This window comes from Lethenteron reissneri, chromosome 20 (genome assembly GCF_015708825.2).
Source record: "Lethenteron reissneri isolate LAM-NWPU_2019-01 chromosome 20, ASM1570882v1, whole genome shotgun sequence".
Taxonomy (NCBI): Eukaryota; Metazoa; Chordata; class Hyperoartia; order Petromyzontiformes; family Petromyzontidae; genus Lethenteron; species Lethenteron reissneri.
The window spans coordinates 5,643,386-5,931,743 of record NC_083798.1 but is presented as its reverse complement, the minus strand read 5'-3'; the positions used below and the strand labels follow the sequence as shown (position 1 = coordinate 5,931,743).

Sequence of the window (288,358 nt, the reverse complement as noted above, 5' to 3'; positions counted from 1 at the left end):
CCACCCATGCAACACGTGATGTGCAACGACCGTTGTTGAAATCGGGGAAACTCAGCAAGTGCGGAGAGAAAATCCAGTGGTCGTGATGTGTGGACCTGAGTTTTGGAATGCAACTGTGATGGGAATGGTCTTATAATGACGCCCATTACATATGGGTCAGCTTGCTGGTTCTGCGACAGATGGCTAATTTTTTTATTTAAAGCTTTCGTGACTGCAGGGATTCGTCTTATTGGTTCTTTCGGTAAAGTCACGTAGAAGGGAAATAATAAAAATAAAACATAATAAAATAATTCTCATGACGTTTCGGCCACAACGCAAGCAGCCGTCCTCAGGTGAAGAACAGGTCTGTCGGAAAGACAGCGTCTGAATGAACACCGCCAGGCTTGGCAGCGTATATTTAAGCTGGGTTGGAGGGGGAAGAGCGCCTTGACAAAGGAATTTGGATATCAAGAGGAATTTCGCATGGCTCATTCTCTGCTGCTGCTGCTGCCCCCTCCACAATCTGAAACGAACTTCCCCCAGGCGTCTGTGCTGCCGGCTCCTCTGCCCCCCCGCCCCCGCCGTCTTAAGTCCAAGCCCTTCGTTGTTTGACTAAATAAAAATTGTGCAATGGTATTATCAGTGGGAAGGATGTCACGGCGGGGGGGTTTCGCATAGTTCCACCTGACGGGTGCATTCTCGTGACGTTGATCGAAGGTGATGATGGTTGTTAGATCCACGGAGCCCTTTTGGCAGGGTTGCAGGGCTGCCTCGGGGCGATAGGCAGCAGGACGGGAGAGTTTATATTCGGCAGTTTGCAAAATGCATTGAGGTCAAATGAACGTCGGTGAACAGATACTCAAGCTATCCGATTATCCATGTCAACAGCGAGGCAAAGCGATGAGACCTCCACTCGGGATTTCAGCTTCGCTTTATTTGCTTTATACAGTTCTTTTATACGCTGCGTGTGTGCGTGCGTTTGCGTGCGCATGCAGATTCCGTGTGGCTATTGCTGAAGCACGGCACAGAGTTTCACCTGGAGCTGATTGATCACTGGGGCCTCCGTGGCCGTGATGCGGTTGTCAGGTTCAGGAGTGCGTTTGGCCACGCAAGGACATATCACTATTTCACCGCGGCCCTTACGAGCCGAGGGAAACGCCGACCTCGATATAAAGCGAACGGAGGAATATCCCCTTCAATCTCGAGCATGGTATGTCTATGTAAGTTTGCATGAATTATATTAATAATAAAAGTAAGAATTCACTGCTTTTCTGTCAGTGCCGGTTGGTGAAGGGGGTGGGGTCCAGGATCGGTTTCAGTATCACTCGCCACCGATGTTAGCCGTGTGCTTGCAAGTATAACCCGTGAATGTTGAAGTGATTTGAAACACATCCAGATGGAAACAAAGAACCAAAACGCGTGCAAAGAAGCACGGGGAGATGCACGCATGTAGTCGCGTTGAGAGACAGAAAATGTAACTTGGGCTGGAGAACATTTTTCCGGCTAAATGCATCATGAAAACTTGAAAGCAAATATCTTCTTCTTGTTCGTCCATCAAAGTTGATGATGACCATGGCACGTTTGTCATTTTGTTGGGTTTTGATGAGTGCGCAGATGGCTGAAGAGGCCAATCCGAGCCCGGAATTCCCTGTGGCACACTGGACAGGTCAGGGAGGATGTAGAGCTCTGAGGTGCAGCCACACGTCCTTCCTTGGTAGATTTGCGCTGCTGCCTCTTCAAGATGGCACAGGAGCGTCTCCTACTCTCACAGAGGACTGCACCGTCCTGTACTTTTCTTCTCCAGGCAGGTCGGTCCTGTGCTAGGGATTGCATCATGAAAACTTGAAAGCAAATATAGCGGGGCAGAGGATGACACGCCGCTAGAAGGGACGATGACAGATGGTCGAGACCAATGAAGGAGTGCAAGTCAAGGGCACGAACGCGCCTTGAGAGAACATCTACCAGGGTGGGATTGAGCGATGACACCGGCTGGCGATGAAACTGACTGGGGGCATTCATCCAGCAGTGGATTGATCGTGGCTGCCGACGATGACTGCCTTAACGAAGCCGAGTAAAATGAGGTGATTCGCTCGTGCGCATTTTTCAGAGATGCTTTCTCTTTTTTTTTACCGACGCACTCCGGACCGAAACACTCGAATGCAGATCCTAGTAAATCCAGATGACTCAGACATTTTTATTACATCATACGTTCATAATAAAGGTTGCTGAAAGGCCACAATTGAGTTGTGGGAAAGAATAACACTGATCACGAGGCTATTGTGCAAGGAGGATTATGGCAAAACATCAAAAACATTGCCCGTGCGTTTGCCAAATCAAAACCACGATCTGGGGCTCTTTGCATTCGGCCATCGCCGCAATAGTGTGTGCATAGTCTGGCTGCCAAACCTCAACGACACCCATGAGTCCCCGCACAGTAAATTTCAAGGGACACGCACACACACACAGATGACACAGATGATGACACACGGACACGTACAGGAGATGTGCCATTGTTGTTGTTGTTTAGGCATGTTGGTTATCATCAGCCATCATGATCAATCCGCTGCTGAATCAAGGCCTCTCGGCTGTCGCCATCTCTCATTACCGCTAAGTAACAATTTACCGAGCGTCTGCGCGCCAGATGAATCCTCTGCTCCAACTCCTCGGTAGTAATCTGTCAAGCTGTCAAGAGGCATTCATTCATTCATTCACACACGAGTGTAGTGAGCGACTTACGAGACACGGCGTGTAGAGGGCTTCTTCTTATTTATTCTCACACTGGGCACAACACAGGCCGATACACGTATATACACGTCTCCTCTCACTGGGCACAATACTGGGTAATATATATATATAGTCTCGACTTTAGCTACGCACAGCCGACCTCTCTACATCGTCCCATCGCCTACATCAAACCACACGGCTGACTGACTGGTGTGACGATGACGGCGATGGGTGCCGTGCGGAGGATCTTCCATGCGGCCGGTCGACGGAGAGAGATGACGGCGAGCAGTGACGCAGCCAGGATCCAGGACCCCGCAATAACAACCCTGAACCTGCGGTTCCATCCCCCTTATATACCTCTCGGCGTGGCCAAGCCCCGCCTCTGGCCACGCCCCTTTCCAGAACCTTCGAGCAGATTCCCGGAGCTTCCCGACTAACCCCACTGTTTACCTTTAACCCAGATACACCCCCTTCTGATTGGTTGTTACATAACCTTGCCCATACCCGTGATTACCCTTCCAGATCGACAGGTGGCACCTTGTCATTACACATGCATATAAATCTCGATTCAAAACTCGTTTCTTTAGAACTGACTTTTGTGTTTCAGCTTCGCTTCCATTTATCATCCACATGCCATGACAATAATTGAATAATGGGCCAGAAGTACATATGGACTACATTTGGAATCCCATCACCCGGGCGATCTGCTCCATTGTCGAGAGATGGAGACAATCTGCGCGATTTTGCCAAACGTCGACGAGAAGGGGGCATCCAGCACCTCCGATTTAGCACGGTTGGCTATGTACGGTGGTGCGAAAGAAGTTCAACACACGTACGTACGTACGTACATTTACCAGCACGTGAATCTGACCCAGTAACTATAATCAGAAGCATCGCTCTCCGATGGACTTTTTTTCGGTTGAAGGCGCTCCCTGGAGTGGAAATGTCCATGTGGCCCGAAAACTGATTCAGAGAGATTGCGCAACACCATCGCGGCCACCGACGTGGTAATTATAATCAGTGGCATGAGGCTATTCCCAAACGAGAGGTGTAACGATGCATATAGATGTCTTCATTGATATTTAGAGTTCAACCCAAAGCCCACTGGGTTGACTCAAGAGAGTAGCGTGCTGGATGAGCACCGATAAATACCCCTGGGGTTTGTTGAAGTCAGTAAAATTTGCCCGTGATTGAACCGGGCTCGGCCAAGGACAGCAAGATACTGGGTCTCAGCCTGGTCACCAAATGCCCGCACAAAATCGACGTCACGTAACATTTTTTGGTTGCGCACTTACTTTTTTTGCTGAATCTGACGCTGATAATTAAACATGTCAGGTTTAAGCCTCACGTGCCAGACCTTTACGTCTCTGTGGCAGGGCGGGTGGGAAATTGCTGCCCCATAATGTGGATAAGAGGTCGCTTAAAGAGATTTCAGAAACTGTTCTGTGGCATCCAGTTCTGCGGACCTCTCTCTAACACGGGGCGATGTACTCCTCTGAACGAGTGCCTTCATGGATTCTCGTGACGCGATGCCAACTGCACGCTCGGGAAAAATAATTAGAGGAAAGTGCAAATTTATGTTTACAAAATAATGATTAAGCTCGTGATGCAATGCATCAAAGCACTTGAGTAAGAATGTATATCGTTTGATTCATGTAGGTTGTGTGTCACAACATTAATGACCTCTGCATCCACGAGTGGCCACCATATCCCCCGCCATGCAGTCACAACTCTATTCCGAATCATGATGCTGGGCAGAGAGAGAGAGAGTCTTCACTGCAAGTTGACAATTAGTAAATGTAAAAACATGTTCAAATGATGATCGTGTAATCTCCAACTATAAAGTATATCAAATTCTCAGCGCGCGCTTTCTCTCTCTCTGTGAAGAATATCCATTGCTTGAAATGTAATCCTCCTCTGTTCCTCTTGTGCGTGCACTTGTGCACATGCCCAGCCCTTATGCCAGTCCACTGCTGGATGACGGAACCCCCCACGCCACGTGGCCTATTTGACCATACTTCACCAAAGTGGTCATTGCGGGTTGGTGACAGAGGGGAGTACAGACGTGGGCGCATACAAGTGCAGTACAACAACACAACTTCGCTCCACTTCCCTCTGCTGACCACCACGTAGCACAAGCCCCCCCCCCCCCCCCCCCGGTGACCGTTTAGAACATTCTGGCATGCATAGTCGTCATCCCTTCCAATCAGTAGCCGGGCTCGACTCTGATTCGCTGTTGAGCTCTTGCGAGATGGGATGCTTTGCAGGCGACTCGGCCGTTGACGCCTCTTGCTCCAAGGCAGCGTTGGACAAGGCGAGGCGGCGAGTGTGAATGAGTGTGGACGCTCAGGTGAATGAAGTTTGTTTTTGCACAGAGACGTGGGCCGTGTGGGCCATGGGCGCCCTCTGATTGGCTGTGGTGGTGTTTTCAAAAGTAAATCATGTAACAAAGCAGCACATGGCTGAAACTGCCAGTGCAGTGAAATGTAACTCACACGCTGTAACATATCTACCCTGCAGGGCATGTAGTCGGGATAAGAATGATTTTCTTCTTAAAATAAACTAAACTACTCCCCCCGCCCCCCGCCAAAAAGACCGACTCACTTCTTTCACGTACGGTTTATTGAAACCTTGCAGCCCAACGGAACACTTATTGCCCAATGCATCACGTAGTAAGAATGCACACACGGTGATGATGATTGGCGTGTGGGAAAACACTCGACGCGCATTGAACACGTTTGAGAAAAAGGGCAAACCAAGCGGCATCATTTGAAAATTTGATGAAAATTAACCCCCCCAAAAAATAATGCATTGCACCTGGTCGTGACTTAGTGGAATTTGGTGGCGCGTACGAAGATCAAATCCTCGCAAACGATGCCAGCGTGCATTGGGATAACGGGACCCAAAGGGACCCCCACTGTGGTTGATGGAGCATTGTCGGCGAGCATGCGGGGTCCCCACGCCTTCACCGTTCTTTATTCTTCAGCCGCGAGTCGCGGGGGGAGATAAGCGCTCGATGTTGTGATCGGAGGGGGGAAGCGTTGCACTGCGACGAAGGATGACACGGGCCGCATCGATGGGTGCTCATTTTTTTATTATGACAGCGGTTCTAAGTCATTTCTCGCACGCCCGCGCGAGTTTTAAGTTGTCGTCGTCGTCGTCATCATCGCCACCGTCATTGTCGTGACGACTCCCGGTGTCATTTAGCAAACTGGAGGCAATTTAGGAGCGGTGGATCACGCGAATTTGTGGAACTCCCCAACTCGCTGGACTACGTGCGAGGTGGCCAGTAAAAAAAAAAAGCAAACGGATTTTTGATTTATTCTGCGCGAAGCTTTGAACACATTCTGCCCTCAATGCTATGCGTGCGTTTTCTCCATCTGTCCTGGTTTCCTTCCAACATCACAAACACTAATTCCTGGAATTGTCCGTACATTACAATACAGGACCCTCGTGAAATAAAGAGTCTTCGAGGCTCTCGGAGATTTTCCTGGATAAAGGGCATTATTATCATCACCATCGTCAGACTCGCAAATCCTTTCATAATAAATAGGCTCAACATTTTTTTGTTCGTTTGAAAAAAAAGTCTGTGGCCCTGTTGAAATCATTGCGTTAATGGGATTTCGCACCCAAAAATTACGCAAGCTCACACACGCGCACAAAGACCCCTTGTAAGTCTGGAGAGTTTTGTTGGCGTGAGATCGTGTTGGTAAGCACCTCTTAAGGTCAGCGTGCTTCTAAACGGTGAGCGTGCCAGCCTAAGGCAGGTGCAGACAAAATATCCAATACCTTTAAAAAAACTCATTAAGTGCATCCAAAATTGTGAACTTCAGTAAATTTAATTAAACAAGAAATTATAACCAGACCAGAAATAAAACCTAATTAAAATCGTATTATTCCACTGGGCTACATTAGTATAGCTTTATAGGTAATACTAGCAATTAAAATACACACACACATGTATATAATAAAATATTACCACAGTGTGGCATTGATATTCCTTCGACAACGTGTCCAGCTTCCTCAGTCCACCCTAAGCACATTTGTGACCACGACCAAACGTCAGCCGCTAATGTGAGCGGTCACGTGGGATCTCGCAAGCTAAGCTGGTCCAGAGCCTGGTTATGACTTGAATGGGTGACCAGCAAAAGAGCTTGCCCAGGTTTTACAGGCATGGGACTGCAAGGGGCTCAGGAGATGACAGTGCTGAGTTGTCCTCCTCTCGTTTGCGTGGTGGGGTTTTCTCCGTCTTCTCCAGCGTCCTCCCACGAGAAGCCACATATTTTTTAAGCAACAAAAAAAGCGAGTTAATGGAATTGGCCAAACATCCCAATGTTGCAGGACTCTCCTGAGCAAAACTCGCGATCCTGAAGTGAGACTTTTTTGGGTAAATAATTGGCATTATATATATTGAATGTCTTTGTATTGTTGAATTGAAATGTGGAACTGAATAACTGGGAATTGACTTTTTTATTATACAAACTGTTGCTTATTGATCTTTGGTGAACCAACATTTGGCTCGAAATGATCTGATTTAAAACTTTAAAGCAACTATTATGTTATTTTATGTTCTTTTTTCACTTCAAGCTAGCTATATATTTTTTTCTGACCACACCTGTAATTTTAAACGTGAAGGTTCCCGTGTCCTGACCTGCTCGGGTAAACCCCCACCAGCACAGCAGTGAATTGGTGCTCTGATGTTCACTGCATTGAATATAATTTCCGAACATTGTATCCAGGTAAGCATGGCTCACACATCATAGGATCTTTTATGCCAGTATCAAAGTATGAAAAACAAGAATATATTTTACCCTTTCTGGTAATAAAACAGCAGGTGTTAAGATGTTCAAACATCTATTACAAACCTTTTGCAATAAATCAAGTTGCTGCATTAACCGCACATACTTGTGGTGAACATGCAAACAAACATGCTCTGATAATATATGGCATTGTCTTTGAAACTGATTGGCCTACACCAGAGACAGCCTTCTTTATGGCCCAGTCTCACCAGTGTCAGACCAGAGAACACCAAAAGGCGAACAGTCCGAAGCCGGTGTGCTGTAGTAGTAACGAATTGGCATGTTTCGTTTAGTGGCAAACCTTTCTGATCATCTGTGTTGCGTGGTGGCGGGTTTAACGACCCATTTAAATTTGCGCGATCTAACCCAAAACACGTCCATTATGCGCCTGTGCTGTGCACGCTTTTCGGCAGGCGGCCGTCTGCTCGTGTGGTTTCTCTTTGTGCGCCCTTTTTTGGAACGCATCTACTACCGCACCACTAAGTGAGCGAAGCTTGCCTGTTCCAGATTTCACGACGTGCTCCCCCCGGAACGCCCCCTCCCCCTGTATTTTGAGGGTGCGTCTTGTAATCCGCCTTACTTTAGAGAGGAACTTATAATCTTGAGAATATGGTCGATGTCTTATGTAATTTCGAGGAAACCGGTAGTGGACTTTGACTACTTTCGATCAAATGTATTGTCATCCTCGGTTTACCGGGGGTGGGGATTGCATTTGTTGAAGCTGAGATGGTGTTGCGCTTAGGAGTGCGTAAATGAAAGCGACGTTTATTATTGTGTCGAGGAAGGGGCACTTTAAAGCAATTTTGACTGACCATGAATCGGACTTTTGGAGCTTAAAATTTGGCTTCCGATGTTCATGCCTATAAGCAGAATCACTCGAATATATTCGTCCACAAAAATTCTAGTTTCTATCCGTTGTCGCGAATAATTTCGAATCCACGTAAACTATAACATCATGATCATTTAGATCGTTCACGCATTCGATTACAATATTTCTCTATGCAGTGCTTAATTTCAACCAACACATTTCATAATAGAGTTTTTTCAGGGGGGGAGGGTTAGATCGCGTAAATATATAAATGTGTCGTTAAAACTCGCCACCACCCGACACAGCCAACTAGTAAGAGTTGCCACGTAAACAGAACGTGCCATTTCGTTACTAGTACAGCACACCGGTGTGTTGGAGAGCAAATCCACAACTTTTACAATCTCAGATTTCTCGATATTTTCTGGAACGCTGCTAGCTGGGCTGGTTTTTGCCGTCGCAATTAAAGTAAGGCACGATTACGCCTGTGCTGTACTAGTAACGAATTGGCACGTTCTGTTTACTTGACCCAACCTTACTATACTCTTTGGTTCTTTCGATAAAGCCACGTATTTTATTTTATCTCTACCTCCGTGACTTTACTGAAAGAACCAAAGAGTATGGATTCCTGCAGTCACGAAAGCTTCAAATCAAGACTGACCTTACTAATTGGCTGTGTCGGGTGGTGGGGGGTTTAACGACACGTTTATATTTATGTGATGCAACCCAAAAAAAACTGTATTATTATACCTACTATAATCACCCAGGAATATCCGTAATGCTCGTGACGTCACTCCACATCGACCAGCCCCCCTCATTAATATTAATGAGCAGGTGACGTCCTCCAAATGGACATCCCCCCCCCCTCATTAATAATAATTAGCGGCTGACGTCACTCCACATGGGGGGTGAGGCGCCTCCTCCCCCCTCCTCGGCGTCAACTCACAACCCTCACTACAAAGACGGAACCCTCACGTCACGCGATCTCCGTAACGCTGTTGAGACATCAAAGTAAAAAGGATGTTGTGATGAACAAGGGATTATAACCTTAAAATTAAATAGGTCTGTGTCACCGCGGCTTTACAAATTGCACACGCATTAAGGCAATGAATATATCACGTCGCGGTCTGCTTTTCGCTTGCAAGTTTCAGATTTACTGCAATACACGAGTCCTTGGACGGGCAAAAGGCTCGTCGATGAAAGTGGTCGCGAAAACCCCTTTCGTGTTAAACTGGCCCAGTTTCTCTGTGCCAACAGAACAAGGCAATGCTGTCGGCGGCCCCGAGCCAGCCAGCAAGGAATGCTTGGCACGATGCTGCAGTTCCCCGTGGATTCTCTATCCTCCCTTTGCGTAATATTACGCAAGAGCGACACAGATATTCGCGGGTCACGCCGGCACGCCCACACCCACACACGCGCGCGCGTGCGCACACAAATAATCCCCCTCCACCGTCCACCCTCTCGCCGTATAGCAAACATAGACTGCTGGGGCAAGTGCTGTTCGCGAGCGCCTATTAAGGCTGGTACAGCCGCCTTTGTCTGTCCCATTGCTATTATGTTTATATCTTTTTTTGCAACACACCGCACCAGGAACGAGTTCAATAATGTCTGCAGTGGAGTTAGCGCACTCTCCTACGGGTCTGGATTGTTCGATTTCTAGCCATGGCTACTATCAGTGCAACTCCCCAAGGTTAACAATAACAAGTGATGGTGACGTAACAACGGCGCTTGTGCCAGGCTCGGTGCACCTCGAGGTTACTATCGGATGCTCTCGCTGGCAGGAGGTCACGGGACACACACAGACACACACAATACAGCTTATGTATATACATCAGGCGTGTGCGTGTAACACCACACAGCACAAGCTCGAGGCAGTGAAACTGCGGACACCAGAAGCCGACACTGCACATACGCCCACCTGCCACAGAGCACATTCTAGTAATTTTATTGGTTCTTTCGGTAAAGTCACGTAGAAGGGAAGTAATAAAATAATAAAAATAAAACATAATAAAATAATATAATATATATTTTTTATTATGTTTTATTTTTATTATTTTATTACTTCCCTTCTACGTGACTTTACCGAAAGAACCAAGAAGAACAATACGAATAGTTTACATTTGTTAGGCGCATTTCATCTGTAGATCCCAAAGCGCCGCCGTGTTTGGAAAGCGGGAAATTTACATTACCTGCAGAATAAAATAATAAAAATAAAACATAATAAAATAATTCTCACGACGTTTCTGCCACAACGCAAGCAGCCGTCCTCAGGTGAAGACCAGGTCTGTCGGAAAGACAGCGTCTTATAAATGTGTCGTAACCCTCCACCACCCAGACGCTGTCTTTCCGACAGACCTGTTCTTGACCTGTGGACGGCTGCTTGCGTTGTGGCAGAAACGTCGTGAGAATTATTTTATTATGTTTTATTTTTATTATTTTATTACTTCCCTTCTACGTGACTTTACCGAAAGAACCAAGAAGATGAATCCCTGCAGTCACGAAAGCTTTAAATCGAAAAGTCTAATCATTGCTACTTAATGCGTCGGTGCGAGTGTCTGCTCAGTCTGGGCTGAGGGTCTCTTGTGCGAGGCTGCGCTGGCCGCTAATTGGACGTTCTCATTGCTGTCAGGCGGCGTGCGTGAGATGCGCGGAGCAAGTTGCACGTGCAGCGTTCCACTTCTCGCTCGATATTTTCCAGAACGTTGGCTTGAAGCAGTCGGGTACACGTATTCTTAATGCTCACGTATTATTTTTTTACCATATACTGTTGTAATCCCGTGGAAAATGTACTTAACAAAAAAGGGCATTTTCTTGGGTTTTTCGGTAAATTCACGTAGATAGGTTCAAAGAAAATATCAAAAAGAACAAAAAACTACGACGTTTTGATCGCAAGACAAGCAATCGTCATCAGGAGGAAAAAAGGAGGGGGAAAGCTGCTGAAGCAGGCTGTTTTTAAGGTTTTAAATGGGTGTAGCCCAAGGGTCATAAACGAAGTTGGCGGGGCTAGTGATGGTAAAGTGAGACTAACATCAGAAGGTAGGATGGAAACATCACAGCCAGTTATGACTTAAACTGGTTAATAACGTCCTTCCAATGATTGCTCAGTTTGTACTCATCTTCTCGGTTAAAATTGTGTCTGTGTCGATAAATATGGATGGCTTCATGAACGAATCTTTGTTGATAGCCAGTGGGCTTGCAAAGTGCCTTCGTCTTGGTGAATTAACGACACCAGGTGAGCTGAGTTAAGTACAGCTGAGATGGTCTTACCAGTGAATGGTTGTAAGGTCTCAGACAGAAATTCGGCCAGTTTGTAGGTGGGTGAGTCAATGGTGGAGACGATAGAACGAATGGGTGTCCCTTCTTTATGGATTTTTGGTAATCCATACAATCTGGGTGGTCTAGCAGCAGAGGGTTTTAAGGAAAACCGCTTGGTTGGTTCGATTCAAGATGTCGAATCAGTGATGATATTGTTGGTTTTCGTAACGAGTCGGTTGGTGGGATCTCTTGTAATTTTGGTATAGGTACCATCATTAAGTTGGTCCTGAATTTTGTTATTGAATGTGGTTTTGTTCATGATGACTGTGGCATTGCCCTTGTCGGCTGAGAGGATGACGATGTCATCTCTCTTTTTTTAATTGAAAAAGCTCAATGCGCTCATCCTTACTGATGTTGCTAATAGGTGTCTTAGCGTTTTTGAGGATTGCAACGATGTCCGATCTTGCCACGTCTGCAGTAATGTGTCCCAGACCCTTAAAGGCTACGTCGACCTGGGCAATGATATCATCAACTGGAATGTGTTTAGGGGTGACTGGGAAATTCAACCCTTTGTCTAGAAACGATTTTAGGCTGTCGGAAATTGGACTGTTACTCTGATTGATAACAATCTTGTCAAAGTTTAACTTTTTGATGTGTGGATCTGGCTTCTTCTTGGAAAGGAGGTTGAACTTGGAAATCAGGTTTTCTTTGTATTTAGCTGACATTGAGGCGGCGGAAGAGGCAGTCATGTTATCTACCTGTTCCCAATCAGATGTAGAATCTTTTCCCTTCAATGTTAGGTGTGATTTCAGGAGTCTTGTGTAAATTGTCTAGTTCAAATCGGAGCAATCTTATTTTCTTTGAGATCAGGGCTAGGCCAGCCCTGAACAAGATCCGTTTAGCATTGGGAGAAGTGACAGCAGCAGATGTCAGTGTAAAGGCGATCAGTATTACCTTAGTGTCGCGGCAGCTCTTCAGACACATTTAAGGCGGCGAGATGGATGTGGCGTGGCCGAAATAATTTCCGTAACCGTGTTCTTGACTGTTCCACCAGAGATTAAACACTGTGCCACTCATGCTGCTAGCGTCAATTGCACCGCGTCAGAACCCAGTGTTCTCTACTGATGGGGCACGTCTGCGACCCACGACTTTGGTGGCAAGGGTTGGTGGATTTTGTAGAGAATAGTGGACTGCCAAAAACCTGCAGGCCTGCGATGTGGCCAGGAGATGGCAGTACAGCGAGTGAATCCGTGAACTTGTCTGTGTGGAAATGTGAGCGTTATCTCGTGGTATGCGTGGTGGGGCTTTCGGTGCTCTAGTTTTCTCCTAGAGCACCGAAATTTACCAAGCTTCCCATTGCACGACTCTCTTGCGACACAGTGATATTTTTCTAGACAAACAAATGAATGAATTAGACATTATATTTTCCTATACTATACTTAAATATTGTCCCTAGAATAGTGGCAATTGAAGCCCATGGAATGCATACATACTGATTACACTGTGTAACATTTGTTTTGTTCCTGGGTAGTAAGTGTTTCCTAATTGCTTATGCCTCAAAAGTACAGAAAATGGTTATTATTCCCCACAAACTTTGCTTTTGTGACCAGGACAGTGATATTTTGAAATTTACCTATTTTCATTGAGAAAACGGGCGAAATTGTGTCTTTTCGTTCACATAAAGTCAGAAAAAAACAACATATTAATCAAAATTAACATGTATTTATACAAAAGTAAAAAAAAATAACTACAAAAGATTTAGAAGTGAGTAGTTTTTTCGACATTTACGATTACAATGTAAATCACTTTCAAGAATCAGCCCCCAAATGTAGTCTCCCATCATGTTCTCGTTATACCGTCCTTGGTAGCGGCATTCAAAGTCCAGTATATCCTGGTGGAAGCACTCACCTTACTCCTCCGAGTATGCTCCCATGTTCTCATTGAATTTATCAAGATGAACATTAAGCATATTAGGAAATAACACTTACTTTCCAGGAACAAAAATTGTCTTACATAGTGTTATCAACACAGGGAACGTAACACAACAAGAGTACCATTATATTCAAGGGTAAGTATGCGAAGAAAAGTAATCGCTTTTTACTAAACACTATTGCAGACATAATCCATATGGATAATCCTGAAACGCATTGCTGACTCGCTTGAGCTCGACTAAAACTGTCAGAAATTAGTTTCTCATGGTTTACATTTTAAAGCCACGTGGTTTGCAATGCGACGCAAAGAATGAATTCCGCGAAAAGAGGCCTGACTGAGATTTGAAAGTGCCCTCTTGCACCGCACACGCAATGTGGTGCCACGCGCCGTGCTTTCTCAGGACAATGCATCACGCGCCCCGACTTTGATTCGATTCACAAACATTCCCACAGAGTCGAGAGTTACGAGACAGCGTCAGCGTTGTCGTCCTACTCTCCCCCGCCTGGTACTGAGCAAGGAGGCCACACTGCCAGAATTCTGCAGTAAGAGGCTTACTAACCAGACGCTTAAATCCCCGACTCTAACCCAACACCAAGGCTGTCTTGCAAGCTTAAGCGAAACTGAGAGTGTGGGGCGGCATTTGATTTAAATTTTACATTTGATACAGATGCATAATGGATAATCCCTACGGATATTTTAATTAATGAATATTCACTTTTCATCTCTGCGGTACGTAGAGGTGGAACGATTTGGCATTCTTAGTGCTGGGTATCAAGCGGTTATCTATTAGGGATAAAGTTAGGGCAGGAGATAGCAACGCATCAATGGATTATTGAATCTATCTATACGGAGCTTTGAGTGTCACCGGCCTGGTGCGTGTGGGATTGTTCCGAGGACGTTGATTTCCTCTCAGATGAAGGCCAAACGCTCACACACGTCTTATTGCAGGGCCCTATTTGAAAAAAGGGTCTTTAGACTCAGTGGGGCTGGGTATTTAAATAGTTTTATTATTATTATTGTTATCATGGTTATTATTATTTTACATTTTCAGGAGTACTGGGCACTTTAATCTACATGGAAATAAATACGGCATTGTGCAAACTATATCAACATGAATGCCATACCTTCTCACAAGCCTGTCCTCTCAGATGCACATCGGACACTGATAAAGAAGATGGGCAGACAGTGCCATTGTGGCATTGGTGCAATGCTGTCGTGTAACCGAAGCCTAAGGTTACGTTAGGACGGCTTGAATGTGCGTTCTTATGTTGACCCAACAGCCTAGGAATTCCGACAAAAGCACGGTCTGCCGATGAGATCCAAGCGCTCGAAACCGCCTCTGACTTTGCTCGCTTAAACAGATGCTGCTGAATAATATTGTTCTGAAAAGGCAATAGGCTGATGGAGCAAACCAATGTTGCCACCGTTGTGTAGAGACACATAACGGAGGTCTATGCATTTATTATATCATTGTTCATAGTGCACCGCAGCAACACACACTATTGCTTATTGTGCTGATGAGGACCCCGTGGTTCAGAGGGATTGCTCTTGCCATTGGGCATTTCTTTAAACAAGCGTGCATTCAAGAGGCCCAACTGTTTGATGGGAAACTGAAGGTTTAAAAACCAATCCAAGATTTGCTGATCTAAACCAACTGCGCTGAATAGCGTTCGTCTGGAACGGCAATAGGCCAAACGAACACAACTCACCACCGTTTTGTATGTTGTGAGGTTTGTGGAACAATTTTTATTTATTTAGTTACAGTGCGTCACATATCCGCCCTGATCAATTAACCACCCAACTTCAGTGGATACGGTGTAACTCTCTTGTTTTTTTCTGACATGTTGATAAATCTCACGTCTCTCAAAAAACGGTCACGGACTGCGTAACCTCTCGCGCATTTGCTCACTTCGAAACCGAGGTGTTAGCATTATCCCACCCCCCCCCCCCCCAATGTCTCAAGCTGTATGCGTGTCCCGTAAGACACTAACATATAGATTAGCGTGGCGTATGTAACCGCCATCGTCACCATCGTAGATGTCCACATATCCGACCTTGCCACATGCCCGCCTCCACCCCCACCCAGTGACCCTGGGAGTCGCACACGCGACGCTGTGCCGCATTTCATTACGCACAAGGGGGTGGAGGGGGGTGTTGGGAAGGCGAGGGGCAAGCTGCGATGAGCCCAGCGAACGCCATTCGCGCATCAATCGCGGTCATTGTCCGTGCCTCTTCACGCGCGGAGAGGGCGCGGGAGGATGGACGAGGATTGCTTCGCTGTCTGGACGCTTGGTGGCTGAGCAGCTTCGGAGCCTCATGACCAAGGTTATGGTGGCATTAATGTAGTCGCACTATCACAGCCCGCGTCATGTGTAGTGGGGGGAGGAAGAGGTACAACACCCCCCACCTCCCTCCGTTGCTGTTTCACTCTTCATGCGGAGGCCACGCATCGTGAAGGATGAAGATCGATTTTGATCATGTGCCGTGCAGTCATACGCGCCACGGTGCCGAGATGTTAACTACCTCGCCGGGTATGCAGGAGGTGTCGCAGGTTCGATCCCGATTCTGACGCCTGGAGTTTGCGTGTCTCTCTCTCTCCCCGTGGTCGGGTGGGATTTTTCTCCGGGTCCTCCGGTTTTTACCCTCCACATGTAGAAACACGCGTTTAGAGTATTTGGGCTGCTATAAATCACGATCAGCCATTAAGTCGAGCTATCATTTGCAATGGCCAGGTCGCTTCTGAAAAAGAACTCAAGTGGGCCTTACCTGGTAAAATAAATAAATAAATAAACACGTATATAGATAGAGAGGGGAATACAAATATGAAAGTCTTCAGCTTGGACTTGAAGAGGAGCAGGGAGCTGACAGCACGGATGTCGGGGGCTAACAGGGTTCCAGGCCACGACATCAGAAGCAGAAGGGAACGAACGATCTCCCACTGAGGACATCTTCCTCGGAGGCTTTGCGAGAAGGCCTTGGTTCGTGGAGAAGAGGGTGAGAAGCGATAGCGAAACAGGGGGTGCGGTGCAAATGGGATCTTTGCAGTGGCGGGAGTGTGGCCTTGAAATTGATCTGGAATTTGACTGAGCAGCCGGCGGGGGGGGGGGGGGGTGCGAGCCGAGAATTGGAGTGATGTGGCTTCGCTTAGCGGCGCGGGGTCAGGAGTCCAGTGGCGGAAATTTGGCATTAAAGTTTGTTTCTAGCTTCTTAGGGGCGGTGGCATGGACGCGCGGTTAACACCGCGCGTCCATCAACCGTTAATCGCATCCATTGCACAAAACCGTGGCAGCCAGCAGATGCGGATACCCGATGCACAAATGGAACACTTAAAACGCTCTGGTAGTAAGTGTGAGACTCTGGTCATCCAGTGCAGAGACCGTATAGCATATAACGACGCAGTGACCCGATCCACAGATACGAAGGAGACATCGCGTGGCGAACGATACACTCCGGGCTTGACCGCCTCCGTGTGAAATTGTAGCTGTTGCTCTGCAATCTACATCGGCAGCCCATAACGAAAGAAAGAAAGACTCGTAAAGAAAGAGACGCGCCGCCTGCTTCGCGGTTGACGTTGAAGATCGCGGGACGTCACTCGCGAGAGGAGGCCGCGTGCGTTCCAATGGCCACAAATTTTGTGAATTTGAAAGGAGAACAATCAAAAAATGCCTCGCTCGAATCTGCACTGGGATCTACATCGCGATCGCCAGACCACGGCAAGTGCGAGGCAGCTTGCTAGGCAATCGAGTCGTGAGACTCGGGGAGTCTTCCCCGGTGGACAACACAAATGTTACAGAGGTGGTTCTGTGGGGAGGCGGTTGTTGTTGTTGCTGCTGCTGCTGCAGAGAGGCTTCGTGGCGTTTATTAAAAGCGCGGAGACCCTGCAAAGCATGACCCATATCCGTGTAACCCTGCGTTTAGACACAACACCTCGGGATGTTAAAAATACCCCACGGTTTCAACGAGCCGCCCCGTACCACGCCACGTGTCATCGCCTTGCGTCTGTGTTGGTAAAGTTGCCCCTACAAGTCCACTTATACATACATACAAGATAACGGGGTTAACTAAAAACTACAGCTGTTTCATTTTGTGTCGGTGTCGCTGAAGAGAATATCTCGACATTTGCATCGATCCAAGCCAGGGGTCGGCAAACCTTCGGCTCCAGAGCAGCATTGATTTGTGACATTATTGATTATTGATGATTTATTATTGATTATTTATTATTTGGTAGTTAATTTAATTTTTATTTATTTATTTTTATTTACTATGTATTACTTATTATTTATTCAGGGACCGCCGTCTCGTATTCACCACGCAGTGCATTGCGGGCTCTTCGGAAATATTGAGTAGTTTTTTTTTGTTTGTTAACTGAATTCGAAAAAAAATGACCCTTCATGTTCGATTCTTTGCCGACCCCTAAGCTCTATGGGCCGACTCGCGCGCGCGTTTGAATGGTGCGGCGGTGAGCGATATCCTATTCAGCAGGCTGCGGCGGGATGATTGGTGGGGCTTGCTTACCCAAACATGGCCTGGGTGCGTGCGTGTGCGCGTGCCTCGCATTTGCAGCTGCGCAATGCGCCTGCGTCTGTCCGCACGTGTTTATCTACAGCCCCGAGGGTCCATCCTCTGCTGCATTGATTTGCTTGACATATATTCTCATAGAAGTGGAAATTCTGTGCTTCATTGGCAAACCCAACCAGCTGAGTTTAAACTGACAAACACACCTCAAATTCAGCCGGGGAATGATATCTGAACCGGTCCTGGGTCCACGCACCCTGCCAACCCACTCATTTACATTCACCAACATGCCACTGACCAGCGTGGTGAGGTATGGTAACAAACAAACGTCTCTCAGCATTCACTAAGCGGCGGTGACATCGCCGCGGGGCTTGAGCCAGGCTGGGTACACTTCAAGGCCAAGGGAAGTGTCGAAGGCGCGCTGAAAGGAGGGCACGGGACAGGGCCCATGAACTATGGGTTGACTGCCAGAGGCACTAACATCGTGGTCTTGTGAATGTCACTCCGTCCCGTATTTTTTTTCTCGGGCGTGCCTTCCCGCCCCTTTGGTTGCCATTCTGTCAGAAGTCTCGTTGCATCGGTCATAACCCCCTTCTCGTGGTGTATTCTGCCGAAGCCCGTTTGCTTTTGTAAACGGTCAATTCGAAATTCGCCCCGTAGAATAAAATATAATTTCATCTGTGAAGGCTTCACTAAAGTGTCACGATTTATGTTGACGAGACTCCTGCTTTTGGTGTTGGATCAGTACGTGTTGCGAGACATGTTTTTTTACGATTGAAACCCAAAATACTCCGCAGAGATCGGTCGGAGTTCTACCTGCTGCACTGCGCCCTGTGGACAGCACGTTTGTCGCCCTTGAAGACCCGATCTCTGCGTGCTCCACCAACCCCTGCCAGATGTGCGCTACTGCGCACGGCCATCGGCGAGGCTTCAGTTTCCAGGTCACGGTGTCCCAGGGACCACCTCCCCCCTCTCCCACTCGCCCAACGCGCATCACGACCGTGATCATCTTCTGATCATCACAACGTCGTCCAACGTTCCACGTCTGCCAGTCACCCTTGCTCACGCGAGGCTCGAGGCTGTGAGAAGACACAGCGATGTCTGTTCCGCATTTTTATTCATTAACTGCAGCTGGATACATGGTCACCGGTCATATTTAACTATGGTCACAGTTTTCAATGCGAGCGTTCTACAACGGTATCCTTTCGTGGCTGCTCCCGAGTTGAAATTTGACGTACGGAACGCTCTTTCTTCCGATATTAGGAAGCTCAGTGCGGTCCACTGGCCATCGGACAAAGACGGCGGTCACCGCATGGCGCACTTTCAGATGCGCTTCTGCGGCCGTCTGGAACGCTCTTCCTTCCCAACTTAGGACACCACCGGAGCTATGCACTTTTAAATCTATATTGAATTTTTTTTTTCTTTAGAACAGCTTTTTGTGTTTTAGTTTGTTGTCCTTCCCCCGCACGGTTGACTACGTACGATGCTAAATAAGTTCATCATACATGCCGTCGCGTATGTTTGGACGCTACGTGATAATCGTGGTGTGTAAATCTTAGGAAACTATTCCCGTGTCACATCCCGTGTTAGATAGAGCGGCCCGTGGAACGAGATGTCACGCAACTACTTGAGATCGTATCGAGGGGCACGCTGCAATTGCTCACACGCCGCCCCCCCACCACCACCATCACTCTGAGAAATGTGCATCGCACAGAAGTCAATCTGAACATTATCAGAGCTGGAATTGTAACCAATTAAGTGACAAAAAATCTTCAAATGCCATGGATATAATTTGGTGTGTGTGTGTGTGTTTGTGTTCGACAAAAGGTGAGGACCGCCGAGGCCATCAATCACGTGTTGTTGAAACCCGAATTCGGACTTAACGACTCGGTAATCGCTGGTCAGTGTGGTCCCGTGAGTCACATGGCGGGAACTGCGGAAGGGGTCTGAGGTCAAGGGTCGTGGCCCTGTAGCCGTGACCCCGTTCAAGTTGAGGAGGAGGGGGTGCATAGAAAAACGCAATGCAACAAAAAACATATCTTTAAACAAATGTTATATGAATGAGTAACGATGCGATCTGCTTTTGTCTGGCTTACATTGTGTCTGTAGCCCTCACCCGTTACAGATTTACAACTCCGATTAGCATGGTGGGCGACGTAGGGTGCGGAAGAAGTTCAACGTACATACGTAGATGAGGAACCCCTGCAATGTTCGTTGCTTAAATGGTATTAATTTCTGTGCCAACATGTTTTGACTTGACTACAGTGAATGGATTTAGCAGGTGGCAAAGCCTTTATGAGGAATATGGGGGGGGGGGGGGGGGCTCAGCCCCCTCCTGCCCTCCCCCCTCCCCTCAATAGGACGATGGGAGTCAGGTTCCAGGTCTTGGTGAAACGACCAAAAACCCATGGCAATGGCGATATATCCTCTCGTTGGCGATGGAGACATCAACACATTTCAAACATTTCGCCAACGTACGCATCACCGGTGAAGACTGTAACGAAAGAGAAGAGTGGCCGTAACAGGAAAACAGTGCACGTCCGAAAATCGTAAGTTGCAAACGACGCCCTGATTCGTAAAAGGAGAGACAGAACACGCAGTCGTTGTACATTATGCAACAGCAAAAAAAAAACATCAGCAGTTCCTGAAGAATTGCATCGTGGTCATCTTGTCTTAGATCGACCGGCAACAAAAATAATTTGAGCAAATGTCGCCGTGTGAGAACGACAGAAGTGATGCAGAGATACACAACTCCAGCCAATTTCGTTCTCATTAACAACAATACGAATAAATTTCGATTTAAAGCTTTCGTGACTGCAGGGATTCATCTTCTTGGTTCTTTCGGTAAAGTCACGTAGAAGGGAAGTAATAAAATAATAAAAATAAAACATAATAAAATAATATAATATATTTTTTTATTATGTTTTATTTTTATTATTTTATTACTTCCCTTCTACGTGACTTTACCGAAAGAACCAAGAAGAACAATACGAATAGTTTACATTTGTTAGGCGCATTTCATCTGTAGATCCCAAAGCGCCGCCGTGTTTGGAAAGCGGGAAATTTACATTACCTGCAGAATAAACCGGGCAGAACCAGGGGGGTAAAGACCAATTTAAAGAGGTGAGCTTTCATAGCAAACTTATTTAAACCAAACGACTCTGTCTTGTTCGCAAAAGCGTTCCAAAGTCTGATAGGTGCACTGGCAAAAGCAAATCCCGATCAGCCAAGGAAATGACCTCGGAGTACTGGGAAGAAGGCGATCCGAATATGTCAGGGACCTCGTTGGAGACTCAACGTGGATCGGTTCCTGCAAAATATTGCGGGGGTTAACCCACTGAGCGCCGTGCAGGTCAGCGAGCAGTAGGAATCTTCCGGTGCAGTCGGTTGCTTGACTGGTAGCCAGTCGTGTCGCTAGCGTGGGGCAGCAGCGGGTCCCTTGATCCCCCCTGGTGACCAAAGCTGCGAGTTGGGGCCCCCTTGCCAACCACCACGAGATTTGCTTTCAACAGCAGTGTAAAATAACAAGAACGCGTATTTAAAACGCGGTTTAAATTTTTACGAAAATTCTTTCAATTACGTTTCGCGTTTTATTACAATTCAATTGCAGCAGTAATGCTTGGCGTCCGCAAATTACGCAAATCAAATCTTGAGGCTCCACCTGACCCGATTATCACTACGCCATTGATGATAGCTCGTCAATACATGGACAAGAGAGCGTGTGTGTGATGTGCTCGCGAAACGCTGTGCGCCTAAGGGCTCTAGCAGCTGCATTATGAACAATCTGGAGTCTAACACAGCGCCTGAGTCGCAATCCCGAACAGTGATACTCGGCAGTGATTAGGACCCAGCAGTAAGGCATCGTCACACGAATTCTCACTGCCGCAAACGTTTGCATCTGGGACCCACCTAGAGTGGGTCCCCCCCCCACCTCATATGCACAATGGGACCCATGAGCTTGGCGATAGACGTCAGTCCCAGTCGCGTAAGATGGCATTTCCTTTGCGAAGCAGATTTTCGTTCGAAAGTTGCGTTTCTCTCTGTTTTGAATAACGCAACTATTTTGGACAGCCGCCGGGCGCGTGTGTGCTGGTGTGTGCGTGTCCCGTGCGCATTACATTTTCAAACAAGAAAAAAATATTAATAAAGCCAGTTTATCTAACAAGTCAAGCAGAGGCTTACAGATCAAAATGTTCTGTTACTCAATCGTTGGCATGGGTTATGTGATTCGCACGGGGTTGGGTGAGGTGGAGCGGACGATAAGAGTAATCTGTTGGATGGGAAAGGGGCAGACTGGTAGTAGGTGGGGGCGGTGGTGGTGGTGGCGGGGTTGGTGTTGCGGGTGGTGAAGCGGATTTGGGAAGGGGGGAGATGCGGCAGGGGTTGGAGGTGTGTGTTGCTACGATTGGTTTGCTGTCCAGTGGAGGCCACGGGGGGTGGGTGTAGGGGATTGCATGTTGCGGGGGTTGCTTAGGGACAACACGGAGCTAAGCAGCCTCAGCTGCTATCGGACTGCCCGCTCGTTGTGAACTCTGCGGATCCACCAGGTTCCCATGGCGAGGGGTTCCATCCCACTCGCAGCGGTGATGCGAAATGCGCGCGTCGATTCGTTCAAAACGGCCGTGCGTATCCGAATGAACGCGGCGGTTCCAGATTACCTTCGACGTCGCTTGTCCTTAGTTGGAACCGTTCCTCTTATCCACGGGGATGTTGGTGACCCACATTCGTGCATCCTATTTTCCGGGATGTTATCCGCAAATTTGCTACAGTTATCCGTTTGAGGGAAAAAAAAGTTACGGATAACGGAACGAATAACACGGATAACAGGACGACTTTTGCCTACACGATCTCCTCTGCGCCATGAGAAAAGAAAGACTCGCTTCATAATTTGAGCACTGATGTAACCTCTCGGAGTGGGTCCCAGCAAATAGGGGCCGTTAATAGGATGTGCTCGATGCACGACTCCAATTACCCGTGAAGAATTCTCAAGAAAACAGGAGGCCGTTCCTGCAATGTAGGGTGACAAAAACAAACTGCAGAAACGTTTTGGACAATCGGATGATTCGGTCGCGGATAACCGGAGTTTTTGCGGGTGGTAACATCTCCCGCGGATGATACGACTCGCAGATAATAGGGTAGCGGATAACAGGAGGTCCACTTTATCGATGAAGATTATTATCTAGATGTATTTGCGTCTACGTTAATGTTCTGCCATTCCAATTCTAAGCACCAAAAAATGCAACACAACGCATCTGGTATGTATTGGCCAAACATCCACGTGTTGGAAAATCACCTGCGAACTACTTTTTTGGGATTACACGTTAGACACGTCGCCCCGCCCCCACCTCCCCTCTGTTAAAACATGGCAAGATCCTCCCGAATAAGAGCACTGGGACTCGTTGAGGCTTTCCTGGGTGAACAAGTGTACGAATAATAATAATAAGAGTAATGGTCATGTCTATGCGCCGCTTCTCGGTGGCAGCCCCAACAGTCTGGAACGATATCCCTCTGCACATTCGCAGCATCACCTCAATCGCCTCCTTCAAGAGAGACTTAAAAACTCACCTCTACAATCACGTGCTTTCGAGCGACTCTGAGCTTGGCTCCGCGCCTCTGAGTTGCGGCCACTATACGTCTGCAAATGTGTGCGCGTTATAAATTGAACTATTATTATTATAATTAAAAGTATTACACTGATGAGCAATGCTCTGGGAACCTGCGGCAGAGTTGTTTTATTTTCTAAAGAGAGTGTTCTGACCTACAAAACACGCTTAAGGAGAGAGCAGCTGGCAGGACACCGCCTCACTGTCATCTGTGAGTTGCACGGAAATAAATATGGAGCGAACACAAGACAGTGAGCGATTGTGCATTTTTGGATAAGGTGAAAAAAAGGAAAGAGTGGGGGATTGCAGGCCAATCTTGTTGCATCCATTGCGACGATTGGATAATAGCTCTAATTCTAGATTTGAAGCTTTCGTGACTGCAAGGAGTATGGATAATAGCTGCGGAAACAGCCAAGGCAGCAGCGAGCCAGCGCCAAGTATGCCAACGCGTATTCCAAGCCTTCTTGCGTGACCATAATCTTTCTAGATTTGTTTTATTATTTGCAGGATTGGATTGGCCCCCATCCAGCAATAGATTGGGAGTGATGGCTGCTGCTGCTGATGATGATGATCAGAATCACCATGACGGGAATGTGAGAAATGTGTAGCTGTACTGAACTAGGCTATGTAACGGACGCCCATAATTGGTAGAAATTGACCCAGAATGACCGCTCGTCGGCCCATGCAGCCTTCACACGAGCATGCCAGTAACGCAATGTGTGCGCATGATCGTGTATATCATTGCTGTGCGCGCACGTGTATGTGCGAATTGACAAAGGGCTGCCTATTATTACGCGCGCGCGTGCGTGTGTGCGTGTGTCCATCCCGCAATGATTACACGTACAGGGGAATACGTGTGAGCTGGTCCTGGTCGCAGCAAACAGTCGCAATGCTGCAGCTACGTGACATCAATCGAGCATTTTGGCCAGCGCGCGTGTTAGTGGCGCGCGTCAATTGTGCCCACGCGATTAACCAAATCGCTCGGAATATTTGCCCACGTGACACCTTGATTTGATGAGCTCTTTCTGGTAGTGGAGCGCTAAAATAATAATGTTTTTTTTAATGACGTTTTAACCCAAAATAAACTAATTATGAATCATAACATTGGTCGTGAAAGCCCATGGTTAAAATGAATGAAAAACATCACTCGAATGCACTCCGATAAGAGTCCACCCATTGCCGTGAAAGAAAAACAAATGCAAGATTACACTTTTGGCAATGTTATTATTATTATTCGTGCCATTGTTGGACGCTTCTCCTTCCCCCCGGTCGCAAAGGACAAAAAAAACCACACTCGCAATAACGCCGATCATTTCATCAGTGGGTCTTGCTCTGGGGCTATTACCATAATGATTTACTGCGTATTTCCTAAACAAAGTGTTGTAACTATGAGGCATTCCGGGCGTTATGTGTGTCTGTAAATATTAACCGTGACCTTCGCCTTGACTGGTGTAGATTGATAAAATATGACCCAAAACTTTTTTTTGTTTTAATAAAAAATAAAATAAATAAACAAATCGAAGCCAGCCTTTGCGTCACGTCTCTGGGAGGCAAAGACTCGGCCTATATATACAAATGCAGAGTCCTCTCCCGCAACGAAAACTCAGCTCTTGCCCCTGTCTCACTAGTAGAGGTTTTTTGTTGTTGTTTCTATCATCTCACTTAATTCCTGCTATAGCACCGTTTATAACAGTGCATTAACAATCCCGAATCATCGCAGGGCATCGGAGGAGAAGCACATTCGAAGGCAATGTTCATTTAGGAGTTGCTGGTGAAGAAATCATTTAAAGAGACCCAGAGAACAGGGGGGCCGTCTGCCAGTGTGTGCGAGAGACACGTGCACGCACCGAGAAGGACGTTGCATTAAAAAGTGGAGCACATTTGCAGAGAAGCGAGAGATACGTGGAACAGAGGTTTTGCAACGGACAAGATCGAGAAGTGCAGTCGAGACAGCGAAAAGCAGACGCGCCTATATAAAGACATTGAGACACATTGACACATTTACTTTTGTTCGCATACATACAAGCAACCAGAGAGAGACACTGACACAATTGCAGCCAAGGCATTACGCCGGCAAGCAAACACTTATCCCATTAGCAGGGAAGAAGCTGTCACTGGGACAGACAGACAGACAATGAAATAGACACACCCCGGGACAGGCATAAACATTGAGACAGATACGGAGGCAGCAAGACAGGCGTTCAGATTTTGACATTTAAGATAGACATTTGAGACACGGAGACAGATATTGACACAGACAGACGTTAAGGCACCGAGGCAGAGCCTGAAAACGCATTGCCACAAAAACACACACGGAGACACTCAGAAAGACACCGATGCAGATATACATTGAATAATTGTGACACAGACCGGAATCAACATAGACACAGACACCGAGACGTTAAGACAGAGACACACGGCGAGACGCACCCCGAGACAGAGAGACAGACACACGGAGACAGACGAGCGCCCCAGACGCCGAGACAGACACACAGAGGACAAAGACACCGAGGGCATTGAGACATCGACACACAGCGCCGAGACAGAGAGACGGACACGCGCCGAGACAGCAGAGCGCCCGAGACACCGACACAGACACACAGAGGACAAAGACACCGAGGGCATTGAGACAACGACACACAGCGCAGAGACAGAGAGACAGACGAGCGCCCGAGACGCAGACGACGCAGAGAGCCAAATGACGCACGCGGTGACCGTGAGCCGGACCCGCCGCTCCGCGCTGTGGCGCGCAGCAGCCGCGCTGTGCCCCCACGCCGCCGAGCCGCCGCTGCCGCAGCCGCACGCCGCCGTCGCAGCAGCTGCAGCCCCGCTATGCCCGCACGCTGCCGCGCATCCGCAGCCACCGCCGCGCGTTCCCACGGCAGAGGCGCAGCGCACGCGCGGGGGAGGAGGAGGCGCGTGCCCGGCCGTGGCCGTGGGGGCCCTCAAGGGTCTTCGCGACGTGCCCGGTCCCAGCGTGTGGAGCTTCGCCGGCGACCTCCTGTTCAGGAGGGGCTTGAGCAGGCTCCACGAGCTGCAGGTGAGAACGCGCGCGCGTGATCGCGAGTCGTCCGGGATTAGCGGTGGGAATTCCACGTGGCTGTGTCGGGGGTTTGGCGGTTGATCCGCGGGGCGAGCGCTCTGTGGTTGGACTCACGCAGGGAGGTCTTCGTTGGGATGGTTGTTGGGTACGACGAGAGGCTGACTTGATGAATATGTGATGAGGAAGAGTGTGAATGCATTTAAAATAGCCCAAGTCGTCGAACTTCCAGCTTAACTTTGTCCATCAGGCCAACAGACATTGGTCATTTTAAGTTCCTTGCTGTCGCCCTGCTTGCTATGTCATAGCCTGTTCACAGATTCAGATTCTCGCACGTGAGCTGGATGGGACGAGACGTTAAATGTCACTTTTTTTTGCATAACATCGTCGCATTTATCCGATTTATGAAATGGAGTCTTTTTAGTCTTTATTAACTGGACGCGTAACGATGCATCGATCACAATTGATGAGCTACCCACACGGTACACGCGTGAAGCGATGCGCGCGAATGATCGTCCGTGTGCCTCGTTATGTAACAACGTCATTCTGCCTCATTTGGACGTAACCGTTTGCAACCCCTCTGCATGTCGAGCCACTGCTCATGATGTGAAGGGTCTCCTCACGCCGTGTCGGTCACGGGGGTCCCTTAGCCATACTTCACTACACTGGTCAGCGTTGGTTGGTGAATAACTTCACACCACTCCCCCCCAAAAAAAAAACACATTTGCCGATGATCAAATCATCTCGAAAGCGCCCTATCTCTGTGCATCCCAGAAGCTAAGCAGGGTATGAGCCCGGTTAGTGGTGCAATGGGTGACCAGCGGGGCTTGCCAGGTGTTGCAGGCGCGGGGCTGCCAGGCATGGCCAGGAGATGGCAGTGTGGAGTATGACCCCCTCGTCGACAGCGTGCTGCCGGGCTTTGCTCTGTGTTCGGTGGTTTCCTCCGACAATGAGCCAAATGCTCATTGATGTACTCTTTGGTTCTTTCGGTAAAGTCACGTAGGTATAGAATAAAAAATGTACGTGTTTGGCCAAACATCTCAATGTAGCAGGACCCTCCTGAATAGAGTACTAAGATTCCATGGGGCTTTTCTTAGTTAAATTTACATTATCATTCGTAACATTATGACATGCGGTGCTGTAGTCCTGCACTGTGCTATAACTTGTTGCCTCCGAAACGTCGTGATTTTTATATATTTTTTTACTTTTATTAATTTTAATTTTTTACCTACGTGACTTTACCGAGAAAACCTAAGAACATCAATCCTTGCAGTCACGAAAGCTTCAAATCTAGAACTTCGGAGTATACTTTGCGCGACGTTCATGTCCCGTCGTGCCGTGCGACCCGCAAACGCAGATCGAGGGCACCCGGCGCTACGGCCCCGTGTGGAAGGCGCAGTTCGGACCGTTCGTCACGGTGCACGTGGCGTGCGCGAAGCTGATGGAACAGGTGCTGCGCCAAGAGGGCGCTCACCCCATTCGCTCGGAGCTGTCTTCGTGGAAGGACTATCGCACGGAGCGCGGCCACGCGTTCGGACTGCTCACTGCGTGAGTATCACAGCCGTGCAGCTGTTCACAATGAAGGTGTTTGGGTTAGATCACGTGTCGCGACCCTCCACCACCCGACACGGCCAATCGGTAACAAAAAATGCGTCACGTTAACAAAACGCCAATTCGTTACTTCTTCAGCCCACCGGTGTGTTTGAAGAGTGAATCCACAACATTTAGAATGTGAGTTGTACGACGTCTCGCTGGTAATTACATCCAGCATCCTGGTGCGATTTGCCAGAACTGATTGGCCGTGTCGGGTGGTGGAGGGTTACGACACATTTATAAATAACGCGATCTAACCCAAAAACCTTTATTATGTATGATACTGGTCGCGAAAGCCTACGTGTTAAGCAGCCATAACACTACTCCTCGTCCCCCCACCCCCCCTCCTGACACACGGTTCTCTGGCTTGACCGCCTGAGTGTACAATTATTGCTGTTGTTGTTGTGCATCTACATCATCAGCCATTCGAAAGAAGAAGACGGAAGACTGCGTGAGTGTTGCGCAGTGGCCCTACCAGCCGCCCGCACCCCCACCACCACCACCTTTTGTGTCCAGAAGAATGAGGGGCGGACAAACACGCCGGACGATTGACTGTGTGTCCCACGCAATTAAAACCGATGCATCTGGGTCATGATCGTGGCAGCCTTGTGCCCCTGTGTGTGTGTGTGTGTGACCCAATGATGTGTTTGTTGTGTCATACCTAATAATCATCATCATTAATGTCATCATCATTATTATTGTCAAACACACGTGTATATAATAGTCATGTCATTCCTGAATCTGCGATGCTTTAACAAGATGCGGGGGCTACACCCATCTCCGCTAGTAACCCTGAGCCACGCAAGAACAGTTCACACTCCGATGGCTGCAGGAAAGCCAGTCTGTCCGTAGTCTGACAATCTCTGACTTCTCGTCAATTCAGCACCCTTGTTCAGGGCGGCCGTGATGCCCTGTTCAAGACAGGCGATGACGAGCTGCTAAACTGGATACTTGGCCTCTCTATATATCTAGATTTGAACCTCACAAAAAGAAATATTCAGGGCCTACCTTGGCTCCTCCCACCCTCAACCAGTATATATGCAATTACTGTGCTCTTGGAATTTCTCTCACTTGATACAGCTATCGTGCTGTGACGGTTCCACCTGAAGACGGAAGCTTGTGTTGCCTCCGAAACGTCGTGATTTTTATTTTATTTTACTTTTATTAATTTTAATGTTTTACCTACGTGACTTTACCGAAAAAAACCTGAGAATATATTCTCTATATTTCTTCCATACATGTTGGCTTCCAAACCATCCGGGCAGATGACCGATGAGTGCTCGTCATTCGACGCCGTGGCAATGACGAAGAGCAGGCATACAACAATTGTCTTTGTGCTTCCCACCGGCTGTTACGGCAGCACTCCGATGTGCAGCAAAAACAAAACGTCGGACCATCGTGCCGCACAGCAAGCCGGAACAACTCTAAGAACACACCTCAGAGCTACGCAGCACAGCCACGAAGACTCGTGCGTTCACAACGCGGCTGCCTTCACAATCCCCCCACCCTCCTCCCCGTGACCCAAGGGGTCTCATCCTATGCCACTCGCTCCGGTGCCCTTCATCCTCCACTCAGCTGTGGCACCTTCATCCTCACCGAACCCCGACGACAGGTGGGGGTCGCCGCGGTGGCGAGATGTTAACTGCCTCGCCCGGTGTACGGGAAGTCGCGGGTTCGATCGGGACCCTGACGCCTGCTGTTTATTTGGAGTCTGCGTGTCTCTTTCCCCGTGGTGGGCGTAGATTTTTCCCTCCGGGTCCTCCGATTTTTTTTCCCCCTCCGCATTTTAGACTCAACATCAACGCGTTCCGAGTCATTTGACTGCTAGAAATGTTCCACATGACGATAAGCATACTTCGTTAAGCTAACCAGGTCGCTTCTGAAACAAAAGAAGAGCTGCATATCTCAGCGGGCCTTACCTGGCAAAATAAAATAAAATAACCCTCCCCCCTTCCCCCACTCCCACCGCCTCCTCCTTTTGCCTGCCCCATTGTGCCACGACGCGTTGTGACAGGGAGGGAGAGGAGTGGCAGCGCTTACGCCGGGTGATCGGAGACCGCATGCTCAAGCCGGGCCGCGCCGCCGCGTACACGGCCCCCCTCCTCGACGTGGTCGGCGACCTCCTCGACAACGTGGAGAGGCAGCGAACGCAGAACCAGGGCCTGGTGCGGGACGTCTCGGATGTCTTCTACAAGTTCGGTCTTGAAGGTCCGTGTGCGAGCTTCGACAAAAAACCAAAACATCTTGAGCACGCCGCACGCCAATGGGTGGACTCGGATGTTCACGAACGCGCAGTGGATGTACGCGGCTCTGCTGCGGTGGCTCTTAGTTGTGTATTTGGGGTTGTACCGCGTGTTGTTAGGGGCCGTCCATAAATGACATCACACACCTGGGGGGGTGGGGGGTCAGACATTTGTGACGATGTGTGACGATGGGGGGGGGGGGGGGTGAGAAATGTGACGTCACATCAAAATGCGCAACTTTAAATAAATATCGACAACACGTTCTGCTTAAGTATACTTTTTAATAAATGTTTTCTCCTAAAACATCAGAGTACAGCGCCACATTCAATACGCACTACAATGACAATAGTTTAAAGCGATTTGAAGCATTTTTATTTTTGGGGGGAGGGGCAGCAGAGTTTTGTGACGTCATATTTTTTGTGACGCCGTGTGACGAGGGGGGGGGGGTCAAAAATCGTCCAAAATCGCGTGACGTCATTTATGGACGGCCCCTTAGGCACGGGAGTCCGACGTTTCGCCCCAAGTGCGTACAAAGAAACAAACCATTGGAGAGCGACTCAGCAGATGTTGACGAAGCGACTGACTTATGGCCGCTTCGACGCAGCATTGGCGACGGAGATGTCGCCAATGCTTCCATCAAAAACTTTAACGGAAAGGACCATTTGCCCACAGAGCGTGAATGGAGCCGTTTGTGTTGAGCTGGGAGCTTGACACGCATAATAAGTGAAGCATCAAAGCACCGACGTGTTTGTTAGCTTATTTGCCGAGCATAGAATTCGGAGTACAAATTGGAATGTGCTAAAAGTCATGCATACTTCGACGGACGTTTGCATAAGTCCCTTTAAACGTGAGTTGGGATCCACTTCAAGTTGTTTATGTGGATCATGATAACGCATTAATCTGTTTGTAATATAAAATATAATTGCAACGAAAAAATGCACCCAGCAGAATGTCTAATTTATAGCCCCAGTTTAGACGGGGAACTATTTTTTTGGTCCGACGTTTTAATCGAATCTCACAATTTTTAATCAAGCTCTGAATTCAATGTTTTGCACGTGGATTGCTAAGCGATTAGTCAACACGGATCTCCGGTCTGTGGGCATGTCTTTGGGACTGTTGCCGCAGATCACCGAGCCGCACATAACCGATCGGAAAGCACGCGGGCGAGGTCAGATAATTGCAGAGATTTTTTTTGTTGCCAAAAGCTCCGTAAATTAATACGCGGTTTTGTCTCACGCTGTGACCTTCAAGGGCACTGCGACCCGAATTCATCGCATTGCAGGCCACTGGTATTAGTGATGGATGAGCGGCTGTGTGCGTAACCCCCCCCCCCCCCCATCTTATGTTTGTTTGGAAGTAAAATGCAACGGTTTGCGATAGACAACGCTCAGACATGCGGGGAGGCAAGCACATTTCATCAGTGGAGACGCGCTACCACGTGGCGTGCTGTGTGTATGCGCGCGCGCGCGTGTGTGTGTGTGCAGACGCCCGCGTGTTTGCAATCAGGGTTAGCATCCTGGCCATGTCCCTCAGTGAACATATTGATGTAAATCTGCTATGGACCTTTCGTTGATTGACCGAGGCCGAAAGGAGCGCTGTGTTGCAATCACAATGCTATTGCTTTGAAGTGGAATTGACCAAACAGTGCAACAATGCGGGCACCTCCTGAAAAACAACCTTCATTTCATGGTGAATCTTTCCTGGATAAATAAAGGCATCATCGTTGTGTTAATATCAACTTTCAGCGATATGAAAACGCGGTAGGCGTGGCATTGATACCACCACACAGCGGTGCGCTGTCCTGTTCTTCACGTGCTCACGAGCAGGACCTTGTCCCTGGATCTGCGATGTGAGATTTGTTTTTGTGTTGCAGCAGAGGGATAGTGCGCAGTGCTGCGGTGATGCGGATTGTGAGCGGTCGCCAAGAATGTTGTGGTTAAATGACTGCAAAAGGTTACTAAAAGGGATGCTGCGTAGAGTGTGCTTTGAAGAAGAAGAAGTGCAGATGTGGGCCGGGTGGCTCAGAGGTCAGCGTTCTGAGCCAGCACGTCTGAGATCTTAGAGTTTAATCAGCTGTGAGTGGTTTGGTTGTATTCTCAAGTGTAGCGAGTAGATGGTCCAAGCCCGGTCACCAATGGCTGCACACATTAAAACTGTCACGTGAAGTTTGGCGTTGCACTTAATTTGGCAACATTTCAGCTCCAGAAAAATTAAACCGAATATATCAGTTTTGACTGTGCACGCGACAATCTCAATTTGAACAAAGAATATCTTCCACACAGCGGTTCTCCGACACAGCAGCGGGGGCTCCGATTAGCATGGCTGGCTGCGTACGGTGCAAAATAAGTTCAACATACATTACATACATACTGCTTGCGGGGATTTAAAAGTGGATCCATCATCTCATGACGACGATGCAGGCGGCAGGACTGTAAGGGGCGGGGGGGGGAACCCCATTTAAACAAGAAATCAAATATAATGTTTGTGCTCGAATTCTGTAACGCTCTCCAACATGCGTTATATCCTCGGAAGTACTTCATCAGCGTTTCGTTTCGAGGCCACATAATGAGATGACGTCACACGGCTCATGACGTAATTAGAAGATGAGGGAGACGGAGGGGGGGGGGTTCAAACTTTCTTTTGGAGCTGATTTTGTTTTTTCTCTAAACACCGTGAGATTTTTCTCGTCTCAAATTTTTGGGCAATCCTCTGATCATTTTTTTCTTCCAGTTTTCAAATTAGCAACGTAACTTGATACTAAATTTTTATTCAAATTGGATCATCTTTTCAAAGTTTCTTACCCACCCCCGTTACAGACAGAGTTAACGCTTTCAACATTAGCTACGAAGCGTTTAAATATCACGTGTGAGCAGTATTTACAAGAGTAGACCAACGTTTGTGTTTTGGGTCAAATCGAGCCATTGGTTAATATAACATCAAAATGCATTAATCATGCTTGCGTTGCACAACCAATCGGCCACACATCCTTCTGGGACTGCGCTTTATCCAGCCTCGTCGTTCCAACGCAAGTCAAACTCTGCAGCGGTCTCGACGTTTCCGAGCGTACTCATCGGCGCTTTCTGATCGACCGATTCGTCTGTGCGCCTGCAGGGATCGGCGCGGTGCTGTTTGAGGCTCGCCTCGGCTGCCTGGCTCCGAACGTCCCCGAGGACACTGAGCGCTTCATCCAGGCCATCAACAGCATGTTCCAGCTGACGCTGCTCACAATGGCCATGCCGCGCCCGCTCCTCTGGCTCTACCCGACTCCCTGGAAGCGCTTCGTGGCCGCCTGGGACTGCCTCTTTGCCTTCGGTACGGGCGCCGCAAATGGGGCAATCGGGAAGGGTCGTAAAGTGAGCATCGTTCGGACTTTGAGAGTTTTATATATATAGTAATAATAACAAACATTTTTGTCGTGCAGCAGACTTGGTGAGCGATAGAGAAGTTAGCTCAATTTCATCGCTTTTGTCGAACTTATAATCCCTTGCATCGCTCTCCGATGTCTTCTCGGAGTTGTCCGGCGCGTTCACGACCAATGTCTCTCAACGTTCTCGGGGGGAGCTCTTTCACTGTACTCCCAGCACGTGGCGTGACACATCGGACAATGACGCCGAGCAGCATTGCTGCACAATCTGAAAAGGCATTGGGAGAGCCATAGAGCCACAAACTGCGATACGCCAAGCCATGAGTATGGCCTGGATTGTTCCTGTGCATAACAGCAGGAGTAGTAAATTGCCCATACATGGATAAATGGCCTTCAATGATGCGTTGCTTGAATAGTTCTCATTTCCCATGTGTCCACACACACCGTGTTGTGATTGTCATCAATATGCTCGCGCTATATATATTTTAAAAAGGCCAAGTCTACGTTGGGTGGCACTTATCTACCGTCTAGAGCTCCAAGCCAGTGGTCAAAATCCATACATCCATAGCACAATGTCTGTTGACTATTGTTTTTATTTCACCTTTCGGGATGACGGGCTGAGTCAACACCCGACTGGGAATTGAACTGACAGCCTATCGATTGGAAGTGGTGCACTAAACTACAACGCAAATCAGTTGACTTAAAATCCTCTTTCAGTTACTTGTGTAATTCCCACACGGACACACAAACACACATTGTTGATGGATGCATGGAAAATGTGTGGCGTGTGACGTTGAAATTGGGGCCACGTCATGATTTGGGATATGTTTAAATGGCTGTCTGATCGATACGCTGAATTCTCCAAATTACCTTGACAATGGTGAAATGTGTGCGTGACATCAATCACGTCCGCATTAACTACGTACCAGATGCTCAAGCATTTCCATAGCAGTTGGTTGGGTTCTCTAAACATGCATACACACGGTGAACCCTCAGTTGCCCGAGGGCGCATTATCTGGGCTCGCGGATGAAGCGAGCTTAAAAATAATATTGTTGTTTTACACGTAGACCGGATTAAATATCTGGTGCTCCTCACCTGTTGGAGGTGACGTAATTGTCAAGTAAAGTTAAATGAGTGGCTTGATCAATTAGGTACGTATGTATGTTGAACTTCTTTCACACCGTACGTAGCCAACTGTGCTAATCGGCGGTGCGGTGAATGTACAACAAACTAAATACAAAAAGCAGTTCAGAATCAGAATATTTGTTTATACTGGAGGAATCCGATGAACTATAAATTATCTTTTTCACACATGCCCAGTAGTTCACAGATGTCCAGTAGCTCACAGATGCCCAGTAGTTCACAGATGCCCAGTAGTTCACAGATGCCCAGTAGCTCACATATGCCCAGTAGTTCACAGATGCCCAGTAGTTCACAGATGCCCAGTAGTTCACACATGCCCAGTAGTTCACAGATGCCCAGTAGTTCACAGATGCCCAGTAGTTCACAGATGCCCAGTAGTTCATAGATGCCCAGTAGTTCACAGATGCCCAGTAGTTAAGAAGCAATAAAGGTGATTAACAGTCTACGTCTTCAACTCAATTCCGTGTCCGTAGGTAAACGATGAATCCGGTCCCTACGGTCCAATCCACATAAATACTTGGCACACACCGTTGTTTACGATTGATCTGGAGCACCCCTCCCCACCATCACCCCGAGTGACCGAGAAGTCGACTTTCCCCACGTGCTCGCGGTCGTGCCGTGAGCAACCTCGTGACCGCGCGTCGCTTGGCCGTGATGTCCGTAGCGGCAGCCGCGGGGTTTAAACCTTCCGCCTTCGAAGAGACTGGGACCCCTAAACGCAACAACATTTGACTGTCAAGGCCCGCTCGGCCACGCGAAACCTGGCCATCGCGGCGAACGACGCGAACTCGTGAAGCGCGACGGGGATGCGACGCAGTGACGTTCCCTGTCGACGATGTCCAAGCGTGGCCGACATCGCCGCCGTTGTGACGCGCGATTCTTTTTCTGCGAGCAGCGAAGACCCACATCGACTCGAGGCTGGCCGAGCTGAGCGAGCAGACGCGGCGCGGCGAGGCGGTGCAGGAGAGGGTCCTCGCCTACTACCTCTCCCGCCAGGACCTCTCCATGCGCCAGATTTACGGCAACCTGACGGAGCTCCTGCTCGCCGGCGTGGACACGGTGAGGATCGCCGACACAGACGCCCACCCCCCCTCGCGTAGCGTCGCGCCGATCGCAGCATCGCGGCGTGAATGCCAAGGGGGAGATGGGTGGCCTGATGCGTAATACGCGTACGGCGGTTAGCGTCCTTGTCCAATGAACCTACCCCCCCCTATTCTGAGTTCAATTCCCCGCCGCAGCGAACATCGGCGGCGAGTGATATCTGAAACAGTTCTGCCCACTTACTAGCGTGGTGAAATATGGTTAGATAATCCCCCCGGCTAACCAACGTGGCGGTGGGTGCACGAGACGCTGCGGCATCGCCCCACCCCCCCAGCCCAACCCTCTACACAACTTTTGCAGCATTGAATCAGCCCGAACTCCGCCCTGCCCTCCCGACTTTGCTGTAGAGGCAGCTCGTACACCACGCACACCAACCCCTCCTTCCTCTCGCTAGTGGGTAACAGGGCACCATGGTGGCAAAATGTAAACTCCCTCGCCTGGTATACAGGAGGTCGTGGGGTCGATCCCGACCTGACGCCTGCTGCTGTATATTTGGAGTTTGTATGCTCTTCCTCCACGTGGTCATGTGGATTTTTCTCCGGGTCCTCCCGTTTTCCCCTCCACTTTTAAAATCGACGAGAAGTTTAGGGTATTTTGCTGCTATACATTTCCACATGAGAAGCCAGCCACCTCGTTGAGCTATCATTTGTGTTGGCCAGGTCGCTTGTGAAAAAGAGCTACACAGCACAGTGGCGCCTCGCCTGATAAAATAAATAGTTTAGTTTTAGTTCAACAGCACTGACGCTGCTGCCCAAGGAGCGCGCGGACTTGTCCGCGTGCGGGACGAAACTAACGTCCTCCCTCCTCCTCCCACTGCCCCCACCGCACGTGTCCCCGCACAGATCTCGAGCACCATGTCGTGGTCCCTGTACGAGGTGTCGCGCCACGCCGACCTGCAGGAGCGCCTGCACGCCGAGGTGTGCGCCGCGATGGGCGGCCGCGCCACGCCGGGCCCCGACGAGCTGGCGCGCATGCCGCTGCTGAGGGCCACCGTGAAGGAGGCGCTCAGGTGGGGAGCCGGGCTGGCCTTGCGCCGCTCATCCACGCGACAGGCTGCGGTCCATTCTTGATAAGCCTCCTCGTTGCGATGACTGCCACGTGGCGTCAACCGCGAGTGCGTCGAGCTTCTTTCGTGCCGCGCGTAGCCAACCGCGCTAATCGGAGGCGCCGGGGAGAAGGACCGCAGACTAACACGCACACACAAAGCAGTTCTACAGAAAACAACAAGCTATTTGTGAACAGCTCTTACATGCACTGGTGCGGTGTCATCCTGCAGGCTGTACCCCGTGATACCCGGCAACGCGAGGGTCTTCTCGCAGCGAGACGTCGAGATCGGCGAATACCTCATCCCGAGAGGGGTGAGCACCACGCGTGAGGCGCACGTCCACGGCCACTTTCGCGTTTGATCCGTGTAGCCAGGCGAGAACTCACGGGGCCAGGATAGTCTCTCCAACTAAACTAAATTTTATTTGACCAGGTAAGGCCCACTAAGCGATTATAGATCTTTTTTCAAAAGCGACCTGGCCACAAGTGAAAGCCCAGCGAAGTGGGCTTATGATCGTCGTGTGGAAATGTATTGCAGCCAAATACTCTAAACGCGTGATGTTGATTCTAAATGTGGAGGGAAAAACCGGAGGATCCGGAGAAAAATCCACGCGACCACGGGGAAAGCGAGAGAACACAAAAACTCAAAATATGCAGGCGTCATGGTCGAGATCGAACCCACGACCTCCTTTATACCAGGCGAGATAGTTAACATCTCGCCATTGCGGCATCCCCATTTCATTTGCAAGAGTGGCCTCGCGTATTAGTCTGCCAGTAGAGGTTGGGGTGGGGAGAGCGATGATGGTTGTGTACAATCCCAATTGATTGATTTGTGGTGTAACTTCAATATATGCACGTGATGCCTGTTACGAGTCACTCTCGCCCTGAGCCAATGAAATGCCACCAATTTGGAGTCAAACGTTGACTATTTTGCACGTGTGCCTAGACCACACCTGGCACTCCCAGGTGGTCTCCCCACCCCAGCACCAGGCAAGCTCAATCCTGTGTAGTTTAGTCTTGATTTGTGTAGTTTGTGTAGTTTGGGTGCGCTCAGGGTGGTTTTGTCCCAGGTGTGGGTCAACCTTCGTTTTGTTTCACGTTCGTGCCCCGTTTTGTGCAACAGACACTCATCACGCTGTGCCACTACGCCACCTCTCACGACGAGCGATACTTCCCGGAGCCGGAGGCTTTCCGTCCGGACCGCTGGCTCGACAAGGGAAACAAGAAGGAGGGGGAGGAGGGCATGCACTCATTCGCGTCCATCCCGTTCGGCTTCGGCAAGCGCAGCTGTGTGGGGAGGAGGCTCGCCGAGTTGGAGGTCCACCTTGCATTGGCACAGGTGAATAGCAAATTCGTACAAGCACGAGGTGGTCAGATGGTTCAGGGTGCTGGGACCATGACAGAGCTGAGATCGAGAGGTAAAATGTGGGGTTTAGACGCCAGTGATTAAATTAGTTTATCCGGCGTAGTGAGGTGATGGTTTCTCTCTGGTCACTAATGACCGCATAAAAAATTGATTTTGTGATCTTTTGGATTTCATTTAAGCAATTCCAGAAACAGTATTTACAACGAGCACAGTTTCAGTTCCATTGACATGAACGACTCCGTGGCAGCATCATTTAAAAGGTAACACAATGAGCCTGGAAATAAACAACAGCCACAATGATAGTTATGACACCAACTGACCATCGCCGATGTACCCCTTGCAGATCATAAAGAAGTACGTCATCAAGCCGGAGTCCAAGGACAGCGTGGTACGGCCCATGACACGTACCCTGTTGGTGCCAGACCGGCCCATAAACCTGCGCTTCCTCAACAGGTGACGGCCGTCTTCTGCTCAAGAAGAGATATGAACACAGCTGTCCGTTGATGTTTTATGAAGGGAGGGCGGCTATACCACGTGTCGTGGCCCCAGTTACTCTTGACCCTTTCAAGTCTTCCTTGGCCTCTGTGCCTATTGCAGCAAATTGAGAGGTGCGTACGGAGGCATCTCCCCAAGTTGATGGGGGAATAGCAAAGCGGTGGTTGTCTGTGTGGGGGATCCTTTCACTATAAAAAAGAGACCCTCTACAGAAAAATGAACGTGTTGGGAGTCCACAGATTGATGTCGAAGTCACGTGTTGCTCTGTAAAACGCGTGGGGCCGATGCGTGGAGAGCACTACCACTTGAATGTGGATCTGTGGTAACGAGGTGACGAAGAGAACGTGTCATCGGTTAGCGGGGCAGGTCCCAATGGGGGACAGGGCGAGCTTGTTTATCGTGCACGTGGGCGAAACTCACCTGGCCGGAATTCCATACGGAGAGGACGAGGCCTGAGATTCAAAACAACTTAACAATTTGGTGGAAGTCAAAATATGGAAAAAGTTCGTTTTTTGAGGATCTGCTTGCCTGTTTTGTTCCATGATCCGTGTTTGGTCATGGTAGCCTGGGTCATAGGATTGTGCTGGTCGTGGAGGGGTGGAGGGGGGGGGAATATATGGTTTGGGTTTTGCAAAAGTCACAACACCCACAACTGTATCATGAGCGGCGCAGGGCGGCAGTGTGACCGTCGACGATACCCGTATCAAAGCGTCATCTGAGACTGCTGGCACTCTTGACATCCGTGCCAAATGTGATCAGCGTGGGCGTGCACTTTGGAATGTTTGTGTCAGGGCATTCAGAGCTGCAATTCGGCAAATAATCAACGTAAGAGTATCTGCATCCTGTGAATAAGAAAACAAGTGGAGTGCTCTCCAAAAGGGCTAATCGGTGTCAGCGTGTCCAGCAAACACGTGGCCCACAGCCACCTCAAGAAGAGTTTCCAGCAACGAGAGAGCACAAATGTACTTTCGCTGCTGTCCACTGAAGTATTGTTTTATATATTATCTTTACAAAAAAATTAAGCCTTAAAAAAGTGACAATTTGTAAAAAGTGTTCCGTTCTGTTACTCACGTGTTATTCAAAGTAACTGTCACGGCGTGAGGCCTTCATCCAGCCGTGCATTGGCAAAGGGCTGTATGTTATTATGATGATGATGATGAAGAATTCAATGTACAGAAAGCACAACTATTTAATGAATGTAAATTATTCGTAATTACGCACTTATATTTTTTGTATTTTCATAACAATGCATATTTTAGTCTGCACGAATACGTTGTCGAAAATCACGATGCGTCACTTCACTGTGAGAGATGTAACTGCCACGTTCTTTGGCTCGAAATCTTATTTCAGGTGCACACCGTGCGACTTGAGCACTCATTTTTACGAACACGATGACAACGCACACGTGTGCGCGTTTAAAGTACTCTACTGCGTTTCAAGAGCATGGACTGTTGTTTATTTGTTTTATATACAATAAAATATGTCATGAGCTTTCAAATTAAATATTAGAATGCTGTGGTTTGATATTATATTTTCTTGGTTATCTTGTCACAAGGATAATATCAATGACTAGCCTTTTGCCCGTCCCAGGACTCGTGTATTGCAGTAAATCTGAAACTTGCAAGCGAAAAGCAGACCGCGACGTGATATTTATTGCATCAATGCGTGTGCAATTTGTAAGGGCGCGGTGACACAGACCTATTTCATTTAAATGTTATAATCCCTTGTTCATCGTGACATCCTTTTTACTTCGATGTCTCAACAGCGTGACGGAGATCGCGTGACGTGAGGGTTCTGTCTTTGTAGTGAGGGTTGTGAGTTGACGCCGAGGGGGGGGGGGGAGGAGGCACCTCGGCCCCCCATGTGGAGTGACGTCACCCGCTAATTATTATTAATGGTTGGGGATGCCCATTTGGAGGACGTCACCTGTTCATGATTATTAAAGAGGTGGGATGTTCGATGTGGAGTGACGTCACCTGCTCATGATTATTCACATTCTTTGAGTCGTTCGGTAAAGCCACGGAGATAGATCAAATAATGGAAAAAAAAATAACAATATCACGACGTTTCAATCGCAACACAAGCATTCGTCATCAGGTGAGAAATATCGCGGAAGAGCTGCTGAGAATATATGGTGGGAGCGCTGCTCAGGTAATGCGTTATAAAGGTTTGGGATGGTGTAGCCCAAGGGTCAGTGAGAGGGGCTAGAGATTAAATTTGCATGTAAATGTAAGATCGGGTAAATCTTGACAAACGAAGCTGTGGGGGTGGCCATTGTATTGTGAGAGATTAGCATGTCAATGTAAGAAATTTGCTTCTAAATGTAAGCTCGGAGATAGCTCGGAATTGATTATTAATGAGGGGGGGGGGGGGGAGTTCTACATGCGGAGTGACGTCACCCGCTCATGATTATTAATGAGGGGCGGGTCCATGTGGAGGACGTAACCTGTTTATGATTATTAATGAGGGGGGCTGGTCGACGTGGATTGACGTCACGCGCGTTCCACATTGACATTCTTGGGTGGTAATTGAATTCTTCTTGGTTCTTTCGGTGAAGTCACGTAGAAGGGAAATAATAAAATAATAAAAATAAAACATAATAAAATACAAATTCTCACGACGTTTCGGCCACAACACAAGCAGCCGTCCTCAGGTGAAGAAACAGAGCTGTCGGAAAGACAGTGTCCCAATGAACACCGCCAAGCTTGGCAGCGTATATTTAAGCTGGGTTAGAGGAGGAGAGCGCCTTGATACATATATCAACAGCGGAATTAAGCCTATTGATGGAAAATGCAGATATGGGATTAGTCACTCCTTGTGGAATGTGTAGGTGGTGGGGGGGGTCTCAAAGTCATATTATGCTCGTGTATTATGTAGGATTAGCAGTAATAAAGGGAGGGAAATTTTAATCGTAAGGAGCTGCAGCAGCCAAACCACCGCGTATCAAGCTCGTGTATTATGTGGGCAACAAAAAAGGGAGGAGTTTCTAAAGAACTGCAAATGCCCTTGAACTGTTATCAAGCTGTGTTACGAGGTGGGCAGCAGAGGGCAGTGCAGCAGAAGTACTCTGCAGTGTGGCCCCAAAAGACAAAAACGATGGTTACATTCACAAATTCAATCTGGTTATTTAATGCATCCCAACTGTTTCGATTTAAAGCTTTCGTGACTGCAGGGATTCATCTTCTTGGTTCTTTCGGTAAAGTCACGTAGAATGGAAACAATAAAATAATAAAAAATAAAGCAAATATTATTATACCGTATTATTTTAATATTTTATTTTATTATGTTTTATTTTTATTATTTTATTGTTTCCATTCTAGGTGACTTTACCGAAAGAACCGAGAAGATGAATCCCAACTGTTGTTCAAGATGACGTCCATTGGCATTAATGCGTGCATGGATCGTGACTGGCCTCGCCTGCTAGCAGTGGCACCGGTGCTAAGGGGCCGTCCATAAATGACGTCACGCACCTAGGGAGGGGGGGGGGTCAGACATTTGTGACGATGTGTGACGAGGGGGGGGGGGGGTTGAGAAATGTGACGTCACATCAAAATGCGCAACTTTAAATAAATATAGACAACACGTTCTACTTAATTAAATAGACTTTTTAATAAATGTTTTATCCTACAACATCAGAGTGCAGCGCCACATTAAATACGCACTACAATGACAATAGTTTAAAGCGATTTAAAGCATGTTTTATTTTCTAAATATAAATATGGTTTTGGAGGGGGGGCAGAGCTTTGTAACGTCATATTTGAGGGGGGGTCTGACTTTTTGTGACGCTGTGTGACGAGGGGGGGGGGGGTCAAAAATCGTCCAAAATCGCGTGACGTCATTTATGAACGGCCCCTAAAATGTGCAGACATTAAACCCAAGTCCAGCACACGAGAACCGAGTGTAGTAAGGGTTGCCAACAGCTCCTCCGGTGTTTTGAGCGGTGGTGCCCTTTCTCGATCTCGGTGTCGGTCCATTCCACGCCTCCGAGCGGACGTCTAAAGTTCGTTTTTTTTAGTTTTTGGCCCGAACGTGGACCGAGCAATGCGCACCACACCACGGGATGGATAGGCCTCGGAGGAACGTGGGGCTGAGCAAGTGTGTGGAGGAGGCTCTTGAAGGACCGCTACCGGGCAGTTAGTGGCAGTCCGCCCTCCAACAAACAGCGGAGAGCAGAGGTGTGACGCTCACAACAACAAGCGGAGCGCCGGGCGGGTAAAATGAAGAAAGTTTGCACAGTAGGGGGGGCACAGCTGGTGCATCTGCCAGTCGTCTAAGTCAGTCACCCCATGGCACAGAGTGGCAACGTCCCTCCCAAACTGTCCATGTTTATCAATTTATATTCAGCAGTTCACAATTAAGATAAGAAAATACATTAATTATATACACCCGCGATTCTTAATGTGAGGGACAAAGCGAACACCTGGCCGCCCCTCCAACACAGAGGTCAAACTCCACCTGTGCCCGTGACCTGGCTCTGTGCCCCGTGACCTCCTTAGCCAGCGAGCCTTCGATCAACAAACTTTCACGTGCGTGGCCTCTGCAGTTGTGCACCTGGCCTGGCACGGCCACCGGGGTTGACGTCTTCGCCGCTGAGTTGCCGCTGTGCTGAGGATTGACACGCGGCAAGGCGGCACGGAACACGCGGAGCTGAGCGCGCTGCTCTTTTAAAGGGGCCGTCCATAAATGACGTCACGCGATTTTGGAGGATTTTTGACCCCCCCCCCCTCGTCACACGGCGTCACGAAAAGTCAGACCCCCCCCCTCAAATGTGACGTCACAATGCTCTGCCCCCCCCCAAAAAAAATAACATGCTTCAAATCGAATCTTGATTTAAAGCTTTCGTGACTGCAGGGATTCATATTCTTGGTTATTTCGGTAAAGTCATGTAGAATGGAAATAATAAAATAATAATAAAATATTCATTTTATTTTATTATTTCCTTTCTACGTGACTTTACCGAAAGAACCAAGAATATGCTTCAAATCGCTTTAAACTATTGTCATTGTAGTGGGTATTTAATGTGGCGCTGCACTCTGATATTGTAGGAGAAAACATGTATTAAAAAGTATATTGAATTAAGTAGAACGTGTTGTCTATATTTATTTAAATTTGCGCATTTTGATGTGACGTCACATTTCTCAAACTCCCCCCCCCCCCCTCGTCACACATCGTCACAAATGTCTGACCCCCCCTCCCCCCTAGGTGCGTGACGTCATTTATGGACGGCCCCTTTAAAGGTGCGTGGCACGCAGCACGGAATTGGAGCACGGGTTGACGAAACCGGTCCGCACTGGCCCAGACTTTGGCTTCTCTATACAGCATGCTGTCGTCGCAAAACATTTGTTTAGTAGGCTGATAGGGTGAAATAAACATCGCGGACAAATACCCTTGTGTCTGCTTATTGCTTATTTTTGTATGTTTCAGTCTACGACCCTCCGTGATGGCTCAATGAGATATCGAATACATAAACCATTTTGCAACGTTGCATGGAATTGGGAAAGTCGACAACCCTGTCTACGATGTCATGTCGATACGTACAGTGGCCATTCACTTCATTTACTCGTCGAGACGAGACACCATCGGTTTTCGTTAAGAGCCATGCCGGACTCAATCACGTGCATGTTGAACCACCTGCTACTGGCAACCCTCAAGATCCACCACTAGATGGGGTCATTATCATTGTGAAAACGCCGAAAATTGAGCACGTTGCCCCATGTCATTCGTTGCAGGGCCCATGCCAGCTTGCAACATGGGGTATCAGAGTTGTTGATGCGTTTGTGTTCGTACTTGGCCCAGGAAAGCCTCACCGAGTCCCATGACTCTTATTCAGGAGGGTCCTGTCAAGATTTACGAAGGCGGCGATGGTGCAGGGAGATGATTGCTATGTACACTGCTGGATATTCCAATGGAGTCGTTTTCGGTGTAATTTTTGTAAATTTGGACCAGGAATCCGGCACACAATAACCTACTCTTGATAATTGGTTTTTTACCCTTTTTTTCTGGCAACAAAACTGACACCTTTTTTTACAAGAAGTCATGTTTGCATTGACCACAATACCTGCGTCGGAATGCAAACAAAAACACAACTCTGATAATGTATGCACTGTCCTTGAAATGTATTGGTCCACACCCGAGACAGCTTTCCTTAGAGCCTAGTCTCACATGGTGTTGGACCAGATGACGCCAAAAGGCGCACAACTCAAAGACAATGCATCTCGTCAAGGAACATAAACCATCACATGAACTCAGGACATCCTCGCAGCAGCGATATTTGGCTGGCTATCGAACAAAGACGGTCACTGCATCGCGCGATTTCAGATGCGCTTTCGCGGCCGTCTGGAAATGCTCTTGCTTCCGATATTAGGAAGCCACTGGAGCTATGCAATTTTAAATCATCTAGATTGACAACTCATTTGTGCTTATTTTGTTGTCCTTCCCGCGCACCTCCGATAAGCACGGCTGGCTACGTACGGTGCGAGAGAAGTTCAACACACATGCGTCACATGATCTTTTAACGTCCAGCGTGAAGCAGACGGTATTTTCACGGTCAATACACCCGCAGTGTTAATCGGGGCGGACGCTGGAATTCGAACCGTGAACGTCTGCAACAAGAATCGAATGCGCTACCAACGAGGCCGTGCGGCGCGGCCCATGATGCCGTGGTGTCATCGAGATTGTGCCACGGGGTTTGTTGCAGGGGGTTCACGTTGCCGTGCGCCACTCTGGACCTGTTGTCTGCTGTGCATTCCATCGCCACTGAGCAGGGGTTTAGTAAAAAACACACTGGAACCAGGGACTGGGTGGCAGTGGTGCGTAAAGCATAATTCCCCGTAAAAAAACACATTTGTCGTTTTCACTGGCAGAAGCGTACATGTAAAAAGACACACAGACATTCCGAGCACGTTTAATTTATTAGTGGTGTTTATTTTAGAGCTTATTATTACGCAATTTTATTTAGCTTTACAATGTTTATCTACATTGTGTTGTTCGGGTATACGGTCTGAGTTGTGTAAAGGAACTTGATAAAACATCTGGATCATTACCCAGGTCCTGATAATCCAATTTTCCTGGCACTCCATAACACTGTATTCGGCACTCTGCTGTAGGGACCGGCTCTTGAGAGTGACAACCCTGCAAGGTTTCTTCCCTGTGCTACAAGAAGGCTGGATCAAAACCAAGGCCCTTTCTGTCAGTGCCTCATTATCCAGAATTCAGTTTGCTGTGGCCTTCACGCCCTCAGAGGTGGGTTATAGCAGCCCGAGGCATGCGACAGTGCCACATTACGGCCCAGGATGGCCTTGTTTTTCGGTCTTGCATCATGAATACGAGGTGATATTTGCGTCCGTAGTATTTATCTGCTTCTACCACCTGAACATTGCAATGTAAAAAAGTTTCGTTGTCCTGTACTTTAAAAAGCGTGTTGTTTATATGTACAGCAACAAAAATCAGGCGACAAAAATACGACAGCGTTTAAGTTTGGATAATATACAAAAAGGGAACCAATTGGTCATCCCTATAATAAAAAAACAAATACGGTAATATACCGCCTGCAGTGACCAAGTATAAAAAACAGAGGACTAAAACAAGTGTAAACTGCAGATGTGAACGCGTAAAAAGTACTACGACGTCAACAACAGCAACAGAGCACAATCCCAATGTCCCCCCATCGCTCTACCCTGCACATTTTAACTTAGTGTCGTTTGCTCCATCCATCGTGGGCGGTTGCCCAGTTAAAAAAATACTAAAAAAATTGTCGCTCGAGCAGGAGGAGGAGGCGGCAGCTCGTGGAGCCCTATTTGTGTTCAGGAGGAGGCCGGGTTGGTGTGCTCCACCAGGCACCGCGGGCAGTGTGCCTGCACGAAGCGCAGCGCCTCCGCCGCCACGCCGTCGCACTCCTGCACGCTAAGCAGCCGCAGCCCGCGGCAGCCCAGCGCCACGGCGCTCAGCCCGCGGCCCGACACCGCCCCGCAGCCCCTGAGGCCCAGCCTCTTGACTCCCGGGCAGCCCCGCGCGAGCGCCTCCAGCCCTGCGTCCGTCACGAGCGGGCAGCGGCCCACGTCCAGGCTGCGGAGCCTCGCGCAGCCCCGCGCCAGCGCCTCGAGCCCCCGGTCGGAGACCCCCGCGCAGCCGCGCGCGTTCAGGTAGCGCAGACCGGGGCAGTGGCGGCCCACGTGGCGGAGGGCGGCGTCGGTGACGCGGGCGCAGTGGGCGAGGCTCAGGTAGCGCAGGCGGGGGCCCGCGGCGGCGGCCACCTCGCCGAGGCCCGCGTCCGTGGCGTCGGCGCAGTCGCACAGGCTGAGCTCGCGCAGCGAGGCGCCGCAGTGGCGCGCGAGGGCGCGCAAGCCCGCGTCCGAGACGCCGGCGCAGCGGCGCACGTAGAGGCGCGCGAGGCGCGGGCAGTGGCGCGCCACGGCGAGCAGGCCCTCGTCCGTGAGGGACGAGCAGCCCGACATGTCGAGGTGGCGCAGGAGCAGGTGGCGGCCGTGCAGCGGGCAGGCCTGGCACGACGGCTCGGGCGTCAGGCTCACGCACGTGATCTCCGGGCAGTCTGCCGATGCGCGCACGGCAAACACGCAATTGGGTTGCGAACGCTTAGGGTTGACTCCAGGATGGGATTGTACCATCGTGGGTTTTTTGCGCGGGCTCGTCGTGTCAAGCGCTCACACACACACGCAGACGAGACACACAAGCATCACGTGCACGCAAACCGGTCCATAAATCCTCCTTGACACACACACAATAGTAGTTTTCATCTTGACAATATGTCCCTTGCCAAAGGAAAGCAGAATTTTCACCAGTGGCCGAGACTGTCGGGGGAATCGAGCAATGTTCCACTTTAGCAATCTATCCAACCGCTTAGTAGCAGGCTACAAGTGCGATCGGCATGTTGCTTTAGGACATTTATAACCTAGGCCGATCGATGCATTTCCCAATGCAACTCCTCCGAGACGTGGCAGAGTGCCAGGCGTTCGTGGCCCTCCGCCAAGAAGTCTTTGGCAACCCGACCAAGTTCAGCTTCAGGAGCGTGGGTTTCAAATACTGTACAGGTAAATAGTGAGGATTGCCGTCTGGTAGACATGCCGGTTGTGAAAAAAGAATCCAGCGCAAATATAACCGTGACGAGTCTGTTGAGAGATGGGGGAATGGTGACATCAATAGAGGAGAGGACGAGTGAGATTATACTTGAGATGGTTTGACAGGTGACCAGAAGTTCCGGAGACGACATCGTTAAGGCAAGGACAGAGAGGGGAGATCATAGAAGACCAAAGGAGACAATGAGTTTGGGAGGAGATGCGTCATTGCCACGAAGATGGCGATGGATCGGAGACTGGGGATAGAGGACTCGTGTATGTAAAACTTATTTTGCAATGTACGTAGCCAACCGTGCTAATCGGAAGCGTGGGGGAAGGACAACAAACTAAACACAAAAGGTAGTCCTAAAGAAATGAGTTTTCAATCTAGCTTTAAAAGTGCGTAGCTCCAGTGGCTTCCTAAGTTCGGAAGGAAGAGCGTTCCAGACGGCCACAGAAGCGCATCTGAAAGCGCCACGCGATGCGGTGACCGCCGTTTTTGTCCGATGGCCAGTGGACCCCACCTAGCGGGGGAAACACTCAGGGGAGGGAGAAGAAGAAGAAACCGGCGTGTTCGTGGCGACCGGCGCGAGCGAGACTTGCCAGAGACGTCGAGGTGCTCGAGGTTTGGGCAGCGCGTCACGACCTCCAGGATGCCGCGGTTGGTGATGCGGGGGCAGCCCGACGCCTCGAGACGCCGCAGCTCTGGGCAGCGTCGCGCCACGGTGAGCAGCCCCTGGTCGCCCAGCCCCGCCGAGCCGCTGAGCACCAGAGCCTCGAGCGTGAGACACACGTACGGCGTGTCCCGGCACAGCCGAGCCGTCAGCGCGTCCAGCGCCCGCTCCACATCCTGCTCCCCTCCGTCCCACGGCCTGATGGTGCACAGGTGAGCGTTGAGCAGGTGTTTACCTGTGTGTGTGTGTATGTTGAACTTCTTTCGCATCGTACGTAGCCAACCGTGCTAATGGGAGGTGAGGGGGAAGGACAAACTAAACGCGAAAAAGCGGTTCTCAAGAAATTAGTTTTCAATCTAGCGTTGAAGGTGCATAGCTCCAGTGGCTCCCTAATATCGGAAGGAAGAGCGTTCCAGACGGCCGCGGAAGTGCTTCTGGCTGTCAGCCAAAAGCCGCCGCTGGGAGTGTGACCGCAGTTCGCGTGATGGCTTACGCTTCTTTGACGGGATCACCAAGGTATCGTGGTCCATTTGTGGCAAGCACTTTGTGTGCAATGAGCGCGACCTTATTATGATGCATTAGTTCGGCAACCGGAAGCCAATGCAGCTCAATTGTGAAGAAGTGTGGTGGTGGTGGTGGTGGGGGGGTGTAGAGGTGTGGAAAGAGCGGCTGCGGAGGACCGACGATCGGCAGCCGCGGTCCGTGATTTGGGGACAACGAGCGGAGGGGCCTTAAAGTTGTGGCTGCTAAGATTTCCCAAACAAGGGCGATCGAGATAATTTGGCTGTAAATGCATTGCGATTTCTCGGTGACAATTTGCACGCGGCTGGAATGATGAATTTGATTTCTCCTGCCAGAGCAGTGTGTTGGCCCCAGAGTCTCTGCAAGGCAAACCCAAAATACTTATTCAAGATTGAGCCTTTGATGGTGTTCATGATCTTAAAAACACTAAGGGCTCGTAAAATAATGTTTAATTTTCGTATGCTTCCTACTGCAACAAGACAATCAATTTAACCATGACAGCCGCCACTGGCTGATTGGAATGTCCTGTGATGCAGGATGGCGGTGAAGTTACACTAATTAAGAAAATAAATGCGCGTATTAATTACAAAGGAAAACAATGCAATAAAGCAAACGCGCGTCTCAGGGTACAAACGGATATATTCATCAAAATGCTTGGACTCTCTTCACAAAGAAGTGTCAATTTTATGCATGGTGATTTTTATAAGAAACATTAAAATATAAGAGCGCTAACATCTGCGTGCATATACGTGCACGTGGTTGCCATTTGTTCACGACGTCGACACTGCCGTAAATGGGTACCTGGTGCAGTGTGTAAACAGCATCACCGGAGAGACAAAGGCGGCCGGGCGTGATGCACGCCACCCCAACCCATCATGTGTGTGCTGTGGCCAGCCTTCATAGGTGCTCGCTAACAGCACTTGCCCCAGTAGTCTTGTAAAGGCTATATGGGGGATATTTGTCTTTGTCCACTCTGAATGGAGGTGCTTTTGAACTAATGTACACCCCTCAGATAAAGTACATCTCACCGGAAATTAAGTTGTACCGTGTGCTTACCTTTGACACTGCTCTTTTGTTTATTGTTGGTGTGTTGTGTTAAACATCGAATGTTGTGAACGTGTTTGCTCTGTGACACAGGAATGCTTTCAGAAATAGAAGTTTAGTCTAACAAGGCTCTCGTCCGGTTTAAACAAAAACTATTTGATGATGACGATGGTGGCGATTATATGAATAATTAGGAGATGCGCACAATTTGACGCACGTAACGTGAGCATGACAATCAATTATGAATGAAGAATAATAGATTGGTGATCACCGTGAGAATGTCATCAGCTGCACCACCAGCACGCATCAGCAAGGCGTCCTTGCGATCAACGGGAAAGTTTGCGGATTGGCGCAGCGATTCCGCACGCCGGACCGACCGGATGCTGCGTGGGAATGCGCGCGTGGGCCGTGCCTACTTGGGGAAGATCCACATCCTGCCAATGCTGGTGGCCATCCAGCCGAATGCCATTACCGCGGTGATCACCCGTCCCACTCTTCGTTCACAATCGATCGTCACGCTCGCGAAACGGCGCCCGTCGCCTCACTCACCCGAGCGTCACCGCCTTCCAGAGGCGCGGGTCCCACGCCACCAGGTACCAGCGTCGGCAGACGCGCGCGCACCTGCACAGGCTCTCGGCGGCGAGGTTCGCGAACACGCGCAGGAGCAGCCAGTCGGGCAGGCTCTCGATGGAGAGCGGTCTCTTGCCGGCCTCGCCCTTCGTCGGCCGCGCCGGCGGCACCTCGAGCTCCAGCCGACTCAAGCCGAGGGCGAGCGCGGCCGTGGCGTTTTCGCGATCGACGGGGACGCCGACGCACGCCGCCGCCGATGCCTGCCCGCGTTGGTTCGGATGCTGCGCTGCGGGAACGCACGCGTGGGCCGTGTGCATTTGGGGAAGATCGATGCCTTGCTGACGCTTATGCTGGTGATGATGATGATCTGGCGGCGGCTGATGTTGCTGCTCACGATGCTCCTGGCATCTTTCTGGCAAGGCTCTTGCGGATCGTTCTCGCTGCGCGGAGGACGAGTGAGAGCTCGGCGATGAGTGGGAATCGGCGGAGCGCGTGGACACGGGCGAGGATGACAGCGAGCTCAGCGGCTGTGGGGAGAGAGACTGCCTCGTGGAGCTGTGCAGGGGACAGGGCCTGTGCTTCTTTAACGTCCTCGTGGGAAACATTCTCTGGCCGACTGGCTGCCCGGACTTGAGGCGGGCGTTGCTGGAAGACGACGGTTGAAGCGGAGGAGGTGACAGTGACCTGTGGTGGCTCGATGGCGGTGGGGACAGAAGCCCGTGGTGGTTGGAGGGGGGATACAGACTCGACTTGCGCTGACTTATCGGAGGCGGGGTGAGCGGCCTTCTTTTGTCGAGGGGAGAAGGCGACAGCGGCCTGTGGCTGCTCAGGGGTGGGGGGGACATGGACCGCCGAAGGCTGCAACGCGCGGGCGAAAGCGCGCGTTGAAGGGGCCTGCTCGGAGGTGGAGAAAAAGATCTGATCTTGTTGCAGGCTGGAGGAGACAGCGACCTGTGGACGCCGCTGGCAGGTGGCGACAGAGGTCTCCAGGGAATGGGAGGAGGTGGTGCCAAGGCTCCCAGTTTCGTGGACGCTGGAGACGGCCCGCGGATGTCGTTGGGTGGTGGGGACAGAGGCCTCTCGTGGCTGGCGGACTGCTCTGCGAGGTGACTTCGAAGCTCTCGGGGAACCGGAGACAGCGGCCTGTGGTTATTTCCCACCGGCGGAGACAGAGGCCGCCACGCCGACGGCGCTTGGGACGATTTCGGAGCCTGATGCTGGCCGCACGAGAGCCCGGCGCAGTTGAGATACCGGAGGGATGGAGCGCATTGCCTGCAATGGGGCAATCGAGGCAGCGCTGGTGGGAGCAGCTCCTGCTGCTGACCGCAGGGCGACAGAGGGCCTTGATGAGGGTTGTTAGCCGGAGGAGATTGATAGCCGACGTCAGTGGTGGGAGTCGGTGTTCGATGGCTGCAGTTCGCTGAATGGGCCTGGCAGTGCGATGGACGCTGCGCATGTCGGTTGCCAGATTGCTGCTCCGCAAGGAGGTTCCGGCAGCTTGGAGGCGACAGTGAAGGATGTAAATCTGTCGGCGGTTTGCCGCCCTCGTCGGAATGCTGCGGCGGTGTTTTCGGATAAGCGGACGCAGATGTGGGGAGGAGAGCCTTCTGAAATCCAAACGTGTTTGGAGAATACGACCTTGGGTGGCTGTAGGGGTGAGGCAGGAATGAAATCTGGGAGCCGCAAAACGGAGGAAGGCAAGACTTCTGGAAACCGGCGGGCGACTGCCCTCGGGCGCTCGCTTGGCCAACCGGAGACGTCGGCCTGCCAATATTGGCGTGCGGGGACACGGCTCGCCGTTGGCCGTATCCCTTGGAGAGGAGCGAGCATTCGTGGGGCGAAAGGAAGGGCTGCGCATCGCCCGCCTGCGACGACACGAGGCTGCTGTACAGCTCGCAGTGCGAGGAGACGGGGCACTCGCGCTGGACGGGCGTGCCGCGCGCGTCCGCGGCCATCGGCGAGAGGGGCCGGCACGGGGGTGGCACCGAGCCGGCGTCGGTCGATCGGTCGGCGGGTCGGCCCTGGCGGGCGTTGTCGCCGTCGTGGTGGCCGTGGTGGTGGTGGCCGTGGTGGTGGCGGGTGAACCGGGCCTGCCGGTGGGCCGCCGCTTTCGTCCGAGCGGCGTCAGGGCTTGAGGGGGGCGAGCGTTTCATTTGCAACGGAGGGGGCAGCGGGAAGTCGTCATCGTTTTCGCCGCACGGGAGGTTCGCATCCTGGGAGCTCAACCCCGAATCTGCGGGGGGTGGTGGCGGGGAAGGGTAGGAGGGGGAACATCGGAAGGACGCAGGGAAGGAGTTCGCGTGAACGTGCGTGCTGCTGACAGGTGATAATATTCAGGTGCCCGGGTCAAAGGGAAATTCACGGGCCGCTGGAAAAGCATCGATTGCAGTGTTTTACGATTTGTGGTTAGAACACATGGTTATAATCATATATGATTGCTCTGGTATTGCTATTGTTATCCCTTGTTAATCAGATATGTTGTTTTTGCGTACGACAATAATTAAAAAATGAAACTGGATATCACTCGTACTGCAAATGCTAATTCCACAAACATAATTGGTTAAAATATCATTTATATTATGCTTCCTGAAAACATGTGTAGTGTTTATTTTTACTTTTAAAATGTAACATTAAATATGCAGTCTACATTATCCGTATTTTATTGCTTCCTCATTTATCTACAATAAATACAGCGTGCAAACTACGAACATACATGCACAATGCAATGCCAGGCTTGTGCTGTTCTATGGGTCTTTCGGTAAAGCCACGTAGATAGAAAAATAATAAAGAGATATCACGACGTTTTGATCGCAACACATGAAGACCATTGCTTGTGTTGCGATCGAAACGTGATATTAGACTATTTTTCTATCTACGTGGCTTTACCGAAAGACCCATAGAATATGTATTCCTGCAGTCACGAAAGCTTTAAGTCGAGGCTTGTGCTAGTTTTCCGCTGCTCTGCAACTATGAATGTCTCTCCGTGTCTCTCGCGCTGTGCGTCTGCTTTGTGTGTGTGTGTTTCTCTGTCTGTGTGTGTGTGTGTTTCTCTGTCTGTGTGTGTGTATGTCTTTGTCGTTTGTGTCCCTGGGGGACTGGTAGTGCAGCGGTTAGCACACAGCGCCATGAACCAGGCAAGCCAAGTTCGATTCCAGCTCACGTGTCCTGGGCCTCGCCTAGGTCGACTCAGCCTAAAATTCGTACATGGTGCGGCATGGTTCTGGCCACCCACTTTCTCATTACCGTACTGGCCTTCCAAGGTGCTCTCTAACAGCACTTGCCCCAAAAGTCTGTTCAGTTTATAAGGTGGATCTTTGTCTATTGATGTTTGCCAGCCTCTCAAAATTGAGCATTTTGCCCTTGCCCGCTGGACTTCACGAACCGCTTGACAGCCTCCAGTGATGCTCGCAACATCTGGATCTCAATTGCCCCCCCGCCAGCCCCTCGGGTCAAAGAGCCAGAGGTCACGTCCACACTGCTCGTGCGAATGGCCGCAGGGAGAGTGGAATCGGCGGTGGGGGAAATCTCGAATGCCATCCCCCCCCCAACCCCCCCCCCCCCATTGTGTCCTCTTGCCCCCACTTCTTCCCATAGCCTACCTAGTCCGCGCTTTTAGAGCATTTTATTGCATCTGAGCGGCCTTCGTGTACACAGTAGACTCTCGATTATTCAGTTTATCCGATTTGCGGATTAACCGCGCACCTGAGATTTAGACATGAATTCATAACTCATGGAATTTCCCTTAAGGCCAAATCATTCATCTAAAACACTTATACATTGTTATTCTTGGAAATGTTTAATGAAAGTCGTGTGCTTAAACCGAACTCAATTTTATTCACTTAAACATGTTAGTGTTTTTTGGCATAGAGATCTGCGGACTATGGTTATATTTTTGGATTATCTGCGATTTTGAATAATCCGTGGCCATCCTCCCCGTCATGAGCGTGGATAAACGAAAGTCTACTGTGTTTACATATTAACATGCAGGTTGTTCAATGTAGAGCATGGGGGTTGCATTTACGAGATCACGTTTCTTACTAAAAGGTAATGGTGCAGTCCTGCAGTCGCTTGCTCATCCCCACCGCTAACAGAACAGTCTTCACAAGAAGGGGCTCTGCAGGACCCCTCGGAAGGCATTTGGCCTACTCTTCCATGCTGACTAGACATCTTGAAAGAGTACCAACAATTTGCCCCGACTCACGACCAGCTGATCGACTGTTACTTAACCAAAGCATTAGATATTTTTTGAATATATACTAATGTATATTTAAGAATGTACTGTAAACTAAAACGATCAATCGTATGCCAACTACAGTTTCAAAGGCCAGTCAAAGATCCCGCATCATACTCCACGAGCTGACAAAGAGTGCTCCTGTATTTTGTGATTCGTTAGTTTTCAGTGAATTCAAACAAATGTTAATTGGACAAGTTCCATTGTGACATGGTGACCTATTTTGTCTCACGATGTCTCGCAATCTGTGAAATGTTTACACCAGATGGCCTGCGTTAATTAATGCCCGCCAGCGTTTCGTGTCATCAAGACGATGGGCCGACAGCTATGCAGTGTGGCAGGGTCAGGCGAAGTCCCGTTAACTCAACCGAGTGAGAGGGCGCAATGAGATTCCTGGCTGTTATAATCACATCGTGTATTTATATTCGTTTACAGGATCTTTACAACATTGAAGTCGCGAGCAGTGCGTGACCAGTCCAAATTAATATTGGTTACCAAAATAAGTGTTCCTCTGGGAACTAATATTCACTGAATATATTCACAAATATTCACTGAATATTTCACTGAATATTTGTGAATATTCATAACCCCAGGGGAATACATGTTTGTTATCACCAGGAAACATTTTTTTTCCAGTTAGAGTTTCATGTTACTTTGTTTTAAAAATAAATAAGGTGGCCAAAATATTGGCTCCGAGAAAGAATGAATGTTCATTCCTGGAGAAACGAGGAATTTAAGGGAACAATTTTTTACTGAACCAGCAAACGTTTAACTCCTCTTATAAATGCCATAAAGTGTATCCACTCTACAACAGGATGGTGTCCTCTGGTCACAATCAGAATATTTGTACTGGAGGAATCCGATGAGCTATAAAGCTCTTTTGCACGCATTTCCAGTAGGGGCACGGGGTAAGAACGTTACAACAAACAACAGTACAGAAACACACGATAGGAGTACACATACAAATACAACTAAACCATGCCCATCCTACCAGACAAAGCCCACTGAGGTATTCACTTATTTTTAAAACAGCGATCTGACCACAAATTATAGCTCAACAAAGTGGCTTATCATTTACACATTAATATACCAGCAAATCAATCTAAATAGTCTAAACGCATGTGGCCATTTTGCAACCCCTCGGAAAGTGAAAAAAACTGAAGCCTCGCAAAGTAACACTGCATGCCCTTAGTGACATTCAGCTGCAACTAGCGATGGTGTCCCCGAAGGAAACGCCGTTGAGGAAGGCAGGGGCGACCACCTGGAACAATCCTCTCTTAGTCTTGGCTCGATAACCCTCGTGCAGAGGGGTGCGGTGTTTCGTGGAAAGGAACAGAGGATGGCATCGGATGGGATGGGAGGGAACTTGAGCCTGCGGAACCTGCCCTTCAGCAGAGAATATTAAAAAACCCAACAACGTTGAACCGTTGGCTTCGTGCAAAGTAGCTCAGCAGGGAGGGTGCTGAGTACGAGGCCGGCCTGCTGTATCGAGCCGACCCGTAAGCAGCCTTTTGGGACCCCCAGTACTTAAGTAGGAAATACGCATTGTGCCTAATGACTTGTCCGTAAGCGGGGAAGCCATGCGGAACGCTTCCAAATGTTAAAAGGCCACATGTGCCGCCCCATATGTCCTTTCCCCTAGGGAGCGAGAAATGCCGACACACACACACAACCCCTATTAACCCCGTATCCTATAGCTGGCTTATTGGCTGCTTAATCCTAAAGCTTAGAATCACCAGCGGTGATGGCAGACAAACTGATGGATGGACTGCGGGACACGTCTTTAGGGTAACATTATCAGGGCTAGCATTGGGGGGCAGGTGAGGAGCGTAGGGTGATTGTACCGGAAGCGTGGTGGATGATTTGGTGGTTTCGGCAAAGTCATTCCATTGCTTTCGACCTTGCCGTGTTGAAGAGTGAATCCACAACATTTACATTTTTTGAGTACGACGTTTCGCTGGTAATTACATCCAGCATCATCGGGCAATTAAACGTTGTTGATTCACTATTCAACACACAGGTGGGCTAAAGTAGTGAACTATTTGTCTTTTGTCAACGTAACACTTTTTTACTGATTGGCCCTGTCGGGTGGTGGAGGATTACGACACATTTATAAATAACGCGATCTAACCCAAAAACGTTTATTATGAATAGTATGTATGTTGAACTTATTTCGCACCGTACATAACCAAACCGTGCTAATCGGAGGTGCTGGGGAAGGACAACAAACTGAACACGAAACGCAGCTCGAAAGAAATTCGTTTTCAATCGAGATTTAAAAGCGCATCGCTCCAGTGGCTTCCCAATATCGGAAGGACGCGGCAGTCACAATGCCCTGGCCACTTGACCACGCCGCTGACCCCCATGGTGGCTCGCTACACCGTCATCGTCGCGCCGCGGGGTCAAACGTCCCTTTAATTTGTGTTGGTACGCAAAGGAACGTGACGTAATCAAAAGTAATGCACCGACGTGATACGTTTTTGTTTAAGTGACCAGCTTCTAGTGTTGTCAGCGTTCACTCTTTGGCCAGAGCCGAATGATACAGGTGTGGCCGGGCTGCACAACTACATCAACACTTGGTTGGCTTCATATTCTTGGTTCTTTCGGTAAAGTCACGTAGAAAGAACCAAGAATATGAATCCCTGCAGTCACGGAAGCTTCAAATCGAAACTTGGTTGGCTGTCGTGGCCCGGTGGTTCATGGGGTCGGAGTAACGAGCCGGCACTTCTCATTTCCAGGGTTCAAGTGCGGGTTTCAGCCGCCCGTTGTTAAACCAGGTCCCCCAGTTGAAATGTAGTCGTCACTTAATTTGGCAAAAAAAAAATACAGTTTTGAGAATGAAAATAATGTGATCGCCATGAGAACCACAACTCTACGGCAGGGCAAGTGGGTCTGCGCTGTGCTCCTCGCTCATGTGGACAAGAGGTCACTCGAAGGAATCCCAAAAGCGGTTCAGTGATATGGGGTCGTCCATAAATGACGTCACGTGATTTTGGACGATTTTTGACACCTCCCCCCCCCCCCCCCGCTCATCACACGGCGTCACAAAAAGTCAGACACCCCCCTCAAATATGACGTCACAAAGCTCTGCCCCCCCCCCCCAAAACCATAGTTCCATTTTGAAAATAAAACATGCTTCAAATCGCTTTAAACTATTGTCATTGTAGTGCGTATTTAATGTGGCGCTGCACTCTGATGTTGGAGTGTTGTTATAACAATTCTATATTTATTTAAAGTTGCGCATTTTGATGTGACGTCACCTTTCTCAACCCCCCCCCCCCTCTCGTCACACATCGTCACAAATGTCTGACCCCCCACCCCCCAGGTGCGTTACGTCATTTATGGACGGCCCTTATCACCTTAAGCGAGCCGTTCTCGAACGGCGGCAGGTGCTCCGCTTCGTTCCATGGCACGACACCAACGGCACAAATTTGAACAAAATTAGGAAGGGAGACAGAAGCGAAAGCGTTGATGATGGCTTGCAGCCAGCACAAGCAGCGGAACTTCATCTGCCTGGTCCTGCAACTAACCACGGATGATGCACAGGTGCGTGGGGTGCATTCGTTCGACAGCCCAGTGATGAAACGCGATTATTGTTGCGCTCGCGACAACGTGCATCAGTTTGCACGAGTGAGGGTCGACGGTATTCAAGGCCTACGTCGCACACGTGACTTGATTGCACAAACTCTGCAGCCAGTGGAAATTCAGACGAAAGAAAAAACTAGGCGGAGGCATCGGTTCGTTGAATATAATGACGACCTCAGAATCGTGATACAAATTCCGTCAAACTGTTCGCGGGCGAATCGTTCGCTCTGCGCTCGCTTTGTGTTCGCTGCAGTTGCACGCCGAAAACCCGTCTTTTTTTGTTATGCGAGCAGGCATCAATCAGGGGGAGCCAACTCCACCTCTGAGAGCAGGCGGCCTGGACCGTCGCCAAAGTTCTGGTTTGTTGCAGACGATGGTGGAGCCGGGGACACGCTCTAATTTCGCAGCGTGCGCCGTCCGGGCGAGATCCCGGCAAGGTCGGAGCAGCACGCTGGGAACGCACGTCCTGTGGAGCGCATTATACGGTGGCCATTTAAGCGCAGCTCGTGCACATGCCCACAGGACCGGACACCAAGAGGTTTGACGACAGAAGCAAAAACCTTGAGGTTTTTTTTTCTTACAATGAAAATAAAAAAATGTTGTATCACTCGCGCAGAAATTATATTTCAAGACATTTCAAATGTAGCCGTCAGCACATTGCTTTTATTTTGCTATTTTTTTAGATGTTCCGTTTTGCGAAACAATATTGCTCAGGCGAGGATTAGAAAAAAAAACCTGGCAGGGAGCAGGCCACAGTTGCGGGACTGAAATGGTTGAGTGCATGGTTTGGGGGGGGGTCTTTTGTGACCGAGACACAGCGAGGGTTACAGTTACAGCGTTAAAAGATGCATCGATTAAAACGGGACGAGAATTGACGAACCGAACCAAATTGTCTTGGATCACCGGTTCGGTTGGGGCTGCTGCCTGATGCTAATTCGTATTTATTTACACACTGACCTGAGTTCGATTCATAGTCATGGCTAACATGAGTGGTGAGTGATATTTTAACCAGACCAAAACGAATTGACCAGCATGGTGAAGTATGCTCAAATAAATATTACGATTGACACAGAATGGGGAGGCCCTCATCCAGTAGTCGAATAAAATGGGGCTGTAAAAGTTCCATGCCATTTACTGTAAAAAAAAGGTGTGAAAGTATTTCCGGATGGCATCATCTGTAAAAAATAAATAAACCCATCATCGTCAGCCGTAATGTATCCACTGCTACAATCCCCCATGCTCTTGCGCAAGATCGCCACGAAAAAAATATTTTCCATAAAGTTGTTCAACCCATCGTCACCTGTTTAAATAGCGAACAAATTGTATAATGTGCGTACCGATTAACGTTAATTATCCATCTACATATTCATAGAACTGGCCTTCAATGCCGCCTACGGACCTCTGGCTCGGGCGCACGTAGCCGCGTCCGTTAGACAGTCATATCGATAGCGGTTGTTTTATTTCCTCCCGAGTTTCACTTTCTGTCCACAGCACATTTCCTCCTAATATAATTTAGACGCACGTGGGCTGGAGCTCCTCCAAGAGCCGCCGTCGTCTCTTCGGCGGGGGGCCCTGCGCGCTGACGGCGCACGCCGATGCTGCGGGGTTTGCGCTTTCGCAAACGCCACGTGGCCCCTTCGCCGCTGGCAGCTGATCGCCGTGCGCCACCGCAGAGGGCCTTAGCGTCCGTACGCTTAGGGATTTGGCAACGTGGCCCCCTCGCCGCTGGCAGCTGTTCACCCTGCTCCACCACAGGTGGGCCGTAAAAAATAAACTAAACGAAGATTTGTTTTCATTTTACCAGGTAGGGACCACGGTGCTATTTAGCACTTTTTCAGAGGCGACTTGGCCACAAATAATATTATCCCAATTAAGTGGCTAATCACGTGGGAATTTATAACAGCCAAATGCTCTTAAACGCATGTTGATTCTAAATGTGGAGGCGAAAACCGGAGGACCCGGAGTATAATCCGCGCGACCACAGAGAGAACACGCAAACTCCAAATATACAGCAGGCGTCAGGGTCAGGATCTAACCCGCGACTCTCCTGCATACCAGGCGAGGTAGTTAGCATCTCGCCCCTGAACGTCCATGAACTTAGGGTTTTGGCGACTTGGCAGCTGCTCACCCTGCGCCACCACAGAGGGCCTCCGTGAGCTTAGGGATTTGCCGACTGGGAATTCCTTTCCAAGGTGGCATTCCTGCTATCTGGGAATCGTGGCATTTAAATCGCCACAGCTGTTGTAGAGTTAAGCCAGAGGTTTTGGCTTAACGCAGTGAAAAACGAGTTGGGTCCTGCTCGTTTAATTTTTCAAAAAAAATGCGGCGGAGATGCTGTGTGTGATCTCCATCGTCGTACTTATTTTCTTTTTTTTTGTAATATCTGGCACGTGGGAAGTGAAACGAAGTCTTCGGCGGCGGTGGCGACGTACAAATCCGTTGCCTCTTTTGGATGCCAATAAAAATGTACGGCAGCTCGCTTGCCCGCTGCGCTGTTCAGCAGGATGATGTCACTATGGATAATGTGCTTATCTAGGTGTATCATGGATTGGCAAGCTGTACGTCCACAAAATGTCAATCTGCCTGCCGACTGACTGCCAATCTGTCCATCTGTAAAGTACTAAAAAAAACATCTATATTATTCAATCACTAGACAGAGACACGCGAGATTCAGCATGACCACGGGGCAACCCGGAATTTGCTTGGTTAATCCAGTTTTGGAGTTGGGCCATCTTATACTTGGCCCCAAGTTAAATCTCAACTTGACTCAGATGATTTAAGTTGGGAGCGGGGTGTCGTGGCCCAACTCCAGAATAAACTCATGAGGTGATTGTCTTCCAGAATGTGCCTGATCTCATCGAGGAAGCTACGCAGGTTGGAGTCTGGATACCACATAGACTGGGCGACCAGCGCACACCACACAGGGAGTTGTAGGCTGCTACGTACGGGGACTTATTGTCAGCAGGGGGCAGTGCGGTAAAAAGTATTGTTGCATTGCACTATGCTCCCCGCCTTCACCAACCAGCACAACGTTGTGGGGAGGTCCTGATCCAGCTGTGGGTTGACAAAAAGGCGGTAGATTTACACACAGGCTGGGTGAATGGCAGACCTGCAATGATTCACCGTTCCCACCCCCCACACTTGTAGGATTTAATTTGTTGCCAAGTTTAAGTTTAACACGTAGGAGGCTTTCGCGACCAATATCATCCATAATAGAGTTTTTTTTGGGGTTTGATCGCGTAAATATATAAATGTGTCGTTAAAACCCGCCACCACCCGACACAGCCAACTAGTAAGGGTTGTCACGTAAACAGAACGTGGCCAATTCTTCACTAGTACAGCACACCGGTGTGTTGGAGAGCCAAGTCACAACATTTACAATCTGAGTACGACGTTTCGCCAGTAATTACAACCAGCTTCATCAGGCGACAGCCAGAGTTGTGAAGTAGTCCACCTGTTTCGTTCCTGATATCGAGGCGTAGATGTGTTGACCACACTTCTACGCTCTTGAGTCAAAGTACATTATGCAAGCGCATTATGCGGGCCAATTGATCTTGTCCTTCCTGTCTGTTGTGTGTATTAAAATAGCCGTACCAACCCGATTGAAGTACCTCTATTATGTTGCCAAGATTCGATGGTCAAGAATCCATTTTATTTTTAGTCAGTGGTGCAATTCTTGAGTGGCAGGCAATTTGATTCACGCTTGTGTAGGGTTAACGAAGTCATTTTAATCAACGAGTTGACGCATCCAAACAGACCCCTGGTCGACAGGAAAGATTCGTATTTTGGGAAGTAAAGGAGGTAGCTAGGTATTGCAAGCAAAGTGTCCTTCCAAATCTCACGCCACTCTTTCGTGTTTTTATTTCGCTAAGTTCATCTCAGAGAGGTTCTCAAAGTCACGTCATGAGACGAAATATCCATTCGGAACTCTCACAGAGCATTCGATCACGCCTTGATGGAAACTGGCCTGGAACGAGAGATCGCAGAACTGCTTTTGAGATCTCTTCCACGCGAGGAGGCAGCATTTTCGCACCCATTTCCTGACTGCCGAACGATTGTTTTTTTTTTCTCACAGCTGGGATTTTTTTTTTTTGCCAAATCAAGTGGAAACCCACGTTTAATGTGATGGGATTTTTTTTTTTATATGTGCAGTTATTGGTGATCAGACGGGGACCGGTAACCCGGTAGGTCAGAGACCCAAGTGTAATCGTGGGCAGCTGCCCAAATGAAAAGCCTAGGGTCTCAGCGGTCCCACTTCGATCACTCTGACCTCCAAACCACCTGGCCACCTCCCTTCCCTGTTGATTCGAATCATACAGCACCGAGCATCGCGAAAGGTTACTCCTGGTAGAAGCAAAAGAGCAAACCCGGCAGTAGCAGATGTAATAAGAACAAGTACAACAGCGCCTTTTATTTATCCTCGTTTAGTGTCAAGCTCCCTTTTCAGAAGAGTCCTGCATCGCGACGTTTTGTCAATTTCATTCATGTGTGTTTTTGGCGTGTGGGGTTAACACTCAAATCTCTGCACAGTTGAACTCAATAATCAGTTGCTGTACTACTGCCATCTCCTGGTCATACTCCCAGCTTAAGCCTCTACAACGCCTGGTATGTTTTTGTTTTGCCCTGCTTAGCTCAGCTTCTGAGATCTGACGGGATATCGGGGTGCATTCAGGGTGATTTGGTCAATGGCGCTTTGCGCATCCTCTTCGCTTTCCCGTGTTCCCTTTAAAATTAAACAAGAGGGCCGTTGAAAGTGCCGCTGCAGAGAGAGAGAGAGTGATTTGAAGATTAGTGGGCGGTGAGCTTTGGCGGGGGGGGGGGGGGTTCTCACACGGACGTGAAAAGCGGAGTCTGCGCCACCCCGACCCTCGCAGTAGTAAATTGTCTGACCGTTTGTAAATAAGTTTGTGACAAACGGTCTCTGCTATAATGTGCACTTTGTTGAGCTTGACCGTGGGGGGGGGGGGGGGGGGGAGAAGAGGAAACTTCAGCGACTTTCAAAAACACACAGGACCCTGAAGGAGATGAGTTATTGGTGCGGGATGGGTCTTTGCGGAGACAAATGTCGTATGGCTGCCTGTGACATGCCGGTGAGGAACGGCCACATTGTAGTAGGATGGGGGGCGGTGGGGGGGGAGGAATCTGAACTTGCAGAGGACATCAGCCGGGAACAGTTCTTGGAGACACGCCTCGCTTGGAATGACAGAAACTCGGGACGAGTTGGAAGGAGAGGGGGCCCACGTGAAGCGTGCGTGCGTCCACGCTTGCGCGTACAGCGACAAAGCCCCCCGTGTAATTGTACAGAGTGCTGGGGCGAGTGCCGCCAGTGAGTGCCTGTTCAGGGTTTGGCACGAGACACAAACAGGTTGTTGTTATAGGTTGCTGTCGGAGGCTTTTAAAACACAAGCGCCAAAAAAAAACAATAAATTAAGCACACTTATCGATAGCACCGCCTTAAAAGGGGGGGGGGGACAATATAATGGGCGACGTTTCGGGCAATGGCTCATCTTCTCTGCCTATATATATGTTTTTCCTTTTAGGGCAGTGGTATTGACAAGTCTGTTGAGATGTAATTCTTGAACGAGTGCTGTGAGAGCGGAGGGAAAGCCGGAGAACTTCGCTTGCTCAGCGATGTCCACTCTTGATATCAACGCTTTCGTTCGGTTCGATCGCATAAATTAATGTTTAATTAACCCAAACCGGCACCGCCAATCGTTAAGGGTTGTCACGTAAACAAAACGTGCCAATTACATCTCGAACACACGTTTTGTTCACGCGACAAACCCCTTACTAATTGGCCGGTGTCGGGTGGCGGCGGGTTTAACGACACGCTTATAATCACGCGATCTAACCCCACAAACAACAACAGCAACAACACACTGTATTACCAATAATATTGGTCGCGAAAGCGCGCGTGTCAATCTACGTCCACGCTCAAACCCATCCACGGCGAGTGCGCGCGTGCACCGCCACCGATACGCGCGCACGCGCTCATTTCTCACTCGCACTGCCACCACGCCAGCCGCGTGTTTGTGTGCTCAGAAAACATCAACCTCGCATTCGAACCATGGGAAATGTTTACACCATTGCCTTCGCCCTCAGATCAACGTATCATTAAGCATATTGTTTTAAATCAATTACTTCGCCGCCGAGCCGTGGCCAACTTCCCTAACCTATTCATAACTTTGCTGTAAAAACAGGAGATTGGGCTTCAGTGCAGTCCGCCAGTGTTTATTAGTTTAAGAAAATGAATGCAAGCTGGGATGTTGAGCCTGGGCCCTGGAAAAAGATCGTCACGCCGGACTAACAGCGGGGATAGCGTGGAGCTGCGCAGCGGACGATGAGCGAGCCAGTGGTACTCTCCCAGGATGGAGCGAGGCGTGATGGATTTAAATGCGAAATACCTTTTATGAATAAGAAGCGTGGAAATTGACAACAACAGCAAAATAAAAATGCCACCAAAGATGAAAAGTGCACAAAGAAGTATGGAGACATGCATGCTTGGAATTATAGAATGAGAGACGCTCGATTTATTGAGCGATAAGACGTGGATCAGAAACGTGGAAATTGGCAAAGGAAATGACACATAAGCTCAAAAATGCACAAGAAAAGTACGGCAGAGGTGCATGCTTGGGATGTCATTGTGAAAGAAGAACACATGTAGAAGAGAAGATACGCAAGTGACGGACGACATACTGGCTGCCAAGTAAAGTCATTGTGCTTGGGCAGTGGTGGAGACGAATTAATGAGTAGCAGCCAAAGGTGGAAACGACGCCCGAGAGAGCATTAAAGGTGGATATGAAGCGATGAGATGAGCTTCTGTGTAGGGAGCGAGATGCCTCGTGGCACTGTAGGATTATGAGGGATGGCGATAGCTTGTGAAGGCCATCCAGCAGTGACTAGATCATGGCCATTGATGGTGATGATGATGATGATGAGAAAGGTTACGCATATGCACCCGTATCTCTGCTGCAATTACATTTATGAAAACATGCCTGTGTCTTTGGTCTACGCGCCCGGAATGCATTCACGCATGCCTGAAATCAGATATTGAAAGCTAAGCAGGTTTGTTCCCGCTCATTACTTGGATGGGAGACTGCCTGGGAATACCAGGTGTTGTAGGCTGGCACGTGACCAGGAGATAGATGGCAGTCCAGCTGGGATTGTTACCCCCCTCGTATGGGTTTCTCCAGGTGGCTGTACAACAACAACAAAATGTCCCACGTCCTCAACACCCATGAATGGAATTGGCCAAACATCCAAATATAGGACCCTCATACAACACGAGTCTTGATACTCGGCGAGACTTTGAGTCGTTCTCTCTCAGCTCCATTCGAATACTGTGATCGTTTGCAAGTCTAACTGAATCTAGTCCACTCCAACTGATGTGAAGTGTGCATGATTGATGTCAATTTGCGCAATCCATCAAAAGCTGTTTATTAAACCGTGGCTTGGCTTACACTTGTGGTGACACGTACCCACGCGCACACAAAAACTCGGGCACAATAAAACAGCTGTCAATCACCGCTAAGTGGCCGTGGTGCTCGAGCTGGTGGTGGTGGTGATGTCACCCCACTGGACAAACAGCGCCCAGACACACACGCACACGAGTGTGCGGTAAGAAGGCAAACACATTGTGGATTAAACACAACAAATACATCAACTAGTCACTCTGTCTTTGTTAATGCAGGACCGTGGTAGCACACTTAAACCTGGAACTTTCACCATCGTCGCACAAGACTTGATGAGCGCACTGCTTGCAAATCAGAAGGTAGCGAGACTGCATTCCTCTTAATCCTTCTCGGTGATCGATCAAATGAGCACCACGAATGTGGAATTTCATTTCCGGTTGAGGGGCTTATAAATGAGAGGTGAGCACAAATCCTATTGCTCGGCTGAATGGGAAATCGCTTTGACGTCGAATTCGCACAGATAGAGCGTTCCCAAGTGAAATACAAAATGACCACCGTGACGCCACGCCGGTCATTGTCTACCTGTTCCGGCAGTGGGGTCATTTAATGTGGACTGTACCAACTGCTGGGTTAGAGTCAGCTGGTAAACAGCAGCAGTGGTGGCTCCCAAGTGTGAGGGATGTGAGTTTGAATCCCGGCCCGGGGTCCAACTCTTCCAAACATTCCGGCAAAGTCGGGATGTGAAACAACCTCGCTAGCATTTACACCATTGGAACCTCATTTGCCAGTAAAAAATATGTTTTTTTACCCTTCTATTTGGCAACAAAACGGACACATTTTTTACAAGGAGTCATGTTTGCATAGACCGCAATACCTGCAGTCATAATGCAAATAAAAATATAACTCTGATAATATATGCACTGTCCTTGAAGTTGATTGGTCCACACCCGAGACAGCTTTCCTTAGAGCCTAGTCTCACATGGGTTGGACCAGATGACGCCAAAAGGCGTGTTTGCATTATGACTGCAGGTATTGTGGTCTATGCAAAAATGACTCCTTGTAAAAAAGGTGTCAGTTTTGTTGCCAGATAGAAGGGTAAACAACCAATTATCAACCTCGCTAGCGTCACACAGTGGGAAGTAGTCGTAGGTCTCTTTTTGTCAATCCACTGCTGGCCTGAGAGCGCTTGTGGGGGTTATTTGACCATACTTCACCGTGCTGGTCAGTGCGAAATTGTTTGGTGTCGGCGGGGAGAATTCGACAGGGGGTATAGAAGGAGTGTACAATAATGTGTTTTGCTCTACTTTCTTCTTGTGTTGCGCACCACGATAAATACTGTATGGAGAGTTAAAGTGCAGTACAGCTCTCATCCACTAATCTCTCTCACCTCTATCGATGCGCTCGGAAGCAGGGCCATTGCCCGAAACGTCGGCGATTATACATGCCCTCCTTTTAATGCGGCGTTATTAACGAATGTGTTGAAGTGTGTACGGTTGAATGGAGAGGCTGGTCTTTGCCGGCGGCCGGGGTGATGTTGATCTTACATTGGTGGGTCAAGACAGCTCTTGACACTGTGAACAGGTGTTGACACACGGTGTTGGTTCTAAGCCTTCGATGCGTCCCATCACGAACGAAAACTCGTCTCTTTAAACACAAGCCCCAAGGGTTTAACCCTCACCGCGTTGTCTGCGGTGGCCGTGGCATGGTCGCATGTTCGTTGGTTTGTAGTAAGAGCTGGGAAGAGTGAGCCGTTTAAGTTGAAGGTGGGGGGGTGGGGTGAGAGTGCAGCGGGGGGGGGGGGGGTGCAGTGGGAGTAGGGGGGGTGCAGCGGGGGGGGGGGGGTGCAGTGGGAGTGGGGGCTGTGCAGCGGGGGGGGCGTGATTTTTGTTTTCGCGGCGGCACGCTAATCTGTGTGCCGTACACGGCTCGTTGTTTTCCTCTGCGACTTGGATTATTTTCTCACAAAAGCAGGAAGCGAGAGCGAAGGTGGCGGGGGGTGGGGTTGGGGGGGGTGTTTTAAAAGCCGCCGATTCAACGCGCCCACGGCGACAATGTCGCCACCTCCCTGTGACGACTTGATTCTTTTTTCTCCCACTATTCAGACCGGCGCCTTTCATGAACGCGAGTGGAATTATTACTGAACGAGAGACGTGAATTATTCTTTGGTTCTTTCGGTTAAGTCACGTCTAAAGATAAAATAATAAATTAAAATAATAGCATATTATTTATTATTTTATCTTTAGACGTGACTTAACCGAAACAACCAACGAATAATTCCTGCAGTCACGAAAGCTCCAAAATTAAGAGAGAGACGTGAAGCTCCCGGCCACTGTCTCTCTCCATTGAGCGGGGAGCCACCGCCGCCTCTCGACTCCCGCAGCTCCCGACTAGCACGGTTGGCTCACGTACGGTGCGAACGAAGTTCGACAAACATACATCCGTAGCTCATTCTGTCCCGATGCTGTCCGAGTTGAGGGCATGCGTGTGGGAGCGGTGGTGTAGCGGTTACGAACCCGGCGACCTGGGTTCGCTTCCCGCTCACGGCCAACACCAGTGACGATTATCTGAACCGATCCTGGGCCTCCCCTAGGTCGACTCAGCCTCAAATTAGTACCTGGTGCGGTGTGTAAACATCGCCACTGGGAAGACAAAGGCGGTCGGGCGTGGTGCTGGCCACCCACCCCCGCGTGTACTGTTCCGGCCTTCATAGGTACTCGCTAACAGCACTTGCACCAACAGTCTGATACAGGCTATATGGGGGATCTTTGTTTTGTTATGGTTCCACCTCGGCCGAACAAAACCAGAGCCCCCACTTGCTCCAAAGTGGCCACATGAAATCAACACGATCTTAAAATTCTAGATTTGAAGCTTTCGTGACTGCAAGGATTCATATTCTTAGGTGTTTTCGGTAAAGTCACGTAGGTAAAACATTAAAATTAATAAAAGTAAAATAAAATAAAAATCACGACGTTGTGTTGCCTCCGAAACGTCGTGATTTTTTATTTTATTTTACTTTTATTAATTTTAATGTTTTACCTACGTGACTTTACCGAAAACACCTAAGAATACGATCTTAAAATATTGCATTGTGTGGCTAGCAATGGGCCCGTGTAATCATTATCAGAGGATTGGAGGAAAGGCAAAACCAGGGGTGTTGGCAGGTGCCGTAAGACTTCGCAAGAGGCTCTCAGTGACGACAGGACGATGCTTCTCAACCTGTTTGTGTTGCTTTTGTGGCAACACAAAAACTTCAAAGCAAGCGTCTCCTCCTGTATTAATACATAATGATGAAGATATAATTTACAGCGCTTTGTCAATCCACTGCTGGATGAATGCCTCCCCATGCTGCTGCTTTAGTCACGGAGAGCTGTGCGACCATACTTCATTGAGCAGTGGATAGACCATGGTATATGAGAATGATGAATGCAAAATAAATGAGCATTACTTGGGTTTCCTCCCAGCCAGTTCTCTTAACAATGCGCGGTTTCAGAAACGGACACATTGAAACATTCATTAATGAAATATGATCTCAAACACGGTGCGGCTAAATTCCTCCGTGAATGCCAGAAGCGGCGCCGACTTAATCTCTGGATTTGGTGCCTCCCTCCAAGAATTGAAACAAAGAAAAAAACCTGGGAACAATGCCTGTCTTGCTGGCATTGCAAACGCGTTACAAATTGCCTTCTGCAGGCGTACCACAGCCAGATGATGAATGTTAATGACCCAACAGTTATGATTTTTTTTTTTACGGTGAAATGATGTAATGTTTTATTTCGTTTAAGAGTAGCGAGCTTAAACATGTCGAAATGTCCCCCCTGAGATCGTGCTCATGTCTCTCGACAGTCCTGAGCCCGTGGTGGAAATTCCACATTTACATGGCAGGGAGCAGTCCCTCTGTAAACAAAATGAAACCCTAACACACTTTTAACTGTCCACCCAAAATGGTGCAGCCTCACCAAGTAGGAGGTCTCATAAAGTAGTACTTATTTTACCGACCCCAGCGAGATGATGACCCTGAATTTACGCTGGCCCGGAATAAACTCACAAATGTGAGCCCTGCTGCTTTAAGCAAATGTGCTATAGTCTTCTGCCCTTGAAGCAAATGCCTTCACTTGCTACAATTGCCTCATCAACTCCATAAGCAATCCAGCCGCCTGCCTCGCAAACACCGTAGGAGGCGGGCAGCAGCACGAAAAAGAGCCACGGACACGCAAAGATTCAACCAATTAGCCCGCTTAGCCCGTCGGGGACAAGTGTGATTAGTAAGCGGCCGTTCATGCCAGAGGAAGCTATGCGGGCGCTCTACATCGGTAATTGGGAGGCGTGAATGGCGCTCACACCACGGAGTGAAAGCGCGTGAATGGCGTCAATTAGAAGAGAGTTCCCCAACAGCGTTCTTGTACCCCCACGGTGGAGGGGTGGGGGGGAGAGTCTAATTCCCCGGGGCTCGACGCCACGAGGTTGTAACTTGCAGAGCCACGCGTGTCGCGCAACGTGAGTTCTCCCTGCAGCCGGCGAGCGCGTGACGCGGCCCATTCACGGATCTGTCGGTTCAGTAACCTCGGTGTGATGCCGTGTGATGAGAGTATTATAACTCAAAGCTGCATTATGGGACCGCCCTTGCCAGTATAAAAAAAATATAAGAATAGGTGTTACCCTTTCTGGCAATAAAACAGTTGTGTTAAGATGCTAAAACACCAAACTGAAACCTTTTGCAAGGAATGATGTCTGTATTAATCGCATATTCTTGTGGTGAACATGCAATAAAAAAGACATGCTCTGGTAGTGTATGATGCATTGTCTTTGAAACTGATTGGTCCACACCAGAGACGGCTTTCTTTAGAGCCTCATCTCATAACAGTGTTAGACCAGAGGACGCCAAAAGGCGACCAGCACAAAGACAATGCCACTATCAGGATATTAAGAGCTCGAGGTGAGCAGCTACATCATGGGACCCCCCTTGCCAGTATCAAAATATAAGAAAGATAAAGGCCCTCCCAAAAGCCGTATCGCCCGTGTTTGACCATACTTCACCGCGCTGGTCGGTCTGTGATGGTGAAGTGTGGGAGCCACCCCCAGCCACCCCCCCTTCCTCCAGGACTGGTTTAGACGTCACTCGCTAGCCGTGGTCAGGTATCAAACTCATGACGTCAGGTTGATTAAGCAGCGCCGCTAACCACTGGGCCACAGTTCAAACCTCGTGATTTGAATTTACAGCATGAATCTACATTTTATTTCAGCTTGTAGGCATCTCATAAAAAGTTAGCTATTTTTTTATTATTATATAGCTCTTGAAATTGATAATACCGTACAGTAATGCCTTGTTTTTTTACCCGTATCTATTTTACAAAAGCAATGCTTATTCATCCTATCTGTTGCAAATAGATCATAGATGAAAATGATGGTGGTGATGGTATGATGATCGTGGTGATGATGATGATGTAAAGCCTCAGTGAGTCTCAAGACTATTCTGCAGGAGGTCCCTGCATTGGGTATTTTGGCCATTTCAATCAAAGATTGTTTAGCATGTAGAAGTACTCGGAGAAAGACACACGTATGTGAAGGGATAACACCCAAAGCTCTGCACAGTTATAATCAAGAATCCGTTGCTTCAATGCTACCTCCTGGTGTCACCTCCCACCTTCTGATGATGACGCTGGAGGCGTTGGTGGTGCCAGAGGTGGCGGTGGTAATAGTGGGTGATGATGATACATGATTGATGATGATTAATGATGATGGTATTGCTGATGGTGTTAATAGTAGTGAATAATAATAATGATGATGATAATGGAGATGATGGTAGAGCTTACTGACGGTGGTGTTAGATGATGATAATGATGACTTACTAACATTTCCGTGAAAATCAGTCACGACTTTTTTTGTGCCAGACATTGAAATGCAAAATGTACACTTGAGCTCAGTGACCTGTTTGGCTCAATACTCAGCCCAGGGATGTTGGAGAAAAAAAACACGAGGGGATGGGGAAGCCGAGCATGGGGGTCTTGGGGAGTGGGGGGGGGGGGGTGTTGGGGTGCTGTGAGGAAGGGGGGGGGGGGTCGATGCAAGGAGTAGGAGGCTGACCTGCCCCCTGCTAACGTCCCCCTGTAACCCAGGACGCCTCTGCAGGAAATGAGTACGCGGCGCTGCACTATGTTTGCAAGACTCGGGGAAACAAACAAAGAACGTGTAACGTTGCTTTATATTTAAAGAGAGAAGAAAAAAAACACATTTAAGATGGTGATGAAATATGCGTCCGTTCGGGACGGTGGGATCCGCTGTCCGTCCGAATAAGCAAAGGAGGTCGTCTTCTTATCCTTTTACAAAAAACAAGGGAAGATGTCGTACGTTTATTTTTTTTGTTGGCGCACGCGGAGCGGGCTGCATTCCTGCGCGGAGGGGGCCAGCCGCGGCCTTAAATTACGAACGTGAACCTTATTCGACCGTTGCAGCGCGCAACACTCGGCACATGCACGGAGCTCGCTGTGGAATACAACGTCACTCTTACGGTGAAATTTGCGTGATTTATGGCACGCTCGGGGGGGGTGGAGGGGGGTGGCTCGCTCGGCGCTGCCCGGCTCCGAGTCGGCCTTGTGAACAAGCGTCGTGCAGATTAATGAGGCGACCCCGGGCATGGATTTTAGAATGTGATGGGGCAGCTCGCGATGAAGATGCACACACGGCAGGCGCTTGAGTGAGTTCCAACGAGCAAATATCGGCGACTGTCTAACAGGACGTTAGCGTTGTTGCTGTGAGTGAGTTTATGGACATGTTACGTGTCCGATGGGTTTTCAGGTTTGCACCGTGCGTTGTTCGGCACAATGCCCGACGTTTTGCACCGCAGGCAATTAAAGAGGCTCTCGGCACGTGGAGTAAAACGTCGGACATCGTGCTGAACAACGCATTGGAGAGCCGCACAAAACAACCATGAAAACCCACACAACTACCCACCCCTGGGTGAAGGCCTGTCCGTGCTGCAGCAGTCATTGGGCTTGTTTGGCCGTACTTCACCATGCTGGTTAGTGTGAGTTAGTGAAATTGGGTGCCCAGATCAGGTTCATACATGGCTTACCCACTTACATGAGCTATGGCTGGTAATTGAACTCAGACATCGGGGTTCGTAGTGCAGTGTGCCAATCACTGTGCCACCCAAGCATGTTACATGTAAATGACAAGACATTCAATAAACGTTAATTATTCATCCAAAAAAGCCTCACTGAGGCTGGGCTGCTTGGCCGTTTCAATTACCGAGCAATTGGCATGTGAATTCTAGATTTGAAGTTTTCGTGACTGCAAGGATCCATACTCTTCGGATCTTTCGGTAAAGTCACGTAAGGACGGACGCTTGTGTTGCGCCCGAAACGTCGCTATTTATTTATTTATTTATTTTCACCTACGTAATTGGTATGTGGACGGGAACTGGCACCCAGAGAAAATCAATGTATGTGGGTACAAACTCAAAGCTCTTCACGGAATAATTCAATATTCTCGTGCTTTACTGCCATCCCCTGGCCACCTGGCATCACAAGCCTATATCGCCTGGTATCCCTAGGCAGTCTGCCCACCCTAGAACTGACCAGGGTCAACGCTGGTTGGCTTCTGAGCTTCAACCACACAGGGCGCATTCAGGGTGAATTACAAAGTGCAGCTGGTGAGGCAGTGTACACTTCCGTGCTGCTAAAGGGAAGTGCGTTCGTTTAAAAGAAAAAAAACTGTTGCGATCACCAAGTACCCTTCACTGCTCCTATTTCCCATTCATCACCACGGTCATTTAAACCCCGCAGTGATGGGGGGGGGGGGGCACAAGCTGAAGGATTTAATTTCCGTGAAAAGACAAATGACGGAAAGGTATGACTCACGTGTCATTGGTTTGTGTTTACAAAAAAAAGGCCACTCTTTCGATTGAAATATTTTAAAAAATATAAATGTTCACCATGTTACACGTGCGCCAATTTGTGCTTGGATTGTTCACAAGCTCCCAGCTATTTTTAATTAACTCATATAGTCAGCCTATGCATGCAGTGTTATATGAAATAGACAAACGTTATGTTCACTCGACTGCACACATTTAACCGTGTGTTCTCAGCTTAAGGAATGACACCGAAATCTTCAGCATCGAATAGGAGTGTTCAGACAGTGAGTAATGGGTGTTCAATGGGGTCAAGTGCTTTGTGAGGCACCCTTTAGCCCCCTTATCGCATGCACTGAATATAAATTGTTCGTGAAGATAATTGTGAATGGAATAATGAACAATTTAGAGGTCAAACAAACACGGGAGCAAGCCGGAGTAAGGAAAGGGTTCTCTACCATTGACGACGAACATACTGTCATTCCATACTGTGTTCAACCACTGCACTGCAGGCGAAAACCCCATATCTTACTCGCTTATTTCCTTGCACGACTCGACTTTGGAATTATCTTCCCTCGCCTTTTTCTCTCTCAACGTATTACAATAACCATAACTCGCATCTAGTATGCCTTCTACAGAGCTGTTTGTTGCTGGCATCTCAGAGTTTCCTGTGGCCTTCGGGCCCGTGCTGAGTGACGGTGATAGTGAAATTCTGATTCTGCTGAGAGACGAGCGTTCTAACGAACACCACGGAATCTGTGGCCTACGGTTCAGTGGTGGGTTCACGTATTCACCCGAGCTCTCGAATGAAAACACGGGCCGCGATTTCTTGCTAAGGCAACAGTGGCAACCTTTTGCAGGCGCTGTCCCCGTTCCGTCGCAGGCGAGGAGTCGGGAGGCGATAAAAGGCCGAGCTCACAAGTCACGCCACTCGGAACCACGACACTTGGAACGGCAATTGCCGCCGTTTGCTGCGAAATAATATTTGTTTGGCGAAAACTGTTCAGCAGCGAGGAGTTAATTGTAGCCATTTTCCTGTTAGGGGGGTGGGGGGGGGGGGTAACGCGTGCTTTTTTGTTTTTTTGTTTGGTTTAAAAAGTCCTTAAAAGGTGCATGAAAGGGTGACATTGAGCAGGAGGTTTCCGTTCATTTACTACCACAAAACAAATTCCCCTGTGGCAGATGTAATCTCACCGCCTCCACCGCACCCCGCGCCCGACAACCGCTGCAAGCAAGAAGCACCTTCTTCAACGGCAAGGTAAGGGAAATCAACATGGACACCGTTGGAAAAAGCCATCAAACGTGCGTCGATTCCAAAAGCCGCCAGGTCTCATGTGCTAGACATTACACGCGGCAGTTTTTGGGGGGAAACTCGCGGTGGCGCCCTTTGAAGATTGCATTTACGGGAATTTGCCGTTAATAAGGAGCTGTTCACAGGGAGATGCACGCGCATAACTTAAGAGCTCTGGCGAGTGTGACAATCTGGGGTTCGCTTTGCCGTGCTGCTGCTGCTGCTCGGTATTATCTGCTTCACTGCACTTCGTGCGCCCAAGAAGCGGTCCCAGGGGCTCGCATCTTGGCATGCGCTCCTTGTTGCTAATGTTCCACACAGGGGACTTATGCAAAGACGCAAACGGGTTTTTGCCAAGAAAGTATAATGAAATAACCTTTTTTTTTGTGATGAATTATTTTTATTTGAATTACGTTTTTAATTAAAATCCCACTGCTGCTGTCACACACAAAGATAAACAAAGACAAAGATCCCCTGTATAGCCTTAACAGACTGTAGGGGCAAGTGCTGTTAGCGAGCACCTATAAAGGCCGGCACGGCACACGAGGGGGTGGGTGGCCAACACCACGCCCGAACGCCTTTGACTCCCTAGTGGCGATGTTTACACATCGCACCAGGTACTCATTTGAGGCTGAGTCGACCTAGCCGTGAGCGTGAATCGAATCCGGGTCGCCAGGTTCGTAGCGCAGCGTAGCGCTAACCACTACACTACCGCTCCCTCACACACACATTTACATGCACACATTATTAGATCATGTATTTGCTATTGATTAATAATGCATGGCATTCTTTTGGACCCACGTTAGTGTTCGCTAAAATGATAATTGCACGTTATTGCATTTTTATCCGGCTATAAATAAAGAACATTATACTCTGAAAAGCTGGCAAGTTTTATTCAAATGTGATTAGGCTGAAGAGTTGAAATTTAGTTGCTATCCCAGTATGACCAAATAAGGCTCAAAATAGTTCAGTAAATTCTACGATTGAGAATTTCATTGGCTCATGGACTACATTGCACACTTTAAATCAAATTGAGAGAGAGATAGCAAGAAGAATTAGGAAACGCACGCATGTTCATGACATCAATCATGAAGGAAAAGTCCACAGGCTTCGGCAGGACACCATCACGAGAAGGAATCATGGGCAATAGTCAAGAGTAGGAACGGAGTGGCGGCCAAGGAATGGAATGCGTTTGTGAGTATGTCCACTGATGAGATGGAGCGAAATCCGTTTGTTTGCAGGTGCTAAGCTTCATGATTTCAACGAAGGATCGTGAAAGGTGGCATCCGCTACCAGCTGCCCGTTGACCGTGGCGCCCGCAGCTGCTGATGATCATAGACTCCACGTGGCGAACACACAGTTGCGTGTGATTGAATGCACACTCCCCACACCCAACCCTTGATTGCAGCCCAACTCTTCAGCCACTACAACTTGACCACAGCTGTCAATAAAGGAGTTGTGATTTTACGAGGAAGGTATGCTCAGCCACACGGTTAAAGAAAAAAAAAGAATCGAGGCGGTTAAAATGTTAGAAATATATTTAGCGGCAGACCACCCCTCGGTTTATTTTTAGTTTCGGTGAGATGTAGGATTGATTTTTTTTTATTGCCGGCTGGATTTGGCTTTGGCGAACTGTTCCCCCCACCCACCCACCCCCCCGCGCGTCTGAATGTTTCTCTAATCTACCGTGACGAACTCACACGGCACACACGAAGCCCGTGCCGGCGAGGGTCTGCGATGGAATGTCCGCATGGAAAGAGGCAGAGTCGACCAAAAAAAACCCCAAACAATAACCACAAGCAGAGCCAGGGCCACCTAATGTGCTCATGTGAGGTCCCGAGGAGCAGTCCCAGGAATTCCATTCTCATGCTATGGTCTGGAAGAACCTTCATATTTTTTATCATTATTATTACGCATTTTTTTTACCCGTGAAATGCTTCACTGCGTCTGAAACTCTCTTTTCAGGAGAGTCCTGCCAAGTTTGTTTTCGCAGCAGGGGGCGATGTTGCCCAATGCCGTCCCAATTGAGTAATTTGCAGACGATTGTTCGGCATTGAGACGATTGGCCAATACCAGTTCCATTGAATTGTCGATGAGGACAAACAAAGTTGTCAAAACTGTCTTCCTCCTTTATTACTTTTAAATATTTGAACAGGGGAAGCCCTGTGAGATGAAACCTCTCATTTTTCATCAGTGTCCTGGAGCGATCAGCACGAGCAATAGCAGACAAAACAAAGGCTACAATAACACCAGCATACAAATCTGAGAATACAAATGTATCACGAAAATGAATGTACCTATTATAGCCTTTTGTCGACAATCCATTGCTGGTTGAAGGCCTCTCAGTGCCGTGCCAGTCGTGGTGGGAAATTTGATCTTTGACATTTCTTTGCTATGCTGCTCAGTGGGGGGGGGGGGGGGGGGTGCTTGTGAAGGAGGGGAGCATCTATGTGGGAACATAGATGTACGGTGCAACAAAATATTGCCGTCTGCCTCTCACTACGTAAACCAGCAGTTAAAAACGTTTTTGGCACAATAATTGGCTCTCATTTGGTTACAATGGCACCATACCAGTATTTTCTTCTCTTTGCAAAGGGGATTTATATTGGCAGAATGTCTGCGTGTCAAGGATGTTGTGGATTGAACAAGATTAAACCGAATGTTTTGAGTGGCAGGTTGAGTTTTGAAAGCGTCTGCTTGGTGTTTTTTGTTGTTGATTTTTAAGCTGTGTTTACATTAATCACAGGACAAATGTAACACGTGCCTGCATTTAATTGTTGTGACATCTTTCAGTTTTTTTCCATGAATTTTTTCTCTGCAGCTTCGCTTGATGACGCGTCTGACAACAAGAGCACAACGCGAACACAGCGGCGGAATATGTCCGTTATTATTATTTTTACTTTATTTCAGACTTATTCGATTAAAAACATAAATCCTCACGTGCTCATTTCAATACCATGTTATTTCCATTTTAACTTTAAACTAAAGCTTAAATATATACGTATGTAATATTTAGCGAACACTCCCTTGTGTATTCGAGATCCCCAGCTGTGAATAATGTAGCTTATCCAAATGTGACCCCTTTTGTTAAGTGGCATCACCGCCAAAACTAAACAAACCACGGAATAAATCACGGGCCCCCTTTTTGATCTCGGCTTTGCGCAGATAAAAGAAGCTGCCACTGTTTAAACGGATGAGGAATTTTTTTGGAATGTTTGTGCAATCCTTCCTCATTCGCTCGTGCTCTTTATGAGAAGTCATTCGTATTTGCCTTTCCTCCAGACCCCCAGAGTGCAGCCTCTCTGACCTTATCGGCCAAGCGGCTGCCAACTGCTTGTCCGCGCTTCTGTCTCTGGGTGTCCCCGCCTCTCCACTGCTAACCGCAAGCCAGCCGCTGGCCCTCCACACACTCCACCGCCAAAACCAATACGCGCAGAACCGGGGGCGTCACGGTGGCGAGATGTTAACCACCTTGCCCAGTTTACAGGAGGCAGGAGGTCGTGGGATGGATCCCGACCCTGACGCCTGTATATTTGTAGTTTGTATATGGATTTTTCTCTGGGTATACAATTCCCCCCCCCCCCCCATTTAGAATCAACATGCGTTTAAGATCTTGACTTAAAGCTTTCGTGACTGCAGGAATTAATATTCTTTGGGTCTTTCGGTAAAGTCTTCTGCCTGATGACGATTGCTTGCGATCGAAACGTCGTGATATTTTTATTTTTATCTACGTGACTTTACCGAAAGACCCAAAGAATATTCGTTTAAGAGTATTTGGCTGCTATACATTTCCACAAGATAAGCCACTTGGTGGCCAGGTGGCTTCTGAAAAAGAACTCAATAGCTCAGTGGGCCTTACCTGGTAAAATAAACACGAATGATTGGTTCCATGTTTTTGTGCCCCTTTCCCCCCACCCCTCTGCCTTCCCCACCCCCCCAAGGACTGATAATAATATGGACAGATACTGTCATATACTTATAAGCATGGATAAGTAAAAAAAAGGCAAAATGAAAATATAAAAAGATTGAGAGAAAGGAGAGCGTAAGACAGAAAGATGTCTGGAAATATGGAAAATTGGAGTCCCGTGAGCCAAAAGTGAGAGCATTTAAAGCCCCTGGCAGACAAGGATAAAAACACAGAGAGAATGAAGGCATTACAAGACATTGGTTTGGGCATCCCTCCCAGAACCAGGACATCTGTGCCACTGACCCAGCGTGGATGCGCAAGACTTGCTGCGTTCCAGAGGCATGCTACGCGACTGCGCAGGAAGAGTTTTTCGCTCGGCGAGAGCGTGAGAGACGATCACGCGAGACCGAAAGCGGCACCTTCTGTTGCGAACTAGGTTACTGAGTTCGAGTTAAGCATCACCGAACGTTCATTTCTGTTATCTTTAAATTTTTTTCCAGGTTAGGCCCACTCAGCTATGTAGTTCTTTTTCAGAGTCGACCTGCCCACAAATGATTGCGCAACGAAGTGGGTTATCACGTGGATATTTACAGCAGCCAAATACTCTCAACACATGTTGATTCTAAATGTGGAGGGCAAAACCGGATGAGCCGGAGAAAAATCCACGCAACCACGGGGGGAACCGGCAAACTCCAAATATAAAGGCTTCAGGGTCGGGGTCATACCAATGACCTCTTGTATACCACTCAAGTTAGTGAACATCTCGCCACCGCGGCGCCCCACTAAAAGAAGCATTGTGTCTGGAGTTGGGGGCGTCCAATCATGTTTGTAATTGATTATTCTACCGATAATCGATTCCATTACTTATAATCGGAAAACAAGAAATAGTTGAAAAAAGAGTGTACCGCTAGATGGGAGGTGATGGGCGTGGCTTGGTGACATCATCATCGCCATCCGCGTCACGCTGGGCGTGGCTTGCTGGGGGTTGCCTGCCTTCGGGAGGCAGAATGTAGGGGTGGTCGCCCTTTTTAAAGAGGCACAAGTCATTGAGAACAAACAAAAAGTAGTCAATTACAATTTTTTGTCGACTAATCAACTTAACGGAATCGTTACATTATAACGCACTTATTCCTCCTTTTGTGAAGAGCATGGCTTTTCTTTGCAAAGTCAGCAGATGTGGAAACCTGGCAGAACACTTTTCTCAGATTACACTAAAGCCGAGATTACATTCTTCACGAGCGGTGAGATCTCGCACCCCACGCTGATCTGGGCAGCCAAGCAACGTGGCTGTCTCCGTGTGCCGCCCGTGCGTTTATAAAAACAAAAACGCTCTCGTCCAATGAAAATACTCAAAAGCGAAGGGTCCTCCCCCCCCCCCCCCCGCTCTTCCTCCTTCTTTGGGACCACACAGAGTGTTTGCTCAAGGTGCTCCATTTACACGGTGAATATTGCACCCGGTTAGGGGGTTTGAGCTTTAATTGTTGCGCGAGAAATCGAGCTCTATGCATTTTTTCTTGCGCTTTAACCTCTCGGGGTCCGAAGGGTTAGCGCTGCTGTAAGGGCACCGGTGGCTCCCAGCACTTGCCCCTTGCTACTGGCTCGATGGTTCGTACTCTGTTACAACATCCGAATTCTAATTTAAACAAGCGTGCATATTTGTTTTAAAGGGATGTCCCTTTTGTTGACTCGACCGAGCACAGGAACGTATTAGTGTTTTGCTTGTGTAAGCGTTGGTCGTGTAAAGTGTCGGCAGGGCTTAAGGCACAACAGCCTGCTATGTTCACGGCATCGGTCACAACCAAGGGAAAACACTAATGAAAGAATGCAATGACTTTTGACAGAAATGTATACTTGAATAGGCTTATGTTTCAGGCAAAGATCCATTTTCGGAGCAATCTCTGTTCCGAAGAAGGATCAATGCCATCACCCCATCTTTCAGACACATATTCAATATATTATTATTACTATGCTTGATTACCCAGCAAGCCTCACTGAGTTTCATGACCCTTTTTCACGTGGGTCCTGCCAAGTTTTTTATCGTAGGGGGCGATTATTACTACCATTCATCCCAATTTAGTCATTTGTGGGCAGTTTTTACATTTTATTTTGGATCATGAGACCGGCACGCGATGGGCTAAGCTTGCTACTGATGCAGAGGGCTCTTTAACGCTCACCGTGCACGAGACGACACGTAGCGAATTTTTACAGTTATTACACACCGCAGTAATAACCAGGGCAGCCGCTGGATTGGAACCGTGAAACCTCTACAGCACGCAACGAATGCTCTACCGTAAGGTCATGTGACTGCCAAAATATGGGGTGAGGAGCAGTGGTTAGTGCACTTCGCTATAAACAAGGTCACCTAAGTTCGATTCCCAGCCACATGGGCAAATAACCCCCACGACTGAAACTGCGTGGGGAGGGCTTTACCAAGTCGTGAATTAATACCAATATTATTGTAATATGGATTTATGCTCAAGGGCGGTGTTAATGATGAATTCGGCAAATATTTGTTGATTTGCACTTGTTCGTCACTAGCAGTTTTTTTTGGTTCAATTTTGGGGGAACATATTGCACGCATTACAGTACCACAGTTGAATAAAAAACAATTCCACAAATGTACCTATTTTTGACACGAAGCAGGAACTGCTTGCCGTACGGCTGTTGCCATAATGACTGCTTGGGCTTTTGGTAACATGAATTAAGGCTATTGTGGAGGGACACGCACACACTTATCCGACGGACCTCAGACTTGCACTTTTCCTGCATGTAGAATGTTTCCAAAAGACACCTGCACAGTGTTTTCCACGCCTGCCTAAATATGAAAGGCCCACGCGTGTGTATACACCATGTACGTACACACGGGTTTTTTTTTTGTATTTCCAGGGAGAGTCTCAACATCTCGAGTGCCTCTTCTTTGATGTTGCCTCGTCTGTTGCCAGACACTCCCTGGCGTCGAGGAACGACAGAGCCAGCCATTCACGTCCGACGCAGACTGACAGAGTGCAGTGTTTGCCCACGTGGCGTATACAAGCGTATCGTGAGCACTAGCCTAGCAGTGGTACAGTCGATCCACAGTTTTAGCTGATACAGATGCCGTTTGTTGGTTTAAGATACAGATGCCGTTTGTTGGTTTAAGAAGGCGACACATCACAACGTCCGATCACATACGGAGTGAAAGTGATTGGCCAGTGGCTTTGTCGGTTACCCGTATATTTATTTCCCAGTTTTACTTTTGACTCCAATATGAAACAAAGTGCAGCCCACTTTGTCAGTCCACTGTTGGAGGAAATTCTCATACCGTGCGTGTAAGTCATGGGGGTTGTTTTGCCATACTTCGCTACGCTGGTCAATGTGGGTTGGTGCAGGGTGGTGCTCAGGACCGTTGCTGATGTAACTCATCGTTGATCATAAACGCGATCGGGAATCGAACTCAGGTCGCTGGGTTCAGAGTACATCGAGCGAACTGTCGCACCGCCAATTTCCTCCTTAAATTTAAGTTTGGGACAATCATTTGCTGGGGCTTTTATCATAAGTCTATCAGCAGCTTATGTAAATTGTAACAAAAAAGTTTACATCCGTCAGCTGTACTTCCCAGAATAGTGTTTCATATATCATTGTTGTATTGGGTAGCATTGTATTGCAGATGTAATGCGTTGTATTGTGTTCTTGTGCATTGCAGTGTACCTAAGTGTATTTCGTTATTATAGGATTGTATTAATGAACTCCTAATAAATACAATTGAAAAAGTGCATGCTTTAAGAATATATCCTGGATATCAACGTGCAATGCCAGTACATTAAGAATTAAGCTGCAGTACAAAAGTTGAAAATTTAAAAATAAAGCAATTTCTGCACCCAGAGCTGTCCCGACGGCCTTTCTCCACTCTCTCTCTCTCGCACTGCCCCAACCATTCTTCACCCTGGAGCCTCCACTCACTGCTCCCTGCCCCCCGTTCTCCCCCCCCCCCCCTCCCACATATTCACCCCCCTCTCACACAAACATTAAGGCAACAATCTGGGGCCCACGGGCTTGCTTCCACGGATTTCCTCCCGAGATTTGTTGCGCTCCGTCTAATAAAAAGAGCTTTCTCGCAAAGAGAAAAAAATATCACCACGAGTACAAAAACATGCGTGTCCGTGGGCTTTATCTTTGCATTGCATTCACAAGGCCCATTGAAAAAAATGACAATGCAGACATTACCACGGCGTATGGACAATAACGCACGCATATAACACACACAAAAACCCGGAAAAAATACGTACGAGCTTGCGGCACTTGAATTGTAGTCTCATAATGGTTTGAAAGGTGAAACGTGAATTTACTTTGTTGCTGAGATGTGTTGGACACAATCCGAAATGGCATCGAGCCAGCTGGAGTGAACACGCTTAGAACAATCATGCATGCCCAGCCATCATCTGGCCTGGAAAGAGTTTGTGTTTTTTGTGTCTCTCGTTTTTCTTTTTTGGTTCAAGAATTCCCGCTGAGATAATAGTGGATATATATTTTACTGGATGGAAGAGCTGCTCAGATTGGGATTAGACGTTAAGTGGTTGCAGGGGCACCGTTAAACAGGGCCTATTGGGTACCCACCACATGAGAAAGGATGTCGGAGTGTGATATAAATAACGCAGCATAACCACAAATCATCTGTCATCATGTTCATCATCATATCATCATGGCTCTTCATAGTCATTTTTGTCCTCATCATCATAACTAATCACCACAATCATCACCATAATTATGGTCAACATCATCATCATGAATCATGATTCTAATAATCATCATCACTCATTATCATGCTCATCACCATCACGACTGTGCTGTGAGACACGGGGAGATACGCCACCGTAACAGCAACTCATAAGACCCGGGGATGTGAAACTGCGTGAGAGCGTTGACTTCAAGCGGCTGCAGCCTTTAAGGGGAAGAGACTTTACATTTTGTGACGGCACAAACATCTATTGCGTGCTTGATGTGGTACCTGGTACCAAAATGAATTAAATGCCCACCAACCCCCCCCCCCCGTGCCCGATTTCCCTCCTCTCTGTAGCCTGCGCCTGGGCACCTCGCAGCTCCGTGGGCTCCAATGCGCACTTCGATGGCTATGCCACTGATCCAATAAAGACACAACCCGGAGGGAGGGTGGAGTACGGTACAGTAATAGAATGATGCCTCGACTGGCAGTGGAATGGATTACAGCCACGCAGGACAAGCTGCATGGAGGAGATTTCATCAAGTAGAGTATTGAGACAGGATGATGAATGCAATTCCCAAGCAGATGTATGCAGGGCGTGAGTCATTACTTGGAGAGTTGCTACTTTCAAGAACAGTTCCAAAAAAATACTTCTCTAATTCACGTAATAAAATGTGCGAATTGAGCGTTTTCTTTGTTTTGTTTTAAACCAAAAGGGAGCAAGCGTACTTGCGATCGGCGTGTAAGACTGCGATTGAACACGTTTCCAAGTCACTGCGATTAGAAAGTCAGCGCGGACGACACCGGGCGCATAGCTTAATATTTGCCAGAACGCCTCGCTCGCTCGCACGCAACTTTGATTCTCTTCGCCGTGAGCTGACGACGACGCGTGAAAGCCGAAGCCGTCCGCACAAACAACGAGAGGGGGAGAGGTAGAAAGCTCTGCTTAGACCATTAGGAAAGCCACATGCTTCGCGCGCGGTCAAGGAAATGAACTGTAGTGTAGTTGCGGCAGGCGTAATGTGAGCAGCGAGGAATGGGGGCGGGGGGGGTGAGAAGGTTGGCGCTTAAACGCAAACACGAGGAGTGTTTGGTGGCGGGTAGGGGACGGACGGACGAGTCAAGGGGCACCCTCGGAGCACCGGGAAGGCGACTGGAGCGTGCGCACGCGGTCTGCCCGGGGCCTGTAACGTCACCCGGGGGTAGGGGGGGAGTCTGACCGAGATTTGGCGAAGGGCCGCCGCAAATAAACAGGACGCCCCCCACCCCTCCCACCCTCCGTGGGGGTTGTTGGTGGGGGGTACGCAGCCCCCCCCTCCGTTCCAGGAGGAGGAGGAGGGGAGGGGGCTGCCCCTCGAGAGGGGGAGGGATGGGACGCACGCGCGCGCAATCGCTGCGGGGAATCGCGGGGAAAATGAAGCAACAGACGGAGAGACAAAGTCGCGCTCGCCTGGACATGTTAACGCTGCGAACGAATGGATCCCAGATTTGTGTGTTTGGGCAGGCGGTGATGTTCTTGTGAAGGGACAGCGTTGTAGGGGCCAGCCACACCACTTGAGTTGATGTTCATTCGCGTGTGATCTGAGTTTTTACTTGACGTTAAAGAAAGACCTCAACGCATTCGCAAGCTCGGCCGTCTTAAAAAAACAATAAAAAAGAGACAAATATGATAATCGGCAACGTTTCAGGCAATGACCCTTCTGCAGAGTATCGCGTGCTATGGAGAACAGCCGTTCCTCAAAGCATCATGCGTGCGTTGTTTTAGTGCATTGCCGTTTCACCCAAGTTGTTCATCACTTCCATAAATTACGTTTAGGTGAGAAAACGATCGGACGACACACGCAGGACAGACGCCGCTATGTAAATATGACAGCTAACGATGCTTGGGGTCAGTGTGTGTAATTTAACTAGATTTTAATTGTTTGTTCGATAAAAAAACTAAACATTCGAGAAGACACCACACTCGGGTGTGTGTGTGTGCGCGCGACATCACAATTGTGCGTTTACATCTTCTTGGTTCTTTCGGTAAAGTCACGTAGAAGGGAAGTAATAAAATAATAAAACATAATAAAACAATTCTCACGACGTTTCGGCCACAACGCAAGCAGCCGTCCTCAGGTGAAAACCAGACTCTGTCGCCTCGACGGACCTGGTTTTCACCTGAGGACGGCTGCTTGCGTTGTGGCCGAAACGTCGTGAGAATTGTTTTATTATGTTTTATTATTTTATTACTTCCCTTCTACGTGACTTTACCGAAAGAACCAAGAAGATGAATCCCTGCAGTCACGAAAGCTTTAAATCGAAATGTGCGTTTACAGTTTGCGTGCTCTCACCGTGGTCGCGTGGATTTTTCTCTGGGTCGTTTAGAGTATTTGGCTTGGGTGCGTTGAGATATTATTTGCGGCCGGGTCACTTCTATAACAGAGCTACAGAGCCCAGTTGGCCTTACCTGCTCAAATGGTTCAGTTTTACAAGCAAAAGGTCATGCAGCAGTCCACTATGAGTGAGTAACAAATGGCCTAACTGACCCTGGGCACATTCGAGATTGAGGGTACACTTTCGATATCACCATACGGGCTGAACTGCTTATGCCTATGCTGTCGGTCGACTTGAATTCCAGTGCGTTGCGGGACAACAATTGCATATGGTTTAGCGGTTAACTGTCTGTTGTCTGTCTCAAAAATAAGAGACGCACACGCGCAGACCCACGCAGGACTTTACATCTGGTCTCAGGAAGCTGGGGAGAACATCGTGCGAGGTTCCCATCGCTACGAATCCACGGCCGAACGCGGCGCTCCTTAATTTGCATTTGTACGAAGAAGGAAAGAAGAAAAAAAAGATCACGAGAAAGTTTAGAGTTTCCGAAAAGTAATTACCATACATCCTTCCAAAAAATTTTTGGGTAATTTTATGCCCCATATAAAGAGGGGGGGGGGGGCGGAAGGTTACATATTCTAACCAAGTGAAGTTCTTACTCAAAATCAAGGAAGTCTGCATTGCATGTAAGCGCCGTGAAATTGTTTCCACATTCCGTTTGCAAAATCTGGAGAATCATTATTCTTAAGAAGCGAAGAGCATTTCCTACACAATGGAACACACACGCTCCACCCGTAATCTCTTTGCCCCATTTGTCATTGCAGCAACGGCAAATTATTGCTGCAACATGTTTGTAAATGGGAGATGGCCCTTGTATCGTTGTGGCTCGTACTACTGAACTGTTTTCGCATTGGAACCTTATTAATGATCGATTGACGTTGAGCATTTCATTTATTTAACCACATGCGACCTAAAGATATTTGTTTTTTAGATGGACATATGTTGGCTCAACTGCTTTCTCACCGTACGTAGCCAAACGTTCTCATCGGAGGTGTGGGCTCATCTGTACGATAAACATACGGATGAACATATTGAGGGATATATTATCTTAATAAATTATTGGATTATAGCATTGAGAGTGGTATATACTAGGCATGTCCGTTGTGTCAATTAAACTAGATGCGTTGGATCCGTGCATAGCATTGCACTGGTAAGAATCCATTACGATTCGTGCAAATAACATGCAAAATAACATATATTGTTTAATGTAGCTGAATAGAACAACAAAAACTAAGGGGGGGGGGGGACTAGAAATAACAAAAATGGGATGGTAGAAATTATACAAAAGTAATGTATTCTTGAATCTAATCGCAACCCTGAATCATGACATTCATTAAATCACTTGAGAGTAAATCTGCTGAGGGATGTGAAAATACCAGCAGACAGATACAAATGATTGGCTCTGTCTATAAATTAAATCTATCTGTGCAGAGCTTCGAGTGTTCTCGTCTTGCAAGCACGCGTGAGATTTCGTCTGGTCGTGGGGGAGGTTATTCCCTCCCCCCCCCCCCCCCCCATGTTAGCCAAACACTGTCGTAATTTTCAATGCACGACTCTCCTGACAATGGGGTTATGGAGTTGAAAGGCTTTCATCCAGCAGTAGATAGTCCATAGCTAGACATGACGATGACACGTGTTGTACTGGGCATGAGAAAGGCACTGCTCGTGTATATCCAAATTAAATTTCATTCATGAGCCAGCTTCTTTGTGTATCCAAATTAAATTTACGAGCCAGATTCTTTGTACTAAAAGAGAGTCTGTTCTAACAACAAATGTGAGGCGGAGTGGTGATGCGGTGGTGAGCACACTGCACCCTACAGTCAACGGCCTGAGTTGGATTCTCAGTGACGGTCAACATCAGCGGCGTTTGGGGTCTGAACCCACTCACCAACTCCCGCCGTGATGCACGGTGAAGCATCGCTAAAAGAAAAAACCCTACGACCGACTAGGTGTGTGGAAGCCGTGAGGAGTGGATTGAAAAATAATGTATAAAAAAAAACATGATTAAAATCTACAAAAAACATGATTAAAATCTCCCAAAAATATATATTCTAACTTTGGTGAGATATTGCATCGCAGGATCGTGAGAGATGGCTTGCAGCTTCAGGAGGCCTTCTTTCAACATCAGAATACTTACTTACACTGGAGGAATCCGTTGAACTATAAATCTATTTTCCAAAGATGTCCAGCAGGGGCAGGTTAGAACATTAAAAACAACAAATACAAAAACACCATCGGAGTGGCAAAATACAGGAAAGGTAAGCAAATCACTTAAAAATATATACAAATAAAACTAAACTATGTTTTTTCTGTTTAATCTTACCAGGTCAAGCCGATTGAGCTATTAGCTTTTTTTGCAGAAGCGACCTGGCCACAAATGATAGCTCAACGAATTGGCTTGTCATGTGGAAATATATAGCAGCCAAATAATCTAAATAATCAGCAGTGGATTGACCAACGCGGATTATTATGATGATTATTATTATTCTTCTTGGTTCTTTCGGTAAAGTCACGTAGAAGGGAAATAATAAAATAATAAAAATAAAACATAATAAAATAATTATCACGACGTTATCGACAGACATGTTCTTCACCTGAGGACGGCTGCTTGCGTTGTGGCCGAAACGTCGTGAGAATTATTTTATTATGTTTTATTTTTATTATTTTATTACTTCCCTTCTACGTGACTTTACCGAAAGAACCAAGAAGATGAATCCCTGCAGTCACGAAAGCTTTAAATCGAAAATTATTATTATTCTAAAAACAATGAGTTCCATTATATAGGAGCGTTGAGCAACACCTTGTAAATATATATGTCTGTACAGCTGTGCTGTCCTGGTCGTGAACAATGAGGTCCTGTTCTGTGCTGGCCTCCGTGTGAGGTCGGAAAGTGTATCTGAATCTGGCAAGGCAAGCATCCTTTCCAAGTGACCTTGCATGGCAATTATTTCAACGTTTACATTATTTATTATTGCTGTGCACATCGTACGTTCAAATAGGAAACTTTCTTTTCGTGTGCTACATTGCGCCTTATTAAACTTGTGATCCATTTATTCACCGAGGGAATGTTTTACACGTGCGCGTGTGTGTGTGCGGCGGCGGCGAGGGGAGGAGGAGGGGGGTGGGTTGCCCGGAGGGAAGGCACCCTCGCCTCCTAGGGATGGTTGCTCCCTCTGTACTATCACTGCCTGTGACACAAACACACGTGCGATGCAGCTCAACTTGTCAGATTTCGGAAGCTAAGCAGGCTTTGGCCCTGGTTAGTGCTGAGGGTGGGTGACCACCGCGCACGAAACAGGTTGTGTGGAGACTGCGGGGGCTACGTGGTTAGGCTGTGCAGAGGAAAAAAAATCTATATTGTTGTACTGTACCTCTATGCTCCCATTTCTATGCTTTCCCCAACCTCGCTGACCAGCATGGTGAAGTAGAGTCAAAGAGCCCCCCACGACCTTCACGGCTTGGGGAAGCCCTCATCCAGCAATGGATTGATAAAAGTCTGTACTTGCACACGCAATGATTATGAATGCATTGTTTTGAAAATTCCCTGGCCAGATCTGCCGCGAGCACCCCTTAATGAACTTCTGGATATTATCTTTTTTTGGCTGAATCCATTTGCTTTCCAAACAGGGGCCCCCTGGTAATACACGAAACGTGACACGTATTGAGCCAGGGTCACTGGGTAATGGATGCGCCCACCTCCCAGATGCACGCACTGCTAAGTGCTCCTTCGCAGCTGCAGCGCGAACACACGCGCGCACGCACACACGCACACAAGTGCACACTCGCACTTGTGTGTTCCAGTACACAAAGGTGCACGCACTGGCATACAATTGCATGCACCTGCGCACAAAAATAGATCCCCCGTACAACCTTATAGACTGTTGAGGCAAGTGCTGTTAGCGAGCACCTATTAAGGCTCGCTCGGCCCCTGAACAAGTGGAGTGGGCAGCGTCACGCCCGGCAGCTTTTGTCTCCCCTATTGCTCACGCTTACCACACTCGGTACTCATTAAAGGCTGAGCCAACTTAGGGGAGGTCCAGTACCAGCTTAGAAATCACTTGCCACTGATCTTAGCTATTGTTGGGAATTGAACTCGGGTAGCCACATTAGTAGTGCATATAAGTGCACATATTCACACACAAAACAACACACTTTGCTTTCAGCCATGTAGAGTTATTGAGAAATTCAGGTTAGCAAGCAACTATTAAGGGCCCGCACAGGACACATTTGGGTGGTGTGGCCAGCACCACAGTCGACTCCCTTTGTGCTGTGAATGGCCAGGAATGAAACCCCAGTCACCTGAATTTCAGTGCAGTGTGCTACCCACTACGCCTCCAGTCGCTACATAGAAACACACATACAGGATACATACGGCATAGCCGATCGTGGGTCGTGACTGAGTGAATTAAAAACATTCCAACGATTACAGCGTCATGTATGAAAGGGATATAAATCTGAAATTTGGCACCGATATACTCAAAACTATTGGCGAAAAGTAAAGCCTATTCTTATGTTTTCATCATTTCAATACTGGCAAAATGTCCCATAGATATTTCATTTATGAAAACAATTCGATCTGGCTTCTGTCCCAAATAAAACGTTCATAAAAGCAGGCGCTTAGTAAAATATTATGACGCTGGGTGCAATCTCTGTCTCGGAAAAGTTTCTCCCTTTTGACATTGTTGATGAGGGGTGGGATGAGACGGTGAGTGGTGGAGGGGAGACCCAGCCAACATTATTACCTACCAGGGGCCTAGAATTTATCACGGAGAGCCTAACCGTACGCAAAGATATACGGGCATATGCACGCATGTGTGCAGGCACATGTGCGTGCACGTAAATTAAGAGAGAGGAAAAAAGAAATGCCCTCGCGCAGGCAATCAGAGCAGGAACGGCGCTTTAACAGAAGCCCGCTGGGAGCACCGCTTACACAATTCTCACGCACAGTAATTTGTGTGTGCGTGTGCATGCACGCGTGTGTGCGTGCGTTTTTGTTGGACGGAGAGAGGGGGGGGGGCTAGCTTGTTTTGTTGCTTTTTTTCCCTCCGCAAACCATAAGTCATCAGTCACGAACGCCTACCCCATTCTAACGTCTTGCCCTCTTACCTGCGGCAATAACTCAACGCGTTAGACGCTTCTAAAGCCTCGGGCTCGAGTCTTCTTGCGAGCATCAATCTGTTGCTTGTTGTCGGCAGCAAGAGATAAATGGTTGTTTGTGCAGTCGCGAAGAAGAACATTCACATGGTCTAAGATGTTCGTGCTTGGTTTCGAAACTTGTTACTTTTTTTGATCAATTCAGCTTCAGACTAGCGGCGCACCTATGGAGTGTGCGGACGGAAGAGCATCACTGGGGCTCATGGCCTGGCCGGGCCCAGGGGCATGAGGCTACAAATGGGAGAGGGATTAGCACGGTTGACTACGTACCGTGCGAAAGAAGTTCATCATATACACATATACATGAGGCCACATATATATGCATATTCAAACATAGAAATCGGATGGGGAGGTCCACATTTTATTTCTTGCATCAGGGCCCATGCCAAACACCCCACGTAATTGTTTCAGACATACCTAAGACGGAGGATTTAAAAATAAAAATAAAGTGTTCTGTGCATCGTCCGAGCCACCCTTAGGTCAACTCTGCCTAATATAAGTTCCAGCTTCGGCGTGGTCCATATCACCAACGTGGAGACAAAGTCATCAGGACGTGGTATTGACCTTGCCACCTCATCTTTTTTTACTCTGGCAGTTTTATAATAGACGCTCGCTAACGGCACTATTCCTTATATTCCACAGGCTTAAGAGTGAGATTTGTAGTCTTTGTATAAATTTATGTAATGTGTAATTTCTGACAATATAATAAATTACTTTTTGCGGCCAATATAAATCATGCATGCTGCACACGTGTATGTATATATATTCTGAGACCAATAGCATATGTTACGTTCCCGAGGGGAAGTAGAAACGTAAGTGAGATTAGCAATGTATGCCTCACCAGAATAAGTGCACCAGACACTGCCGAAAGGCGCTGCGGCTTATCTTGGCGTCAGTTGGGCAAATCTGCTTTATGTGAAGTCTAGAGCACAGTGGGTCCGTGAACCTCAAATACTAAATTTTGTTTAATACTCCAATCTATCAAAAACCCGAATTCTCATTGAACAAAATGCGCGCCATTAACACCGGGGACATTAACTCAATAACGCTAAGACGTATGTATGTACACACTATCTCATTCCACCTTGACTTGTCGGCATGCTTTTTCTGCTCCTTGGCTTTAAGGCATTCTCCAGGGGCCAGAGCAGGGGCCTGGGCCTTGCTAAATCCGCAGCAAAGAGTGTCTTACAACCTGCGTCGGTATTTACGACAAGGAATGAATTATGGCGCGTTTGAGTTGTGCCGTAATGATGTGGGCGGTTTATCACAGGACAGTAAGATTGGCGCTCTCGTGATTGTTTCTCTTAATTTGGAGTTGATGAAAAGAAATGTCGGTGGAGCGGTGGTGCAGTCGCGAGGATACTGTGCTATGAAACTCTATTCCTGAGTTTAATTCCTGGCCACGGCTAACATCAGTGGGAAATTATATCAGAGGTGCCCCACATCCTTCACCAAAGCCATGGACCAGTGAGGTCAAGTGTGGTCAAACAATCCCCAAGACTGACATGGCATGGAGGACTTCATCCAGCAGTGGATTGATAAAGGGCTGAAAATGATTCTTACAAAGAAAACGAAGATATATATTTATTTTTTCCCGGTGAACGCATTAAAATAATTATTTCTGCGCTGCACGTTATAAACGCAGCTTTCTGCGTTCATATCTGTGATTGACAACAGACTACTGGAACAAGCAGATACAAATTTACGGCAGCAAATTCTCAGCAAGGTTCAGTATCGGACCAGAGAAGTGTGGTGGTTGATAACAGAAAGGTGGAAACTTAGCCGTCAAGTGAGGCTTATAAATGTAACTTTTTTTGTACTAGGTAAGGCCCACTGAGTTGCACAGCTCCTTTTCATAAGTGACCTGGCCAGAAATGATAGCTCAACGAAGTGGCTTATCACGTGGAAATTTATAGCAGCTAAATACTCTAAACCCACATTTCTACACGCAGAGGGAAAAACTAGGGGACCCAGAGAAAAACCAACGTGACCAAGGTGAGAACATGCAAACTTCAAATATACAGGTGTCACTGTCGGCATGGAATCCACGACCTCTCGTATACCAGGGGAGGTAGTTAACACCTCCCCACTTGATGTAAGGACTCAGATCCGCCCTACGTACAGCAGATGTTAGTGCTCTCTCTGAGTTGTCAACTTTTCAACGCCTGACCGTCCTAGCATGAGCGTTTTTACTAAACATGCAAAAAATAACAACGGGGAAGCGTTCCCAGCCAAGAAACAAATTAATAGAGTGCGGCTCAATGCTAAGGGAAGGGACATGTAAGCATTATAAGAGCGGCAGCGTGCGTTACACGATGCAGGACAAACACTCATTCATTTGCTCTGGCGTTCTGCGTTTATTTAACTACACTCTAAGTATAAACACCTACCCCGCCGAGTCAGCTGTTGCCGAGGAATGAAAAGCCTCCCTGCTCATTGGATGTGGTGACTTATTTTCTTTGCCCACCGCGGGCCGGGCCCCGGAGTCCCGGGGCTCGGAGCGGGAGCGGCCACGCTAGGCTGCCCACAAATAAGGCACCTTCGGTGAATGTGATGCGGAGCGATGGGGAGGAGGGGGGGAGTGGGCTTCCTCGCAAGCGGAGCGCATTGTTGTTGGCGGCCCAGTTATTCGGGGACAAAACCCTCTGCAGTTACCGCAGGTGTCCGCTCGCGAAATATCAAGCGTGTTCCCAGAAGTTACGGTGGGGGGGGGGGTTACCCCACTCGTGCATTTTGAGGTTGGCCACTCAACCCCACGGGGGGGGGGGGGGTGGACAAAAAAAGGACTTCGTCCCAGAGTGATGGCTGCAGCTGATGTATGGATTACAGCGGAGAGCCTGCGACCCTGCAGGGTGGTTGGGTAGGATAGCTTTTAGTGTTGTTTTGCGGATGTTAAAAAATAAACGTTCCCATGAGTATACGTGCACAGCGAGGGCTTTTGCCTGCCGATAAGATCAACCCCGACCCTCCTCCCCCCCGCGCGTCCGCTTTTTACGACGGAGAGCTGTGGGAGTCGGTGTGCGCGACAGCTGCATATACCCACGGTAGCGAGACCGCCACTAGCCAGTGCCCTTCCCAGCAAAGGTGGCTTCTGTGGGCAGAATGGGGCCGGCTACCGTAACGTTTTGTCTCTCTCTCTCTCTCGCTCTTTGGTTTTTTGTCGCTACGACTTGCGCAGGGGCACCGAGCTACGGACGGAACTGTCCGAGCAAGAGAGTCGAAAAGCCTCAGCAAGTCGTAATGCCGTGATCTCGCTGTCCAGAACAGACTGCGTGTCACGGGACTCTCCAAGGCGAATGGAAGAGTTGGACAGAATTCCAATAAATTCAATGCACATTTATTTCAGAGGTCTAGTTTTTTATATATATAACTGGTATTTATTTATATTTGAAACCTTAGACCGCAGGGCATTTTCCATGACTACAGAGAGTATGGAATGCTTGTAATGCAGTGCGGATTTTTTTTTCTTTACAAATATATATAGACGATTAAACAGAGCATCCACATGTTAAATCAAAACCAAACTTGCTTGGTTTTTTTTATTCCTTGTGAAAATTGCCTATTTGTGTTCATCTCACACTCGTGCATTTGAACGTATGTATTTGCAGAAGAAAACGTGCATAATTTTCAAAATAATTATCCATGTGCACTCCGAGGTATATTAAGTTACTTGGCAGGCTTTGCCATTTCAACATCTCTTTGAATATCTCAAAGACCACAATTTCACAAATTATGTAAATTACATCTGGTTGGGTGGCCTCAGGGTACAGTACACTTATCCTACGAGTTCAAGCCACTCAGATTTGTTCCCGGTACGGTTTAAACTTTAATCTCAGTGGAAATGTGCCGTTTGGATCAATATCAAATGAATGTGCTATCCTTTTGGAAGCTATGTTTTCTTTGGAGAATTGTGGACTTTTAACATTGGGGTGTGGGGGGGGGACCGACCTTGCCCTGGTCTCACCGTTCCAACATTTGACTGGAAAAAATTGCAAGTAATTCTTCCAATTTCCCAGCATTTTCATTTGCCTCAGTAGTGACGGAGGAAACGGTAATGTGCATTACTGTAAACATTTACCAGAAGTGAAATCTGCCAAGCGGCCGCTTCTTTTGCTCAAACGAAACTAAAACAAGTTGAAGGAAATTCTTTTTTTTTGCTTGTAAAAATTCCAAATAGCGTGTACTCCAATGAACATGGGTGGCCTCAAGCCTCCGAATTATCTGCATACTGTACTGAATCCATAACCGCATTCATACCAGGTTCCATGATTCCTGAGTTCTCTGCCAAAGGGCAGGGTCACGCCCCTCAAGCTCCCTCCATCGAATGCGAACCATCGCCCTCTTCACACATTAAAAAAAAACAGCTCTTGAGGCCACAACGAGGCAAGAACACTTGAGGTGGTCGGTGTCCTTTTGCCGTCCTCAACAGTATTTTTAGGCGACACCATCGCAGTTCAAAGTCATACCTGCAACACACTTTCCCTAACCCATGAGAAATCAATTACAGGAGCTATAATTTAGCTCTGCAATCACTGCATGCACCGCACAACTCAAAGGTCAACATTTATTACCGTTAAACCACTGCAATGAGCCTCTTGATCATTGGCAGAGATATGTCCAGGCGTAATGATTATCATTGCTGTCATTATCACATCGGCGTGTTTCACATTAGGGGCACTGTTGGGGAAGGTTTCCCCTCTGCTGCCCACATGGCTCCAGGGGCATCCGCAAACACGCAATGCCCAGCAGAGAGGCCACGCCACTTTACAAGCGTTCATTCACAAGCACAGCCTCCCAGTGCCCAGGCATTCCCCATCTATCACCGACAGTGTCCCAAGAGAATCAGCTGAGCTACGGCCACTGACTATAATGGCTGGGGGCGCCACGGTGGCGAGATGTTAACTACCTCGCCTGGTATACAAGAGGTCGTGGGTTCGATCCTAACCTGACGTCTGTATATTTGGAGTTTGCATGTTCTCCCCATGGTCGCGTGGATTGTTTTCTAGGTTCTCCGATTTTCCCCTCCACCTTTAGAAGAATGCATCAAGAGTATTTGGCTCCTATACCTTTCCACTTCCTTGAGCTATCATTTGTGGCCAGGTCGTTTAGATAGTTAGTTAGTTAACTCACGAGGCTGGGGGATGCGACGATCTGTGTGTATTTAAATGCCAAATGTATGTTCATGGCACCACAACACAAATAAGGAGACTGAGTTCTCCAATGTGTCTTCAGGTTGTACCGCACGTTGCCGGAAATGATGTCCGACGTTTCGCTGCACGTGCTTGGAGCTTCGTCAGAACTGAAGCTCCCAGCAAGTACATCATGTCGATGAACGTGCGGTACAACCTGAAAATACATAGGAGAGCTACACAGCACAACTTCCAATACCTACGCAGCCTTGAGGAGACATAATCTTAATATCCCTGAATCTATCATTTAGAGTAAGCATCTTAAAATCCAATCGTAATATATAATTATAAATATTTGCATTCATAATAGTGTCTGTACATCTTATTTTATTACCCGTCAATACAATGAACTGTATATGTTAGAGGGAAAGTTTCAAAACGCTAAGTCAACCCCATTTGCTACATTTAATCAGAAACCTGTTTCATTGTTATTGCTATATATGATGTCTATTATTTGGTTCTTTCGGTAAAGCCACGTAAGATAGAACAAATAATAAAAATAATAACAATATCACAAGGATTTGTTCTATCTACGTGGCTTTACCGAAAGAGCCACAGAATATGAATTCCTGCAGTCACGAAAGCTTTAAGTCAAGATCTATGATGTAATAATAAATATAAACCCTCCGTGTGTGTCCACGACCATTGTTTTTTGTTAAGATAACAGGGGTGGAGTGGTGGCGCAGTAGATCGGGTACTTCACAATGAAGTCAGTACCTGAGTCAGGGCCCACATCAGTGAAGAGTGACATCTCAACTTTTCCTGGGCTCCCTCTTCACCAATCCGCATTGACAAGCGTGGTGAAATATGGTCAAACAAACCACCACGACCGACACGAAGTGCAAGAGGCCTTCATTTAAGAGTGTATTGACCAAGGGGAGTATAACATTATTTAAATTTCAAACCTCTTGACCACAACTCTTTCCACATTAAGCAGTAATGTACACGCGCGTTGAATGATATGCGCGCGAATATATCCCTCCTAAACGAAGAGCAGATTGAGTTTTAACCTTTATTCCACTCTCGACGAACCCCCGCACACAGCAAACACAAACAACTCTCACTCGGCGCGAGTTCGAATACAAAGAAACACCCGACCACATTCACCCACAGTTACTCAAGGAGACCCGGGTCTCCTCTGACTCCATAAACTCTCTCAGGGGTCAAAGGTGATCGTGGCCCCACTGGGCCACGAGAGTGTTTTTTACTAAACAGGACCGGGCTGCTGCTGGTCATTCTATTGACTTTCCTAAAAGTCACCCTACCCCCTCTCCCATCGCTCCTCCCAGTGTCCTCACCAACTCGAACCTAGGCCTCCCTCCTTCCACCCAATGTCCCATCCGTTCCGTATCTCTCCCTAACCACTATGGGTGGAACAGTGCATCGTTTCATCGGATTCATTTTCGGTGCATAATTTTTATTCTCAAGCTCGTGCTTTACATATCGTTACAACTTTTAGCAACTAATTGTGTACGTATATGTTGTATATAATAAGCTAAAATCACTCCTGCAGTTAGTAGCGGTGCTACCATTCAGCATAAAAAATACATGTAATTTATTATGAATTTGAATTGTGATCAATTCCTTCCATCGCCAAAGGTTGATTCAGCGCCCACTAATTACTTTCGAAAACCCGGAGTTGATGCGTCCCTTTGCACCTTCACTTCCCTTGTTGCGCGAGCGGAAACTTGTTGATGGCAATGTCGGGTGCACTCGCTTTGTTTTTTTTGGGCGAGAATATTAGATGCGGTTGTAAAACGGGGACTGTATAACAGCAGACATGAGAATTAAACTCTTCACTCCAACATTCAATTCCAGGTATTCCCCCCCCCCAACCCCCATCCAACCCCCCCCCCGCCCCGATTTATGCATATTTCTGTGAAAGCAGCAAAATAAAATGAACGCAGTCAGTGAAGTGCATTACACCGTTTGCTTTAATTCCACAGTGAGCTATAAGAAACATCAGGATCGTGTACTTGTAACCCAAAAATATCATAAATTTCTGAAACATTTTTTGTTCGCTGACTTCTGCAAACAGTAACGTTAAACAGGGGAACGGACCAAACTCTGCGCACTTGGACTGTCACAATCTGAATGTGAAAAAAATCGAATGTGCGCATTTTCCTTTTCCGTGCCAGCTGCCTTCCCTCCTCCTTGAGGGCCTAAGTTCTGCTGTGTGGAGGCTCATGGGAGGTGGAAGGTTTGAGGATTCACTTGGTAGTTCTTTTTGTTTTTCAAAGCCGGGTTTCAACTGGGTCTACTATTTTTTACGGATATTTTTTTCATTTCGTGCATCTGAAACGCACTTGTGGCAATACAACGTCTCTTATAATGGTTTTATCACACTATTAGGTTTAACAAAAAAACTACCCTCATGCTAACAGCATTCAATGCCTCCCCAGGTGGCAACAGTTTAGCGAGGCCTTCATCCAGCAGTAGATCCATCACGGCCGATGACGACTGCGATGCTTCCAGCACTGAAGTGTTAATGGACAGAGCTTGCACAGCTTAATGAGATGTCCAGTACACGGATGACACAAATATGTGGCTCTGAGTGAAAACTCAGGTGTACCTTCCGAGGCAAAACAAAGTGATGTGTTCTTCTGAAACATCACATCAATCTCTAGCACATGATGGTGGTCTTTCCCGAACTTGAAGAGGATGGCATATGTTAAAGGAAATTATTTCCCTCGCTGTATCACACCGACCTCAACTTCACGACATTGCATACAATCATATAGTGTGAGGTGGCTAGAATACAGGAAATATATACGGTGTTATTACATTAAAACTTGTAGTAGAATACAGACGATGGGGTGGCTCAGAGGTTAGAATTGGCACCGCTGAGATTCTGGGTTCGAATCCAGGCAGGTGGCTGCGATTAAAGTGCAGTGAGTTGACGGTCTTAGCTCCCTGTCACAAATGGTGTCATGGGAGAGAAAAAGAAACCCGTCATCTTAAGTTTGCTTCTGAATTTAATTTGGCAAAGTTTCAGCGTTGAGAATGAAAAATCTCAGCTTGACTGTCACGACTTGTCACGAACATTACATTGCTTCGTCGCAGGGCGGTCAATTTAAAGGAACCCGATAATAATTTCCGTGATGTCGACTTCTGCCGGCCAATTCTCTAGCGCGGGACGTTGCACTGCTATGCAAGAGTAGCAAATGGATGCGTCTTGAAAATGTACGCTCAAACAAGACGCCATAAAATCAAAAAAATAAACCATGCATCTTCTCTATTCTCGCTGCTTTGAGCAACATCTCCATAACGCATCCTCCTCCGCCTGTCCCCCCGCCCCCCACGCTCAAACAAGACGCAATCAAACCAAAAAAAGACCATGCATTTTCTCTATTCTTGCTGCTTTGAGCAACATCCCCATAACGCATCCTCCTCCGGCTGTCCCCCCGCCCCCCACGCTCAAACAAGACGCAATCAAACAAAAAAAAAGACCATGCATTTTCTCTATTCTTGCTGCTTTGAGCAACATCCTCATAACACATCCTCCCCTGCCTGTCCCCCCCGCCCCCCACATCTCTACCCCCCACATCTCTACCCCCCACATCCCTCCACGTGTACCCCCGCCCCTCAAGCACCCCTACCTCTGCTCTTGCGGGTGGGCGTGAAGTCTGTGCTGGAACTAAAGTCCGACGAAATGCTGGAGCTTCCTCGGCCTGCACACGGGAAGACGGGCGCAGAGAAGTCGGGGATGGTGGTGGTGGTAGGGGGGTACGGGGAGCGGGGTGGGGGTTGCGTTACAGCGTTGTGTGCAAACTTTGTTGTTTACATGTTAGCGTCCTCCTGCTACCTATCACGGCCCTTTCACGTGGACAGCTGACAGACACGGGGCAGGCGGCTGGCTGTTCGAGACGCAGGGAGTACGGCCGGTGACGTCCTCTATTCTCCCCCAACTGCCCCAGAACCATGCGACCTTCATCACTGCGGAGTTGTGACCTCCTCGTTGGGGTTTTTGTTGTTGTTGAAATGGTTGTTCGTGAATGGTGCTCACGTTGACAGATTTCGCGCGGTAATGAGCCCTGTTCGCAGGTGTCAATTCACGCGTGTTACATTTGATGTGAGTCTCGGGCTTGTCACGCTATTTAATCGCGCGCTCGTCAATGCTTTGTTTTAACGGAGCGAATAAATGCGCTTTGAAAAGCCGCCGCGCGTGTAGATCTAATTGTTGTCATCTCAGCCCAGAGTCTGTGGTTTATATATAACAGTTTATCAGCCAATGATAGCAATCTGTTTTTTGCAAAGACATTCTTCCTTAACGTGCATCGTTGCACACGGAACTTTATTGCATTTTGATTAATCACGACAGAAAATCACGTTTCATTTAAAATCGGGCGAGAGGCCATTCGAGAGAGACCTGAGCTACAAAACCAAAGATCAAAGCAGGAACATAGATGAAGAAAGAAAGCCAGGAAATTAAAAACACAAAATATCAATGTGCAACACAATTCAACACAATATATCAACGTCAAATAGCGCATCATATAAACTCTTACATTGGACATCGTTTTCATTTACAGCGGTAGAAAACATAAACAGAGATCAGTAAATATTAACGACATAGTGTCCATAGGGGCCAGCGGGCAATGATCAAAATCGTTTGCTTTTAACTCATCGTTCCAAGCTCATGAAGAGTCGTGCATGAAGGAGCATTTTCCCCACGCAGTGTGAACTCCAGCACTGTGTATTAGACTCCTCGTGTGTAGAGTGACTTAGCCCACAATTGGTAAGACGTACATGTTTACCTTTCACTTTCATGTTTAAAAAAATTAATTCATCTGTCTGCTTGTTTTTTTAAAAAGCCAAGTTTTTCGTTCACCTCATTAGCCTTTACTGTTGCTGATGCCGCTAAAACTACAATGGGCTGTTAAAGGGTTTTGAGAATAGTCTGAGTATTCGTGTACTGTATGTTGAACTTCTTTCACGCCGTACGTAGCCAACCGTGATAATCGGAGGTGCGGCGGACGTACAACAAAAGTATTTGACACAAAGTTTCAGTGATCTCACTTGGGTTGCCAACACCACGCCCGGCCGCCTTTGTCTCCCCAGTGGCGATGTTTACACACCGCACCAAGTACTCATTTTAGGCTGAGTCGACCTAGGGGAGGCCCAGGACCGGTTCTGATAATATAATCGTCACTGGTGTTGGCCGTGAGCCGGAATCGAACTCGGGTGGCCGGGTTCGTAGAGCAGAGCGCTGACCGCTATACTGCTGCTTTACAGCACAACTGTGAAAACATACACAGTTGTGAACATTATTTGTTTAACAGTGCCGCCTGTTTCACTGCATACAGTATTGCGTCTCATTGTGACTTGTACGAACTCTGGTTTCCATACAAATTACAAATGCAATTTTTTTCAAAACGTGCAACCGAGCAAGCGTGACAAGTGAGGGATGTATTAAATCAAAATTTGCAAAAGCTTGAGTTAAATTCACTATTCGCCCTGTAATTGAGAAGGTGACGGTGGGATTTGTAATCGCTGCAACCGCGTTCCTGTTTAACAGCCCTCTGAGCTCAGACGAGGCGTCCTCACTGTGAGTCCAGCCCAGTAATTATGGATGAGCATTGGCAATGGGACAGACATAACTGAGGGCCAGATCTGTCCCCACCGGTTGGAACATTCGCACCTGTGGCTTCGCAACAATAAATAAACCTCCGATGTAAAAATAAAACTTGCTTATTTAAAGCTGCCTAAAGCCACATTTTGTCAAAACTTTTTTGGGCGGCTAAATGTTTTGACAGCATCGTCTGGGCTGTAACGGTCGTTATAAATAGTGCACGCACGCTAGCGCGCCGCACCACAAAACAACCGAGACGCGGCAGCGTGAAATCTGACTGCTGGCAAGGAATCTGCGGAATTCTAGCTTGTAATTAAAGGGCGAGGAGACGGCGTGCGTGTGATGAACGCTGGCTAAAAAAACGAGGCGGCAGGGTCTTTTATTTAAATTAAAGCCGATCGAAAGTTGTGAGCGCAGTGTGCAATCAACGCAATATTTGGGACCCCATTCGTTCAATGCCGCTCTAGCTTGTTGTAAGGACAGCACTTGAGTGTAGTGTAGCATGTAAGCTTTGCGTGAGTACGCAGATTATAAACAGAGACGGATAAGGAGGAGGCTGGGGGGGGGGGGCTTTATTACATGGGTGAAGCCATAAATGCTTTGTGCCACGTTTGGCTAAGCCAGGGGCCAGGGTTACTGTGCAAGGGGCATCAGTGCTCACGTAGTTTCCTTCAGGGCGTACATACTTTGGTAATTCCGGATACACGCACATTGACACATAATCGGCGTGCAGTTATTCACTTGTCAAACAGCTCAAAGTGGTACCCCATTCTAACCGGCATAGGGCAGTGCTTAATATCCCATTTTGCAAGTTTAGCCAGTCCTCGACTTACGAACACCCGAGTAACGAGCATTTACGGACCAGCTTGCATGAAAGTTTTCTTTTTTAACATCGACTTGAAACGCGAACCTCTCACTTGCAAATTGAACCGCCACACTATTTTGTAATGACTCAGCCTCGTGCTGGGAGTGAGTGCATGTGCGACTGTGCGTGTGCACATTTAAATATATACAGTAGATTACTGTGTTCAGATTTACGACCCGTTAGACTTACGAATGGGCCTCAGGAACCAATTCATTTCGTAAATCGAGGACCACCCTACTGAGATATTGCTGGGATTCTCACACGTCTATGGCGGGGGTGAGTTTATATATGGCACAAAAGTGTCACTCTTTGTTTTATTACCAACCCTGGTAGTGCTGAAGTGCTGAGCTGACAGCATTCCCATATTCACCTGCAGGCTTTTACCCCCGCACCACCTAACCAGACTGTGCACATCTGAACGATACAATGCATACGAATCTGTGCTTACGGACATGCAGTAGATACGCCCGTCTCTCTGTGAATCTTTTCATTACACACTTCTATCCGATCACTACAAGAACTGCATGGAGTGCTGGTTTCCAGCGGTATTGTCATGAGTGTGTTTGAAGCAACTTATGAATACACTTCGACCATAATGTCGTCTTAATTATTCCTCTGTCTTGTGCTTTCACATATATTAAAAAAAAACTATGATAGAACTCTCTGCATAGATACGTTTCTCTTATTTTCACAGTACCTTGTTTCGGTGAAATTAAGATGCTTTCATAAATCAAGTTGCGTTGCATAAATATTGCAATACTACAGTGCTGAAGAATGTTAGGGTAGCCAAGACAAAGTGATGTCACCAAATGTTCAACATATGCGGGCAAATTAAAGACAAAGGGAGCATGAATGTCGCAATCTAATGAAAACCACGCTCTCCAAGACTCGCTTTACTGGGGTGTTGTGAGAGTGGTGGTGGGGGGGGCTCACAGTTGGTTGGTTGTAGCAGGCGAATAGGCCGGGCCAGGAGTGGGGGGGGGGTGCAGGGAGGCGGGGTAATGTGGACTTCAACCGAAGAACAATGACCCCTTGGCTGGAGAGAGGGCTTCGCTGTCCAAGCTATATCCATCTACCCCGCGGCGTACGCTAACAACTGCCCGAAGAGACACGCAGGGGCTGCGGGGGCGACGGGGGCGGCGTGCATACGATTCATCAGTTTTCAGACAGATATTTTTATAGTAAACACTGCACGCAGTCGGACTTTTCCATAAAAAAAATCCATGCGAGAGTTGAGAGGTGGCGGGGGGGGGGGGGCGCGCGCGCCCAGGAGGAGGATCGTAATTGGCGCAGACACCTCTTGAATTTTGCAGAGTTGCAGCGTGTTCAATTTATAAGCAGAGACACGCACAGCACCATATACGTGCTTGCACCGATAACCAAAAAAAAGCACGTAGGTTTTGCAATGCACAGCCTTTACCGAATCCAAGGGGATGGGGAGGGAAACACAACTTGCAAAAGAGAAACTTCAACCACTTCTGCGGGTCTTCTATTGTAAGTGAAGCTGCATTGTGTAACGGAGAAGCAATGTTAAACATAGGGGTTACCAACAAAAAAAAAGTTTTATTTTTACACGCTAAGGGTGATATGTTTAGAGCGAGGTATTCTTAGGCGCCTATCGCGTTGTTTAAAAAGTTCCCCATAGACCTTGCCCAACGATGTTTGTGTTATTTTAGTGAATTGGTTGAAACCAATGTTGTCCTATGACCACCGGACGCTAAGGACCATTGCCCAAATGCGAGTAAAATCACACACAGAATCACCTTGGTAGTTTCTCCCCGATAGCTGGTGCCTCGCGGTGTAATTGGACTGTGTGGCTCCAACAATTCCCAGTAGTTTTTGTTGTTGTTGTTGCTGCCATAAACAGCTGGCCATTACCGTCTAATTTGCGGCACCACATCTGTGCAAGCCAGTGGCGTTATCAGCAGCGATAACACGTGAAAATGACTTAAAATAACGATAGAAACTCACACGCTGGTGGTCAAACCATATACAGTAGAGTATTTTTAAAAATAACAATACTGTACAGCGATATTTAAAAAAAAAACAACAAAAAACATACCACAAGAATATCGATGGCAATTTAAATACTTAGTGACAAGTATGGAAATCTTTTTTTTTATTTTCGACTTTTTTTTTTGCGTCACGGTGGCTGCATGGCACGTGGGTGCCCGACCGTGCACATTGCTGGGGGGGTGGGCGGTGAGGGAGGTCGGAAGAGCGGTGGGACACATGTGGCGAAGGCTGATGGGGGAGGGGGGAGGTTCAGTGGCGGTAGGCAGTCGAGAGGAGAGATATAAGCCACCCAAGAAGCAGAAGCTTGGTTGTGACAAAGTCTACAAAAAGCCTCATGTTGTGGGGGTCTCGGTGGAGTGCCGCTTCGAGACTGTGAGTGTGCTCTTGTGATGTTCTGGTGGGCATCAAGGCGTCGTGCTCGGAGGCTTTGTACAGCGGTGCTTCTGAGTCGCAGTCCTTGAGGAAGACCACTTCCACGACTCGGCTCCATGATGCCATCCGTGCTATCAATCAGGATTTTTTTTAGAGGTCTCAAAACGAGAATGACGCATTTTTTTGGAGCCAGGAAAGAAACCTGCCACACTAACACCTTGTACGCACACGAGGATAGAAGTTTATATAAATAAATATAGTTTAGTATTGTTTGGGAAGTTTAGTATTGTTTGGAAACTTTATTTTACAGGTATGGGTGTCAAAAATATTTAATAGATTAATGACACTGCTCTGAAAAGAACAAGTATATAATAGGCAACATTTCTGGCAATTGACTTTCTTCAGAGCAGAGAACCAGTCTCTATGTATAAGCAAACGTATACCCCTTTGTCATATATACTTTTAGAACGTTCACAATCTAATATTTTTCATTGGTTGGGTGTAATAGACAAAGCAGGAGCTACTTCACTTGCATTGTATTTGTTTAGAATGTGCGTGCACATCAACTATTGTACTGCATGCCTGCATTTGCATAATTGGTGGAACCAGGCGCGCGAAATATGCATAAAAAAAACACAGCGCACAAAAAGAGGGATGTCGTGTCAAATCTGGATCACAATTGTGTTTGTTGGTTCAGCATGTAAGACTAACAACAGCCTGTGCCATTCTTGCAGCACGCCTTGAGAAATTATTGATTCAAATCGGTTTGTAGAGCCGGGAATTGTAAAACCCCATGAATTGTGACCTAAGAGGACACAGTAGGAGCCACGTAAAGCATTGGGAACTTGAAGGAGACCCACAGCTGACCCCGTGAACAATGGAGCACTGTTTGGAGGCTACCTACGCAATGAGAACGGTTAACGGTCAATGAGAGTAAGCTGCATGTCCAGTAATGCAACAGTTCCATATTTTTTTACTTTTTGCCTGTAAAGTTTTGCTACCACTTGTATCCCGATTTTGCTATTGGCAACACGTCGCGAGATGAATAATCCATTCAGATCTCTCACAAAGCAATGGAACTCATTGTGTTAAGATAACAGTCCGTAGAAGCGAGTATCACAAGAGCTACCTTTAAGATCTCTTCAATTGGTCCCTGGCCCTCTACGTAGAGGGAAGCACTTTCCCGCCAACTTTGCATATTAGAGTAATGTTCGTTGCATGAAAGTGAAAGCCATATATTAATTCTCAGAGTTGGAATGTAGCCAAATTTATTGCAGAGGCGGAGCCAAGGTTTACGTGATGGTGATACAATTTTATTTTTCGTAAATTTCCAGCACGAAACGGTACACTTGCTTACAGGGCACCTCGGTGCTGCGATGATTAATAATTAGTGGTGAGTTGTTTATTTAATTTTTTATCTACGTGACTTTACCGAAAGAACTAAGAGTAAGAGTGTGGTGAGTTGTTAACGATGGGACACGAGACCGGCTGCAGTAGCTCGGTGCTTGCATGCTCCCATGCTGCAGTCATGTCTCTGGTCATTGCCGTGGGTGTATTCACCACAAAATACACAGCCGACTGCTTCAGAGTGGACGTTAAAGATCCTCTGTCGTCAATCGCGAGAGTAGGCCAATTGATAATTGGTTTTTTACCCTTTTATCTAGCAACAAAACTGACGCCTTTTTTACGAGGAGTCATGTTTGCATGATGGTGCATTGTCTTTGAGTTGTGCGCCTTTTGGCGTCATCTGGTCCAACCCAAATGAGACTAGGCTCTAAGGAAAGCTGTCTCGGGTGTGGACCAATAAACTTCAAGGACAGTGCATACATTATCATAGTTATGTTTTTTGTTTGCATTATGACTGCAGGTATTGTGGTCTATGCAAACATAACTCCTCGTAAAAAAAAGGTGTCAGTTTGGTTGCCAGATAAAAGGGTAAAAAAACAATTATCATATTTTTTACTGGCAAATGAGGTTCCAATGGAGTAGGCCAATTGTTTGCTGGCGTCAGGGTCCAACTGTGGCAAATTCAGAAAAAGTTACCCAATTGGGATTACACATAGCAACGTTCCCCCCCACACCCCCACACACACTGTGAAACTCAAGCAGACTACATCCTTGGAACATAGCGCCATCGTGCCCTATAAGGATGGCGTAAATACGAAATGTACAACACATTTTTGTTATTATTAATAATGTTCGAACGTCGTCTGTCTCACATGCTCCATCTCAGCCGCTTCCAGATCGGAAAAATACCCCGACGTTGTTTAAAAATGTAACAGACATCTCCTGGGCATATACACAATTTTAACAATAATATTACCATTTATTACAGATATAAATTAAATGTAAAGTTTAAAATAAGACGATTGAGTGTCAATTGCTGTGTCACCAAATATCGATTAGCAATAGTACACGCTATCATAATTAAATCTCGTCTTAATTAATCAGTCCTACATTTCCATTCAACAATGCTAATGCATTGTCAATTATTTTCTCTGCAAAGCCTCACTTGAGTCACATTGGGATGCTTCACCAATCCCATTTATTCGTGGTTTTGGCATGTGGGAGAAAACCAGGGTACCTGGAGAAAACCCACAATGCACGCGAGAGGAGTATACTCCACACGGCCGTATCTCGTCCACTCCTTGCAGTCACACACCTGCAACACCTGGAACGCCCTGGTGGTCACGTGTCCAAGTACTAACCATGTACCATCCTGCTTACTTTCTAAGACCCAACAAGATCACGCCACGTTTATTGTGGGTTGTCTTAGACAAATACAATCAGTAATGGTCAGAACGTAGTTGTAAGCCAGAGTGCTGAGTGGGGGGCTTGTGGATGTGAATGTGTTTTTTATTTCATCAGAAATTCCAGAATTTCCTATGCACCGAGGAGTGTGCATGAAAGGTACCGAAATGCAAGCTGGATGCAATTTCTAAAAGTGTAATCTAACAGTGTAGCTCCATTTTAAGAAACGCAAATCTTGATCGCGCCTTTGAAAATGTTTTTTTTAAGATGTCTGTTTGAGATTAAATATCCTGCTTGACGTATGAGCGGTCCTTAATGTGGTCAGTGCACTTACCTCTCACAAGCGGAGGCAACTTTTGACGTTTACAGTATACGTGTGTATGTATGCAAGTACATCATGCTATGATGTGTAACATAGACACACGCATACGTGCATCAAAGGGCACTTTCGTGGCAAACTGACAGCTGATATAAGTTATTTTCTTCAGATAAACATGGATAGTAAGATCCAAGAGGAACACATTCTGCCAAAGTCAACACAATAAGAGGATTCCTACTGTTTATATTTTGCGTTAACCGAGAAAATGTTCATTGAATCTAATAACTCTACGTCTGGATATCGGGATATCTCCTTCAGATGAACGAGTTCCTGGAATAAACCCCACATTAAGAAGTAGACGACACAAAGAAGTTGTCAACGATTTAAAGAATACATTACTAATTAGCAAGAGAGTCGGCTCAACAATTAGGAAAGAAAAGTAAGACACTGCAAGAACAGATATGAAGCCAAAATCGGCGAGCAGAAAATGCCTCCTGTTGTGTCGACTTGGCCCAGTTTCAAAGTCTGCTTGTCCAGAGTTGCCTGTACTGAATCAATGCTGCCCAAACGATGCACTTATTCCCAGCAGCTCGTTGGGCTGATGGATTGTGTAAGAAAGATGTATTTACTTACGTGGAGAGACAGATATATAACAAGTAGACATATTGTCTGCTTTTCGATTTTTCTTTTTTTTACACAACAACGTTAATGATTATTTCAGATATGAAGACAGACAGGCACAGCCTGGACGAGAGACCGTGAGATATGCGGGGACAAGCGTGCCACAGAGCATGTCTGTCTGGGCACCTTTAACCTCCAGGCACACTCGACTTGTGGCAAGGCCAGCCATGCCGCTTGCACGTGCGTGGACAATGACACGCAACAGCCTTGAGATAAACGTTCTCACATACCAGGGTTGGTCAACATTTTCTTGAGTATTTCTTTTTTTTTTTATAGAGGAACATAGATCCTCAACACCAACGTGTTCATTGTGTGATCAGGGCTTACACGGAGGGGGTGGAGCCTTAGATGAAGTGAAACGTGACGCAAGGGTGTATGTTATTGGACAGGATTTTGACCTCGAAACTTATGAACTCACCTTTGCATTCCCCATATCCTTGTTTGGGTATGCTTACCGCCAAAGAAGGAAATTAGTTGGTATACGTATGAATGACCTTGAGCCAGACATAAGGCTATTTTAAAGTACATGTGCAGTATAATAAGTCATTGCTCAGTGCAAATCACAGTGAACACTAGTGCTGGCAGATGTATATAAAGTATGAAGTTAATTTACAATGTATTTATTTAGTATTTAATAGAGAGATGGTGTTATATTTTATTTCATGTCATATTTTAGTTATGTTTTGTGTTAAAATTATATGCTATGTAAATCAACAATCACTTCATGAAAATATATTCGTACAAGTCTGAGCTGAAATAACTTCAAAGGCAACATTTTTAATGTGGAACTGAACAACACAACAATCAAAAACTAGCTTCGTACTCTTAGAGCTCATCAGTGCACCGTAGTCAGTCACGGACCCCAGGTATGCTGGGTCTGACATTGGCAAACGTGCAGTAAAATCCACGTAAAACACACGTACAGTATAATATTAAACGTACACGCCATACATAAACAATGCTAATGATATTGTCAAGTCTTGACCAAGTAACGCCTAACTTGATCCTCACGATATATTTCAGAAGGGTCCTCCTGCATTGGGATGTTTGACCAACAGCCTTAACGAGCGTTCGGCAAACATTCCCATATCAGCTGGGATTCCAGCACACGTTTTCATTAACACCGATTGTGCATCCCCTGTTACTCTCCCCCCATCTCTCTCTCTCATTAATGCCCACGGCACATCAGAGGTGCATAGGCAACGTTACTTTCATCAGTCAACACACACACACCGTGTGAATGAAGTTCAAACGGACATCGCCCCCGAAGGCACACTGGTGTGCCCACTCACCCGTGTCGCTGTCCTGTTTGCTGCCGTTCGCCCCCATTGCACTCTCAACGGGGCCACGCTCTCTCCAAAGCCATGTGTCGCCTCTCAACATCCAAGCCGGGTCCACCAGACACAGAGAAAGAGAGCGAATCTCCTCCAACACCCCATCCGCCAGCAGCAGACCTCCCCCCACCCGCCAACTACAAGCCCTTGCTCCAACCTCCCCTGCTACCCTAGCTCTTCAACAATGTCTCAAATACCCCTTTCCTCTGACGGCACGTATACTATCTCGGACTCGCGAGAAGCTGAAAGCTGTAGACGCACACTCCCACGGAAAAAAGGACGGGATCGTAAATTAGTCCGAGCAGCCGCGCCGCGGTTGAAGGTGCCAGGCGATAAGCAGCACCACTGCCCCCCGTGTCAGTAAGTGCGTGTCTTGCGACTTCGGTAATTGCTGCGTTGTACGTTGCTCTCAGCTTTAAAGAGAATGAAACGTGAAGGCGGAGGAGACGGACGGAGCAGCAGCAGCAGCAGGAGGAGGAGGGAGGGGAGGCGGAGGAGAGTGAGAGAACGAAGCAACGCGACTGCTTTTACATTTCACATTGTCAGCCACTTCTTAGCTACATGAATCACAGCGCGGAATGTGGCTCGCTGAGAAAGCATTGGAACCAAACAAGAGGGAGGCGAGAAAAACAACGACAACAAAAAGGAGCTGCAGTCAGCTCGGTGACATCGCTCGGTTATTTAGCAGCCAAAAGGCAACTAACGGCGACTAACCTACAAGTAAGTACGCCGGAGTTCGAGCCACATCCCCTAAAGCGCTTCATTGCGTATACGTCTCATCAGGAAGACCCGTGAACTCGTTAGATGGAGGGGTGTTCTGTGGGGCGGTAACCGGTGGGCTGAGAGAAACCAATGCGAAGTGAGAATCTCACCCCCACCACCACCACCACCAGCCCCCCCCCCCAAAAAAAATCACAATGTTTTTTTGAGAGAAGTAGGAACCCCTCCTCCTCCTCCCCCTCCATCCTCCTCCTCCCACTCCTCCCGAAGTCTGGAGTCTCCGTGCAGAGGCTGGGGGAGCGGTGGTGGTGCGGTTAAGGCTCATTGCCGGCCGTTATAAAATACCTTTATACACCCTCTAAGTGAAAACAGACGTGCGCCGTCATTATGCTGCTCGGTATTTATATCCGCGTGTGACACAGTGAATAATGAATGACCCCGTCTCTGCTTCAGGAGATGAAATGAGAATGCACGTGTATTGATGTGTATGCAACACGCGCCAACACGTGCTGCCGACAAGTCTGAACGTAACATGTGGTGAGTTTGGAGTTAGACATAATTGTGGATTATGGTATATATGTTTTACATGTTAAATTGTATTATTAATATACTAAATATATGGATATCATAGTCCTCTCCCCACCCATACAAATACACAGCGTTTTTCCAGACTCTGAGCAAGTGCTGTAAGCGAGTAGCACCTATGAAGGATGGCACGGCACACCGCCTATCGTGGTGAAGTATGGTCAAACCACCCCCATAACCGACACTGCGTGGGAAATACTCGATCCAGCCGTGGATGTACAACGACCATTATTATTGGTATCATACCACGATTACAATCTAATGTTCCCAATATAAAGAAACACATTGTTGGTTTGCGGACTTAAGCTTCCGCTAATGCCACCGTGATCTAATGACGAGGGGATTATGTTACAGATGACGACGAGCTAAGTATACGATACTCTGACAGTAGAATACTCACGTTGGAATGGCGAGCTTGCTATAGACCCCGGCCACCTCAGCTCGATTCCCGGCTCAACATCAACGGCGTTCATCCATCAGTCCGTTGACACATGGGTCTGTGAACATGGATTACTCATTTTAGCCGCGTTTGTCCGTGGTGAACGACCCGGAAAAAAAAAACAATTTTCGCACTCGGCACACCACATCCAGTATACCCGTGGCTATGGCTTCTCTCGTTCGGTGCCTGCTCCAATCTATCAGCGACTTTGAACATATTCAGTGAAACTTTAAGCCCTGGTCTAAATAATAGCAACAACGATTGTATTTTCAGTCCATGTCGGTTGTATGAGTAGGGGCGCCGTGATGGCAAGATGTTACATCCCTCCCCTACTGCGTAGTCGTAGGTCGTGGGTTAGATCCCGACCCTGACGATGCCAAGTTGTACATGTGGAGTTCGCGTGTTCTCTCTCCCAGCAGCCGCGTGTGTTTTTTTATTTTCCGGGTCCTCCGGTTTTGCCCTCTACACTGAAAATCATGCCTTCAGATTTCTGTATTTGGCTGCGTTATGACAACGATGACGATGATATACGCAACTTTCATGCGCTCTCGTCACGTGTGGCCTCTGGAAAATAGCTCATAGTTCCCAGGTGGCTTAACCTGGTAAATAGCACAGTTTTACTTTAGTTGCAAACAACGGGCACCTCCGCCCCACCCCCCCCAAAATCGCGTTCCGTTATCTTCAATGCAGAGGTCCGCATACCAAAGCGAAGGCGAGCGCTCGTTCTTGTCGAGTGATTGCGCTTAGGGGCCGTCCATACATGACGTCACGCGATTTTGGACGATTTTTGACCCCCCCCCCCATCGTCACACGACGTCACAAAAAGTCAGACCCCCCTCAAATATGACGTCACAAAGCTCTGCTCCCCCCCCCCCCCCCAGAAAAAAAAATGCTTCAAATCGCTTTAAATGTTGTAGGAAAAAACATTTATTAAAACGTCTATTTAATTAAGTAGAACGTGTTGTCTATATTTACTGACAGTTGCGCATTTTGATGTGACGTCACATTTCTCATCCCCCCCCCCTCGTAACACATCGTCAGAAATGTCTGAGCCCCCCCCCCCCCAAGGTGCGTGACGTCATTTATGGACGGCCCCTTACGTGTGCACACGCTGAGCTTGTACGCTGTTGGTGGAGAGGGGCCAGATGGAGCGGAGCGAAACATGGCCCAATCGACAGGGTCTGGCAACGCGCTTTGCGCTAGAGAGCACCGCTGCTGCCGCTACTCCTGCCCAGACGAAATGGCTGGCTCCTGTTGAAACGCAGACCTCGGAGGCGACTCGCGTGCGCTCTGCCATTCGGTTGCCGGCGTACGGCGAGAAATAAGTTCCACGTGCATACCATTCGTTCGTGCATTCGCTTTACTGGTTTGAACCCCAATTTTCATTCCACCACCCCACCACGGCACATTGAACCGTTTGAACCCCTGAGATCGGTGTTGCTACTCGGGGGTGCGATTCAATGAGTTGTCTCAATCACGCAGTTGCGCGACTCGATTCAACAATTGATTATTTTTTTGTGTGAACATTGTGGTGAATGTAGCGGCCTATAGTGGCTTGAGAGTGTTCCATGGCAATGTTTATAAATCTAAAGCGTCGATTCGAATAAGCGCGATTCGATGCTGCACGTTATCTCGGAGTTTCAATATCTCTATTAATCGATTAACCGATCTATAGTTACACTGCTATTGGGCAATAGATAATTTCAGTTAAATTCACACCCTATTTCACTCAACTCTCCTCCCCTCCCCCAGGGATCGGTATGTTACCTCTATGTGCTGGAATAATTATACACTATGTAAAGCAATCATAGCGTGTGCTTTAACCAATGTTTTAATTACGATATGGCTTTAACCACTTACGTATATTTGCTTCCGTTCAACCTCTCTCTACGTTCCATCTTTATAAACGTCATATTCATATATTGTTATTTTTACAGACCTTTTTTAATAGACTGCTGGATGAAAACCTCACCGTGTTTGGTGATGAGGGCTGTTGTTGTTTTTTAACATGCATTCACCACGCCGGTCAGTGCGTGTTGAAGAAGGCGTTCGGGGAGTCAGCAGAATCGTATCACGTTGTGCTCCGACCCCGGCCGGCCAACCTAAGTTCGATTCCCAGCCTCGGCTAAATCCAGCGTCACCGCAACTTAATGCGCTGCTCACAGACGAGCGGCTTCGTGTTTGTAGACGAAAGCGTGCGGAGGCAAAGTGCTTCTTCAGCGCGGACAGTTTCACTTCAACTTCTTCCAAGTCGCCTCCCAGAAAGGGCACGGCTATGCAACGAGACGCAATGTTTAATATTTGCCCGAGTTTGTAATTCCACTTCACGTGCAATTCTAATTTTTCCTTTAAAATGGGATTCGATGGAATTAACAAAATATTCCACAGAATCTATTTTGGGTTAGGATGTAGTACATAAAGGACCTGCAGCGAGGTTAGGTTAATCATCCGCAAGTCTTCCTGGTTTGATTGGGCGCTGTGTCTTATTTAATAAACGGAATAGGATGCAAACGCAGGGAACGATAATGCAGTTTGACAGCTTTCTGTTATTTTTAATCAACAGTTCTTTGCAATTCCTGACGACATCCGATTTTGACCAATAATAGCTTTTTAAAGGTTATTCCGTCTGGATTCTAAAATTAGATCGTATTCGTATTTCTTATATATTGGATAGCACCTATGTAGGCCGGAACAAGGGTACGAGAGGGCAGTTGTGACCAGCACCACGCTTGACCACCTTTGTCTCTACAGTGCTAGGTGGGAATCCCTAGACTGGTCCAGCCGTCTTCATAGCGCAATGCACTAAACCACTGCGCCACCGCTCACCGAATATACGAACACAAATATATATTTTTAAATACAAGTTCTGAACAAAGGCACAAAACATGAATCGACCAGCAATGATCAGAATCAGTCCTATCACAGTTGTAACAGATACGAGTCCACACGTTCTTTGAAATGAGTCATGGTTTTAAGAGCTTCAAGAACGAAACGAAAATAGACGGTATACATAGACACATACTCATACGTAGACATATGCTCACACATGCTGACACAAAGACAAGACAAAGATCCCCCGTGTAGCCTTAACAGACTGTAGGGGCAAGTGCTGTTAGCGAGCACCTATAAAGGCTGGCACTGCACACGACGGGGTGGGTGGCCAACACCACGCCCAGCCGCCTTTGTCTCCCGAGTAGCAATGTTAACACATTGCACCAGGTACTCATTTGAGGCCGAGTCGACCTAGGGGGGGCAGAACCGGTTCAGATAATCGTCACTGGTGTCGGCCGTGAGCGGGAATCGAACCCGGGTCGCCGGATTTGTAGCGCAGCATGCTAATTACTACACTACTGCTCCCCCACTACACATACGCTGACACACACATTTGTTCACATGCACATCTTCGGGAGACAAATTTAGTCCTTAGGGCTTAACCCGTGAAATATCACGGACATTTTCGGGTGTGCGTTAATACTGTAACAAAGATGCCAAGTACATCACGGGACTTGAGGACGTTGTTCTAATGTATGTATGTTGAACTTCGTTCGCACCGTACGTAGCCAACCGTGCTAATCGGAGGTGTTAAGCAGACATCCGCATTTCGCACGGTGGTCAAATGTACCCCCTGCTAATAAAGCCCCCAAGGTTCTCCCATTGACATCACGGAGTCCTGACTCTGGCCGTCGACGAGGTCAGTCTGCAGATCAGAGGTCGCAACCGGGTACCCGATACCCGTACCCTACCCGATACCCGGCTACCCGTACCCGGCCGGGTACGGGTACGAGTAGCCGTTTGCGACCCTGGTGCGGCAGGGTACGGGTACGGGTAGGCCGTGAGTCACTGGTGAGTAACCGTTTGTCACTCATTTCGGGTAGGGTACGGGTAGGAAACGGGTACCCTACCCGGCCGGGTACGGGTACCTATTTGCGACCCTGGTGCGGCTGGGTACAGGTACGGGTAAGGAATCAAAACCCGTTTGCGACCTCTGGTCTGCAGATCGGGTAGACGTCGCCTCGCCAACTTGACAGAACTCGCGGCAGCCCTGAGTCGCCTTATCGTGGGCTACCATCAAATCGCCAACGCCACCGTCCGCTGCTGGTCGGTGAGGCTTGGGATGGGGAGGCCAAAGAGCAGAGGTCAGCGCGAAATCAAAGCGACGGACTCCAGCCGTCCAAGCGAAATAATAATGATGGCGACGGTGAACGTGATCGTGCAAAGCAGCAGCATACCAATGTACCTAGCGACATTTGAATAAAATTAAGTAGAATTGGGCAGGGCACATCGTGGCTAGAAGGGGATGATGATGATGAGCGATGAACGAATTTGGTGACGGAATATCATCTAAAGGAGAGAACACGCCCGAAAGGAGTGATGACATTAATGTATGAGGGGGAGACCTTCATCCAGCAGCGGATAGATGACGGCTGAAAATAATGGAGTTAATTTGAATAACCTTTTCTCAAGAGTTCATATTCTTAGGTTTTTTCGGTAAAGTCACGTAGGTAAAAAAATTTAATTAATAAAAGTAAAATGAAACAAATTAAAAAATTCACGACGTTTCGGAAGCAACACAAGCCTCCGAAACGTCGTGATTTTTTTTTATTTGTTTTATTTTACTTTTATTAATTTTTATTTTTTACCTACGTGACTTTACCGAAAAAACCTAAGAATAACGATTTTGTGTTAAACCTCTTCCAGGCTCAGCAAATAGAACTCTAGCGCCACCTGGCGTAGAAGGCTGAGCTCCCTGGCATGCAAAACCTCGCCCCGCTCACCTCTCCCCGCCTCATCACTCTCGCTTCTTACTCCTCGCCTGCCTCACCTGTGTGTGCGTCTCATGTCACCCATCATGCTACTACACGTGGACCCTGCGGGTGAGTGGTTAGCACCATGCCTGGCCGCCTTTATCTCCCTGGAATACCCAGGTATTCCAGCTCGCGTCTGATAAATAAGCTGAGAGCTCAGTGGGATTTACCTGGTGAGATCAACAAAAAGCAAAGTTACGATTTCCTTAACTTTCCTACGCTTTGCACTCGTCATGCTTTTGGAGCGTTTGTTGTTGTCACGTTCTGACCTGCCCCTTAGGGGCCGTCCATAAATGACGTCACGCGATTTTGTAGATTTTTGACCCCCCCCCCCACTTCGTCAAACGGCGTCACAGAAAGTCAGACCCCCCCCCCCTCAAATACTACGTCACAAAGCTCTACCCCCCCCAAATATATATATAAAACATGCTTGAAATCGCTTTAAACTATTGTCATTGTAGTGCGTATTTAATGTGGCGCTGCACTCTGGTGTTGTAGGAGAAAACATTTATTAAAACGTCTGTTGAATTCAGCAGAACGTGTTGTCTATATTTATTTAAAGTTGCGCATTTTGATGTAACGTCACATTTCTCAACCTCCCCCCTCGTCACACATTGTCACAAATGTCTAACCCCCCCCCCCCCCCTAGATGCGTCACGTCATTTATGAACGGCCCCTAAACAAAAGCAAAGTTACGATTTCCTTCACTTTCCTATACGCTTTTCACTCGTCATGCTTTCGCATCGTTTGTTGTTGTCCCGTGCTGAGCTGCCCCTTACTGGACAAGTGCGAGACGACAAAACGCACAGAGAGAGAGAGAGCTTCACAGCTCGTCGTGATCACTCCCGCAGCGAGATCGCCAACAGTCTCGCTCACAACACAAGCGCCACGTGCCACTCGCCACGTGCCGTCTGGTGAATGTTCATGCGCAAGGAGGCGCGCAAGGGTGGACGGAGGTGGGGAGGTGGGGGGGAGGTGGGGGGGTGGAGATGTGGGGGTGGAGGTTTGGGGGGGAGGTGGGGGGGTGGAGATGTGGGGGTGGAGGTGGGGGGACAGAGGTGGGGGGGGGACAAAGGTGGGGGGACGGAGGTGGGGGGACGGAGGTGGGGGGGGCAGAAGTGGGGGGGGGGGCGGAGGTGGGGGGAGTGGAGGTGGGGGGGCAGAGGTGGGGGGGAGTGGACAGAGGTGGGGGGGGCAGAAGTGGGGGGGGGGACAGAGGTGGGGGTGAGTGCACGGTGGTGGAGGGGAGGTGGGGGGGACGGAGGTGGGGGAACGGAGGTGGTAGGAGGGCAGAGTGGGAGGGGGACAGAGGTGGGGGGTGGAGGTGGGGGGGGACAGAGGTGGGGGGAGGGAGTGGACGGAAGTGTGGTGGGTGGGTGGGTGCGAGATGCGAAGCTCGCGAGGTCTGTGCACAATGGCTGGAGGGAGGTGCGGGTTAAACGCGAGGCACGCCGCAGGAAGTGTCGTCACGTCATCATCATCATCGTGGTCATCCTCTCGGGGCGATGAAGAGGTGATCCCAGGGGGGGGGTGGGGGGGATAGTCAAGGGCCACACACACACATACACACACACTCGCACACACTCGCAGAGTTGCTGCTGCTGTTGTGTCGTTCTGTAGCTGTCAGCCACGCGCGTCGTCTTTAGAGGCCACGTGTCCCGTCCCTTAGTGCATCAACGCGCGTCTCTGACTTTGTACGGGTCGGTGTCTGGCAAGTGTTCACCCGTGTCGGGATTGTAGCGCTAACTAACCCGAGTTCGCGTGTTTATTGTTTGTTCATTTTTGTTTTTTTTTCCCCGCTGCGCAGTGTACAGTTCAGCGGAAGTGAACGCTCAGGTGCCGTGTTCGCTGCACCGCGCTGACGGCGTGGTGGTGTCAACACGGCCTCACTCGGGGTGACTAATAACTTCGACCAACTTCTACCAACTTCTACTAATTACTGTCACTGGTGGCCCGGTCTCAGTCGCGTAACGAGCGTGGGGGCAGGGGGGTGGGTGCCTTGACCACCCCCTGGTGGACACAGCTACGAGTTGCCCCCCTCCTCGTCAACGTCCACGAGATGTGTAATTGATTCTAGATTTGAAGCTTTCGTGACTGCAAGGATTCATATTTTTAGGTTTTTTCGGTAAAGTCACGTAGGTAAAAAATTAAAATTAATAAAGTAAAATAAAATAAAAATCACGACGTTTCGGAAGCAACACAAGCTTCCGTCTTCAGGTGGAACAGTCACAGCACGTGACATTACCGAAAAAAACTAAGAATATGTGTAATTGAATACACACATTAGGCAGGAAAGACAAGATCATAGGGCTCGCATAATGCACATACATAATGTGCGTTGACTGAGTAACTCCCTAACTCCCCCCACTTTGCGCAAGAGCGCAGAAGCGTGGGTCACCACATCTACGCCTCGATATCAGGAACGAAACAGGTGGACTTCTCCACATATCTGGCTGTCGCCTGATGAAGCTGGTTGTAATTACTGGCGAAACGTCGTACCCAGATTGCAAATGTTGTGGCTTGGCTCTCCAACACACCGGTGTACTGTACTAGTACACTACACTATACTCTACTATACACTACACTATACACGACACTACTATACACTACACTATACACTACGCTATACACTAATGCTGTACTAGTGACAAATTGGCCACGTTCTGTTTACGTGGCAACCCTTGCTAGTTGGCTGTGTCTGGTGGTGGCGGGTTTTAACGACACATTTACGTGATCTAACCACCCCAAAAAAACCTATTATGGATGATATTGGTCGCGAAAGCCTGCTACATGTTGAACTAAGTGTAAAAGAACAACAACACTTATTTAAAACCCGGTTTATTATGGTTTTTTTTTACAAAAATGAAATCCTTTTATATTCCACGTTTTAATTTTATTTTTCTCATATCAAATATTGGGGGCCCCCTGAGCTGATAATGTCACTCCGGCAACTACCATCTCCCCTGCGTCGCCTCTTCAGTGAGGGTTACTCATAATAACCCTGGGCTCTCTTGCGAAAACGTGAATCTTGCTCGGTCTGGAAGTGTGGCCCTTTGCCGGAAACGTCAGTCTAAATATATATTTCTGTTATGGGACACTGAGAGTGACGAATGAGTGCGTGTTTTCTCATTACTGCTTACCCGTAGGATTAGACTTGTCACTCTTTGAAAGATGCGGTCTCGCTGGGTTTCTCATTTGGTTAGTAACAGATGTCTATCCACTCTTACACATTTAGGAATTGAATTACCCTTCCCTTACGTGGCTTATCCATTAGGCATTCATGAACTGGTGTGAACGCGGGTCTCTTGTGCGTTTGTGAATATGGGATGTGATGATATCAATCATGTGCTCAAATATTGTTAAACAAAGCAAACTACTGAACCCATGCAGCTGCCTGTGATGGTCTCAGCCTAATCACCGTTGACTGTACGAAAGAAAGCATACTTTAATTTGGTTCTGCACCAAATTTGGCTAAGTTTAGCTTCCACAATGACAAAACTCGTATGCGCTGAACTTTGAGTGGGACATTGCTTTCCCTATCGTTTGTGGATTTAAGGGTCACTTGAAAAGTATTAAAAGTACTTCTTTGATATCCGCTGGCACGAACATTTCTCTTATTACTCGTGATGCACTGCTTTGCAAGATATGAGAATAGGTTTTCCCCTTTTTTCTGGCAACAAAACAGGTGTAAAGATGTTTAAACACCAAACTGAAACTTTTACAAGGAATCATGTCTGCATTAACCACAATACTTGTGGTCACAATGCAAACAAAGAACATACTCTGATAATGTATGCATTGTCTTTGAATCTGATTGGTCCACACCCCTTTACAAAATGCAGCTTTCTTTTTCACACAGTGTGATCGGATCTGGAGAGCGGTGAAAAACACATGTTTTATGGAGAGAAGTAAAAGCTCGGTCACCATCACACTTCCTTCGGTGAGTCCCGATGCACGAAATATCACACGAATACCAGCAGGAAGAGTGCACACCAGTGCATGTTCAGACAAAGTGAAGAGAGAGCGCGTGGATTGCAAGCCAATTCATCCTCCACCGCGGCAAACCGACTACAATTGTGGATGCGGCCGCAAAAGCGAGACGGTGCCAAAGCTCGAGAAATTATATAAATGTCACCTGTGTGTGATGTCCTTATTCTTAGGTTTTTTCAGTAAAGTCACGTAGGTTAAAAATCAAAATTAATAAAAGTAAAATAAAATAAAAATCACGACGTTTCGGGGGCAACACAAGCTTCCGTCTTCAGGTGATTTTTTACCTACGTGACTATACGGAAAAAACCTAAGAATATGAATACTTGCATTCACGAACGCTTCAAATCTAGAATGTGATGTCCTTGTTTTTTTATTCTTGCATCGGAACAGTGTGGGCGTTGAGCCCCGTGCCGTGCCATCAGATGGGCACGGGCTCGTCGCTGACGCCGGGCGGTGCGGAGCTGGCCCCGCCGGGCCTAGCCAGCCGCGGCTGCACCGAGATCCCCATCGAGATGAAGCCGCGGCAAAAGCTGGTGCCCAACGCGCGGCTCCGCTCGGTGGGGTCGGCGCGCCGCTTCAAGGGGGCCTCCTTCCGCTCGGTGACCTCCGTCGTGGACCTGGAGCTGGCGCCCGAGCTGGAGCGCCTGCGCAAGGAGTACGAGATCTTCCGCGTGACGAAGAGCAACGAGGTGGCCGACATGAAGCGCAAGGAGGAGAAGCTCGACTCGGAGAACAAGCGGCTGCGTGCGGAGCTGCAGGTGAATGGTCTCAGTGGACTTGCCTTTCGGTCACCTCATCGTCCCACGCCGTCTTCACGTCATCTTGTCATTGTAGCGCCTTTCCCTCATGTCGCCATCCCATTATCGCATCAAATCATAATCTCAATCGTGTCATCATCCCATCGTATAGATGAATCTAATTATATTGTTACAGTATCGTTCGTCCATCGTGTCATTGTCTCGTCATGTCATCATAATATAATGTCATGTCATCATCTCATTAAATAATCATCTCATAATTCCATAATTTTTTAATTGCAATGTCTCACATTTTTTCTATTAAGCCATCTCATGAGCTGATAACATGTCACATCATCTCTTTTCTGATCAACTCAATGTCTAATTATAAGATCTCTGAATTCATAATTTAATTTCACCTTGATATTGTCTGTACAGCATACCTGTCTGCCTACCTTTGAGACTGCCTGCCTGCCACATAGCTATCAGCATTTATACCTGCCTAGTTACCTAACTGCTTACCTTCCTAGCTAACTATCTGCCTGACTACCTTTGGAAGTGTAAATTGTAATCGATCAGGATCTTTATCTGAGACGAGTTACATTATTTACAAGGATGCCTACTCGTCAACAATACTCTGCACCAATCCGCTCCATCTTATCTCTCTAATCAGTGTCGACCAGTCTCAATGGACACCAATCGATGCTGTATACGATCTGCAGGCCATAGTTATCTACTATACCTTGTGCAGCGAGAGGACCAGTGCAGTTTCGGGGGCCTCCGGCCCGAAGATCCAGAACCAATTACCGGCATCAATCCAGTCAGATCTGCAACATACTTAAAACAGTGTGATTCCATAGAGCTTACTATGTGTGCACATTCGTGATAAACTGGATTCATGAAAATGCGCAAGTGTTCACTTACTTACTTGTCCACCCACATGCCCAACATGTGCACCTGCCTGCCTGCCTCCTGCCTGTCTGTGCAGGCGCTGCAGAAGAGCTGCCAGAAGCTTCGCGTGGAGAAGGAGGCGGCTCTCGAGGGCCGAGACCAGGCCATGGAACGAGCGGCCTCATTTCAGCAAGACCGGGACAAGGTTCAACGCCAGTTCAAGGTGATGTCATTGCCTGCATGTCACTCCTGCCCCAATCTCACTGTCTCTTTGCTAATTAACCTTTCATTATGAGCGGTGACAAGGGGTGGAAAAGTTGTAGAAAATAAGTCATGCATACGTTATTTTGTCTCTTGAAGTGTTGTTATTTTCCCTCAATTATTTATGAATGGAGTAATAATTCATGCTGAGAGGAACTCCATTCTCTAAGCGTCTGTTGTCGTCTTATTTGACCTGCCATTGGTACATTATTTAATCGGCAGTAATTCTTGCTTTGGGAACAATTTCGCTCAGCCACTGTCATGTTTATACAAATCCAAGTTGAATTATTGTTTCTATTATCTGTTGAGATCTAGATACAAGGTGGAATCGTTTGTGCAAATTTCAGTCTTTGAATCATATTCATAAGGTCCCAGATAATGCCTTATTATTGCTATTATTTCAAATAGGCCTGTATGTCCTGAAACCATTTCACATACTCTTGACCTCAATAACCAGAACACTTTGTGCAATAGTCATGAGGAGGCATATATATTTCTGCACGGCAGATGGCTTTTATTTGATATTGATGTCAGTGCAGAGAATAGTGGGGATAAATGGACATCATTGACTGAAGTGTCAGATTGTGTCAATGCCCAGGATGGGTTAGTCTCACTGTGCTTGTCACGGCATGTGTTGGAATTCAGCATCTTGATCCAAAGGTGCCCTGAGATCATCCCCGTGGTGCTTTGCAGGCATGGAATGATTTACTCCAATCAGAGGGAAAGGAAGTGTCATCATTTGGAATGGAGATTTGATTTAAAAAACAATCCCACTTCTTCACTTGTTTGCATAGTTTTGTATGTGTGCCTTCTCATTTGCCTATTTCGACTAAATGTAACTTTGAACATATAATTTGCATATATTGTAAATAATTATACAATTATTTCATGCATTTACCATGGGCATAACCATCAATTTTAATTAATTAACAATCAAGCTTAGTATAGCTGCAGATGAATTGCCCATGACGGCGGCACACAATGACACCCCTTCTCAAATCGCAGTATTTATACCATCAATAAAATGTACCTAATGGAAATACCATGGCTCATTTACGAGAGGGCCCACATTGGATTGGATCACTTCGACCGCGGTGTCCGTAGGCTGACGAGCGCCATTGCCGCGGCAGATATTCCGCGAGGCCAAGGAGAAGGAGGTTCAGGATCTGCTGAGGGCCAAGCGGGACTTGGAGGGGCGGCTCCAGCGCCTGCAGGTCTCCACTGGGGTTGGCGGCGCCGGCTCCGCCGCACCGGCCTGCGAGGGCGGTGACTCGGATGGGGACGAGACTCGCACGGAGGTGGCCGGTGAGATTAATTGTGGAGAGATCGATACGCGTGTGGCTTTGTTTTGTTGTTGTCTTTGCTGCAGGTTTATCACAGTCGTATACCAGTGGCGCCATCGGCATCGTGCCATGAGACGTGTTTCCCATTCGGAACTCTCGCAGAGCGTTGCATCGCCCCATATTAGAGAACAGCCCGGAGTTAGAAATATCACAGCTACTTACGAGATCTTTCAAGAAATGGATGCTGAACCTTCCCACCCTAACGATACCGAACTCTCTCTCTCTAATAACAAATGTTTTGTTTGTGGGATTTAATTTAATAATACATTTTCAGAACCTAAATATAGCCAAATTAAGCAAACAACCACGTGTAATAGATATGTGTATTTTGTGCATTGTAATAGCCATCGACTCACTACACCTAAGAATCTCGTTGAATCTAGATTGAAAAGTAATTTCATCAGAACTACTTTATTTGTTTAGTTTGTTGTCCTTCCCCTGCACCATTACCACAGTTGGCTACGCACGGTTGGGAACAAAGTTAAAAATACAAAAATACATAATCACGGGCAATGAAACCTGGAATCGAACTCAAGTCTCAGCAATGCCATCTCAGTCTTCTGACCACTGAGCCACCTGGTCACCTGTTTTTTTAGAGGTTCTACGTTGAGCATTGAGTGCATTTTCATGACTTCATAACCATGTCCTTTGCAGCGTTCAATACGTGTGGATATGTTAGTTTTTAGGCACGTGATTTGGAAGTGTTTCTAGAATGTGCTACTACTTAGAAGTTATTTGTGTATTTACTGCATATAAAAATGACATGCTACAATAAATGGAATGACATTTGTATGTTTCTTGTCTTTATATCACGAATGTACATTGTCTTTCACATTCCCATAATTTACCCGTGATGACAACTTCAAAATGCTTCTTATCTGAGTTACTTTGACAGCTGCCTACCATTGAAATCACTTTCTTATCGGTCTGATAACACACATTCATTTATAAATAATTATTTTAAAATATATCTTAAGTATATGACATGCTGAATTATCCCGTAGAGGGATATGTTGCCTATATTTTAAACTCAACAATGTAATGACTGAAATGTTTATTCAAAAAGTCATTTTTAAGAGGCAATGCAAATTTGGAATATTTAAAATTAAGAAATAAATGGATAGAATGTCTGCTTATCTGCAATATAATCATTGTTTTTCTGTGACAGTAGCAGCGCAAAACTGGATTCCCAGGCTCCACATCCTGAGGGAAAAATGATTTAGAGTAAATAAATAATTGATAACGTCATAATCGGAGTCTGAATCTAATGAACCCCTTACCTACCTGATCCTAAGGCAAGTTCTATTTTGCCATTGCATTTCAGGTCAGGGAATGCTGTGCGTACGCGAGCATTTGTGAATTTTTATATATATAAAATGTATAATCTTGAACTCATTGTTGATAAACACGTTTAATATGATTGTGACCTTGCTTTCTTAATCAATCTGTACGGAACCAAATTTCGAAAATGTCATTCCCATGAATTAGGTTTTAGATATGCTTTGCTTGCTACACATATCGTATATACATAGTGTACCTTGACCTGGTGCACAACATTAAAAGGCAGGGGAAAACGTGGCACACAATATAAACTAGTTGATACGTTTAGGAACTTAAATTCATGTTACATTGGTCACAGCTCAGTCACCAATGGTGGGACACAAAATCCCATCCTTAATGTTTATGTTTATTAGTTTAGGTGCTAGTTGGATCGTTACATGGGAGACGGCGGTGATTTTGCGAGTCCTTCATCCAACGGTGGATTGATAATGGCTGAGCATGATCATCAGCGCCATTGTCCAACGTCTTGAGATGTACTCGCATCTGGATGCTATGTGAATATGCATTCTATTGTATCATAGAACAGAGGGGACATACGGTCATCAACGGAAGAACGAGTGACTTGGATATGGGAAATTTAAAAAAGTTCAATCTTGACTTAAAGCTTTCGTGACTGCAGGAATTCATATTCTTTGGGTCTTTCGGTAAAGTCACGTATATAGGTTCAAAAATATTTTCTTTTAACCTATCTACGTAACTTTACCGAAAGACCCAAAGAATATTAAAGAAGTTCATCGAATGGGACAACTGGCAAAGCGGTCACACGGTGTCTCATTGGAGAGCCCTTGCCGGCCAGACTACCGCCGTGCTCTCTGTTGTGGGGTTACAGCGATGGCAGAGGGCTTACTTTGCTAGAGGGCTTCCACTATCAAGGCTGGCGACGAGGAACGCAAATATCACAAATATTGCTTTAAACTAAGACGATTATTGATGGTCTAGCTGGTCACTAAATAACTGCACAAAAAAACCCATGTTAAGTTTGATTTCTTTATTTGAAGCTTTACCGAAAGAACCAAAGAGTAAGTTTAATTTGTACATGCTATTTTAATTTGTACATGATATGGATATATTTCCACTTTGATTATAAAATAAAATATTGGTGTGACTGACACGTGAAATTCCCATAGCAGAGAGCATATGCAAGTGCATCCACTGCTGCATTAAGAATACATTTGCTGCTTAAAGGATTTATTAAGATAAGTCCTCTTTTCTGACCTATGGAGTATGCCCCTCTGTGAGATTTTCTAATGGATTCTTTGTTGTCGTGACATGCTGCTTATGGCACAAGTGGGGAAAAAAGATCAACAAGTTAAGGAAATAATGCATTTGCATGGCTTATCTAAAGCTTTCCCACACATGTGTATCTTCGGAAGTATTTCATTAGCAGTACAGAAGCCATCAGCAAGCATTCAGGGCAGGCTGACAGGTAGCTGCCTGCAAGTTTGGTATGGCATTTTATAAATTTGGCCGGTTTTCAAAAGGGAAAATCCCTAACAGCAGCAGAACATTATACCACAGTTTGGTCCATATTCGATCATCTTTACGTGCTTCATCATGCCTCACCTCCCCCCCCCCCCCCCTCCGTTACGCATGGATGGACCGACAGAGTGAATGCATACATGCTTTCAATTTTGGTTGGAAAGTAGAAAAATGAAAAGAGATAAAACGTGCTCAGAGCTCACGTGTAGCTGTCTTGTGGCGCAGGGTCGGCGGTGATGGGGAGCCATCCGTCGATGGGCAGCATGGTGCTGCTCGCCAACTCCATGAGAGGGCCAGAGCTGGCACACAGCCTCGTCGACCTGGAAGGAACTTTCACCAGCGTCAACCGTGGTGAGCCCTCCCCATCCACCTACCCACGGGTCCACCCACCCGCCCACTCACCTGACAGCCCGCTCACCTGCCCACCCACTCACCTGCCCGCCCGCTCGCCTGCCCGCCCGCTCGCCTGCCCACCCACTCACCTGCCCGCCCGCTCGCTTGCCCACCCGCTCGCCTGCCCACCCGCTCACCTGCCCACCCGCTCACCTGCCCACCCGCTCGCCTGCCCGCCCGCTCGCTTTCCCACCCGCTCACCTGCCCGCCCGCTCACCTGCCCACCCGCTCACCTGCCCACCCGCTCACCTGCCCGCCCGCTCACCTGCCCACCCGCTCACCTGCCCACCCGCTCACCTGCCCGCCCGCTCACCTGCCCCCCGCTCACCTGCCCCCCGCCGCTCCTTTCCACCCGCTCACCCGCTCGCCTGCCCGCCCGCTCACCTGCCCGCCCGCTCACCTTCCCACCCGCTCACCTGCCCACCCGCTCACCTGCCCGCCCGCTCACCTGCCCACCCGCTCACCTGCCCCCGCTCACTGCCCGCCGCCGCTCTCGTCCCTCCCACCCGCTCACCTGCCCACCCGCTCGCCTGCCGCCCGCTCACCATGCCGCGCCGCTCGCTTTCCCACCCGCTCACCTGCCACCCGCTCACCTGCCCACGCGCTCACCTGCCCGCCCCGCTCACCTGCCCGCCCGCTCGCTTTCACCCGCTCACTGCCCACCCGCTCACCTTCCCACCCGCTCACCTGCCCACCCGCTCACCTGCCCGCCGGCTCGCTTGCCCACCCGCCCACTGGCTGCCTCTACACTGTGACACACACATCACATTTTTTTCATTCATAACTTGTGAACTCTGTATAGTTAGGGCAGAATTAACTGCAAAGTATGTGGGGATTCCTTAAAAAAATATTGTGAGACCATGGTACAAGGCACATGCATTCTAGTGGCTTTGGAGTTTGGGGATTACATTTATTTAAGTTTGAATTATTGGTTCTAATGAGAGTATAGACAATGTATCCAGAAGTCAATAGATAATGACTAATTATTATCTTGTGTTATTTAAAATATTGAAATATGCCAATTGTATTGGCTAGACCACTGCATACTATTGCACTTGGATTAGTGTGTTTTTGGTTGTTTATTTATATATTTAAATTAAACTGTAATCCTAAAATATCCCTCAGGCATTACAATTATTACAAATGGGTACACTTGTACCCTACGGCAAAATATATTGATAAGAGCCTTCCACCATCTTTTAGACTAATATAATATCCATTACCACGGTGAAATTGTCATTTTGTCGCGAGCTGCGTGACATTCTGAAATCTATGACGGTTCACAGTGGAGCACGCTGATAAACCATGGACGCAATCAACACTGAACAAAAGTAGCAGCAAGCGTTGGCTCGCGTCATCCGTCGAGAAATGGTCTGCGGTTAACGGGCGATTGAAATAGCCCTCTTGCGTGACGTTTAGGTAGTCAATGATCCCCCCTACGCCTGCCTTGCTGTCAAAATTACAACATGCCATTCAATAATGCGCATTAATTAATGTCCTAATGAAACAAGCGGACCTGTAGGAGTCGCCTCGTAAAGCCACGGTAGCAGGCAAATGTTAAACGTGTCGCCATAGCAACATGATTAGCTTGACGATTTTGCCATGGTAACGGAAATGACCCGAGACTTAAAGCTGCCGATAGAATATTACAAATGTATTTTACCGTTGAAGTGTGCCCCTTTATATTAAGATCAATGGCAAATGTATCTCTTTACAAATATTTAAATAAAGATAATTTTAAAATATTTAAGGCATTTATTCTGACCGTGCTATGTCGTAGTGCTCAGTTGCAAATTGTGAATCATTTCACAACACTATGATATTTATAAAAAACAAATGATCGTTGCCAATGGGCACAGATTTCCGTGTGCACTTGGAGCCTTTGTTGACACGCGGAAGGTGTTTTATGGAACAAATAGTGATGTGCTTATAGCAGTAGCCATTAAATTTGTTTACCAAATAAAATTGGTTGTTTGTTTCAGTACCGTCAGTTCACACCGCTATTCATGAATATGTTTTACATTTTACCATGATCGTCTAACTTATGTCATTACACCTTCATAACAAAAGGTCAGAATCACCTTTTAAAGGTATATATTATAACAATATATATATATTTGAATACACCGTTGTACGATGGCAATGATGATATCTCGCATTTGCCTCTCCTCGCTCGCTCTCCCAGATGACTGGAACTCTGCACTGAGTGGGCTTCTGCACGGGCCCTCCTCCGGCAGCCACGCTCCACACAACAACACTCTCCGCTGCTACATCATGAGCTGTCCGGACACACAGCAACACGCCGATCTCTTCGTGGCCGTAAGCGAGCACCCATCATTCATCATTCAACCCGTACCACGAGCACTGTCACCCATTAATTGTTGTCATCATTGGGATTTGAATTAGCAACATCCATTTCGCCTACATGACGGTATTAGTTTTGTATAAGGTAACACGAAGACACATGTTAGGTGAGCCATAATTAGGCTACTGTCTCCCATCCAGACCTCGACAATGGCATTTAGCTTCTGACCATATTTCCATATGCAAGAATAGAATCTTCATTCGGGGTGTCAAGATACAAATGATTGTCACAGTTGAGGGTCACGATTGATTTAAGAATCCATTTTTTTTTTACGCTGCGGTGCATGTCTCTCGTGGCTGGAGGGGTCATGCGAATCCATTACCTTTAACATATATGCATTTTAAAGCATTGATTCTTGCGCAAGAAAATCTGATGCATGTTCTCATGAGCTTAAGAAACACTGTTAATCGACGCATTGTTACACCCCTAATCATTATCATCATCACGGGTGATGTTTTTATTTTATAAAAATGTTCTAAAAATAAATCAAATGGCTCTTAAGATATTTTTTATTCTTGTTGTCATAGGAATGTCATGAATATATATTTTTTGCGTGTCTCATCGGAGTACCCCATATTGTCAACAAAGGCACAGGGAGCAAGAAAATATCGATCGCGACCTAACTGAACTTCACCCACTATCGCGCCCAGCAAGCGTCTCTTATCTGATCTATAGAGGGCATGCTTTAGCTGCCGGGTACCACTGCCGACTCTCGGTCTGACACTGTCTTTGTTCCCGCGTAGCTGTCGGGCGCAGTCAGATGAAGTGCGAATGCAGATTTATGTTGGGAGGGGTAGGGGCAGTGGGAAGAGCGGGGAGAGGGGGGGGCGCTTGTTGTTGTGCGTTTGTCAGCGTCTGGGCTGACACCATCAAACATGCCGCACATGAAACCCATCTTAGCCTGGGGGCCACTTGGGGCTTGAACCGTTGGTGGAGGCGTTCGCTCGGTATTCTGTACCAGCCAGTAACCTGGCCCTCAAACTGCCGGCTACTTATCATGTGCAACATTGTGACCCTGCGAAAAAAAAAACCAGCCACCTCCTTGGACAGATTTTGTGATAAATGCGAGAGTTTTGAATATGTGTACGTTAATTCTTTTGCACTCATCAATCTCTCTTAAGGTGTAAAGTCTGTGAAGTGTGAAGGACGTCAGCCTTTTGGGAGTGAAAAATGAGCCGAATAAAAATAAGATTGAACCAAAAAAAACAAGCGGTACACAGTATAAATGGGATATATAAGAAAAGGAAAAAATTGCTCCTAGGCATTGGGGGTTTATTGGTTTTTGTGCGTTTTTTTTATAAGGTAGACTGAGGACAGCTGAAGCTTGCAATGTGTGAGAGTGGCTCTGTTAAGCAGAGTAGTGACAATAGCTCCTCCCTCCTGCATGCAGCATTTCGTAAACAAGCCACTTCAGGCCTCAACTCTGAACCCACACGTAGGGCACATTCAAATAACAAAGACTCAACGCATTCATCAATAACACTGCCCCAAAAGGAGGGGAGGGGGCGGGCGGAAATCTATAATAGGTGACGTTTTGGGCGGTAGCTTTGCTTCGTCTTGTCTCAAGAGAGATGAATGGCCATTGTTGATTGTGGTTGTGCACCAAGCCCAACGCCTTGTCACAATTTGTTGTTGTTAGATTTTATCCTTATGTCGGTACCCCGGGGTACGAAATAATACAAAATGGCCGAGGCAATTAAATATTTTATTTCTGGGACACTATTTTGTCCAGAGCTGCACTTAACTCCGCGACTGGGCTACCAATCAATCCGAAATCAGTGCTACTCCACGAAGTCGAAACGCAGCGAGGACGATTGCGCGGAAACCCTGAACGCTCGTATGCACCATAGTGGTGCATTGTGCACAGCTCGTCGAGATGAGTCGATTGCCGCATCGCCGACCATCATCAGACTAAAAATGACTGCATCACGGACATTATGCGAGAGCTGGGGAACTATGGTACCCAGGGGTACCGCCATAAGGTTCATTTGGATAAGATCACATAGTGAGTTGATGTCGATTATTGGAAGTGTGATTCTAGGCTGTATTGCAATAGAATGGGAAGAATTATAGGATACCTACGATTGTTCAAAAATAAATTTCCCAGTAGAACTGATTATAATTAAAACTGATTTAATATGCATTGATCTATTAAAGTCACGGCACATTCATCAAATAATTTGATTCACAGCGGACGCGAACGGCATGGAAATGCTACACTTCGGTTAAACAAGGTTGCATGAGCGAGACGCAACAAATGATAAGTGATGCAAATGAGATGGATAAAATTATAAAAAAATTTGACAATTCTGTGCGTCAGAGTAGAGGGGGGGCGGGTAAATCGTCATATGCCTTTTTATTTGCATGCAATAGGTAGATAATATCCCCTCCCTTTGATGCTGCTAATCCTGCATACTGTACGGGCATACGTAGTACTAATCACATACCTGCATTTCCCATATCCCCTCCCTTTGATGCTGCTAATCCTGCATAATGCACGGGCATAAGTAGTACTAATCACATACCTGCATTTCCCATATCCCCTCCCTTTGATGCTGATAATCCTGCATAATGCACGGGCATAAGAAGTACTAATCACATACCTGCATTTCCCATACATATGCTAAATTCCTCTTGATATGCAAATTCCTTTGTCAAGGCGCTCTTCCCCCTCCAACTCAGCTTAAATATACGCTGCCAAGCCTGGTGGTGTTCATTGAGACGCTGTCTTTCTGACAGACCTGTTCTTCACCTGAGGACGGCTGCTTGCGTTGTGGCCGAAACGTCGTGAGAATTCTTTTATATGTTTTTTAAAATTATTTAATTATTTCCATTCTACGTGACTTTACCGAAAGAACCAAGAAGCGAAAAAAGGCAGATTATTTTCGGAAGCTCGCACTACGGGCTGCCATGTGACCCGGCCTGGCCCCACTTCGCAACCTCTTCAACGTCCATGGGCTATCACTGCTCGGCAGCTCCAGAAACCGCGGTGCTCTCTCGATTCTCACTTGAGTGTGGCTCATTTAACACTGAATTGGGTTTTTATATTTACTTGGTTAAATTGTACCCTGCAGCCGCACACGCGTGAACCCAGCGGCATTAACCCGTGCAGCGTTAATGCATGTGTCATTGTCAGTTGCATTGAGAGGTAAGTGATAAGTGTTTGTGTGTTAGAGGTTTCATGTGAGTACAATTGTGAGTGTGTTTTTTTTATATTCGCATGCAAATTATGAGAGTATCCATTCGATGTGGGTGCGTGTGTACGCATACGACTGTGATTCTGTGTTCCTGTGATCGTATTCATGTGTGTTTGTTTTCATATGTGTGCGCATGTTCCCTTGTGTTCTATATATGTTCACGTGTTTGTGCATTTGATTGCATGCGTGTTCTTGTGTTTTTTACATTTGGTATTTATTTATATGTGTGTGAGCAGTGGTCTAGCGGTTAGCGCGCTGCGCTATGAACCCGGCGACCCAGCTTCAATTCCCGCTCACGGCCAACACCAGTGACGATTATCTGAACCGTTCCTGGGCCTCCCTAGGTCAACTCAGCCTCAAATGAGTACCTGGTGCAGTGTGTCAATATTGCCACTGGGGAGACAAAGGCGGTCGGGCGTGGTGCTTGCCACCCACCCCCTCGTGTATTGTTCTGGCCTTCATAGGTGCTCACTAACAGCACTTGCCCTTACAGTATGCTAAGGCTTTACGGGGGATCTTTGTTATATTCATGTTTGTGCTCGTGGCTGAATGTGTGTATACGTATGTGTGTATATATATGTCTCAGCGTTTGTGCGTCCTGTGTGCATTCATTCCTGAATTAGTTTTTATATTCGCGTATGTGGTCATGCACAGGGACTGTCCGTTCATGCTAATTGAGCGTATTGTATTTGTGCGTGTGTGTGTGTGTGCGTGTGACTGTGGGAAAACATCGGCACTGGGGAGACAAAGGCGGTCGGACGTGGTGCTGGCCACCCACCCCCTCGTGTGCCCCATGCCAGGCCTTCATAGGTGCTCGCGAACAGCGCGTGACCGAGCAGCATGTTAAGGCTTTTGTCTTTGCATGCGTGCGTCTGCAGCGAGCCGTTCCCGAGCTGCAGAGCGCGTGCGAGGCGCGGGGACACTTCTTGGTGGCCGTGAGCTTTGGCGGCACGGAGCAGAAGGCGCTGCGCGAGAGCCGCAGGAGGGAGATCGCCGGCGCAGCGCTCCTCCTTCTCTTCCTGGGCCGCTCCGTGCCGGCGTGAGTCCCCCACGAGCACTGGCTCCGAATCAGTGCCATTGTTAATATGCGTCACGTGTGTGTGGAACGATGGATGCTTTCGGTTAGAATTGACTCTTTGTGTGTTTGTGTGATTAATCTTATAACACACCATTTTTCTGTTACCATAAACTTTAACCTATGATCCATTACCTACCCATTTTTGAACCCGAATACAGTACAGTATTATAAGCCTAATTTTTATTATATGCCAAATTATTTCCCAGAACTATATACAATGCCCAAATGTGTGCTTAATTCTTCATGCTAAGCTCTTGTCCTTCATCCTGCCCTTATATCTCACCCTGATCCTTGACCTCAGGTCTCACCCTGAATTACATTTTCATAAAAATCTTCATCCCTATCCTGCCAGTTTGTGCCGTTGGTAATGGGTTGATCCTCATTCGTAAGGTCGTAGGTTTAAAACCCCTTGAGGGATCAACTTGGGTTGGGGGGAGCACATCTTCTCGGACCCCGTGCCTGCACAGAGCCAACACAATGGCGACGAATGTATTTTAGTGCACACATACATCGGAGAACCGGTGTAATTGCACTTGGCCGACTTGATTCAAACCCATGATCTCAACGGTGCCGTCTCAGCGCCCTGACCCTCTGAGCCTGCCCAGCCACCTCCTTGGCTCGGTTCGTCGTAACCATGCCGGCCCTTTCTCCTCCGGCTGCTGCCGTGCCGAAGGTGCGTGGCGGAGGACTGCGAGGAGGCTTCCCTTCGGCAGGCGGAGGCGTCGAGGCCGCTCGCCATCGCCCGCTGGGTGGGAGGAGGGGCGGACGGGAGGGGGGATGCGGCGAAGGGAGACGCGGACTCGCCCGGGGCTCTGGTTGCGAGTCTAGCCGCGACGAACGCAGCCCAGCAGGTCAGAGTGAGCGGAGCCCCCTTGGGCCCTGGCCTGCGCTTGCAACGAGACGAAGCGCGACGTGCAAAAACTTAAGCAGCGCAGGAAAACCACGCACGCGCATAAATTACGTGACGCCTTCGAACATGCACTTGTCCTTGGATGTGGAACCGATCGGTAACCGTGTGGGCAAAATATATTTGCATACTTACTGATAATCATTTTTGCTCTGCTTTGTATCTTCACGTTTTGAGTAACTCTTTGATGAATGTGGCCGGCTTTCAAGTCCCTAATGTACGTATGAATGTTGAATTTCTTTCGCATCATACGTAGCCAACTGTGCTAATCGGAAGTGTAGCTAATAGCACAACTATGGACTACAGTGTAGTTCATATTCGCTCATGTTTACGATAATTTTAGTGTCCCCCCCCCCCATTAGAGATTTGTCGGACGTACCATCCATAATGGCAGAGCATTATACAGACAAAGATTCCCCATGTAACCTTTGTATACTCTTGGGATAAGTGCTATTGATGAGCACCTTTAAAGGCTGGTAGAACGCACAAGGATGTCGTGTGGCACATATCTTGCCCGGCCACTTGCTGACGTTTACGTATTGCGCCGGGTACATATTTTTGACTCGGTCATAAACTCTAAATTATTTTTACTTTACCAGGTTAGGCCCACTGAGCTACATAGCTCTTTTTCAGAAGCGACTTGGCCGCAAATTATAGCTCATCACGTGGAAGTTTATAGCAACCAACAACTCTGAACTCAGGTTGATTTTAATGCAAACTCCAACTAAACCGGCGTCTGGGTTGGGATCGAACCTACGACCTCCTGTGTTGCAGACGAGGTAGTTAACATCCTGTCACCGTGGCGCTCGTTTACATCTCGCCAAGTCAGCATCGGGGAGGCCCAGAACCATTTCAGATATCACGAGCCATTGATGTGCGCTGTGGCCTGGAATCAAACGCTGGATTGTGCTGCTGTCTGCTGATGGTGTCACAACCCAGCAGGTTTGGGAGCTTCGCAAATTGACCTGATCCACCAACCCTTGTCTCCAAACCTCTGGATTATAGGCTTTCGACCACACCTCCATCAGTATGTGCATTTATACTACGTGTATTTTCCAAGTTGAATTGTCAGAGTTGCGACTAAATCCTGTTTCCACTAATTCTGGTTTCATGTAATGTATATGTTACTCTTTTAATTATGAAGGTATGAGTGTAGCTTAAATGTTGTATGGTTTTATTGTATGTAAGAATGTGTTTTTATTACATAGGATTAATATTTTCCAAAATGCTGGTTAGTACTTGGCCTTTTAATGAGCAAAACATTCTGCAACTAGTTAATCATCTTGGACCTGAGGCCCTATTGTATATATATACACATTGTTCACAAGATATAATCTACACACACATTTCTTTCAGCTAAGCACCGTTTGCTCTTTGAAAGAGAGTGTGTTTATTGATTGTAATACACCAGACTTGAATAACAATGATCGTAAACATTGGCAGTGCTGCAGCATTCAGAGAACAAATGTGCCTTTAAAAGCATTGTAACTTTCTGCCACCAGGTTATTGAGTACAGCGATCTGGAGGAAGGAATTGAGAGGTTGCAGGCTCACGTTGGAAGAGTCATTAAGCGGGTACGGATGATCACACGTGCACTAAGCAGCACGAACACCCACAGCACGGTACGGTGCAAAATAAGTTCAACATACATACAAATACAAAGATCCCCCATATAGCCTTAACAGACTGGTGGGGGAAGTTCTGTTAGCGAGTAGCACTTATGAAGGCCGGCACGGCACATGAGAGGGTGAGTGGCCAGCACCACGCCCGACCGCCTTTGTCTCCCTATAGTGGCGATGTTTTTACACCCCGCACCAGGTACTCGATTGAGGCCGAGTCGACCTAGGGAAGGCCCAGGACCGGTTCAGATAATCGCCACCGGGTGTTGGCCGTGAGCGGGAATCGAACTCGGACCGTCGGGTCCGTAGCGCGGCGCGCTCATCGATACACGACCGCTCCCAACGACATACACACACACCTCCACCTGCGAGCCACACCCCCCCCCCCCATGCACTTGGGAGCGTGCGTGCATCCACCCACCACGTGCGTCTCTGTCGTCCGTCAGGAGCTGCGGAGGTGGAGGGACGGCAGCGGCGTCGACAAGGTTTCCGCCGGTGCCAAGATGATCCGGGTGGCCGAGGGCCCCGGAACCCCCACGAAGGCCCCCGCAACGGACGGCGGCGGCGGGGGGGGGCGGCCGCCATCCTCTCCCGCACCGGGGCGGCCAGAGGGGAGCAACGGCGACGGGGGAAGCGCTGCGAACGGTGCGGGTGGTGGCAACGGCGAAGGTGACGAGGAGGAGGGGGAGGAAGATGAGGAGAGGGAAGTCGAAGAGGAGGGACCAGGCGACTTGCTGTGGGACCGCCACCTGGAGCAGGAGCAGCAGGAGGCCCTGCAGATGGCGGCCCAAGCTTCCTTCCCGCTCGGGCTCGAGAAGGTGTGCTCCGTGCTTCCCACACGTCTCCTTGTGTCCCCCCATGCGCCCCATGTACGATTTGCTCCCCCAGCTCCAGGTGGAACCACATTGCCCCCCACCATTCCCACTTCGGGGAGCTACGTGGGGGTATGGGCAATGCCTAGGATTGCAACCTCACTCCTGAGGTAGAAGAAACTGGGACGTATAAGGGGAATGAAGAATATCCCACAAAATCGGAAGAGGGGAGGAATTACAACTAAACGCTTTGCATGCTGAACTTCTTTCGCACCCTACGTAGCCAACCGTGCTAATCGGAGGTGCGGGGGAAGGACAGCAATGAATGGCAACCCTATTTCTTTGTGCTCCATGTGTGCCCATGTACTTCATCCTTGCCCTGTGCTGAGTGTGTCCACACTGCCTCTTGGGCCTGCCTTGGGTTCTGTGAATCATACATTCCCTTGCTGAAGATTTTGTTGCCCTTTCGCATTCATGCTAAGAGTTCCATTCAGTATACGACGTAAAGTAACCGCAAAGTTAAAGGGAGGAGGAATACATTTCGATTTAAATCTTTCGTGACTGCAGGGATTCATATTCTTGGTTCTTTCGGTAAAGTCACGTAGAAGGGAATCATAAATATATAATACAATTCTCACGACGTTTCGATTGCAACACAATGATGATTGCTTGTGTTGCAATCGAAACGTCGTGATAAATGTATTATTTAATTTGTATTATTTTATTATTTCCCTTTTATGTGACTTTACCGAAAGAACCAAGAATAGGAGGAGGAGTAGTCACACGGCTTGCGAAAATTAGCTATATATATGCAATTTTCTTTGGCTTAATGTTTGAATTATTTTACATTCCTCTGAAAATGTCAATATATTAAGAGGAATGACAGTTTTAAATGTAATATTAAACTAACACGTTCGAAACCATTGCATGATTTTAAAATCTCTTTCTAAAATGTATATGTATGCGTGTTTACCGACACACGCACAGACACACGCACTTGGCACATAAACAAACATAGCAATTTCCCTTCGTTGCAGAGTCTCCGTAATGTGTACAGCCTTCCCTAAATTGTACAGAAAAGGTGTGCACGGATCTCCAGAGGCTTTTGCCAAACTCTGCACTCAGGCTTTTATTTGTTCCATTAAATTCCTTCCCGTGCGCGCGCGTGTCCCTTGACAGTATCTGCAGAGGCTGCACGACCTGGTGGCCACCCCGGGCCCCACTCCTCCTCTGCTCGTGTCCGGGGGCCCTGGGTCTGGGAAGTCCCTGCTGCTCACCAAGTGGTGCGTGTGCCGGCCTTTTGGCGATCCGATGCGTGACGACTCGCCCCCACTCGCAATTCTACGTGTTGTGGTCGCGATTCTTCGTCGCTCGCGTCGGCAATCTCCGTTGTGTTATTGGTGTTTGGTCTGCTGCCACTGTACAGTTTCATTTGCGCTGTAAGGCTAAACGTAACATTGGCGTATAACTTGGCGTTGATCATAAATAATCGATTATCTCCCACACACACATTATTTCAGGCATGTACCTTCATTTCAAGTATATATATTATTAATAAATTATTATGATGGTGAAGATGTAGCTCTCTCTGCCTTCTTTCTCGCCCGACCTTTCTTTTCACCGCCCACCCCCCCCCCCCCCACTGCTTTCGTCTAAGCGCCTGGTTTATGGAGCCCCTCTTCCACTTGAAATTAAATCCATAAATAATTACAATGCCCCGCGTTTAAAATGCAGCCGCAAACGCTACCTCGGCGGAGGTGGGGGCGTACTCTCAAGTGCGTCTTCTATCACGGGGTGACCTGTGGAGGTGTTTTTTTTATCGGTAATGGTCGAATGTAATGTGGAGCATTTGTTTTGTCATAATGTTTCCATCATGACTTCCTATGCCGTGAAGTTAATCTTCCATTTCGCGTCGTGCAATGCATTTTGGTTATTGGACAATAATGCATATTATCGCGGCTGTAAGTCAGATTTTTTGACTGTTTTATCGCCGGCTCCCACCTATCTGCGTGTCGCATTTATATCATTTAGCGGCTCGAACCTCGTGAGAAGGTGCCTAATAAATGAATCATGATAATGGTGACAATGGGGTTAGGCATATATCATGGCTATGATGTTGCTGCTGATGATGGTGATGCTGCTCATAACATTGGTGATGGCAATGATTGCGATGCCTTTTGTCCAGTTCTAGCTCTCAAATTCCTTTCCACGTCCTGTTCACTATGACCGTAGCGATGCATTGCTTTATAACTTCAAGCGTCTTCTTGTGATCACGATACCTGTATTGAATCACGTGCCTGCGGATGAATAATATATTTTTAGCTCACATATGTTGTAAAAGTACGTGGGCTTGGGCAGGACACATCACAGCTCATTTGAGCAGGGAATCGCTCTGAACTTGGTGCTAACACTTCTGCTAGCGTGAGCGATGCAGCTGATGCTGATGCTGACGCCGTGGCTGCCGATTCCGGTGCAGGATAGAGACGCTCCAGACGCACTCCCCCAGTAGCCTGGTGCTCTACCACCTCGTCGGACAGCCCTTCTCCTCGAGCGCAGACCCCGCACTCATGGTTCGACGCTTCATTGTCAAGGTGAGACTCACAGTCACGGTGAGTCTCATAGTCAAAGTGGGTCTCATAGTCAAGTTGAGTCTCATAGTCAAGGTGAGTGATGGTCAAGGTGAGCCTCACAGTCAAGGTGAGTGATACAGTGTTACATGCAAATGTACAATATTTTATATTTTTATGAGTTTTACAATGCTTCCCTTTTTACTGAACTGTAACACATTTCAAAAACGCCGACCATATGTGTGTTTAAACACGGTCACATTACAGTGTTCCGACTCGCGGACGGGTCCCGGGAACGAATTGTCACGTTTGCGAGTCGAGAAACTGCCCGCAGTTTGTAGTGGTCATTGGGCCGGCATTACAGCCGTCGCCGCCGCCGTGTGCGCTGTGCTGCTGCTGCTGCAGTTGCTGCAGCACATGTGGTGGGTGCCTGTGGCGGGCCCCGACGGCGCGCGGCTGCTGGAGGAGCTGCCCTTCTGGCTGGAGCGGCTGTCGGCGAGGAGGCAGGGCTGCATCATCCTCCTCATCGACTCCATCGACCGCATTCAGGTTTCTTGGGAGACGTGGCCGGGACCCCCCCCCTCCCCGCGGTAGACGCGAGGGACACGATGGGGGACGACAAGGAAGGAGGAGGGGAGAGGCGTGGGAGGAGGAACATGGTGATGGCAGAGGGGCAGGAGGAGGGAGAAGGGAGGAGGGGGAGGGAGGAACGGGATGAGGATGGAGGAGGAGGGGGATGAGGAGGGGAACGAGGAGGGAGGAGGGGGAGGGAGGAAGTAGAATAACGAGGTGGAAGATGTAAAGCTGGGGTGAAGGAGTCAGATGAGTAGGAGCAGAATGCTAACGATGCAGGAGGTTATATGCCACATACCACGTCCATTAAACATATCGACATTTTAAGTTGTTTATTAAATCCTTCAACTCTTCAATTTTGTTTTATCATTCCCAATAAAATAAATGATAGTCTCGTTTCCAGTCCGTTGGTACATTTCGGAGAGCAGCGCGCCTCGAGGCGACGATGGCGGTTTGTCGTCGATCGTCGGTTACCAATGTCATGATTGTGCTCGCCGGTGTCGCCACCTGTGCGGCAGCATGCGGAGAGGCACCTGCCGTGGCTCATCGACCCCCTGCCTGTCAACCTGAGGGTGGTGGTCTCCGTCAACGTGGAGACGTGTCCTCAGCCCTGGAGGTACTGCCACGGGCGCTGATTCAAGTGGGCGGAAGCCGCCCCCCGTTAGGGCTGATCAAAAAAATTACCCCCGACTGGATGGCGCTGTGGTTAGAGCACTCAGTCTCGCATCGGAGTCCACACGTGTTTTAAATAGCCCACGTTAGCTTCATCAGATAAAATTTCGATGTAAAGCTTTCGTGACTGCAGGGATTCATCTTCTTGGTTCTTTCGGTAAAGTCACGTAGAAGGAAAATAATAAAGTAATAAAAATAAAACATGATAAAATAATTAAAAAAATAAAACATTATAAAATAATTATTTTATTATGTTTTATTTTTATTACTTTATTATTTTCCTTCTACGTGACTTTACCGAAAGAACCAAAAAGATTCTTCAGATTACTTTGAAAAACTCCACTCATAATGCTTGAATGTGCCATCTCCCCATGCATAGCCACAACAATGAACTTAATATTTCACCTTTTCATCCACTAATCTGCGAACTCTCAACAAAAGGCTACCCTCTGGACAATGACATTTTGTGAACTATCAAGTTTTCCTCGCAGGACTTTCTCCTCATTTGAAAGTTTACGACTTCAGTTGAGCGGTCTCCTCGAAAAACCTACGCAGCTCATGGTTAATTTATTTTAATGAAAATACTCCTCAGGAACTAATTGCTTCTCTGGGCTAACAAATACACATGACGTGGCCATTGGTCTTGGTGAGTTGCGTGATTGGGTTAGGGAGTTGTATATTTTTATTGAAAGCATGCAAAGTGCCCTCTGATGACCACACGGACATATGGGCAGATATAAAACATCTTGGTCATGACAGTAAGCAGCCAATTGTCTCTGTTAAAAAAATAAAGACACTGACTTGCGTCAATGTGTACTGGTGCTCGTGTGTGCTCCATATATCTGCACCCATATAAGTAGCGTGAATGAGTCGGCTGGCAATTTGGCGTGGGGCACACAAGTTGAAATTTTATTATGTCATTTTTTTCAAAGTATTTTTTTAAGTCTCTGATCAGTGTCTCATGAGTCTCTGATGGAGACTACAATCCTCCGAAGGTGGTCGGAACATCTCATTGATACAAAAGTAGGCTGACGCGAGCCTACATACGTTGTTTGTCACGCGTGCGGTCACGTTGCGTGCGCGCACTCCGCAGGCTGTGGCCCACCCTTCACCTGGACGCCTTGAGCCCGAGCCACGTGAAGACCCTTATCCAAAAGGAGTGCTCCACCGTGGGACTGAACCTCACCGACCACCAGGTGGGACAGGGCCCAGTGCACGATGTTCGCTCGCTCTGCACGTCGTGCGTAGGCCACGTAGCCCCCCACCACTTACATTGCTTGTGACAACCCCTTCCACCTTTCAGCCGATTAGTGCTGCATAGACTAAGCATGGGGTACAGCAGTGGCTCAGCATTTAGCGCATTGCGCTTTGAATATGGCGTGTCGTTAGCTACCTTATATGTATGTATGTTGTATGTAGCCAACCGTGTTAATTGGTGGTGTTGCCAGTTCGTTGAACTTCTTTCGCACCGTACGGAGCCAATCGGAGGTGCGGTGAAGGACATAAAACTAACCTCTAAAGAAATGAGTTTTTAATCTCACAATGCCAGTGTGTTATCGGGGCCAGCACTGGGAAGACAAAGGTGGCACCACCTCCCCCTAAAGTGCTACGCTAAGCGTAATTGGCCTTTGCTAACGGATCCTTGCCCTGCCAGCTGATCGCGTGAAGTAAGGGAGGGGGGGGGGGGCTCGTCCTATCTCTCTACGTGTATAAAATTGTGGTGGAGCGCTAGCGCAGTGGTTGGCACCCTGGGCTTTGAACCTGGCGAGCTGAGTTTGATTCATGGTCGTGGCGAACGTGACCGGCGAGCGCTCTCCGCACCAGTCCCGAGCCTCGCCGTCCTTCACTAAGCTGCACCGACCAGAATGGTGAAGTATGGTCAAACAACCCTCATTACTGGCACGGTTTGGGGAAGCCTTCATCCAAGCAGTGCGCTCACAAAGTTCCGTAACATGTGATTGTTTAGAATGTATTATATTACACATTTAACAATTTGCCTCCCTCACAGATGATTTGTTATGATTTAGGGTCATGATTCTAGAATCAATTATTTGGCAACTGTGGCACATTTAGCATCTCTAGTGGCTGCAGAGTTTGCACACAACAACCTCAATGATTCTTACATGCACGATTACATTTCATTATAGTGAGCTTAACAATTGATTTTTAATCCACGAATAGATGCATCATGCTTAATATGAACAACATCAATCCAAGCCCACCTGTCTTTCCCAGTATATTTAAGATTCTCCCTGCAAACGTCAATATTCCCGAAAGCAGGCCACTCGGCCCAAGCATCGAGATCAATTCTTTCCACTCGGTGACAGGAAATAAAATCCCTGCAACCTTTTTTTAAATAAACAACCCATCATTCAGCGTACGTAAACATTTACAAGCATTGGTCCTCCGGTGGCAGCACCGACTCGATAATGTTATCCGAACAAAAACTTTCGATTCGGCAAGCGCTCGCCACAGCGTCCCCCCATTGCCTGGCGCAGGTGTCTCGTCGATGTGTGAGACAACGGCCGTGTTCGCAAAGCCGTTTCGCATTTTGCAGCTCGTGTACCAAATCATATTTTTCACTCGGCACCCATCTCCCACGAGGTTGTCAGAAGCCGCTGCTTAGGCGGAGGCTTGCTAATTAAGCTTCGTGTATTAATTTGTCGACTGAGTGTGCTGAGCGTTCCCCCCTCCCAGTGTGAGGCCGTTGCACCTTTAATGGGACAGCATCCATTCGTTGTGGATGTGTTTAATTGAACGCATTTGTGAAAATCTGTTGGGCCAGCTGAAAGGAACCCCCCCCCCCCCATAATTGAGTGTTTAACACATTAACCCGAGGGATGTATGCTTATGGTGTGAATCAATATGTACGGTGTAGATATTTTCATTAGTCCGCAGGGAAGGCACCAGTTGGTGATAGTTAAAGGCTGTGGGAGTTGGTGTGAATGGTATATTTATAGGAAACTGCCAATGTAGCACACAGTGCATCCGTGTGATGTGATAGCGATCACCAGCGATGGCACACCAAGCCGTCCAAGACAAGCACACATTGTATTTTTAAGTTATTAATTCTTATACCACTGATCCGTGAACAAAGTGATTATTACCTTACCCAGTTGGCCACGCAAATGAGAAACCGTCTTCATGGATTTTGTTTAATGAAATACATATTTTTGAATATTAAATGCATTGCTGCTTTTGATGCGAATGATGAGTATTTTCAAGTGCATTGTGTGAAATGTGCCCTACATATAACAGTGCTATTAAATGGTTTGTCCACAGCTAATTTCAAGCGCTCATTTATTCCAAAGGTTTCCATACAATCGTGAGCAAGCGGAAGATGACAGATAAATTACATTTAATTCTTCTTTTGTAGGTATTGGTGGGAACCATGGATTCAAACCCAGTCTCCGTTTTTCTGGCTTATTGCTTGTGAGGTCCTGCCACCGTCGAGTTATTCCCCCTGAGTAACTTGGCACCTCCGCTTTAATTGAAGGCTTACATTTTTTTTAAACTGAAGTTTTTGTCGTCGGACAGGTGAAGAGGCTGGACATTCATTTTCGATCGGCCACCACCTGCAATGCCCTCTACACCACACTGGTGGCGCGGATGGTGAGCAGGTACTGTACTGGCATTCCTTGTCAGCAAACAAGTTGTCTTGTTCCCTATGTGCAGCCACGTAGCTTCCTAAGGAAGCTTCCACATATATTCTAATAATAATATTTAAGACACATGGGTCAAGCACATTCGTCAGAAAGCCATCGATTAGCATCATAATTACCTTCCATACTGCTACTGCACCTTGCATGGCCAACTTTCAGCTGCATTCCCCATATCACTGTATGTTGCTATTATAAACAGAATGCTCCTGTGGTGTAATAGTTAGTCGCCGGTTCGATCTCCCGGCGCGAAAGTCGAAATGATGGGGCAAATTTTTAAAATCCCCCCCACCTCTCTCTGTCGACCCAGCAGTACCACAGTTAGTCGATCGTCAGGTTGCGTATATTTGTGGGGGTTCTCCGAAGATGTCCGGCGAGCATGGAAGAGAGGGCCACATATCAGCCAGAGTGGCTGGCATGTGTGTGGATGTCGAGTGGAGAGGCGCCTTTCTCTGCAACAGTGGCGTGGGAAAGCAATTTCGGTATTATAATGTTTCGCTCGTGAGACGTCGTTCGTGAGCCACGCACCCAGACTGTGCAGTTTAAATCTGCCTTTGACAAAATAAATAGACTCACGACTGAACGAAGTGCAGACTTGAGATTGACTTTAAATGCCGCTGGAATAGAAATGAGACGAAGTTGGTGTGTCTGACTAATGTGTATTTCCAATCTGATTTTCATATAAATCCAGCACTATTTTTTGTACTTAATACTGAAAACATTACTGTCGCTTGCTGAAATCTTCTTACTTAACCATATCTTTATTTTTTACCAATTCCAATTTCGCATTCGTTGTTGTCCATTATGCTGCCACTTTGTTCCCTTGAGTGAATTGGCCTTCAGTCGCACGCTTTCACTCCTGCCTCCTTCACACGGCCAGGACATTTCTGACTCTCTTCTCCTCCACGTGCCCTTTTGTTATAGCTTTTAGCACACCGCTGCCTCTGATGATATTCCCCATCCAATTCCGTCTCCGAATTCCAATAACCATCATTACGCACCACCTTTTATCTTCTAGCGCGTGCACCTCTTTGTTCGTCTATTTCTTTGTCCACTTAACCATTTCATTCTCCTCCAGCACCACATCTGGGCTGCTTTGAGTCTCTGATTCTTTCAACTGCTTTGATTCTATGTATCAGGTGCTTTGTGACCTAATGCTGGAATGGTTTGGATATTCAGTTTTTTTATGAAAAGTTTTTGTCTTTATTAAAATTTTCACTCTTGCCATCAAGTCATGGATAGAGAAATGTACATTTGGAACTCTCACAGAGCAGTGCATCACTCCGTATTAAAGAACGGCCCGCAGAAAGTGACATCACAGGACTACTTCTGAGATTGCTGTCTTAGCCACACCAGCGGTGCTGCCATAGAGCTATTAATTGCATCGCAATAAAACCGACCATCTTAATTCTGGGAGCTGAAATTGTCGTCAAATTAAGAGAAAACCTAAATGTATTAGGAAATGTGTGCAGTTATTGTTGACCATCAGCCCGCTATACTCGTGAATCCAGTTCAATCACTGTTGGCTGAAAACCTGAATTCAAACCTCGTGCCTCAGCAGTGCTGGCTCATTGTAGCTGACCCCTGACCCAGCTGGCCAAGTCAGAATAGATGTTTCTATTGCACAGCTCCCTTTGATTTGTGAGTCCGTGCCATGTTCTTGCCACTGCCCCCACCACTACCATCCCGTGGTGCCAGGGCACGGTCGTCCCAGGAGCTGGAGGAAGCTCTGCACCCATGCCTGCAGTGTCACGACACCCCTACGCTCTTCCGCCTGGCGCTCCGGGTCACAGAGTCCACCCTGCGCTCCGCCAGGGATCGCGAGCGCCTGCGAGAGGTGAGCGTCTAACGTTGCGTGTCCAATTGTAGGCCAGGTAATGCTGTCTGGGCGAGTGCAGTTAGCGAGCGCTCACTCGAGCTGGCTGGCAGCACAAACGATTGCGTGGTGTGGCCAGGACCATGCATGCCCAATTATTTTAAGGTGCCACGGTGGTGAGATGTTAACTGCCTCTCCTGGTATACAGGAGATCGTAGGTTCGATCCCGACCCTGACGCCTGCTGTATATTTGAAGTTTGCATGTCCTCCTCATGGTCGCGTGACATTTTCATCGGATTCTCTGGTTTTTCCTTTCACATTTAGAAATAAACTTTTAGAGTATTTGGCTGGTATACATTTCCACATAAGCCACTTTTTGTTGAGCTATCATTTTTGGCTAGGTCGCTTCTGAAAAAGAGCTCCATAGATTATGGCGAGGCTGCTCCCACATAACTTCTCCGCAAAGCGGTACCTATTTTATTGACCCTGTAGAGATGATGGGCTGATTAAATTCCCACTGAGGATTTGGACTCGCGACTTTCTGACTGCGAGCCACCTTACCTGGCCGGATGATTAGCAAATATAATAATAAGTATGAGCTTATATTGAGCCTTTCGCAAAAAAATTATCCCAAGGTGATTTACAGTCGATAAAAATACTATAAAACATCAATTAAGAAAATGTAATTTAAACCATGAAACTGCAAACTGTAAAAACACAAAAGCCCTTATAATGATGAAATCCTGCTCGGGAGAGGACAATTCTTCACTCCGTCTGTAAAGTCCGTGTTGACCAGAGGGATAGAACCTCAACGTGTAATTATAATTTTACCGATTAAGAGCAACTCATGCCCTTGCAATAATGAATGAGGTGGTGCTTGCGAATATTCTATCTCCACGTATGTCCTGCGTGCATGGGCGTACAAATCATCGCCCTTGTGCTTTTCCCACACACAAAGGACCCCCTGCTGTTTAGCCTTCGAAGACCTTTGGGGCAAGTGCTGTTAGCGAGCACCTATGAAGGCCGGCACAGCACACGACCATTTGGGTGGCCAGCACCACACCCGGCCGCTTTTTGTCTCCCTAGTGGCGATGTTTATACACCGCACCAGGTACTCATTTTTAATGCCGAATCGACCTAGGAGAGGCCCAGAACGGGTTCAAATATCTACCACTGTTATTGGTCGTGAGTGGGAATCGAACTCGGGTTTTCAGGGTTTCTGTGAAGTGTGCTAACCACCGCGCCACCGCTCCTCACACTTCACACAAAGGCAGACCCCCCCGTTTATCCTTAACAGACTCCAGGATGCATTTTTTTGTCTATAATGTAGACTTGATTATAGACTGCCAATACGCTCACCAAGCTTAAAAACCAGGCTACAGTCTACATTATAGACTGCCAATAGACTCACCAAGCTTAAGAACCAGGTTACAGTCTACATTATAGACTGCCAGTACACTGACCCAGCTTAATAACCATTGCGAGATTCGACATTATAGACTGCCATTACACTCACCAAACTTAATAACCAGGCTACAATCTACATTATAGACTGCCAGTACACTCACTCCAATTAAGAACCAGGCTATAGTCTACATTAGGGTTTTTTGGTTTATTATTTATTTTTATTTTATTTTTTATTATTTTTATTCACTTTTTTTATTTTTTCTATCTACGTGACTTTACCGAAAGAATCAAAAATAATTTTTGTTCTTGTTCTTGCTGCAACTATAGCAGGCATCGGCGAGTTGCCGAACCTGTAAGGCACGGGTTTGTTGTGGAACACTTAAAGCAGAGAGCCAACCCAGGGGGCTGTGAAGGATTTGAAGTCTATTGATCGTCTGACACATTGTCAAAGCAATATGGGCTGCACTGCATACACTGTCAAGGAGGAAGCCTGCTGCTGGGACTATGGCGGGTGCATGCTGGGTGTCCCTGATTGAACAAGCTCGCAATATAAAACGTGCTATTTCTGGACTACATTTATAGCTGAACAAATGTGTTATTGTCATTCATTGTTAGTGGGGGTTTCTTCTCCATTTAGCACTGGATTAGGTGAATTTCGTTCCTGAATACCCGAGTAGTAACAAGCAGGCTTGTAATCATTCGCAACCTTGGGATTCAATGAAATGTCACATTTTGATTCAGGAATTTTTTTGTTACTTTGGGATGAATGTGCAACGACCTCTAGTGGAAGCAAAGGATTGTGTTAACGCATTGCACGGAGGAGATGGAATGATGCAATCTGTTAGGCTGCAGGTGCTAGGTGGATTGGTCACATCGTGGGATCGTCAGAGGTGACACCTTCATCCAGCAGTGGAATGAACATGGCTCAACGCATGTATTGTGACTGCAATTATTTATTTGAATCCATTAATCTATGCATTGCTTTGTCATCTAGCAGCGTGTCGGATTTGGGGCAACATTGACGGCGATTGATTCCGTTGTGCAGGTCCCCTGTGGGACAGTCACAATGTGGAGAAAAAGGAAAGATGCAGCGGCTATTATCCAAGTCACTCGGTTAGGTGTGGCCAATAGTTTTCATGTGAACTATATCTGTCAATCATTTAATGAACAGCATTGACTACACCCGACTAATTCTGCTGCACAATGTGGTAATTCCACGAAGCCTTGTCTCTGATTGAAATCAGTGTTTTGTGCCTTTATTTGCATGTGCATGTGTATGTCCTTCGTGTCTGCTAGTGTGTGGTTGCGCACGTGCATGTATGCATGTGTCTAGGAGCTCGCTTCAAGCACTTGCCTTAAGGGCCGGTGTAGGTTACGTGGGGAAGTTTGTCTATACGTGTTTCAACATGTATGTGTGGCTGCTTGTGTGCATTTGGATTGGAGAGAGTAGGTGAGGTTAATCTATACCCTCATAGTGAAAATTGTGCTTCATATCTTGATCATTTCCTCGGTGTTTGCGTGCCTATCTGAATGTCTGTCAGGGAGTTGTGGCATAGTGGCTAATGCACTGCTAAAAACCAGGTAATTTGAGTCCAATTCCCAGCCATAGCTAACATCAGTATATTTGGAGTTTGCGTGCCTCTCTCCTCGTAGATATGTTAACTACACCGCCTGGAATGCAGAAGGTCGTGGGTTCGATCCCGACCCTTGGAGTTTGCGTGCCTCTCCCCCGACGGTCGTGTGGATTTTCCTCCGGGTCCTCCGGTTTTGGCATCCACATTTTTTTGGGCTGCTATAGGTTCCCGCGTGAGCTATCATTTGTGGCCAGGTTGCTTCTGAAAAGAGCTGTATATCTCAGTGGGCCTTACCTGGGGGGGGGGGAATCCTTGTTTTTATCTTTGTGAATGTGCGCGTGTTTCCTTGCGCGCGTGCCGCGTCTCCGCCGTGAGAAGCTGCTGTGCCTGGCGTGCGTGGCGCGCGACGGCGTGAGCGAGTCGGAGCTGCAGGACATCGACCCGGGCCTGGGCTGGGCCCTGCTGTCGCCCCTGTTGCACACGCTGCAGCGACTCTGCGTGCTGTCCCGCACGTGCGGCCTCATCAAGTTCCGTCACCTGCAGGTCAGGAGCTCGTGACCCTGCAATCATTTGTTTTCTATGGCGGCGGCGTTCATGCAAACGGAATCTCTAAAAGGCTGAAGGATTTGCGACACGTGCGGTAATCGCACGGAGGTGCGGGAGACCACAGACGAGCGGATAAGGCAGCCGGAACCAGCGCCAGCAATTGCCCAAGCTCTGTGGTCCCATATTTGGATGTTTTTGCCAACTCCTTGAAGCGCTGAGCTGGGAGACAAAGGGTCGGCGTTACACCAAAGCCACAAGGCTCTGAAGACAAACGGTTCTCAAAGTGTGGTGTGCGTCTCCCCCGGGGTGGGTTACGTGTGACACGTCTAGGGGATACGCGAGACTGATGACGTCATGGCGGTGGTCTCGTGGGGTGCAGTCACGCGTGGTTACTCTAGCACCAGTGACAGGCCACTTCCGGCCAGATCTCCGGTTAAATTGTAAATATTTAGTTAATCGTCATTAAATTATCAAGTTTCGATTCAAAGCTTTCGTGACTGCAGGGATTCATCTTCTTGGTTCTTTCGGGAAAGTCACGTAGAAGGGAAATAATAAAATAATAAAAATAAAACATTGTATTTTATTATGTTTTATTTTTATTATTTTATTATTTCCCTTCTACGTGAAAATAATAAAAATAAAACATTGTATTTTATTATGTTTTATTTTTATTATTTTATTATTTCCCTTCTACGTGACTTTACCGAAAGAACCAAGAAGATGAAATTATCAAGTGTTAACTGAATCTCAAAGGTGTTGATTATGTGATTCAAACATATCGGTTTTTACTTGATAAAAGCTAAAACCTATGCCCTGGTAGGGGTGCCCCTGACAGGCGATAGGTCTTCTGGGGGGTTATATGACCAGCGCCAGATTGGGCACCATCGCTCTAAGAGATGGTGAAACTTTGTGCGACTGGCGATTGATTTTTGTGGGCCACCTTTAGACCATGTGCTTTCACGCATTTGCGTAAAATTGACTTCGGCCAGGGAACTCATTTCAGACACAGACCGAAGCCCCCTTTACTTTTTTGAACAGAAATTGCTTTGGAGGATGGAAATGCTGCAGAGAATTAGGAGAGGCAATTCTTTTTTTTTCGCAAATGGGTAGTAGATTATCAGAGTAACCTTCACAGTACCGCGGAGGCAGATTCAATCAGCTCGTCATTTTCAAATCAGCTTGGTGTGGGGTAGGCAATGAACACGTGGGGGGTGGCTGGAGAGTGAGGGGGGGGAAACAAAAAGTGAGAATTTGTGTAAGAAAATGGGATGGTGCGGTTAGGGCACGGGTCGGCAACCTGTGGCTCTTTAAGGACCGCTTCATGACGTTATTTATTAAGGACCACCGTCTTGTAATTCACATGCATTGATTGCGGCTCTTGAAATGTCGAGTTTTTTTTTACCGATTTTGAAAAAACAAATGTTTCTTGTTATTTTGGTTGCCGACCCCTGACTTAGGGTAAGCAGAGAGGTGAGCCGCCTTGATTTGAAAGTGGTGGGATGACAACATTCTCGGAGTTTGCGATAGATTACAACGAACCTTTAAGTAAAAAAAAAACTCTTGCCATTTCCAACGCAGGCCACTGTGCCAAGGGACAGGTTCACATGCATGATAGCGGGGAGGCATCGGCACATTTCCTCCAGAAATCAGACGAAAGAGACCGTTTATTATGTGGTAGGTTCATGCGGTTGTGCTGCGTGTGCCCCTTTCACTTGTTTGCGGGTTGTACCGCGTATTGTGCCGACGTGATGTCCGTCGTTTTGCTCCGCGTCCTGAGAGATTCTTCAGGAACTGAAGTTCCCCAAAAAAAACACAGAGAGCTAAATAGACCATTTGTCAAGATGAGAATATGGCCCCATATCTATGGTAATGAATCTTGTGTTATGTATTAAAATACATAAATTTGACACTAATTCTGATAACTGGTAACTGTCATCATCATCCTCATCACCAATTCCTTGACCCAACCATGGCTGTCTGCTCAGAGAAATCCACCAGCCCCCCAAATGTCCTTGAGAACTTACTGTCGCAGCGGCGAGGGTCCTTGCCAAAACTCCAATATTCTAACTCTAACCCACTCCCCACGTGTCCCGTGCTGATCAACGTGTGCCTGCGCACGTGCACCGCCGCTCGCGCAACGCTTCATCCTCGTTCAGAGTGCTCTCCATTACGGTGCGGGTTTATCGCTTCTGCATTCTGAACGCAGCCCATGTTCACTCCGCATCTCATCTTGGCGAGAACGCAGACGCGTGCCGTGCCGGCTTTCAGAGTTGCTCGCTAACAGCACTTACCCCAACAGTCTGTTAAGACGATACGGAGGTATCTATGTCTTTGTCTTTTTTGCAATGCGTGGAGTGCACATGGTATGTACAATGTGCAGGGCACACGTGACTTGTTGTGCGTGCGATATGTCTGATGCGTGTGCGGTGCGTAAAGGACACGAGGAGCGTGTGAGACTCGCAGTGTGTGCAGTGTGCGCGGGACGCGGCATGCGTGTATTAGATTCGTGTGTGGCAAGCGCATAACACCTGTGTGGCACATGTGTTCTACATGTAATCTCGCCGCTCTTGCTCCATGCGCGGAGCACGTGATGCTGTGTGCAGGCTCAGGAAGCCGCGCGGCAGGAATATGTGGGGGTGCAGGGCCCCGGAGGCTGCCAGGTGTTCCGAGCGAGGCTCGCACAGCACTTCTCCAGCCGCCTCGCGTACGCACAGTGCACCACCGCGCACCACCACACACCACCATGCACAATCACGCACAGTGCACCACCGCGCACCACCACGCACCACCACACACAATCACGCACAGTGCACCACCGCGCACCACCAGACACCACCACGCACAATCACGCACAGTGCACCACCGCGCACCACCACGCACCACCACGCACCACCACGCACAATCACGCACAGCGCACCACCGCGCACCACCACGCACCACCACGCACAATCACGCACAGTGCACCACCGCGCACCACCAAGCACCACCACACACAATCACGCTCAGCGCACCACCACGCACCATCCACGCACCACGCACCACCACGCACCACCATGCACCACCACGCACCACCACACAGAATCACGCACACCACGCACCACCATGCACCACCACGCACCACCACGCACCACCACGCACCACCACACACAATCACGCACAGCACACCACCACACACCACCACGCACCACCACGCACCACCACGCACCACCACGCACAGCACACCATCACGCACCACCACACATAATCACGTACCACCACGCACCACCACGCACCAATCACGCACAGCGCACCACCACGCAGCACCACGCACCATCACGTTCCACCATACATACGCACGGCGCACCACCACACACCACCACGCACCAAATTGCACCACCAGCACTGTCACGCACCCTCCGTCCCTGTGCTACCTCTGAAGCGCACGTGTGGGACGAGCGTAGTAACGGACGTGCAGCCTTGCTGTCTCGACCGTGGCCCAAACGACTCAGCGCCTTTTAAAAAAATTTCGCCACGGACATCGACCGTTACAAGTGCATCCGCGATGTCTTGATGTAGTAGGAGTCTATAATAAAACGAGCTACTTGTTGTTTACTCTCAAAGGCTGCTATGAGCTCTGCGGATTGTTGTATCGGGAAACTGCTTGGGTGAAATAGAGTGCACCGTAAAGCATCGGATACAACAATTATTTAACATTCCAAGGTTATTAAGGGAAACGAGAAGTGTTTTGCTGGAAACAAAAAATCTAGAAACTTAATTGAGGTTCAAAACGGGACCTCCCTGCCAACATCAAAGTAACCTTTTGCAAGGAATGTTTGTTTGCATGTTCACCACAAGTACGTGTGGTTGATGCAGACTTGATTCCTTGCAAAAGGTCTAATTTGGTGTTTGAACATCTTAACACCTGTTTTATTGCCAGAAAGGGTACAATCTATTGTTGTTTCTTAATTTAGGTTTCTTTAATTGTTTGACAACAGATAATTATTCATATTAGCCATTGTTATTACACTGAGTTGTGATGTAAACCTCACGTGTTAATGATTTTTTGCTCCGTCAAATTGTGCCGAAGGGAATCCTTACCGAGAATAAAAATGGGCAACGCTGTTTATCACGGTTTAGTGCGCACACACATTTATAATTTTCAGCCAGCCCTCTGGCAATCGAATGCTGAATGTGCGTCTGCCCATGCCGTGTCACTTATGGGGGCTGTTTGACCATACTCCATCATGTTGGGCAGTGCAGGTTGGTGAATTAGGGAGAGAGGCTCCCAGGATCAAGTTAAGTGATCACCCACCACTGATGTTAGCTGTAGCCAGTTGTAACGCTGTGTGTTCACTATTGCACCACCGCTCCGCATATATTCTATATGTAGTCCATGCGTGTATACTCGGAGATATGTACAGTCATGCATACACAAAGACAAAGATCCCCTGTATAGCCTTAGCAGACTCAAAGGGCAAGTGCTGTTAGCGAGCACCTATGAAGCCCGGCACGGAACACGAGGGGGTGGGTGGCCAGCACCACGCCTGGCCGCCTTTGTCTCCCGAGTGGTGATGTTACACACCACACCAGGTACTCATTTGAGGCTGAGTCGACCTGGGAGAGGCCCATGACCGGCTCAAATAATCGTCACTGGTGGTGGCCGTGAGCGGGAATGGAACTCGGGTGACCGGGTTCGTCGCGCAGCATGCTAACTGCACGCACACTGTTTGTAGCGCACACACACACACAGGTACACGGACCCCACTCGCACAGGCTCCAGTCCTCACAGTGTAGTATGACCTGATTACAGAGACTCCTGATTCACGTTTGGTACGACCTTCCCACTGCTGTAAAGTCGCCGTTATTCACCTGACGCGCACACAGTCCCACTTGCGATAATCTTTCCCAAACCACCCTCAATTGAGCCACTTCTAACAACGCCAATTTCCCCCGGCATGCATTGGCTGGGTCGCTTGCTTTCATCGGTTCCATACAAAACCAATGTCATTCTCCGTGAGGACGCTGCTGTGTCCTTTATGTAATGCGGCCGGTTGGCTACCTGCCAGCATCGGCTTCTTGTTGTATGTGACATTTTGCATTACAGCTGTGCACCGCAACATAATGTCCCAAACATATTGGATTTCTCTCTGTGTCCAACAATGCGCACAGGTACATATTCTGTTGAATTCCACATTAGTCGTTCTTTATCGTTGCGAAATTGATCTTTTTTTCCATAGTTATTGATGTTCACGTGTTTATTCCGAGTATATATTATCTGACTCAAGCATCCCAATGTAATGTTGTGGCTCCACAGTAACATCAGCAATATGAAGGATAAGAAGAGTATATATACATATAGACGTGTGTGTATCACATCATCATCAGCCATGGTTAATCTACTGCTGGATGAAGGCTACCCCAAGCCGCTACCCACCTCTAACCTCTAATGATCCTGCAATGTAGTAATCCACCTAGCATCTGCACACAAACAGATTTCATCGCTCCATCTCCACATCATGCCACTCACGTACGTACATATATATACACCACGTAAATCCTGTGTGTGTAACTACATGTATATTCACACACACAGTATTTACATGGGGTCATCAAAAATAAGAGAAATTTCAAAATGATCCCACAACAAGAAATGTGGACCGTCTGCTGTTGGCTCACGGTCAAAATCAGAAGAGGACCACTGCAGGGATTGTCGGTGGCTTGGAGACCGCTTTGTCCAGCAGTGGACTGAACTGGTCCGGATGACTTTGCTCCTGCCTTGCGGTGCTCGTGACATTTGTGGTCGCAATACTTTATCTCAGTGTTGACGCTTTTAGAATTCTACCTTTTACGGTTCATGTCCGCTCTAGTCACTGCAGCGCGGCTCTGTTATAGCACCCCCAGGATTCACTGATGTACACAGTTATTCAGGTTGACACATGTTAATCGAAATTGAAAACTAATTTTTTTATAACAGCTTTTTGTGTTTAGTTTGTTTTCCTTTCCCCCGCACCTCCGATGAGCAACGGTTGGCTACTTGCACATATACGTGCACGCGTACAGTGTCCGTAGCACGCTCCGCGTATGAAGCCGCTCTATAAATCTCTCATCACGATCGTCACCGCGTCGCAGGGCCGGCCGCGTGACTTGGCGTGTGGCGGACGAGCTGCCGTGGCTGCTGCATCACGACGCCGAGAGCCGCCCGGCGCTGCAGGACTGCCTCCTCAACCTGCACCTGTGCCGGGACCTCTACAAGCGGTGCGTCCGTCTGGAACGCTCTTCCCTCCGACATTAGGAAGCCACTGGAGCTCACGCACTTTTAAATCTACATTGAACACTCACTTCTTTCGAACTGATTTTTGCATTTAGCTTGTTGTCCTTCCCCTCCGTACCTCCGATTAGCACGGTTGGCTACATACGGTGCGAAATAAGTTCAACATACATAGATACAGTCTCTATGCAATACTACATACCCCAACGCTAACCCGCAGCCCCAGGTCGTAACGTCTCGCCCGTGCCATTGCCTGTGCCGCCGCCACCACCCCAGGGGCCGCTTCTCTGACCTGGTGAGCCACTGGCAGGCGGCGGGACGAGACCGCACCTCCTTGGCCGCCCTCTACATGGAAGCGCTGAAGCAGCGGGAGAAGGCGCCCCTGGCCGGGACGGCGAGCAGCAGCGGCGGTGGCGGCGACGTGGGCTCGGACGGGAGCTGGGAGCGCAGCGTGTCGGAGCTCGCCGACCTGCACGAGACGCTGGGACGCTTCCTCAGGGACCTGGGCCTCTACAGCCAGGTAGGTGCAGGGATCTCGGGTTGCCACCTTTTTCCTGGGTTTTCGACAGAACCGTCGTGCGTTCACGGTAGCTCTCCTGGGAAATCTGTAAGAACTTCCCAGGACGTTAAACAAGTTGCGTTTTTTTTTTGTCAGTTGTGCGTTAACGCTCCGCTCAAGACAACGTGTTGGCATTTAGTTTTTCCCCTCTTTGTTGTGAAATAGTCTTATTCCCACAATATGTCCCGGTGTTTTTGTACGTGGGCTTTGGGAACCCTCCCTGGGAGCAGAGGGAGTGGTTGGGAGCAATGGGAGGAGAGGATTTTCTTTATATTCGTAACAAAAACATTTACATATCCAGGAAAGCCTCGCTAAGAGTCTCAAGGCTTATTTTCAGGGAGGACATGCTACGTTGTGATGTTTGGTCAGCGGGCATAACCATTATCGTTGGTGTTGTGTGGGAGAAACCCGCCGTACTTGGAGACAACCCGCCTATAAATACGAAAGGGCAACATTGTAAACACCGCACAGATAGATCTAATAATCCATTGCTATATTTCCATCTACTGGCCACTTGGCAGCCCCAGCTTACAACATCTGGTATTACCCATCCAGCACCTATCCAGGATCAATCTAGCTTGGCTTATAACGCTGATGGGACTGGTTGCTTTGAGTGTGATTTGGTTATGGGTGAAGTATTTTGTGAATGGACCTGTGAAAGCCGTTTGAGTAATGCCAGTGATGATTACATGGGGGTGGATATTGGTGTGTTTGTTTAACTCTGATGCCCGACTCTTGTACCCTCTCATCAGTTATAACATCTGATATATTTGAGATCAATATTAATATGAAGTCTCGACCGGAGAGTTTCCATTCAATACTTTGACAAATTTAAACCATGACGTGGATACACAAACGGCCTACGTCTGACAATTTTATCGGAAATGGTTTACAAGCCGCTTAACCATTGTAGGTGTCACTTTAGCGATTGCGTCGCGCATTACTATGCAGAGGTGGTATTTGAACTGCTTTACGCTTGCAATCTGCTTCCCCAGTAGCCGGCCCTTCCACCATTGAGTTGTGCAACACAGTACTATAACAGTAAGAAAATAATACTAATACTGTATGTAAAGATAAAATTATAATATATTTTTTTATAGTCATCTATGCAACCGCATCGCACAGTGCTTCGTGGTCCGCAACACAGGGAGATGTTTTCAGCCGAGCAATGGGAGGAGAACGGAGCGCGCGGAGGAGACCCAAGCATCTGAGAGGGCAACACTCCATCCCATACAGAAGGAACAGATAATATCAACGTGCACTTTGCTGCACCGCCCTTCCCTCCTGGCGAGCAAGGGTTTATCGCGCCTCGATGCCCACGGAAAGGAAGCTTCACAGCATTCGTGTGATTCACCAACCCTCGCTGCCTCCACAGTGCTGGATTACAGGCATGTGTAGCCACCATGAATAATGTCTCCATACAATAGTAGTGTTCAGTGGATGATTTATCCACGAAAGCCTCATGCCTTATCCTCTTATTTTCAGGAAGAGTCTGCATTGGGTTGTTCATTTTGTTCCTTCTAAAGTGGTGTTTTGGATCTTGGAGGAACTAAGAGTACATGTACAGACAATTTGTCAATCCACTGCTGGATGAGTGCCTCCCCTTTGCTACGTGGGTTCATGGGGACTACAGTGTTTTAGCATCGAGACATTGGGAGGGAATTTCAAAGTCGAGCAGTGTGAGGAAAGATGCAGAAAAAGAATTGGTTAACCTGTGGCATGGTGGTCGAACACCGTATGGCCGAGATTGAACAGTCAGTCTGGTAGACCGAGTCCTCGGGAGGAGGAGGGTGATGACGAGGCAACTGAGTGTCCGTTAAAGAGTGACTGGAGGGAATCGGTGAGTGCAGTTCGTGGGAACAGTACCCATGACGGTAGCGATGGAAGCGTGCTAAGCAGGCGAATGAGCACCGGTGAGCGAAGAGACGCATTCCTCCCTCCGCACGTGCGCAGGCGGTGCTGATGCTGCAGCGCTCGCTGGAGTTGCGCGAGACGGCGCTCGACCCGGACCACCCGAGCGTGGCCGGCACGCTGCACCGGCTGGCGGCCGTCTACCTCTCGTGGCGCAAGCCGGGTCCCGCCCAGCAGCTGTACGAGCAGGCGCTGGCGCTCGTGCAGAACGCGCACGGGCACGACGACCCGCGCGTGGCGCGACACCTCGACGCGCTCGCCGCGCTGCACCACAAGCACGGACGGTGAGCGGCGCGAGTCGCACCCGGCGTAGCTGGCCGCGCTTGCAGGCGGTGTGCGCCTTTGAGTGGCGGCACCGAGATGTTGACTACCTCGTGCGGTATACAGGCGGTCGTGGGTTCGATCCTGACCCCTGACGACCTGCTGTATAATTGGAGTTTGCGTGTTCTCTCTCTTACCCGTGGCCACATGGATTTTTTTCCGTGGTGGTGGTTATGCTGGAACACTGAGCCAGTACTGCCATCTTTAAATAATTATAACAAGAGTGTGTTTTTGCTTTAGTGATTTATGGCCTTTATTTAAACCAAGCAAGAGCCTGGTGAGTCCAGGAGTTTCTTTTTCAAGGGAGACCTTGGTTAAAATAAATAAACCGAAAAAATATGTCCCTGAGTAAAAATAAATATTCAAAATATAGAATTTAAACACATGACAGAAACAATATATAACAACATAAACCAGAAACAATGTTAAACATTTTTGTTACGATGAGGATTTAATTTTTTTTTTACATGAATAATGCCTGAGTAGGGGATCTAGTACTAAAACAATATGTGCAGCCCTCTATCAATCCTCTGGCGGATGAAGAGCTCCCTCGACTTGTCGGTGTTGTTCACAACCCAAACTCACCCCCCACGCTGGTCCGTACAGCTTGGTTGAAGTGGAGCGAGCGGTGGCGGTTCAGAACCAGAGTTGAGATATCTATGTCTGATGAAGGCCTCCACCATCACCATCAGCAATGAGGCCTGATTATTCTATTCCTTCTCGCGTATGACCTGATGATGCTCATGGACGCTGTGCTCCTCTCTTTACGTAACACGTGACGCGACGGACCTCGCTCTGGTCACATCCAACTGCCGCTCCCACTTGCCGGGTTGGATTCGCTCACTTGGTGTGGAAACGTGACGGTGCCGCGGGGGGGGGGGGGGGATATCTCTGCTGCCGTGTGACATTTCCAGGCTGGAGCAGGCCGAGTCCCTGAGGAGACAAGCCTTGAAGATCCGCCAGAAGGCTGCAGCCGAGAGGGGCAACGTGGTAACCGAGCCGCCCACCGCGATCCATTGAAGCCGTTCCGTACATTTACAGGGAAATGCCCTCCGGGGAGGGAAGAATATCGTTCTAAGAGAATATATCTTATAACAGAATTATACATTGGTGCAGATGGCTTGCTTTTTATTGTATTTTTGAAAGAGCATTTTTTTTTTGCTTATTGCCGAATCCAAATGCATCTCACTAATTAATGTTGCGTTCGTGGACACAGTGCTGTTGGGTATGTTCGTTCTCACAGACGCGGAATTTATTTTAAAAGCACTTATTAAAATGGTGACACAGGGTAATGGGTACCTCTTTCTCTCATTTTATAATTTCCCCCATCTTGCTGTAACAAATTGGCTCCCCGATTTAGCAGATGTACAAGTGGGCAGAGGTGTATTTTTGAAAGCGGTCTTCAATTCCTTTCCCTTTGTTTCACCAGGTGAGATCCCATTCGGAGTCATTAGAAAGGGGCACGTAGATACCCGTGCATCAAATGTAACAGAGTAAATATTTACTTGTATTGGCAACACTCCTTTGCATCGGCACATGGTAACCTCACGCCGTGAAGGAAGTCACTTGAGTCTTTAATATACAATTCATAGCAGATGGCACACTTTGTTAAACCCCCGTAGAACTAAACCAGTAATTAATTTTAAAAAAGTGATAAAAACGTCGGAACCACGAGGCTAATCAGCCAAAACGTCCCAACCACTGGGCCAATCAGCCAGCAGGCTTAACGTCGTCTCTCTTGGCCTGCATGCTCTGCGCTGCCTTCCCCTCCACCCTCCAGAGGCAGTGATGTCATCGATTCAGCAATGCTAATCGATTCTTATCGTCGCGATACACGCATTGAATTGTACGTAGATGCAAGTAATATTCTACCTTTCATATTTAGGCAAACGGGACAAGTTAAATTGGTCAAACGAGACGTGAATGGAAGGATTGCGATCGCCGTGGCATAAATATGCAAAGATAATATAATCTGAACTCCTATTTTTACCTTGAATTGTCACAATTCGTTCTCTCCTTGTGGTTTCGTGGGGAGGAGGTGGGGGGAGGGGGGAAACGTCACGTGGCTTGTTCTTTTGCAGTGCGTTTCCACGTCAACCAACGGTGAACCACTCGAGCTGATAAGTCTTCTTGTTCCACGTCTTTGTCCCACTCACGTTGGGGGGGTCCGCTGTCCTTGCCAACCTTCTCCACGCTGCCCTGTCCTGCGCCGTCTCTCTTTCCGCTCCTCGGGCCACCGTGGTCCAATCGCACCACTTCGTCTTCTGTTGCCTTCCTCTTGATCTCTTTCATTCCACTTGCATCACTTGCACCTTCTGACCCACATAATGAGCTGGTAAGTCTAATTTTTTTTTCAAGCATGGGTGCGTGTTTAACTGTAGATTACAGGAAAGAGAGAGAGAGGAGAGACGGTGATCAGTGCAGGCAGTTCGTAGTTGGAAGGCAACAACACAGGCAGGTGTTCGCTTTATCGCGATGTCACCTCCAATGTTTGCTGTGCGCCAGTTAGGCCGGCGCCCTTGCTGCGGTCACGGGAGCGCTTTTTGCAAATAATTAAATTCCAGCACAACCAGAAGTGCTTGTGAAAGCGCACCGCATAAAAAAAAAATCTTGTTTTATATCCTGCTACATATTGCACGGTAATCAATGTATAGATACTCCGCTAAAATAATAGGGAGAATTCGTAGAGAAAACAACAATTTATTTTCAAAGCTTCAACACATCTCCCAACAATCTTAATCCACTTCTTAAAGCTTTACTACTCTGCTCTGCAAGATCTGGAGCCATCGCTGACACAATTACTCGGGCACCTGTTGTTGCGAGCCCACAGAGGGTCATTAGACATCCTGGGGCTCCTTTAAATGGATCACCAACTTTATATATATAATTTTTTGTGTCTGATGTCAAAAATTGCCACGATTCAAAGCATTTTTCTGTTTGTATTTGAGAGTTGAAACGAGCTACCACCCCCCTCTCCACTGCTGCCCATCCTTTCACCACAATGATAGCCGAGCAAACATCAGTTGTGTGCTTCAAGAGCCTTTGTTTATTTGTTTATTGCTGTCTCTTGCATTGTGCTCCCCAATGCATATCGTATCTGTGCTGCTGTGTTTTCATCTCTCTCTGCTGCCTGTTTATTAATCTCCTATACATCTTCTTGTTTTGCATCCCATCTGGCGTCTGCCTTTTCTGAAAATGTAAATGTAAAACATTTTTTGTCACTTTTGTCAACCCTCATTGAACTTGAACTCTATCTTCCCGCTCCCCACCTCCGCTTCACTTTTCCTGGCGCTAACTCCTTCTCCTTGAACCCCGAGCGATCGCCGGAGCGGTCGCATTCTCGAGCGGTCGCGCGTTTTGCCGCGTGTCGCAGAAAGTCCGTGGTTTGAGCCCAGAGGTTTGACTCGGCGGCCGCCCTGGTTAATACCCGTGCGTGTATTGACCGATAAAAACACGCTCCGTCCGCTTCACGAAGGATGTTAAAGATCCCGTGACATCATTGGAAAAAAAAGTGGACTCTGGCGTCAGGGTTCAAATGTGCCAAAAAAAAACTACCTGCAAATTAGTTAATTGGATTACGTCCGTCCATAAAACATCGCACTTTCATAGTAGCGTTCGCGCTAATGGAATGGCGCGATCATCAAATCCACCTAATTATTATAATTAATACCTATGCTCTGTAACCTTCTCTCGCCGTCTTTTCCTCCCTCCCCGCCGCCCCCCCCCCCCGCCCCCCCCCCCCCCCCCACCTTCCTGCGACCACCGTCGCTGCAGTCGGGCTTCGAGCTGCTGCGACGCCGCCTGCTGCAGTTGGAGGAGGGCCCCCCCGGCGGGGAGTCGGCGGACGCGGCGCGCTCGCTCAACGAGCTGGGGGTGCTCTACTACCTGCAGGGCAACCCCGAGTGAGCCGCCCCGCCGTAGCAGCCGGCACCATCGGCACCAGCACGCTCACATCGCCAGCAACACCTGCTGACACGGGGGGGGGGGGGGGGGGCATGCTGCCGTGGTGCAATGGTTAGGACGCTGGACTAGCAAATCTTGAGGTCGCCAGTTCTATTTTGTTGACCTTCCCCGCACCTCCGATTAGCACGGTTAGCTACGTACGGCGCGAAAAGAGTTCAACATGCATGCTTGCATACATTTCCCGGCACGGCAGTTGTCGAACAATGGTCAATTTTCTAAACGCCCCTACCCACCGAGCAGTATAGCATTACTTATTCAATCAGCAAGTCGCATGCGGTGGGGTAAAGTAAGGATGCGCCTTGCAAGACGTCTGACCAGCGTGTAAGAGTAGTCCAAATGCCATCTCTAGCAGAGGCCCTTTTGCAAGTAGGGGTCGTGAGCATGCAACTGCAGCGCTGCACCATTCACTTTTTATTTGATCTTCAGTCACTTCGCTTACCGAGTGATGATCTCAAATGCCCCTTTTCTCTGGTGCCGCAAAATGTACCACATCGGAGGCGTGGTGTAAATAATAAATGGTGATGATAATAATGACCAGTGTAATAATGACCAGTGTCAATTTTACGTAGGTAGTACACTTTATTTATCCAGGAAATCCTTGTTGAGCACCAAGACTCTCTTTCAGGAGAATCCTGCCATAAAAAGTTTGTGCCGATTCAAAAATTATTTCAGAAACGAGGATTGACAAAGGAGTAAGAAAGAATATTTGTTTTCTATGAAAATAAATTATTGGCCACAAGTCCGTGGGGGAGGCCATATCGCCGGAACTGACGATGGCTGGTGGTTGGCAATCACGAAGGAGTGGCAGTTAAAGGAGGGAACTCGCCATGGAGATAATCCGCCAACAGAGATGGAGCTTGATGAATTGTCGCTTCATGAGACCTTGAGGGATGCCAACAACTCGGGGAAGCCTTCATCCGGCAATGGATAGATCATGGTGATGATGATAATGAAAATGCTGGTTGCTGGCTGGGTCATACACATACTGGGAGAATGGATGGCGCAGGGTATGGTAGGTGGCATGGGTGTGCGGTAGTGCAGGCCGGACAGAGCCATTGGGTGTACGAGCATTGGCTCATTGTGCTGTGATAAAATGAAGTATGTTCTCCATTTTCCAATTTGTCAAAGTAAGGTAATGGAAAGAATTTGGAATTCCTGCCTTGGAAGAGTTTCAGCTCCACTGTATACAATGCATATTTCACATTCTGCCTACTGCCAGTTTGGCTTTGGGGAAATATCAAAGTACCTTCTCTGCTACACTGGAATGTAAAGGCTCTGCAGTGTAATTTTAGAGAGGAAGTCATGGCGTGATATTTTGTGAGCAAAATTTTTAAGATGACTTATTGTGATTTCATTCTTTTGAAATATCTGACGTATGTGCCTTTGTTTGCTTGCTGGGACGTAAAGTCCTTGTGCTGAGGCTAGGAGACCTATTCACCCTTGTTCACAGCCACGGCTAATCAATAATTGGCATGTAGTTAATGAATCGATGCATTACATTGTATATTGTCTGTGAATGCAACTTAATTGTGGACAACACAGTGAGAAAATAAGATGTGTGCCCTATAAGTGGATGGAATTCAGATTTCAAACAAAAGAAAAGTTCAATTTCCCGTGGCCTCCTCCTTCTTGCTTTTGCAAAAAAAAATTAAATGAACCGCAGCTGAGCAGTTGAGGTGGCTGGAGGCCATGAATGAGCTTCACGCAGCCAAGGGAGCATGAAGGGAACAAGTGGCATGATATTTTCCAATATCCCTGGAGAAATACCATCACGGAGGGAGGTGGAGGCTGACATCGGACCGAAATTGAGAGCGCAGCCACTTGACAGCCCACACAGGAATGCCCTCTGCTGATTGCGACGAGGCTCCCGTGGTATGGATAGATGACGTGATGTAAAGCGGAGGAGGAGGAGAGGGCCCGACATCGAGCATTGGAATTAACCACACCCCTTTGGATGAGCGAGCCAAAGTGGTTCGACGCCTGCGGAGGAATGGCGATAGTTTTGGCGATGGACTTGCAAGGCGTATGGGGGGGGGGGGGGTAGCTGGGTTTTTCTGGGTTGAGCCATGTGACAAATTGCAAAACTAATGCGGCTGGATTTTCAAGAGCCTAGCCCGGGAAATGAAGTGCGCTTCACCTGAAGTTTTCTTTCCGTGCGTGCGTGCGCGCGCGTGTGTGTGTGCGTGTGTAGAATAGCAGAGTTGTTTTTCCAGCGCTCGCTCACCATGCGGGAGAAGGTGCTCGGCCCGGACCACCCGGACTGCGCGCAGTCCCTCAACAACCTGGCGTCGCTGTGCGGGGAACGCGGCGAGAACGAGAGAGCCCAGTGCCTCTACGAGCGAGCGCTGCACAACCGCCAGCGCGCCCTCTCCCGCAACCACCCGGCGCTCGCCTACACCGTCAAGCAGCTGGCACTGCTCTACAAGAAGGGGGTACGGATGCAGAGACGGCTGCCTCTGGATTCGCCGAGGGGGGGGGGGGGTAGGCGAGCGCGTGAATTACGCACGCAACAGATGGGTGGCGCGCCCTCGCGATTCCGTTCAAGAATGTGTATTTTTGTTTTTATATTGTGGCGAATGAAAACGCTTCTAGTGGCTGCAGAGGTCACGCGAATCAACGGCATTTGAACTCTGTAAAGATAAAAAGCACGCTGAAGATGATGGAAAATTAACGTACAATATGAACGGACAGACGGGAAGTAAGTTCGTTGTGTTCGAAATTAACTTCCTATCATATATTGTCATACAACATATACACACACGTGTTATTTGATACACGTATATGTTGATGAGTCAATGCATCATTATATGCAAATGGCCAACCGACTATGCATAAATTGACATATCTACCATATGCTTCAGATATAGAGCTCTTCCTGAGGAAATCAAGTTGGGAATTGCCATTATACCACATTGCTGTTCGTCCTGAGTAGGGCAGATGGAGCTAGCTGCTTTTCTAACGGCCTCTGTGCCACTGTGAGTGTCGCCCAGGGCAAACTGGAGAAGGCTCTACCCCTCTACCAGCTGACGGTTGAGATCAGAGAAAAGGCTTCTGGGCCAAACCATCCCAGCGTGGCCACAGCGCTGGTCAACTTGGCTGTTGTCTATTCCCAACTGGTGAGTAATGTGTGGTTGACATCAATTGTATATGTGTAGTGCACGTGTGTGTGGTTTTGAGGAGTTGAGTCATGGTTTTAGCACTGTGCTGCATAGTTGCAGTGAGATTGGCCGGCGTTATACGCGTCTGAACCTGGCTGGACCTCTACGATATAAATAGAAGAAACTCTTGTCGTACAATAGGCGAAATAAAATATAATTGCCAGTGTGATTTAACATATAAAGAAACATGTACGATGTCTGTAATCTCGCGCAGTGAATCAAATATTACCCTCGTTGTGATTATGCTATATTTTTACCAGATTTTTTTCACTAGATGGTAGGCATTTTAAGTGATCAAATATGGTGTCACCCTTGCACAACAGCGAGCTGTTACTCTGCTTCTTGTCCTCTGAGGGTTTAAAGACAGGTGAAATGTAACAAATAATAAAGCTGAATAAAGGTGCTGGTGATAACGAGAGTGGCGGCGATGATGGTGATGACGACGGTTGGTTGTCATGGCGTCGGTGCGAGTGGTTCGCGGGGCGATGGCTTGTCTGAAACGTCGTGTCCCCAGAAGCGTCACGATGAGGCCCTGCCCCTGTACGAGCGTGCGCTCCGCACGTACGAGGACAGCCTGGGGCCCCTGCACCCCCGCGTGGCGGAGACCCTGCGGAACCTCGCCGTGCTGAGGTTCGCATGCTCTGCCCCTGCATAATCACTTTTATTACTGTAATAATGAATATGATAATAGGCAATAATATCATCCTACAATCCCAGGGAAATCTTGCCTAATGCTACTATTCCCCAGTTGTGCTATGAGAGGAAAGCAACGGTGAGAATTGCCTGTTTGGGATTAGCCATGGAACAATTTACTTCCTCAGTAGTTTAGCGATTCGTCGCAATCGGGGATGGCGATTTGAGTAAAGAACTTTTTTTGGCCTCTCATTTACCAACTTGTTTGGAACATTCTGTGTTTTTAGTTTCTGCATTTGTAGTCATTTCGTTAACCTATATAGAATGTTCACAGGTTACTTCAATTACTTCTTACATGCATGATTCGTCGCGCGCATTCTCAGCGCAAGAATCAATGTTAATCAATGAACTGACGCATAGTTACATTGAAAATTATTACGTAACCCCCGACTACAGCAAATTCTTCTGGCGGCAGTTGCACAGGCCTCACTCACTCAACACACTCCTAAGGGCAATGGTCATTCATCTGTATTGACCAGTCGGTCCTTGTGTGTGTCTAATGATATATGAAGCCTTCAGAGCGGGGATAAACAGAGCTGGGGATAAGTTATCTCTACCTAGTGGAATTGTAGGATCCCCTGGTGATCTTCGACAAAGAGCAAAAGCATTAACCCTAGTGCTCCGGCTATAACGGTTATACATGTAAATAAATGCCTGGGGTAGGGTAAATCCCCCTCGGATGACCTAATTTCAATGTTATTCTCCTCTTGGGATGAACATGCCTGAAAATAAGATGTACGCACCTCAGTGGATGTTTCTAAATGTTTAAAATGCAAGAACCGACTCACCTCTCGGCTTGTGCCGCGTTGATGTTCGTTCGGACGCCATGCCAAACAACACGCGGCACAACCGGGAAACACATCGTTGGAGAGCTGCACGGCACAACCGCTCAAAGCTACGCAATTGCATCACTCACTATTCCACTTGATAGATTGCTCTGTTGGTTCCATTTTACTGTTTACTCGGGACAAACACATCCTCTCTTGTCACTGCACTTCTGTGTGAAGGCCTCGCCTCGCCATGTCAGTCATATGGTTTGTTTGACCATACTTCACCACGTTGTTCGGTGTGGGTTGGTGAAGGGAAAGGTGTCCAACAACGGTTCGGTCAACACTCACTACTGATGTTAGCCACAGTAGCCAGAAATCAGTCTCAGGTCACCAGGCTTGTGTAGTGCGCTGACCACCGTAGCACTGCTCCAGCCCTTACTAAAGTAGTGACTGGCTAATATTTCACTTGGTTACTTAGTTAATGACCTGCTCGTTGGCTTGTTTACTCGTTAGCACATTTGGTTGCCTTTTGCTTGACAAACATCCATGCACACTCGCCTGTTCTCCTACTAGCTCAGTCGCGTGCGTACCCACTTCATTGCCGCAGATGAGGTGTTTCGGTTTCTATAATCTCTTGTTCAATTACATTTTACTCTTGTTCAGTCGTAGCCACGAGCAGACGAGAGAGACTATGCAAAGCCTCTACGCGCTCAGTAGACACACAGCATGCCACATCTCCTGCTGCCTCCAAGCTCCGCACTCTGCAGTATAACATTTCATTTCCATGGTTTTTTTTTTTGCTCACGAAATAATTAGTATTTTACAGGCAAAAATGAATTTGAATAAAATGCACTCGCGCATCGGCGCATACCTTTGTAGAGTTCTAATCAGTGTGAATATTTGTTATGCTTTTCACATCTTTCTGAAATTTAATTAGGCCTACCTTTGTACAATTATAGAAAAAATAATTACCAGCCATCGTCTGCATAGCAATGTTGTTCCCCTGAACTAATATTGATATGTAATAACTTAGTTGGTATTTATAGTTGGTATTTATTGAAAATTGGCAGCTCTTTGTAAAAGTGAATGCGGTAAAAAAATAATGTTATGTAACGGACATCAAAACGTTTTTTATAGATAAATACGTAGCGATTGGTCAGCAAGATACTATAAAACCATGGTGCTTAGAACCTTAACTCAGAATATTTATGGCTAACGGGTATTGTGATGGCGTAATCCTTTTCTAAAATGTGAAAAATTACAGCCTCCTAATTTACCCTCTGCAGGTTTCTACAGCACTGCGGGAAAAGGCAGCGCTGCGGACATTTTTCGTAATTTAATGTCGTTCACCTCGAGCTCGGAGTGCGTAATTCACCGAATGCACGGCTGCAAATCCCGGTGACACTTAAACCCGGCGACGCTTGGCTAGGCGGTTGCGTTGTTGGCGTTCGGCTCCATTGGCCGTTTTTGCAAGACGTGCTTCTGATTGCCGTTTTGCTCTGCACTCTGATAGACTTCGTCTCGCTTGTAGTGTGACCTGGCCTCGATCGGCCATCAGAATCCTCCGCCCTGCAGCAGGGATTCGCACGTCACTTATGTCCCCCGTAAATGATGAATGAGCTGTAAATGCCAGCGATAGTGACGTAGGCAACCCCCCCGAGCGCCGCATGAACTCATGTAATTTACTTTAACTGCCGCGCGTTGTCCGGGCCCAGGTACGAACAGGGAGACGTGGCTGGAGCGGCCGAGCTGTACAAGCGTGCCACGGAGATCCGGGGAGGGGAGTCGTTGCCGGCGGCGGCGGTCACTGGTGGGGGTCACAGGCCGCAGTCGCTGCACTCGTCCGGAAGCGAGCCGCTCGGCCTGGCGCTGCACTCGCCGCTGGGGCTAGGCTAGCGGAGGGCGGGCGGCCCGTCTCTAAGGTCGGAGGTTGAGTGGCCGGCCCCCGCCGCCGCCGACGACGACGGTAGTTGCAGCGCGGAAGCCGAAGGTCACGCTCAGGTACTCGCCGCCACAGGTTCGTCCAAGTTTCTCCAAATGTGTGTGCGGTTGGCGGAGAGAAGCCGAACACGAGCACTGACGTTTGTTTGCTTTCTTTTCAATGGCAGCACCAGGGTAGTAAAGAAAATGTGTAATTGACTACTTTGCGTGTACCTGTTCTGGATTAATCAATTGCTACTGACGCCATAAGGACTTCAAAAGAAAATAATGGATCGTTGGTTGCGGGATGAAGCTTTACAAGTTAAAATACGAACATTGATGCCATCTACTTCACCGTTCCACTTTCTGCGTGAAGCATAACAAATGCCTCATTACACCTTGCCATAAACGCTGTATTTATTTGTCACCATCCGAACGCGAAAAAATATCGCGTGACCGCCATGGCAGTCAATCCCTGGAGATATTGTTACATTTTCGTTCCTGGCGGCACCAAACTCTTCCTCAGCGATGTCGGTGGTGAACAAGCGAGTCGCGAAATGCGTTGGGTGGCACCCTACGATCACAAACAAGGCTTGGGGTGAAGGTAGTGCTGAGAGAACCTGGAAGAGAGACGATGTGGTCGCAGCCCGCGTGCTTTGGCCTGCGTCGGTTTTGCGACACCCAAAAACTTGACGGAATGACTCAACGACCGACGAGTACACAGTGCCTGCTACTTCAACCTGCAAAGGACTGCGACGTAAATTAACACCTCAATCAGAAAAACCTGAGCGCTCATAGATTTCGTTGTGGTTGCTATGCATGTGATAACTGGCCCTTCCCTTTTCTTTCCATTGCCCAAATGAAATGTAAAGAAAACGTTAAGCAAGTAAGCACAGGATTTTTGGAACAAGTTGAAGCGGTTCACTTAAAAATTAAAAAGCAGCGTTCGAAAGCCGTATACCACAATCACACGTTTCAACTTTTGCAGTGAAGGCTGACGAACAGTCGTCAGCCGACATTGAAATTCAGAACAAATGCTGTTCTTGTAGAGAGAGAAAAAAAGCCCGAGTTAACAGCTGCCACAAGGTTCGTTTGTTAAGCCCGGTGTGACGGTGCGCGGCACTAGCACACGCTGCTCGTCCATGCCAACTCACTCAGTCGCGCGTGCGGTGCATCCTGCAGCCGAGCAGATAATTCCCTTTTTTGTGCCGCGTGACGTCGAGGCCGTTGGGGATGTGGCTTTGTTCGGCGACAATGCGAGCACGCGCGGGGGTTGCTGAGGTGTGGGCGCAGGGGACTGGGGAGGCGTGGGGGGATGTGGTCCGGTTAAAGTGCAGGGGGGGGACGCAGGGGGATCCGTCGTGTGGGACGTTGAAGGCAATCGAAATTAGCAGCCTTGCGTCTGCGTCAAAAATAACCGAGTTGTAACTAAAATAAAATGTTAACGTCAATTGGGTAAAGGTGCAGCCCTCAAACTGCTTGTTCCTGCCACCGCTCGTGGAAGGCCCTCCGCTAGAGGGCGCTTTACTGAGCCACTCTTGTCTATTCTTTCACGCTGACCAGACACAAAAACTGCCGATCAACTAACTGTAAAATTAGTTTAAAAACAGACCCTGTTATTTGTATACGATTTATGATTCCTGTGGATGAGAATGTTTAAACCTGAAGAATAGTTATCTGCTGCTTCATGAAGATGGAACGCTGTGTAACGTGAAGGTAAATTGGTCTGTAAAATGCGACCGTAATAATGCTGCATAATACAATTGGCAAATTTGGGCATTGCCACATTCATGCTTGCATCATCAAACAGGGACAAAGAAGGCTGAATTGTTGTGCTGGCAAAGCTTCGTCATCATCAGCCATGAAAAATCCACTGTTGGATGAAGGCCTCTCCAAGCCATCGCCACCTCTCGTGGTCCTGCAATGTAACGATCCACCCGCGCCAGCACGAGAACCGATTTCATCACTCCATCTCACGTGCGGACGTGCTCTTGGCTGCCGTTCCGCAGTATGTTTAATTTGAAGCTGCCGTGAGTTTACCCTTCGTCGCCCCAAGTTGATCAACTGTGGACGAGCTGGGAATCCAGCGCACGCGCGCAGAGAGAGGGCCTACCGTTGTTGCGAGGGCTAAATAATGGGACGGCAAAAAGCAAGTCTGCTGCAAGTGGAGATTAAGGAACATGCAGCATCATCGCTGACAATAACAAGCGATTGTTTGCCAGTGTAATGGGCCAAATCCCACCCTCCCCCCAAAAAATATATGAGGGCTTCCCCTCGCCTGCATGGTGAGCACAGGCCCAGCAGAGGATTGATAAAACAGGCTGTAGTTTTCCTCCTTGGAGTATGAATAATATTTGTATCTGCAAAAAGTATCCAGGTCTTCTTCTCGACAGTGGCATTGTTTATCACAGTCTGTGATGCCATTACACGTGAATTAATTAATTAACTGTAACATCTCAACTCATCCATAAACCGTAATTCGAACGTACACCGTATTGGTCAGCTGCTGTCTGTTGTGCGTTCTGTTTCCACATTCTGTAGGTAAATAAATAAAATTTGCCCATTGCCTTTCTGGACCAATATCCGAGCATTTGTTTAACAAGCAAACTCCGTGTAGTTTCGACCTTCTGGTTCTCATCAGTAGAATCAGGCTGGTTAAACACCTATGGCTGAGTCACCAGATGGTAATTGGCAGAGTTCTCCCATCGAATGATAATTAGTTTAAAAACAGACCCTGTTCAATGGAACAATCAAAACTGTATGCAAACACATGTGTTGTCATGGAGCGTTATGGGTAAAAACATATCTCATTCCGTCTTGCCGATAAGTAGGTTGGCTTCTGTGATGTTGGGTGGTGTGGGGATTTCTGTGGATTTTTATTGATGTCGTTCTCTGACGTCTATTTCAATTTCATTTCGAACTGCGGCAGCGTCCGCTTGGTGTCCCCAAGGTGGGATTTCACTTTGAAGACAACAGGAGGAGGCGGTCAATTTTCTCTCGACTAAACATATAAAAGCTTAGTGTGCATAAAGGTTAAAAGAACAGTCTACCTACCCACGTAAAATAGCTCATAAATATTAAAAGCGAGCGCTGCTGTGTGCTGACGTTCGGCACAAGCGGCGATGGAGGTCATCGAGTCCTGTGCAGTTTCGAGGCTTCATCTCGATAAGAGTGTGGATCTCCGCACATGCGATTGAACGGCACGGTCACCCTGCGTGCGTGTGCTCAAGGTGTGTCGCTTTCCCTTCATTGTCTCTTAACCTGCAAGCAGCATGGCTGCTTGCACAACAGCATGACAACCTTCACTCTGATTCCCCTGCTCTCGTCGTATTGTTTACTTCCAGTCAGAAGAACTGGAGAGTGCTGTACTTTTGTGTTTTGTATATGCAAATGGTGGCGATTGTGATGTACTTACTGCATTCTCAGCAGGACAGGTTTACTTCCTGGATCGGCACATTAAATGCATATAATTGCGTAAGAATCAATTGTTTACAATTCATGCAAATTATGTACGATTGTAACGTTTATGCTAAAAGAGCAAGTAAAAACCATAGAAACTAGACCCCAAAAAACCGAGACGCCATATAAATATGATGGTTAAAGGGGCAAAATATATATTTTTTTAATTATCCCAAATCGAGCCCATGATAATTCTTAAAATTACTGGGGCGGACAATTGTGATGCATCTACTCGATCGTGTGGTTGCTATATTCACTGGGAAGACAAAGGCAGCCCTACTTCCCTCGAATGTGCCGTGCCAACCTTAATAGGTGTTTTCCTACAGTGCGTGCCGCGACAACCCACGGGGTGAAATGGAGGCTCCTTGTCCCATCTCTCTCCACGTATGACATTGGCGTAGAGTGGTGCTGCAATGGACAGTGCTTTTTGCGCTATGAACCCAGTGTACCTGAGTTCGATTCCCGGCCATGGCTAACACCAAGTGGCGCGTGATATGTGAACCGGTCCTGGGCCCCCACCTCTCCCATCACCAATCCACTCTGGCCATTGTAGTCGAGTCGAGTAGAGTCAAACAGCCCTCGTGACTGACACAGAATGTTGAGTTCCTCAAGGGGCTTAGAACGATTCGATTATTTTACATGACTGGTCAGTCGTGACCATGCAGCGTCGTTTGCGATGCGTGGTCACGCAGCGCCTTAAGCCGAATGTGGCAAGTTTTGCTTGAGACGAACCCTGTGCAGTTGTGACATGTGCAGTGTCAGGTCTCGACTCAGAAACCACACACAATGTGGCCACCTGAAGTACAAACACGGAGTCTTGCAGTGGATCAAAACTGCTTAAACCAGAATCGACAATCACATCACTCTGTTTTTAAATAAATGTTGTGTGTGTGTGTACCGGACGTACGTTGCGCGTGGTTATCTGCACAAATATCTGAGAGCGACATTGCAGTGTGGCTGTTTTATCCAAGCTATGCAGCACTTAGTCACTGCGGATTAACACCGTTTGTTAAACGCCAACCTACCACGTCTGCAACGGCAACACGAGCAAAGGCAGTGACGACTTCAAATAATAATTAAAGCTCTTCCCCTCGTCACTTGTAACTCCTATCGATGAGGGTAAATGTGACAAGCGACTCTGTCGGAAGAGGATGCTGCAAATGAAGATATTGGCGTATGGGGACCGGTTATTATTTTTGCCGGCTGTACGATGCACGATCGCCAGCAATTACCTCTAATTGAATCTTTACGCAAATGATGCCGGGACTTTGGTTGAGAGAATGCGTCTCGGAAAGGCTGCCCTATGCATATCTCCAATAATATGTTGGTACAGTGATTCTATTTTAAATATACAGTGCAATGTCAAATATCCGACGATCCCATATCCGACCTGACCAATTCGACTGCCAACACCCCAGTGCAGCGTTAACTGTCACTTTCTATTGATGTTCACAAAGCTGACCTTTTCGCATGCAGTAATGTATTTTTTTTTATCTCGAGTACATTTGTGTATAAATTGCAGTCAAGCATTTTCCCGTCGCGTTTATTTTGCACTTCATTTTTTTCTCTCTCCCCTTGTAATATATTTGTGCTTGGTGTAACAAAAATGTTTTTCTACAGATGTTCACATATTCGCCTGTACCCCAGTCCCCAGCGAATTAATGTGTGACTTTGGGCTCATATAAGAAATAAGCACATCCAAATAACTGTGCAAGGGAAGGACGAGTAACATTGGTGTTTATTTTGTTTCTGCAACTGGTACTCGTGTAAACAACTCTGGGCATTACGGAATAAAGGGGACATTTTCATCTTCAACACTTTCTTTTTTCTGTTCGTGGACTATGCATTCATTTTCTGGAGTTTTTCTATGATCATTCATAATCGTCCTCATTGCGATCGTCCGCGGTGTGACATCTTGACATAATTGGTAATGTCTAAATTCATTCCGTGCACTTTGAAGTGGAAACTTCATCCTCATTAGCATAGTTCTAACTGGCCTGGAATGAGGCCGAATAAAAAATGACTCCGTTGGCTTCTGTATTTGGGGTTGTGTTTATTATTATTATAATTATTACGCTTATAATTCTCCATATGTTCGGATGGACTATCTAAAGCAGTTATGATTTTGCCGCATATCTGTATATCAAGCGCGTTTGTATAATGTTTCTGTAATATACAGTATATCAAAGGCTGTCAAAAAACCAAGAACAATGTTTATGCAAAACTCTTTGCCAGCTGCTCATTTATATGTACGGGACATTACTTAGCAACACAGAGGCGATTGGACAACTCGGTTGCGTTTCACCTCCACCGCCGACACATTTCTTCGCGAAATGTATGCAAACTCAACCATCGCCCAATGTTGGAATTGGCCAGGCGTGGAAAGGAGGCCGGGCACACTGCGTTTCGTACGCCCTGCAACACAGCCCATTAGCGTTACCATGGCCTCGACGCGCGCGGTGGTCTACACATGAGCCGCGGGGGGAAGGGGATTTTATAAAGCGGCGGTCGTAAGCCATCATGATGAGGCTGCTCGTCGTCTGGCCGTCTGGCCCGGCTGTCCCTAAGCCAGCTTTTAAGCTGTTTAAGCAGGCGGCCCAGACTTTCATCTTGATTACTGATGTGTGGGTGACTTCGCGACAGACCAGATGTGTCAATTTCTAAAATTAAAAGAGTTGTGTTACCGGATTTTGCTCAAGAGCGTACGAGGAATGATTAAAGTCATCATTCTTGCTCATGGAGCTTAAGCAGATCTGTGTTGGCCTCAAGTGCCCTTTCGCCACATTGGATGCAATGCCGAACATCAGCCGTTCTCAAATTCTAGTCCTTATTTCCCCAAGTTCTCCCCAGATGTGTGAAATGTACTGCATGTTACGCGGAACGCTTTACATGTAAATGCAAGATAATGGGCAATGGTGAAAATGTGGCCTTGAGGGAGGAGAATAATAGATGTGGAAACCGGAGGCTTGCAAACCGTTGCACTGCAGACAGGTTTTGCCAGCAATTATGGACATGGGGGTTATCATTTAGTGTAGAATTTCTAGCTATGAGTGACTCATTCTGCCACCTCCCCACCCATTGCTCTCTCTCTCTTGAAGCTCCTAGCAACCCTACCCGCCCACCCCACCAGCCGACCCAGCCTCCCACCAACACCCTCACACCCCATCTCACCTCTCCTCCGAGATTAATCTTCGCCTATTCCTAATGCCCTTTCTAGCTTTTGCCCCCCCCCCCCACCATCCAGCCCGCACTGCTCATCCCACTGCCTGGAGCTTCCAGACAGAACCCAGTCGAACCCAGGATGAGAAGGGGCAATGATAAACACCACAATAGAGATATGTCCCCTTAGCATAGGCACTCGCTGCTGTAGAATATGGGGTGCGGCTGAGAAAAGCAGCTGTATAGAAGAAACGTATGGCCTTTGAACACAAGTGCATGCAGACGATGGTGTCGATTTGTGGCAGGAAACTAAGCGAGTTGGAAGCGCGTCGTAAGAATGCGGCAATAAAGTGTTGTTGGTTTAATCAGGATAAGGGGGTTGTGATGGGGGTGCGAGATGAAGATATTGCCATTGTTGGTGGCACCCAGGGAGAAGCGATTCAGGGGATGGCCTAAATCCATAACAGTGGGAAACTGCAACAGAGGACCTTGAAGGTGAGGTTGTGGACCTTACAACATCTCGGGGAGGGAAGCGACGGAAAGTTGGCATCGCTTGCATTCGTCTTGAGCTTGAGCTAGGCACACGCATCTGTGCATGGAAACGACCAGAGGTGTGGACTCGAGTCATGTGACTTGGACTCGAGTCAGACTCGAGTCATGAATTTGATGACTTCAGACTCGACTTGGACTTGCATAACAATGACTTTGTCCCACCTCTGGAAACGGCACGCATCATCTACACGTGTTTGCGCACTCACATGTGCTGTGGAGTTGATGCATTGCCAACAGACAGGGCACTCATACTCATCGGGTTTTTTAGGATTGTTCTCACTTTTAGTGATTGTGAGGCAGTAGAGCAACGGATTCAATCCATCTGTGGGGAGCATTGGGTGTTATCCCCTTGTACGCAATGTTTTTTTTCCCGCCACAATACCGAGCACTCATTGATGGATTTGACCAAACAAGTCAGGATTGTCCTGCAAAACTATTCAGACTCGGAGAGGCTTACCTGGACCCAGAACTTAACTCAAAGCAATGCTCGGAAATCCACACTTAAAGGCCCACATTGAAATTTGTCAATTATCCCAATGCCGATAAAAAATATATATATGGGCCGCAAATTATTCATTTGGGATTACAGGAAACAACATCGCCCCCTACTGCGAACACTTTGCAGGACTTTTTAGACTCGGTGAGGCTCTTGATTATAAGTATACACAGCTTTAGTTATACACAGTGCCGGATTATCCTAGTAGCAAAAGTAGCTACATATGCTACGGGCCCCGCACTTTAAAGGGCCCCGCGCGAAATGCTTTCAAGCTATCAATTTCAGTTCAGTGATTCTGCACTTGCTCTATTACTATAGTACTATACTGCCTTCAAGTTTGATGAACTACTGGATGTTTAAGGCTGTATAGCAAATGAAAAAAATACTTCATTATGCAAGTACAAAATGTACGTGTTTCATATTTGTGTTTTTTTTTATTTAGGGCCCCTTTTAACATATTCTACAGGCCCCGCACTAGCTTAATCCAGCACTGGTTATTCACATGGCTGTTTGGAGCGGTGGTGCAGTGGTTAGCGCCCTGCGCTATCAACCCAACCACCTGAGTTTGAGTCTAGGCCACGGCTAACACCAGCGGAGATCAATATCTGAACCGGTTCTGCCAACCACTCCCCTGCCACCCACTCGCACTAACCATCGTGGTGAAGTATGGTCAGACAACCACCGTGACTGAAACGTGGTGGAGAGGACTTCATCCAGCAGTGGATGACAAGAGCGGTTGTAAATCAGTGTTAATAATATCGCATGGCACCCTATACAGGATACACAATTTATGCTCAAGAGTACAGTCTATACAATGAGATGTGATGCAGTATATATGGTGATCCATTTATAGATGCCTCACCGAGATATAGCTATGAGTGAAGATTACACAATAATTAGACGTTGTAAGCCAATCAGACTGGCTATTTGGCCCAAACTGTTTCAGGAGGGTGTCTAGATGTATGAAGTGTCTTGAGATTGGTAGAAATACTTGTCGAGAGGTCGTGAACTCGTGTTTTTTTTCCTTTAGAATTCCTCTAATTTTTAGTGAGACGCCTATAAATGGATCGCCCTGTATATATCATTAATAGTACATCCCATTTTTGCGTGTCAATCTCACTGCCCACACCTATACACACCACCACCAAACACCACATCCTTTATATTCATATTCTTGGTTATTTCGGTAAAGTCACGTACAAGGGAAATAATAAAATAATAAAAATATATTACTTCATTATTTCCCTTTTTATTATTTTCCTTTTACGTGACTTTACCGAAAGAACCAAGAATATGAATCCCTGCAGTCACGAAAGCTTAAAATCAAAATTGAACCACATCCTTTCTCATCATCATCCCTATGCAATGCTAGGCTGCTCTCTCTGCCTGAGATTTCGACCAAGACAGCTGGCTCCGTAGGCAGCTGAGACATCACCCCCCCACCCCAACATCAACCCATCCTCTTCCTCCCCCCACCCCAACCACCCCAACCACCCCCACCCCATCGTCCCCGGCTCCTCCAGCTCGCCAGCGCTGCCCGGCGTCCGACACCCGGGGAACGATAAGTCGACATCCGAAGCGGCGGTGCGGCTGCGTCTGGCTCCGGGAACTGTGGGTGCCGGACATTTCTCTATGATTGTTTTCTTTGCGGAGAAATGCTGCAGACCGGCTTGCCTTCGCCGCCAGGTACGTTATGGGGATGTTGGTGTGGCGCTTGATACGGTGTGATGCTGCTGCTGATGATGGTGATGATGATGATGCGCAGGCTGTCGCTGCTGCTGTTAATGGTCGATAGCGGCTATGCTATCCTTTTTGCCGGACGTGCGTGTGTAATCTGTGTGTGTGTGTGTGTTAAATGCTATCATGTGTGCGCTCTCTGTTAGACAATGGACAGAGTGCAACGCGGTGGGGTTATTGTGCGCGTGTGTAGCGGTCTGTGGCCATGTATAATTACACTGCTGGATGAGGCTATCCTGCCCCCGCATGCCATGGGGTGCTGCTGTCAGGGTTATGTGACCATACTTCACCACGCGATGTGAGTGCCGGATGGTTAAAGCAACGGGAATAAGATTCACAGCAACGTTGTTGAATGTGTGTGTCTGTGTATATATCGCGTACGCTTGTGTTCTAAAAAGCTTCAGGGTCAATAAATGTAGTTACGGCATTTACATTGCTTTCATGCAGCAGAGCCGACCGCAATGTATGCTGTGTGTGTCATTGAAATTATTTTTTAAATGACCACTATTGTAATATTAGTGACATACGTACCGAATAGCGAACACATACACACATATTTGAGATCATGGTACACAATTCACGGGGCTGTGGCATATGTTATGCAACATGATGTCAGCTACTTGCATGCTATAGCCCATGCTATGGAGCATGATGTTATAGACACATGCTATGGCATATGCCCGTTGCTACGGAACGTGATACACAATCATGCTATGGCGTATTCTATTGCTATGTGACCTGTCGAACAATCGTTGCCGTGGCATATTCCATTGCTACGGAATAATGATGACAAATACACGCATGCTGTATTGCTACGGAACATCGTGCTAGATGGATACGCGCTATGGCGGTGTGCTGCTGTGTGTGTGTGTGTTCTGTGTTCGTTCTGTGGGTGGTTGTACCACCGTTGTCCGTTACGCGGAGCTGCTGGTGTAGCAGGGCACCCAGAGAGAGATGAGCTCATTGGCATTCTCTTAACCAGCACTGCGCCTCTGATCAATTCCCATTTGTAAATTGCTCTTGATTTAGAAGAAGAAGAATAAAAAGCCTTAAGGCCAGCGTACGTATACAACTGGCGTGTTCTTTTCAATCGCATCGTACCGCGGGCTTTGTTTTAATGTTCATTTGGCGATGCGTAATTATTATTTTTTGGAGAGCGATCATTCATTTGCATTGCGTAATGACAGCCACCGTTATGATGATGACGATGGCGACGATGTGAGATTGTCATCTGCACTGTGTGTCGTCGGGCGATAGAGCGTTTCGATAGCGCACAGCATGCACATCCAGAGTACACGCGTGGTAGGCTGTCTTGTGTGTGTGACATCTCGTATCGTATACACGGTCGACCCATGGCACTGAGTCTGGCGCCGTGACCTCCTGCCAGCGGGCGTTCGACACTTCACGTGGCCTCAACGTGCACCCAGCCTGGCACAAGCGCCGTGGTGACGGCACCGCCACTTGGTGGCGAATGGCGATTGTTGTTGTATAGGATACACATACGGCATACACGTGTGTAAACATACAGTATACACGTGTGTGTATTGTAAACGTGGGATATGTATCGTATGGGAAACACCATGTTAGTATACACGTGTTACACGTGTACAGTAACAGTGTGTGTGTGTGTTTGATCCACCTTGTGTCGTGTGCACGGGGACATTTACAATGTACCGCCTATTGTATATTCGCCTATTGTATGACTTAGCCCGTCCTACACACCAAATCAATCATCCGTATCATTCGTACGAGTATGCACCCCCGTCACACCTGCACACCCGCCCCCCCCCCCCCCGGCCGCACTCTTTAAAGGTCAACAACGCGCGTGCACCTCCGGTGATCACGGTTGCCCACGCACTGTGCGAAAGAAGTTCCTCCTACATTACCCGCCGGGTCCCCCCGCCGCGTCCGGAGGACACCCTCCACACTCAACCACTCACCTGACCCTCACCCCCTCCACCCACCCACCACCACCACCCACCCACCACTCTCGCCAGACAACGGGGCACGTGGCATAACAGCGCCTTGCATAACACGAGAGGCGTCGCCACGTGATGTGAATGCGACAGGACGAGAGAGCGATTGTGCGGCGCGTTTCATGGATCGCATCCAAAGTGGCGCGCGCGCTGCACTGCCACTCGTTGTTTCGTAGTCCAAGTCGTGTGTCTCATCATCGGCCGTGTGCTATTCATAATACCGGGGTGCCTGTCCGTGCCGTCATGTGCCCCTGCACGTTCGGCCCAGTTTGTACCAATCCACTGCTGGATGAGGGCCTCCCCACCCCCCAACGACTAACGGGCTGGATGAGGATATTTGCTCCAACTTCACGCCAAGTGAGTGTGCGGTTGGACGGAGGTGGGGAGTGGAATGCAGGGCAACGGTGGATTTTTTCCCCCTGCACGCTCCAGTGTGCTATACCCACGTCGTCTCTTCAACACACGTCTTTGGCGCCTCGTTTTCACCCATCCAAGCGCGTATCCCACAGGCTTGCCGCGGCTTAGCTTTGGGGGGATCTGACGATTCTTCTGGGTCATTTGTGTCACCATAGTTGGGCCCACATTCTCGCCGTGTTTAATCCGGGATGTTAGCGCCCGCCCATCTTTGACTTTGCTGTGTAATTGAACTGTAACTGTGTGGGTGCGTTCTAAGCTACCAGGAACACCGTCTCCCCGTGCCGTTTATCATTCCGTTATTCCCCTTGGACTTTAGTTGCCTATTGCCGCCGACTGCCTCGGGAATCAAATACGGCACGTTTGAGTGTTGATTGTATTAATGTAGAAATCGTCAGCAGCAACGAGATATCCACTGCTGGATGAGAGGCTTCCCAAATCCGTGGCCATTTCCTGCGATCCTGCGATGGAATAATTATCCAACAAGCACCAGCACACGAATCGAGTTAATCGCTCCATCTCCTCGATGGGCATTCTCTTGGACGCATTCCATTTCTTCGCTGCATATCCTTGATTTGTCTTGATCTCATCGGCCATCATCTATTACAGCGACGTGTCCTGCCCAAGCACCGATAGATATAATACCTGGTCGAGGTATTAAATTAAAATCACGTTTTTAGTCCATAATAGAGGGTTTTTTTGTGGTTAGATCGCCTAAATATAAACGTTTCGTTATATGTACGTGAGCAGGAAGAAGAAAAACATGTATTAATAATTAATAAATAAAATTTACTTCAAGAATAACCAATAAAAATGTGTGTGAATGCCAGTGTTCAACTGCTCTTTAGAAATGTTTTTTTTAGTTTTTAGTGTGTTGACCTTCCCCGCACCTCCGATTAGCACGGTTGGCTACGTACGGTGCGAAATAAGTTCAACACACATACAGTGTTAAGAGAAATTAAATCGCCCTATGCGTCCTGACTTTTGGGTCACCCAGTCTATTCATTGTACATACACGTGGCGCGTGTTTTTGGTGTGTGTGTGCAAGTGGCGGTGATCTCGGGGTGGGCTAACGAGGCTAAGAAGGCGTTGAACGAGGCGGTCGACGGCATGCGGCATCGATTTCGTGGATTCGCTCTCCGCTCCCCCGCTTGCCCCTCGTCGTTGACCAGACACAATTACGCACGCGAAACCTTTGACAGCTCACAACTCTCCGCGAATCGATAGCGGCTGTTGCTTTTCCTGTTGCATAATTACCCCTGACGCGTTGGCGCTGTGGGCACCGTAAACCAACACCGTGTGCGAAAAGTTTAAAGGATGAGCTTGGCAACACCCCGAAGTGGCGTTAAAGGCGGGAGGGGCTGAGTGTTAGAGGCTGGTTGACTCGCTAGGGATATGGAAAGTACTGGTGGCTGGTAGGGATGCTGAGGAGTAAGGCTAATACTGGCGGCTGTATATCTGCTTAGGTGTAGGGCTAGTACTAGTATCTGGATGGTTAGTTGGTTAGAATTAGGGTTTGGTTGACTATTTTGCTTCGCCTGAACACTATAACTCATCTTCCCTCGTCATTGCATCACACGGTTTTGCTTATTTCAGTTTTCCAATGGGTTTTGTTTCTGGCTCATGGCTTAACTAGCATGACGTGGGTTTGTGTGTGCAGCCATGGGTTAATAGGTGTCTTATAGACTCTGCAGGAGGCATCTGCCACAAGCTGCATTGCCGTCATTGAGCTACAGCAATGATGACAGAAGGCACACAGACTGACCACACACAGACACGTACAGATGGGTGGGATGGGCAGTAAGCTTCGGATTTGAGAAAATTTTGGAAAATACGCACAGACGTAAGAAATATTTAGGCTAATTTCAAAAACCCAGGGATAGTAACAACGTGGAGGAAGCCTTCATCCAGCAGTGAATAGATCATGGCTGATGGTGATGTATTCGCCACTGCTTGAAAGGGCTCGCAGTGTTGACTCTACTGTGGACTCTTGTGTTGCGAGGTCTAACTCCGCAGGACGAGTCTCATTCGCGTGCCCGTAATGTCATCGCTGTCTGTTTGAAATCCACCAGACCATGCACTCTTGGCTGCCGTCCCATCATCTATTCACACAGTAACGGCAAAGGTGCAGCCCTGCAATTGCCTGCTCGTGCCACTGCTTACAGAAGGGCTTCCACTGCACAGAGAGAGAGATCTCCTCGAGTGTATGTTGGTCTACCCCTCCTCCCATTGTAGCCAATCGTCTTGGGACAGGTGGAAACACCCACACTTTACCCTACCACACGGGACCTGCTGATTGACTAATTGTGCTGTACCCAGCTATACTGTGAGGTGGACAGAGGTGTGGGGTCAATCAACTCGGCTATTGTTTCAAACTGCATCGCGCCTGGCGGTTGGATTGAACCGGCAACCTCCTAATTGCGAGTCGAGTGCGCTGACCATTGCACCACGGTGACACCATCGTCTGTCTCATTTAGCATCACACCCCAAGTGAGATTCATTACTTTGGTTTTCACTGATGATGGGGAATGTATATTGTTAATAATTTAGTTCAAGACTCGAGTGAAACCGATCAACCCCTTGGGGCTGTACATTATTTGGGATGTAAATTCTAGTAAGTGTGCTCTGGTTTGTTCTAATCGTAGACTTTGAATATATCTGTACCGAATTCAATTGCCTAGAATGTCGTTATAGCCTACGACACCCATTCAGTCAGGAGCGCCTATTTCCCTTGCAGCAGTCTGCACTGGAGATGTAGTGCAGCGCGGAGTTTGTTGCGACACGAAGCATGGTTCAGTGTGTGGTGTAATTTCCCCTCCGTGCAGTGGGCCTGCATTTTGCCCCTTTTACCCTGGCAGCATGACGCAAGCATCGTCGCTGTTGTATGAACTGCGTTGCTCTATACAGTTCTAGGTATTTAAAGCAATTGTATCAATTATTAACATAAGAACGTCTCGCCGAGCCTTTAGGGACACTATTTTTTGTCAAAGCGGGGTCCTGCTCTCCTGGGATGTGTGGCCAATTCTTCCAATAACGAGCGCTTGGCTTCATGTGGAGGACACCAAGAGAAGACGGAGAACACCCAGCAACCACCACGCACACGAGCGGGTGACACTCGGTAGCCGCGCTGCCATGGTCTGAACCACCTTCACAGTCCCATGCCTACAATGTCTGGCAAGATCTGGAGGTACATTAAACCAGCCAAGTGCAGGACTCAACTCGGTTCAACCATGCTCAGCTTCTGAGGTTAGATGATATCAGGAAAATAAATAAAATCGTAATCAACGACTTCCATTTGTGGAATTTGCAAGCGCACAACAGCACCGTTAAGATAGAAAACTATGCAGATGCCTGATTTGTGTGTATGGAATGTGGTTATGTAAATAGCTTTGATTACTTAATATTTCATTTGCAAGTTATTACACCAGGTTCACTTTGAAATAGTAAGGCTTGATCTATGGTGACGTTAGAGTAATCTCTTTGATTTGTATTTGTTCCAGCAACCAAATGACCTTATTAGCGAGGTATCATGTGACTACTTACTTACGTGTAGGTCATGGAATTGGTTGTATTAGGAAGATAATGGGTTCTCTATGGTTCAGTGTGGTCGATCATTGAACTGTGTTACTATAATAATGACAACGTTAATTTACATATTATCCCCGGAAAAGCCTCACTTGGTAGTCTCGTTATTGTGTTTTTTTAATGCGTAAAAAGATAATTTTTCTTTGGATAGTTCAGTAATGTCTCTTTTGAGTATTTGTACACATTTGAGGCAACGGAGAAAAACAATTTATACAGAACGAGGCAAGAACACTCCAAAGTCTACATCGGTCAGGTTTACAAAAATGTTTAACTCTACTGCTCCTTAAAGGCCTTCCTCTATGTATTAGCTTGTGCACATGATGTACCGTATGTTTGTTGAACTTCTTTCGCACGCCATCTCCATCGACCCGACGTCTTTGCTGTAGAGCACCCGTGCTCCATCACACCTTGCCGATCGTGGTGTTGTTGTTGTTGCTACATGGCTGGCTAAGGCGCAGCCCTGCAATTTCTCACTCACGCCACTGCTGGCGGAATGGACCTCCGCTAGAGAAAGGGAGAGAGAGCTCTAGATTGGCCCCTTCATAATGTATTTGGCCTACTCTTCCTTGCTGGCCATATTTTTTTGGTAGATGTGGGCATACCCACACTTTACTCCACCGCGTGCGAGCTGCTAATTTGCTGTGGTTGTACCCATTTATACTGCTGGATAAACAGAGGTGGGCGGGAGGGATGGGGAGAAAACTCACCCCATTGTTTCAACGGCGGCGCTGGAAAATTACCTCTAGATTGCTAACCGTTACACCACGGCAGCTTCCTATTTTTATTACCGTTACAAATATAAAATAATTGTCCTGTATACAACCACTCTAGATCCCCTTCCTTTCCTTGGGCTAGCACCGCTATAAATGGTGTTGTCTGATTAATTCAAGCACAGCCATATATTTAGATAAGTGGTCTTCCGCTGTGCTTTTTTATAGATTCAATATATTCCTCCGTGGCACATAATCCATATCCCTACACATAGTATTAGAGGAGCGATGATTGTGCGCTTGATTCGCCAACGGAGTCTCCGTAACCCGGGTCACCTCCGTGATCCGCGGAGGGCGAGACGCCGCGCCCACTTGCGCTTTCATTATAAAACAGAGCGCGGCTCGCCGGAGGTTATGAGGGTTAGATGCATGATGCAGGACACCCCGCGTAGGTGCAGGGCCACTCTCGTAGCGGACCCCCGGCCCTCTCTGACTTGATACACTCGGCCCTCCCAAAGTGTGTTTTTTTTTCGGGTTGTATTGTACGTCAGAGGTCGCAACCGGGTACACGATACCCGTATCCTACCCGATACCCGGCTACCCGAACACGGCCGGGTACGGGTACCCGTTTGCGACCCTGGTGCGGCCGGGTACGGGTATGGGTAGGCCGTGAGTCACCGGTGAGTAACCGTTTGTCACTCATTTCGGGTAGGGTACAGGTACGGGTAGCGTACCCTGGTGCGGCCGGGTACCGGTACGGGTAAGGAATCAAAACCCGTTTGTGACCTCTGACATGCGTTCTGCGGCGCGATGTCCGACGTGTCACTCCGGACGCTGGGATATTATATATTTTTGTGTACAGGAACTGAATTGATCGGTGTGTGTCGAACCCCGTGCAGGCGCACTGTTGCGTCAGCTTTTTGGCTCAGGTCTGATGGTGAAAATACCTTAGTTTGGGTTATTAAAGCATTTGGAGATCTCTCATGAATCCTGAGAATTATGTCTAATTTGTGTAATATAGAATCAGCTGTGAAGCCAATAGAGATTATATATCCTCCAAGGTATTCTTGAAAGTAAATGAAATAACTAATGGACAAGGGTCTGTTTCACGAAAATGCAATAAAGCAGCATTTTAGTCCATCGGCATAGGGGGCCTTCTTGGCGAATGTTCTTTTGATCATTGTTGAAGCAGAACTCTCGACCGGTTCTACTTTCTGTGTCTCTGAAGCAGAATGTGGCCTGTTGACCAAATGCTGCTGGGTTGCCTCATTGCATAAGCAGGGCCTCTCCACATGGGGCCCATTAAGCACATAATTGCGTTTTATTTCTATCATTGTTTCTCACCGGCATTCGAAAACAAGGTTTTGTAAAATACACGCGGCAGTAATCTGCCACAAATTAAATGGAAGACTTGAAAAAAAAATCACTGGGACCCCAATGGCCCACTGTTGAGGTGATTCTAATCATGATGACAGGTCAAGATCATCGTCATCATCATCGTGTCCTTGATTTATTGCCAGGTGAGAGCCCACTGAGACCCAGAGTCTCTCTGGCTGCTGATGCACACCGACATCGACACACGCAGCGTCTAACACCGTCGAGCGTTTCGCATGCATTTCGTTTCATTCCGTTCATTCATCCCTCTCAGAAGCTACTTAATGATTTTCCAAAGAGAGTCTATGTTTGCATATGAACTTCACCCCGCTACTCTCTCTCTCTCTCTCTAATCTCATTGTTTGCCCTTAACAGGAAGGGGCGACAGGGCATCCTCATTAGCGCGATGCTTTATCTTGGGCTCACACACATTTATTTTCTAGCCAATGGCAATTCTCGTTATCGTCGAGATGATGTTGGTTAAACTGGGTGCTTCCCATACAGAAGCAACTCAACAGTCGCAAGTACCGTGTTGTATATTTGGAGTTTGCATGTTCTCCCCGTGGTCGCGTGGATTTTTCTCCGAGTCCTCCGTTTTGTTCCCTCCACATTTAGAAGCACGCGGTTTAGACTATTTGGCTGCTTCGATTTAAAGCTTTCGTGACTGAAGGGATTCATCTTCTTGGTTCTTTCGGTAAAGTCACGTAGAATGGAATTAATAAAATAAAACATAAAACATAATAAGCAGCCGTCCTCAGGTGAAGAACAGGTCTGTCATTCAGTCTCTGTCTTCTCGACAGACCTGTTCTTCACCTGAGGACGGCTGCTTGCGTTGTGGCCGAAACGTCGTGAGAATTATTTTATTATGTTTTATTATTTATTTTATTATTTCCATTCTACGTGACTTTACCGAAAGAACCAAGAAGATATTTGGCTGCTATAGACTTCCACGTGATAAGCCCGCTTGGTTGAGCTGTCATTTGTGGCCATGTCGTTTCTGAAAAACGAGCTATCCAGCTCAGTGGAGCCTTACCTCGTAAAAACTAAAAATATTTTTAGTTTAAAACACACCACACGCAACGAGACTTTGATGACGTTGCAAAGTGCGCCGTTCCGTGATGAATCACACGATAGGTCCTCGCGTGATCACGGTGCACGAGCACACTCCGGTCTACCCAGAAGCGACGCTGTTATATAATATTAGTAATAAAAAAAATAATGATGATAAGTGTTCGTTGAATTATGCTGCGTCCTCACATCCACACGCGCATGCCGTTGCCCTGACGACAGACTGCCGTGCGCGTGATTTGCGCTCGTGTGCTCCCGTCCGCGAGCAATCCCACGGACGACGGGTTTCGTGCTATCCTCCGCTTGGCCATTCTCTGCCTTTACTGTGCTTAGGCTGACTCAGCTAAAAAAATAAATATGGGTTCTTCGGGGTTTGTAGTTCCGTGGCTTAACATCGGTGGTGAGTGATATATGAGCCAGTCCACCGCCTCTCTTACCTCCTTCGCCAAACTAAACTGACCAGCGTGGTGAAGTATGGTCAAACAGCCCCGAATAAATGATGCTGCGAGTGGAGGCCTTCAAGATGCTGTCATTTGTGTTTATGACTTTTATTTCGTGCAGTGATGGTGCTGGCCACACCAATCATCTGGTGGACTGCCTGTCCCAATAGGCGCATCCCTTGTGCTGCTGGCAGAGGCTGCTGCAATTGTGTCGATTTTGAGCTCAAAAGCACATTTCGGCTCGTGTTCCGCATTCACTTAAACCTGTTTGTGCCCGTGTGTGCCTTCATGGGCACCCACAATCAACACTTTCCCCGTCAGTCTGCAAGACTGGACAGGACTCGTTGTCTTTATGTGTTCGTGTGTGCAAGCGAGTGTGTGTGCATGCATTTGTGTGATGGTGGTGCAAGCGGTTCGCACGCTGTGCTGCGAACCCCAGCAAAATTGCTTAAATTCTCAGTCGTGGCTTACATCAGTGGTGATTGATATCTGAACCAGTCCTGGGTCTCCCCCCCCCCCCCCGCCTTAGGTAGAGTCAGCCTTAAATGAGGACCCAGTGCGGTGTTTAAATGTCGGCACCGGGTAGAGAAAGGTGGCCGGGCATGGTTCTGGCTATCACCCACCCTGTCAAACGCGAACAGCACTTTGCTTAACATCTACGTTGAAAACGTATTTCTTTAGAACTACCTTTTTGTCTGTAGCTTGTTGTCCTTCCCCCGCACTTCTGATGAACTCGGTTGGCTATTTACGTTGCGAAAGAAGTTCTGCATACACACACAACAATTCCGCGAGGCTCTCTGTGGTTATCTTGCTTTATATTGTTTTGTAACGCTGCTCACTCCAAGGGTGCACGCGCATACGCACGAGCAGTGTGAATCTCGGCGTTGCTGGAGGAATCTCTCTGTGCATTTGCAGTCGCGTTATTTGTTTCTTTAATACGGCTAAATCTCAGCCTCTCTCGGCATGGCGCACGCGCGCATTAGCCGTAAAATACGAGCCTCTGGAGGGGAGGGGACGGACAGGTCACGCCGAGAAGAAAGACGCCGTCTCTTTAATCGGATACGCCAAATTAAAAGCTCACCCCTCTGCGAGAACCCCCCCCCCCCTCCCCCTTTTATGAGTGTGCGATGGAAGAGCGCCTTAACCCACCCCAGTCTACTAATAGGGTTTTTCCCCTTTTTTTGGCAACAAAAACTGACACCTTTTGCCAGGAATCATGCTTACATTAACCACAATACTTGCAGTCAAATTCAAACAAAAAACAATGGTGGCATTGTCTTTGTGCTGGTCGCCTTTTGGCGTCATCTGGTCAAACACCATATGAGACTAGGCTCTAAAGAAAGCTGTCTCTGGTGTGGACCAATCAGTTTCAAAGACGATGCATAAATGATCAGAGTATTTTTTTTTTTTTGCATTTGACTGCAAGTATTGTGGTTGATGTAAGCATGATTCCTTGCAAAAGGTGTCAGTTTTTGTTGCCAGAAAAAAGGGGAAAACCCCTATTAGTATATTTTGGTACTGGCAAAGGAGGTCCCATGATACCACCCCGGTCTGTTCCACACGCCCCTCCGTACGCCCCTCCACGCGCCATCGAAAGTGTCCATGAAGCAGAGACGACGATATTCCAAGCCATGCCGGCCGTATGCACACCGGATTCGTAGTGCGACACGCGAATGACTGAGCCACGCTCACACACTCGTACCAAGACGAGCTTCCCCACGATGGTGTCTCGGTCGATTTCGGAGTTGCCCAGGATCAGTCCCGATATCACTGGCCACTGATATCGATCTCGGGTCAATAGGTTTGTAGCACAGTGCGCTAGCCACAACACCACTCGCACATGGCGTTGTTATGGTAGTCGCATGCGCTCGCAGTAACGTTAATATAACCACCACCGCCACGCGTACGGAAGACCAAAGGTGAACTAATTTTGCCGTGTGTTCATTATTAACAGTAACCGAAGAGATAGGTAATTATCCCACGTAAGGCGTTTTGTGGTTTATGCGAATATAAATGGGGAACCTTTCGGTCATTGGCCTTGTTTCAAACTGTGTGCAGAGAGTTTGACTGACATCGTTAGAGATCGGGCTTCACTGCGATTGCTGACAAACACTGTACATGTCGAATGCATTTGACATAGCGACGTAAAAAAAACACTATATATTTGTTTCGATTTAAAGCTTTCGTAACTGCAGGGATTCATCTTCTTGGTTCTTTCGGTAAAGTCACGTAGAAGGGAAATAATAAAATAATAAAAATAAAACATAATAAAATAATTATCACGACGTTTCGGCCACAACGCAAGCAGCCGTCCTCAGGTGAAGAACAGGTCTGTTGGAAAAACAGCGTCTGAAATGAATTCTTTCCGACAGACCTGTTCTTCACCTGAGGACGGCTGCTTGCGTTGTGGCCGAAACGTCGTGAGAATTATTTTATTATGTTTTATTTGTATTATTTTATAATTTCCCTTCTACGTGACTTTACCGAAAGAACCAATAAAATATATATTTGTTTTCCGTTTGATCTATGATAGATACATTGCGAGAGATCAGGTGTGTGCATTGCAATGGAGAATATATTGGTGAACGTGGAAAGGCAAATCGTGGTTACGTGGATAAGTTTGGTGCTTGGGAAACCCAGCGTCTTCATGGTTCTGTATTGTTCAACAGTAATGGTAATAACGTCAACTTGTTACGCGCCGCCCAGTGTTCGCTCACTCAGAGGCGCGAGGAGGAAACCACGGACACGGCTCTGCAGTCCTCTACATATGAAGGTGTTTAAATGTGGTTTGTAAACCGAAGAACGCACATTCTCCGTATCCAAATGAGATGTGGTGTTCTGAATGCCAGGCATGTAGCAGTGGCGCAGATGTTTCATGCACTCGCGCTGTGAACCCGGTGACCTGTGTTCGAATATCTGAACCGGTGCTTGTACACCTCTTCGCCAACCCTTATTGCCCAGCTTAGTGAAGTAAGTATGGTATAACAACCCCCCTCGACCGACATGGCATAGGGAGACATTCATCCAGCAGTGGATCGCTAAATATCCGCAAGCAAGTAATTCTGCACGGCAGTAATTTATCCTGAGACAAATGCGCTGACTTAGCTACAGCAAGACCAATAAGGACTCCACACCCCACTGCTTTATGTTGCTCACGCACCTCGAAATATCTTCCCGCTTGGCCCTCGTGCTGGGATAGCACGGCGGATGGGTGTGGAATGCGATGTGTCGTTATAGCACTCCTGATTCCCACGTCTCTCTGTGTACACGCGCGCGCACCCCGCGTCCATCAAACGATGGATGTAATCTGTCCCGTGTGATTGCCCGAAGGCAGGCGCAATTCCACATAAGCAAGACGCAGCGTCTCCGGTGGCGCACGCCCCATGGGAGGCGCGGGCCACGTGTCTTATTTCTCTCGTCGAGGGCTCCCCACGTCACAGGCCTCGAGCCCCATCCCTCGCTGATGTTCTCCGGACGAATGAAAACATTCGGTTGTTACACGCCGTGCGAATCTGATGATTGCTAAACACGTCCCACGTGACGCAGATCGTGCCGATGCAAATTAAGAAAGGAAAGGGCCCTACTAATAACATCCGGTAACGTTTGTTTCGAAAGGCTACGTTATGCTGATGACACCCAAAACGGTCACAACCAGGCCACGATTTGCTTGTTTAAGCAAACGCTGGCTGGACAATATTGGTTTGGAAGCCTGTAGATTCCAATATATATATATTTGGAGATGTGAGGTTTGTTTTTTCAATTAAGATAGACATCTGGTGTTTATGTGCATGTCCTAGCTGATGTCGAGAGCCCTCGATTTGAAATCGGTGCCCTCCAAATCACATGGGAGAAGGCTTATCAATCGTCAGACACGTGCAATTCATAACCGCCTCATTTGCGTGGTCATCGGGAAGATTTGTCAACATGGGAAGGTGATCACCGTGATGTCCGAGAACAGTGGATTTGGAAGCCCTGTGACTTGATGATTTTTTTCATATTTCAGTAGGAACCCCGATACAGAGCATGACCCACGACGGAAGGGGAGGGGGAACAGAAACTTTTTTTTTTAGATATATACATCAAGGAGCTAGGAGCTTGGGCTCGCTGCCCCACCGAGTGGAGGCATACTGACTGGTATGCGGGGATGGGAAGGTAGAGGAAGAAGAACCCAAGTAAGGGAGCAGAGGGCGCGGGGTGGGGAGGTGACTTTATCATTCTTTATGGTTCCTACCAAAAGGCCCGTCGCCAGTAGATAAATAACAGCTCCATACAGGAATCTATCTGCCTTACGGTTATTTGTAAATTTAACGCAAGACATCGGGAATCCAAACAAGGATGGATTACTCCACCCGCGGGTGCATCCACACACACACACAAGACGGCATTGGTTTCATGGTTCCGCAGTGTTTTTCATCATTATAATCAGCCATGATAAACCCATTCCTGAATAAAGGCGTCCCCCAATATAGTTCTGTGGTGTTTCAAGATATCTAGCGCCTGCACGCGAGATGGTTTAATCGCGGCATCTCCACTATGGACATCCCCTTTGGCCGTGTTTCCTTCTTTGGCTGCCACTCTTGTCATTAGTCTCCACCACTAGCCACCATCATCCCTTGCAGCGACATGCGGTGCCTAAGCCCTCTTGCTTGTCGAATCAGTTAGAACGACGTCTCTAACTTGGGTTTGTTCGGAAGCTACTTTCACTCATTAGGACGCCACTTGAGCTGTGTACTGTGAACTATGCACTTTTAAATCTCGATTTAAAACTTGTATTTACCCACACCTTTGATTTGCATGGTTGGCCACGTACGGTGCGAAAGAAGTTCAGCATGCATACATGTTCTTTAGTCCATTATTTCCTCGTTTCGTATCTCAGTGTAAGCCAATAATGCATCTCTCCATGCTTTTTTGTGCACCTTTAAGCTGTTTTCCCAATATGTTTTGTCATGGTCCATGTTTATGATGCATACGTTATAGCAGGCAATATAGACTGATTAAAAAACGTTATTCTACAGGCATGTTGCTATGCTTCCTTTCATTTTTTCAAAAGGACTCAAACCTGCAAACGCGTTTTTTGTGTGTGTTTGTAGTCCTCCCCTCTGCACCTCCGATAAGCGTGGTTGGCTACGTACGGTGCGAAAGAAGTTCAACATACATCGTCTGCCCTTTGGTTGGATAATTTTAATTCCTTTTGATCCCAATCAGGGCCTAGATTTCTGCTCTTTTCCAGTTGGGTTCCTCTAATAGATAGCGTCAGTTGTTTGGTGAAACTGTTGTACGATACTTTGTTTTATCTCAAAAAACATGTATATATCCAGTTTTTTTTATGAATTCCCAATACCAATACACTTAACCATTGTAGACTATGAAAAGGAAATTGATTCAGCGGAAGTTAATGCAGTTATCCAAGCTCTCACAAGCCAGGACCTGAATAAAAACAAACATGTTTTCATTAACTATAATATACGCTGCTCACGCATGTCTCGTTGTATTTCGTCGCTTTTTAAATCCTTTATATTAAGTTCACTTGCACGCTTGCTTGCGCGCTTACGACCGTGCAAATCTTTCGGTCGTTTTTTAACCCACTTCCCGTGATCCAATCGAGCTGACATTTTGCACACAGACTCGTTGTGCGTGACAATTTATTTTCGTGAATTTTTTTTCCCAAAATTTTCCACTTTTTAGGGAAAAAAAATTTCACTAACACAATAATATATTTTTCCTAAACACAGAAAATTATTCAATAAAACAACAAAAATGTACAATATAAACAATCATACAAAAACTGAAAACCTTATAATCCTTATATACGACTTTCCTTATATTTAATTTGAAATACCAATGTGATAAAAATGAAACTCTTACTGAAGAAAAACAGAAATGAATAATAAAATAAAACCGATGCCACGCATATAAAGGATTTATAGTGAAAAACTTTGTTTTACGGGTTAATTTTTTATCGCTGTCGGGACAGCCCACATCGAGGCCCTCTGAATTGGCCGTTCGTGTTTCTGCGTTGATAACTTTGATGTTCAAAGAGCTGGCCAAGAGATATGCGAAGAACAACTCACTCTCTCTCTCTCTATATATAAAAATCAATAACAATGTCGCACTCTTGCCTTCGGGCACGAATGCGGATAGCATCTTAGATGAATTCTCGTCACACAATCGGCGTGTGACAAGAACCCACGAGAAAGATTTACTGTACGTGATCTTTACGGGGAAAATTGTGACGACGTTCACTCCTTTGTTACATTCAGACCTGCCTTTTCAGATATACTCTGCGTTTGTGTATGTAGATGATGTGTTCACGGGATGCTACCGCAGTGATTAGGACACTGGTCTTGCAATCCAGAGGTCGCCGGTTCGATTTCCCGGTGCAACACTTGAAACATTTGTGGACGTTTATAAAATCTCCCCCACTGCTGTCCACCCAACTCAAATCTCAAGTCACCAAATCCATAGGACAGTACGACACCCCCCCCCCCCCCCCCGTGTACATATTTTGCACAAATATCTATCGAGACTGAGATCTACATTAAAGGCCTTGATATCTACAATGTTGGGCCGCTACCACAACAATGTTGAATTGACACACATACAGGGATGTGTTTCCTATCCAGTATTGGGGATTTGGCCGTTCTGGGTATTTAATTAATCCCTAGTGGATTCCTTTACATAATCTTTGGTTCTTTCGGTAGAGTCACGTAGATAGAAAATAAAAAATAAAGTGAATAATAGAAAACCAAAAACACTAATGTAGACTGTAGTCTGGTTTTTAATCGGAGTGAGTGTACTGGCATTCTAGAATGTAGACTGTAGCCTGGGTATTAACCTCGGTGAGCGTACACCTAGGATTCCACTGTTGACACCCATGCTCTTTATTGAAGGAAGCTTTGGTGTAATTAAGGTGAACCAAGTACACAGGTTTCACAATCGTGTGCTCGCTGGCATTAACCCGTGAATTCGGCTTCAATAAAGTCAATGGAACCACGCACGGTGTTCATCACAAATGGAATGTGGGACTATTTGTTTTTAGATGTACGGTTCTAATAAAGACTCCTGCATATAAGCATGCATTCCGGGGGTGACCTGCAGCGCTTAGGACAGTTTGAACACGTACAGGTCCTATAGGGTGTGTATCGAAGTCCCGAGGCCTTTTTACCTATTATCACCATCACAGCCGACCTCTACCCATAGCTAAATGAAGCCCTCTGCATGCCATTGCATTGCTCATACAATGCTCCTGCACACGAACCAATCTCATCACTACATTTCCATGGAGATATGATTCTTCCTGTGGCTTCCATTCCATCGTTGGTCTTGTCCATCAGCCATCATATTTATCACAGCGTTACCTAGCCAAGCCCGCATATAGTTCCCGAAGTCAATGTTAGCGCGGTTGGCTACGTACGTTGCGAAATAAGTCCACCGTACGTAAATGCATGCTGTCTGTCATATGCAGTTGTTATTGTTTATTTTTATCCATACGCTCCTCTAAGCGTCTGTCAGTGTAATTCTCAGCACCCACCACCCCATTTGCTTCTTTGCACCCTTTTTACCGTTCGTTGCATTTCGTCAGTGTCTGTCATCTGATGTAGCCACAGCTGCAAATATCTACTGATTGCATACGTTCTCACTCAGAGTGACGGCTCGCTTATTTTCGTTGTTATGTTTAGCTTTCCGACAGCACTCCGTTGTGCTCTTGTTCATTACCTTTTTGACCTCTTTACAGTAAGAAACACTTCAGAAACAGGGATGTCAGTAACTTCTCACCCACCTTGTGTACGATATCTGCATCTATAAATCTCTATGGATATATTTCGTAGAATGCATACAACTTTAATTTTAGTTAGATACACATACACTTCCACGTATGTGTTTAATGCATTTAAATACAGCTTTGATATGACTGAACAGGTGCTCACGCTGAAAGCCATAGCGTGTGGTCTCATTGTGCCGTACGTTGTTTGCTCGTAACTGGGAACGGGGATTAGCATCAATTTGCTTGAGCTTCGGTCTCTGGGAGGCAAATTATTTGGTTCACTGATGATGAGGACTATACATTTAAAATAAATTCAGAACTTTAGTCTTACCCTGCTCGATGAGTGAACCCATTCAAACTCTGGCCACAATTTCCAAAGGGCCCAAAAAAATTGTTTGCAATCTGAATATTTCTTGTTATAAATAAAGCCCTGTCATTATTTGAACAAAAAAAAATCAGCTCTCAGCACATTATTACAGCCGCGAGCATCCATGTATATTAAATATGCATTACGTACGTGGCTGCATTATATCTTGCAGACTCGAGGCAAAAAGTCACAATGTGGGCTGGTACTCATCTCTGTTTGTGGTCCTGAGCTGGCAATGGAAATGCCACATTTCCATGCCCCCGGGGGTCTGCCTTAGAACAAAGGAAACTGCTGTTTACTTTCCACAAAATGTTTATTGTTGTTATCAAGCAGAGGGATGGTGGTTTGAAAGGAACTCTAGTCCATGTGTGACATGAATGTGCTACAGCAACAAAAATAAAGTGTTCTTTGGTTCTTTCGGTAAAGTCACGTATAAAGAAAAAATAATAAATTAAATAATAGCATACGACGTTTCGATTGCAACACTATTATTGTATTATTTAATTTATTATTTTTTCTTTATACGTGACTTTACCGAAAGAACCAAAGAATAATTCCTGCAGTCACGAAAGCTCCAAAGTTAAGATTTAACAATAAAGTGCTTTGACGATAGCGCGGTCACCCGGACCGAAATCTGCTGCATAGGGCTTAATTGGGCCTGTGACCATGGTTAGCGCTTGAATGGGAGATGGATGGGTTTAATATAAAAGTAAAAAAAGAGACAAAAACACATTAAACTCTCGTTCACTCCTGCTACGCGTACGGTCCTGAATTTTATTAGGAGACGCTCTCGCCTATGGATGACATGAATCTGCGAGAGCATCGGTTATAAGTGGGGTTCAGGGGTTGTGTGTTTCTGCTCCCGCCAGCTCTCACCTGGAGCTTCTCTTTGGGGCGAAAAGCCCACGGCTGGTTTATGTTAATGAGGTTCACGACCTTTGAAAACAAGGCATTGCAGACAACGCATTGCTCAGCACACGGTGTACTGCGCATATTACATGTGTGGTCAGCATTAAACGAGAGTTAAATATATTTCATGACATTTGGGAGGGGGATCTTTATAAGTCTAAATAGACTCCTAATGATATATTTCATTAATCGTCCATACACCAAAAAGCATGTTCAGCTATCGTGTGATATGATTGAGGAGCATAAGGATGCATAACCCAATAGACACTTATCCAGAGAGCCCAATGGTTTATGCACGTGTTGTTTTATAATTACATTGCATATGCAAGTTCACATAATTTATCAACAACAAGATGCTTCTTATGTAAAAATGCCACTGCGTTAAGTTTCACTTTAAGATATTGGGTGGGTCACATTGCTGCCAGATTTTTTTTTAGGAAAAATACCACTCAAAGATCCCCTGTATTGCCCGTAATAGACCGTTGGATCAAGTGCTGTTAGCGAGCACCTATGAAGGTCGGCACCGCAATCGATGAGGTGGGTGGCCAGCACCACGCCCTTGTCTACCTCTTGGCAGAGTCGACCTAGGGGAGGCCCAGGACCGCTTAAAATATTCGCCACTGTTATTAGTCATTAGTCGCGAGCGGGAATCGAATTTGGGTCCCTGGGTTTGTGGCGCAGTGCCCTAACCATTGCACCACTGCTTCCCATAGATAGATGCATGCAAAAGTTCCCAAATTTTCCAGCCAGAAGCCCATAAAAGGAGCATAAATGTTTAGTTTTTTTTATGTTCTCAATTATAATTCACAACAGCTTTAAAAAAAAAAGTCCAATCGTGCACCAAGGCCCCCAGTCTGGTAGAGCCCCAGTTGGTGGTGCAGCCCATGGGATGTAGTTTGCTTGCAGGTGCAGGCATCCGTTTTGGGCAATTCGTACGAGCAAAAAATTCATTACGGCTGTGCATGCCACTCGTGTTTAAACATTTACCATTTACTTTATGAATATTAGAGCGTTCCATGCCATGTAGGATGTAAGCTGTCACTAGCCTCTGTTGCCTCCGTATGGGCCCTGCTTTGGGATCTTTTGTTTGATGCTGACCGTGACCTGGCATATAATTCTGCCTCTTCAGTGCATTATTCATCATATTCAGCCCAGGTCCTCAGTTTTAATTTCTGCCCCTCGGGGTTCCTGCCACAGATGTCCCTGCGGCTGTTTTGTGGCCACTCTTTCTGACGCATCAAGTCTTCCATCAGTTTGCAGCCACTGTAATCAGAATTAATGATATTTGCTAGCACGTGTTTATGCATACGTATGGCCTTAATAGATGGTTGTTAACAGCAGTAGCCCCAGCAGTCTATGTAGATTATATTGGTGGTCATTGTACATTCGTTGTTTATTACATGCATTGCGTAGAAAAATAGCGCTCATTGAACCAAATTTTATTGGTGGGATTAATGCCATTTGTGAACACCTATTAAGGCTGACATAGTGAACAATAATTTTGTAGATGTGGCACCGTCTCCATGATTCTGACATTGAGGCATTAAACAGGATACTCACTTTGGGATGAGTCAACCTAAGAGAGGTGCATGCCTCACTAAGATTGCCGAATACGGAATATCCACGTAAATTATATGGTCAATGAAATGTTTCTGTCAACCTATCTCTGATGAGCACCATGCCTCGTGACGAGCCAGACCTGTACACACGTGCCACGTGTTTCTGAGGGCAGTTCGCTGTGCCCATGCCATGCTGCAAGTCCAAAGAACTCGCGAAAATCAAACTGGCAGAGAAACCACTCATTTAAATCAGGCTGAAATGTCCATTTACAGATATATTTAAGATTATTTCTTTCGCGTATTTCATTATCAACATGTGTACTCACCGCATAATGTTTCGTCACTTAAAACGCATTTCTCTCCTCACAATTAAATCTTGTGTATAAGAAAATAGTATTTATGGTTTACGCAAATGATATACTAATCATATTCATGTGTTACGTTCAGGCTAATGAAGCGAATGAGATTGCACAAATGAGACTTAACAACCGCGACGCAAAACCAACAGTGTATCAAGCCTTGCGTTGAATAGCTACGTCTAGTTCTAACAACGATTATTTGTATTATGTATTTTTGTTTTTTACCAGGTAAGGCCCACTGAGCGACGTAGCTCTTTCACAGAAGTGACCTGGCCACAAATGATAACTCGACGAAGTGGCTTATCATGTGGAAATTTATAGCAGCCAAATACTCTAAACGCGTGTTTCTCAATGTGGAGGGGAAAACCGGAGAAAAATCTACACGACCACGGGGAGAACATGCAAACTCCAAATATACAGGCGTTGGGGTCAGGATCGAACCCACGACCATACCAGGCGAGGTAGTTAACATCTCGCCACAGCGGAACCCATAATTCATTGTATTGGGAAGGCCGCTGAATCGTTACATACCTACTAACCACCCGAAGCTCCTCTGCTCCAAGTCGATATGGTAGGGGGTTGGGGGGGTGAGTGGTATTGTTTGAGGATCGTATTGTACGTGGGGGAATAAACCCATCTATGGACAAACGCAGATACGTGGAGCAATATATCGCTGCTTCTTAGTGCCTCTCCTATCCTCTAAATAGCCACGGAGAACTGGAGTCGTCGGTGGCGCTTCTTTAACGAGCGACAGATTAATGGTCGTGAATAGCAGGAGCAGTTTATCTGGCAGATACCAGGACACAGTGGACAGATGTCGTCTGCCGATTATGAGAGTCGTTAATGTATAATAGGATCACAGATAACAGTAGATGCACTGCATATCATTTACCTTTTATCCATGTGTCCTACTGGCGACAGTAAGAACATTATGCTTTTATAATGCTCTAAGGCATACCCTCGCACCTACAAATTGCTGTTATTTTTCATCTTTTGTTATATAAACCAGGTGAAAGCCCAATAACAGCCTCTTTTTCAGGAGAGACTTGGGCCAAAAAGCAATACATTACACGTCTGAAAAAATGATCAGTAGGGTCTAACATCATAAACCTAGGGGGTGGATCGGTGGTACACCGGTAACAGCACCACACTATGAACCCGGTGACCTGAGTTCAATTCGTGGCCACAGCTAACATCAGTGGCCAGATATATCTGCACTGGTCTCGGTCACCCCCTTTCACCAACACAACTGGCCGGCATGAAATACGGTCAAACAACCCCCAGCAGTGAATTGACATAACATAAAACTGACATCACCAAGAACAAAAAAACTACGAAAAAAAAGCGAATTATACAAATTATGCCCGTTGTTAAACCGGGCCCCATAAAAGCCAACTTTCTGGACTGTATAAGTGAATAAATTAGAATGTTTATTTACAACAAGGTGATGTATGTGTATGGATTTTTCTCTCGGCGTCTGCATGCGGTTCAGCCGACTGAATAACGCGGTCTGATGCTGCCTAATGACACTCAGACCTCCCCAGTGGAGCGCAGCTGTGCGCCAGAGATGCAGAAACACGGCGGATTATTCTGACATCTCACGGGGTGCAAATGAGAAGCGGCCGTATTGTGTGCGGTGCGGGAAGGGCGGGTGGCTGCGGCGCTAAAGATATCAGGAGGAGCTCATTGTTCCTGCGAGCACTTGGGGCATGCGCGGTGCACGTTTTTCATTGCCTCTTGCGGGTTGGGCATCATTGGGATTGCTTGCTGGCGGTTGTGTTTTAATTGCCGGTACGAACTCTCGTCCATCTGCCTTTTCAGAATATATTGTTTTTTTTTTAATATATATTTACAGTGCTCTTGGTGCTATTCCTTTCATTAAATGTTTCTTACAACTATAAATGGATAATGAGAATTGTCTTTACCCAGAATTACCTCTTTGAGGCTCAAGACTTTTTTTTTGCTGGAGATTTTGTCCAATTTGATTCGTGAGTATTTGTGCATGTTGGGAAGAATTTGTAATATCCAGAGAAAAGAAAAATCACACGTGTCATGAGATTAGCACGCAAAGTGCCACACCGAGATGGATTCAAGAATACATGTCGGTACTGCCATCTGCTGGCTGGCTCACAACCCAAGCCATAAAATACCGAGTGATCCGAGACGGTCCCTATTCCAAGCAGTTATCAGTCTCAACCCGGGCTTGGCTTCTAAGCTCTTTATGCGAGTGGGCGTATTCAGGGTGAATTTGTCAAGCTCTATAGGAAAGAGGGGTTATGCTGCATGGTTTTGATATGAATGTAGCAGGGAGGGGGGAGAGTACTGGAGATTTTCAAAGCCACTGGTGGGAGTCGTCAGCTATCACCATTATATTGTTGCTTTAGCCACAAAGCTGGTTTGCCTATTACTTAAACCAGCACTGAATGCATCGTTCTCGAGGCCCCACAGCTAAATTCTACTATCAGACGGAGATATCCACGTGGCCTGTATTAGCTGAGGAGATACGAGTGGCTAAGGTTTGCTGGAGACGACACAGAACGGCTGCAGCTCCTTTGGAAATGATTCTCCCGAAGCTGCTGCTCAGGGTCTGTTATTTTATTTATTTTTGCACTTGCTTCAGTCGTCACGGTGGCTATATTTTTTGTTACTGTAATTGCCCCCACCCAACAAAAGCTACATGCGCAACAAATACATCGGTCGGTACACGCCGGCTTGCACACACGCACGCGCACACGCGCACACGCACGCGCGCACACAAAAGGCCTCATGACGCAAGAGATCTGGTTTTTTTCACACGGGGCAACTTAATTGGAATGGCAGTAGACAGGAGGCAACTCTGTGCTGGCACATGTTTATTGATCGTCTGTGTCCTCTTTAAAATGGCTCCAGCCACCGGTTGGGGCGAGGAGAGTAAGATATGACAACCTTGATCATCGATAAATGATTGTAATCACCCTGTTGATTGCAAGTGGTGAATATAATTATTCAAAGAAAACATATTTCGTGGCAATTTATTATTTTGTTCAAAATGTTAATTTTGGAGCCAAGGTCACTGACCAACATGTTTGAAACACAATATTACCAGACATCATAGCTCTACCTTTGCCAAATACCACAGTTTTATAAGAGACGTACTTTCAATGGCACTTCAGGTACAATCAGAATGAATTTTCTCTTGGTTATGGGTTGTAATTGCACTTCTAATGGCCACTTCTCATTCGAGAGATGGTTACATAATTGTGCCGGAAGGAGGCCACTGTGTTAGAAACCTGTTTCCAAGCTCATTTTGAAGCGTGTTGCTGCTCAGCGTACGATCATTATACTTTTTAATCACTGCTTGGCTCCAAATAACAATTTAACGTGGGATTTTTTGTTTGTTTAATGGGCTTATTTCTTCTTGATTGTGCCCCTTTGTTAATCACTCTTGTCAGGTGCACATTATCCACTGAGCCATCATACACCATTGTTCACAACCATCGTCCACATCGGCACACACGTGGACATTTCACGACTTCGCTTGAACGGATAGCAACACACGCCACAACATCACGCAAAAACACAACACGTGTGCATGAAAAGAAACACGTGCCTACAATACAGTTCAGAATTTTGACTTTGTGGAAACGCCTGTGGTGGTTGAGATGATGACAATAATGCACACTTTGGACCACTGCTGCCTCGGCTGTCGGTTCGTGCTTCCCCGACTCAGTAATGAATTCACGCTTGTTACAGATTTGATTTTCGCCTACATGCTCAACGCCACGCACATCTCCCCCCCCCAAACCTCCCCCGTCAATGATTTTGTTGACATCGTACGTCTCGACAGGAGTACAAGGCACAGTTGATCACTGTGACTATTCTGGCATCTGACAGCCACGTGTGACACTTGGTCGCGGGGTGCTGTGAGCCGGCTGCTGTGCTTCTGTTTGTTTGAAGTTGCGGACACCCTTCTTGGCCCGGTAGTAAAATCTTGCGGTCGTGTCGTTGATATCTTCGCGGTAACAGCTTCTTGGGCACGGACCGCGATAGGATGAGCGTCGCCGGCAACTTAAAAAAATTTTGCGATGAAGCCATTATTGTTATTTAAAAAAAGAGCCAGATTAAAAAAATACAAACATTTATAATATATTTTTTGTTAAGAGTAAGGGAAATCTAATGTGTGGAACTCAGGACTGTCTGCCACCAATGAAAAAAAACACTTTCCACTTTTAGAGGCCATATCAAAGCACCCACCATCAAATTATCCAGAGGGGGGTCACCGCTCCACCGTATGATGGATCGGTTCATTTCTTGAAGCGTGGTGGGGTTATTAGGAAATCGAAGTAAACGTTGAGATGATGAACTTCCTCAAAGGCAGCATTTATATAATTGTTTTCTTTCCCAACATTGCAATAATAATAATAATTAGTTTGCCTGGGGATGGGGAGGGGTGGTGGTTATATTTTGTGGGGACGGGTAAGAAATCAACCTCGGGGTGTTTTGCCCGCCACCCCAATAGAGCCGGCAGAGTCACTTCGTGTGGGTACCATCCATCTCCTAAGAGCAGCGAAGCAAAGCCAAATAAATAAATAATGGCGATTGACTTTGATCCAGCGCCACGTTCAGAGGACTCCGCGGGGCCGATCGCTCCGCGTCGATTCAGGGTGCACGCTCTGTCCGTCCGTCTCGTCTCCTATTGATGTCCGGCTGACTTGTGGCCAGACGCGTACAGTTTCCATTATTTTGGCACTGATCTCCCGAGATGTAATGTTCATCAATCCTGGAATATATTTCACCTCCCCCCCGCCCGCCCGCCCGCCCGCCCGCATCCCCCATATTTAAGGATCACGTTGTCTTAATGTGCCAAAAAAATAAATTGCATATTATTGATCGGTGCCTTGATTGCCGTCATGTCGGATTTTCCAAGTGATCCCTCTGTATCTGGGAGGATTTTTAATAACACTGTGTAGCTTGTGCAGCTGTGCATGTGGGTGTGTGCGTTTCTACTTAGTTTTATAATTTTGACGAGACGTCAGCAAACGATTATACGTGCCAAAACAAATCCCCCCCGGTTACAAGACTGACAAGCAGATAATAATAATAATAGCAGTTATTTATAATTTTAGAGCACTTTGTCAATCCAGTGCTGGATGAAGGCTCCCCATGCTGTATCAGTCATGGGCACTACGGTGGTGAGACGTTAACTACCTCGCCTGGCATACAGGAGGTTGTAGGTTAGATCCCAACCCTGACACCTGCTGTATCTTTGGAGTTTGCACGTCTCTCTCCCCGTGGTCGTGTGGCTATTTCTCGGGGTATTTGGCTACTATATATTTCCACTTGATAAGCCCACTTCGTTGAGCCATCATTTGTGACCTGGTCGCTTCTGAAAAAGAGTTACATAGCTCAGTCGGCCTTACCTGGTGAAGTAAAAAGAATATATCTATAGTTTTAGGTTAATTTAGGTTAGTGGAGGTTATATATATGACCATTATTTTCATTAATTTTGATGTTTTATTTTATTTTCATTAATTTTGATGTTTTACCTACGTGACTTTACCGAAAAAACCTAAGAATATGATTCCTTGCAGTCACGAAAGCTTCAAATCTAGAATTATATGACCATACTTCACCATGCTCATTAGAGCAGGGCCGTCAAGATGGGCCCCATCACCAGTTTAGTTACTAAGGTCACAATAATTTAAAGTGATATTGAGAAAAGACGTTGCAGACGTTATGTAGATGTCCAAGCAAAGTACAGTATTATTTTCAGAAAGCTACCTTTTCAGTGTTTCGATTTAATTTTTTTATCGTTTTACTTACAGCCGTGACTGCAGCTTATCAGCGTTTTATCAATTGTTTCTTTGCATAATTTTTTACAATTTATCAATATGAATACGGAAAAATAAGTAATTTAAATTCACACCATACTGAGGCATTTATACTACTTACGCTCACTTGCTGGATTGGCTTTTTTTATTGAGAAGCATCCCATAATGCAATTGTGAGAAATGGCAATTAAATTGTCCTTTCGCAAACAATATTGATTACAATTAATTGCAATCCCGAGTTTATGATTTGCATTTACAGCCCTATATTTCCTCATCCTCCTTGTCTTATGGAACAAATTTGCACAACGTTTAATGAGCAACACACCCAGCTCACAGCAATATTAAAAAACACACAGCAGTTTGATTGGCAGATAATGTGTGTAGCACAAGAGATGAACGCAATTTTTCTGCATTGGCAGAACAGTTGGTAGGAGTAAACACTGTATATATAATGAGAAAATTATTAATAGGGTTATTTTTCTTCATTACACTTGGGACACAACCCTAGACGGAATTTTCTAAGGGGTGGTATTTATAGCGTCAATACTATGGCTTTGAAGGGTGACGCAGATACGTTATGACTTGCTCATATTTGCTCAACGGATTGAAATAAAAAAAAATCATCCCCCACGTTAGCTGACATATAAATGACCAACTGTTTGGGTATATAATTGTTTAATGTACATTCATTTTTAATTTTAACTGACATCAAGAGCAAACTGTGCAGACCGTGCTGGTGAATTGTCGGCGGTGAATTGTCGGCGGTGAATTCTCGATGGTGAATTGTCGGCGGTGAATTCTCGATGGTGAATTCTCGGCGGTGAATTCTCGGTGGTGAATTCTCGGCGGTGAATTCTCGATGGTGAATTCTCGGCGGTGAATTCTCGATGGTGAATTGTGGGCGGTGAATTCTCGATGGTGAATTGTCGGCAGTGAATTCTCGATGGTGAATTCTCGGCGGTGAATTCTCGGTGATGAATTCTCGGTGGTGAATTCTCGATGGTGAATTGTGGGCGGTGAATTCTCGATGGTGAATTCTCGGTGGTGAATTCTCGATGGTGAATTCTCGGTGGTGAATTCTGGGCGGTGAATTCTCGGTGGTGAATTCTCGATGGTGAATTCTCGGCGGTGAATTCTTGACGGTGAATTATCATTGATGAATTTTCGGCAGTGAATTATCGGCGGTGAATTTTCGATGGTGAATTATCGATGGTGAATTATCGACGGTGAATTCTCGACGGTAAATTATCGACGGTGAATTCTCAGTGGTGAATTCTTGACGGTGAATTCTCGGCGGTGAATTCTCGACGGTGAATTATCGACGGTGAATTTACAGTGAAATCTCGACGGTGAATTCTCGATGGTGAATTGTCGATGGTGAATTCTCGACGGTGAATTATCGGCGTTGTCAGCACGCATGATGGCGATTTTCAGGGCGTTACATAACCTCGTATTCAGCCGCACGTTTTTGCCTTGTAAAAACTGGACATCGTAGACAGTGGGACAATTATAATTTGTGCACATGTGAATTCACCCGTCGCACGTCCGTGCTTTCATTGTTGTACAGTCCACACCAAAACACGTTTTTTTTTAAATCTCTCGGTGCTTTTGCACATTGAGTCAACTCCCCACAATCAACGCGCCGTGTGCACGCTCAATCTTCACAAGGTGCCTTAGAAGCACGTGCAGATGGTACACACCGCAAAGGGTTACAAGATTGTTCTGTGTTTCTGACATTTCACCGCCAATAACAATCTTTCGCTGTGTGCGAGGAGAACATTAAAGACACCCCGAATGCTTTTTTAGCAAGTGAAACACGTTCACGTTGAGTAATTGGTTGAAAGCCACTAAATTGCAGTTGTTTATGAAATGGAAACGTGGGTAAGCTGGGTAAGCTGAGGCTGTTGTCTGCCCGTTCAGAGACGGAACCGCGTTGCAGAAGAGAAGAATTCTGAAAATAGTAATTGGCAAACTGGAAACTGGAAAACCGTTGAACCACTCCCTGTAGTGGTGTGGGTGCTAGCTATTCAAATAGAGTGTGCAAATGGATTTTTCATAACTTGCTGGCACGCGTAGTTATACTGTCACATGCGTGGGTTAGCCGTTGTGAGTTGTGAATAAAGTACCGGCAGAAAAAGCTCCAACTTCATGATGCAGTACATTTCGATTTAAAGCTTTCGTGACTGCAGGGATTCATCTTCTTTGTTCTTTCAGTAAAGTCACGTAGAATGGAAATAATAAAATAATAAAAATAAAACATAATAAAATAATTATCACGACGTTTCGGCCACAACGCAAGCAGCCGTCTTCAGGTGAAGAACAGGTCTGTCAGAAAGACAGCGTCTGAATTCTCGGTAGTGAATTCTCGACGGTGAATTCTCGTCATTCAGACGCTGTCTTTCTGACATACCTGTTCTTCACCTGAGGACGGCTGCTTGCGTTGTGGCCAAAACGTCGTGAGAATTATTTTATTATGTTTTATTTTTATTATTTTATTATTTCCATTCTACGTGACTTTACCGAAAGAACCACGAAGATGCAGTACATGTTTGTATTTATTAATGGATGCCACAATTTTACTGACATACCTAAATCTTTCAGAGCATGCGATTTTACATATAATTATCATACGTGACGTGCAGGTGTAGAAACAGTAAACAAAAGAAGGTAACGTATTCTCATGGCATGTTATGAAAAAATAAACACCTCGGACTCACTCAGGGACACAAAAAAGGAGAAGAGGTCACGGAGCATTCAAAAAATGTACGCCGTCATACAACAACAATAATCATGACCTCTGCCATCACGCTTGAAATGTCCACATGCAAGCATTATCTCCTGGTTAAACTAAATCAACTTGAACTTAAGCTTGAAGCCGGGATGTCCTTCAGGGTTCTTGCTCAGGGTAGACATTCTGTGTCAGAGACAAGAGAAATAAACAATTATATGCACTTGGGGGACAGTGCCAGGCTTCTGTAGAGGATCATGAGGTGTGTTCATATGTGCTCAATTCCCCTTCATTCATAAAATAAAACTTTGAACCAGAGTTGATTATGTTCCTTCCATTTTTGGGAGCGTGGAAAATTACCATGATATCGAAAATGTGAAGAAACTGTATCAGGTATTCAGTAAATCAGTACTTGTATGTACTGTATGCTGAACCTCTTTCACATCGTACATAGCCAACCGTGCTAATCTTAGCAAACCCGTACTTGAGGTGGAAGGCCTAGTAGACAATTTATCCAAAGTAGGTATAATCCATGCACTATCAAATATCGGCTGAATGTTTATTGTGAACATCTGGGCATGCCCAAAGAGGGCATGTTCTTGTTTTGGCTGAACCGAGGAGGAACACCCAGCACACGCTGGCTTGTGCATTTGGCCCTGGGCACATTCGCGATATAAATCCGTGGGGATATAATAATTGTGAAATCATCAACGGAGCTCATCTAAACTAAACCATGACTATAAACTAGTTTGTATTTGGCCAGGTAGAGCCCACTGAGCTGTCTAGCTCTTCTCCAGAAGCGACCTGGCCACAAATGGAAGCTCAACGAAGCAGCTCATCTCCATATATATAAAAGGCAAAGTTGTGAATATGTGTGTCTGTTCAAAATGTTTAGCGTACTTCCCGAAATGGAACAAACTGGAAATGTGCCATGTGGGTACTTTCCAGACTGTACACCATGCAAAAATTATGAAAATGCACTTTTGTTATTTTTTTTTGGGGGGGGGGGGGAGCTCAATAATGCATCTATTTTTTGCACGGCAAGTGAGCTGTGACGTCAAATCTGTCACGTGACCCACGCACGTGGAAGCGTAACGCATTGTAGTGTAGTGGTTAGCGCGCTGCGCTACGAACCCGGCGACCCGAGTTCGATTCCCGCTCACGGCCACCACCGGTGACGATTATGTCAACCGGTCCTGGGCCTCCCCTAGGTCGACTCAGCCTCAAACGAGTAACTGGTGTGGTGTGTGAACATCGCCACTGGGGAGACAAAGGCGGCCGGGCGTGGTGAATTCAAGTCCCGGGCGAAGCCGGGTAGTCAAGCGAGTCAAGTATACATTTATTGCAGCCAAATACTCAAAATGCACGTTTCTAAACGTGGAGGGGAAAAACCGGAGGGCCCGGAGAACAATCCACACGACCACGGGAGAACGTGCTAATTCTAAATATAGAGCAGGCGTCAGGGTCGCGATCGAACCCATGACCTCCTGCATACGCGGCGAGGGAGTTAACATATCGCCACCATGGCACCCTCTACTACCTCGAGAAGAGGCTTTCCACTTGAGAGGCCAATCTTGGTCTTGGATTCCACTCGGCGTGATTTATTTCTGATAAAGAGGACTGTGTGGTGAACCTCTAACCCGGAGGAGTGAATATATCACTGAGATCCTATTATTGCGTGCCGGTCCACTCAGCCATAGCTTGCAGAGGTTTTTGAAACAGTAATAATGGGAACTCATAGGACAATATCACATTAAACTCTGTAAATATTTACAAAAAGTATTCATTGGCATCATGTATTTTATCTCTTCGTACTTGAAAAGAATAAAAAGTATCATTGTGATTAAAAGGATATATAATTGTATGGAATTCATGACTCTTTCACAAGTGCAACAAAACTCTGCAGTTTTTGATCCTGAAGGAGGCATTTGCCTAAATGCGAGGGAATAGGTTGAAAGAGGAGTCCATCCCCATCAGTGCAACAATCTCACTCCAGGTGGTGGCGAGTGCCCTCCGGTGGGATTGCAAACCAGTGAGCGATGGATATCTCGACGCCTCTCTGACACTACGCTCTTTAAAATAAAAACGCTCAACCATTTCCGACTCCCCGTTGATTGACCGTACTTCATCACGCTCGTCGGCACAGAATTGGTGAAGGGAAGTTGCCGAGCACCGGTTCAGATATCACCGATGTTGGTAGAGCAGTGGTGCAGTGGCCAGCGACTCTGCACTTTGGACGCGGCAACCCTAGCGCGAATCCGTGGCGATCGATATCGGAACTTGGGCATTGGTCTCCCCTTTTACCACACCGGCACTGACCGGCACGGTGAAGTGTGCAAAAAAAATTACTTGGAAAGACCTCCACCCAATGATCGATTGACAATTGGGTATACTTTATTCGAACTATTAAAATAATAATTACCAAAACATGCGTACGCAAATGTAATGACATTATATTGTTATTATTTACGTGAGCTATCAGCATCAGAGCACGATATACAGCGGCGTTGCGGTCGCGCATACTTTTCACGCGCCAGTCTTAACGTGAACCGCTGGATGAGCTGACCTTTTCAGGTCGGATCTTTGTTTAACGAAGAAACGACAAAAAATAAAAGACACGGTCACTCCACGGGGGGCGTGTCACGTGGAGCAAAACGCAGCGTGGCGGCTTCAGTCGTTCCCCACAGCAGAATTCTCGCCCTTACATTCTACCCCGAATCGATTCCGCAAACACTCCACCCTCGAATGTGCAGCAGAGTAAACAGAACCCCCCCCCCTTCCTGAGCCCACTACAAGTGCCAGCATATATTTTTTTATGAACTCGGCCGTGAGCCAGAGCTGAATTGTGCGAGATTGACGAGCGAGAAAACGAGGCAGATGCTTGAGAAGTATCTGGTTGTATAACCTCGCACCAGCTCGCTAATGTCCCCCTGAAGACCTCGTGCACGCCTTTGCTTGGGCGTGAGTGAGTGATTGTCAGACTTCTACCCCTGGTCGTCGATAATTGTTGGGGAAATAGATTCTTTGGAAAAAAGACGTGGTTGGGTGTAATGCAAAAAAAAAAACTATGAAAGAAAAAAATATGTAAGTGACACCATGGAGATGTACAAAAAGCCCCACGTTCTGCTATAAAAGTAATATTTTATGTTCTGTAAGGGTACCATTTACGTATATTTGTTGTAGGGGAGTGCTTCTACTTTTTACGTCAATTTGTATTATCCAAAAATCAGACTTAAACATCAAATGTTGCACGATCCTAAAAGATTGGTTGATTCAAGTGAATCCAAAATACAGAAGTGACAGTACTATATAGCATCGCGTGCAGAATATTCCTGCAAATATTGTGCCATATGGCAACGGTGCATCACCTGTGTTAGCAGGGGAACACATTAATACGTACCATAATGTGAACGAACCAAAAATCTGAAAATCAGATAAAGATACAAAATTAGCCTTTAAAATACAAAATGTTGCGATTCAAAACTCATCCCTACTTTGTTCCTGCTTAATTTCTAACATTTTTCTCGCTCAACATGTTTCTGTCTTTATCCGTACAATAAATACAGTATTAGTTTTATTTTATGCTGGAGGATTTAAAATCTCTTACGATCTGTACTATACGGAACACGATATATTTAGTCCACGAAAAGTAACATTGGAGATACTGACCTATGGAGCGAAACGTCGGCCATTCTCCCGAACCACCCAATAACCTAGCAGTGGTACATTTGCACATTATTACGTTTTCGCGATGTAAATCATTGATGGTGGTTAATTCAGCCCTATCAGCTGTCGGTTACAGGATAATGAACAATAAACATGACTTATTCGGCCTGGGGATTTGATTCCCTTGCTTCCGTGCAAGTCACTGTGGGCGCCACGGTGGTGAGATGTTAACTACCTCACCTGGTATACAGGAGGTCGTGGGTTCGATCCCTGTATAGTCGGAGTCTGCATGTTCCCCCTGTGGGTCTCGTGGATTTTTCTCTGGGTCCTCTGGGTTTTCCCTCCACATTTAGAATCAACGTGCATTTAGAGTATTTGGCTGCTATCAATGTCCACGTGATAAGCCACCTCGTTGAGCTATCATTTGTGGCCAGATCACTTCTGAAAAAGAGCTACATAGCTCAGTTGGCCTTACCTGGTAAAATAAAAAATAGTTCGGTTTAGTGTGTGGGCATCATAATTGAAATTGATCCCTTAATGATAGTTTAATGTGAAAAAGATACACACTTTTGTCAATCCTAATGCTGGATGAAGGGCCTCCCCACGCTGTGTAAGTTATGCGGATGGTTGTTCATACTTCAGCACGCTGGACAGTGCCGGAACCGGCCCAGAAATCACTCGCTCCTGATGTTAGCCAGGGTCCGGAATCCAACTCAGGTATGCCAGGCTCGTAGCGCAGTGCAAGAGCCAAGGCAACATTGCGTCGCTCACATAAATACAATCTTTATTATGAATAAATACGGTCATTCAAATTATCCTTATGGCAATTAAATATTTCATTTCTGGGACACTTATTTTTTGCAGGAGTATACTTAACTCCGCGACTGGGGTACCAATCAGTGCCACACTCCGCGATGTGGAAACGCAGCGAGGACGATTGCGCTGAAACCCTGAACGCTCGCACCGTGGTGGTGCATCGTGCACAGCTCGTCGAGATGAGTCGATTGCCGCGTCGCCGACCATCAACAGACTAGAAATTACCGCATCACGGACATTATGCGAGAGCCGGGGTACTATGGTACCCCGGGATACCGCCATAAGGTTCACATTAATGATTGATAACAGTACGGGAGTGGCATTCTGAAAGCTTTCAACATGTAGGGATTGTGACGATTCTTTTTTCCGTAGCACCGTCGCTGTGTTGATTAATCTGCTCATGAGCCGCTGTGCCACAATCATTATCAGGTAGCGTTGGGTGTTTCCACGCGTGCTGTCGACCGTGACTTTCCCTCCACATCTTGCGATCCTTATTTTTGCCTTCTCTGCTGTTGTTGTCATCGTAGATTCCCATTGTCGCCAAGACGACTGCCTTCCCATCTGGCCCTAAACCCACTCTGTTTCCATCTTTTCCGTGCGTTGGCTTCCACGACGTCGCTTTTCGTGGCGACCTCATTCATTCTCCACCCGTTGCCACTGTACCCCTATAAATGTTATCCATCTATGCAGCTCCACCAGTGCTCTTGATTAAAGCCTGCATAATTTTGAGCAAATGCAGTAATTGGTTCCGGCTATTCGTTTTGAAACGTTAATTCGTTTGCGAAGGGGCACATCTATGTGCGTGTGTGTGTGTTTAGTTTTCTTTACACACGCGCACATATGCACGCATACACGCGCACACAACATGTATGTATGCATGTTGAACTTCTTCTGCACCGTACATAGCCAACAAGTGCTAATCGGAGGGTGCGGGGGAAGGTCGTCGACAAACTAAACACAAACAAGACAGTTCTAAACAGATGACACGCGTCTAAACACAGGAGTGTGCAGATGTATACACCCACACACCGAGGCCCGTCGAGACAGATGTGGGGCCCGAGTCCACAACGCCAGCAGGGGCCCCCACTCCCGTCCGCGTTCATCGTCTCGACGTCTTGGCTTCAGCCATCCTCGATCCGAGCGTTGGCCGCACCATGGGCAATCCTTCGCCACTGACTTCTTCTGTCTTAGTGTTAGGTTTGTTCGGTAAAGTCACGTAGGTAAAAAATTTTAAATTAATAAAAGTAAAAATAAAATAAAAATCACGACGTTTCGGAGGCAACACAAGCTTCCGTCTTCAGGTGGAACAGTCACAGCACGATTGCTGTATCAAGTGAGAGAAATTCCAAGAAAACCGTATTTTTATATATACTGGTTGAGGGTAAGAATATGAATCCTTGCAGTCACGAAAGCTTCAAATCTAGAATTCTTCTGTCTTCTGCTATCCTCACTGCCTGCCCCCAGCGTGATCCTCGTCCATGCTTTGATGTTATCCATCCACGCCATCGAAGGTCATCCTCGCGCACGTGATCCGGGTATTGTGCCTTGCGTCATTTGCTTTTGCAAACAAGTTCCATTATTTCTCATGACATGACCATAGTTAGGCTAGCTTACTTGATTTTATCACCTCTAACAGTTTTCTTTCAACACCAACTTTCTCCAGAACCCATTAATTTGTTTTCTTTTCAGTCCACGATTCACGTAATATCCGCCCGAGTCCTTTAATTTCATTCGTGCCTCGTCGTCCTTTTTAATTGTCCAATTTTCACAACCATGCGTAGCAACTGGCCACACAAGGGCATGCAGAAGTCTGCTATTTGTTCCCATGGGGATGCTGTGACTCTTCCAAATTTGTATTTAGGGATGACCCAATCGCCTGACCCTTATTCAGTTTAGCTCGAATTTCTGTTGAATGCTTCGCATCGTCAGTGATGACCTATCCAAGATATGGAAAGGTGTTTACTTGCTCCAGCTGCATGCCTTGTGTCCAGATGTTGCAGGCTGCTCCATCACTGCCCATCACTTTGGTCTTGTCCACATTGATGGGGAGGTTAAACTTGCAACGAACCCGATCTAAACGATTTGTCAACTCTCTTGCCTTGTGCATGAGAATTCTGAGATTGGTGACTTGGTCTCTGATCCCTCTCCTTTGTCGGAGTCGAGCTTGCTCGTCTGCAATCTCCTATTCCGTTTTCAAGCAGATCCGTTCCAGGATGATCGGAAGAAGGACTTGTGTAATCCTCTCGCCATTCACCAGTTTCCCAGATTGCCATACATAGTCTGTGCATCTCGTCAAGTATCGTCTCTCCACCTTCTTTAAACAATTCCACAGGGACGTCAACTGGACCCGTACACTTGCGGCTTGCTGTCCGATGAACGGCTCGAGCAACTTCTGAACGAAGGGGAGGAGGCTCACGCTCCTCGTGATCTCATTACAGATTCCTCCCACCCCGTTATTATCAGATAGGTCTTAACAATACTCTCGTCACCGCTCGACAATTCGCGAGGCTTCTGTCAAATTTTCCCTAGTCGATTTTGGATGCATTGCATTCGCGTTTGAAACTTTCGTTGTGATTGACCTGGCTACTTGGAAAGATTTTCCTCGTGTTTCCTTTTCAGTTTGATGCTTCAAGTTCTTCATACATACCATACAACTGCTTCTGCTTATCCATTCATAGCTTCCTTTGTACCTCGGCCTTCAATTCCTGATATCTTTTGAGGTCTTTGCTCTTCGCTTTCCTTTTCTCTTTTATTAAGAAGAAGGTCTCATCAGATATCCAGGTTTTCCATCTTCTAGACTCGATGGATCCGAGTGTTTCCTTTGCAACATCCAAGAGTACTGTTTGTGTGCTTTTCCTAAGTTCACGAGGTGTTTCTTCTTCTTTCAACAACTCTGGAGCCTTGAACCTGTTAGCCACTTCTACCATGTACTGCGCTACGTTCTTCACGGTTCAGTGGTAGGATAGAACTCTGTCTGTCTTTCTTCTTCAGTCTAACCTTCAGGGTTGCCACCAACAAGTGATGCTCTGAGTCACAATCGGCCCCTGGATATGTTTTGCAGTTCATCAGGCTGGATTTCCATAGCTGTGTTACCGCAATATAATAAATCTGAATTATTGTTTGTCCGTCTGGAGAGGTCCAGGTGTACAGCCGCCTCGGATGATGCTTGAACAATGTGTAGTGGTGTTAACTACTCGCTGTTCGCAAACTGTGAGAGCAGATCGTAAACAAGGTTTTCCCGCTCAATCAAACGGTCAGGGTCAAATGGGGTGAGGTAGGATCCAAACGCCAGATTGGGAAGGACCAATCAGAGGGTCCCACAAGGTAGCCAGGGATTGGACAACCCGGCCACGAACAGGTATAAAAGCCAGAGCGCTGAGAGCTCTGGAGAAGTTCTGCTACACGAAGACCCAAGTCGGCCGAAGACATCTAGGACCCTGGACCAAGCCCTCCAGCCCTTATCAGGGCTAGGGCTCAGAGTAACCAGTGGTCGGGGAGAGATCCCCTAGGTCCAGCCAGAGGATGCTGGGAGAGCAGGGAGATTAGATAGCCTGCAAGGTCCGGAGGCTGTACCTTCTAAGGGTAACGGGTGAGGGGACCATATACCCCCTTAGTGTGATAGGGACTGTGTGTTAAGATAATAAACAGTGTGTGCCATAAAGAAGTTTAGAAGTCCGTCCTTACAACACTACAAATGTATTGGCCAATACCAGGTCATGTTCTATACAAAAATCCTGCAGCTGTTCACCAGCCTCATTGATCTCTCCCAGTCCATATGGCCCCACTACAACTGTGAGTGCACACGGCTCCATTTCCCCTACTTTGGCATTGAAGTCGCCGATGACCAGCTACATGTCTGCTTTGGGAGTCGGTTTTACTGCCCTGGACAGATTCTGATAGAAGCCATCCACTTCTTTTTTCTTGGCAGCCGTTGTAGGTCCATAGACTTGAATCAGAGTGGTGTTTCGCAGCTTAGCACTCAGTCGCACAGCAATATTTTTAAATAATTAATAAATCAATCATTGATCATTATTAATGAACAATCAATCGTCAACTATTTATTAATAATTGATGATTAATAATCAAACATAATTATTAATTGTTAATAATTCGTTATTATCGATTTTTTTAGATAATTATCAATAATTACTAATTAATTATTATGTCATTGATTGGTTCTTATCCAAGGATGGCTCTGGCAATTTTCCTGTGAATCCATATCGCCACCCCAGACATGCCCTGCACATCGCTGCCAGAGTAAACGATGGCATGTCCCTCCAATGTTGTGAAATGTCCTTGACCTTCCCAGCGCACTTCAGACGCTCCACGCAAGTCCACTTCCAATCCATCTAACTCACGTCCAAGCAGCTGTACATTACCTAGTTGCAGCATACTGCGAATATTCAATGTGCCCAGTCTCAGTTTCTTGCGCATCTGCAGTGGTTTGGATTGTCCTTGTGGCAACATCAGTGTCATTGTGTCCTTTCCAGTAATTCAACTTGTATTAATCCGTCTGGTTTTCGCTGTTCGTCGCATACATTTACTCTTTGCTTGTACTATAGTACTATACTGCCTTCAAATTTGCTTGTATTTCGCGTGTATTCATCAGTTGCATTCATACATTTGGAACTAATTTCCAGAGATGCAGGTGCATTATTTACACTCATGCTACAGTTACTCATGGACATATCACCATTTTTTTTATTTTACAAAGTGGTCATTCTTGGGTCCGCTTCTGAGCTTGAGAGCCCAGGGCAGTTGAAGCTATCACTTATCATCATCTGACCAGCCTACATACCAGCGGATACATACAACAACCACACACGCTCACGTAAATGTCAAGCAGCATTCCTCTGCCTTTAGGGTGAAGTTACACAATCTGCAATTTATTGTACGTGCATAAAACAAGTATATACGTGGGATATTCACAATATAGGTTTTTTGGGTTAGATGGCGTGAATATAAATGTGTCGTTAAACCCGCCACCACCTTACACAGCCAATTAGTCAGGGTTGTCACGTAATTAAAACATCTTCTTGGTTCTTTAGGTAAAGTCACGTAGACGGGAAATAATAAAATAATAAAAATAAAACATGTTTATTATGTTTTATTTGTATTATTTTATTATTTCCCTTCTACCTGACTTTACCGAAAGAACCAAGAAGATGAATCCCTGCAGTCACGAAAGCTTTAAATCGAAATTTAATTTAAACATGCCAATTCGTTACTAGTAAAGCACACCGGTGTGTTGGAGAGTAAAAACCCACACCATTTATAATTTGAGTACGACAGAATGTTTCAGTATGAGATCGAACGTTTTAAGCGTGGCGTCACGTGAGATGTCCGTTGTACAGAGCCCACGCAAGTGTTCGACTTTTTGAAGAATGAGCCGGTGAGTTTGTTCGTTGCGTGCACCGCGTCTCGCGCTGCTGCTGCTCGTTCGTTGAAATCCGAGGACATTTATCTGCGGCGTGAACGTGACGTCCCAGATGCACAAGAGTGAGGGGCAGTGCCGGATTATTCTAGTAGCAAAAGTAGCATATGCTACGGGCCCCGCGCTAAATGATTTCAAGCTATCAATTCCGGTTCAGTGATTCTGCACTTGCTACTATAGTACTATACTGCCTTCAACTTTTATGAACGGCTGGGTGTTTAAGGTTAGCGATTAGTCGTATTATCTGGCTGTATAGCAAATGAAAAAATACAATTACATTACTATGCAAGTTAAAAATTAGTGTTTTAATATTTATGCGTTTTTTTTATTTAGGACCCCTTTACAACATCATATTCTACAGGCCCCGGACTAGCTTCATCCGGCACTGGTGAGGAGGTGGGGGGGTGGAAGTGGAGAGGTGGGTAGAAGGGGGGGGGGGGGGCTCTTCACTCTGGAGTATAAATGGCCCGTCTAATTGGAGGTCGTGCGGCGCTCGGAGCCACAGCCACACTCGCGGCTGTGCTCGGAGACTCGTGCATTTGAGTCGCTCTCATTGAGTCTCGTTCCCTGCCAAAGCGTGATTGGTGCGACCACTTCTCTTCAGCTCGCGTGCCCCCCCCCCGCGCTCTCGCCCCCATTAAAACATTTCATAGGGATGCTCTTACTGTTTTCGTTAGTTTGGCCGCCAACTCCGACATTCGTAGCAGAGAGTCACAGCTAAAACAGAGGAGTTAACAGACACTTTGCGGTGCCCCTTCTGTCAGTCCGCTGCTGCAGAGTCGAGGAGCGTTGTTGACTTCTCCACCGCGGGTTGGTTTGAAGGGAAGGGAAGGGGGGGTTCAGGACCGATTCAGATACCGATCACCGCCAATCTTCGCCGTGGCAAGGAATTAGACTCGGGACGCTGGGTTCAGAGCGCAGTGGGCTAGCCATTGCACCGCCGCCCTCCACGGCACACACACACTTAGACATTATCAAATGTATCCGATGAGAGATACAAAAGGTACAAAAATTGATGCGGGGGAAAGGGTTCACCAAGCCCGTATATATTTCTGTGAAGGTGACCATCCATCGTTAATTAATTATCGTGAGCCAGAAAATTGAACGAAGTGGTTGAAATGTTTTTAAACATTCTCCTAATACACTTTTATTTTTTTAATCGTTTTTTGTTGACAAAGAGCCCGGTTAAAGGCACGAGCAGTAATAAAGGATTGGGTTACAGAAATTCCGCGGACTTATGCCAGAACTCAGTGCTCCCGGGGTACTCCAAACATAATTAATTTACTCTTTTTAAATGGGAAAGCATTGAGTGATCTTTATTGGCAAATAAGAGAAGCGTTTGAAAAACGACCACAGCTCGGATTGTTGCGAAACACAACCCCGGGGGGGGAGTCTCAGATCTCGATGACGAGCACGTGGAGGTGGAGAGGGATGAAACTCAAACGATATAAACAATAATCATTTATACTCTTTGGTTCTTTCGGTAAAGTCACGTAGGTGAAAATAAAAATAATAAAAATTAGAATACAAATTAAAAGAACTAAATTAAATCACGACGTTTCGGGGGCAACACAAGCGTGGTTGTCCCCACCTGATGACGGGCGCTTGTGTTGCGCCCGAAACCTCGTGATTTAATTTAGTTATTTTTATTCTGAACTTTATTATATTTATTATTATTTTCATTTTAACCTACGTGACTTTACCGAAATTACCAAAGAGTATGGATCCTTGCAGTCGCGAAAACTTCAAATCTAGAATAATAATTAATCTACCGTATCGCCGCGTAGCGTTTTACTGGCCTAGATTCTATACTAAACTAAAACTCCCCTTTTTATCTTACCAGGTAAGAGCCCACTGAGCTACGTAGCTCTTTCGCAGAAGTGACCTGGCTATCACAAATGATAGCCCAATGAAAGTGGCTTGTCGTGTGGTAATGTATCGCAGCAAAATACTCTCAACGCATGTTGATTCTGAATGTGGAGGAAACAACTGGAGAACATGGACACAAATCCACGCGGACACAGTAAGAGAGACACGCAAACTCCAAATATACAGGTATCAGGGTTGAGATCGAACCCACGACTTCCCGTATACCAGGCGAGGTAGTTAACATCTCCCCACTGCAGCACCCTAATTCAGCTGCTCTTTCATTACAATTATTTAATAATAGATGATACCTTTGTGCATAACCTGTAGTGCCACGCTGCATTGGGTGATATTAAGTGATTGACCTTTCTGAGCGGTACGCCTGCAGCATTTACGTTGATCTTTGGTGTAATTATTTCAGTGGTTGTATTAATAATAGTATCGTGCCGGCTACGTAATATATTCAAAGCCGTGTAATGGTATTTATGTTTTTAATACAGAACAATTCTCAGACTGCATCTCTATAGTCACCATATATAATAAAGCAACGAAAATAATGAACATCACCTGTAATTGCATGTCTTGTTGTGTGGTACCAACGCCTAATTACAGTAGCAGTGGTGTAACAATGCATCAATTAATTTATTTAACAATTATCAAGCTCGTAATACACGGCTTACATCGCGCATGAGCAAACATCGGTGTTTTCAGATTTGTATCACGTCTATAATCGATACATTGTCACCCCTGCAACCACTAGAGGAGCTACCATTCACAGCGGTGTAAAATACGCATTCTCGAATCGATTTTAAAAGTAATCGAATCTCTAATTGGGTGGGGGGGGGGGTCTTTTCGCTCCTAGTAAAGTGCAGTGTAAAACATTACTTGAAGATGAATTTTGATAGAACCATAGAACTCAAAAACGATTAAAACAGAGATAAATTAATCTCACCTTCACAATTACAGCACATCGATTTATGGAGGGACCTTCATCGATTTAGACACCCCACTCATTGGGGGGGGGGGAGGCAATGGCGCAGCTGTAAGAGCACTGCGCTCAGAACCCCAAGTTGGACACCCCACCATGACGACTGTCAGTGGCGAGTGATCTGTGGTCCTGGGTGTCCCCCCTTCACCAAACCGACCGGCGTGGTGGAGGGATGCTTAAACCAACGCCAGGATCGACACGGTATGGAGGGACCTTCATCCAGCAGTGGATTGACAAAGAGCTGTTGATTATTGTTGTTGCCGTTAATTACATTACTTAATCACAGCAAACATTCCCAGACACGTTGTTAATCTAAGATAGTGAACGTGAGTAAATGCTGCGCTAAAACAAGACGAAACTACTCGACATCTGAACACAGATGTTGGAGTGCACTCGTTTATGGTAGATGAGCAAGCACAGTTAAACGATGACCAAGTTCATAAAAAAGGTGGACTGGCCTCTGATGTGTCAATTAGATGTTGTGCATAGTAGAACAACCCCTTGAATTGCCCTGGAATCTTGGAAAGCAATGCGGATTGTGCATTTAGCAGAAGACCATTCACAGTGCCGCCACTGGCTCACATCGTTGAAGAGGTGGGATGCGCACGTTACGCTCCTGCGCAGAGAAAGGGTTAAGTGAGATGCAGTATCTCACGTCAGCCGTCATGTGCCTGGCAGTATGCCTGCAGCTGTGTCTGACAGGCGGTGTGTGCCGGCATGCTGTGTGGCTTTATGGTGTCCTTCAGTGCAGATTCGTGCACACGGGCCCAGTTCTGACTTGCTTCTGTGAATGTGTGCAGGCAAGTGTAAATTCCTATTTTATGTTGGGTTAAAATAAAGACAGAGATCCCACGTATAGCATTATCAGACTGTCGGAAGGGTCATTGAGCGGTACGGATGATCACACGGGCACAGAGCAGCACGAACCCCCACAGCACGTACGGTGCAAAAGAAGTTCAACATACATGCAAAGACAAAGATCCCCCGTATAGCCTTAACAGACTGTAGGGGCAAGTGCTGTTAGCGAGGGGGGTGTCACTGCGTGTCCAACACAAATGCAGGATTCGAAGCTGGAACGTTTCCATTGCTACTTCACTTGCGTGCATTTGTAGCTGACGGAGAGCAGTGTGGGAAGGTGGACGACTTCAGCGACAATTAGGTGATAAAGTCACAACTCAGTCACTCCTCCCGAATAGAGATAGAATGTTCATCGTAATCATGGCTGCGGAGATCTTTCGTCTACAAAATATGTGAGTTTAATCGCAAAACGAATTCAACCATATCTTGCCAAAATGAACATGACAAAAAGCTGCCATAAATGCAACACCTTTGGCATTCAAGGAGCAAACTAAATAATCATTCGAGGTGGCAGCAAATTAATTAATGGCCGTTAATACCATACAAAGACAAAGATCCCACATATAGCATTGTCAGACTGTTGGGGCAAGTGCTGTTAGTGAGCAGACCTATCAAGGCCGACGCGGCACACGGGGGAGTTGAGTGGGCAACACCACGCCCAGCCGTATTTGCCTCCCCAGTGGCAATGTTTATACATCACAGCAGGTACTCATTTGAGGCTGAGTCAACCTAGGAGAGGCCCAGGACCAGTTCAGATAATCGTCACTGGTGTTAACCGCGATCCAGAAATCGAACTTGGGTCACCGGGTTCGTAGTGCAGCGCGCTAACCGATGATACCATAACTAACCCTCACTGGGACAATGGAGATGACCAGAATGTAGTTTGAGGCAGGATTACCTAACGTAGCTGCGATTGTGACTTTTCAGCCAAGGCGCACTGGGGAGGCTCCCTTACTAAACCAGGTATGGCCCACTGAGCTATATAGGTCTTTTTCAGAAGCAACCTGGCCACAAATGAAAGCTCAACGAAGTCGCTTATAATGCGGAAATTAATATCAGCCAAATACTCAAAATGTATGTGTCTAAATGTGAAGGGACAAACCGGAGAACCCAGAGAAAAATCCACCCGACCACGGGGAGAGAGACACAAACTCCAAATATACAGTCGTCAGGGTCAGGATCGAACCCACGACCTCCTGCACACCAGGCGAGGGAGTTAACATCTCGCCACCACAATCGGCTGGCTCGTCCTGGGCTTTTTCTACAGCGCAATTTCTCACTGACCAGTTTAACACGTAGGCTTTCGCGACCAATGTTATTCATAATCAACGTTTTTGGGTTTAGATCGCGTTATTTATAAATGTGTCGTAACCCTCCAACACCCGACACGGCCAATCAGTAAAAAAGCGTCACGTTGACAAAAGACAAATAGTTCACTGCTTTAGCCCACCGGTGTGTTGAAGCCACAACATTTACAATTTGAGTACGACGTTTCGCTGGTAATTGCATCCAGCATCATCGAGCAATTCGCCAGAATGGTGAGGCTCTGCTGTGTCTCCCGTTCTTATATAGAGCAGCAGCAGCAGGGTGACATCATCATCAGCATTGTGTTATGGGATTGGCTGTCATCATTCTCAGTGGGTCATTCTCACCAGCTTATGATAACCTGGTAATGTCAGCTCAGCTTAGAAGTAATCCTTGGTTTAATTACGTTTGTCAATAAGCGTGCTTCGTTATATAATTGCAAAGGCTGGGTCTGCTTTTGGCAAGGTCGTGTTGTTCCGACAAGGTATTGTTGTGCCTACAGGACATGACTTAAATTAAAAAAATTAAAAGCCAATGCATGTTTTTGCATGTGCTGCACCACAATTCTCTCATGTGAAGCGAGAGTAGATTTACCTAACGCTCTCCTTAGGGAGACAAGGATAGAGACACATTTTTCATTTAAATGTCCGTTCCCTGTGAAAATTTTGTTGTAGATTATTTATGAGTTTTCTTAGTTTCAGTATAGCTTCTGCTGGGAGTGACATCATGCGGTAGGGCATGTTTCAGGCTATGCTTAGACTGGGTAGAGTGGAATCACAGTGGTCAGCACACCTCACCAATTCACACCAAGCGACATGGTGAAGTATGGTCCAATTACTGCGTTCACCCACAACAATGCAGGACAAAACACTTGTTACATCACACGGCGCCACTCCGGCATAGCCTCCTATCTTCTGTTTTCACAAGTTCTGGTAACCTTGTTCAATTCAAGAAATGTATTAACTCCGATCTATTACTCAGTACATAGTGCCGGTTGTTCGTTGGCTGCTGAGTGATGTGGGCCTTTGGGTCTGTGCCGATGGTGAAACATTTTTTTTTTTAAATCACCAACACAATGTGGAGATAACCTTCATCCAGCAGTGGAATGACAAAGGGCTGAACATTATTGTGTAGAGACTGCGGTGACATTCACTTGACAAGGCTGCGGATCCTGCGGAATAATTTACGCTCCCAATTAAATGCGATGCACCCATTGCGAGTGATGTGGTTGCAGTCGATCTGGCCAGGAGTGAGGGCGTAGAACTGGAAGCAAGTCGTGGGAACTGGGGCGAAACTTGGCAGAGACCATCTGTGTAGAAATCCACCTCATCATATATTTTCATGTCGTCCACCGATATGTAATTTTTTTTTGCATTATATTGCTTTGCTTAGGCTTCTCTTCAGTTGCCTGCTCCTGTATATATATTTATTGTATACTACATAGTCCGTAAATTTAAATAACAGGATGTTTGGCCAATAGCAGTTCCAGCATATGAGTTTTGCTTTGTTGGAGGACCCAAAGAAAATCAATGCACCTCCGATTAACACAGTTGGCTACATATGATGCGAAAGAAGTTCAACATACATACAACAGGGGCAGAATATACAAAACCCATACAGAAACGTGCCCGAATCGGGAATCGAACCCAGGATAGTGTTGCGGTGAGGTACAAGGGTTATCACTGTGCAACTCCGGTGCCCAAGCAAAGAAATATAGTTCCAAATAAATTACTTCATAAATGTTGTAAATAAAAGTGATTAATGAGAGATTGCAACTTTCAGGCAGGTACTGAGTGAATTGCATTGATAAAATATCAAATGTATTCACACGTACAGTAAATATGTATATTTCTCCTGCGTTATTCCTTTTCCCATAAAATGCAGACCACACTAATCACGCCTTGCACGGTAATCTGCACATTTTCAAAATTGAATGACATTAATATTAACATCTTCCAATTTAACATTTTATTGGGTCTTTAAGTGGGTAGTGTGTGTGTGTGTTTTCGTTTCCATCTCGCACCAGAAGTAATAATGGACACGTCGGCAGACAATAATTGTGCTGGCATGCATGTACCTGCCGAGTGTGCGCGCCAAGTCCGAAGGGCACGCACACATACATGCACACATACACGCATGCATGCATACATACACACACACACACATAAAACCACATTTTCCTAAGGGCAGTCCATAAATATTCAATATCGTTTTTACTTAAATTACGTTTTCACGCATTGTAGTGAAATTAAATATGTATTTTTTATGAGTTGTGTCTTATAGATTAACTTCCAAAATAACTCAACGGAGTTACGCTTTCTTTGGCTTTTAATTCTCTGCGCTTAATTTGAAGTAGTATGTCATTTGAAATGTATTGCAAGCGACCAGCTCTTCTTCACGCCTCTCACCAAAGCAACGAACTTGGGCTACTCTTGCACGCTGGCCAGACCCACATTTGACGCCACCACACGTGACCTGCCAATCGTCTGCGCTGCACCAATTTCTGCGGCTGGGTGAACGGAGGCGGGGGTGTTCTGGATGGGTGGGGGGTTAAGAGAGTCGTGTTAATATTTTTCTCCAACTGCCATGCCTGGAGATCGAACCGGTGACCTCTAGACTCCCCACGTCCAATGTGCCAACCTTTTTACACGATTGTTGTTGTTGTTGTGTGCACGGCATTCGTTTCCACCCCCCCCCCCCCCAAGAGTTTAACGCAAAGGATTTTTGATAAGCGCTTACCTATTCGTCCACTCAGGGGAGGACGTGCGTTTTAAGGCGAACTTCACTACCCCAACGTGAATGGACTTAGAAAAGTGGCACGTGTTTTTTGCGACAGACAGCGGCGGAATGTAGTGGGCATTACCTACCACGTAAAACATAGCGATGTGGATACAGGAGTACGGAAGGATGCGTTTAAACGTACGTTGGGCGCTTTTAATTTAAAATCAAAATGTGCCGTGGTTTGCGAATTAAAAAGCGCGTGGGAAAAAACATTGCTATTACTTAGATGAGCAAATGCATCTCCTGCCTCTTAATTAACATGTTCATAACGTTTCATTGTTTATTTAAGACTCTTTACTCCGTAAAAAAACTTTTTTTTATGAATCCTGCTCCTGTTCCAGTGATTGCGTGGACAGTAAAAACAAAATGCAAGCCCTGTTCTCTTATTTTTACAATCCATAGCTTATAATATTTTACTATGAGATTTTATCCACTTTGTGAATGAAAGTACCCATTGGGAATTTGCGCATACACTTTTTTAGCAAGAGAATATAATTATTTATTACCAATCGTGATCAATGTAGACCTTTTCTTAAATGAAATATTTCCATTGATGTACAAATGACTGAACAGACTTCTTGCCTCTTTGTGAGACTTTCACGGCTCAAATTGTACTGCGACACATACAGATGTGGCCATGTATTATTCAGCTGTCAAAGTTTGCTTGTGGACATTTAAATATTCTACCAATAGTTATAAATGTCCTCACTCTTATGGATTTCGGTGCATGAACATGCTAGCAAAGTGTGCGCAACTTATTTGTTTAGGATGATTTCGTTCGTTTGTTCGTGTTTAGGATTCTTATGAAGTTTGAAACACACCTGAAATCACGCTCAGTGTTGCGTGTAGGTTTGAGATTGGCATCTTGGATATGCTTTCATTACATGACACTCAGTGGTTTCCTACAATGAAAACAAATTAAAGTGGAAATGTCACTTCACTCCTTGTGATGAATACCTGCTGCCCCACAATCGATTATGTGGTTAGCACGATGATGGAAGTGTATTATCATGTAATCACAGTTTTAACAGGACGTAGGAATGATAATAACAATATAACGATACATATTAGTGAACGTGATTTACAGCTTGTCCATAAACGCATCATCCATTAATAAATAATAGTAATTATACAACAGTTTAAACTCTGTGGTTGCATATTAGTGGACTATAAATGGATAATGAGTATGCCAAAAACATCTAAAACCTTGAGTATGTATGTGTGTTGACCTTCTTTCGCACCGTACGTAGCCAACCGTGCTAGTCGGAGGTGCGAGGAGAAGGGCATAAAACTGAACACAAAAAGATGTTCTAAAGAAATACATTTTGAATCTGGAGAAAAAAGCGATCTTCACCCACACATTCGTTCATTCATCACGTATAGCCAGCAAAGGATCATTGCGCCAAATGTGTGACCTCTCGCGACAGCATGCGCATAAACTGCTCTTGCTGCCACACCGGTGTCAACCACACGTGACAGAAGCGTTCGAAACTTCACTCGAGCTTCTGGCGAGCACCTGGAACTCCCTTGGCATGGTGCGTCGCCAACACCGCTGCAGACGTGTGGTGGAGGTTGATCCACCGTTTTGAGCGTGTGTTATTTTACGGGGAGTGGTGGCGCAGTGGTGAGCGAGCTGCGCTAAAAAACCCGGCGACCCGAGTTCGATTCCTGCTCACGGTCAATAACTGATGAAATATTTAAGTTGGTCCCGGGCCTCCCCGAAGGTCGACTCAAATGAGTACCTGGTGCAGTGTGTTAACATCGCCACTTGAGAGGCAAAGCCGGCCCGGCGTGGTGCTGGCCACCCATCCCCTCGTGTGCCGTGCAGGTCTTCATAGGTGCTCGCTAACAGCAGTCGCACAACAGTCTCTTCAGGCTATATGGGGGATCTTTGTCTTTTTAATCTTCGTGTAATTTTACCAACCCAGCTCAAACCGCTGTCCAATTATAACGAGTTGATAACGAGCGATACTTCTGACGGACGTGCCGTATGACAAGACCGCACGCGCGTTCCGATTCTCGATCCACAGGAGCCGGTTTCATCGTCCTCTTGCTGCTGTGCCGGGGCTGGGTATGCGGCGCGGAGCTGCGTCTCTCCCAGGGAGACTCGCGGGTGCCCAGCCGATACGCGTCGCACTCCGCCCCCGGCGGGGCAGGCGAGGAGGCTCGCAGCGCTGCTGCGGCGGACAGCACTGGCCTGTCAGCGTGGACGTACCAGCGCGGTTCCCACACGCACTGGACGAGCGCCCTGTCGACCGCGACGACTCCCGACTCGGCGTCCTCGCGGAGCTCCGCCTCGCCTACGCCAGAGCCGTCGGCGGAGCCGCCGCGGGAGCGAGGGGCCGTTCCGTTGCCGGCGTCCGCGCCCGCTGCCTCCGTGGACGCGGCTGCACTGCCCTCGCTCGCGGCCTCTAGGACGCCGGGGGCGGACGCGTCGCCCGGGTCGCTTCCCGGCGACGTGATCCAGCCCACGATGGTCTTCGGGGGACATTACGGTGTCTTCAGCACCGCGCTGCCCGCGGAGGCCTCGTCGAGCTCGGGGGCCATGGCCGGGGGGGCAGCGACCACGCAGGCCGGCGACTCGACGCCAGCGCTCCAGATCACCACCTGGACGTACGGCCATGCCGACGGCGCGGCGAGCCTTTCGTCGTCGTCGTCGTCGTCGTCGTCGCCCGTCTCGGGGACCTCTGAGCACGGCGACGGGAACGCGGGCCCCCGTGGGACGAGCGTTGGCCCACGGGCGACGGACGATCGCGGAGCGGCCCCCGTCGCGCCGTCGCTCTCGAGCGGCACGGTGCCGTCGTGGACGGACACCAAGCTCATCACGACGGCGACGGCGCACACGGACGGGCCCGCCGCCCACTTCCACTGGCTCCTGCGGCGCGCAGACATCGCCTGGATCGTCACGGCCATCACTGTTGTCGTAGCAACCTCCGGTGAGCGTGAGCAATTCATTCGCCGATAGTTTTGAGCCGCGAATGCCTCCGCGCCCAGATGTACCGTCATCACCGCCGCGATCGAAATTCACTTCACGAGCGTAGCCCTTTGGCAGTTTGTATCGGAGGAACTCCTTCCTGGCTCGTCACAATACAATCTGGCCACGGCTTGCACTCACAAAAGGTACAATTTTTAAATGGAATAACTGCCGGCACATTTCATTTCTAACATTTGACCGTTATCTGGCATGCAGTGGTCTAGCGTTGCAATTATTGCCATTGCAAGTTTCATTGCCAGATGATGAATTTGTATGCAATGTGATTCCGGTGCAGCATTAGGTTGCTGATGTATTCTCGCCTGTCAAGCATGTCGGGTAACTACTAGGTCACAGCCAACCCTTGTACGCTTGCGTTTGTCATGTAGAACATTGGTGAGGTGCTTACTGCTTAAGAGTGCACAGCTTAACGAAGCAGACAATACAGATTATAGTTGTGCGGCATCTACACCGGACCGCGTGATGTAGACGCTGTGGAGAAACACAGTAGATAGCTGTTCGTGGCGCAGAGCTGCAAAGCTTAAGATTCATGGTGCCGTCATGACACGGATACTATTCATTGCCACGGCACGTGTGATGTAATGAGAAAGGGAGCAGTGCACATTTACCCGGCAGTGGCTACAGAGCTTCACAGCTGTGCAGTGTCTAAGTTCATTAATTTCTTCGTGTTTACCCGAGTAGGCCCCACTGAGTCTCAATAATATTTGTCAGGAACATCCTGCCGAGTCGATTTTGTTTTACAGCAGTTGATGTTGCTACGCGTGATCCCAACTGAGTAAATTTACAGGTACAGTTTTCGGCATTGCTATATTTGGCCAATACCAGTGACATTATATTGTTTTATTTTTAGCTACTGGAGGACACCAGAGAACCCAGACGAATCCCATGCAGAACATGGGGAGAACATACAAACTCCACGCAAAAAAAAGGTGCATGAGTCGGGCATCGAACCCAGGCCCTTCCTGCTGTAAGGCACCCTGACAACCAAAAGGAACACAGTAAGCCCTGTGATTATGGTCACTGCTGCTGCGTTGTTTACAATTGATTTGTGCCGATTCACACAAAGCTCATAGCGCACAAAGGGGCCAAGATGAACGCGAATCCATCCAAATAGAGCAGAGCACTGTACAGATGCTAGGGGCCCCCCTCTCATCGCGGCCGTTGCGTTGAATACAGATTCATTCGCTTTCCGCTCGTCCACTACGCATGCCTACTTCATCCTGTACGGTATCAGACACACAGCACATCATAGGTGTAATCTTCGGTCTGTCCTTTGCTCGTATTCTGCGAATAAACCTCAAGGTTGGAGGTCGTGGCTTGAGGTCAGGTCGGTGCGGAGAGGCGGGATGTGCGGGCTCGATGACATCGCACAATATTTTGCAGGGGAATTGGAGCTTCTCGGTTTAAGGCGTTGACAACTATTGCAGCACGGGAGCAGGCGTTGCGATCGTTTCGCGGAAGTAAAACGTTCCTCGGCCATGGGATACCACGTCTCAGAGCGGTCACACAACGGAGGCTTAGCAGATTTCTGGCGACTGTGACACGCTTTGCGCGCACGGGCCAATAGGAGAAGCTTGTCCTGTACGAGAAGAAAAAGACAACAGTGAACATCTTATTTTCACGTGGAAAATAATCTATCGACTTGCCGTGTGCTTATGTTGTATACAGTGCAGTCGTTACATTTATAATGAAAATGGGGACAAATCCCCTGCTGGGAATCACCTGGCAGTGACTAAAACACCCATTTATAAACTGAAAACACAACTCAAAGCGTGACTAAATGTGGTGTTATTACCCACGGCATGTGCGATGACACTCCAATATCAAATACTTTGGAACAAAGTGATGTCTGATTTGCAGTGAAACATATACCGTGGATACATACACAGAGGCGAAGATCCCTGTTAGTCCAGATGGATTATGTGGCGAGTGCTGTTATCGACCACCAATTGGGGTGAGCTAAGTGTTTCTCGTGACCACATCACGTGGAATGAACCAGAACTGGAACTCTGTGCCAGGTTGAGGCTGAATCGCGCTTGCACCGGTGAGCACCATGCACGGAACGTGTGTTGTAGGCTGCTTCGGGGCTATGCTGTGGGCGGCAGAGGGCAGTGCAACTGATCCCATTATTATTATTGGGTTTTTTCGGTAAAGTCACAAAGGTAAAAAATTAAAATAAAAATAAAATAAAAATCACGACGTTTCGGAGGCACTTTACTTGATACAGCTATCGTGCTGTGACTGTTCCACCTGAAGAAGGAGGCTTGTGTTGCCTCCGAAACGTCGTGATTTTTATTTTATTTTCATTGAAAAATTTTTACCTACGTGACTTTACCGAAAAAACCCAAGAATATGAATCTTTGCAGTCACGAAAGCTTCAAATCTATAAAGATTCCATTATTGTTCTGTACTTCTACACTGCCCACCTTCACCAACCCAAAGCAGCCAGTGTCGTGATGTGTTGTCAAACAACATCTGCGATTTGACAGACATGGGGGGAGGTGAGGCCTTCATTTCGCAATGTAATAGCAAATGTTGCTAAGTACTAAATTTTGACTGAAAACTTTCGTGACTGCAGGAATTCATATTCTTTGGTTCTTTCGGTAAAGTCACATAGATAGAAAAATAATAATAAAGTGAATAAAAATGAAAATAATTAAAATAATGAAATAAAAAATTTTAATAATACATCAAAAGAAAGTACTGTATAGCTCTATATGTGACCATTAGTCCATGCTACTGAAACCCGAGTTGTATGTATGTATGCACATTGAACTTCTTTCACGCCGTACATAGCCAACCGTGCGGTGTGGTGACGCTAATCGGAATCGTTTGACACGCAGGGATGACAAACTCGAGAATGTAAATGCCTTGCGCTGCCACGCGCGTGCCGTTCCGTCAGTTCTAGGAGGCGTGCTGTGTGTGTCCCGGCGGAGGAAAGAGGCCTCTCACGAGAGGAACCTGAGCTACTGGAACGAGGCCATCACCCTCGACTATTTCCGGCACGCGGTCCAGCTCCCACAAGACCTGCCCTACGGGACGCACCCCACGGTGAGGGCCGGTTGACCGACGTTCGTTTTGGTTCGCGAAATCTTGGGTGGTCATCGTTGGCTGCAATGTTAAAAATAAATGTGAAATTATTTTTTTTCAATAAAAAAAAATTACGATTATTTTTGTATATATATAACGATGACCGCGAGTGGATGAAGCATGAAGCAGACTACGGCAGACTATGGCGAGCCAAAATTATCTCGTCTGAATGAAGACGCAGGCTGAGATAATTTAGCCGCATTTTGAGCGGCTGCGGTACATTGAGGAAGACTGACAATGGCTCTATATGTGTGCAAGAAACGTTCACCGAATTTAGCGATTTGGTTGACGTGTTCTTACTGGGGAGAGGGCGAATTGCAAGCCTCTCGCACCAACATTTAATATATCAGAGTGTCTGACTAAACTGTTGCTTTGTCGACCAGAGAGAGAGAATGACTGAGTAAAATCCACAGGTTTTAGGGTCGACTCAAATTGCACGTGTTGTTATCAACGAGGCTATGACGACGACTAGAGTCAAAATTGCTGATTAAATCAACGGTGGTTAGGACCCAAGTTATTGCAAATATCAGGGCAGATATGTGCCACCGTGCATTATGGCATGGCTTCCCAAAACCCAGGCCACAAATTCCATGCCTCGTGCCACGCCACAGCTTGACTGTGCACACTGTACGCGACTGATAATGCGCAAGGAATTAAAATCTGAACGGGGTGACATGTGCAAGTTGAAGTTTGCACAAAAACAACGGTTTATGTCCCATACTTTTCAGTTTGTGCTCACCAAAAGTAATTGAACAATGAGTGGGTTTTTTTACTGTCAGCTGATACAGAAGTCACATATTAAGCAACCACACACAAGAGAAAAGTAAAGTGTGTGCGTAAAAGTACACGTATAGCCTTTTGCCAATCCACTTTTGGATGGTTTCCCCATACCGTGTACATCGTGGGGGTTAGTTGACCATACTTCGCCACGCTCAGTGAGGGTTGGTAAAGGCGGGGAGAATACTCATGACATATAAGTACAGTACAACGATCGATTTTACTGCCGTAACCTCTGCTGCCCACCCCATCGCTCCACAGTCACCTATGACAACCTGACATGCGTGGTGGTCGCTCATCCGTGGACGATTCAAGCTCAACTCTGCTAATCTTCCGAGATCTCATGAAATCATTCCGGCTGATTTGCTTATAGCCCTACAGTGTGTGATTTGTTTGTTCCGAACATTCACGTCTCGCTGTCCCGTCATGCCAAAAATATATACAATCATACCGAATTCTCATAAGTATTCATGATTCGTCTGCACAAGGCTTGGTGACATGTGAGTCTAAAAGATTGGGTCCTGAAGCCATGATATTTCAGCAAATGCCAAGACTCACACATTGCGTGTGTATGTGTACATGTAGGGAGCGGTCGTGTTTCATTTAGCGTGTGCTGTGCTACGAACCCGGCGACCCGAGTTCGATTCCCGCTCACGACCGACACCAGTGACGATTATCAGAACTGGTCCTGGGCCTCCCCTAGGTCGAGTCCGCCTAAAATCAGTGCCCAGTGTGGTGTGTAAACATCGCAACTGGGAATACAAAGGCAGCCAGGCGTGGGGCTGGCCACAGACCCCCTCGGCCACCCGTCCATATAGGCAAACTCGGCAGTCGCCTAGGGCGCCAAGTTAAGTGGGGTGCCAAATTGGATAAAAAAAAAATACAAATAAAATAACAAATATGTCATTATTTCAATTCCCATGCGCGTACAGTGGGAATATGAATTATAATTGATTTCTCAACATTTCTGAGAATGTATTCACGTAAAATATTTTATTTACTGCAGAAAAAATACTGAAATATTCTGAAAATTTAGTGTCTCTATTTTATCTGATCTCAGAAACAATGGTTGAAAAGACGGATGGATGGAAAAACCGAATAACGATGCCTCTGTATGAAAAATAAAAATACATTGATACTAGAAAAAACAGGTCCCATTATAATTGTGCCTCTGTTTAAAACAATACGCTTATAAGAAACATTAAACGGAAAGTAGGGGCAAAATGTTTCTCAGTTTACCAAAAACCTCAGCCTAGATCTGCCCTTGGGGTTTGGCGGTGGGGGCGCCGATTGCACGGCTCGCCTCGGGCGCCAGTTGCTGGCAGCTAGTCTAGGGCCGCCCCTGTGCTCGTTAGTTAACAGCACTTGCCCCAACAGTCTGTCAAGGCTATACATGGGGGTTGCTTGTCTTTGTTTTGTGTGCGTGTGCACATCAGGTGGCAACTATATCGCTGGACGAGATGGCTCTACCAGAGGAAGACGGAGGCCTCACGTTCATCAACACGTTTGCAAAGGGAGTGACGTTCGCGGACGGGCACAGAAGCACGGAGCTGTGAGCCGGACATCACGCAGCCATCTCGCTTTCCTTCAGGCGCCGTTTTACTTTCACCGCCGCGGAGTCCAAAGTCCTCCGGGGCCGAGTGACGGTCGCCTCCGCTGAGCGGCGAACTTGGCCGGAGGCTATCGCCGCCGCTGTACCGCAGCGGTGTTCACCAAGTTGCTCGCTCGTCGGCCGAGGAGAGGGGAGAGCCGAGCGCCGCTCCCGCCACGATTGACGCACGCGCCAACGGAGCGCACGGCGCAGGCGGTCCTCGCGTGAGCAGGGCGAAACTTTCTGGGGGGGGGGGGGGGGGCGGCGCGCTCGACGTCAAATCTGGAAGGAGTGCGCAAGAGGGACTTGGCCTGCAGACGCGAAGCCATATCAGGAGCAATAAGCTATGCACGTCTCGAGGGACGCGCGTCGCTCGCGGTTAGGACCAGGGTCTCGGGCTCGCCGCGGACTCTGCACGTGGTGCGCACACGCGGGGGGGTGGGGGGGGGCGCGAAGAGGCGTCCACGTGATACGGATTCTGTGACATTGACCCCCTTGTGGCCTTGTGGTTTGACTGTTGAGCTGGGATGGTTTGCGGCACGCGGCCGGGGGGGATTGGGCGCCCCCGGGGTCGATGCTCGCCGCTGCGCGTTATTACGCCCGGCTGCTGGGTCTCTGTCTGTGCGCACAATTGGCGGTGGTTACGTTTAGCGATCAGGCGAGGTTGGAAGTGTGTCAAGAACAGGGCTTGTTGGGGCGTCTGGTAGCAGCAAGTAGGGGAAGCAAATACGAGAGAACAACAGCCAGTCCTGCATACTAACGTTCATGAAGTTACTTAGGTAAGAGTGTTTGTCAAGTAAATTAAGGACCTGCTGAGCACTGTTTCTAGATTCCCATACACAAAACCCTTCTCATAGAGCTGATTAGCAGATACATGTATATTTTAAATATCCTCCCATTAGTTTGGACATAATTACGTCACAGAACTTAAACAGTGACTTTGCACCTGGAAAGTATTTGTTTGGAGACACGATGACAGAGATCGCATCGCAAGTTGTGGTTTAGAGTTGAGGATGCATCTCATTTCACTGGGTTTTACAGCGGAGTCTAGGAATGGTCTTCTCTGTCCCTAAGCTGTTTCTCACCATAACCGTGACTTACAAATATCCCCTTACAGCAAGCTGTTAAATGTAAATATTGTTTTCATAGTGCACATAAGCAGGCATTATATTTCACAGTCCTGCTCTTCAGGGAGATATATGTGTCTGTCACGGTTTGCTGTGATGTATGCAGGCGGCCGAGGTTGAGCAACGGGGAGTATGTCTGCGATCATCGGCTCAAAGTCACGGACATTCTCGATAAAGGGAGCAGGGCCACTCCGTAGGGTGATTAGAGAAGAGGACCCAGAGTAGTCGGGGATGCAGGGTTAAGGAAGGTACCGGTACTGAAAGCAACAGATACTCGAAGCAGTAAATCAAAGCCACCAGCCGCCTATTATGAGATAGATTGGTTTTGCAAAGTAAAATTTCAACAAATATTGTAACAAGTGAATGGGCTTGGGGGGGGGGGGGGGGGGGCGGGTGATTAATCTAACAATATTTAAGTGTGTGTATGTATGTTGAACTTCTTTCGCACCGTACGTAGCCAAGCGTGCTAATCGGAGGTGCAGGGGAAGACTGACAGATTAAACACAAAAAGCAGTTCTAAAGAAATGAGTTTTCAATCGAGATGATTTAAAAGTGCCATGGCTCCAGCGGCTCCCTAACATCGGGAGAAAGAGCGTTCCAGACGGCCGTGGGCAGTCGAGCGCAGTGTCTGTCTCGAGGGAAGTGATGGAAGAGGGCTAGAGGTATACGTGCGCATCCTGCGTGCGGACGCAGGTCGGTGGAGACGCGACGTGCGGACGGTGGTGACACGGTCGCCGCAGTTTGCCTGAATCCGCGGTGCCGTGTGAGGAACCATTCTTTTCTGTTCACGTCTGTGCCAAAATTTCCGTGAAGTTTCTCTCTTCTTCTTTTTCTTCTTCTTCATTTCAACTCGCATCTCATTTGCTCCACTCAGTACGTGTTTTACTGAATAATACAACTCATAATTATAACGTTACAGTATTAATAAAAAAGAGGAACATGTTCAGAGTCGGTAATATGATGTTTTCTATGGATAAAATTGTATGTTTGTGCTTAAACTGGCAGTGGTGTGTCTCTTTGGTTGTTTTTTTTATTCAAGGGAAAGACATGAAACATCACAGCAATGTTCACTGCACGCAATCCTACACAAGGCACGCAGCACAAGTCTGGACTCTCTGCTAACTGCCATACCATTTGTAGAAAAACACAAATTAATGTTCTTTACATTTTACATGAATGTGGATATTAAGATTTACATTTTGCTGGTAGGAACCTCCTGGTTCCACCAGCCCACAGGGGATTATTGTGTCCGTCGTGCAGGGAGGAGCTGGGTGGGGAGGGGAGGGTGGGGAGGGGCTGGGTGGGGAGGGTGGGGCAGGGTGGGGAGGAGAGAGTGGGGAGGGGCTGGGTGGGGAGGGTGGGGAGGGGCTGGATGGGGAGGGTGGGGAGGGGCTGGGAGGGGAGGGTGGGGCTGGGTGGGGGGTGGGAGGGGTGGGGCTGGGTGGGGAGGGGCTGGTCACCCCGTGGTGCCCTTATAAAACTCAACGTTTAACCTACTCACGCCGGCTTGTGCCCGCCCTCACAGTCGGGCATATTTGCGGAATACACCACGCCGCCGTTGGCCCTGGCCATTGACCGAGCAACCCAACGTTCCTACCAGCTCCCTCCGCAGGAATGTGTTATTCTTCAGTGAACCTCGTTTTAAAAAATGAGTTCTTCTGAAAATGAAGGACAGCCAGCCAAAACGCCTGGATCTTTTATCCCCTCTGTGATCATTTTAAAAACCCCATTTTTTACACTTATAACATGAAACCAAAGCTGGAAAGTACATAAAGAAGCACGAAGAGGTTCAATCTGGAAATTAGCAAACGCAAATTAACATCAAAATTACGTTCAATAAAAGTTTTTGGCGGGACACATCGTATGTTGAACTTCTTTCGCGCCGTACGTACGTAGTCAACCGTGCGAATCGGAGGCATAGGTGAGAAGGGCCGACGGCGTTTGGAAGAGATGAGTGATGGACAAGAAGAAGAAGAAGACATGCCGGAGAGGATGACCACCGTCGAGTCTGAGCCATGAGATTAGCGTCTGTGAGGAGTGAGGATGACAGCGCCGCAAGACCTTGGGGCAGTGGCGACGTGGCCGAGACTGTCGAGTGGAACATTTCAGATAGTTTTGTTGGGAACAAATAATTTTTTTGCTATTTAAAAAATAAGGCATTTTTTTCACTTTCTTTTTTTCATCATTAAGTGATCTTTCAACGTAGTCGCGTACTATTTTCAGGTTTTACATTTAAAGCAGTCTAGCATTTATCAACCTATTTTGGACTAAACATATCGAGTGTTCGTGGCTATGCAGTCATACAAGTTTTAGCAGATGAAGCCAACACGCATGCACAGGCATGGTTTATATATATATAATTATTTCAAACGCGATGGAGATTTATGATTGACATATTGTCAGTTTCGCCAGCGGCCAGAGAATATGATGAAAATGCTCTCTGACACTTTGAGCCCACGGGGCAGACGGCACCTCTTGAGTGGAGGGCCTCTGCGCCGTATAAATCCCACCGTGCGCCACGCACACATCCCAGTGTCGGTGGCGACTGCTTGGTTAGAGCTCCCCCCCACTCCCCCAAACTGAGAGAGCCTTTGTCCTACGCAGACACATCTCCCCATAGCATGTCTTCATCTAGCTTCACAACTACCAACATATCGACCAAAGGGCCCTACGTCACCACAATGAGTACCCTGAAAGGTTTGGGCTCTGCTAGCGGTGGCGCCTACAGCTCCAAGAGCTTCTCCTTCGGTGGCAGCGGCGGCGGAGGCGGTTGTGGCGGTGGTGGCGGTAGCTTCGGTGATGGTGGTGGTGGTTTTGCCTTGTCTTCCTATGGCCGAGGTTATGGCGCAGGGGGTGGTGGGGGCGCCGCCGGACTCGGCTTTGGGCTGGCTCAGTTCGGCGGCGGTGGAGGAGGAGGTGGTGGCGGTGGAGGAGGTTTTGGGAGCAGCGCGTCCTTCCAGGTGGGGCGCTCGGTGGCGTCGGGCGGGCTGCATGGCGCCGCAGCGGCTTTCGGGGGGGGCCGCAGCCTGCCGCCGCTGGTGACGCGAGAAGGACAGAGGACCGTCCTGCGGTCTCTCAACGACAGGTACACTCGCGTGCACCTGGGTGGAGCCCCCGGCGTGTGGCCGCGTAGCTGCCGTTGAGTGCGCGGGCGGCGAAACTACATCTTGAGCGCAACGTGCGACAAGGCTACGATGAGCGAGGACAATTGGATGTGGCGTGGGGTGGGGGTCCCATTTCTTTTCATGCGTCAAGGTCCACGTCAACTACGCAGCGCCACTGAGCGGAGCAGGTGTCCCGTGGGATTCCAGTGATGGTGCATTTCACAATTGGCATCCCATGGCAAACAACATTTTGAAACCCCGTTGTCGTATGTAAATAATTAAAGCGAAAATGTTTAATGGAATAATTTATAGATACCCCACCGAAATCAGAGGTATACATGTTATTGTTGTTTTTAAGTTCATGCAGGGGAACGTCACGATGCAACGTAATAACAATGCTTTCCTTTTTTGTTGAAACTTTATGCATGACCTATGGGTATTCAAATGTAGTACATTGTATTGTTCCTACTTACGAACCGGTCGACTTACAAACGAGTCCCCAGGAACGACTTATACTCGTAAGTCGAGGACTGCCCCTAAATAAATACCCCTTCGTGCGCAGTGCCGGCAATAATAGCTGCTCTTTAACAGAATTTGCGCCTCCACTACAGTCCTGTATGGCTTGTACACACGTCCCCTTTTTCTTTCCCTCCGGTTCAAACCGGTTTGAGTCGGTCAGAAACGATTTGAACATCTCGCGCGCGGTGCACTAATCACGACACGTTACCCCCATCGTTGTCCGCGACGCAACACGCGCCGCCTCCCTGCGCAGGTTCGCCGGCTACATCGAGAAGGTGCAGCGCCTGCAGGAAGAGAATGTGCAGCTCGAGGCACACCTCAAGAGCCTCACCGGCGGGGTGAGCGTCGCTCCCGTGGACGCCAGCGAGCTGGCCGGAGACCCCACGGCCCGCTTCATGGAGCTGCGCGCCGAGTTCGACGCCCTCGTCCTCGCCAACGTGCAGCTGGAGATCGAGCTGGACAACCTGCGAGCCTTCGCGCAGGAGATGAAGGCCAAGTGCGTTCGTACACAGTGCTGTATTAATCTATAAATATACAGGCAGTGCTCCGCACTTACGAACGTCCGCACTTACGAACGCGCTTCCATGAGATTTATTTATTTTGTAACCATCCCACTGGAGAATGTGAGCTCGCACTTGCGAACCGAACAGCGGAACGATTTACAGTGTTACATGAAAATTTACGACATTTCTTCTTATTTATGAGGTTTTTTTGTTGAACCGTAACACATTTGACAACAAATACGTGCGTTTAAATCGAGTACATTGTTGTGTTCTGACTTACGAACCGGACGACTTATGGACGGGTCTCAGGAACGGAACCTGTTCGTAAGTCAGGACTGCCCGTGTCCTCTACCGTTCGTAAGTCAGGACTGCCCGTGTCCTCTACCGTTCGTAAGTCAGGACTGCCCGTATACTCTACCGTTCGTAAGTCAGGACTGCCCGTGTACTCTACCGTTCGTAAGTCAAGACTGCCCGTGTCCTCTACCGTTCGTAAGTCAGGACTGCCCGTATACTCTACCGTTCGTAAGTCAGGACTGCCCGTGTACTCTACCGTTCGTAAGTCAGGACTGCCCGTGTACTCTGCTGCACATGATAAAGGTGCAGCCCTGCCAATTGTTTGCTCACGCCACTGCTGGCGGAACGGCTTTCACTCGAGGGTATTTGGCCTACTTTTCCACCACACGCGACCTTGCCGATCGACTCTGTACGATGTACTCGTTGATATTGCTGGGAAGGATACCAAAAAAACGAGCCCAGTTTTGTTGTAATTAATGATACACTAATCAGAGAGAAAGACCCATGGAGGCTGAACACAAATAAATGGAAGTAATAAAACTCGTAGACGCAAAGACGAATTATAAATAGCAAAAGTTGCGATTGGGACCATAGTCAGTGTCCTCCCACCATGTCTGGCACTTCGCATTAATTTTCCACCGTACAGCAGCACTGCGTTGATAATGCATCGAGCTTTCACCCGTGAGTTGGATGGTAGAACGCGAGGCGCTGTGCATTACAGACGCACGAAGCAAAACGCGCGCGGCCCTGCCATCGACGACCGACGCGAGAGTCAAGGCCACGTGTCTTGTGCTCGCTCGTGTTGACTACCTCTGCTCTCCTCTGTAGTCGCTCGTGCACATTGGGTAATCGTTGCCATCTTAGTCATCGCCCGTTGGTGCCGGAGATCTCGCAGAGACCCCGTGGCGGCGCCTCCGTTGGCAGCAGCAGAGACAACGCGACATTCGATTTCACAAAGAAGAAGAAAAAATAAAATCTGTGATGCGAATTTAGAAGTGGAAATCAAATTCTCAAGCGGAGACTAAAATATGCAAATGCGAAGGTCGTTGCGACCGCCACATTTTTTCTGAAATTTTGAATAAATTACGTCCCAAATCTCACTCACTTAATTGCTTTAGAGCTTTGTAGCTACTCGTGAAAATTGATAGGTCCCAGAGAGATTGAGGGCAATGAAAAAGGGCCATTGCTTGAAACGTCGCCTAGAATGTATTAGTGTTCCTCTTAGAGCAGTGCTATTGACGATTGTGTGAAGTTGGTTGACAAATTAGAGCACTGAACACAGGGAAATGTCTTATGAGACTGACATCCAACTCGCCTTGGTTGCTGTAATCTGAAATGTCCAGGTCACACTGAGGCTCTACACAAAGATAAATTGTATTCATGCTTGTCACTTTTTGCACACAGGTATGAGTTCGAAGTTGGCGTAAAATATCAACTGGAGACCGACATTGGAAACATGAGAAAGGTATTTGATCCACGTTGTTCATTTCCTCTTGGCACACTGGTAATATATGGCGGAGCATCACACGACGCTCAATTTGCCCCTGGCTGGTGCTCAGGGGAATAGCACGAACTTGTATCAGCCACAATAGGAGTCGTGAGCCCAGTGCTGGATGTGCTGTACACGGAGTCACTTTGCACAAAAGCTACAGTCTTATGAACGTCTTCGTCCAAGTGCAGTGGCGTTCGCAAAGACCGAATGAAGCAAATCTCTGTGGCATTTTGTGAAAAGCCATGATGTGCTCGCGTTTGGAAACGTCGTAAAAGTTGTTCCTTACCCAGCGTGCCCATCCATTCACCGTGCTAGCTGTGACACCAAGAGCACAGGGAGGGGTCGGGGAATGTGCAATGATGCAGTTGACATGCAAACGCCTGCAAACTCGACATCCTACGAGAGTCGTGCCCGAGCCCATTCGTTCGCCGACAATGTGTTCCGGAGGCTGACGCTCGTTACGTGAATTTTCATCTCGCTTTGTTAACAATGCTAAGTGCGGGTTAGACAAAATACAATTCACATTCAACTCTTCACTCCCTTTAGGCCCTCTCTCAGACTCCCTATACATCTGTCAGCACTGAGAAATTAGTTTGCTTTTTTTGTAAATCTTGGATCCTGCATCCTGTTATATGAAGCTGAATGGAATTTGCATGGCTTTTTACATTTGTCTTTAATTATTACAAGTTCCAATTTGTTTAAGACTACCACAGAAATGTGTGGCTTTTTTAGCATCTTACTAAACAATACTACATTTAAAAAAATATATGTAAATGCCTTTGCCACGTATTGCTCATTAAATTCCACACGGCATTTTCTTAGTCGCCAAATTGCTCACAGATGTTATTACTTTCAAAGTCGTGCTTAAAACAAACAAAAAAACTGATTTAATCAAATGCTGCAGCTGCTGGAGGATGATGGTGCTTCTAAATGGAACACCTAATGTTAGTCGATTTCCTTGTTCCAAGTACAGTAAAACCTTGGATTGCGAGCATAATTGGTTCCGGAAACGTGTTTGTAATCCAAAGCACTCGTATATCAAAGCACTCGTATATCAGTTGTGATCACGTGACGCTCGGCAGACAAAGCGTATACACGTACTACTCGTATCAAATTAATATTTATTTTAAAAAATTGCTCGTCTTGCAAAACACTCGCAGACCAAGTTACTCGCAATCCAAGGTTTTACTGTACATTGCTGGAGTATATTACACGAGCTTTTTTCGCCCGTCCAAGGACGGGTGTATTTTGCAGTAAATCTGAAAAATTCAATAGAAAAATTGTTCAGCTCATATTAATGAGGGGGGGGGGGGTGCCCCATGTGGAGTAACGTCACCCGCTAATGGTTATTGGGGAGGGATGCGGCATGTGGAGTGACGTCACCCCCTCATGGTTATTGTGGAGGGGTGCGGCATGTGGAGTGACGTCACCCGCTAATGGTTATTGGGGAGGGGTGCGGCATGTGGAGTGACGTCACCCGCTAATGGTTATTGGGGAGGGGTGCAGCATTTGGAGTGACGTCACCCCCTCATGGTTATTGTGGAGGGGTGCGGCATGTGGAGTGACGTCACCCCCTCATGGTTATTGTGGAGGGGTGCGGCATGTGGAGTGACGTCACCTGCTCATGATTATTAATGAGGGGAGGGGTGCGGCATGTGGAGTGACGTCACCTGCTCATGATTATTAATGAGGGGAGGGGTGCGGCATGTGGAGTGACGTCACCTGCTCATGATTATTAATGAGGGGAGGGGTGCGGCATGTGGAGTGTGCGACCTTCTTATGCGTTAGTGTAAATTTCCACGCGGACATGAATATTAATGAAGAGGGGGGGGGGCTCTTTTGCCGTGACGTCACGCACGGATGTAGCACTGCGCTGCGTATATTTAATTTTTACCGTCACTTTCTGTAAAGAAACGCCATATTTGAAGCGACTTTGCGTAATACATTATTAAATTCTGCTCGACCTTCCTCTGCGTTGGTGTAAAAATCCACCCGCTCATGAATATTAATGAGGGGGTGGGGCTCATGTGGAGTGACGTCACGCGGGGGGGTGGGGCTCATGCGGAGTGACGTCACGCGGGGGGGTGGGCTTTATGCGGAGTGACGTCACGCGAGGGGGGTGGGGCTCATGTGGTGTGACGTCACGCGGGGGGGGCTTTATGTGGAGTGACACGCACGGGACGGACAGACATTTCTGGGTGATTATAGTAGGTAATTATAGTACTGTAGTAAGGTTTTCATATGCTTGGTAGTGGCAGTATATGGGATTTGGTGCTTATATATAATTAACATACAGCGTTGTGGGATTCTATTAGCATGAACGACGCTGCATAAAATTAAAAGTATTATATTGTTTTAGTCGTAGTCAGATATGTGCTATAACCACCCTGCCACAACGATCCACTTACACACATGACGATCTCCCGTATTGGCAGACTATCGGACACGTGCTGTCAGTAAAGCAACGACCTAAGGGGTGGCAAGGTGCTTTTCATGGGTGTCGTCGACCACCTCGACCTCTCCGGCTATAGTGTTCTTACACGCCTCGCGTGCGACTCGTTTTACACGGCTGAATTAACTTACTTGATGTGCTGGACAAGGTTCACACACCACTTGTCACGAACGTTAGCCAGGGCCAAAGAAGTTAAGTCGGACCAGTAGGTTTCCAGCGCAGCGTACTAACCAATCACAGGCTCGCACGTGACACAAAAGTGACACGTGCCCTTCTCAAATCTCGTGTAGGACCTGGACGGTGCCACGGAGCTCAAGGTGGAGTTGGAGTCCAGGTACAGCATGCTCCTTGAGGAGCTGGAGTTCCTCAAGAGGGCTCAGGCAGAGGTAAGTGCTCAACTAAACTATTATAAACAATCTCCTTTGTTCTTTCGGTAAAGTCACGTAGAAGGGAAGTAATAAAATAATAAAAATAAAACATAATTTTTTTTTTTATTACTTCCCTTCTACGTGACTTTACCGAAAGAACCAAGGAGATGAATCCCTGCAGTCACGAAAGCTTTAAATCGAAATTTATTATAAACAAATTTATTTTATCAGGTAAGGCCCACTGAGCTTTAGAGCTCTTTTTCAGAAGCGAACTGGCCACAAATGATAGCTCAACGAAGTGGCTTATCACGTCGGAATTTATAACAGCAACATACTCTAACCGCGTGTTTATTCTAAATGTGGGAGGAAAAAAACCGGAGTACCTGGAGAAAAATCCACACAACCACGGGGAGAGAGAGAGACATGCAACTTACAAGTATACAGGCAGCAGGGTCGAGATCGAACCCACGCGCTCCTGCATACCAGGCGAGGTAGTTAACATCTCCCTGACACCGTGGCGCCCGAGTACAGCTCGGAGCAGCCTGAGGTTCACGGGTGCTAACACCCGTCAGTAGGAGGCAGTCATCTTCTTGGTTCTTTCGGTAAAGTCACGTAGAAGGGAAGTAATAAAATAATAAAAATAAAACATAATAAAATAAAATAATTCTCACGACGTTTCGGCTACAACGCAAGCAGCCGTCTTCAGGTGAAGAATGAGACAATGCCAAGCTAGGAGACTTATATATAAGCTGCGTTGGAGGTGGAAGAAGAGCGCCTTAACAAAAGAATGTGCATATGAAGAGGAATTTAGCATATTCATGGAAAATGCGTAGGAGGTGGGCGGGGGGGTTTCAAAGTCATATTATGCCCATGCATTATGCAGGATCAACAGCACCAAGGGGGGTGCAGGGATTAGCAGTAACAAAGGAAAGGAATGTTAATGATATGTAGCTGCAGTTACTCAACAACCACGTAGAAAACTAAAGTATAAACTACATAAAAAACTAAAGTATAAATTGCATAGCACCATCAGTATACTTACTATGCTCTACAATAAGCTGAGTTACTAACAGCAAGTAATACATTACAATTCTACGTCGTAAAAATTATATAATATGCTTCCATCTAAACTTTATTCTATTGCATCACACGAACATATACCGTACTATATACTGCCAACATTAAATTATATACTGTATTGCTGTAAACCAACCTATACCTTATACATTTAATATAACACTATGTATTATTCTACCCACCCTAATGTGTGTCGAAATGGTTTATTACGTCCTTCCAATGATTGCTAAGCCAGAATCCATCTTCTCGGTTAAAATTGTCTCTGTGTTTGTATATGTGGATCGCCTCATGAACGAATCTCTCATGATAGCCAGATGGCTTGCAGAGAACCTCTGTCTTGGAGAAGTCAATATCATGTGAGCCCACTGAGTTGTAACAGTGATCTGCCACGGCTGAGGTGTTTGTCCTACCGTGTTTCAGGTCAGCTTTAAATTTAGGAGGCAGTCGTTATGAATGCGATACACGAGGAACGTGAAGGAACGATAGACGGAAGGTCATCCTTCAGCCCACCGAGCTCACCACTTCATGCTCCATAAGTTGAAAGGTCTGCTGTGAAGTTTATGAGCTCAGAAGGCAATCATTACATGTGCAGACAAGTGTGCATGTACTGTGTGTATGAGGACTTAAGACTTGTCTGGCCTGACCTTTTGCAAGAAATATATTACTCCATTAAAAAAGAAAAGCTTTAAACACAAATAAATAATGATAGCAGTGAACGTGCTGTGCTCGTGTGTTATCAGCCAGGCAGGTGCAGGCCACTACGTTGCCGAGTGTGCTTAGAGGAGATGAACGTCCACATCAGATGTCTCAATAAGTGCCTCCCGTAGCTCAGCGACGCGTAAGGCTACATTTGGTTTGTTATTGTCGACAAGTAGGCATCTGACATCTGAAATATTGGCAACAGCACATTCCAGATTAAAAATGTTACTAAGTTGAAAAAGTTAAAGGAATTGTCACGTTGGTGGAAGGACCTATTCGAACAAGATGAAGGTTATGTTCAACCAAAATCAATTTACTTTTGTGAACAACCCATTGAGACTAATTATTTTGAGCAGCAATGAAAATCTATGAAATCATAATGAGGTAGTCATACTTTTTAAATGTCTGGTTTAGGATATTTTGTCATCGGGCGAGCCAAAGTAGACTAGCAACAGCTTTCCTTGCGGCAATGGGAATTAAACTCTAAACTCTCCACTGTGATCAGTGACTCGATAGCAATTGGAGCTCAGCATCAGACAACTCGGCCAATAAAGAAATGCATTATCAATCATGAGATTTATTTATCCAGGAAAGCCTCACTCAAGGCTCTTTCAAATGAGGCTGCTGCATTGGGATGTTGAACGAGTTGCATTCATGAGTCTGGAACGTGGGAGGAAGCACCCAGAGAAAACATACACACACATAACGAGGCAATGACACTCACAGTCCCGCATATATAAACACAATCATCTACCATCTCCTGGCCATCAATTGATATTTTTACGGCGGTCTCCCATCCAGCCATTACGCAAGCTCAACCCTGCTTGGCTTACACGATAGAGCACATTCAGATTGAAATGGTTGTCAGTTTGCTTCCGGTGCAATTAAGTCTTGATGCGAAAGCTCAGTGCGGTCAACTCTCAACAACCCAGAGCGCGACAAGGTTCCACAATTCCTAACCATGTATAGTCCTACGTGGACGCAGAAAGCAAAGCTTTACGACACACAGGCCATCGCATCCCGATGGTCCCTTCACCGATTAGTGTCCCTTCACCGATTATTGTCCCTTCGACGCCTGCGCAGGAGCTCTTGAAGCTCGGCGCCAAACCGGACAAGGTGGACTCATCGGGCGCCATCGACGTGGACGACTCGCGCTCAATCGACCTGGCGGGAATGCTGGGCGACATGCGAGCAGAGTACGAGGCCATCGCCCAGAAGAACAGAGCAGACGCCGATGCGTACTTCCAAAACCAGGTGACGGGGGAAAGGGGGGGGGGCATCGACACACCTCCAGGTTAGGGTGACGGTGGTGAGCGTGGGGTGGTGAGCGTGCGGTGGTGAGCGTGCGGTGGTGAGCGTGCGGTGGTGAGCGAGCGGTGGTGGGCGTGCGGTGGTGAGCGAGCGGTGGTGGGCGTGCGGTGGTGAGCGAGGAGTGGTGAGCGTGCGGTGGTGAGCGAGCGGTGGTGAGCGAGCGGTGGTGAGCGAGGAGTGGTGAGCGAGCGATGGTGAGCGAGCGGTGGTGAGCGTGCGGTGGTGAGCGTGCGGTGGTGGGCGTGCGGTGGTGAGCGAGGAGTGGTGAGCGTGGGGTGGTGAGCGTGCGGTGGTGAGCGTGCGGTGGTGAGCGTGCGGTCGTGGGCGTGCGGTGGTGAGCGAGCGGTGGTGAGCGAGCGGTGGTGAGCGAGCGGTGGTGAGCGAGGAGTGGTGAGCGAGCGGTGGTGAGCGTGCGGTGGTGAGCGTGCGGTGGTGGGCGTGCGGTGGTGAGCGAGGAGTGGTGAGCGTGGGGTGGTGAGCGTGCGGTGGTGAGCGTGCGGTGGTGGGCGTGCGGTGGTGAGCGTGCGGTGGTGAGCGTGCGGTGGTGAGCGAGGAGTGGTGAGCGTGGGGTGGTGAGCGTGGGGTGGTGAGCGTGCGGTGGTGAGCGTGCGGTGGTGGGCGTGCGGTGGTGAGCGTGCGGTGGTGAGCGTGCGGTGGTGAGCGAGGAGTGGTGAGCGTGGGGTGGTGAGCGTGGGGTGGTGAGCGTGCGGTGGTGAGCGTGCGGTGGTGGGCGTGCGGTGGTGAGCGTGCGGTGGTGAGCGTGCGGTGGTGAGCGAGGAGTGGTGAGCGTGGGGTGGTGAGCGTGGGGTGGTGAGCGTGCGGTGGTGAGCGTGCGGTGGTGGGCGTGCGGTGGTGAGCGTGCGGTGGTGAGCGTGCGGTGGTGAGCGTGCGGTGGTGAGCGAGGAGTGGTGAGCGTGCGGTGGTGGGCGTGCGGTGGTGAGTGTGCGGTGGTGAGCGTGCGGTGGTGAGCATGGGGTGGTGAGCGTGCGGTGGTGAGCGTGCGGTGGTGAGCGTGGGGTGGTGAGCGTGCAGTGGTGAGCGTGCGGTGGTGAGCGTGCGGTGGTGGGCGTGCGGTGGTGAGCGTGCGGTGGTGAGCTTGCGGTGGTGAGCGAGGAGTGGTGAGCGTGCGGTGGTGAGCGAGCGGTGGTGAGCGAGGAGTGGTGAGCGTGCGGTGGTGAGTGAACGGTGGTGAGCGAACGGTGGTGAGCGTGCAGTGGTGAGCGAACGGTGGTGAGCGTGGGGCGGGCACTGCACTGGCCACAGCTAAAATCAGTGGCCAGTAATATCTGAACCGGTCCTGGGGCCCCCTCCTCGTTCACCAACCTGTACTAACCAGCGTGGTGAAGTATGGTCAAACAACCCCATTAGTAGATGGACAAAGAAGCTGTGAAATACCGTTGCATTGTTAAGTTCCTCAAGTGAACTGCGGCACTTCTTCCTAATGCGCAGCTCGACTTTCCCTGCAGATGGCAACAATCGAGGAGGACCATCACAAAGCTTCGTCCGAAACGGAGAGCGCCACCTCAGAGATCACGGAAGTCCAGAGGAGCATGCAGGAGCTGCAGTTGGAGCTGCAAGGCCTCTTGTCCAAGGCACGATCACCTCCATATAAATTCGCTGAACCTCATCACTCACTGAACCTCTTCTTGGTTCTTTCGGTAAAATCACGTAGAATGGAAATGATAAAAATAAAACATAATAAAATAATTCTCACGACGTTTCGGCCACAACGCAAGCAGCCGTCCTCAGGTGGAGAACAGGTCTGTCGAGAAGACAGTCTGAATGAAACACCCCAGGCTTGGAGCGTATATTTAAGCTGGGTTGGAGGGGGAAGAGCGCCTTGACAAAATAATTTGCATATCAAGAGGAATTTAGCATATTTATGGGAAATGCAGATATGGGATTAGTACTACTTGTGAAATGCGTAGGAGGTGGGCGGGGGTCACTGAACCTCAACATCGACTCGCTAAACTAAAGCTTCCCTTGCCAAACCTTCAATATCACTCGCTAAACGTTGACATCACTTGCTCAGAGGGGTGGTACTCATTTTATCGACCCTGCCCTAGAATTGAACTGAGAACCGCATGCTCCATCGTGGCTTTAACCAGCGGGACCCCCCACGCTGCCACGGAAATACGGAGCTGAAATACAATGCTCTACTCTATACCTCATGCTTGACGCCGGTGTTGAGTGTAACTACGTAACATGTTTTGTAATTAAGATTACAGGACTTATTAAGTTAGATTTATTTCAACTCTGCAGCTTGCTTGGCTAAAGGCCCTCTACTACCATCTAGTGGAAAGTAAAAAAATACACTACAATAAAGTATATAGTTCTGTCCCTCTATTTAATGAAACTGCCTTAGCAATTCTCAACGTAAAAAGTAAAATATTAATTTTTAAATTATTTTCCCCACAATGCCCTCCAACAATGCTTCAGGGTTTTATTTTACCTTTCTTTGTGCGTTGAATAGAACCCTGTCTTGCAGAGAGTGCTCGTGTCCATAATCTGGCAGCATGGAATAATTTGACATTTGAGAATTAACAAGCCCGACTGCTGACGATGAGACCCTGAATGTTAAAACTGGTCCCGATTTTGTTGACTTTAATAAACGATGCTGGACAATACCGCTCTGGAAAGCTAATACGCTATGCTAATTTACGGGAAAAAAGAGATACCATTGCTTTTGCTTCTATTTACTCTTACAATGAACTGTGGCTCATCTACTTTGCCATCTTTAAAATATTTGGCTGCCATATATTTAAACTTGATAAGGCACTTCTTTGAGCTATCATTTGTGGCCAGGTAGCCTCTAAAAAATAGCTCATAGCTCAGTGGGTTTTACTTGGTTAAACATAAATAGTTATAGCTTAGTGTGTGGGCGTCATCATGGAAAGTGATCCCTTTATGATGATTTAATAATAGAAAACAAATATAGTTTACAGAGATTTATCAATCCACTGCTGTATGAAGGGACTCCCCACGCTACTTGTACATACGTCTGTAAAATAAAAAAAACTTCAAAGCATTCCTCAAATACAAATTCTGACGATTCTGATAAGTCGACCATTATCCCACATCCAGAACGGGCAGCTGCATAACATGCTCGCCGAGGTGGAGGGCCGCTACCGCTTTGAGATCAACGCCATGCAGAGCCGCGTGGCGGACGTGGACGGCACGCTGCACTCCTCCAAGATCGAGCTCCAGCGGCAGCTCGTCGCCTTCCAGCAGCTCCTCGACATCAAGATCGCTCTCGACACCGAGATCGCCACCTACAAGCAGCTGCTCGAGGGGGGAGACGTCGGGTATGACGCCTGCCGCGTTTGGCGTTCAGCCGCCGTGGTGGCGAAATGTTAACGATCTCGCCGTGTCAACGCGGGAGCTCGTGGTTTTGATCCCCGTCCCTGATGCCTGCTGTATATTTCGAGCTTGCGTGTCGTGCTCTCCCCCCGTGGTTGCCATGGATCTTTCTCCGGGTTCTCCGGGTTCTCTCTCCACAGTTAGAAACATTCCTTTTCGCTAATGCGGCTGCAATACATTTCCATGTGATAAGCCACTTCGTTGAGGTATCATTTGTGGCCAGGTCGCTTCTGAAAAATAGTTATATAGCTCAGTGGGCCTTACCTGGTAACAGAAAAAAATGTTTAATAATTTAGTTTTAGTTTATCGTCACTTTGCTCAAAGGTCTTCGCCATAGGTTTTGACAGCTCTCAGCAGGCCCAATTTATGCTGCAAACGTTGAACACAAGTATAAGAGCATTTTTTTAAATTGCTGTTCTATAGACTAGATTACATGCTAGACTAACGTTGTGATTCCTTTTTTTTCACAGCTGGGAAGAATTAATGAAGTCAATGTCCATTTCTGGGAATGTCACATTCAAAGGCAGCGGTGAGTGTCTTCCGCATTTCATCGTGCAATGAAGAACATGTGGAGAGATAAAAAAAAAACCTTACACACTCTACAGCGGCCAGTCCTTACCGACACCACCGTCGCTATACGCCCACCATGTTGCTGTCTGTTTTATTTCCTGATCACGTCAATAAAAATGTGCATTTTTGTTTTTCATCAACATCAAAGGGAGGTTCATGTAAAAATGCCCATGAAAGAGAGCGATGTATGAATGCAGCACTCACGATCAATACATGAGTGCAGCCCCAGGGCAAAGTGAAGCATAATTGAAATTTCTGAATCCCATTGCCACAGCAGCTGCTCTATGAACCACACAGGGACAAGATCTGTAACTCATTAATGTCGCGTGGTTTATAAATTAGCAATGGGGCCTTCCACAATATAATCACATCCAGCCTGCTATGACAAACATAAAGTGTCAAAACCTGTTACAATACCTGAATAAGAACTGAAAGATGGACTTTAGTGTACTCATTAGACAATAAAATGTTGTCATTCTTGCTTTTGAAGTGACACAATTCTATTGAATGCTGGAAACGTAGCTGATGACATCACAATCAGCATGTCACACCTGTGGCCACAAAACCGTCACCGCACAGCTCCCACTCAGCACAGGCCACTAATTTACCATGGGTTTGATTTTACACGAAGCTCATTGTCCACCAAACCATCGCAGATGCACAAATAGAAAAAAACCTCTCCAGCAGTGTGCGGCTGTGGTCATCCAGAACAGACCGTACAACGTAAAACGTCGCGTTGCCCCGATCCACAAATATGAAGGAGACATCACGGCGGCGATACACTCCCGCTACTCCTGACGCAGTTGTCTGGCTTGACCACCTCAATTTGCAGTTGTAGTCGTCGCTCTGCATCAGCCACACAGAAGCAGAAGACTCATTTACTAATCTCCCGCTGTGAAATGCAACCGACTGTAGGTTGTTCCACGATGCGCAATGTGCCTGACGATTGGTTAACAAAAATCGTACCTGCCAAAGACATCTCCGGTTTAGATTCGGAATGCTCCGAATGTTCCACCAAATCTCGGCGTCTTTTGTTGTTGTTGTTGTTTGTTTTTTCTGCGTGATCGGCAGGCGGTGGGGACTACGGCTCCGTGAGGAGCACGAGTGGGGGCGGTGGGGGCTACGGCTCCGTGAAGAGCACGATCGGGGGCGGCGGCGGCGGCAGCAGCTCCGGCTTCTCCACCAGTTCCAGCTCCACCACGGTGACCACTGCCAAGTCTGTCGCCGACAGCAGCAGCAGCTTGCTGGACGCAGCCACCGTGTCGGCCTCCACCCCGGCGAAGTCGGTCCAGAAGGTGGTCACCGTCAAGACCATCGAGCTGGAGGACGGCGTCGTGGTCTCGCAGAGCGAGAACACCAAAACATCCGAGGTTCCGTCTTAAACCGAGGTGCTCGGAAAAAAAACGGAGCACTATCTCGCAGTGAAGTCAATTCGGGCCGTGCATGTTTGTGTTGGCTTACATCCACTATGGGTAGACATCTTCTTATTCAAATGGATTTGGTCATAACTTGGTGATTGAATCTTTTAACATTTTCTTCACTGGGGCAGGGTCAGTGCGTTGTGGAGTTTCTTTGCTTCTGTCATCGATGTGCTCCTGCATAGCTTGCATCTTTGCAAAAAAATAAATGAGTCAAACTTTTTGTCGTTTTATTATCATTTTGTGTGAACACTTCTGGAAATATTTGGCTTGCTCCGGGTATCTACAGTGTGGTTTATCAACCAATAAGTGCTAAAGCCTTGCATTTCTCAGCTTGAGCTTCAGGGGTGATAAGAATGAAAATGAAAAGTCCTTTGGGACACAGCTTGAAAACCCAGGTGTTATACTCAATACATTTCAAAACGTCACCAATGTGGTGCTCTACACCGTTGCATGACAGCAAATACTTATTGATGTCTTGTACATGTCAAGACTACAACAGTTTGAAAGCTAGGATGGATGGCACCTCCTGCACGCCTGGGGTTTCCATCACATGAGCTGTGCTAAGGAAAAGTGCCCAACTACAAAGTGTTTTTAAAAGATGGACCCGATTTGAATTCGCTTTGCTTTTAAATTGGGTCCATCTTTTTAAAACACCCTGTATTTCAAGGGGTCATACAGCATCGCAAGTGTCACAGCTTTGAGGAATGCACATCTCAAGAGAGCCACGTACTTCCGGGGCATGATTAACCAACAACCATAACTCACGGAGAGTGGTGCACGAATGTAAGAATTCGTGTGAGGCTGGCAGGAAAACATGAATGAGGGATTAACAATAATGACCTGGGCTTAGAAACTGGTACACTGTCAACCCTTGCCTAACCTCGTAAATAGGCAAGCAGGGGCGCCACACGAAGCGAGTAGTGGCGGCCCGTTTCTCACACGTTTGGTGGGGCCACGTCGTTTCGTGGGGCCACAGCAGCAGAGGGGAGGGGGGGTGATTGAGGAGGGGAACGCGGCCGTGATGATGGCCTCTTGCTCGGGGAGTCAAAATGTCCAGCTCGGGCTCTTGATTGGAGGAGTAAGAAAATGGGTTCTGTTGCACAGAAAACTCGGAGTAATTACAACAACCACCATTCGCCACTAAGTGGCGGTGACGTCACCACGACGCTTGTGCCAGGCTATGTGCACCTTGAGGCCACGTGAAGTGTCGAACGCCTGCTGGTAGGTCACGGGGCAGACCCAGATGCCACAGATCGACTGAGATGACTGGCTGATGCACCACCTATGCCCCCTACTGTGCCAACTTGCTGTGCTTTAGCCACCCGGTGCTCCGCTCGTTGTTGTGAGCGTCGCTCCTCCGCCTTCCATTGTTGTTGGAGGGCGACTGCCTCCAACTGCCCAGTAGCATCCTTCACGAGCCTCCTACACAGAGGCCGATCTTGACACCGCTGGTACCAGTCATTGTCAAGTCCACTCAGCTCCACGTCCTCCTGTACCACATCACACCAACTCTTCTCCAGCCCGTGCTGCGCCTGTTTAGCCCCCCTTGATTCGGCCGAACAAAAGCTGTTTGGGCATGCGGTGGCTGGGCATGCGGGCTACATGGCCCAGCCAACGCAGCCTTGCCTGCCGGAGAAGCTCACCGATGGGACTTTGCCCAGATCTTTCAAGGATTTGAGAGCTCGTCACACAATCCAACCTGGTTAAACCCAGGACGGACCGTAGGCAGGCCAGCCTAAATGTTTCTAACCAGCGAAGATGTTCCATTAGGGGGGTGACTGTGGCCGAGAAGACCCGAAGCTTCGTGCGGAGCGACAGACCAGGCAGCTTCCACACAGCGTTGCGCAACCGATGAAAAGATAATGCCGCTCGACTGATTCGGAGTGAAACCTCGGCTGTTAGACCAGAGCCGGTCATGAGCACACTGCCCAGGTATGGAAAACGCTCCACTCTCTCCACAACTGCCCTATCACCAATTGAGAGTTGTGGGGGTGGAGTGTCCGATGGTACAAAATACCCAGGCAGGTGCTTAGTTTTGGTGGGGCTGATGGTAAGTCCCCACCTCTTAGTGGCAAGTTCCAGGTTCAGCAGCAGCGCCTCCGACTCCTCCTGAGTGAACAGCAATTACCAGATCATCGGCATACATAACATGGTTGAGCAATAGGGAGCCATCCCTTGACCACACCCGGGCATCGATCAGCCTCCCATTGTATCTGTACCAGATGGAAATTCCTCCGGTACAGCTATTGAAGGCTTCATGAACTACGTGGTCAAAATAGATGTTAAGTAATGTGGGAGCCAGAGGACATCCCTGCCGCACCCCAAAGTGTACAGGCAATGGCTCCAACTCCCGGCCACGTAGTTTTACCCGGGTCTGCTCACTATCATGAAGGTCCTTAATGATCGTGAACAGAGGGTCAGGGACTCTGAAAGCACGAAGAACAACCCAGGGCCCAGGCCTACTGATGGTATCATAGGCCTTGACCAGGTCAATAAAGCAGAGAGGTAGGTCTTGTTGGAATTCCCTACACCTCTGCTGTAGCAGACGGACAGAAAATATGGCATCTGTGTAGGACCACCCTTTCCTGAAACCAGATTGGGGCTCCGCAAGCCTCTCCTCAGCATGCCACCTTCCCTCAGTATTTCGCTTGGGAGATCATCTCTGCCCGGTGCCTTTCCTGGTCTCAGGCTCTGGATCGCCTTCAGTACTTCCTCAACGGATGGCACCCCCACTTTGTTCCACGTTGTTTTCTAGGCTGAGGGATTTTTCCTCCCCCAGGACCTCACAGAAATGCTCAGCAAATCTGCAAACCTGTTCCTGGGGGTCGGAGATTGGATTCCCGTTCTTTCCCCTAATGATGGTAAGAGGTGTGGCGCTTGCGTGTTACCTTTTTGATGGAATTAAAGAGTGATTATAACACAGTAACACACACACACACCTACTCGACACTTAATTAATGCGTAATCTTTATTTCATGCACGCTTTTGATGCTTCTATAATCATGCCACCCAAGACGCATTCATGCTGATTCGGCTCAACTTGGGACAGATATCAACCCTACAAAGCATTTTATGAAATTAAACCACTCATAGACATTCTAATTCATATATTTTTAAACGCACGATGTTTTGTATAACAATCACTACTCTATTTTGCGACATTAATTGAAAGATGGTTTATGCAGTCTGCAGTATCGTTTAAGCTATGAGTATCTCACATGTCCATCACGTGACAGTGTTATGTTGTATATATTTTGAGTACTTGGTGTGTTACCATGGATGTGAGGCCCATGTGCAGCAGAACAGTGATCTTAAAATTCCAATATTCCCACACCATTTCTGCCGGCATTCCACAAACACATTTTCATGAACGCACGCGTGTTTTATGCCCTACTTTGATTGGTAAACAGTGAACGAGGCTTGTGGAGTGTCATCAGGAATGCATTATGAAAATACACTTGTGCAGACTGCCGCCTCCATAAGCGCAGGACAGACATGTACCCAAGAGAGGAGGACTGCGTCGTACATTTGTTGCATACAGGACTAAATTTGGCTCTGCACCGCCAGTATCATTTTTATTAGCACTCACGATGGGGGCAGGGAGGAGTAACACCACCAACTGAATCAAGTCGCTTGGCCCAAAACCATACTCAAGCTGCCACTTGAACTGCAGGGCCACCTGCCTGCAGTGGTCGAGATCACTTGCGAATAACCTGCATGTCTTGACTCTCTGACACCACCCTTCCATCCAGTGTCTCGATCTGCTTGATCAGCACCTGCTGCGAGGCGTACCCTTGAAACTGCGGTTTGGTCTCAAGTGGAGATGGCGACGGACCTAGACACACAGATACGTGCCACGGATTAGATGCACGTGTGCACAGAGTACACGCAACAAAGACAAAAATCCCCCGTATTGCCTTAACAGACTGCAGGGGCAAGTGCTGTTCGCGAGCACCTATGAAGGCCGGCACGGCACACGAGGGGGTGGGTGGCAAGCACCACGCCCAGCCGCCTTTGTCTCCCCAGTGGCGATGTTTACACACCGCATCAGGTACTCATTTGCGGCTGAGTCGACCTAGGGGAGGCCCAGGACCGGCAAATATCTGAACCGTTTTATTATAATTTATATGAAAATGTTCTGTAAGTGATGTCGAGATGTTATTTTCTAGGAAAATAAAATAAAATAAATGAAGATTGATTAATTTACAAGCAAACAAAAATGTGCACGATGGGTGGTGTTAACTCACTGTATTCTGTGGCAGTCGATCCAATCCTGGTAGTGGTGATCCTGAAAACAAAAGCCGAAGATTATTTTGATGTAAAGCAGGCATCATCGTTCAAACTCCAGTCCTCGCAACCCCCTGATGGAGCGGTTTTCTGCCACCGCCGATATTTCCAATCTAAGCGACCGCAAAGTTGCACACACACAACCCTGACGATGGTTTGCGAATCATGGGGAGATGCACAGTGGGCGAGGGCTGCCGTGAGGACGGGACACTTGAGAGACACCCGTCCACAGTGTGCACTAACAACTGGAACTAAGTGCCCAAATTATTGATGGTCACTTAAGCAATATATGAACCGCAACCATTATCTAATATGAGATGTACATGAGTCGATATATTATTGCAGGGGCAACATCAACATCTGTTAGTTTATTCTGTTCCCAAATAGTTCAGCTAACAACCCCGTACTTATTATGTATTATAGAGGACCAATGCACATGCTGAATGCCTTGGTAAACACAGCATTTGGATGGTATTTACTGTACATTCGTTATTTGTTTCCCTCCTATTAACTTCCCGACCCACTGCATCACCCTGTTTCCTCCCATGCCCCTTGGCAGCACTTCTCTCTCTCTCCTTGGCCATACACAACATTCAATATCGAGCAATAACATCGTGAAACCAGAGCAGAGGAAAATAACAATTCAGCTCTGTGGTTGTAGATCAACATTTGTATAACTATAGTAACAATGCTCTTTGTTAACCCAAGGAAAGCTCAATGAGTCATTCGACTCTTTCTGAGGAATTATCCTGCATTGGACAGATTGACCAATTGCTGCATTTCTGATGTTTGGATGGTGGGAGGAAACCAGATTAACCCAGAGAAAAGCCACAAACGCTTAGCGGGTAACTCTTAAAGCGCCGCACACATATATTCAACAATCCATAACAGCACCACCGTGGCCTGGCCACCTCGCAGTTCTTGAATTGCTGGGTTAGCATGACAATCTCCAACTCGGTGTGATGGCCAGCCCATTTGGAAGCAGCTACCTGCCCTCCTCGCCCTCCAGGAGCTTGCGGTAAGCGATGATCTCCATGTCAAGGGCCAACTTGACATTCATGAGCTCCTGGTAGCTGCGGTGATGGCCGGTGAGCTTGCTCCTCTGCTCCATGATGGTCACCTCCAGCAGCTGTCGCTTCTCCGTGAGTTGCCTTATGGTGTCCTTGCCCTTTTCCTCAGCAAGAGCAATGGCCCTCTCCAGTGCCAAACACTGTGCCACGACAACACAACAATCATCATCGCCGCCATCGATCATTATCAAGCTCATGGTCAACCCTAAACTGCATCCACTGGACGAACCATGGCAGTGGATGCGAATAGCCTGATGCACAAATAGAAAATGTAAAACTCTCCAGTAGTGTGCGACCTGTGGTCATCCAGAACAGACCATACGATGTATAACGACGCAATGCCCGACCCACAAATACAAAGGAGACATCACAGCCGTGGCTGACAACGGAACTCGTGGTAGTTTGAGAGTTCACGGCGCAGCACCCCAAACAGTGCGCCGCTGCTCCAACCCCCCCTACTTTTCATAATGGGGGCCAGGACACACAAACAAACAAAAACGATGCCATTTTCTAGCAGCACAATAATAAGAACGCACGCAGAGGCCCAACAGGCAAGACCCCGCGACACAATACACACCTGTTGCTTGAGAGCCTCCAGTTCTGCTTTGTAGCGCTGCATGTTCCGACGCACCTCGCTAATCTCAATGGTCACCAGTCTCATGTCATCGTTGATCTTGACCTCGTTGGACCTGTTCGCGTCCAGCTGGGTCGCACATTTACAAAATGAAACGTGAGTTTTTTTTGTAATCAAACCGACAACGGTCCATATTGCCCTTCGTTTTGCCCCCTTTCACGTGGTCACGCTGCGCCGGAATGTTTTTTTTGTGGTATCCGGTTGTAGGAATCTCCACGCATGTCGTTGCTAATTTTTGTTTTGTTAAATGACAAAACTGAACTAACTCAATTCGTGAGGACGCCGGTTAATATTTGTCCATCGTGGGGTGACCGTGTCCCCCTGCTGCACTCACCGCTATGGCGTCATCCCCCTCTAGGTGGTACTTAGGTAACAGATTTTGTTTGAAATCAAACATGACAAATTCTACAGAGGCTTTTTCAATCAACTATAATGTTACCGTATTATGTTGAGGATAACTGAAGAGGGGTAAAGCAAGTTATGTTAAACACCAAAAGTGTGGATATGGATGCATGCATTTTTTGTTCACAGAATTTTCAGAAAGACGTCACAATGAGTACTATTTTTGTGGGTTCTCAACCATGATCATCCTCCGGATAGATTGGTCCCCGGCACGCCAATGTCGAATTCCCAGCGTTGAGACTCTTGCTAGGCATTTTCTGTATAAATAAAGTTCGTTATCCGTTATCGCCATTGTGGTTCAAGCCGCACGTTACCTTGGTCTCGAACGAGATCTTGAGCTCCTCGCGGATGCGCACCGCCTGCTTCATGTACTGCTCGCGCACCTCGGCCAGGTACGCGTCCAGATCAAGCCCCGGTGAAGAGTCCACCTCCACCACGACGTCCACCTTCACCATGCGCGCCTCCAGCTCGCGGATCTCCTGCACGCACACCGCACGGGCACCCTCGTCATTGCAGCGGCAGCCAGGAACAAATTCCGGTATCCTCACCACAACCACCCCCCCCCCCAGAGCAAAAATGACCCCCCACTTATTTTCAACAACAACGGCCGCAATTCACCACTGACGGTGACATCGCCAGGCTACCCCAATACCCCTGAAGTCTGGCTCTGATGCATCGGTGGAGTTTAACTTATATATTTGGGGGGTAGCAGGGGTTTGCTTTGTCCCTAGCTTTAGGAATCGCAGGCGCATATTATTTATTTATCTTAATTGTAAACTACTGAAAATAAATTAATAAAATTGCCCAGTTTAGGACCGGCGTTACCCCCCCCCCTGCCCCCCCAAACTCCGTCCATGCTCTGGTGGCAGCAGCAGCAGCAGCCTGGCCTTAGTGGACTGGGCACCCAGGCACAGCTGTCCAGTGAGTCTGCATCCTTTGTGACCTTTGTTTGGAATGTGCCCCAATCGTTATTTGTTTTACCTACTTTATCATCCCAGCGGTCAAATGAGAAAAAGCACAGATGCGTGCGGGGCAGCCGTAATTTAGCGGTACAACAATGAAATATTGAATTCATCCGTACGGAGGTTTGAGTGTTGCTACCAACCCATGTGCCTGATCTTGTCCAACTTTTCCCACCACGTCAAACAACTAATTTATGGAACTCGACAAATATCCCAGAAAATGACAGTCTTAATACTCAATGAGGCTTTCCTGGGCAAATAAAGATTAGTATTATTATGATTGCTATTACTAATATATATTGTTTGCAGGTGAGTATAGCTTTCGTAGAGTAAGAGAGCAATTATCAGAATGATTAACTGCAGATTGATTAATGTGAACTGGGTCGTATTGTACAATGCATGTTGGTTGTAGACAGTGCTCACGATTATCCACTGTGGTCTATGATTTGGCACCCTGACGTAGACATGTGGAATAAATATTAAGCGCTCTTCTCATAAAAATTTACTCAATTTCAAATATGAGATGGTATATTATTGTTACACCTAAATTGTCAAGACTTTTCTTCTTTACTTAGGTAGCAATTTGAAACCCCGACTAAAGCTGACGTGGTGGATATTTCATTTGGCACTCTGCACTATGCACGACGAATGACAGCTCTCATTGTTAAAGTTGTGGATGGTGCTATAAGTATTTAGTGTTTACTCTGCCGTGTATTTATAGGTTGCACCATGTGATATTCGGAATGAAATCTGACGTTGCGCTCACATATGCACCGTTGGAGGTTTCTTCAGGAAATTAATTTTCTCCATTAATTATAAACTCGTTAATGCACTTGCTGAAAAATATCCCAACATCTGGAGCAAATTATCAGACATCATGCCATACAACCCAAAAACACAAAACTAAACTAATTTTTATTTTGCCAGGTAAGGCTCAATGAGCTATATAGCTCTTTTTTCAGGAGCAACCCAGTCACAAATGATCGCTCAACGAAGTGGTTTATCACGTCGAAATGTATGGCCGTCAAATACTCGAAACGCATGTTTCTAAACGCGGAGGGAAAACCCTCGGGGAGAACATGCCAACTCCAAATATACAGGCATCAAAGTCAAGATCGACCCCATGACCTTGTGCATACCAGAAAAGGTGGTTAACATCTCGCCACCGTGATGGACAGCTGTCCAGCGTGACGGTGAAACTCAGCGCAGGGGTACTAATAGGGTTTTTCCCCTTTTTTTTTCTGGCAACAAAACTGACACCTTTAGCAAGGAATCATGCTTACATTAACTACAATACTTGCAGTCAAATGCAAATAAAAAACAATACTCTGATAATTTATGCATTGTCTTTGAAACTGATTGGTCCACACCAGAGACAGCTTTCTTTAGAGCCTCGTCTCATATGGTGTTCGACCAGATGACGCCAAAAGGCGCACAGTTCAAAGACAACGCACTACCAGAGTAATGAAAGCTCGGGGTGAGCAGCTACATCATGGGACCTCCTTGTTGCCAGAAAAAAGGGGAAAAACCCTATTAGTATATTTTGGTACTGGCAAAGGAGGTCTCAGGATCAGCGCAAGGGCTGTTCTGTATTTACCCTTTCGTAGACTTTGCGGTAGAAATCGATGTCGTCAGTCAGACCAGTCAGCCTTGCCTCCAGCTCCACCTTCTGCATGTACACCTGGTCTGCCTCCTGTCCATCACGCAGTGTGTGGAGAGAAGGGAGACGACCATCAGGATAGTCATTTTTTGCTGAGTGCACACTCAGCAGGAGCTGGACAAGGTAGGAGCATGCATGGACTTTAGACTCGGCCAATAGTCTACTGATAAGGCTCTCGCTGGCAAGAGAAGGCCGCACACACACATTTTGTTGTATTGTACACTATGCTAGATATGCCCTGTCAAAAGTGCCTACTTTGATATACTGTACACCACTGACAAATATTATCCAGGTGTCACTTGAAAAAAACATTTAGTTGTAAGTGGACTTCCAGCTATATATTCCGTTTGTTGTATGTGTATGCGCGTTTGTCCTGAGAGCTTCTGCTGGGCTACTCCACCCAATTTCAATGAGGTGTCATTTGAAAGCTTAAGGCCGCTGTGCGTGTAACATGAGCCCAGGCTGTGGCCTCACTGTGGAGTGCTATTGGCTTCCCTGAGAAGATCGGGATATCACACGCTCTGGCTAGTGGGAAATACAACAAGGAGTTGGGACCGTACCCTATTTTGCACACTCGTTTGTGTCACGCCATCATCCAGATTGGGTTAGTGTGACGCAAAGTGGAACGTTCGTTGGATTAGTTGGCTCACCAGATTTCTTAAATAAAAACAACCTCGCGTCGAGAACTATGCCTCAACGTGTCTAAGACAGTGATACAGAAAACATCGCCAATGACATTGCAGCACTGACCTGTTTGAGGACAACAAATTCATTCTCAATTTGAGAGCGCTCCCGGATCTCAGTCTCATACCTGCAAAGACAATTTAAAGTCATGTCAATGCATTCGCCTACAGCAGCACCATTATTCGAGTAAAAGATGACAATTATATATTTTATGTTTACATAGGACTGACCAATGGTCATTGGACAAATTCTGCTTCTCTGTGTACTGATCAAAGCTTAACTGGGGACATGTATGTTATGGCCCACAGTATTGGTAACTTATATCTAGCGGCTATTTGAAATTCCCTACTGACAAAATGTTGTCAAATCTAGACACTTCCTGGGGTAGGCACGTTAGGAAGGTATAGGAGCGATCCCAGGTGTGTGTTAAAAACCCTCAGTAACACCATTGGAACCTCATTTGCCAGTAAAAAATATGATCATTGTTTTTTTACCCTTCTATCTGGCATAAAAGCTGACACCTTTTTTACAAGGAGTAATTTATGCATAGACCACAATACCTGTAGCCATAATGCAAACAAAAAACATAAATCTGATAATATATGCACTGTCCTTGAAGTTGATTGGTCCACACCCGAGACAGCTTTCCTTAGGGCCTAGTCTCACATGGGTTGGATCAGATGACGCCAAAAGGCCTATGGTCTATGCAAACAAGACTCCTTGTAAAAAAGGTGTCAGTTTTGTTGCCAGATAGAAGGGTAAAAAACAATTATCAACCCTCTGAAAATTTACGATGCACAATACCTGGAAAACTTCACCTCCGATTAGCAGGGTTGGCTATGTACAGTGTGAAAGTTCAGCATGCATATATGCACACATAAGTGACTTTATTCCAGGTTTTTGTTAAGGATCCTGTATCCATTTACTATGCAAAATACAGTACTGACTCAATTGTCTTGTGACCATTAGACGACCTTAGAAGATCTACCTGGCCATCCAGAAACTATCTGAGGTACAGCTTGGCGACACTACAGAGTGAGTCTGCACGGATGGACTTACTTGATCTTCATTTGCTCCATGTTGTTGTGCGCTTGCTCCTGATCGTTTGCCAGGCGCCTCTTCTCTTCTATCAGAGCCTGGATCTGGCGCTTGAGCAGGACCTCGTACTGAGCGCAGAGGTTGTCCAGCTGCGAGTCCTGGCCGCTGTGGATGCGCATTCTCTTCAGACTGACCTGCAGCTCCTTGTTCTTCCTCTCCAGAATGCGCACCTGGGAGGTGTCACGTAGGATACGTCGATCAAGAGATGCCGCGTTACCAAGAGTGCATGTGCGTGCGGTTAAAGGGCTCCATCCAACCGCCTCGACAGACTTTATAAGCCAACATTGATCTTTGTCGTTAAACTGACTTGCCACAGCCCTGTAGTGTAGGAACTGGAGGGGGACGACGCCCCCCCCTCACGGCCACTGCTGCAGGCTCAGCCACCCTGCTAAAGTAATTTGATGAACATTCTGTTTGCAATAGTTGGAGGCGGCGAGGCAACGTGATGCAATTAGAACCATAGGGCAATCAATGGGCGTTGTAGGCTTTCCTGTAGGTCTGCACGGTGTTCCCTCGCTATTCGCGGAAATACATTGCCTTAATATAAATACGCGATTAAATACATGCAAATTATTGCATCACTTTATCTCATCACTTTATCGCTCTCGATGCAGTCGTGTAAATTCAAGATGCGATTCGCGGAGAACCAAAATCGCGGAGAGCAAGTTGGTGAATGACGAGGGAATACTGTACGTTGAACTTCTTTCGTACCATACGTAGCCAACCGTGGAAAATAATAAAACATGCGGGTGCGAGAGCTAGAGCAGAACGCACGATAGACAAACGCAGATCGCATCGTGACTCGTTCCTTAGCGTTCAAAACTTATTGCAAGTAGAAGGGAAATAATAAAATAATAAACATAAAACAGAATAAAATACAATTCTCACGACGTTTCGGCCACAACACAAGCAGCCGTCCTCAGGTGAAGAACAGAGCTGAGGACGGCTGCTTGCGTTGTGGCCGAAACGTCGTGAGAATTTTATTTTATTATTTTTTATGTTTATTATTATTATATTATTTCCCTTCTACGTGACTTTACCGAAAGAACCAAGAATATGAATCCCTGCAGTCACGAAAGCTTTAAATCAAAACTGATTGCAAGTGCTTAACACTGCGTCGTGCCTCCTCTGAGATTATATATGCCTCCCCAGTTAAACAAGGATCGACCTCCCCTAGGTAAACTCAGCCTTACATTTTCACCTGGCGCGGTGCATATACATCAGCTGCTGGGGATGGTGGTTGTCAGCCTCGTGTGCCGTAGGTCTTCATAGGTGCTCACTATCAGTACTTGAACCATCAGTCTGTGTAGACCATATGGGGAATCTTGTTTCTATTTTGTGCCATTGTATATATTGTATGAGTTCATCACCACCATCATCATCCCATCTGGCTCGCTAGAATAAACACGAGCTGGTGAAGCTCCATCACTTGGTGGCAAGTCATCAGTGATTATGTATTATTTACTTGTATTGTATCTGGGAAATTCTCTCGGTCTCAAGGTTCACCAATTACATTTCTGAACAAATAATTTTTTTTCTTCAAATTAGCATGCGGCAGAAAACATCACCAACGGTTAGGAAAGCATAACACTCAAAATGTCCACGCAGCCTGGTTCACCAACCCACTTAGCTGTAAAAGATTTGCCAACCCTGCACACTTAGGCGGTAGGCTGCCAATTTTTCAACGTTTTTACCGCATACTGAATTTTCGATACAAAAAAAACGCGTCGTTATCCCCCCCCCCCCCCCTTAGAACTTTTTTGAAAGCGGAATGATTAGTTTTGAAAATCCATACGCAGTAAAACAGTTTTAGACGATCAGCAGCCGGACGCTTACATCGGTAGGTGTGCCAAGTCTGCCGTAATGCCATCTTCCAGGCACCTCAGCTACGCGTTGAGCCACCAACCCTTGCCCTCCAACGCGCTCCATTGCAAGGTGTGCTACCAAACGGATTTATCTCCAACATAGGAACGTGGAATTTCCACGAATGGCTGACGGACCCCAAACGGACGTCAGCATTGCCAATTGCTCATTAGAGCCTAGGGGAAAGTTTGTTTTTAACTATAACATCCGATAAACAACCTTTATAAGTGAATTCTGCACAACAGCCTTTTTCAATGTTGTCGCGCAACAAGCTCCTGTACACCGCGCGCCACTCACATTCTGGATGTAGTTGGCGAAGCGGTCGTTGAGACCCATCAGTTGATTCTTCTCCATCTGCCGGACCTGCTGCAGCTTGTCCACCTCGACCGAGATGCCGGACGACATGCCGGACGAGATGTACGCCGAGCCCTGGACGGTCGTGGTTGACGTGGACGAGTAGCCTCCTCCGCTCCCTCCCGCCGCCGTCATCGCGAACGGGCTCCGCTGGTCCTGTAAACCCATGCGCTCCATCGGGGACTGGAGCGAAGAGACGGCCCCGGATGAGGACGAACTCTGCATCATGCTGGAGTAGGACATGCTGGACGGATCACCGAGCCGAAGGAGTATAAGCTTGGCTTCGCACAAAGGGGCCGAGTTTGTTTCTGATGGGCTTGGTGTGCACGCACACACGTTACGACCGGCACAGACGACTTGGTACAAAAGCCCAAAGCGCTGCTATATTGCACACACACACATATATATACCTGCATCACCGTCAGCCCACACACCCTCCTTACACACGATCACGGAGTTCTATTGGGTGGGCGTGGGCGAGGCGGTGGGTGCTGTCAATGATTAAAGGTGGGATGGAGTTTACTCTCTCTCTCCTCCTCAACAAACGGGCAAACCTTTCGCAACACGTACCATTTATTGACGACTCGGGAGAGTCATCGATGTTTGCACCCGAGTTAAACAGTAACCTCGAATGTTTGACGAACCCTCCTCCCACGCAACCAACGCCCTTGGGGTCCGGGCGGCGCGTGCGTTTGGGGTTGGTGGCCCGCGATGTGGTGGGTGGGTGGGTGCAGGGGGGGGCCAGGGTTCAGACACATTAAATACTAGCGCTCAAGCGGGCCACCCCCCGCACTCTCGTTGAGTTACCCGAGCTGTAAGAAAGCGCGTCCAGACGTTCTCCTGCAGCAGCAGCAGAAACCACCACCACCACCACCATGAGCCAGAGCGTGAGATCGTCCCGGAGCACGAACGTGTCCACCGGCATGTGGAACCGCAGGGGTGGATCACCGCCGCCGCCGCCACGGCGCGCCACCTCGGTCGTTTCGTCCTCGCGCGAGGTCAAAATCTCGAACGCGGCGAGCGTCTACGGCGGCGCTGGCGGCCGGGGGTCGCGCATCTCCCGGGCGTCGTCGTTCTCGGCGGCGTCGACCGGCGGCCTGGCGGGTAACGAGAAGGAGGAGCTGCAGGGTCTCAACAACCGCCTCTCGGGCTACCTGCAGCGTGTGCGCACCCTGGAGCAGGAGAACAACAAGATCGAGCTGGAGATCGCCGAGCTCATGAGCCAGAGGAAGGGCGGACCGCACGACTGGGCCAAGTGGGATGGCATCTTCAGGGCACTCCGAGAGGAGGTTTGCGTGCCTGCTTGCTTGATTGCTTGGCTACGGTTGTGTTGGGGTGGGTTGGGGTGGGGGTGCTTTTGAGCATCTGTGCACGATTGTTGCGGGGATCTTAGGGTTGGCAGAGGTTGATCTGCTTTTGCTGGTCATGGGTGGATGCGGTTTTATTCAGGCGCATGAGAATGCACTGATATACAGAATAACCATTTGTATAGAGGACATGGATGTGTCTCAATTCCAAATATATATATACCAATATTTTTGTATCATATACATTTTTTTTCAACATAATCACGTTTGTGTAATACACGTGTGCGAGTGAGTTACATTTCAAGGAATAAAGTGCCCTGTGCACTATCTGCTCCCCAGATCTTTACGCTGACCATGGACACCACGAAGCTGGAGCTGGGGATTCAGAACACAGACCTGGCACGGAGTGACTACTATGAGAAGTAAGAGCCGGTGTGCCTTCACTTGAATTTCAATACCTGCAACACTGCCCTATCAGTACAACGCACCTGCACCAAGAGATTAAATGTTTAGTTTTATTGCATGACATTTGTACGTCCACGTATGCTTATATGGCGCTCGATACATAGGGCATTGTTTCGATGTTATGAAAAGTGAGTGGGCTTGAGCAAGGCCACGTCTTTAGAAGAGTCGGCGGTCAAGAAATGACAACAGAGATAGCAGACAAGCAACGGACCTCGTCTGAGATTACGTCGGGCCCAGGAGATGGAGCGATGACATCGGCTCGGTGTCCAGGTGCTCGTGAGAGCGTCACATCGCGGGCATTGACGGCGGCTTGGGGAGGCCTTCGTCCGGCAGTGAATCAATCCTGGACAATGACGACGACGACGACAATGACGATCAAACACCGGCTTCTTTGCAGGTGGGAGACCGAGCATGCCATCCGAATGGCAGTGGAGGCGGACATCCAAGCTCTCCGCAAGATGATCGACGACACCAACGTGTCGCGCCTGAACCTCGAGAGCCGGGTGGAGGCTCTCAAGGAAGAGCTGTCCGTGCTGCGGTACACCCATGCCGAGGTGCACCCCTTGCTCCCCCCGTCCGGCGATCCAGCATGACATGATGATTATGTAGACGAGTACATAGCATTCGACAACATAGCATACGACTACATAGCATACGACAACATAGCATACGACTACATAGCATACGACAACATAGCATACGACTACATAGCATACGACAACATAGCATCCGACTACATAGCATACGACAACATAGCATCCGACTACATAGCATACGACAACATTGCAGCGGTACATTATAGACATGCTATGATGCTGGGGTTACGCGCTCCCAGAGGGCCATGCGGCCGATGGGTCGTGTCAGAAATACTTTAACGTCTTTTCTTTTCTCGGGGAGACGGATATGTGGAGACATAGCTTGTACATTGTTATTTATATTCACCACAACGACGCTCGTGATGATTTTTGAATTAAATATGTTGATGTTTACAGAGAACGTGGTTAATTTAAAACTAACTATCTTGATAGAAAACTAATTTCGTTAGAACAAATTTTTTTGTATTCAGTTTGCTGTCCTTCTCCCGAACATCTGATTAGCACGGTTGGCTACGCACGGTGCGAGATAATTTCAACATACATGCAAAGTGTGCGCTCCCTGCTGCGTAAGTGACAAAGAGGACACTTGAATACTTTTTTGGGGGTGAAGTCTCGTGAAAAAAAACCCTTCCTGCGTGTCCTTTCCCCGGCGCTTTCATTCGCCGCCTTGTGAAATTTCCAAATGGATTCCTCATCTCGTGACAGAATAGCATAATTTAAGTAAATGACGGTTTAATAAATGAGAGACAAGATACAGAACCAAGTTGTGACCGTTGTGGGATACTGATGACAAACTTCTCTCGAGCATCGGCATCGTTGTGAAGCTGTGTGTGGACCTCGGTGCTGCAGGAAGTGAAGAAGCTGATGGTGGAGATTTCCAGCTTCGAGGTCGGCTCGGTGGAGGTGGACAGCGGCGTTAAAGACATCGATCTCAACAAGGCCCTGGCAGAGATCCGCAGGCAGTACGAGGACCTCTGCCGCCAGAATGCGGTGCAGGTGGAGAGCAGCTACCTGGAGACGGTAAATATATAAAACAATTATTGGTAATTAATAAAGTTTAAAAAAATGTTTACGTATGACGTTGACACATCATGTTTTGAATATGTGTTGTATTACATAGCTTAAGGAAACGTATGTTGTTTTTTCCCCTGCGTGGACAGTTTTGCTGCTTTAACCCATCAGGAACATGGTTAGCTTTTTTAGCGTTACGAATTCACACACCTCACAACCCAATCACCCACCCACTCACCCACCTACTAATTCCACTGACCTACCCACCCACTCAGTAACACACCCACCCAACCACCCACCCACCTGTCCAGCTACACAGCTAGCCACCCTCTGACCCACCTAACTTCTCACGCGAAATTAGCTTTACAGTAAATTATATCTTGATTTGAAGCTTTCGTGACTGCAGGAATCCATACTCTTTGGTTCTTTCGGTAAAGTCACGTAGGTATAAAATTAAACAACATTTTATACCTATGTGACTTTACCGAAAGAACCAAAGAGTATATAGTAAATTTTATCTTGAGTTTTTTTACGTGTATGTGCATATGCGTGTATGCTTGTATGTTCTATCCTGCGCAGATTACCATCACCAACACCAAGGTCACTGAGAAAATGCAGGCGCTGGAGAAATACCGCGTGGAACTCAGCGAACTGAGACGCACGACTCAAGCCCTCTTCCTGGATTTGGAGAATATGCGCTCCAAGGCAATTCCATAATGCACACACATCTTGTTTAGATCCTGCACTCAGCCCAAAGTACCCAGAGACAACAGCTTTATCCAAGCTTGCCCAGTATTGGGCTCAAAAAGCCTTTGCCCAGCTCGCGTGCACACGCAGAGCATCACCATGTCGTAACCCTGTTCGACCGAACCACACGGCACCACAGCCGCTGCATCAATCGTCTGATGTGTGCATGAGAAATGTTACATGTACCCCCAGGCACTGGCGGAACCAGTGGGAGGGGGGTGGGGTGGCATGTACTCCCCAATGATTCGATCGAAATCCCTAATTTCGATCGGATCATTGGGGTTTATTAATAATCAATCGGTGTACCATATTATTATGTGCCAGAGACTCGATGAGATGATAGGACAATAGTCTTGAGTCCATAATTGGCAAAAAGTAACGGCAAAGCAGTTATAAGTGACTCAGAATTGTGCGCAGCTGCGTATACAGTACACGACTCCCCTGAAGGCATTCACCTTCAGCGAGCGCGATGCCGATCACACAACACGGTTCGAATTCGACCCTCGATCGATGGCTGCGCCATCGCCGCACACGTGTCGAATAAAAAGCAAGGGACAAATTCTTACTTACTAACAACTCCTATCATTTTTCATTGCTGGAGGGGTTGCCCCCCCTAGTCCTAGGAGTACACGGAGCACATGGTGGGAACCGCCGCAATAGATTGAAACGATTTTGAGATTAAGAGGCGCATGACATGGACACGGAAGTCCTCTTCTTAATTCGTTCTCAAAACGGCACACCACAATTCTTTTGCAATTTACGTAGCCGGCCGTACTAATCAGAGGCGTACTGGCAACTTATCCACTCCAACATCATATTTTAAAATGATCGGCTCCCTTATAACCTAAATCTAACCCTGTTAACCACACCACCGCCTTAATATTCCATGTTCCTCAAGGACTGGCTCACTCACAGCACTTGGCACGGCAAGCTGTAGAAGTAGTGTTGATTTCGTTGTGGTTTGTGCACTGCACTACAAACCAAATTACTGTTTTGTTCGATTCTAGCCATTGCTTAACATCAGTGGCAAGTGGAATTTGAACATATCCTTGGCTTCTCTTGGCCAACTCGGTCTTCAACGAATAGCAATCAGCACTCAGGGTAGAAAGTCAGTTGGGCGTGGCACTGGCCATGTCACCTTTTCGCATATGCTGTGCCATTTTGAATTCGTGCTTGCTAACAACATTTGCCCTACCAGTCTTTCATGCTAAACGGAGGTTCTCTGTGTGTGTGTGTCTGTTTGTGTTTTTTGTGTGTGTGTCTGTTTGTGTTTTTGTGTGTGTGCACACACATGTCGGCATTTGATTTCCCGTGTACAGAAACAGAGCCTTGAGAATGCCAATGCGGACATGTCGGCTCGCTACGAAATGGAGGTGTCGAGTCTGCGCGACATGGTGATCGTGCTCGACAAGATTTTGGTGGACGTCAACATGGACCTGGAACGGCAGCGGTCCGAGTACGAAATGCTGACCAATGCCAAGATGCGTCTGGAGCAGGAGATCGCCTACTACAGCAGTCTGCTGGACCAGGAGGGTCAGATTTCTTTGAGCGGCAGGAAGTGAGTAGCAGGAGGGACAGCAGTTGTGTACTCGAGTCATTGCCACTTAGTAACGTACCACGCAAACACACGGACAATCCAACATGCATGGCCGTTTAAAGGAATATGCAACCTGAATTAATTCCGATCTCTAATTGTAGTTATATGCCCTGATGTTTTTGGTTTTCCCGGTTTAATTCACGCTTAGTTGATGAGCAAAAATACTTTAAATTTGCATTCAGGTATAATTTTGTTACGTGACTGTGGGTGATAAGTCTGCCTGTATGTTTCTGTTAATTTCACAATTCACTTGACAAATATGAATGAAGACTTTTGAGATTTGAAGATGCACTTCAGCAAAAAGTTGGCATTTCATGTTCAGCAAAAATGTGTGGCATATTTAGAAAACGACCTATAAACCTAATTCACAAGATATTCTCGTTTGAAGTGGTAATTACATGTATTCTAATTGTTAAGATCTATTACAGCAGTGATGATGATGATGATGTTTCTCTTCTTGTTTTTAGTTTTGGGTCAACAACAACAACCATTACCCACGTCAAGCATACCAACTGAAGCAGCATATGCAACAGGTACAAGAGCAAATTTGCATCGATTTGTCAACAAAAGCAGATTGCTACATTTACAAATATGTGCATGGATTTGTGTGTAAAAAATAGTTGTTGTTTTTGTGTTTGACATTTGTAAATGGAATATTAATCATGGGCTAACGAAGCAAAGTAACGGTAGGACCTGCAGTGACCAGCATAGTAAATTATGGTCAAACAATCTCCGCCACATAGGGAGGCCCTCATCCAGCATGGTTAACTTTGACTGAATGTGTCAAACTGAATGTTTTGTTTTATATTGATTAATTGTCCAACATTGATTAACATTGCTCTGACCTTTTTTTAAATATATATAATGCGTATCGTATGTTTTTTTTCCTATTACGCCACGCCTCATGTTGGAGTCGGATGTTGGTCTCAATTGGTTCTCACCTGGTTTTAAATTAAGGAACTTGACCGATGTGTTTTGCTGTGTTCATCGTTTTGCAGGCACACCTCTGCTCTGGATTGCAGTCAAGCCAAGACAACGAAATGAAATTTAGCATTTTTAGTTGACATGAAAACAGTGAAGTGGAGCATGCGCCCCCTAGCGTGGATAGAAATATATTATCACATAGGCCGTGGCATGAATAATAATAATAAACAAAAATTAAGCGCGTTGTTCATCATGCTATACGGTACATTCATTAAATGTATGGCCAACTCCTTCACCACAAAGCTACTGTGGTGTTTCTTTTTATCTTACCCCAATTGATAATTTTTCCTTTGCTTTGTGACACTGAAATGTAGTCCTTTAGCTGACTATCTCTCCAATATGGCATGCATGTGTGGTGCACAGACACAAACATTACACCTTGTTTTAATACAAAATAAGATTGCTGTTTGCATATATGTGACAATAAAGTTAGGATATATAATATATTTGGTGTCTCTTGTTGCCTCTCGCATAATTTAAGATGAATACAAATCGCACTCAAATCGCATTCTCGCTGGGCTAGTGTGGGGCTCAGTGTTCAGCGACACAGCTTCGATCCTGTCACTCTGTGTGCACTAGGCTCCACAGAAGAAAAGCTTTGATTTCTGCTGTTGAATCACGTCCCTCTCTGTGCCAGGAGACAGACGCAGCTGCAGATCGACAAATGGGGCTGCAGTTAGACAAGCTGGAGATGCAGTTAGAGGCTGCAGTTAGACAAGCAGAGGATGCAGTTAGAGTCTAACTGCATCTCCGCTTGTCTAACTGCAGCCACATTTGTCTAACTGTTAGACAAATGTTGCTGCAGGTAGCAAAGCGGTGCAGCAGGGTGACGAGTGAAGCTGCAGAGGGTCAAACCGCGATAGATTGCAGATTTTTATTTAATTCGATACTTTTTTGTTTATAGGTGTACTGACGTGATTTTTTAGTAGTAAATCATATTTGGCTTATCACGTATACATTTATAGGAGCTAAATGCTCTAAACGCATGTCTCTAAATGTGGAGGAAAAAACGGAGGACCAAGTCAAAAATTCACGCGACCACGGGGAAAACATACAACACTCCAAATATACAGCAAGCTTCAGTTTCGCGTATCGAACCCATGTTCTGTATACCAGGCGAGGTAGTTAACATCTCGCCACCGAGATCTTGACTAACAGACACACACACACAGATCCTCCGTTTAGCATGAAACACTGGTACAGAAAATGTTGATAGCGAGCACGAATTCAACATGGCACAGCATATGCGAAAGGGTGGCATTGCCACGCAGTTGCGTGGCTTTTTCCTCCGATAATCCATGGCATAACGCGCTGGCGAAAATGTATTTGTTGATTACTCGATCAATATCCCGAGTGCTTGCTTTTTGAATTCCGTCTGTACGAGTATCTGCTGCAAATGCGAGAGGCACTATTTATCACTTACACGGTAACTTTCAAATCAAACATTTGCCCAGAGTTTTCCAGCTGCAGTCAGAAAAAAAAGTTCAGTTTATTTTACTGCTGTTCCCATCGTTAAACTATAAACTCTTAGTCAACAACCTCGTTTGCCGTAAAAGGTGCAACCCTTATCTGGGGGAAGTGTAACCTTGAAAGGGTTATGAAAATCAGCCGAGCATGCCACTGCATTCCCATACACCACTTTCACTAATAAACAGCATTATATGACAAGATACACCACATACAAGATGGACAAAGTCATTAGATTATATTTGAACCAATTTTATACTTTCATATATGGACCGACTGTTCGCGCTTAACCCTTAGGCTAACACGACCACCACTAAACACCACGCTTCAATGCCACCCGCTGCGAACCGCCAGTAGCGTTACAATTAAATTACTTTTAAGAGACACTTAAAGGCCCCACCTCTCTCACCTGGCTTTCAGGTGACCCTGAGGTTGACCTCGCGCCTGAAGAGTGATGGCCATTTGTGTCCGTGAAATATTACACGCATCACAAATTGCTTTATCGTCTAAATCCTGACTTAAAGCTTTCGTGACTTCAGGATTGAATATTCTTTGGGTCTTTCGGTAAAGTCACGTAGATAGGTTCAAAGAAAATAACAAAAACCTATCTACATGACTTTACAGAAAGACCCAAAGAATATGCATTATCGTCATTAAAGTTGCCCGCGATGCACACAATTCAATGTTTCCCATTTAATGGGTACAGCACTCAAGGCTAAAACGATGTTTTGACACCCTTCAATCGTGTCATGCCACGTGTTGCCTCTTCTTTCCCTTGACCCCCATTTAGGCCAGAGAAACCACCCAGGGTGTAAATTGCAAGGTTGAAAATGGTTGGGGAAATGTGCGAATGGTGACGAGAGAGAGATATACATTTGAGGCAAACACCACACTTACCCACGTCTGCTTAAGACAGGTCGAGGAACAAAGAGTTTTGTTTGTCCCGGGCACAAATGTATGATCAGGCGGCCTCTCGGCACATGGATGAGTCGTCATGAAGAAACTGTAAGCAGTAACGACACCTGGTCATAGGTCACTATAGGCCCCTTTGTAGAGGCCGCTCACACACACAACAGTGTACCCAACGTAATGATTAATCCAGGCAGATTAATCAAATGCTGGTACTGCCTTTCACTAATCTGCACCATTACAGAACGTGTGTAACAATCTTCACCTCTGCGGGTCTGCAGCATAGAGGCATACATGCTCGCCGGCAAAAGCAATTGCTTCTCTTAAAAGATATACACAAGAACGCTTACAGGAGGAGAAATTCTTATTTGAAGTCTGGACATTCCTATTATCGCACCTCCACGTATTGCTGTAGGCTGCTGTAGATGTCCTTAATAAGAACAATCTATAGCCCATAGTCAGTCATGGTGGTTGTTTGACCATACCTCACCACGCTGGTCATTGTGGGACGGTCAAATGTTTTTTTGGCACTCATGTTAGCCCTGGCCGCAAATTTAATTCATGTCGCTAAGTTCATCATGCGGCACACTAAGGGGACCGTCCATAAATGACGTCACGCACCTAGGGGGGGGGGGGTCAGACATTTGTGACGATGTGTGACGAGTGGGTGGGGGGTTTGAGAAATGTGACGTCACATTAAAATGCGCAACTTTAAATAACTATAGGCAACACGTTCTACTTAATTAAATAGACTTTTTAATCAATGTTTTCTCCTACAACATCATAATGCAGCGCCACATTAAATACGCACTACAATGACAATAGTTTACAGCAATTTGAAGCATGTTTTATTTTTGGGGGGGAGGGGGGCAAAGCTTTGTGACGTAATATTTGAGGGAGGGTCTGACTTTTTGTGACGCCGTGTGACGTCATTTATGGACGGCCCCTAATGATGTCCGTTATCAGCGGTGTTAATGTTTCCTTGTAGTGCGTGACCAATAGAGCCAAAAGAGAGCATATGCACTGATGTGTAATCCTCTGCGCTGTCCGCATGCAAAAATATGCCACTCAGATTCTTGTATTTGTTCTATGACTTTAATTTTACGCAACGTTTTACTCATGGGTGAAAAATAAATGCCCTCGAGCCTCACTGATGCAATTTGTGGAGAATATAAGTTCCCTTTTAAAATACAATGCACTTAATTGTTTAAAAAAAAATACCCATTGCAACCATTGGTATTGGACCGGGATTACAGAAGTTCACTTAAAAAAAGTCTCTGAAAAGTATAACCGCGAAAAAAATGCAAGGCCCAGAGCTTTGCTGTAAAGTGTTTTTAAATCCTTTATATTACGTTCACTTACTTGCTTGCTTGCGCGCTTACGACCGTGCAAATCTTTCGGTCGTTTTTTTAACCCACTTCCCGTGATCCAATCGAGCTGACATTTTGCACACAGACTCGTTGTGCGAGACAATGTATTTTCGTGAAATTTTTTTTCCCAAAATGTTACACTTTTTAGGAAAAAATAAATTATATTTAATTACCAATTGCTTAATGGTGGCAGGCAATCATCTGACCCATAGGTGGCAGCCATCTCAAGCCAGAGGACGAGAGGACTCTAGCCGCCACGCATATAAAGGATGTATAGTGAAAAACTTTGTTTTTACGGGTTAAATTTTTTCCCCTTTAAACTTCAGAGCCTGCAGCAAACGCCTCTGCACGAGTTAGTCAAACTTACAAAACGTGGAGCCTTTGCAAGAGAGTGGTTAATCTTTAAAAGGCAAAACCCAAATGATCTTATGATGGCACTAAACGTTTACAGCGCACGACAAAAATAATGATGGGCATTTAAGATACGCCCACCTCGCAGTAAACATTAACTTAGAAATGTGCTTACACCACGCTGCTTCCGGTACAAGCTCATCGGTGTGTGGGCGGAGGTGGCTAAGAGGTGAAGGAGACAGGGATCGATGTAGTGAATCATAAGTAAGATAATAAAAATAAAACATAATAAAATAATGTTTAATTTTTATTATTTTATTAGTTCCTTTCTACGTGACTTTACCGAAAGAACGAAGAAGATGAATCCATGCAGTCACGAAAGCTTTTAATCGAAATTTTTTTAAGCCAAAGATAATGTTTAGCAATTCTGACAAATCGCCTGATGCAGCTGGTTGCAATCACCAGCGAAACGTCTTACTCAAATTGTAAATGCTGCGGGTTTACTCTCCAACACACCGGTGTGCTGAAGTAGTAACTAATTGCCACGTTTTGTTCACGTGACAAACCTTATTCTTGGTTCTTTCGGTAAAGTCAAGTAGAAGGGAAATAATGAAATAATAATAAATGAAACAATAAAATTCTCACGACGTTTCGATTGCAACACAAGCAATCATCAACCTTGCTCATTGACTGTGTCGGAAGGGGGGGTGGTGGTTTAACGATACATTTATATTAACGCGATCTAACCCAAACAAAACCTTTATTATGAATAACATTGGTCGCGAAGGCCTACGTGTTAAACATATTTTTAAAAATTGGTATTTTTTTGCATATTTTGGTCACCGATATGTCCATCACAATTATTTATTGACGGCGCTTCTCAGCAGTGCAGTGTGGATTGAAACAACGCAGTGCTTGACAAGTAGTGGTTTCACAGTAAGAGGGGTTGTCAACCAGTGGACCTATATTCTCCGGTCAAGACCTGAATCTTAGTCTGTCTTGCCCCGACCGTAACGCAAGGAACTTGACTGACATTACGACGACATGGTCAGTCACAATATTTCATCAGAAATCTGAAGATGTTCTCGACCAAATGTATTAATATAAAATACCTTTTTTCAATATATACATGATAAAAAAAAAACGCATGCAGTAATATGGTCATGTTTTCCATATATAGCTGTACAATCACAATACGTATCATAGTGAAGTGAAACATTTTGTTGTTGAACAAGATCCATATGAAAGCAGGCCTTTTCATTCTGGTACGCATTACATTTAACGTATTATACATTACCATTGAACAACATATATGTCACAATTTCAAACACACGGGAAGTCAAACAGCCACCAGGATGAACAATGTTCGATGACTTAGTGCATTTTTATGTTAGCCTGGGGTTACACATTTTACTGCATTCTCTGCATGTGGGGTGTGTTGCCTTGCAGGTAAAGATAATGGCGCTACATACCATGTAAAGGCAATGTATACTTTATGATATAGTTAAAAACATAGGGTTGGGCAACAGCTGAACGCTGTAATAGCGATAGATAAGTATGAGTCATGGATAAGCTCTGCTAATATTGAAATTGTCCACATGAGTGATCGTATCCTTGGTCTGCTCGTTTATGGGAGGGCGCAATTTTTGCTACCCTCAAGCAAAATGCCTGTGCACAAATATTGGCGAGGGTGTGATAAAATGACAAACATCAATAGGTTCCTACATGGCAACTGAAGAGATTGGAGTTCATATCCAGACCATAACTAGCATCAGTTACTTGAGATATCAGAACCAACCTGAACTGGTCACGGTGGTAGAGTCAAACCCCCCAACATATGTGGAGGTCTTCGTCCGGCAGTGTATTGACGAAGGGCTGTGAATGTAGTTATTCATTGACAAGGCATTATTGTACAGTGATCAGACAACCATACATTATACAATTGAAGGTGCTGGGTGCAAAGTTTGAAGTCAATCGCAAATAAAACCGCTTAAAATATTTGCAAGGTTTATGAAGGATATTTGCATTGCTTAAAATGTCCACGTTAAAGAGTGACAACTCCTTAGATTGTGTCGCACTTGCTAACTGTAGAGCTTACGTCCAGTTCGGTGGCTGCACATGTAATAGTTTTAAAGATGGTATAACAAGTGGATTTAGTGGGTGTTGGCATTCGCACAACGATGGGCGTGGAGGCTCCTTCCGGGAATGTTCCGTTTAAATCTCAAACTCAAACTCGAGGCCTAAACGCAAGTAGTGTGCCACTCGGTCCCTCAGTCCACATTGTGGAGAGGACATTGCAATACGTCTTCCATGGCGCCCCACTGCAAACTGACTGGTTCCAGACAGATCGGAGAGGCAAGGCTGAAGGACACGCATGCCTTCAGGGTGGACAGAGCCTCAGTGGTGCACAGCTTGTACAAATATCGTACTGACTGGCCATGTTGGCAAGGAATGAGATTACACCCTGATGCTGATGTTTAACGGGGGGGGAGGGGGGAGGCTTCTATCTGACCGCTATCTAACACCGCTGTGCAACACATGCACCTGCTCATTTATTACCCCGTGGCAGTTTTCTTTATTATTTTGACCAACGACAACCTCGGCTTTTGTGATAAACACAAAAATTTGCTATTGTTACGAAAGTGACTGCAAGTGAACTTGCGGTGAGATCAAAAATAGCAATGCAGATTGTTATGTCTGTGTCTGTTGAGAATAATACCAGTAAGAACATTCACTGGTGCGTCACATCACAATGCATTTCTTATAGCTTGCAGCGTTTGTACATTTTTGTTTCATAATAGCTAACAGGGTGGATTTATACATCTTTATTTCGAACCTATTCTTGCGAGGTGACATGTCTACTAATCACCACTCACCTCAAAATGAGACGACAGTCACACTCGCAGTTGTCGCTTTCAGAAACTCATTTCAGAGAAAAAAGTTTTATTTTAACGACAGAACACGTTTGATTCTTTGGTTCTTTCGGTTAAGTCACGTCTAAAGATAAAATAATAAATTAAAATAATAGCAAATTACGACGTTTCGATTGCAACACAAGCAATCATCATCAGGCATAAAAGAAATAGAAACAAAAATCTAACTAGAAAACTATAGACAGACATACAAGCAGACATACATCACAAGGACACACAGAGAGAGGACACATATCGGCACAAAGAGAGGGGTCGTTTCTGTGACGGTCCCTTAAATATATATTTAAATATATATATTTAAGGGACCGTGCCGAATAATTCCTGCAGTCACGAAAACTCCAAAATTAAGATAGAACACGTTTGACTCACGCAGCGACCTGAAAAATAAGCATTGCTTTGTTCACAATGTCCATTATCAAAGTTTACACTGGGTGGGATGCTCCTTGTACTCAACTGCCAAACCACACCCTTGCAGCATAGAACATGATGAATGCCAACGGCAGCATTTAGTAAAATGCTCAAAGTCTTGTAAGTTATAAAGATCGATTCGTGTGTAGAGTATTTGCAGTTCACACCTTCACTTGCAATAAAGGTACTGTAACTTTATGGGCTTGTAGGCGCACGCAGACAATTGGCACGGCCGTGCAAAGGTCATGGGCCCAGGCAGCAGCGTCGCGAGCCTCGCCCCACCAACTCATCGATTGGCAACACACGTTACCCACAAACAGCACTTCCCAATATCCTGAGGTTACACATTTAACCTATGATTATGTGTGTTTTTGTGTACCTATTTAAACTATTATTACACGTTAAAATCTATTTAACCCGTGATTAATTTATCGGGGAAAGTGGGAGGTGGGGGGATGCAGTGGCGGGTGTGGGCTGGGTAGCAAACCACCTAGGCAAGTTACTTTGTGATCGGAGGGCACCTCAGGTAAGGGCTCCAGTGCCTTGACAGATATTTTCTCCCCCCCCCCTTCGCTTTAGACGTTGTATGTGAGCTGTGTGCGTGAGTGCCGAGTTCTGCATGTGACTTGGGGAACGATATTCCAACTAGGGGTTGTTCACAACCATTTACGGCCTTCGGCCAGGAAAGTCACAAAAAAAATTGCACACGAACGACGCATTCACGCAAGCACCCGATGCTCCGTTTTGAAGTTATAAAATGAAACATCTTTGAATTGTATTATGTTATGAATTGGATAATTTTATTTCTTCATTAAAAGCATATATCATTTTTCATCTGGAAGACTTCATTGAAAAGGACCTTTTGTGTGAATTTTCTCTCGTCGTTCATTAGATGGCCTTGCTGGGAGGTTCGGTTCGATGCGGACTTTCACCTGTTTGGAATTGCGGGATCGAGATAAGGCGACATAGAGCTGCTGGCCGTGCGAGAAGACCGCCGTCTGCAGATCAATTCCAATGTAATCGAACATCTGTCCCTGCGCCTCCGTCGTTCATGCAGGGGGTGCGTAGGTTTGCACCGCCCCCTGCATGAAAACGACGGAAAGTGCAGCATTCATCAGAGATAGATAAAGTTGTGCGCTTATTTTAGAGTATTGTGGTGAGCGGTAGCGTAGCGCTTAGCGCTACGCTACGAACCTGGCGACCCGGGTTCGATTCACCGCTCATGGCCAACACCAGTGACGATTATCTGAACCGGTCCTGGGCCTCCCCGAGGTCGACTCAGCCTCAAATGAGTACCTGGTGTGGTGTGTAAGCATCGTCACTGGGGAGACAAAGGCGGCCGGGCGTGGTGCTGGCCACCCACCCCCTTGTGTACCGTGCCAGCCTTCATAGGTGCTCGTTATCAACACTTGCCCCAACAGTCTGTTAGCGCTACACTGGGAATCTTTGTCTTTTGTATATATTTTTTATATTCCAATGTGCATTGGGTGTGGGCTCATAAATGCACTGTTTTAAAGCGTGGGATGGTGCTATAGAGAATAGGGGTATAGGGCGTGTATGGTGTGTATGGAGCTTGAGGGTGGTCACAACATTGCTCTGCAATCCACATCTCCCAGGTTTGATGCCTGCCCATGCACTTCAGCAGCATTTGCCATTCGTTTCCTGCGCAGCTTTCTCGCAGATCAGCTCCAAGTTGGCACGGTGCGCAATCGCCGGTGACCCAGGCAGCAGCTCGCATCTGCGGCCCCACCGACCCCTCAATTTTGAAGTGGCGACAACAACGACGCACGAACAGCACTTCCCCAATGCACTTCGCCCGCCTCGGTTTACAAGCAGAGGGTTTTGCACCTCCTTGGCATGTGAGTGGCTGCGTGGATTCACCTCCCATGACCTGCGCTCTCCGTATCGATGGGGTGTTTGGGGCGCTGGGTGTCAACCTGGTGAGGCTCAATGACCTGAGTATAGTCACAAGCAGTTTTAAGAAACCCCTCCCCCCCCGTTATCTTCAAAAACAACCCTTCCTAATCTTTGTGTGAAAATGAACGGTGTCACGAACATTTGATAACAAACAAAAACAGCATGAAGCTTGATGATCAGTGTAAATGAATGGTTGTCCACGTTACCTATTGAACAGTGTGCATTTTCACTCGGATTTAAATGGCAGGACTATATAAATATATATTATACACACCCAACACCTTACCCGTGAGATAGCTAGCTGTTTGCGTTTCTGAAATGAAGAGGTCATGTTTTTTTGGTCTTTGTGGCCGCTACACAGAGTGGAGCGAGACAAGATTTCACTGGTCTGTAGAAAAACACGCAAGCATGACGAGCATGGAAAGAGTGGTCCATTAGACTTTAGTATCACGGGGATATAATTTAATGTTAATACGTGAACTTTCAAAGGTCATGTATGTAGGAAAAAGTAAAGAAAAATCAATCGAGAATTAAGCTTCGTGTTCGTTTAGCTTTAAGGACAAAACACTAGATAAATTGTAAACAATTTTTAAACACTGCCTGAAACTTGTGCATATTTGACGTTGCAAGGTAATTCACTTTAGGAACACAGAATAAAAGTCATGACAAATATACAAATACGTAAAACTCGATGTAAGAACACGTTCTGGACCAGCTGAATAAAGCAACAATCATCGGGGCATTAGCACTTACATGTATGTGCACTAATTTGGCTGCATAGGCAAGCATTGAAAACAATGAAATGCTTGTGCTGCCCGTTTCAACAATGCCATGTCAATAATGTACAAATGCCAAAGCCACGTTTTTTTGTTTGTGTAACCACAAGGAAATGTAAATTGTTTAAAAACACATCTTTAGCCATCGCTTCTATGATAATTGTGGTATTTGAAGTCGGTGCGTACTGTGTTTCTCGTACAGACTGATGGCTCGCGGGAAAACAACATTAGTACAAACTGGCTTCATAATATTCATTGGTTCTTTCGGTAAAGTCACGTTTGTAGAAATAAAAAAAAATTCAAATAGATTACGACGTTTCGAACGCAACACAAGCGCTCGTCCTCAGGTGAAAATGGCGCAAACCACACAGCGAGGTAACACACAGAGGGACCATCACACACAGAGCACACAGAGAATGGTAAACTTTTTCATAATATTGTGCCCTTTACGCCAAACACACCACACTGGGGATGGCTGATCTTCCGTAGTCACGAGCCCTGAACAGGTTGTGAAGAAACATGCTGGAATTGCTAAACATGTCAGGTATACGAGTTATTTTCGGGTATGTGGACAGCCATATCATTTAATTCCACTAGGAATTGTTGGTATAGTGTGTCCCTCAGTAAAGGTGAGAGGCTCACAACGAAGCAGCATTTATTGCCGCCTTACCAAAGTCAACCTTTTCCCTATTAATCTGTAATCTGTAGCAAACAGAGTTGCCAAGGCAACACGACAAAAACACAGCATGTATTTCACTTGCTCAACCACACCACGGAATGGGTGTTAACGGCAACAGTTATGCTTTGACGAGTTCGTCAAGTGGACCCTTAAACTATCGATGATTCATTCGCGGTGTGCACACACCAGTGGGCAGTGGCCAACTGGCGTGAATTGTTTGAACATTTCGCAGTTTATTGTCAGCTCCGGCCATGTCAGAGATAGTAGAAAGGATCCATGTTTTGCCCCAGAGTAACCTTACACCACAACGGTTTGTTTCATAGATGTCGCTTTTTGATGTTGTTGTTGTTATGGTCTAAGGCTCTGAACACATAGTCGTGTGGTCACTCACTGAATGCAGTGAATGCGGCGACAGCAGCAGATTGGCCGGCGCTAACGAGTTGGCAACACTGCTCACACATTCCTGTTTTGCTGGCTTCGTTATTAATCACCCGCAGTGCAAAACTAAATTAAAAAAAACACACAGTAAAAATGCACATTTTCATTTATTTTACCAAATGCTTCCGCACAGGTGCTTTATCATTCATGAAAAGGAATGACAAGGCAGAAAGCACTCGAGCTTATTGATGTGTTTTAAGAATGGTTCTGCGTATTGCAAAGCAGTATTGTCTCCTATAACGTTTGTAGTCATAAAAAGGGCGGGGTACAGTGTCGTCCAAGTAGACTTGTTACGTAATTCCTTTCTAACCCTTGACCCCCCCATCATTAAATAACCAACCTACCAATCAGGCAGTTCCACGCTGCACTGATGAAGGCGAGGCTGTTGATTGGTTCACTCTAAGGCAGTAAATGAAACAGCAACCCTAAAAATCAAATGCTGCCATTTTCTGCACGTGGAAGGAAAAACGTATCTCTTGTGCAAACAACGCTGTAAAGTGGCTCTTTAGTTAAAGGTGTTTTCGACTATGCATTTGCAAATGTCACCATTGAGACACTAATATTACAAGTACATTTATCCACCATTAATCGTTACTCATGCCATAAGTGAGCAAAGTTTAATGTTACTGAAATTATGATAATGATTCTGTTTTGATATTGGCACGCTATATACATCTCAGAGTGCTGTTCCTCACATCTCATCTTCAACATTTGAAGGGCACTCCCAGTGGCAGCTGTCACTTGTGGGCACGAGGTGAAATAGCACATGGCCTGAAAACGGGCGTTAATCTGCCAATCGGGGGCGATGATGGCCATGTATGATCCCAATTTAGTATTTTGTGGGTAGTTTTTCGAATTTGTCAAATTTTGACGCTTGACGCTGGCACACAATGGCCGAGTCTTGCAGATCACATCAATATGTTCTTTAACGCCCACTGTAAAGCGGGTGGCATCGCGACATGCTGGTGGTTTCAAAAAATAAAAAAACCCCACTAGATTTACTGCTGTCCTTTGGCCACCAAGACATTTTTGGGAAGCTCGTCAAGCCGTGAGCCATCACCCCTTCCCTCCAAAGCACCGCATTAGAGACAAGTGCCACCGTGCATGGATCATTGATGTGCGTCGTTTTAATGTTAGTATTTGAGTTATTTTAGAACACATTTTAAGAGAGTGACAATGACAGCATTTGTGATCAAATGTGTTATCTGATTATATGTGTGATGGCATTAACTGACATTTCCCTTTAAGCCAAATACTCCGCGTGACTTACACGTGCTATACGGTACGTATATCGTAAATCGAAGTGCATAAACCACCTGCAGATGTTCACATGCAGGGTCACTGTTCATGAACTCTTGGAAGTGCTTGCACAAAGGATAGTAACATCTCATCCTGTGTTCTTGGAATCCGATAGCTGCAGACATTTGCAATAAGTCACACTTTGAATTGGAACTTATTTGATTGCTAATTTCCAGACATTCTGTAATTTGAGCACTAAACTGCAACTGTATTAAACTACGCAAGAAATGGGTCTCTCATAGCCACCGCCATAATGCAGGATTTGAAGAGGCAATATAGAAAGTTAAGCAGGCGTATACAATCGTAAACAAATGTGATACCTCCACGGAGTATGTGGGCTGCTCATGGGTTGGCTCGTACGAATGTTTGCCCCACGGTGAACTCCTTGGCATAGTCACTGAACACAAACTCGGAGCCATATGACTTGTCGCCATTCATAACCGCAACAACCCAAAAAACACCCCGGTCAGCTCCATATGCATGATGGACAGATTGTTTGAGAGAATATCCTTCGACATGAACATTTTTCTGCTTTAATTAGGGGTTACCTATGCAAACAAGTGTGTCCCAATAATACAAACGCCATCAATGAATGTGCACGACATATCTGATTTACACTCAGTGCATTCATTGTTATAATGTTCTCTGCCTAATTCCCTCCTTCCTTCCCCACCTGGTCCATTTGTGCAAAGATTAATTATGGTGACCAAAGTATATAGACCATAAATTACATGTTTTCAATACCGCCTTGGCCTATTTATATATACATACTGTGCGACTGCCCGCGTGCATGCAAACACGCTCAAGTGTGGGCTTTAAATTGTACAAATACACACATGCAGGCCTGCACATTCCATAAAGGTTATGCTGACAATAAAGTTCATGCCTGACCCGTATGTGTGTTGAGCTTCTTTCACACCGTTGGAAGCCAACCCTGCGAATCGGAGGTGCGGGGGAAGGAGAGCAAATGAGTACCGGGTGCGTTGGGTAAACATCGCCACTAGGGGGACAAAGGCCGCCGGGCGTGGCGTTGGCCACCCACCCCCTCGTGTGTCGAGCCGGCCTTGATAGATGATCGCTGACAGCACTTGCCCCCTATAGTCTGTTAAGGCTATACGGGGGATCTTTATATTTGGTATGGAAGGGACTCAGGGGAATCGGTTCTCGAGGAGGGGTCTTGACTGCTTTGTTGGCCGACTCTCTGTGTTGTATTGCATTATATTTCCAAGTTTACTTTGTTTATTTTCTCATTCATTTGTACCTGATGATGGTTGCTTGTGTTGTAATCGAAACGTCGTATTCTATTATTATTTTAGTTTATTTATTTCTACGTGACTTTACCGAAAGAACCAAAGAGTAAGACTTACAACATCATTTAAATAGCGAAAGCCAAAGCGGGTTCCGGAACAAATTTCAGCGATTTTTGGATCAACATAAATTGTCGAGAAGAATCTAAGATTCGATTCAAATACGGAATGCGGCACTTTATCAGAATCTTGATTTAGACTGGAGGAATTCGATGAGCTATGAAGCTATTTTTTTTAGATGCCCAGCCTCTGTTTTGCAGTTTAATCGAATTGACTATTCGTCCAAAAGTTCAGGATTCACTGATCTCGGGGGTGCAACCAGGAGACCAAGTTTTCTGCAGTGCCTACGAACATAAAGAGTCAAGACAACGAACGGCCGTATAGGTAGAAACAATACCTTTTAAATCAAGCCTGAATATAACATGAAGCCGGTGCAGTAACAAGATCCCAATGTTGGCTGCAGAATGTTAAACCAGTTTGAACCAACATAATTCAGAGTTGTCAAGTCCAAGGAACAACCCCTTTTGTTCTTATGATTCTTAAATGTTTGTTATACTGTCCCCTCTCCGTGTTTGTGATGTACACACGGTCACGCAGAGTGATTGATGTGCACCGATGCGACCCGCCTTGCCCTGCCGGTGCAGCCGCTGCTGGTGGTAACCTTCGACCCGATCGTGGTGGAGAAGGCGGCTCTGCTGATGGGGCTGGATGCTGCAGGACAATCCTCGTCTTCCGCGTCTCTACCTCACCTGGAGTGCTCTACTCCTTCTTCGGTTCTTCTACGTCATGATGTTACAGCGGCGTTCTTCAGTGCAAGGCCCGTGGGCCACTGGCGGCCCCCTGGTGGCCTTTAGTGCGGCCCCTGACAATACATAACGACACGTGACAAACACCCCGTCGTGCTGTCACAGACCCCAATGGTTTAAAATGTGTGGCTGGCCCTCACACTGATGATGTCTTATTGGCGAAAGTGGACCCCTCTCTGAAATTTGTTGGAGAAGACTGAAATACAGGGTGGTCCAGATGACCCCCATTTAATCCTCTAAAACTTAATATTTTGTTAAATAACGTTTATTTATAACAAGTGAATATGCAAAGGGGAAACAATTGTTAAGGGTCAATTAATTGGGGGGTCACAAGACATCTGGACGACCTGTACACGAGCACCAACCTTTTGCCCATTGCCAAGTAGCCTGCTGTCACCGCCATTGGCACAGATTATTCTACAGTTCCCCTAATTCCAGCTCATCTTGCTATACTCTTTGGTTCTTTCGGTAAAGTCACGTAGCTATATTTATCTCACCCCCAGCGTTTTATTGGCTCCCATTATCTCAGACTTAACCAGCTCGTATAAATTTCTCCTTAAAATCAGTGGACACTTCTCCGACTGGTTGTACCTAAAATTAGTCCGGTTTGAGTTTCATAAACAACAGTTCTCTAAACCCCAAAACCTTACATCATACCAAATGCTGCAATGCAAGTTGACAGCAAGCTTCGTCACTTCAGAATACTAGTTTAGTTGCAGAACTAAAACCTCTAATGATAATACCGCTTCCTTTCACTGTTAATTCAGGATTATGTCCCGAACGTCACCCATGGCAATGGATTATTATCGGTGATGCGAAAGATCGTTTTTCAAGCTGGACTACGAGTCACTGATGCTCATCTTTCCTTCTCGTCCTGCCGTGTTTGACATGCACAGTTGTTGTATTGTGAGCTGATTTCCATTCTGGTTGCAGTCTTCTGAAGTACACTCACATCAAGCAGGCCTTCAGGTCTGCAGAGGTAGGAAGGAGTATTAATACATGTTCGTTTTGATTCATTTGTTGCTTTTTCTGACTTTATGTGAACGAAAAGACACAAATTCGCCCGTTTTCTAGTTGAAAATAGGTAAATTTCAAAATATCACTGTCCTGGTCACAAAAGCAAAGTTTGTGGGGAATAATAGCCATTTTCTGTACTTTTTAGGCATAAGCAATTACGAAATAATACTTACTATCTTGATTTGAAGCTTTCGTGACTGCAGGAATCCATACTCTTTGGTTCTTTCGGTAAAG

At 47.1% G+C, this 288,358-nt stretch overlaps 7 protein-coding genes and 1 long non-coding RNA gene across 13 annotated transcripts in view; 6 read left to right on the top strand and 2 right to left on the bottom strand.

Moving 5' to 3' along the window:
- LOC133344638 (uncharacterized) overlaps positions 1–4,632 on the top strand; it is a 9,198-nt gene extending 4,566 nt beyond the window's left edge. Inside the window, exons 2-3 of the long non-coding RNA XR_009755357.1 lie at positions 975–1,189; positions 1,594–4,632. This is a non-coding gene — a long non-coding RNA (uncharacterized LOC133344638). The remainder of the gene's footprint in view (positions 1–974; positions 1,190–1,593) is intronic.
- A 20,593-nt stretch (positions 4,633–25,225) lies between these two features.
- Positions 25,226–40,389, top strand: LOC133344635 (25-hydroxyvitamin D-1 alpha hydroxylase, mitochondrial). Its single transcript, XM_061554659.1, has 9 exons — positions 25,226–26,652; positions 28,010–28,200; positions 30,260–30,453; positions 33,600–33,800; positions 35,892–36,055; positions 36,940–37,106; positions 37,374–37,455; positions 38,265–38,480; positions 38,851–40,389. Exons 1-9 carry the CDS (start codon positions 26,311–26,313, stop codon positions 38,962–38,964), a joined length of 1,671 nt encoding a protein of 556 aa, XP_061410643.1. The 5' UTR covers positions 25,226–26,310; the 3' UTR covers positions 38,965–40,389.
- A 5,516-nt stretch (positions 40,390–45,905) lies between these two features.
- Positions 45,906–111,250, bottom strand: LOC133344633 (histone-lysine N-methyltransferase 2D-like). 4 transcript variants are annotated; one of them, XM_061554657.1, is made up of 6 exons: positions 110,439–111,250; positions 100,170–100,241; positions 80,061–80,179; positions 50,863–53,116; positions 48,677–48,945; positions 45,906–47,550 (listed from the first exon to the last, which is right to left on the bottom strand). In XM_061554657.1, exons 3-6 carry the CDS (start codon positions 80,107–80,109, stop codon positions 46,805–46,807), a joined length of 3,318 nt encoding a protein of 1,105 aa, XP_061410641.1. In that variant the 5' UTR covers positions 80,110–80,179; positions 100,170–100,241; positions 110,439–111,250; the 3' UTR covers positions 45,906–46,804. The 4 variants fall into 4 exon arrangements, with proteins under 4 accessions (XP_061410641.1, XP_061410642.1, XP_061410639.1 ...); XM_061554658.1 differs by having other exon boundaries at positions 80,061–80,148; XM_061554655.1 differs by lacking the exon at positions 80,061–80,179.
- Positions 111,251–118,423: 7,173 nt separating this feature from the next.
- NPHP3 (nephrocystin 3) lies at positions 118,424–175,470 on the top strand. 3 transcript variants are annotated; one of them, XM_061554649.1, is made up of 30 exons: positions 118,424–118,542; positions 118,837–118,924; positions 120,889–120,969; positions 121,410–121,777; positions 122,745–122,870; positions 124,039–124,213; positions 127,297–127,422; positions 129,650–129,783; positions 133,905–134,065; positions 134,778–134,955; positions 136,514–136,585; positions 137,077–137,448; positions 138,622–138,725; positions 139,919–140,033; positions 140,415–140,558; positions 141,101–141,198; positions 142,348–142,450; positions 144,792–144,874; positions 146,612–146,750; positions 150,089–150,253; positions 152,860–152,960; positions 156,365–156,490; positions 156,780–157,023; positions 159,016–159,257; positions 160,209–160,284; positions 163,069–163,196; positions 165,449–165,689; positions 166,248–166,373; positions 166,930–167,045; positions 169,594–175,470. In XM_061554649.1, the coding sequence occupies exons 4-30, from the start codon at positions 121,442–121,444 to the stop codon at positions 169,772–169,774; spliced, it is 4,212 nt and encodes a 1,403-aa protein (XP_061410633.1). In that variant the 5' UTR covers positions 118,424–118,542; positions 118,837–118,924; positions 120,889–120,969; positions 121,410–121,441; the 3' UTR covers positions 169,775–175,470. The 3 variants fall into 3 exon arrangements, with proteins under 3 accessions (XP_061410633.1, XP_061410634.1, XP_061410635.1); XM_061554651.1 differs by lacking the exon at positions 118,424–118,542 and adding an exon at positions 118,710–118,729; XM_061554650.1 differs by lacking the exon at positions 118,424–118,542 and having other exon boundaries at positions 118,625–118,924.
- Positions 175,471–179,003: 3,533 nt separating this feature from the next.
- On the top strand, positions 179,004–234,685 carry TMEM108 (transmembrane protein 108). Its single transcript, XM_061554648.1, has 4 exons — positions 179,004–179,150; positions 228,010–228,915; positions 231,874–232,022; positions 234,275–234,685. The coding sequence occupies exons 1-4, from the start codon at positions 179,120–179,122 to the stop codon at positions 234,392–234,394; spliced, it is 1,206 nt and encodes a 401-aa protein (XP_061410632.1). The 5' UTR covers positions 179,004–179,119; the 3' UTR covers positions 234,395–234,685.
- A 3,387-nt stretch (positions 234,686–238,072) lies between these two features.
- LOC133344625 (keratin, type I cytoskeletal 10-like) lies at positions 238,073–252,946 on the top strand. The gene is made up of 9 exons (XM_061554646.1): positions 238,073–238,641; positions 239,433–239,675; positions 241,381–241,441; positions 244,211–244,306; positions 247,148–247,318; positions 248,842–248,967; positions 250,460–250,680; positions 251,206–251,264; positions 252,377–252,946. The coding sequence occupies exons 1-9, from the start codon at positions 238,178–238,180 to the stop codon at positions 252,685–252,687; spliced, it is 1,752 nt and encodes a 583-aa protein (XP_061410630.1). The 5' UTR covers positions 238,073–238,177; the 3' UTR covers positions 252,688–252,946.
- Positions 252,947–255,676: 2,730 nt separating this feature from the next.
- LOC133344626 (keratin, type II cytoskeletal 8-like) lies at positions 255,677–266,136 on the bottom strand. The gene is made up of 9 exons (XM_061554647.1): positions 265,684–266,136; positions 263,485–263,693; positions 262,492–262,552; positions 261,679–261,774; positions 259,434–259,598; positions 258,661–258,786; positions 258,003–258,223; positions 256,974–257,014; positions 255,677–256,561 (listed from the first exon to the last, which is right to left on the bottom strand). The coding sequence occupies exons 1-9, from the start codon at positions 265,981–265,983 to the stop codon at positions 256,425–256,427; spliced, it is 1,356 nt and encodes a 451-aa protein (XP_061410631.1). The 5' UTR covers positions 265,984–266,136; the 3' UTR covers positions 255,677–256,424.
- Positions 266,137–266,517: 381 nt separating this feature from the next.
- Positions 266,518–272,893, top strand: BFSP2 (beaded filament structural protein 2). The gene is made up of 8 exons (XM_061554645.1): positions 266,518–267,029; positions 267,387–267,469; positions 267,910–268,066; positions 268,958–269,128; positions 269,699–269,824; positions 271,186–271,424; positions 271,931–271,996; positions 272,462–272,893. The coding sequence occupies exons 1-7, from the start codon at positions 266,616–266,618 to the stop codon at positions 271,977–271,979; spliced, it is 1,239 nt and encodes a 412-aa protein (XP_061410629.1). The 5' UTR covers positions 266,518–266,615; the 3' UTR covers positions 271,980–271,996; positions 272,462–272,893.
- Positions 272,894–288,358: the final 15,465 nt, after the last annotated feature.

What these genes read in the sequence shown, in the direction of transcription:
- LOC133344633 (XM_061554655.1), bottom strand. Translation starts at nt 110,529, where the DNA reads ATGTTGAGAGGCGACACATGGCTTTGGAGAGAGCGTGGCCCCGTTGAG. An exon ending in CAAACAGGACAGCGACACGG is followed by an intron (nt 100,242 to 110,438) that starts GTGAGTGGGCAC and finishes TCCCGTGTGCAG; the next exon opens with GCCGAGGAAGCTCCAGCATT. An exon ending in TGGAAGGCGGTGACGCTCGG is followed by an intron (nt 48,946 to 50,862) that starts GTGAGTGAGGCG and finishes GTGCACCATCAG; the next exon opens with GCCGTGGGACGGAGGGGAGC.
- TMEM108 (XM_061554648.1), top strand. Translation starts at nt 179,120, where the DNA reads ATGCTGCAGACCGGCTTGCCTTCGCCGCCAG. An exon ending in CGGCTTGCCTTCGCCGCCAG is followed by an intron (nt 179,151 to 228,009) that starts GTACGTTATGGG and finishes CTCGATCCACAG; the next exon opens with GAGCCGGTTTCATCGTCCTC. An exon ending in CCTACGGGACGCACCCCACG is followed by an intron (nt 232,023 to 234,274) that starts GTGAGGGCCGGT and finishes TGTGCACATCAG; the next exon opens with GTGGCAACTATATCGCTGGA.
- LOC133344625 (XM_061554646.1), top strand. Translation starts at nt 238,178, where the DNA reads ATGTCTTCATCTAGCTTCACAACTACCAACATATCGACCAAAGGGCCC. An exon ending in CTGCGGTCTCTCAACGACAG is followed by an intron (nt 238,642 to 239,432) that starts GTACACTCGCGT and finishes CTCCCTGCGCAG; the next exon opens with GTTCGCCGGCTACATCGAGA. An exon ending in ACATTGGAAACATGAGAAAG is followed by an intron (nt 241,442 to 244,210) that starts GTATTTGATCCA and finishes AATCTCGTGTAG; the next exon opens with GACCTGGACGGTGCCACGGA.
- BFSP2 (XM_061554645.1), top strand. Translation starts at nt 266,616, where the DNA reads ATGAGCCAGAGCGTGAGATCGTCCCGGAGCACGAACGTGTCCACCGGC. An exon ending in TGCGGTACACCCATGCCGAG is followed by an intron (nt 268,067 to 268,957) that starts GTGCACCCCTTG and finishes TCGGTGCTGCAG; the next exon opens with GAAGTGAAGAAGCTGATGGT. An exon ending in AGAGCAGCTACCTGGAGACG is followed by an intron (nt 269,129 to 269,698) that starts GTAAATATATAA and finishes TATCCTGCGCAG; the next exon opens with ATTACCATCACCAACACCAA.
- LOC133344626 (XM_061554647.1), bottom strand. Translation starts at nt 265,983, where the DNA reads ATGTCCTACTCCAGCATGATGCAGAGTTCGTCCTCATCCGGGGCCGTC. An exon ending in ATGGAGCAAATGAAGATCAA is followed by an intron (nt 262,553 to 263,484) that starts GTAAGTCCATCC and finishes TTGTCTTTGCAG; the next exon opens with GTATGAGACTGAGATCCGGG. An exon ending in AGATCTCGTTCGAGACCAAG is followed by an intron (nt 258,787 to 259,433) that starts GTAACGTGCGGC and finishes TGTGCGACCCAG; the next exon opens with CTGGACGCGAACAGGTCCAA.
- NPHP3 (XM_061554649.1), top strand. Translation starts at nt 121,442, where the DNA reads ATGGGCACGGGCTCGTCGCTGACGCCGGGCGGTGCGGAGCTGGCCCCG. An exon ending in GTGGCGCGGATGGTGAGCAG is followed by an intron (nt 144,875 to 146,611) that starts GTACTGTACTGG and finishes CCGTGGTGCCAG; the next exon opens with GGCACGGTCGTCCCAGGAGC. An exon ending in TGCCGGGACCTCTACAAGCG is followed by an intron (nt 156,491 to 156,779) that starts GTGCGTCCGTCT and finishes CCACCACCCCAG; the next exon opens with GGGCCGCTTCTCTGACCTGG.
- LOC133344635 (XM_061554659.1), top strand. Translation starts at nt 26,311, where the DNA reads ATGACGCACGCGGTGACCGTGAGCCGGACCCGCCGCTCCGCGCTGTGG. An exon ending in CTACAAGTTCGGTCTTGAAG is followed by an intron (nt 30,454 to 33,599) that starts GTCCGTGTGCGA and finishes GTGCGCCTGCAG; the next exon opens with GGATCGGCGCGGTGCTGTTT. An exon ending in TGCTCGCCGGCGTGGACACG is followed by an intron (nt 36,056 to 36,939) that starts GTGAGGATCGCC and finishes GTCCCCGCACAG; the next exon opens with ATCTCGAGCACCATGTCGTG.